We start from the raw sequence: 288,358 nt of genomic DNA on the forward strand, positions 1-288,358 counted from the left end.
CCGCGCAGACTCGTACAACGATACTCGCTAAGCATCTCTTTAGCATTATGTTTCTCTCTCCACGTCAGCAGGCGCTGAAGATTTTTGTGCTTATCACCAAAAATGTGCAAATCAAACAATTATCTATAATAACTTCAAATCAGAAATCAGTTGGTTCGTTTATGAAACAAAACAAAGTGACACCACATTTTGTCCATTCACAATGCTATAAAGACCATTAAGAGACAAATAATAATAATAATAATAATAATAATAAAGAAAAAACAACATTTTGGTTTGCATAGCAAAGCAACATCAAATAGAAAAAGCTATTTACAAGAAATACACATCCTTTTTTGTGATTTACATTTCGGATTTCAAAAAGCGAAAAAAAAAGTTTTCTTGTTTTTTTTTGTTTGTTTGTTTGCTGTTTCCAAGTGATGCACATTTTGTGGCACAAAATGGGCAGGGCGTGTAACGTTTCCGTCATAAGTTTAGACAAAGAAGCAAAAACTGCAAGCTGAACACCATCGGGAGTCGTGTGTCTGTACATTAGCTTCACAGTTCAGTGTTGGTCTCTGAGGTAAAAAAAAGATCGCCTCGTGTAACACCGGGGGAGAAGCTCATCGGACATTGCAGGGGTGAACAATGAATCTCTTTTGCGTTCTCTCTCTCTCTCTCTCTCTCTCTCTTTCTCTCTCGTCCTCGCTTTCAGTCGCGTGGGCAGTGAGTAGTCTGGCTTATCTCTCAGGCACGGCACTCTGAAGCACAGATAAATGGAGGTTAATGCATTCTGGACAATTCAGAGCAGGGCTGTAATGACACACTGGTACGACAGTACAGAAAAATATAAAATGGCTACACCATTACTAGTATTTCTAAGCTTTAAATATTATTTGCGTGATTTTCAAAATCGGAATTTAAACTTAATCTTTTAAAATTATTATTCAGCACCGAAGCTAAAAAGACTGCATCATAAAAGTGTTAAAGAAAAAAAAAACTTTTCTTTAATGTTTTAATGGCTTAATAGTGAAACAGACTTCGTTAGGGTTGAGGTATTTTTTTTAGCCTGTAATTATCAAATATGCCAGCTAGCATACATGCTAAGGACATGAGGACATTGAGAACATTCTAATGATTAGCTTAATATGAATAATTTATCATTTGGGTAACAAGGCTGCAAGTTCAAAGTGAACTCATCAGTCAATGTCAGGATATCGTAAAAATATATATAATTAAATTTATATATATATATATATATATATATATATATATATATATATATATATATATATATATATTATAATAATTATAATAAAGAATCAAGAAAAAGAAAGCTAGTGGCTAGTACTGTGCAAAACTCTAGACATCCCTTCGGTTGTGGAGGCCTTGTGTTAGAAACCAATAAGCTAAAACACAATGGTGAGGTGAGTCATAAACTGTCAGCGCTTTATCGGAAGCTTGAGCTCATGTTATCTAGCGGTAGGAAAGACAAAAACACAACCTGGATGAATTAGAGGCCATACGGCATGACTTACAGTAAAAGCAGTTCCTACACAGGAAAAGTGTTGTTTAAGATGACGACTGGTTTTGTATATGGCTTTGACAGGCAGCTCCTCATCTATAGCATCATAGCACATCCTCAGGAGTAAAAGAGTTTACCAGATCTTTTTTATGGAGTTTCATAGGTTGTAGTAAAAACTACTATTTATTAATAGTTATAGACAGTCTAAATGTTGGTTTACACTGACCTATTCGTTTTTCGATACTGCATATTATACAGTATGTGAGGTCACAAAGGCCTGGAGACTATTCCAGAGAACACTCTGGATAAAGTACCTACCCTTCAAGCATGCACTCAATCACACACAACCTTCAATGCATGTCTTTGAACTGAGGGAGGAAATGCCAAAGGGAAACCCACCAAGCACAGGGAGAACATGCAAACCACTAGAAATGGGTAGGAGAAAATTATTTCAGTGGTGTATCATAATTATTTTGTGTGGCAATTCATGTATTGTCACACTGACTCTAAAATCTCCAAAAAACAAACAAAAAATATATATATTTGCATTTGAGCTGGTAAAATTTTGCCATTCCTCTTTAATCCTACTGATCTTTTCTGATATTAACAGAACCGCAATATAGACTGAATCGGCACATAGGGTATCGCGATAATATCGTATTGGGTGGTCACTGGTGATTACAATCCCTAAAAAATGCATGCACACACATCAGAGGTGACAACAAGCCACTGTGTCACATAAATACTGACTTTGTTTAGTTAATTATTGTAAATGTATTATTTTTTTATACTAAATAATTTTATTAATAAATAGTAAATGTATTATTTCTTTTATAGCATTTTTGTTAAAACATTTAATTCCTTTATTTTTGGATTCTTTGTAGTTTTTCACTGCATGTCAGACTTTTGCACAGTACTATATACATGGTGCTCATGGAATATTCCAAACAGTGCATAGGGGTGAATGGGTTCAAGTTTAAGAACAAGGGTGGGCAAATGTTCTTGGACACTAAAATGTATAATTTAGGAATTATGACCTACAATTAATGACTCATGGAAAAGGATGCTTCCCGGTTAAGATGTTAATTCACTCAATATTGCAAGAAATACAATTGCTGATGTATTTTCATTAGTTAATTTTTTTTTCAGATTTCATTAATTTTACTATTATTACTATTATTTTATTATTTTAATTTATTTATTATCCTTTTTTTTTTTAAATATACACGTGGTTTGAGAAATGTTCCCTATATTGAAAGTGCTATTCATCCACTTAACTAAGCAAGAATCTGATCTGCTTGCTTAGCCATAATAAATACTGATGAGATGAAAGCACAGAACAGAGGATAACCCCAGGACCTTAGAGAGGCAAGAATACTGTTAAATGAACCGCACGATAATGCATTTTTTTCCCCAACTCAGTGCACATTTAGATACTGAATCTTGTTCGGGTGAAAATTTAATTCGCTCACATAGATGTCCGTAGTTAGCGTCTGTGCTGCCTGATGCTCGTCCTGCAGAGTCCCGCTGATCTGTGCTGGACCGTCTCTGTGAGACGCATCCCAGTGTGCCCCTGGAGCTCCAGTTGGCTGCATGCTGCCGCTCCAGCGTAGATACCACACACTCTTCAGGAGGATCACAGCCCATAGAACCCCAGGGGGTGTGTAGCCGTGTACCAATGCTGTGCAAGGGCTCCGAGGAAGGAGTTCGCACTGCAGGGGAGACAAATTATGCTCTGAATTGTTATTATGCTCGATGGAAATATTGACCCTTAGGTTCTCTTGATTACTTAGCAACAGATGTCCTGATGCTTTTATTGCTGTGGAAATGTAACTGGCAAACATCTTATTGCCAATTAAAATGTTTACGCAATGACATATAGAAAACCATTTTATAATTTTGGGCATCATCTCAATGCTTTTACCGTGGTCATTTTGGGTAACTGCTTATTATAAAGACCTCAAGAGTCTGGTTCTATAGACCTTTTGCCACTACGTTAATCACAACAGTGGGTGGCAGAAGCACCATTAACAGACATTAGGCTACTATGTGTTTTTGTTGATAATTTCGTTTGAGGTGCTAAAAAAACACAGAAAAACTACCTCTTGATTACCTGATAAACTACCGCATTGATTTCCTACTGCTTTGTCACACAGATAAAAGTAACCTAGCAACTGAACTTTTGTTTTGCTAATTATTTTTGTATGTATGCTGTAACTTATTCAAAAGAAAAGCAAGTTCATTAAAATGGATGAAGAAGGTAATAAAGATATGAATTTTCAGAAGTTTGATGTGCTATCATGACGTGATTACTTTAGACGAAGTACAAATATGTGATTTCTCCTGGATTTGGTGCCGTTTGCTAGCAATGCGTCGGTTGCAAATGAGACGATGATACAAAATATACTGTGCTTTACGCTTCAGTAAATGATGTGCAGGTAATGTCCACTTATACTGACATTTCAAGCTTTCTAATTAAAAGCATACTAACTGTGAACTGTTAATTTCCAAGTAGCATAAAAAAATCGTTAGTGCAATAAAAAGTAGTAGATAAAAATAAAAGATAAAAAGTTAGTGCGATATGTAGGGTGTAATCCTTGTTCCACAGAAAGTAGTGACCTTGTTCAGGGGTTGGAGAGGGATTTGAGATATAGCCTTGTGTTAGGAGCTTTAATTTCTCCGTTATTCATTAGGTAGCTCATCTAGCTATATGTTACAGTATATGATCCTCAGCCCTGAACCTGATCTCTGTAGGTAAAATATTTAAATGATTCGCCATGTATTCATTATACTGTTGTCACTCGCATTGACCTAAACAGCACAAAATCCTAATAAAGCTATTACTTACCATCTGCAATGTCATCTCTCCTATGAGGTTCAGTCCCTGATGTCTCTACTCGTAGCTTTTGTGAAGCTTGTGATACCCGTTGATGACCCAGGCTCTGAGTCGCTAGAAGTGCTCCGTCTATGGATCCAGCGCCGCTTGATTGGGTTCGGTGAGAGTAAGGGTGTCCTGTGGATCACAGACCAAACATTGGAATAAAGAACATCTACTGGGACGTCTCTTCACAAAATTCTAACAAGCACATAATAAGCATGCAGCGTGTTGATGAGCATGCCAAGTCAAGAGTGCTTGGTGCTTTGCCATATTGTCCAGGTCCCAACACTGCAGTGGTTGTTCCCTGTAGGACAGGAAACTGAACTCACGGTTGGTTGATACCGTTAAAACTGACAAAGTCAAACCGGGTTATACTTTGCCAAAACTCCATGCTTGTCCTGCAAGGTCATTCTCTAAGGGAGGGGGGAGTAAATATAAAAAGACCTTTAGAGTGAGAGGAAGGTGCAGTGTATGCAATCTGAGCAATGCAGCAAAATTCAGGTAGAGAAAAGTGCTAAATCAGATTCATATACCCCATAGATCAACGATGCCTAGTGTCAAAGCAAGGAGGCGTACAGTTCTATCATGACTGGGAAATGGTACGGGAGCTAAAGGTGCTCCCCGACACAAACGACATCTTCTCTGAACCATCCTTTTCATTTAAATGCAAGAATTTTGTTGATTACACAGCCATGCAGTTTCCAAAATGATATACAAGTGTGATTTGAGCTCAGGTTATGATTCTGAAACCACAAGAAAAAAACAAAAACATTTCATCCTGACAAGAGGAATGCTGTAGTTGTAAATACGGCAGTTGATGCAACTAACCACAGTGTACTTCTGAATTGACCTTAGAATTTGAATACATTGACATCTATTTATCTGGAAGTCTGTTTTTTTGTGAGTGCATTCAGTGGGTTATGAGAAAGGGAGGTGGTGGGGGCTTCATGGTGAAAAACCCTTCAATCATCCATCCAGTTTTGACTTGGAAATTAAAGAGCTCAAATGAGATGTCAAGTAGGAATGATTGCTTCCATCTAACCTGAATGCCTTTAGTGACTGATACAGCATTCCTTTTTTTCTCTAATAAGAATTTCACTGCCATGTGAAAGCACCTACTTTTTGTTTTAGACCCTTGTTAACAATTCACAGAAATGTGTCACCGTAAAAAAAAAAAAAATCCTTTAACAGTCTATGTGAGACAAGGATAATGTTTGGATAAAAATGGAAATCAATAGCATTTTACTTCGAACCATGTGTATTTCAGTTTTGGTAAAAAAAAAAAAGGTAATTTTTTATACCCAGCCAAGGAGTAAAAGAGCTGATTGGATATAATAAAATGTGACTATAAATGCTATATATTTGTTACCGCAAGTGTACACAGCCTTGTTTCCCAAAAGAATTAATGCAATTTCTTGGACGACTGCGGTTTGCCAATGTGACTGTTCGAGTGTGTGATTCAATAGTTCTGTTCACCTGTGATCGCTCCTTCTACAGTTTCCAGACTGCGTCCAGGGGAATAGTCTATTCCACACAGCTGTCGTGACAACTCATAGCCTTCACTGTCTCCCTCTTCATCCTCTCCTTCGGTCAGGATGTCTGAGCCCAACGTACTGGACACGTAGCCCATGGGAGGTCCCGTGGTCTTGGGTGGATGGGAGCTGCTTTTCAGATGCCTGAAAGTAATACAAAAGTAATACTTCCTAAATCTGAATCTTATTACTATGCCCAACCTGCATGCTTTTGTCTTTTTCATTGCTAATTATCAGGTCTGCTTCAGGTCTCTCTATTCTCACAAGTTTGCTCTAATGTTCGGATTTATCAAACTACCAACCATGCAGTTAAATCACATGGGGAAGGAAAGAAGCACCATGATATTTTTCATATATGAAGACAGCATCAACAACTGTATGATATGATTGTTCCATCCAATCATATCAAATAATCTTTTTCACCTAAATCAATGAAAGGTAACAATTCATATGTTACCTTGCCATCTCTGCAATCCATTAACACCATGGCCAGTAATGTAAGGGAGGTACCTTTCTATATTTTTTATCAAGTGCGATTATGACCAGTCATTGAAAGTTCATGTCTTGCCATCTTCCCAAATCCAGTGGATTGTCATTTTTTCAACTTGCATTATAAGGGAATCAGGGACCAGTGAGCCTCTGCCATCTTTCCCATGCAATAAGAGCATAAGTCAATCATGGAAGGGTGGTACCTGGCCAACTTCTTATCCAATTATACCATTATTTTTGTTTTCTTGTTCTTTGTGCCTTTTATCCTAGGTGTCGCCATGTTGGATCATTTGATTTACAAGATCTGGTATAGGTTTTACACAGGATGCTCTTCTTGTTGTAGCCCTCCTGTTCACTAATGGTGCTTGTGAATGGTACTGCATGTAATCCCCGGGTAGTATGGCAAGACAGGGTAGGCGTCTTGCCCGAGACCCAACAATAGTGACCCAGAGGTGGAGAAGCATGACCAATCATGGGTTTAGATCCAAGTCCGATCTAATAACAATGTACTTTCCCAGAACTCTGCAAGTAGTGTTTTTTTTCCCAGGAGATTCATTCATATGCCTCACACACTATATGAACAAAGCGGTTTAAACCCCTCAAGAGCAGTAGAAGCTTGGGTTTATGGTGAGCTTATCCATGTCCACATACTATTTCTAGTGTAACTGGCTTCTATGTGGAGAATGTTTGGAGCTGATAGCACTAATTCCATTGGAAGGCTCACACAATAGGCTGGTAATTGGGTTGGTGTGTGTTTGTGGGGGTTAGAGTGAGACAGTGGGCAGTGCCTGTCAGCTACATGTCTGTAATCTTCAGCACAGCTGCCCGCATGTCAACCTCGCTGTGTCTCAGACATGTAGCGTCTCGGTGCGTAATTACCAGCTCTTTTTCCTGTTGTCAAAGACACCGGGAACAGCAACCCAGTCATTACCCCGGAGCTCCAGTCCACCCCACTCTCACTATCACGACAAGATTCTCCCACCATACATTACGCCTGTAATCAATGAAGCTGTTTTTGGAGCTCCTAAAGGTAAGGTGAAGCCTAACGTTTCCCTTACTACAGAAGCTAAATAACGGGTAATGAAATGCTGCAAATGTTGTATTGATATGCAAAAATATCCGTTCTGTTCAGCTGATTGGATCTGCTGTCTGTCACAACACTTCCGCCAATAACCAGGTGTATTTCTGAATGGTACATAAATGTCTCATTATGTTGAGAAATACATTTCTGGCAGTATAATTTCAGTCCTGTGATGCTGCAATATTTTTGCCGTCAAAGACGATGATTGTTCTTTTCAATTGCACATGTGCAAATCTTTTTTCCGTTTTTTTTTTTTTTTTTAAGTGAGGAAAATTTAAATGGAATGTTTGAATGATGTGTGCAATATTTCAGGGTGATTTATGAATACCATTTATGGAGTAAGGATAAATTACAGTTACATACTGTAAATGCAGGGTTGCCTAAAATGCTCATTTTGAAATGAGCAATCATCTCAGAATTCATGTATAATGGAAGAGTAAAAATTTTACTGTTCACACTGCAGACAGTTTAAAATCTCTGGCAACCTTTAATGATCTTTAAGATGTTATTTATTTCTTTTTTTTTGTGGATATGCACATTCACTGTCAATAGATTTCATATCTTGCTCACCAGCTTTGCTTGGCCACCTCGTACTGGTAGGCGCGGGTAAGCTCGTCCAGGTGGGCCTGGAGCATAGACTGCATTTCCTCATGATGCGAGGACCCCAATGAGCCAGAAGAACTCTGGCCATAGGGTAAAGCTGCTGGAGATGAAGCCACGCCCCTCAGGGGTGGAGTGGGCACTCGTTCTTCCTCCTCGAGCTCGTCCTCCATGCCCTGGTGTAGGTACGACTGAACAGGGAGAGGCGGAGCCCAGGTGTCGCTCTCGTACCTGTGCCATTAATATATCAGGGGATTTAGAGGCTAGAACCCAGAGACCAGTGATGGCGACACACATTTTGACACATCCTTAAAGATTACTGGGAGTATGTGAGAACGAGCCAGGACTAATTTAAGTAACCTTAGCCTTAACAAAGGTGAAACAAAAGATATCAGCTCACTCAGCAGTGCTGGAGAAGAAACATAACGCTCATTAAGCTCTCTGCTCCCTCTCCTCGCTCTGCTTTGCTGCTCTAAGCACTTTGACTGAGAAGGCAGCTGTGTTGTGTAGCTGGGTCTCAGCACATTTCGATGAACGAGAGAGGCTATCTAGGGGCACCCTGGTGTAGAGTTAAAGCTACCCTGCTCTTTCTTTGTCTCATGAGGTTTCATTGAGAAACAGTTACATTGTGTGTAGTGTTCCATAGCAAAGATGTATATTGCTAATTAAGGTATATGTAGCACAGGTCTTATAAAAACGCCTTTTATGTAAAAATCAGTAAATGTGTGTGCGCACACACATGCATGGTAACCTTACCCTCCTTCAGATCGATGCTCAGGGGCATAGTGGTCCATCTCTGTCCCTGGTAAAGGATTCATGGGTGGTGGAGGAAGGGGCAAGTTGGCCCAGCAGGAGCCATTAGGCTTTGCTGTTTTACCCCCTCCTTTTGATTTCTTCTTCTTCCCATTCTTCCCCCCTATAAAAGGCAGCACAGAGGACATCATCTAACGATTCACTAAAGCAGCAAACACAAATTTTGACATTCAATATGACTCAGAAAGTAAAACCCGATGCTATCCACCAGCGCGATGCGACATTCACAGCTTTTTATCAGAATTATGCTACAGAGGCAGAACAGAGGATGAAATTCAGGCAAGGGGGAAAAGTGCTCGGCTAATTGCAGGGGTTGAAGGTCAGAGTTGAGCTGCTCCGTATCACACGTGTCTTCCAGCACACGGAAGGAAAAGCCGTAGTCTCGATGGTTCCTAATGAGCAAGTCTCATTCCCCAGTGGACTAGGAGACTGCTGGGGGAGCTTTTTTTTTTCATCACCTGCTCTGCCTGTTCTCCTCTCATTATCTAGCTTTCTCGCGTCTTCTGATGGAGGACAAAGAGCTTTCCTGCAATGTGTTTCTCTTCTGTTCGTGCTGTCATTTGCAGCACACACATCCTTAAGCTTATACCCTGCCTTCTGTAAGCTGCTCATGACACAAGCTCAGTTTGGTGTTTTAAACACACAGTAGATGGGATGAGGGCGGTCATGGGCGCTGCCTTATAATCCAGCTCTACTCATCTGCATGGCGACAGTGCACTAATTTCATGTCCATGGGTCAAAACACAGAGGAATCGCTGCCTGCACTAATCAAATTAATCCATGGCATCGGGCTGTAACTCTTTGACATTTCTGGGCTACAAAACTCCCAGGGCTGAGAAGCAAAACACACATTAAAAAAGAAAAACGATTAAGGATGATGTCCTCTGGGTCTGTTTTCTGCAAAGATGTAAATATTACATTGAATCCCTTTTGATCTGGGCACATTATTTTTCTTTCCGTTTCTTTTCCCATTTCTTTTGCTAAAGATTTTTCTTTCTTTTTGGCTTTATTGTCTTGTTCGTTTTATTTCCCTTTGGTACTTTCGCTTTCGTGGACCTTTAAAATTAGATTAGATGTCCCACAATACAGTATGTTCTACACTCATAATTAGCTGGAAGGTCAAGTAAATTAGAGGCCCTATTCAGCAATGACCCTGAAACGGTGCCAAGAGCCATAATCACTGACCACTTGTCAAAATAATGTGCATACATTAAAACTCTGATACGGATAAAAGAAACAAGTGTTTCTACAAGAATGTAAAAATGCAAAAAATTAGTAAGTAAAAGAAACTGCTACTTTACTTCAGGTTAAATACTGCACTAAATCAGTTAAACGTGTTTTTTTTATATATATATATAATATATATATATATATATATATATATATATATATATATATATATATAATATAATATATTTAAACTCATCCTGGAGTCCCCACAGCTCAGAACTGTAAGAAGATTAGAAGATTAGCTTTAATGAGCAAAAGTGTTCTCGTTTAGTTTCCTCCAGCACAGCAAGACTGAGAATGAAAGTGAAAAGGATGCTTTGTGTTGTACCGTTGGCACAGGAACGGTTTTCCGTGAGGGAGTAGCCCAGGCTGGGCATTTCATGCTGTGCTCGCAGCGAGGCCTTCCAGCGTGGCTCGGGACGATCCACTGCCAGCTCGTGGAAGCTGTTGGACTGCAGGATCTGTGTGGTGGCATAGGGGCTGGCATGGTTTCCTCTGCCTGGGCTACTGTAGCCGGTTTTGCCGGCGAAGTCGATGCTGCTGTAGATAGCACCGTCTGACAGCATGGTGCCCGTCTTCTCGCCGGCACCAACAGGCAGTACGTCTGAGAGCGTGAGAGACGAGAGAAGAGGCGACAAGGAGAGGGACGGGAGCAGCGCTTAAGGTCAGTGTGAAGCTTATTAGTGCACCCTGCTGCTGGTGTTCCTGGCTTAAATAAGGTGAGATGAATAAAAGTGATTAGCTAGCAGATTAATTATCAGATGACATGGGATGCTCGGTGGGGGGTGGGGCGGGTTGGGGTGGTTGTTTGACGGATGTGAACGATGAACACATGCTGAGCTGACCTTCAGCTCGGACCAGCACACACTTTCGCATATTCCTACATACTGTAAAGATACACCAGCAAACTCAGTGTTTCAGATTATTTAGCATTTTGTTGTGTCAAAGTATGAATCCATAATCATGGAAAACATTTTAAGCACTTTCATTTTATGAGATAAGCATATTATACAATTTGTACCAATATACAAATACTGATGGTAGTCCATTTGACAGTACACAGTTTGTCAGCTGACCAACATTGGAATGATATTTTTCGAGACTCTTGTGAGTTTCAGTACAGCAGAGACCTGGATATAATCATATTTACTAATATTTACTAATGATGCGATCTGATAACCATTCCATAATAAATAATCAGTTAAACTATACAATTTAATGCTTCTTGCACCACTGTGGTTTTTAAAAAACAATCCACCATCATTTAATATTATTACATCCAAAGTACTTTATGCAGACTGTACATGATGTGTTTTAGGAATTTTTACCCATAAAACATATTGGGATCGATCCCTTGAACTGCACAGGAAATCAACTCACGAGGAACACTTTATTCAGATTTATGGTCCTGACCCCCTACTGGACGATGATCTTTGTGCCCCTGTTCTCTTTGGAAACTGTAGTATATGTTTCTCTAGAGTTTTTCTATACCCAGTTCCATTTGTTACACGTAAATCTTATTAGGTTTCCTCATATGAGCCTTTGACATGGGATAATATCTCAAAAGCACAATGCTATCACCATCATGCTTCACAGCAGGGATGGTGCTCTCGCTCTAATGTACTGTGTTCAGTTTCTACTAAGCACTGAAGCTGCAAAGTTAACTGACCATAGCAAATTGATCAGAGTAAAGTGTCAGACATGCCTTCGAGCAAGATGTTTCCAAAGGATTCTCTGCATGCAACGACTCTGCACAAGACTGATTCATGAAGTTTGATTCCTATTTATGTTTCGTGAACTTTTCTTCCATGGATGATTTGCTGCACTCCTTCTGGTGGCCTTTCTTACCATTGTGATTCACTATGCTCTAAGGTATGATCATGTTCTTGAGAAACTGACATGTGGAATGTTTAAACAATACTGTGTCGTTGTCTATGTGGTATAGTGTTGCCTTGGAACTGAGGAAACCCCAAAAACACAGCCATGCTGAAAATTAGAACTGGCATAATGATTTCTTTTAACCATTTTCCATCAGTATCTAATGACTTTAATGGTATATGGAAACCATTAGGGCAGCTTCCATTAATTTTTTTTTTTTCCAGCAGGAAAGATTTTTCCTCTGAAGTCCTCTGGAAAAAAAAACTTGGCAAAAGTAAACTGCAACTCCAGTAAGTAAGAAGCGAAAGAAGAGTTTTTCAGTAGGTTACTATTATTAAGTAATATACTCATTCAATTACTATACTATACAATTACTTAAATATCTTTACTTTTATATCCCAGACTACTTTATGTTCATGTGCAGCAAATTTCAAGTTAAACACTTGGTTTATTGCTGTATCCTGAAAAACAACCCCAAAGGTAGTGAAATCTGTTTATACTGTATGCTTGTAATCGCATAAGTTCTTCTTGTATTCTACAGGATAGTTATTTAGCAGACGTTTTGTTTTTAAGACACACATGGATGAAATGAATAAGAGGCATGAAGGACAACTGAATTGAAAGAGAATTTTTAGTGTGTGTGTGTGTGTGATCACTTGTCATTTCCACTACTGAGAGACTCTGTGCTTGCTGAAATATTCATAACCCTCATACATGAATTCAGAAAAATATAGTGATGGTGTGCTTAGGGCCCTGAACCTGTGACCTTCTCTCCCTCTTATGGGCTTTGTAGTAGTGATCTCGTCTCTCAGACTCTTTCCTTTGCTGTATTGTAACCTCTTGAGATCTTACCTCCACGACCAAAGTTAGTGAGGTCTTTGGGAGCACCCAAACCACTGTTGGCAGGCAGGCTGGTGGACGGCCAGGAGTCAGCTAGCCAAGGGAGGCCAGGGTCACCGGCTTTCAGCACACCAGGACGACTAGGGCAAAGACAAAAAGAGAGATGTGCATATATATATATACATATATCTATTCATCCATCTCTCTCTCTCTCTCTCTCTCTCTATATATATATATATATATATATATATATATATATATATATATACTGTAATATGCTCTGGATGATACCCAAAGGGTGAATGAGAGACACAAAGAATAACATTCACACACTGCTTTCCATTTTTTTCACGGTCTGCATCAGCACCAGATTGCTGCGAGAGCTCGTTCCCCAAGTACACCGCCCCGAGCAGTGAAAATAATAAAGACACAAACAAAAAGACATAAAACAGTGACAAGTCTATAAATCTGGTACTGAGCCTCTGCCCCCCCTTCCGCCCCAAAGAGAGAGGAGCCGATAGCAAGCGCATGGCGGAATATTAAAACCCCCTACAGCAAGTGTTTCCACCTTCATTTGGGGATGGAGAGGTTACCAGTCTCCATGGTAACTAGAGCGACTGATGCTCATTGGCTGGCAACAACCAATTGAGCAAAAAAAGCTGATGTAGAATTTTGATGCATACAATAAAACACGACGGGGAACCGAGCATGTACATTTTTCACTCGTTTATTAGAGGATGGGGGGACATTTTGAATTTTGTTCATTTGTGTACCGAGAGGAGGAAGTCGGAGTCAGCCAGGCGGCTTGTACACATGATTTGGTTCACCTTTCCTCTAATGAATGCAGTAGCCCAGAAAAAGTGTTCCCCTAAGAGCCAAGAGATCCAGCAGCACATGGGGACTTGAACACATCTGAGCTCAGTGGCTCAAGGTGCAGATTATGTGAGCTGTTTTCACCCAGACTAACATACATACTCATGCATCTCATTCCTATTAGCATGCACATTCCAACACACAGACATGCAGTCCTACTGTATACTCAGGAGCATACAGATAAAAGCATAGATGTATCATTTGCACCTAAAAGCAACCATGTTTTACTGTGGGGTTTTTTTTAGGCTTTTCGGCTTGCTAAGCTAGGCTAATTCAGCTGATGAAGATTCTCACCTCTAAAGGGGGCCCTGTTTCAGTCTCACATTGGGTCACTAACCAGCGATTATTTAAAAAGTGCTCTGTGAACTTACACGGCAAGAAGGTAGATGAGTGCCTAGGGCTGTCTCAACGCGAGTGTGTGTGCGGAGAAAAGTGAGAGTGCTTATGAGGGACACTTTCTCTTGGATAATTATCTTTTCACATCCTCTTGAGCTTCTTTCGACAGGAGAATCCATCACCGGCTCTGGGGAGAGCCGTCCATAGCCTGGCCGTGACGATGAATGGAGGAATAAAAAAGCGGCTCTGACACATTAATTGTTTCGGTTAATTCCAGCCAGAGGAGATTTATTAGCCAATCAATCGATACATCAGCTTAGGCGTTGCTCTGGCGCGAGACACTGAGTATCGGAACATCCATCAGGTTCCTGTCTGCTAGGCCGTTAACATCGGCAGTTTCGGCAGAGAGACTCTCCACTGCTTTAGTGTACTGCTCTGAAAGTGCGGCTGATCTGGAAACGAATGCTGAATCATGAAATTGAGTCATACACCATGATGTTCTTGCCCAAGGTTAAAACACATCACGGAGCAGTCAGGCAGAAAAAAGGCCCTGCTCATATCATATATACATTCCCAGGACTGTTTACTTGGTCGGATATAAATATCAATACAAGCACCACTTACCTTGCACTTCCCAACAGGCCTCTGTCTCCATGCTGGAACGTCACTGCAGGGCCAGCAGCCAGAAAGACACCCCAGAATTGACAAGGAAGGCGGAGCGGGTGGGAAAAAAGAAGCAAAAGAAGATCCAGCTCAAATTACTGTTTGGTTTCATTCCATCAACATTTAAACCAATCTCTTACTAACTAGATGGCTTACTGACTAAGGTGCCATCAAACCCGTCGGAAGTTAGAAAGGGATGGGACAAATGACCAGTACCTGCACGGGTGAAGGTGAACGACTGGACTGTGAAACAAAAACACACACACACGTACATACATACACACACACACACACACATAGACACACACAAACAGAGAATAAAGAGAGAATTAGAATTCTGTACAGGTATAAGGCAATAAAATGCAGAAGAGAAAGGATGGCGTGTGAGATGGATGGTGGTTTGACGCTTGAACTGACAATGATATTTATGTCTTTCACAGACTTGATTTGCGTGAACTCAGAGGGTGGAGCATGAATATGTGAGAACGCGAGCACATGAGTGGGCAAGCAAGACGCACACCGACTAGGCTGCTCGCAGCGAGAGGTTGACCTGAATGAAATTTCTCCCCACGTGAGCTCAGGATCAAAGCCCAGGTGATGGATAAAGCAAATGGCTATTGAATTAGGCAATCACCACCGCACGCACCTAAGTCATCAGACCGTGATGATGGCAATACGTATTATAATGAGTGTAATCCACAGCTACATGCCATAATTACCCCCCTGGGGGAATACCAAATTACATTTCAGAGGCTGGAGACCGTACCTAGAGCTAATGTAGGAACAATATGGGTCACGGTCTTCTAATACGCGCAGCGCAACAGCGTTTCTTTTCCAAATGAGAGTGCGGGAATTGATGGGATTGTGTTCAAGGTTGATGCACACAGGTAATAGTGTAATGCACGTGCGTCAGACATGCCTGCTATTGTTTAGCGCCGGCTTATGCAATTGTGCATATGCAGATTAATACAACGACAGCTTTAAATAAAATACTAGGTGTGGTTTAACTCCAGTAATTTGGTAGTTTTTATTCTGTGTGATCATCACAATTCAGTTCAGCTTACTTTGCATTTCTTTCCTTTCAGCTAAACAATGAGAGATGAGGTTTTTACTTGGCTAAAAATAACCGTACAGTACTTTTGCGTTTTTTTTTTTTAGCGCTGTCATACTGTACCAGTGACTCGTCCCTAGAGATCGGTGTATACGTTAGGCATGATGCATGGCTTCTCACCAGCATAGTTGCTCAGGCCTTTTCTCTTCTTCCTCCTCCAGTAGAGCCAAGCGCTGAAGCCCATGAGAACGATCCAGCACGCGCCTCCCAGGCCTGCGATGAAGGCCGGTTGCTTCAAGACATCCGTGATGCTACCGCTGCCTTCGTCTCCAGTCATCACATCCTGTAACTCGGCGCCTGTGATCATAAACAGGTGAAAACCCGTTCAATCTTTTCACCATGTTTCCATGTAAACTTTAAACCGTTCTTCCAAATCAAATCAAATCAAATCAAATCAAGTCCCATCCCATCGGCAGATAAGACACAGCGATTTAAAGCGCAAGGGAAAACCGATTTTTTTGTTAATAGGATTATTGTACGACTGATTAACAGCGTAAAAAGCAAACGGAGCAAGAAGATACAGAAGCTCAAAACAGAGAAATCGAGTGCTGGACAGAGAACCTCTTTTCGGTTTGAGCCGAAGGACTGGAGATTGACGTGGGGACTCCATCAGGGTTTGATTTCTTGGTGCGGCTACAGCTCTGTGAAATGAGATTCAAAGGCTCGCAACGTGAGTAACACCCCAAAAACACGATCATTAGGGCCTCACAGCACAGCCTTCTCGGTTGGCTGCGAGCGAGTGTTTTTGGCCCTGGCAGTCAAAAGCCGTGGAAAAAGGGGAGAGCGCGGCGCGTCAATACTATTGATTCTGGCTGTATTTATCTGGCCTCATACATCAGCGAGCTTGATAAAATGTGATAAGGCGATAAGCCGCAGCAATAAGACAGTCCGCTATGTTAGCAAAGGCTGCGTTTATTGGAAAGCATTATTGATACAGCCGACATTGTTCTGCCGAATGACACCGGACAGTGTATTAAATGAAAAACTTATCGATTTTTATATCACTGCTTGTTTTTTCAAAAAAAAAAAAAAAAAAGAGCTTAGCTTTGAAAAGTAAACTCACAGGGTGGTACATAATCTCTAATGGTATTGTTTTTTCCCCCTCTTTTTCTTTCCTTCAGTACAGCATGACAAATTTAGAAATCATTATCTGAGCCTCCGTCTAGTAATGATTGTGTTTGTTCAGTCCAGCAGTAAACCCCCGATGCAGCGAGACGGCTTTTCGTTCTATCACAACTTAGAAACAACAAGAACAAAATGTCCATTTCTTTCTTCCTCCTTCTCCTTACTTTTCTTTATATTGTTGTTGTACTGTAATATCTGCAGTAACCTTTTTATTCAGGCTTTTCCCCCCCTTTATAAATATTTAAGGAGCCTTCTTATATTTTGGAAAAGCAATACAATCATACTACTTTTCAAATTGTTATTCCATGTCTCTGGTCCAAAACTGACCATCAATATAAATCATTTATAATACTAAATTCTTGTTTTTTTTCCATCACAAAACAATGGCATTTTCCTGCTGCTATTTTGTTAAATTTTGCTGACTCTGTGGAGAATTCCCCAAAATTCTATCAGCCTGAATAACATCATGTCATATTTCACCTCCCCCTCCCAAGATGCTTCGCTCCTGTTATAGAAGGAATATGTGTTAGGGTCTCCTTTTCACATTGTCTTTAACAAATCACCCCCAGTGTGACAGAGATGACACCATAGTCTCACATGTTCTCACCGATCACAATAGTCTGTGGCTCGCTTTTCACCCCGACGCCTGCGCTGGTGCCTGCTGCCACCTCCACTCTGTACTGCACGCCCACCTGCAGGCCGCCAACCACCACCGAGCGAATCGCAGCGTCCACCGTCTTGTTCACGTGGAAGCGGGTTTCATTTCCCAGACACCAGATCTAACGTCAGAGAGGGTAGGGAAAGAATGGAAAGAAAAGTGATGGGACCGAGAAACTGAGTGCTTACACCCAGAAAGTGGTCTCTATTAAGTCTTAACCCTTAGGTTCGGAATGGATGTACTGTACTCTTTCACATTTTTATGATTAAATGATTTAAAAAGTATAAATGCAATGTTATAAACCCACTAATTATTTGGACACGATGAAACTTTTGGTGAGAAATAAATGTTTAAATTAATAAAAACAAAGAGCAGTATATTTTCAATTTCACACTCAAAATAGTTTATTATAAGTGCTATAAAAACAGGCTATACAGTATAACGTACACACATTAAGATTATATGACCTTAATTGATAGCTTATGGCTTCCTTGTTGATGTGCGAAATAAAATAAACACACAGTTGAATATAAAGTAATGTGCTGGATCAGGTGCTATTTTATAAGCTTCTAAATAACGAGCAAGGAAGCCATAAGATGAATTTGCAGCAATGAAATGAAATGAAATAGTGAAAAGTACTGTATTATAGGACTATTTTGGTGACAGTATATTGGGTTAGCAATATACTTTAGACTGAAACTTAAATGTGTTTACAGTACTGCACAAAAGTCTTGAGCCAGCCTTTATTTCTTCATATTTTGCCTCCCAAGAGCGGGACTTTCTTGCATTTTTAATATAAAGAAGAATATTTGAAGAATATTTCCCCAGGCTTTCTGGAGGACATCTCTCATTTTCAGTCCGGTACCTGTACCGGACCAGGGTTAGAGAAATATTTTTTGTTTGTTATGGCACACAGTGACCTATGAATCATTTATAAATAAAAATAGAAGAAATAAAAATAAAAAAAAAATCAAACTTAAGTCAAGAATCAGTAAGAAACGGGTACGGATGATGACCGCTGATCAGACTGATGATTAGTTTATTGGTGATTCTGAATTCTGAGTGATGGGAACAGATGAGAGGGGAAATGAGGTTGCTGCTGAGAGTGTTACGTAAAAAACTTAATTTTTTATTGTATCCTTGTTATTTTTATTTAAACTCCATAATTTGAATTTATTACGAGGACGGCAGCTCAAGACTTTTGCACAGTACTGTATATTTCAATAACTGCCTTTTTCTCATACACAGGTATATATATTGTTGTGTTTAAATTGTCTTGTGCACTCATTTCATATTAGTGCAAAAAAAAAAAAACTTTTATCAGTCTGAATTTGCTATCCCTATATGATTTTATCGCTTATAAAGCAAGTGCTTATGTTTAAAGAAGTGGTCCAGAAGCTACTGAAAAGCCAGTCTCAGACGCTTTTATGCAAGACATCTTGAGAGGCCTGAATAATGTGCAGATGATTTGCATAATTTGAATGGGAAGCCTAGAAAACTGACTGAATCATCTGTTTAAACCCAAATTTAAATACAAGTAATATTTCCTGTGTAAATATTTAAACAACATAAGTCACCGACTCTGAATACAACCCTGTGTGTGATTACTGGAGCTGTGAATCACGGATCGAGCGTCGAGTCGATTCAATATAATTTACTTATAGATTTGTTTCAAATAGCTTTTTTTCTTTGTGTAACCTAAGATGTTTACTGTTTAAATTTCATATCCAATACAATATTTTCCCTAACCATCTTCTGCACATCTTTTTTACACTCCAATCCAGCAGGGGGTGGTATTGCAACAACAGCACTTGAAACATCAAAGAAGAAGAAGCGATACAAAAGAATACAAGTATTGTATTTTCTGCACAACCTTGTGAAAATTTAAACCATTTTGGACCATTTAACTTTGTAAGCATAGCTAAATAACTAGACAAAGTAAATAAATAAATAAATAAGTTCTGAAACAGAAACTGATCCACGGATTTAATTAATCGATTAAACCTCATACCATAGATTTTTGACGTATTTCTTTAAACTGTGTACCTTGTATTCCTGGATGATGCCGTTCTGGTGTTCGGTGGGTGGTGGGTCCCAGGAAATGCTGATAGATGTGCTGTTCTCACTGCCCACCATCAGCACCGTCACCTGCTGCGGAGGAGCACTGGGGGCTGCCCAGTACAACACGTATCACTGATCAGTGTCCTCATTACAGCACGCACACACACACACACACACACACACACCAACCCTCGCCCACACACAAGTCCTTCAGGAATCCAAATGGAGTTTTAATGGCTTTCTTAAATGACCCAGACGTCTGAGCAAACTATTGCCCTTTGACTATAATAAACATTGTTGAAGAAAACAACTACTGTGCAACGCCGAGACATTTAGTGCTTACCGTGAGCTACAAATATTCATGCAGCATGCACAATGCTTTCAAATGTCACACAATTCCTACATGGATGTACTGTATATAATTTCGCACACTTACTTAGAGAAATATGTACAAGGCTACTCAGCTACCTGACATACTGTTCTTTTAAATAATCTCTAACCTAGGTTTTAGTTTTTTTTTTTTTTTTTTGGATGCCATGCATGGAAATGTGGTGTATAAAAAGCAGAAGGAAATGAGGTGTGACCGTCTCTGAGCCCTAATCCTGACTTTGTTAGTCCTGCACCGCTGCCATTGCTATCACAGCCCACACTTCAGAGAGCACACACTTACTGCATCAGCCAAACCGGATACAGCTCTGAGTCAACGCGCTCACAGCAATTACCTCCCCTACAGCATCTCCTCCCCATCCTCCTCTACATATCACTCTTCGCCCTCTTTCCCCCAGGCTTCTCTGCTTTTCTTTTTCCACTGACAGTGTTTTCCTCTCCACTCTCTCCCGGAGAGCGTCCTGATATTACACTCACTTCCTGTTAAATATCTCTCACAGTTAATACTCTCTCTGGACTCTATCTTCGTGATAAGGCTGAATTTTTTTTTTTTTTACCACTGACGCTGGATCATTAAATTGCTCTGAAAAAAACTCACAGCCGAAGAAATCTAATATGTCGAATATAAACTCACTGGCCACTTTAATAGGAATACCTGTACTGTACATCTGGTGATTCTTGAAATTGCCCAACCAACCATAGGGTAATGTACACTAATCAACATGGCATGACTGGGACATCAAAAGATCAGCCCTAGCATTTTTGGTCCAGGCTTCCCACAACTACAATACAGAATCGGTCAAGTCGAATACTTGTCCCAAGGTTATGGGATGGTCCTTGGCACAAAAAAAAAAGTAAGTTATCAGCCCAGCTCTTCAGCCCTCCTCAGACCTCTCTGGTGTGCTGCCTGGCACTGTGGCCCTAGTGGTGGATCCTGTGGGTGCTGAGGGTTGCAGGGTGGGGCCTCCATGGATCTGACTTTTGTCGGGAGCATTCCATGTGTGCTTAATTAGATTGAGATTCTGGAAATTTTTAAGCCAAGTCAACACCTTGGCACTCTTTGCCTATTGGACCCCATGCGTGGCGTGCTGTGGTGTTCTGCTGCTTTTTTTTTGTCGATTTGTGCTGCATTGGCTTTTCTGTGGGATCGGACCAGACGGGGTAGGCATTGCTCCCTACAGGCAAAAATGAGGCTTGGGTTCAATGTTATTCACTTGTGTTGTAGCTGATCTTATACTGTTATACTGTAATACTGTTGAACTCCAGTTAATGTTCACAACGAGCATCAGAGTGGAGGGAATGTGTCATCTTGCAGACTTTAAGGTGGAAAGGTTGTTTTTATATTTCAGAAACTGCTGATGTCCTGGGAATTTCATGAAGAAGAGTCTCTAGTGATTGCATCATACAAAGACAAAAGACATGCAGTGAGCAGTGGGTCTGAGGATGTTGTTTAGAGAGGTTTGAGAGGAATGGGCAGTTTGAGCTACACCTGTGGTGAGCAGAAAAGCATATCCATGCTGTACTGTATGTAAACACACAACACTATGGAAGTGTAAGGGTACAAAAAGAAGACCACATCAGATTCCACTAATGTCAGCCAAGAACAGGAATCTGAGGGTCCAAAAAATTAGAAAAACATGACCTGGTCTCAGGTGTCTGGTCAGTGACAGTATTACTGTAAGGACTGAAAGGACAATAATAACAAATAATGAACAGATATAAGTATCTTTTTTTATTTATTTTTTCTACAAGAATAATGGCCTCTTCATGCATAACCACCTCTAATCAAGCACTGTTTAAATAGTCTTAGTCTAATACTTAATTAGCTTTTTAATCCCTTTTATTGATTCTATTAATTAAATGATGTTCTATGCATAATGATGCGTGACCTGATTCACATTTCACAACTGAGTTGTTTACTATTTGTTACGGATAACATCATTCAAGCCATGATATTTAATACATAATTGTGTAAAATAAGCTGTTTTATATTGCAGGTGACATTTATAATATAGGAAATGGAACAAGGCTTTTATTTAAAGTCAGGCAAATCCCGTTTTGTCCTCAAAGTTTGCATGAGTTTTCATGCAGCGGATGTGCGAGTAACTTGTGTTTGATTTGGTTGTATGAACAGATTTAAAATCTGAAACCGTCTTTGTGCCGCTCTACCTGTGCAAGCATAAAAATATTCATTTCTGACTGCAAAAATAGCTGCTGAGTGAATTCTTCAAATATCACTAACCTGAACAAATACAGTATATCCATTAATGCTTTTTATGCATCATCAAAATGAGCAAAGAAAATGTATTTATAAACTGCTAACAATCTGTCACATGAATGTCCCTAACCAATTACCTCATTTTAAACAATATGTGAGCAGTTTATATTTAGTACAGCATCTATACGCGCTCTGTAGCCTAGCAACAACTCGTGTTTTTCATCATCGTCTGGAAGGTCTAGCTTCTTGTTCTTGATATTTAGTACATGTTAGACGGAAAGCTAGTTAAACATCATTTGACATATTGTCATAAATCAGATGACTATATCTAAGTAGCGTTGTATTACAGTATTTAAGTATATTCACTTTAACGGCGCTGCTTTTTATAATCATGGTACTCTTTGAAAATGCAAAACGACACTCTGACACTCCAATATTTCATTCAATCGCATTTAACTTTAATTACAGCAATGTGGTGTCCAGTTCATTTGTGGAAATGATTCCTCATGCTCCCAGAACACCTCTTTCTACAACAAATCGTGCCATCAGGCCTGAAAAACTCCATAGATGTAACAACCTGGTCATTCAGTACATCCAGGTCATCGGCTGACTTTATTGCCACATAACGTTCTAAAGTCTAGACCTGACCAACTGAAGCAACCCGAGATCACTGCCTCCAGAGACTTGTACAGTGGGTACGGTGCACTGCCCTTCTTACCCTGATGCATCATCGCTCCGAAATAGACCTCATCAGACCACATGAGCTTATGCTCCCTAGCAAATGAAGGACGCTTTTTTTTTTTATGGCCGTCCTAACAGTTCTCATCACATTGTGTGTGTGTGTGTGTGTATAGAAATGTACTTTCATTATTAAACATACTGTATATCTCTGATCTTTACTGTTAATTTTTACCATGCAACTTCAACTTCAAAACATGGTGCATTTCAACAGTGTTGTATGATGTTCGTTCATGATGACACTTTCAAGGTGTTGGGTTAAGGGTGCTTTAAACGTTTCCAGTCATTTCAAAGTTCTTTGCTTAATGCAGACCAATAATTTGACCCTTTGAACTTTTTTTTCGACCAGGCAGTCTACACCCGGCCTTATTTTCGTGTTTATAATTTCTTTTCTTTTGTAGGAGTCTCTAAGGTTTCTGATTTTAGCATTTCTCCGTAACCTACAAAAGTAAGCTTGTTTACGTCCAATAAAAACCCTGGCATTTGTTTATCGGCAGTGTGTTTAACAGTTCTAATCGTGTTATGAGGCATGGCAAGGCGGCCGAGGGAGCTGTCCTGGCTGACACTCAGTAAAGCATGGCTCCTGATCAATGGGAAGCTTAACTTCTCCCTGCGTTGCTGTACTCATATTAATAGGCAGGAAGCCACATTGAATACTAAATCACCATATTATGCGTCTTTTGAGCTTGATGAAAGCACTCAATTCCATTGTACAGTAATGTCGGAGATGCTAATAAGCCCACTGACTCTGTGATGTATCACTGGAGGTAATGTGACCTGCTGTGGTGTGTGAGAAGTGTTTCTGCCAAGTGACACAGTGACAACTTCACAACAAACAAGAAGAGAAAGAATATAAGAGGGTGTGTGTGGGAGAGAATGACACAGAGCTAGAAAGAAAAGAGATAGAGAGAGGGTGTGTATGAAAGAGAGTAAAAGAGATATCTATCTGTAGATTTACAGTAGATATGTCTATCGAGAGAGATATCGAGGGAGGGTGGGAGAGTAGATAAAAGAGCAAAAGAGAGAAGAATGTGTGTGAAAGATGGCAAGCGGAAAAAACGTGGGAGGGGATTGAAAATAGATGAAGAGAGTAAAGGAGAGAGTGAGACTGTAAGAGAGAAGGTAGGACAGTCAGAGAGAGGGAAGGAGAAGAAAAGGAAAGAAGAGGAAGATATAGTGTGTGTGGTTGTGTGTGTATGTGTTTGGATGTATATACGGTATACAGTACACACACACACTATACCGTCCTCTTTGTATATATGAGGGGAGGAGAAGGAGTGAGACGGAGAGAGAGAGAGGGAGCAATTACACTGCAAGCCCTCAGGTGCATTCTGGGTATTAGTTTGTGTTTAACCTTACAACAACACTGCGGACATTAATGATCTGCAACACACACACATACACACACACACACAGTCACATTGCCTTTTCTGATGACCATCTACCTGAAGTTGAATAGAAATTTCGTCTAATTTCTTTCTCATGGATTTTGATGTAAAAGAAGTGTTCAGAGTATGTCATCGTTGGCTCGTAGCAATCCTGGCAGCTTAATTTTTTTTTTTTTTTTTTTTTGAGGGCACTAGAGAGAGGCACACTTGCAGAACTCATTAAAGCAAAGCCACCGTGGCACTAATTGTGCTAATGGATGGGAGCTCAACATGAACTGTGTGATCTCCAATAAATATCTCCATCACTCTGTATATATATGTGTGTGTGTGGGTATAAGTGACAAAAAAGGCAACAAGAGTGAAGTGAAGGAGAGAGAGAGAGTGGTGAGCAAGTGCAAAACAGGGAGGGGGGGGGAAAGAAAAAGGAAAAGACAGACGGAGGAGAGAGGAATAAAAGAGAGGAGGACATTAGGATGCAGACTGAACCGGCTGATGGTGCTTGACAATGATATGGCAGGCAGGGTGACGGCAGGGGTCTGGATCGCAGACAGAGTGTGTCAAAGCAAAGAGAAATGCCGTAGATCCCAGAGTGTGTATCAGCACAGACAGGGCCTCCTACTATGGCACTTGGATGACACACACCTCTCACTAGATTAGACTACGACACAGGCAAACTGCTTAAATTCTGTGCCGCCGTATGTTTGGGGACTCACAGATGCAATCAGAACCAGCCGAAGATAAAAGAATGAACACAAGCAGACGGGAAACTAAATATTCCCAAGTACGGAATCCTGCATATATACAGAATTGGTAACTATTAAAGGAACAGTCAAGCATTTTCGCAGTCTAATCTCCTGCATCTGTAGCACAGTGTTGTCAATTTCTCTGATTATGATCGTGTTCGGATCAATTCTAAATTCTAAACAAATTTGCAAGCAATGATGAGTGGGCCCAAGCATCTTGTGTCTGATGTCATAGTGCTTGGGCCATAATTATACATCTGCTGGTTGCAATAATAGTTTGATATAAATCATATAAACATTCAATCACTCTTTCTCGAGCTATCAGGTTAGTGGACAATCTAAAAATTAAAAGTTGTTGTAAAGTGAATAGAACCGTTTGAAACGGGCTCTTACTGGACAATAATAAATTCTGGATTACAAAGGGCGTTCAAGTCAAAACAGGACTTGTAATGAGATTTTTTGTTAATGAAGGCGTAAAACTGATTAACATTTACAGGAGACTTTGATCACAGCACGATAATACGATTCTTAGCCGCAGTTGAATATTTAAATGGAAAATCTACAGATAACTTGTTTCCAACTTGCGGAAGAGACGCATCTGTCTGCGGGAACTGTACACATAATCATTCAGTAACACCACTTGTACAATTCTGCACATCATCTGTACAGTCCTAACCTCACTCCAAGCCATTTCCACATGTTTGGGCAATTAGAGGAGTTCCTGGGAGGCCAGCGTTTCAGACATGAAATAGGCAGTCTGATAATGGCTTCCTGAGAAAACTTTTTAGCTTTTCTAGAGGCAGTGCTGGCTCAGAGGGTTAAGGCACTGAGTTAGTGATTGGAAGGTTGGCGGTTCGAGCCCCAGCTCCACCAGGTTGCCACTGTTCATGTTTCATGGCTGACCCTGCACTCTGACCCCGGTTACACTGGAATATGGAAAAAAGGAATTTCACTGTGCTGTAATGTAAATGTGACAAACAAAGGCTTAACTAACTTGATGATATTCAAGCACTAGTGAAACGCTGGGATGAGTGCATTAGTGTCTCAGTTAGACTTGAACGCTTCACGTATTTTCCTAAATATTTACACCCCACTGTGATTCATTTCTTACATAAAGCTTGACTCAAGCTTCATGGAGGTATTCTGTAAAAGTTTCACATGAACACTTAATGACCACCAACAAGTTTTAGCATAGAGAATGTCTGTGGTTATCACACGCTCACTCATACAAATATGATCATAAAACACTGAAATATTCACACAGCTTCAAATATGTACACAGTGTAATGACATTTCCTAATTTCTCCAGCGTGTTTACCTTCTTCCAAAGTGCGTGCGGTAATAGATTCGCTATCTGCTCCCTGGAACTCGTTGAAGAAAGGGCGGACCTTTATCTCGTAAACCACGCCCTTTTTAAGTTCATGTAAAGTGACGTCTCGCTCCGATGGAGCCTTGAGGTCCTGGATCTGCCATGCCCCCGGCGAGGGTAAGCCTGAAGTTTGCCTGTACAGGACGCGGTATCCTTGGATGAACTGGGAAGGTTTCTCAACCTACAGAAAAAGCCAAGAAACGAGAAAAAGATTAAATATGAGTACAATTTTTACTTAAGCACAGCTGTCGGAGGGGTGGGGGGGGGGGGCAACAGGATTAACAACCTCCACGCTCACACTCACACTGATTGTTTTCAGATAACGAGATGGGGGGAACGCCGTAAAAGGCAATCATGACAAATGAACTGCAGTAGCTCTTTCAAACCTCCACAAAGCAAGTGCATTAAACACAATGAGATGGTCCCATAGCAAAAACATCCACGTGACTATGGATAGGTGCAGTGGAATCCATTCGGTTAAGGGACGAGACATAACTCACCATAATGGCTTGTTAACAGGGGTAGAAGCAAGCGCAAGCTTTTACAGCTGAAATAAAGTAGCTGTTTACCGTCAGCCTAAGCCAAATAAATCAGCATGGTATGTTCATCCACCACATGAAACTGTGTGTGTGTGTACACATAAGGTGTGTGAGCATTTCATTACCGAAATGTCTACTAGATCTAAAAGCCTCACTTAGTGCAGATATCCATCCTAATAAAGAACAGCATGCATTGATCAGCCGTTTTTGTGCAGGGCAGTAAAGCAGGGTTTGCCCCAAGCACCAAGGGAGGTATATAAGAGAATGATCAGGAGTAGCTCCAACAAAGTAAACAGTGTCATTTTTAGGGTACGTTATGTAAGACTAAATGAGTAATACGCCATTAGCAAGGCTGAAACTTTTCACGCGTTGACTCTCAGCTGCCTCGATCATTAGCTGCTTAATGTACTGGTGATGGATTTGATGGTTTGCAAACATTCTAAGTGACAAATGCTTCTAAATAATGTTTTAGTGATTCATGGCACAATAACAGCAGCTCGTGAAAGTTCGCGCTGCAGTTTTTATCATCAGCAAATCAAGTGCTAGAGTAAAAATGCTCCATGACATTATTTTAAAGGAGTATCAGGGGAACGGAAAAGACAATCAGGTCTTAGATGCATCATCTTCAGAAACTTTTAAAATTTTTTTTGTGTGTGTGTGTGGAGGTGTGTGTGTGTGTGTGGGGGGGGGGGGGGGGTGGAATAAAAGTGTATGATTCAGGATTTAAAAAAAAACGAGATGCAGCAGGATGCGTAAAGAGCTGTTTAACACTCGTGTCACGGAAATGGAATCGAATGGTGAGATTTCCACCCCTAAATCAATAACGCTTTGCTTATATGGATAGAGATATAACTGCCACATTTTCTGTGCTCATGTTTATGGTTTTAATTGTGTAATTTAAAAAGCAAGTTCCAATAATGGCACTCATCAGTCACCCGGGCAGACAAATAAAGCAAACTCTGTACAAGCACAAGTAACTGTATTAAATCGCTATTTAGCCAATACAGCACAGTAGCATATGGTGTGTGTGTGTGTGTGTGTGTGTGTGTGTGTGTGTGTGCATGAGCAGGGTTTAACATCTCATAGAGGACAATGACAGAAAAATCTGATTTGGAAAACATATGCAATAACAATAATAACAATAATAATAATAATAACAATAATAATAATTAATAAATAAGATTCTTGAGGTTAAGAATAGTAATAGGTTTAGGTAAAGGATTAATTAAATGTTTGGAAAATGACGGCAATTGAAGGTTCCCACAAGGGCTAGTAAGATCGCGATTTGTGTGTGTGTGTGTGTGTGTGTGTGTTTGTATGTGTGTGGCTGTGGGTGTGTGTTCTTGCATGTGTGACGAGGCAGCTCGACTCTTTGCCAAGCGAAAGCAAAGTGAGCAGCAGATAAAAAAAGCTGACCGCATCCAGCTTCCAGGAGGCAGGAGTTCAGCTTGCAGAGCTAACAGTGATCTATTTGTTATGCAGAAAGCCATTTGTCCAAATTCAAACATCACCCTAAATGGTATGGGATTAGTGAAACACCAGCTGTCCCTGCGCACTCTGTCCACCTGGTTTTACTTTATTCTCTCAAACCGCCGAGTGAGCAAAAACGTAGGGAAAAAAATTGTGCGTCAAAAATTTCACACTGAACAGCTGGGATTTTTTTTTTTAATTTATTATTATTTTTTACAGCTACTATGTTCAGTAAGTCATATCATGTGGCTTTGTGGAAAACACTCAGTGATGAATTGCTAACAATTACATCATTTAATTTCCTAATTAATAATATTAAATTCTCACCAGAATAAATGAGAGACCAGAAGCCAGGCAACTACATCATTTTGAACTTCTGCTCATGCTGAATTCCAGACAAGCAAAGCACACTCAGAGGAAAGTGATATCTGTCCTCTTCTACATACACAAGCTCTCAAACACCCATGATTGACCAACGTTGCTGTGATTGACAGGTGAGAAAAACGAATATCAACCCTCCCATCCAGAGAGCATGGCCAATTTTGCTCCCTCAGCTCCCAGTCATGGATGGCTTCTTCGTAATGAATAAATAAGTGTATTTCTTTTACCATGTGGGGTCTACAAACCCGGCATCACTTGCATTTTAATTGCATAATTGGGCATAACATTTTAATTAAGTGACATGGGTCGTGCAAATGTTGGTACAGTAACTCCTCCTCTATGCAAAGGTATGACTCAACATCCAGTCTCCATTCATTTCTGCCATCATTGAACCCAACTCTCACGTCCTCTTTGAAAATACCGTTGGTCTCCCACTGCGCTACAAAATGTTGACAAGAGCAGTGTGCACAGATGGATGAAGAGGTTTAAAGAAGGGGAAACCAGTACTGAAGACAAACCACGCAGTGGGAGACCATCAACTGCGACCAAGAGGATTTTGATAGAGGATCTAAGCGATGGGTTCAAATGCATCACATGTGCCGACTAGTAGCTTTGTTACTTTTACCTACAATCGCATTACTTTCAGTACAGCCCGCCTGCATTACAATGCTATTTATGGTTTGACGAAGGTGACCATATGGTTTATCAATGTTAGCTAATGCAGTAAATAATAATATCTAACCATAATGCATAGTGTTACCATATTATGTAGGTATACCATAGTGCCAGTGGTATATGTATTTGGATACCTGACCACCACACTCATATGTGCTTGGAGAATATCCCATTTGAGAGTTATTTAACCTTTGCTGGTTTAATGACCTCAGCTGTATTATAGAACATGGCTGTGAGGATGTGTGTTTACTCAGCCACAAGAGCATTAGTAAGACCAGGTACAGTACTGAGGTTGGGTGAGGAGACCTGGGATGTACTCAGCATTCCAGTTCATCCCAAAGGTGTTCAATGGGGTTAAGTTCAAAGTTCTTGCAGATCACTTGAGATGTTCCACTCCAACCTTTTATAGAGCTCACTTGTACAGGGTGTACAGGGGCATTGTCATGCTGGAACAGGTTTGGACCTCTTAGTTCAAGTGGAGGAAAATCGTTTTAAATCGTTTTTTATATGCTTCCAACTTTGTGGTAACAGTTTGGGGAAGAATCACATACTGTATTGGTTTGATGGGCAGAAATTTGGCTGTATAGTATGTATAGAGCAAGGCAAGCAGGTGATAAGCAGGCCTACCTGGTAAATCTAGAATATAATGAATTTTGGCATCAAACCTACCTTGTATTTACTCTCACTTATCAATTTATTAGATAAGTCGACTGTACTGTACATGTCAAGTTCGTAGGTATACTATTCCTAGCTGTAGCCCATACACATATTTTTGTGATCATGGTACAATCAAAAACATAGAAGGTAGTGCGGCAATAACAAATCTGTTACGCCTAAAGTCAAGGATGAGATATGCAGCTGTTCACATTTTGATTACACTATTTTTAGAAAATGGCCTTCAGGATCATGGTCCCCATTAAGAGCCTAGTACAAATTAATCATTGTTGCATGCAATCATTTTACAAATATTCCATTGCTGTTTTATCCCTTTTGGGGATGAGAAAGATGGTAAACTTACCGCCCATGTCACCCGCACCGAGGTGGAGCTGAGCTCTATGGGATCATGCATAGTGACAATGACATCACCAAGCTCCTTCTGCACCTGACGGTGATCCACACCCTGCACCGGTGGACTAATATCTGACCAGTGAAGTAGAAGGTACTGTCATTTAATAGTAGGTCTTTAATGTAAGACGTTTATGTGACACATTAAATGTAATAGAAAATTAAATCCATATACTATACTTAGCTAAAAATCATGGCATTAAAACATATGTACACCACCATGACAGATGCGTAGAGTGTGTGTTACCCTGTGTGCGGACAGGCTCGGACATGGCGCTCGGGTCTCCAACCCCCTGTGCGTTTACCGCTCTGATGATGAAGACGTAGACGGTGTTTGGACGGAGCTCTCTGACGGTGTACTGCGTGTCCTTCACGTGATCCGCTACAGTCTGCCAGTTGTTACTCACCAGCTGGCTGCAAACAGAGACAAGACACAATAAAAAAACAGCACACACACAAACACACACACACACACACATGTCTCACATGGCTGCCTGAGGCAGATGCACTGGGGTTTTTATGCTGATATTATTGTGGGCAGTATGCCTGTTCCTACCAGCTTGCTATAGATGGGTTTAAGCTATTGATGCAGCAAGTCAACTGTGGAAAATTCGTTTTTCGAAAGCTTTGTTGTAGTGCAAATAAGATTTTCTGACCTAATATTAACTCGTGCAATCAGTCAAGGTTGCTTTAGCCAGCAATAGACTGCATTCACAAGGACATTTTGGTATCCATCAAAACATAGGGTGATGTGTAAAAGAGGAAAAGTCTTAGACAGGTTACTCTTAAACTATAAAACTAGTCCTATAAAGGACTACAGAGTGGGACTTAAGTTATCCCTATATATTTTTTTAAAAATCCCCCAAAAACAAAAAAAAGAGAACAAAAGATTGTTAACTTACATAACCAGCGTCCATTCTGATCATAAGCTTGGGTTACTCTTTGCATGGAGTTCAAGTAATGGATGTCTACCTAATTATTCCTGTACGGATCTGTACACTTTACTTAAGAGCATTCAGTCTAGCTGACCTCCTGATGACTTGCTATAATAATTAATAAATTATATTTTTTTCATTATGGTCCTTCAAAATTCCGCAACTTGTATACTTTACCAGTCAAAAGTTTTTAAAAAACTTTTTAATTTTATGGTCTTTCCTGATTTTTATTGCTTTCTAAATTGTAAAACAATGCTGAAGGAATCCAAAGTATGCAATAATCTTCTTCGAACAGTTGATATTGAGATGTGTTTTATTGTGTTTTAATTGGTGATCTTTGAGGCTTGTAACTATAAATAAACTTTTCCTCCGTTGCAGACGTAAAGATTTTTTCGTCTCACTTTCCTGGAATGGTCTTTATGAGAGCCAGTTTTATTATGGTGGTTGATGGGTTTCGCAAATGTACTTAACAATACTGTACCTGGACCTTTGTGTCTTAAAATAACACCTGACTATAGTTGTTGTTGTTGTTAATTAAGTACCTAATACAATCTATGTTATTTTATAGTTTTGAAATGTCCATTATTGTTCTAGAATGTAGAAAAATAAACCCAAACTTGTGTCCAAACTTTTGACTTGTACTGTACAAGAAACTAATACAGCCTGAAACATACAGTACACAGGATATAATCTAGCTTTACGTTAAACTTTTATGAGCACATACTGTCTCAGGTGTTAGCAAGTATATAAAGATTTGTGCATGTTTATTCATTCATCTTTGGTATCCACCACTCTTCTATACAGGTCATGGTAAGGGTGCATATAGAATCTATTCCAGGAACACACGCTAGTCACGAGGCAGGAACACACTCTGGATGAGGGACCAGTCATTTGCAGGGTTGCACAAATGCACACACTCATTCACACCTAGCGTCAAATTGGAGTTGTCGTTCCACCTATTGGCATTTTTTTGGACAAAACTGAATTTGAACCATTTGGGAGAACATGCAAAATTCCACACACAGCAACCTGAGGTTAGGATAGAACTGGGAACGACTGGTGCAAATGAGTTTAGTGGAAAAGACTTTTTATTACTAAATTAGCTTGAGCTCCTGAATTTGATATAAAACATTGTGCAAATGTGATTCTATCGCCTCCTGGAGAAACCAGAGTTTCTGACTAGAAGGTAATATCATCTTCCATCCCCAAACTGAGCCCTTTCATGACCTAGAAACACTTACAATTAAACTTCACTTCACCACACAAGCCTCAGGCAGCTGAATATTGACTAAACACAACGAGCCAAATCACACACTGGGTACTGATGCTCAAGCATGGCACAGCCCCAGCGCTTTCCTACTAAATAAGCCACTAAATCCATCACCGCTGGCTCACTGAGGGCAACCCTGGTGCCCGGTTAACCGACCACATCTGTGCCATGAGCGTGAAGGGCACTGGGTACAGAGTCGGTACCAGGACCCGATTCAGACGGCGCACACATACCCAAAGGCCTCTATGACATAGGCAGATGCAAGAGAAGCATCCTCAGATCCAGGACGCCAAGAAAGTGACACGCTGCTCTTGGTGACATCAGTGACCTCCGGCTTGGAAGGTGGACCCGGCAGAGCAGTGGCGTTGTGGGATACGGAGTCCGTGAGCTCGGCCGACTCTGACAAGGAAAAGAAGATGAGCAGGATCAGAGTTTAGGAAAAGAGGCTGATAGAGAGGATTTCCTGGAAAGAGAATTCTGCTGAATTAAGATAAGAACCTCTGACGTCTAAGTAGGCGCTCCACGAGGTCTCTCCACTTGAGCTGGTTGCCAAGCAGGTGTACAGACCGGAGTCTGTGATCTGGAGAAGAAGATCAGCAGAGTCGTATTAGAAGAGCATATGTGTGCATCTTGAAATGATGGTGTTATATTTGTGCCTTATTTCCAAGCACAAAACCTCAGAGTGTAGAGTATTTCCAGTTTGCTGAAACACACTCTTTCGCTCGCTCTCTCACCATCTCAGTTCCATTCAACTAGGCACGATGTGACAAATAGGCCATAAAACCAGCCAATCAAAGACAGGAATAAGGTGAACTCAGATTGGCTGTTTCAGATTTGAAAGGAAGCGGTCGATAAGAATTTACGTTCTTCCAGTTTTTGATTGGCTGGTTTTGTGGCACATTTGTCACGCTGTGTTAAGTTGAGCGAGCAGAGGCCTGAGATGTTGAGAAGGCGAGCCAATGAGAGTTTAAGCAAGCGGAAATACAATTTAAGCCCAAGAGAGAGTGTGAGCAAGCGGACATACAGTTCGAGCACAAGAGAAAGTTTGAGCAAGCAGAAATCCAATTTGAGCGTGAGAGAGTTTGTACGAGGGGATATACAATTTGTGTCCATGTAAAATACTTTGCTGTGGAATGAGGCACAAATACAGTATAACACCATATATTTTTATACTACCAGGCTCTGCCACTAAATTCTTAGTTAATAGGAGCTAAGATTGGCCATTATTTAATCAACTATTTCTTCTATTAAATGCAAATTGAATAGAGTGCCAGAGAAATATACAGATCTCATGGAAGTAACAGATATACTGTAAATCCAACAAATTATACAGTAAGAAAACACATCACCATAAATGCTGTGCGCATTCTAAACATTTTAAAATATGCATATACATTTTTGCATTGTTACATTAATAAGCTGGCTAGCTAGAGAGTTGTTTTTCATTTTAGTTTGATTTTGGTTTCCCAAAGGTTATGACTGCTGAGTACTTTCTCCTCCGAACACACACAGGTCTTATTTAAACAAGCAAACTGTCAGATCACAGGATCCAACTCCCATCCAGGAGTTAATTTTTGATGGGTACAAACAAAAATTTAATCATAGCTGTCAACCTCATTTGTCTGTTATTCAGTTTGTTTTTTTAAGTCTTTCAGTTATTCATAATAAAAATCGCTTTCATTTCAATATTCTTTGCTGAGTAACACTTATAAATGATTCAGTAATAAGAGTGTGCAGTTATGAAAGTGAGGCCCTGGACTTGCTGATGGATCCATAGAGTTTGAAGTGCTGAAAAAAAAAATGTTTTCTTAATAGCCTTATTTCATTCCGACACTTTTAATTATTGTAATCAGCCGCCATATATTCCGCTGTGAAAAAATACATTAACCTCTGATGACTTTCATGAAGAAGCATCGGGAAGAGAGAGTGACACCATGTGACTCACTAAAGTGCTGACATTAATTATGTTAATAAATTTCATTTAGAACTCCGCACCAGTACGCTGCCAATACAGCCACACTGATGCAGCGACGCCATGTTTCACTTAGTGCTGATTTCCGTAACAATAACACGTAGTAAGAGCTTTCTTTCTGTCCGTCCGCCTTTTTTTTACTCTTTCATCTCTCTCTTTTTTTAAATATGTCTCGCTTTCCCTTATCCACTCTCCTCAGAGTGCCACAAGCGACAGTCTTTCTTCTCCATGTTTGCCTCGTCTCCATTAAGCTGATTCAGAGACAACTGATTTAAGTAAAATTGACATTCAAAGGGAGATAAGCATTCAGGTAAGAGCTGTGTGGGCATTTCATATTCCCTTCAGCGCTGTGTGTGTGTGTGTGTGTGTGTGTGTGTGTGTGTGTGTGTGCGCACACGTGCGTCTGTGTGCCTTTAATCTGCCATAAGGAGCTGTCCTTGAGGAAGAGCCCAGATTCTGTCAAAGCTGAGCTTAAGATGTCTCCAGCATTTAGCAATTTATTAGAAAATCAATACACTTTATTCATCTTTAAACTGAATGCACTTGTCCATCTAAATCATGCCTGCCTGACATCACTGCGAGAGATACATCCCTCATTCCCTTCTCGTCCCCTACTCTGTCATTCCTTCCATATTCTTCCCTATGACAAGGCACACTGACTCTTTGTCCAGCCATTTCCTCACTTTCAATCATCATTGGGTCGGGCAAAGCAAAATGCTACATAAGCATAAGAAATTGGATGATGAAGCAAAGATGTAATGAATACATATTCAGTGTGTTTATTTGGCTGACTTATAATGCATATAAAGACAATATGACTTTATACTGTAGGAATGATGTAATAACACGCAGTATAACTTTATAGAAATGATTCAGGGGTTATTTGAAACAGTGTGCCTTTATAGCAATGATAGAACTACGAAATAAGACATTTTACTAGATAATAAACTTTTCTGTTGCAGGTGCTGTTTTGTATTTCTGAACTGAACTGAACTTCTGAGCTCATTGTGTTTCAATTGATCAATTTTATCTTATTATCAGTCCAATTTAAACCTGTAGTAGATTAAAATAATTTTATTTTATTTAGACAAAATGCACACTGTTTTTAATTATTGATCATTTTTTTTTATTGGGGGTCGGGGGGGGGGGGGTCTATTTTCTCCTGAATTTTGTCGTAGCCAGCCAATTTCCACCTATCTTTGTGTTAGGGCACTTTCCCGTGAAGGTGACAACTACCAACCACGGAGGGATTAAGACCATCATATGCTTCTTTCCGAGGCACATGAAGCATACACCCCAAGCAAACCCCAATGTATCAGACTGCTGCTCACAGAACGTTTAGGAACGATGTCACACACTCAGAGGAAAATCGCAGTCTATCTGCCCACTATGCTATGATTGAAATTAAAGCGGCCTTCATCCTCAATAAAAGAACCCGACCAATCTGCTGGCATATTTTCGCTATATAGACAGATAATTTCATATTAATTTCTCAAAACTAGTGAAATTTATTATCTTTCCATGTAGCAAAAAAGTTTATTTGACAAGAAATCTTAAATTAATTTTTGTTTGGTATAAAAATAGAATTAGAAGCTTTTAAATCACTTTTACAACTGGAAAATGTATCTCATATTGTATGTCCAGGTCTAAGTTTTTATGCCTTGGCAAGCGAAAAAAAAAATTACATTATAGGATTTTCAGTCTTGGCAAGCTCAGAACAATTTGCAGTGAAGCGCAAAAAATCTTCGCAACTTAACAAGAAAATTATCTGAAATGTAGCCAAGGCTATATATAATTTCTTAAAAGAAGTTTACAACATACGTACTAAATATAAAAGTTTCAGGAATTAATTTTATTTAGAAAGACGCAAAATAATCTGCCAATAGAACAAGACTTTTTCTCTTGGAATATAAGTAATATTTGATTAGAAATAAAGCTTAATAATCTGATATTGGGTTTACTGTCAACTTATTATTATTTTTAAAGTTGATTTCAGTTATGTAATTTACGTAAGTTACGCTACCTTCTTCTTATGCTAGCAATACTTCTAGCCTTGATGAACTTCCCATTATTCCATAATGCAGCCATTAAATAAACATTTAAGGTCCTGCACTGCTGAATATTAAAATTGTACTGTACTGCATGTAATTAAGTTTATTAGAGCACTAAATTATCTGTAAAAATGCAAATGAATCTTGTTAATGAAGCACAGACACAATAACTGAGTCCTACCCATCATCCTTAAAATAATGACATGGTGTAATGCTATATGAAACAAATGATTTGTCACTCCTCAAGCATTATATACAGTATGCATGCATACAGTACAATGTGTCTACATACAGAACACACCTTAACATTTTGGATCTGCAGACTGCCTGCCTCCAGCAGGGACATTCGAGGCTCTTTAGCCAACAGACTCAGTCCGTCCTTCAGCCAAGTGACCGTGGGTTCAGGCTCTCCAGACGCCCTGCACCCCAAGACCACCAGGGTGCCCACTGCCACTGTCTGATTGGTTGGCCCGTGCTGAATAATGGGTGGTGGGCGGTCTTTAAGAGCTGTTGAGTAGAAAGTACACACAGGGACTAAATGCATAGCAATTTCCTTTGAAGCATCTCCTGACCTTGCAGGAGAGTGAGCACTTACCGCCAAGCATTTCGATGCTTCTCGATGATGGATGTGTTCTGAAATTTAGCACCTGTTCTTGCGGTCAGTCATGCAAAAAAGACACCTTTGATTGTGTGAGTTTTTGGCATGCCATCGCCAGCGTGGATTAAAAATGGCTTGCCTGAGAGGCTAATTAAAGTCCTTTTTCGTTGTACCTTTCAACACTTTCACACCCCCTTCTCTTCTTTCTCACATCCTTCGTCTAAATTAGCTGCTTACTGTATATTTATTAAGAAGGCGGGTTTTAACACACATCATTTTTATATCTTTGTAAATCTTTCAAAAGCCTATGCGCAACCAATCTCCATATATTTCTGTAACCTGACATTAATCATATGCATTACAATGATATACAGGTTCAGTGAGCCCCAAGAAAGCTTTATATCACAGAGCCAAAAACACCACGACTCCAGGGATTTCCAGTTTAATCTCTAGCCAGTGTTTCTGTAGTTTTTATGTGGTTTGTCACGAAGAGAAATTTCGTTGTTTCGCTTTACTCAGAAAAGAAGAGTTGTTGAGTTCAAGTTGTTGAATTCCACTTATAGATTTCCTTGTTTTTGGATGGAATACAAACAACAGTCTTTAATCAATCTTTAGTAAATTGTCATTTGGACCCTGCTGGGCTGAGAAATGGACTCTGATGGCTCTGTCATCGTTTGCTCTCAGCTCGGAGTTATTTAACACGCCCTCACCTCGGACTGCTGTGGATATGTTTGCTCCATCGACTCGTGTTTTATCCCATAGTGGCGTTTCACATTACTGCTTTTTATTAGCACCACTGTTTTGGAACGTATGAGACAAACTGGTTTTAAACTTCCCGCAGGAAGAATAAACATATATTGATCCATCCATTCATCTTAGAAGGTTCAGTTTTCATAGTTTACTTTTCTTTCCCTGGAGTAAGCCATGCTGTGTTGCGCTTTCGTTTCTATTTCTTCCACATACTCTGTCGATACACGGTAAACCATCGTGCTGATTGGCTCAGTTGAGTGATGCATAAAGCCACGCCTACCTCAAAGGGTCCTAGATTACTGGTATATTAATTATTCAAATTTTCCAGAAAAACATCAGGGTGTGACTTATTCCGGGTCGGAAACGCGGTCCACTATTTAGTGATGCTTGGTCTAAGGCTTTTCGACACGACTGCACAATGATAAAAATTCTAAACAAAGTAAAAAATATGACAAAAAGAAAACAAGCCCTCTTATCTGAAAGAATACATTACACAGATTTAGAGCTTACATTAGGAATACCACAAATCAAAAACTATTTCAATCAATATGTATTTAAAAAGACATACCTTCTTTCTTAACTTGGTCCGTACGCTTAAAAATGCTTTATGTACTTTATTTACTTGGTTGGCGCATTCCTCACATAGTAATTGGCTTGCTTTGATTAAACTGTTGTTTAAGTGCAATAGCAAATCTGACACAAGCTTTGTAGATTACATTCCTAACAACTGTCCTCAGACTAATCATAAATACATTTCTATTCATCTCAGAGAAGAGAAAATGTTTAATTATTGTCTACGGACTTGCACATGTAATGGATACACAAGGTTAAAAATCCAGAGTAATCCTTTAACCTTAATGGTTTCTGCTTATAGCACAGCAACATTTATTTACTTAAATTGTGCCTACAGTGGAGAACAAAGATTTGTATCTCCATCATGGCAATCTGATCTCATCTTCCTTTGCCTCTCTTACTCCTTCCTGCTCCGCTTCCCCTCTCTCGCTTCTTTCTTTCCTGACCTCTCTCACTTGCTCGTCCTCTTCGCCTCAATTGATATGCACGGCAACCCAGCATTCGCTGCTTCGAGGGTAACGCGCTCCTTCTGCAGAGAGGGCCTTGAGCAGATGTTAATTCAATAATGTCTGCATGAGCAGGCCAAGACAAAATGGAAAGGAAGCAGAATACGGCTCCCAACTGGCGGCGCCACAGCACTTAAGATAATGATACTCTTTGAGAGAAGAAGTGGGTGTAAATGTGTGTCTCTCCATCAGCAGCCCCAGTGTTAGACTTTATGGGCTTCGCCTGCTTTTCAGGCCATCCACAGTCTTTTTCTCCTTCAAACCAAAAGAAAAGGTTGATGAGGATTTGTTAAGGATTTCTTCTGAAGTCATTCAGGAGCCGCACCACAAAGTGGAATACTGCCTAAAACTGCCGCGTCTAGAATAAACTTCAATTTGCTACATGCCCACAATATTGTACTCAAAGTATAGCGCGAGAATGAAAGGAAAATGCGGATATCGCATTTATTTTTTTTCTGAGGCAAAAAACAAAACAAAACAGGTGCACTTCTGAATGTGTGTATGCACGTACTTTGGTGTGTGTGCTGAAATCTATCGAGAGTGATCGAATACTGTTTGAGGTTGACAGATTAAGAGGTAGAAATACTGCTGTAATACATATCCAAATGCCACCTGCTACCTGTCCTGTTTTAAAACATGGTTTCAGCTTCAGGGTTGATTGATGAGAGTGAATACATTACAGGCAAGCACTATGGTTAGGATTAGAGGAACTTTTGATAAATTTGTATAGTCATGGTGCAAATGTGTACAGAGTAGAAAATTCAACACACTCACCATCAGACACCTCCAGCTGGGCCTTGGCCAGTATACTGCCTGCTACTGTGAGAGCCTGGCAGATGTAATAGCCTGCGTCTGAGCGCTGGACCGAAGCAATGCTCAGATCTCCATTCTGAGCCACTGAGAAGCGACTTCCTGCCTGGGCAGGTTGATTTGGAAAAAGCAGGTCCTGAGGAAAGTGGAAAAAGCTGATTTAATCAGAAATCTCAGCAGAAGGAACAAATATGGATTGATAAAAGAGCCTCTGTTGAACAAAGCAACATGATTGGTATTTGACTGCTAGACTGTGAGCAGTGTGATTTTTTTTTTTACTCTGAGATTTGCCTCTCTTCTTCTTCCCTAAGACTGACCACCTTAGAGGCCACACATCCAATTAGAATTAACCGGTTTTAAGGCCACGCCTCCTTTCCTACAGCTGACTTTTTTTTGAGGCCACACCTTCTTCCCTAGAGTTGACCAGAGTAGAGAGCATACCTCTTTTCCTTTGAACTGACAGGCTTAGAGGTCATCCCGTTATAGGGTGGGACAAGGTTTAACCTCCAGGTTTGAAAAATTATTCCAACATGAAAGTGCTAAAACATGCAGTTCCTCAGATGTCCACTGTGGCACCAAAAGTAAGTCAATTTCCCTTTATGTTAAAGTAAGTTAAGCCTTTATTTGTCACATATACATTTAGGCATTTGGCAGACGCTCTTATCCAGAGCGACTTATTATTATTTTTTTTTCCATTACACATCTGAGCAGTTGAGGGTGAAGGGCCTTGCTCAAGGGCCCAACAGTGGCAACTTGGTGGTTGTGGGGTTTGAACCTGGGATCTTCCGAACCAGAGTCCAATGCCGAACTGCCGATCTTCCAATCAGTAACCTAGTGCCTTAGCCCTCTGAGCCACCACTGCCTTATATGTTATTTATTTCTGAGATTTGCCTCTCCGATCCTTCCCTAGAACTGATCACTTTTTGAGGCAACACATCCTTCTCTAGAATTCATTTAATTGCTAAAAAATTCAGTTCCTCAAATGTCCACTAGAGGCTCCAAAAGTAAGGCAATCTTCATAGACCCTCATGAACAATAAACAATAAAGTTTTCATTTTCATTGGTAGATTTCCCATTCCTGATAGCTGTACAGGGGAGCATTTTTATGTAACCCAAACCCATCAGTTAAAATGACATTAAAATAAAATTATGCATAAGTAAGGGTGTGGTTGATTTGAGAGACCGCTACATAGGTCGATGAGTATGGTATGGATGATCGAGTTCAATCAAATGCAAAGAAATGTTAGCCAAATTGTTAAATTGTTAGCCACCATAGTATTTTAGCTAAGCTAAGCTAGCTAGCTTGTGGTAACTGAGGTACAGTAAGTAGGCATGTTCCAACCAACAGAGAGCTTGTCTAGTGTATATACTGTATCGTCTGTGGTTTAGCATTCAAGGCCTCTTTACTAGAACTAGTGGGCATGTAAACCATGTCTCTTTATTTGGACCAACAGGCTTACGGGGCACACCTCTACACCTATTTCTAAGAGCCTTGGAGATAAAATTTTCTGGCAGGTTTACAGACCATTTGCAACAAAAATACAGTTTAATTTAAATCATGACTTAACTGATTCAGCATTTCTACATGCTGGTTTTTATTTTGTAATTTATTCAAATTTAAAGAAGTACGACTGTTAAACAAGATTCAAAATTCAATATTTCTACATGCTGATGTTTAAAGTTGGTGTAGCTGTTGCACATACAAAACACAGAGGCCTACGGTGGGTTCATGACTTCACACAGAGGCTGCTCGGTAATTAACGTACGAACCGAGTGGTGTTCAGCTGCCCGCCATGCCCTTGGGCACAAGCCAGTGCGCTGAGCCAGACTTCACCACCCACTCAGAGCCTCAAGATCTCTTATCTCCCCTTGCCTCTAATGAGATTTCCCTTCATTCACAGTCCTCAAATCTACCCAAGTGACGAGAGAGGAAGGGCATTAACCAGATTCAATTAGCCCTAATGACTCAAATTCAGTAAATTAATAAGTTTTGAGATGACAAACGACCCCCTCTGAGTTATGTGATGGAGGGCTGATGACCACTTCATTACTCTGAAGGTAAATCTGACCATTCATCTAACCAATTAATTGCTTAATTGAGCAAAATGCTTTGTTTCAATCCCCAAAATAATCAGAGTAACACCCCTGCCAGATAATTTGATTCAGATATGTAGACTGTATCTCAGTCTTTCCTGTGAGCACAGAGTTACAGATCATTGCATAAACACCCACACAAACACATAAATCTTCCATGGATATGCAAACGCTGTGGAGAACACTGACCTTGCTCCCCTCTCTCTGCCAGAACACAGCAGGCTGCGGGTTTCCCTTGGCCTCGCACGGGAAGGTAGCGGTACGTCCCTGCATCACAATCTGGTCCCGGGGCCGCACAACAAACTGGGGTGCCTCTGAGGTGAAAGGTCAGATGGGTATCATTGCAAACACGGAGACACAGCTGGTTACGTTCTTACTGAAAGGAACGCAGGAGCATAGGTGTGGTCATGTTTAATGCAAAAGCTGAGGTGTTAGGAAGCGTGCGCTCCTAATTAACATGCAGCATACATCGGCTTGAAAAGGTGCAAAACACAGTGTGTTTACTAATGCCTCCTGGGGTGAGGTGGAAAGTTCAGGTAAAAAAAAAATGGCTGAATTTCATACGATCTGCTACGTTTAAGGTTCTATACTTGGAGACTATATTCCAAAGTCTCATTCATTTGAGCCATGGTTTAGTTTAGATCACATGATAATCAGCCTAGAGGAACTTGTCAGTCTTGTGACATAAAGGGTTGATTAGTGGGAAAATGCATGCTGTTTGTGGCAAAGTAGGGGTGGGTACTTACCAGGATGATCTAGTGAATGAGCAATGAGGGCAGGAAAGGTGAGTGGATGAAGGGGTGATATTCACAACAACAGATACAGGTTCATCATCCAAAGAGGAAAAAAAAACAAAAACACGCTCAGATGTCGGGTACACAAATAAATTTAGGACAAAAACACAAAGTCCACTGGGTGACTGATGAAATGGATCTTAAATCTCATGGATTCAGAAGGGAGCTTAATAATGCAGCAGACTGCCCCTAATGCAACATCCTGGAGATTTCCAAAATGGAAGCTCTGGCTAGACGGCTACAAATATTACCAAAGCCCAAATCTCAAATGCTGTATCAGTGCGTCACATCTTACCATTTCCCCCCCTCATACCACACCTCAACCTGGATCCAACGGTGTGCTCGAAATATTACACTGTATATTGCTTTGCAACAGACTGGAGCGTGAGACCAGACTTAAAACTGTCATTAAGTTCCTCATTTCTTGAACTTAGTGGGAGGGCAGTTTGAGCCGGTCATACCCTGTTCTTCCCCTAAGATAAGTGTGTATGTGTGGTGTGTATGTATGTTTGTGTATCACAGGACTCCCACTGGTCATGGAATGACACACACAGAGGGAGATGGTCCTGACAGGCTTGGATCCAACAGAGAGAAATAAACTGTTCCACTCCTTGGTGAGACTTTGGTTATAATGCGCTGAAAAAAGTGGGTTAAAAGCCTGCTGTTGGTAGAATAACAGCTTTTGGGCAAAACCACATATTTCCCTTATCCTCTTTCCTAATGTTAAAATGGTCGAATTTATGAACATCTATACATTTTCTATTCCAAACAAGCAGGCAGTACGCTACAATTTCTATCCTGTGATGCTTTTCTGCTCAACACAGGTGTAAAGAGTGTTTGTTTGAGTTTCTAACACAAGAGACTTCCTGTCAACTAGAACCTTTCTAGCTATTCGTAGCTAACCTTTTAAATCAACAGGGTACTGTACTTCTACCACCAAAAGTGTGATCTCTCACATTGACTTGATGGAGAAATGTGGCAAACTGGTAAGCTGGGGAATAAGCAGAAGATAACTTTATTAAACTGCTGAGAAGGTACCGTTCTTCACCCTCAGCTGCATCATTCAAGTTCATAAATGTTATCAACTAGACGTCCTGGCGAACTTTTTGGTAAACTTTTAATCTGATATGACTGGGTGAGTAAGCAAGCTAAATATTTTTAAAAACTATACTTTTCTCTCTCTCTCTCTCTCTCTCTCTCTCAAATCTATAATAAGCTATTGTTATATTTAAGCAGATTTATCTTTAGTTTTGGCGTTTTTTACAGTCTACAAAGTTCATCACTGCTGCTAATGCTAATGTTCTCATTATTTTTTTATAATCATCTCAGGAGATTTCCATTTCATAACAGCGAAGCACACCAAAAAGCAGTGATGCGCTGCCCTGTGCACAGCATATGGTCTGAGTGGGCTACTGTGCATGAAGCGGTGGCTCTATAAATAAAATCATACTTATCTTATATGCATTTAAAGCCAGTTTGTACAAAAATATTATCCAGTTAATCATTTAAAGCATATTATTCAATATTTAGGACTTATTACAGTTAAGCTAACAGGAAACATACTATATTTACAAGGTGCGTTCAAGTAAAAACGGGACTTAATACTGATAAAAAACTGATAAAATTTCTTAAAAGATGCCGTAAAACCAATTGACATTTACAGAAGACTTTAGGCACAGTACAGTGATTAGATTTTAAGCCAAAGTAAAATGTGAATGGTGCCAAACTTAAATGATTTAAATCATCACCAAACTAATTTTAATATTACAGAACGATAACCCAAGTAAACACGGCCGAGGTGGCACATTCGGTTGCCTGATCCTTAAAAATCGATGGATAACTTGTGGGAATTTGCAGCCTTATCTGTAAGAACTGTACATACAATCATTCATTTCCGGAAGGTTAGTGCATGTTGGGTACCGAGAGAGCTCTCTACCTTTGATTGGCACAGAAGATCGATAATCTGCAGTAAGCTAAAGGAACATTTTGACAGGGAAGGCCAGGCAGTCCGATCATGGCTCCAGTGTACTGAGAAAACTTTCTACCTTGGTGGTATCGAAGCACCAGTATAATGCTGGGGTAGGTGTATTAGCGTAACGGGATTATACAGAGAAATACAGATAGATTATTCTCTCATAAACTAAGAAAATTCTGTTGTTCTGCATAATCAAAAATCCCAGTTTGATTTGAATTCCCCCATATGTCTGGAACCCAAACATTCCCTACAAAATCCAATCAAATCAAATTCCAACAAATGTTTTTTTTTCTCATCATCTTGTACACTTTTGTCTTCAGTAATGTGCGAGCACTCCAGGGCTGCACTTATTGCCGACTCCTCGTCTCTATAATGGCAATAAATTCAGCAAGCCTGATATTTAATTAGTTTTGTAAGACATTATATTGATTCTGTTAATTATAGGATGTTCAGTGCGTAATGATGCATCAACTGTCTGATGCGAATTTATTAGCCTCCACTGAGTTGCTTGTTTTTTGGGGGGTTGCAGATAGAATAATCTAGAATGTATATAGAGTATGTTCGACAAAAAAAAGAAAGAAAAAAAACCTAAAACTGCACTTGTGTTAATTTGAGGAAAAGGCCATTTAGCCCGTGCATTTATAGTAAAAATGAGAGACGGTAATATAGTGTAATGCAATTTTGCATGAAAATGAATTCGATTTTAAATATCAATGAAAAATTAGAAATCATTTAAAAATTATAAGATTTTTGAAATGTAAAAAAAAAATGCACTGATTCTATCTAAGTCAGATTTTCAATTTTTTGCATCCATTAAAAGGCATGCAAGAAAGTGGATCAGCCATTCTCAATGGCCACTAGATGTGCTAGTACATGAGTGTGTGAATATGGTGGCCTGTGATCTAGGGTGGGTTCCCCTGCTCAGCAGTCCTGTGATGGATGTTGGATCTACAGTATCACAACCATGAACAGGATAAGATGACTAAACAAATCTAATTACACCACAAGTCATGCTTGCATCAGCACAAAACTAGAGCCCTTCATGTAATAGACATTATTAATACCACCATGCAGCAGTGGTTATGAAGACAACACGAAGGTAACTCACCCCTGACTGTGAGCGTAGCCGATGATTCCACTTTGCCCACCCGGTTCTCGGCAATGCACGTGAAGCTTCCCTGCTCCCCAGAAGACACTTTCTTAATCCTCAATACATAGTCGTCCTTTTCGTATTTCATCTCGTACCTGTGCGGAACAATGCAAGCAGGATTCAAACACATTTGCATGCTCAAAGTTAACCGCTCTCATGTTAAAGCACAGCAGGAGCTCAGTGCGGAGAGGAAAAACAGTGATTAGCAAGAGACAGTTTTAGAAAAAAAAGTAAACAAAGAATAATGGGCTGGTGAAGCACTTTTGGGGGAACAAAAGGCACTTTTTTTGTGCAGCCCTTGAGAGAGTCCATACTGAAGATGATTTGGTAAAGTGGAGAAAAAGGGTGTCAATTATGCAAGCATCAAAGCCATGGTAAAATGAAAGGTGCTTTCAGTCGGAACCCTCACTGTTCTGCTATTTCAATATTTATGAAGAGTAACCCACTGTGTTTGGCGTATGTGTGTGTGTATGCGTGTGTGTGTGTGTGTGTGTGTGTGTGTGTGTGTGTGCACTCATCCGGAGAAAAGAAGATCCTAAGGGTCTGGTGTATCTCGGGCGATCCTTTAAATAAAATCCTGCAGGTTTCATTGATGAATCACCATAACGTGCATATCGAAGCAGAACCACTACTGTACTCAGTGAGTCCAATTAGCGAGAGGATAGCATTTACAAACTCAATTACCTTTTCCTGTAACCCATCAAGCTAAATTACAGCACAAGAAACCACAGCCTGAGTGTCAGACTGTTTTTATTGCAGTACAGAGTGTGGGAGCATGTTTGACTAATAACACAAGTGAATCAGTGTGTGAATGTGCTCATCGTTCCTGTATTCCAGCTGTATATCCCACCTCGTACCCAAGGTTCCCGGCATAGACTTCGGCTCCAGCTGACAAGGACAAAGCAGGTAAATCAAAACGATGTGGGGGAAATAACACAAATGTGACCAGTGGGATAACACAGTAAGTCTTTTCTTTTTTTATATATATATATATATATATATATCTGTGAGTACATGAAGCAGAGGTGAGAAAAATAATAAGAGCCTTTCCAGTGGGTGGAAGATGAGGTGTATTTAGAAAAGCCAAGACGTTTGATGCACAGCGTAGGAGTATTGTGATAATGGTTTCAAATTGGATTGAGCCATACAGTACTAAGATTCAAGTAATGTTACAATCTCAACCTACACATTAAAACCACTCACAAAGGGAAGTGAATAACACTGCTTAGAATAACACTCAATTCTCAAAGTTGATCTGTTAGAAGCAGGAAAACTGGTCAAGCGACTTTGACAAAGACCAAAGCATGACAGACGACTGACTGGGTCAGAGCATCTCCAAGAGAGCAGGTCCTGTAGAGTGTTAAGCAATGGCTAGTTCAAATTGGCTGCATCTCTGCAGACTAGTAATAGACCCCTAGTACTAGTACCCATGTTGAGCCTTGTCCATCCATGAAAGCTCCTATAATGGGAATCTGAAGCAAGGGGAAAAGGTGGCTAGTGATATTTAAGTTAAGTTCAGCATTTATTTGTCACATACAGTATACATAACTGCACAGTAAAATTCTTTATTCTTTGCATACTCCAGCTTTGTTAGTAGGCCGTTCTTACGCCACCCCTAAAGCAGAAAGTGTTAGAAGCCTTGCTCAAGGGCCCAACAGCAGCAATCTAATAGAGCTGGGCCTCAAACTGCTGACCTTCCAATTAGTAACTCAGATCCCTAACACAGTAAGTTATCACCGCCTTTAATTGATGTGCATGACTTGACTAGAGAAGAAATGACCGTCAGGATGTATGACAGGAAGAAGGAAAGCCAGTAGAGGTAGAGTGATGCTCTGCACAATGTTCTGCTTGGAAACCGGTTCAGGAACTGGAATGTGACTTGTTACTAAAAAAAACCCTGTGTTTGACATGCGGCACCCTTATCCAGAGCAACTTATATTTGAGCAGTTGAGGGTTAAAGGCCCTGCTTAAGCACCCAACAGTGGCAACCTAGCAGTGGTGGGTTTGAACCTGGGACCTTTCGATGAGTAGTCCAATTTCTTAACCACTAAGCCACCCGAGCCTGCATGGCAACAGTATAGCCAGTAAATGTCAAAGAAATGTTTGAGGAATATGAAAAAGAGTTAGGATTTGGTCTCCAAACAAGAGCAAATATCGGTTCCATGGAGCCCCCACTTTGCACCTTACCAAAAGACCAAAAGGTAAAGATATCTCAGCACGCCTTCAGAGGATTTGTAGAATCCAGGCCACTATATCATGCAGGTGGTTTTAATGTTGTGGCTGATCATTGTATATAGTCCCTGCAGAAGAATTGTTTGTAAAGGAGTGGAGGGGAAAACTGACAGGCATTAGGGGGCTCCAAATATGCTGTTGTTTAGTGGATAGAGAGGTAAGCAGAGGCCATCAGCCACACAGGAGACCACCTCATACACGACTCAGCACTTCACAGCACTCTCACACCTCAAGCAGCTGCCACATCACTGCAGTGTGAACACACACACACACACACACACACACACACACACACACACACACACACATACATGCACCTAGTTGTTTTCCAAAAGTAAAAAATGTATCTGGTAATAGTAAGTAATTATAAAGTAGTTACAAAAGAAGTTGATAACGGTTAATAAAAAGGTATAATTTGTATAACAGTAATTAATTAGGAAAAAGAAAAAAGTTTTTAAAAGTACATTTTAAATATAAATTAAGAGTAATGTTATTATTAATTTAAGTGTGTGTGTGTGAATCTAATTTTTTTTTCTCATAATTCAAAACTCATATTAGTCATTACATGTAAAGTGGAGTAGTTGAATATTTCAAACCTATTTTAATTCAAAATTTAAAAATATTAAAAAATAATATTTCCTAAGATCAATCAAAAAAGGATTTACAGAAATGTCCAACTGTTAAAAAGTATGTTAATTTATGCACTTAATAATTGGACAGTACGGTGGCTTAGTGGTTAGCACTGTCAACTTGCACCTGCAGGGTCGGGGTTCAATTCCCATCTCGGGTCTTAAATGCACTAGTGTAAATCCTCTATGTGTATATACAGTATAACCAAGCAGAGTAAATTCAGTGTAGATGCACATTTTGCCCAATGATCAACACCAGTATATATCATGTATATAATGTTATGTTATAATTCAACAATAAAAGCCTAATTCATTGCAGATCCAAATCCCAGCTCCTCAGCAGTAAACACATTGTGTTTTAATCAAATCTATCATTAACTACCACACTATTAAGGCTTACAAAGAAGATTTTTTTCTCCATGATTTGGCTGGCTGTAAAACATACTGATGGCGGGTTAATGGAATACGAGTTGATTTCATTCTGCCACGCAGGACGGCCGTCTTTCTTCGTTAATGTAATGTAATGAGATGGAAATCGGATGGTCGGAGTCCAGATTGATGAGCTGAATGTGCAGCAAACACTGTAGTGCTGTGCCAATTTGCTGCAGAGGCACCGTGAGCAGTAGGCAATTATGAATTCGTACAAAGAACAGTTCTGGTCGACTGCTGTGCATGTTCGGAGAGGAGCTGCTGCGAGCGGTGGACGCATATTCAGAAGATGTCCTCCATCGTTCATCTAGCTGCAGCCTTTATTCTGCGGAAAGTATTGTACAGTGTGTGGGGGTTGAAATGCTGGAACAAAGCTGGTAGAAAGGAAAACACAGGGAGAGGCAAAGCACTCTGCCAAATACTGTAACATTTCTGCCTACTTATATTTCTTTTGTGTTATTCTTTTTTACATTCGCATACTTTTAATAGGGTAATTATACACAATTACAGCTTCTCCTTCTTCACTGCACATACTAAAGGTATCGCTGTATTTCGTCGATTTTCTTCGCCACACATACACCCACACTCTCAATTAGAATGGTGAATACTGTATGTTTTAAAGAAGGCCTTATATCTGTGAATGGCGATCCTGGCTGAGGATTGTTGCCGTGAACATTCAGTGAGTAGAATGCCTAAAATCGATGGATCATTTTTTCGCCGTGACTTGCAGAAGAGACACATCTGTCTGTAGGAAGTTTATCCACAATCACTTACGAACACCACTTGCACATTACAGGAGTTATTGCCACATCATTGTGTAGTCCTGACCTCACTTCATCTGATTTACACATGTTTGGGTCATTCAAGGTGTTCCTGGGAGGCCAGCGTTTTAGAAGTGAAGCAGAAAACTTTCTATTTTGATGGTATCCAAGCACTAGTGAAATGCTGGGATAGGTGTATTAATGGAGCAGGGGATTATACTGTATATGGAAATAAATTACAGTGTTACCGCAGCATTTTCGCCTTAAGAACAAAAATTTTGCCAAAAAATTGCAAAATATCCAAAGCGTGTTCATATATATATATGTATATGTATATGTACAGTATATGTATTTATTTATTTTTTTCCCACAAGACACAGCACCACAGGTCCCAAGAAGGTAAGTACAGTAGCAAGAAGAAGAGGAAGCCACTTTCAGTTTAGTTTTTAAAGCAGCCTGTGCCAAGAAGAATTCCAAATTAAGGTTAATATCCATTTATTTTATTTTTTACGTCATTTACATGTTTTGATTGTTTTTTTATGCAAAAAATAAATATAGTGTTGGAAATTGGTAATATTGGTAATATTTTTGGTGGCTTGAACGGATTATCTGCATTTGCATTACTTCCTATGGGAAATTCGTTTCACTATACGAAATTTCAACTGCAGGACGGATTAAATTCGCATTCCGAATATTTTTAGAATTGGATTCTGTTATTCTCTAAAATAACTCCTTGTAATATTTAGTATGTTTTGTTTTTAGTTCAACCAAACAATCATTTCTTGGTTAAAGTCACTTTGAGCTTTACTTTTTTGTCCATTCTCGTTATTTATGAACATTAACTACACAATTTTATGCACCACATTGCCAACATACAGTATGACTGGTTAATTAGATAAGTGTGATGATACCTAAGCATGTGTTAAGGTGTTGCTTATAAAAAGGACTTGGAAATTGTATCCTGTCTGAATAGTAGTTAACAAGCTTCTTTATGAAGGCATGTTGTAAATGACGAATAAAAAAATAATAATTTTACATATATACAGTATATATATATGTGTGTGTGTGTGTGTGTGTGTGTGTATGATCCCCTTGATTTTTCATATTTTATGTTCTTTGTTTAAAAGTTTAAAAAACCACTAACGCTTCTCCTAATGTTCGCTCTGTATGTGGTCGTATAAAATTATAAGTTCATTAATACTTGAATACATTTGAATATTAAGTCTTTTTAAGCGATTAGGATTCAAATGCAACTTTGAAGGAACAGGACAGCTCTAATCTCTAAAACACAACTCTAGCAGACTCAGAGGTTACAATGCTGACATTTCATTCGGTAATCCTGAAATGTATTCCTCTCTCGCTTTATGCTCCTGCCAAAACAGTACAGTAAAAAACATCAGCCGCTTAAGATTCACAGTGTAGCACCGCCACAGCACCGAGCTCTGATTTGCATTCTGATCTCAAGCTTAGCATCTTAATCTGTATGTGTCGCAGGGAAGCACAACAGTCCTACACCAGGGGCATTGAAATGATGAGTGTAAAAGGCGGGACGCTGTGTCGGGTATTCCCTGACCTGGTGCGGGGAATCTCGGCCTCGTCCTTCCTCCAGCGCAGTGACGGAGGGGGATCTCCTTGCACCTGGCACCTGAACTCTACATTCTCGTCCAATAGCGCTACCTGGTTCACTGGCCTACGCACGAATGTGGGCTTCTCTGCAACACACACACACACACACACACACACATGCACACCAATATATATAAACACACACTGGAAAAAATCTATTTATTATTATATTTATTATTCTCTAATACATAATCGAACTGTATGTAAAATAAACAGGTTTTATTAACTTCCTGAACTCAAAATAAATAAATAAACGTATATCTATAAAATCTACAGTATAATTCCACGCGGGTTGCTTACCAAACACAGACAGTTGAGCCATCTCGCTCTCCCTCTCCCCCACCATGTTGGTCGCCACACACACGTACATCCCTCCATCGCTCTTTCGGGTGTTGGAGATGGTCAACTTCCCGCCTCGAATCTGAACAGAGACCAACAGATCAGGTTATAAATCTTACATAAATAATTTTAATATTTTGTCTGGAATGTTCTCAAACCTAAGGCATACAGTATATAACAAGTATAGCTGCATAATTAATCATATTTTAATGACTCTTGAGATTTTTGGCTTACTATGCTTAAATTAAACTACTGAGATGCTGGGACACAATTTGTGTTTTTTAAACCCCTAAAAAGAAGTGAGCGGCTGCACTACCTCATTAGCAGCACAATTCTAAGGTTTAGTACAGTATGTTATTGTATGCTATATAAGTTATACTATATAGGTTTAGGTAATGTACCTAGGTACATTACTTACTTACTTACACTACATACTGTATATACTTACCTACTTAAGTGTTTACATACTAATTAATTTACCCACTGATTTATTTTTTGCTTACTAACTAATGTATTTACCTCTTTATGTTAAGTGCTTAAACAACTTCAAAGCAAAATCCCCAGTGTTACAATCCCCCATACATTGTTTATAGAGGGACGGTTGGGCTCAAATGGTGTTAAGCACTAGGGATACCTGCGTACTTATTTATTCCTGACCTACAGTAATGGCCAAAAATATTAAGACACTATATGTCATGTATTATTATAGTTTTTCCTGTGCACCAAATACAGTCGGTGATTTCATCTGAAGACTTGTGCTAATTAACTGAAAAACTACTGAAAAACTGCCAGTTTGACAGCTTTTGGAACCATGGCCTGGGTCTTCTCCAGACCTAGACCCTATAGAAAACCGTTGAACAGTTGTAAAGAAGGCAGCAGCATCGCCAAACTGTGTTCTGTACATGATCTGCAGGAAGCGATCCAGCAGGCATGCATTGAGCGAGTGACATCAGAGTACTGCAGATGTCTTTTTGACTCTGTGCCAGCCTGATCCAGCAAGTTTAGAAGAATAAAGAACTAAATATTTATTGTTGCATAGCAATTCCATTTCATAGAATAACACAGTATTCTTATTATCTTGATTGTTGTTATTAAAAAAGTTTGACTTATTAAAACATTGAATTAAATTTATGTCCCAATACTTTTGGCTGCCACAGTACGTCACAGTGCCACAGCTTAATTTTTTTCTCATTTAGTTACGTACTTAAGTGTTTACCGATCTACTGTACTTATTGTTTACTTACTTCTTAATTCCTTTCTTACTTTTAAGGTTACTTATTTATTTACATGCACCCCTATTTACATCTTTTTTCTAATTACTTACGTATTACTTATTATTTAACTTAAATACATACTTGTTTAGATCATAACATTGTTTATCTGTCATATAGCACACTAATAACATCTAACTCAATTAGTGTGCCAAAGGACTGATCTCTTAATTGTTAATACTATGAAGGAATACAGGTTAAAAGTGATGCAGTGAATATTTGTTCATAAACCCATATGCAGGCTGAGAATAACTGAATATTTTTCATGCTCTGATCATGCAGTGCGCTGGGATGTGTAATGAAATCCAGAACACACAGTTATCCTGTCGTCTTTAAGGTCAAGCCGAGCTTTATCCTTCCTCCAGAAGGTGGTGGGCTCTGGATGACCTCGGGGAGCCTGACACTCCAGCGTAGCCGATTCTCCTACTGCTATCACCACATCCTGAGGATTCTGCCGGAAGTCATCACGCAGGACTAACATAGAGACACAGAATGAGAGAAAGAGAAAGATCTGGGTTATCTTATGCTATATTCTGTTAAATAATCGACTGCTAAAAATTTTATCCTAATATTAATCTTTATCTATTTTTTTATTAACTTGTTTTTAATGTCTTTTTAACCATCATCATAGAAAAACACATTGAAAGATTGAAAAGAGTATAAGAAAGATAGAAAGTAAAACTTTCAGAAATAGAAAGAGGAATACAGCAAAGACTAAAGAGACAAAATAGAAACATGAAGGAGTGGAATAGTTAACAGAAAAACAGAGAGGTCTGGAAAATGTGAGACAATGAAACTGAAAGGAAAGGTGGGGGAAGGATTGTGCTGTAGATTGGGTAAGACAGATTCAGAAAAGAAATTAAAAGAGAGGTGAGACAGAAGGAGGAAGATCAATTAGGTGGGGTAAGACAATGACACAGAGGGAAAATTATGGAAAAGGAGAGGAGAGAGGTGAGGCAAATAACCTGACAATAAGTGCAAGAAATATGTAGAGGTGGAGAAATAAAAAAAAGGAGCAAAGTGAAAGGAAAGACAGATTGCGAAAGTGTGCGAGGCATGGAAATGTGAAATGGAGAGAAGGACAAGGGAAGCTGGAGACGGAAAGGGACAGAGATAGATGAGCAAAGCAAGAGCTTCGGAGAAAACAGACCGAGGAAGTGTGAGACAGCAAAAACAAGACAGGAGGAGAAAGGGGTAAGACAGAGAATTTGAGAATTTGAGAGGTAGAAACTGACAGTGATGAGCAAGAGAGAGAAAGAGAGAGAGAGAGAGAGAGAGAAATATGTGAATGGGGTGAGACAAGTGGAACAAAAGAACAACAAATAGGAATCAGGAAAAGTATTTATACTCAAGAGGAAGCAGTGACACAGGGCAAAAAAATAAGAAAGAAACTGAAAGAAAGAAATTTAGAAAAATTGAATGAGAAAATAGAACAGTAGTGGTTAGTTGGAGATAATAAAGGACAGAAAAATTGGAGAGCTGTGAGAGAGAGAGCGAAAGAGATGGGACAGATAAAGAAAAAAAAAGCCAGGGAGAGTTGGAGGAAAAGAGACAGTTGAGCGAATAAAGGTGAAGGGATTAGACAGGGACACTGACTAAAAGGAGGTAAAAAGTAAGAAACAGAGATTGATTAAGGAGGAAGGGAGGTGAGACAGCATGAGACCGAGAGAAAGAGAGAGAGACAGGAAGCAAGACAGGAAGAGACAGAGACGGGGTGAGAATAAGGAACATTAAGTGGCACATTTCCTGTGTTTACACCGCTGCTTAATGCATCACTGTAAAAGGTTCATACTCATCCCAAAGCCGCACTAATGGCACATTGTGTTAGAAAAACTACCCAATTAGTGTCAAAATGAAGCTCTCCTCTTCCGTAAAGCCTGCATAACATCACACGACGCTCCAGCAGCCTGAGAGAATGCGTGGGCGGGATGGAGGGATGGAGGAGGATGGTAATTATTGGACGATATTCGAGTCCCAGTGGAGCATCTCTGACAAACATCAGTGACAGACATGGAGCCCCGAGGCCGAGCTGTCAATCACACCAGCCTGAGAATGTGGAACGTTTCAGTCGAGAAATGCAGCTTTCACACACAAAAAAACCAGCTAGCCAGATGGCAAGTGTGTTCATCGGCCATACACACACTGACACACACACACCTCAGGTGACACGTGTCCTGCCACCTCTAATCAAGCTCTGGACCATCAAATGGCAACACATGCACTTCCTCATGCCGATACTATTAGATAAGCAACAAGACAGGTGCTTGGCATTATTCCAGACATTTCCCAAGAGTCCTTTCTCTCTCACTCCCTGATGAATAAGCGTCAGCAATCAGTAATAGCGTGAATCATGATGTTGCTCCTCTTCATAATGGTCGGGTAAAAAAAAGAACCCTTTTCTATGGCAGAGTTTGCTTGTTTAGAATCACGTTGGTGATACACAGCTTACTGGAAGTAATAGAAAGATTTTAAACCTAAAAAAACAAACATTTCATTAAAAGTCACCTCGTCTTCATCTTTCTGCTGCTCCCGTAGGGGTCACCAAAAAGGATAATTTGTCCCCATCTAACTCCAACTTCCCCATTTTCCTTTGTCACTCCAACCTCCTGCATTTCCTTCTTTACCACATCCATAAACTTCTTCATGGGCCTTCTCCTCTTCTCCTCCTGCCTGGCAGCTCCATCTCTAATATTCTCCTCCTGATATACCCCTCATCCCTTTTCTGTACATGTTTAAACCATCTTAATCTGCCCTGTCTGACTTTATCCCCAAAATGTCCTTCCTGCACTGTCCATCTAATATACTCATTCCTAATCCTGTCCATTCTTGTGACTTGTGACTCCCAAAGCAAATCGCACCACCTCCAGCTCTGCTTCCCGTCCTTTTCTCAGCAGCAACGTCTTCAAACTGTTCAACGTTGCTGGTCTTACTACTGTCCTGTAAACTTTTTCTTTCATTCTTGATGATACTGTACCTTTCTTTATACAAAATTTACTTTTTAAATCATTTTTGAAGTCAGATAAGACTCCGGTGTGAGTCTGCAAAATATGTGGAAAAAACCCAGTGCTTTAGGTGTACTGTTTTTATGTTGTCATAAGGAGTAATTTGCACAGACCTTCCTCTGCCCTGGGACACCCTTAAAAAACAAACTGCATCGTTGTTTTAATTTATGATTCATTTTTATGTCGCAGCTAAGAGCAAAGAACAGTTAATGCTCTGTTGTTGGCCGTACACAAGGACACAAGTTTTTTACTTCCATCCTATAATAAGTAAAAACACGACATGTATTTTAACTAAGACTTAATTTCAGATCCTTAAGCTCTAAATGTTGCTAGTTTTAATTAGTTTTACTACTTATTTGTCAAGTTAGAATGTTAAATTTACCCAATGAACATGACCTCAGCCACTGTGGTAGCTTGTATTGCATGTTTAAGCAGGAAAAATCTTCAAGCTAATAATTGTGGGAAATGGTCAGAATGTACTGTACCAGTGAAACAATGCAAACATTTTAAGCCAAGTCCATCAGAATATTTGGGTGGATAGAGGTACTCTAAAATGTACTACTCTGATTTATTGAGTTTGAATTTAAAATTTAATTTACAATGAAATCCCTAAAGATGTTTCTTAAGGGCTCAAGAACTTTAGGTTAGCCATAATTATAAGCTAATATTACAGTGCTAGCCATGTGCATTTTGCAAGTAGAAGACTAAATGTCTCATCGTAAGACTGCTCATCTTGATTGTTAAATAATAATTTTATTTTATGGACAAACACCACCCAACTTTTCTTAATGTACATGCGTGTTAGCTCCAAAGGTATGGAAAGGTGACATGTACCACCTGGGGTTGATGCTGTGGGCTTGATGGGGCAGGCATACAGTAGACACAGAGGGTTGAATGTAAGGAGTCTTTTTTATTAAACTGAGACGAGACAGCCTAGAAACAAGACAGCCTAGAGACTGATAATCAGTAGCGGTTAGTAGCTAAACGGGTTGGTATCAAAACATGTTATTGTATAAACGGATAATGACCTAAACGGGTTAGTAACTACATGGGTTTGTATGTAAATGGGTTAATGACTGAAGATACAAAAAACAAGAGGATCAACACACAAGAGGATCAACACACTAGAGGCTAATCCTTACTAGCGGCCAAACCTGCTAGCAGCTAAACACTCAAGTGACTAAACATACATGAAGTAACATATGTGAGAGGCACACAGACATTGGAAACACACAGAACAGTATTTACACAGAACTCTGGACAAACTAACTATTATATTTAACTTCACAAAAACAGCTTTATAAATTAACTGCAAAACGAACATAAAACCTAACAAAACTAGAGTCAACTTAAAACAGACGTTACACAACAAATGCAAACTAATACAAAACAAAACAAAATAAATGCCCACTTGACACAACTAATGCTCAAACCAGGTTCTCAGAACAAACAGCTTTTTAAAAAGGATCTAATGAGCCACCACGGTTCAGGTGAGCGCTCTCATCACCTGACCAAGGTGCATTCTGGGAAACTGAATCCAAAAACAAAAAACTACACAAAACACACATACAAAATTACACATACACATAAGCACAAAAACTGTGTGTTTGTTTTTCATGCTTTACATTGTATATTTGTGTCAAAGGTGTATTAGACACACTTTGTCAGACTTACAGGGACTGTAGTACATTTCCATTTTAAACCTACAGGGACTAAAAATGCTTCTTTAAAAGTGGAATATATATAATCACCTTTAAATGCACCTTAATGGTACTAATGTACTAAATGTACCCAGGTTACATGTTTTGTACCTTTAAAAGAGATCCAAGAGAAAAAAGTGGAGTCATACATTTGTTATGCAAGTATACTGTATAAACAATGACTGCAGCTTTGCAGAGGTGGAAGATACTGTAGCTAAATAAATGTACAGACTAATAAAAACTTTACTCAATTTAAGTACTGTACAAATGTGTGGGAATTGTACGTACTGTAATTAAGTACAATTCTCACACATCTGTACTTTAATTGAGTATAGTTTTATTAGTGGATACCTTTTTTCTTTTTCCACGTAATGCTAAAGCAAATATCAGTACTTTCTACTTTACTACATTTGTGCATGCTGTTCATTTACATACACAGTAGTGTGTAATATTTGATAATCACCCCCTGCTGACTATTGTATGTATTTGCATGATTTGCCTTGGTGAAACGCTTAGTCGTGTAGCAGGTGTTTGAAATCAGAAGATGGTTCCTGACAGACAGACAGAGATAAAAACAGCACATTCACAGTGGGAAGCAGAGAGAGAGGGGCAGACTCTTACTATGATTTAGGGCTAGAGTAAGTTACCAGCTCGCAATATTTGAATTTAAGTACTGTGCATTTTAATTTTAATGTGAATCCTTTTTTCAAATTTATTTATTTTATATTTTACTATAAAACTACTTAAGTAATCAATTAAAAATGTGAATGGAGGACTTATACTTTTACTGGAGTAATATTTCACCTGGAATATCTCTACGTTTACTCAAGTACAGTATTTGTATACTTCGGTCACCTCTGCATGTGTGAGCTGACGCAAGGTTTTTTTTCCCCCTTTTACTTGAACAACTTAAGAACATTCTGAAGCCCTGCTGGAGTAGTAAACACCTAATCCTCAAGGGGGCAGCAAGGTAAAGGTGGCAGCTAAAGTTAAAGGTTAAAAGACAATAATTTCCTGAAATGTGTTCTTTTCCAGTTTGCATGTGCATTTAAGTAATATTAATATGTACAGCTACTTACAGCAATACATGGAACAGTATGTCGCATTACAAAATTTGTAGGCATACAAGTTCTTCCCTGGTGAAGCCCCTTCTGAACAGTAATAAACGGTACATTAAAGGTACAAAAGGTATAGCATTAAGGACACCATCCCAGGAACAAAATACATAAAAATGTACCCTTGATGGTACCAACCCATCAACAAGCAAAAGTACAGTTTGGTAAGCTATTTTTAAGTGTTTGTCCCAAACCACTTTGGAAAGGTCTGGATGATATTACTGAATAACTGGCTATAACAGATTTGGATCATTTAAGTGCTCCATTAGGCATTTGCAGGACACTAAACATGCCCTGGTGCAAATGGAAAAATGTGTAAAAATAAAGCCTGGGTATTATGGTGGGTTTCAGACAAGACTGCTGCACAAGCTTCTGTAGAAGGATGAAGGTAAAGACGAGAAGAGGGGGAGGGTGTAACAGTGCTAAGCACTGATATGAATGTGAATAGGACCCAGCGTGTTGTTTCTTTGGCTCGGAGAAAGCCCCCGAATGCTCCTCCCTGACACTGGGGGCAGATGGTGCTGCTGCGGAAGCATCGAATGAAGAGCAAAGGCAATTAGTCAAGCATTGAGAGGTGCGCAGAAGAGCCCACTCTTTTCCATTGTTTGCCCAGCTTAATTGCTCCACATCCAGCGGCCGCACCGCCCCTTTGCTGCCATCTGATCGCTGCACGTTCAATTATTCAAATGAGCTCCTCGCAGCGTCCCGATCGGCATCTTTATTTACGCTCTGAGAAAAATGAAGGCTGATTTTTAAACAAATTTCATTCCCTAGCACGGTGTGAGGAGGGGGATGAGGTCTTAGCACGAGACCAGTGTGAAGGTATTTCTCTAGTGCTGTGTAGAGGGTCATTACGTAATTATAAGGAAGAAGCAGCACACAGACAATAAGCAGGGGCTAAAAAAGTCGGTCGAAATAACAGCACATGCAGGTGTTGTTCTGTTATTCAGACCCACGTGAATGGTGTTTACATTCTGCTTGATTTTTTTTATTAAAATCTACCATCCCCTATTATGCCTAAATGATTTAAGAGAAGCAGGATTAAGACATTATTTAGTTTGATACACGTTTATTTCATTTTAAAATTAGCCCTGTCTATTATAATGTGGGGGAGGAGTAGAAGAAGAATAAAACATGGCAGTAAGTGCTTTTATAGGACAATAATCACTGTACAGTAGGGATAATGTGACTTCTGTTGAGTGATGTTTAAATGTTTTATTCCTTTGATAATACAAAAATTTATCAAAGTGTACTGTATATTTTTGTTCATAGAAGAATGGCATTTTTAAAGTTGATGATCTGCAAAACAAATACATTATGGTTCCCACAGTCATAACCGTTGTTCTATTATGAGGCTCTTGCTCCTGAAGTCAAGCCAGAAAATTGCAGCTTTTTGTGTTACTTAAGACACCAACAATTGCTTAATAAACATTTCCTCATTAAGGAAAAGATTTTATATAGTTAACATTTACAAACGTATTCGTTACCCTTCAATAAGAGTGAGTGCATTAAAATAAAATAAAAAATAAAAATCAATCAACACTTTCAGACTAGTTAGAACTGTAAATCCAACAGCAGTGCATGTAAAAATATCACCAGCCATAAAAACAACCAACAATAAAATGCCAAGGATTTTCTAAATCCTTGACAAACCCTCAAATCCCTAGCTTTGCTTAAGGCCAATTTGCTTTCATCACCACATTCATGTACCTGAGCATTTGCTGTGCCATACCATGAAGGAAATATATGAGGCAGTCAGGCAGAGGCTCAGTTTTTTTAAAGCATGACCACACTTTTTATTTTGTTCCTTGAGCAGAAGTGGCAGACTTACAGCCACTGAGGTCGGCTCAGCCAGCGCAGCATCTTAGATAAACAGCACATGGGCAGAATGAATCAGGCACTGCAGGAAACAGATGATTCTGCGGAAAAATAAATGACTTTGGTGTTGCCTTAATGTCTTGTTCATGCTGCCAGGATTGTGACTTGGATGAGTATGAGAGGAGAAACAAAAAAACCCTAAAAACAAGCAGGTGATGCAGCTGTTCTTTAACTCTGGAATGGACATGGAATTTAACATGGAATGATAAGGTGCCGGGTACAACATCTAGATGATGACATCTTATATCATCTGATTTAAAAAAAAAATAAAAATAAAAAAAAACTCTCTAAAACACAATGCTATCATTACAGCCTTTCTGGCAAAAGATCGGTGAGCGTGACCATAACTTGGATTGAACCTTTCTCATCTAGGTCATTTAAAAAAAGTTCAGTGAAGCTGTAAGTTGGTGAGGTTTTAAATATTAAATTTGAAAAGGCCAGACACCAGGCGACATGGGCGGGCCACACTGTGCACAGCACTCAGGGGGCTGTCCTACTTCTGTCATGCTGATGACAAAAAATAGATAAAGAATCAGCAGCCCTCTGAGATAATCACATACATTTGCTGATGAGGGTATTATCTCGTCTCCAGAGAGAGAGAGAGAAAAGGAAGAAGTGGGGATGAGAGAGAGAGAGAGAGAGAGAGAGAGAGAGAACATGGAAGACAGAGACAGGCGAATGAAGAAATACATGGACTTGGCATTTTTTATTATTTTTTTGAATAAATAAATAACTTTGTATGTCTGTGGCCTGAAACAGTCATTAGCAATCAGTCAGAGGAAACTTTACTGCAAAAAACAGCAATGTTACCGTAGCTTCCCCAGAGGCGATAAGCTAAGCCTTAGTCCGCATAACCTATTAAAAGCTCTTGCATTTTTTTCTTTTTTTATTTTTTTTCTTTTTAACAGTCATCAGCCTAACAAATGCAGTATAGCGTGATTGGGACATTGTGCACATTCTGGACATCTTTAGCAAGGTCCATTAGTACATAATTATATCTGCAAAACTTAGGAGGAGGAAAGCATTAAAAGTTTGAAGGTTCATTAAAGGTAAATTCGGATGTTTGCTAAAGGTACAGTATAACGCAATGTTAAAAATTAAAAGGAATACTTTGTTCTGTGGTTTTTTTTTTTTTTTAAGGAAATGCTCTTAGGGCTTTCTTTGAAGTCAAGACAACACTATGCTGCCTAGGCTAAAAAGCATGAGCACAATAGTTTCCTAAATAGTCATGCTACGTCTTGTTCTGATTGGTGGGATATTTTTTTTTTCTCCTGCCAGGTTATGTGATTTGTCTGACTTTTACAATCACTGATCTTGAACATCAGACAGAAAATATACTTTTTCCCTCGAAAAAGATACTGAAAAAACGCTGTGTATTGTCAGCGTGGCAAATTGTCAGAACCATGTGGCCTACAAACATGGCTGCTAAAGACTTGACCACCCAGATGCTGTCATCTGTTAAAAGTGATATTGGCAAGATTATTAAGTTTTATCAAACTGCACTCGAGTCCAACCCCTTATACCTATCGTATAAGTTCTACACAGTTTAATACACTGGATGTTCACCAATCAGTATCAAATTTGTTCATGCAGTGTTGAATAAACACCTTCTATTTCACAGGCAGCTTCAATAGAAACACCTCTATCCCTGCATGGTCAAGTAATTATCCAACCATATAATTATGTGGCAGCAGCCCAGTGCACTGAATCATTCAGAAAAAGGTCAAAAGCTACAGTTATTGTTGACATCAAACATCAGAAAAAAGTGATCTAAGTGACTTTTACTGTGGCATGGTTATTAGTGCTATACGGGTTGATTTGATTTCCCAGACATTTCAAATGCAGCAGTCATACAGTATATATATACATCCTTTACACAAAATGGTGCAAAGAACATTTAGTGAGTGGCACTTCTGCAATTGAATCCTTTAGTTAATGAGCAATAGCAGAGGATAAATGCCAGACTTGTTGGAGCTGACGTCTACAATACCTCAAATAACCACTCTCTACACACACTTGGTGAGCAGAAAAGTATCTCAGAATGCACAGCAGAATTTTTCTTTCTTAGATTCTTTAAGTATGTAAATAAAATTACTTTCTATAAAGTTCTTAAAGGATCCTTACGGGAAATACTGACTTTATATTTAATTATGGATAGGTTCTCATTTCATTTTTTAATTATTACTTTTTTATGTGGTATTCTACCATTTTCATCATCACTGATCAAGCAAACACATGGTAATATTCGGGAAACTTTGGGGAAACTGTCATTTTCATGGATCTGTTATGTATTCAGTAACAGTTTTGTTACAGCTAAAAATATTTAAAATGACGGCTACCCCTAAATACCAAACTAAATGGTTGATGCCGTCCAAACTACTAATACACATTAGTATTGGTGTGTGGTTTGGGGTTTAACAGAGAATCTAATGTGTGTAGTTATGTAAGGCTTGTGGGTTAAACATCCCTGACTCCGGACAAACACGAGCATGCATGCTTCATTTCCTGATTACAGTAACACCGTGTCTGCCTTTGTATTTGTAATTGATTAACATCACATTCATCTATAAAGCAGTCATTCATGAGCTGACACACTCATTTAGGCCATCATCATTCGCCCCTGGCAATCCCTCTGAGGCTCCCAGCCTCGCTCTGCATGCTCTTTATACAGTATATAACCACTGTATGCGTACTCAGCTACAGGCTGACCTTCAATTTGCATGGAAATTAAAACGCTCAAAGTCTTTAAGTAGCAACAGGAGCTATTGTTTGTCTTCTGAATAATGCAGTAAAGCCTGTTCAAATGAATGAATGAAGTAAGACTCAAACTGAATGCCAAAAGTCTGGGACTGTGGGATGAGACACAGTACAACACTGGAACAGAGCCACAAGGCAAATCATGTCTATGCAGTCAGGCCCAGAGACAAAAAGAAAACTTTGTAATATAGCCGTTTTCATGCAAAATCAATGTGCAATGTCCAAACTTAAAGTGTGCTATGGTGCTTTGAGACATAGTGAGTCATGACTGAGAAGGATGAAGGCATTTATCTGCCTTGTTTCTTTCAAATAGATACCCAGGGAGTTTAGTCGGCTTTTTCTCCTGTGCATCTTGTTGTTGCTCATGACTTCTAGGTGTGATCACACTACTTATAGCACACTTACACAGAGCATAACCTCAGAAAATAAGCTCCACAAAGTCCTCAACTGTGTTACCTCTGTATCTTTTAAACTAGACATGTTCTGGATGTTCTGGAAAGTCCAACTCGGGTATGACAGCTGCCTTCCCGCAGTGTAGCTCCAGCTGCAACCTTACAGTAAGATCTCACCCAGTTAGATTGATACAGGGAGAAGACAGAAGCATGATGCAACTTCACTACTTTCTGTGTAAACTTTCTCAATTCAGTAACCCCATAGCAAAACTTCTACGCAAAGCACACCAAAAGCCACACAGAATGTTACAGCTAAACATACACACATATAATATCAAGCAATTATCACTTATCCTGAGATGTATATTTGCCCTAGATATGCAATTGCGTTAGAAGACTTTCCAATTTCCTGACCATAAATCATTCGAGTCAACTTAACACTAGGATTTGACGGAGGATGATAAGTGAGTGGTCACCTCTTGGCTGGCCTCTGCTGGGAACTAATTGAGAAAAGTGGTGTGAGACCATCTGTGTAGCTACATCCCGCTTTGCTGCTGTAAAAAATTGTTAACACTATGATCCAGAGATCTTTGTACTGGAAATAGTTAACACTGGCAAAAACAACAAAAAAAGACTAACAGAATAAAGCCCTAACGTAATATTCAGTCAAAGTATTATCCAGTAATCATGTGGCAGATTGAGAAAATCCCCACATAATAAATTGGCATTTTTCAGTACATTGGCTTCTTAAAAATGCACTTCTTTCTGAGCTGAAATGTTTTCTCTCGTGTATGTATTTTAATCTGTTGCATTTTTAAATCTGGTATAAATACGTACTACTGACTATGAATTAATGATGACAACAACAACAAGTTATTTTCATGAATCGATCTACTTGTTGAATTGTGACTGCAGTAGCTTCCAAGCCGCCTCGGACAGGACTGTCTTCCATGGAAGTATAAGTTTGTCATAATTATAAATGTAAATGTCAGTCATTCACGAGAAATTTCATCACAAGTCCAATTTACTTGGGGTTTAATATATACTGTATACCTAGCTTACTGGAAGTTGAGTCACTGTTGAAGGAGCAGAAATAAACAAAACATGGCGGCCTTCTGTCTGAAGTGTCAGGCAACTTGATATTAGTTTCTCATTAATGTGACAGTTAATATAAAAGTAATTTCACAGTTTCAAAATTACGGGTGTTATACAGATAATTAGCATCACCATAATTACTTGTGGGACTCACAGCCATGTTGATATTTAATATAATAATACTATTGCTTTTACTTAAATGTTGTGGAAAAAAGCTGCCATGTTCATATTATCGCAATCCAAATGATTACAACATGCTTTATGAGGAGGTTATTTGAGCTGACAGGTTGCTAAAGCAGTCACCACGTTTCGCATTAGTCTTATAATACATACTTTATTGAAGTACTACAAGATTACAATGAGAAATAAGTTATCATTTTGATTATCACCATCATCCACATTAGTGAAATCTTATTACCTGAGATGAATTGCATGAGGCTTGTTGTCACCTCTTTATTGATATCTGTTTAACATGAACATCTTTAACATTACTGAGGAATTAATAGATTTATTTTATTTATATTCTACTGGCTAAATTTCCTATCATATTCCTGCTATTTTTATTTATAAGGCTTTTCTTTGTTTTGCACTCACCTGCTAATCACAACTAACAGCTAATCAGTTTGTGCCGTCTGACACACTGTTGTAGTTAGCAAACAGTAACTTCCCTAAGAGATTTACACTTTTTTCCAATTTATAGACCAAAAGTACTTAGTACACAGAATAAAATATCATTAAGTAATTAAACAAAACTCCTTTAATTATATAATTATTCAATTGTAATTACTTTATTTAAAATGAGGCAATGCTAGTTCCTTGTTGATAGAGATGCTAGTTTGTTACACAAGCTAACTGAGCTAGCAATGCTATGGTTGCATTATGCTTAGGTTTAGATTGTCTAATTACTCAAATATATTTTGTGTATTTAAAAAAAAAAAAGGTTTAACTAGTGACTTACCATGATAATTATTTAATTAAAATGTATTACTAATTACAATCTACTTGTTTTATACAATAGCATTTTTTCCCTACTTGCTTACATAAAAGGACATTAAACTAGCTTAAACCTTCTCTAGTGATGCAATGTTTTAATTGTTACAGTAGCTTGCTTAAAACACAGAGAAATGAATCCTGAAAGCATGCCATGTTAACTATATACAGCATGAAGTGATTTTAAAACTGATCTGTTATATGGCCCTGTGACGCACATCCCTGCAAACTCAGAGACACTTTTCCATTTTAACTATGTATGTGTGCTGGAGTACGAACGTGTGTGTCCACTTTTAACTGCGTATCCAGAATCCAATTACTTGTTTAAATTGTTATGTGATCCATGTGTCAACCGGAAAAAAATAAAGGATAATTCACACAACCATGCAGTCATGAATGGACAATAATGAAATCTTTGACTCTAATGTATAAGTGGTCAGAGGTTAACAGGGATTTCACAACACATCATCAGCATGTATCTAAATTGCACCAGGGGGCTGAGAACTGCTTTCTATACCTAAATGCCTGCATGTGTGTAAAGTGCATCTTAGAATATTGTAAAAGTTTTATTATTATTATTATTATTATTATTATTATTATTATTTGTCATTTAAATTATATTTCATGCATTGTTTTGGGTGATTTTTAATAGTTACAGCTTATACCTCCTAAAAATCCGATATCTCAAAGTATTAGAATGACAATACATAAATGTCCAACTTCTGAAAAGTATGTTCATTTATGCAGTCAGTACTTGGTTAGGGCTACTACATTAGATCATCCTCTAGCACAAATTGCTGCTTCAGTGTGGAATGGCATGGAGGTAATCAGTCTGCAGCACTGCGTTATTCAAGTGGCTTTAATAGCAGCCTCCAGCTCGTCTAAATTTTCATAATCTAATTCTTTGAGATGCAGTGTTGTAATCCTGCTCAATGAGTAATCCTTTGCCTGTTGGACCAGTATGTGATGAGTTTGTTAAACTTGTGATCCTAGCAGAATGTGTGTGTGTGTGTGTGTGTGTGTAGGGGGCATAAATTAATCACTTTATTCATGCTGAGAAACTAAATAAAAATTCATTTTATGATTACATTTTCCAGTCACAGTAGTTACATGACATGCTACACAAACTCAGAATATGCACGTGATCTTCTTAGCACTACATTAAGGAAGACCAATCCAGACATGCTAATAATTTGTAATAGAAAAAAAAAACAGTGGCATGCTCTGACCTAGCTAATTATAATCAAGCACTGAGTGTTGTAATGTAATAAGAATGAAAGTTTCTGATTTTTTAGAAAAACATGTCTAGAACTATTTTACTTATCTTAAATTACAGCAATTAACAAATGCTGGCGAAAATATTCATTTAAGTGACACATTTTGTCCGTTTATTACTGTTGTGGAATTTGTGCAAACACAGTCATTTCTTCTTTAGTTTCTTTTTTGTCCATCTTAAAAAAATGCAGCTTGCTGTATCTACAACTTTGTAACTTTACCGTGTCAGAAAATTGTACCTCTCACGGTTAAAACACCAACACTTCCCACAATGCGAAACAAATCACTTCATGAAAAACTTTTACTATACAAGTCCCTAAATGAGCTGTTACTATAGAAACGATAGCATCAGTATATTAAAAGCATTCAAATAGATCTGATCTCAGACCTGTGGTTCCATAGAAGGTTAACCAGCACTGTCTGTCCAATCAGATTCGAGAATTTAACAGCGTTAACAAGTATACAGCGTTGTATTAAATATTCAACAGGCACCCATTCTTAAAGGACAATTTGAATTTGCTATTTACTATAGATCAATAAACAATAAATAATGCTATCTTTTTTATATTTTCAAGCAACTGGGAAGTGACCAGGGTAATGGATGGTGTACAGTAGTAATGTAGGAATGGAGAATAAAAAAAAAAAATCCTCTACAGCAATGGTTTTCAACCCTGATCCTTGAGGACCCCCTGCCTAGAGTTTTCTCAGCTCCCAGCACACCTGATTTAACTAATTAGGCAATTAGCAGTCTTTTTTTTTTGTCTAAATGTGTGTGATAAAACAGGAAAAACACTAAAATGTGCAGGACAGAGTCCTAGGACCAAGGTTAAGAAGAACTGCTCTACAACTTAATCTATATGATCTTTATAATTTGGAGATGTGTAACATATATATTTATATAAATGCTGTTCCTAGGATAGATGCGACTGCAAGCTAAAAATATATCTTGTAAATGATCAGTATATGTGTGGCCGGAGCCTCAAAGTGTGATAAAGGCTTAGTGTGGTCGTCGGCACATGGCTAATCCTTAGTGGCTCTCAGAAGACAAGGCATGCACTGTGCCTCCATCAGTCTCTCCAGTCAGGAAGAGCAGCTGGTTGGAAATCTGCCCCCTTTATAGTGTGGAGAAGCCATGCAGGCAGGTGGCAGAGAAGCCATGAGGGCACCGGGTAGATAGGAGACTAACCAAAAGTGGAGCTGGAAGAAAAGCTTCCCCGATGGAGGCGACTTTCCCTCTTCAAGCAGCTTATTCAGGAGGATTATTTCACCCAAATCTCTTCTAATCACATTTGACCAGATCCATCCTTCCTCCTCTCGGTCCTGGGCCATATCCGTGCTCAATTACTCAGTAATAACTTGCAGTTTGGAGAACAGCGCAGATTTTAGGATGGGTTCACGCCCGGATCGTCCTTAGCCACCCGGGGCTGAGAATATTCATACCATACGGCACGTCAAACAGAACTGGAGGCCTCCCCCACTAGTAGCCGCCCCCTGCCACAGATAAATATGAACGATCTATCATCACCGTGCGTGCCGTGCCACCTCAGCAAATGACACTCATCTTTTATTCGTGACAGTTCCATAAAGAGGTGGAAAAAGCGAATCAGTCAAAGGCTTAGATGAGAGTCAACCTGATAAGCGATTCTAATGACTCTCTCTTGATAGAGGGCGAATGTGAAAGCCAAAGTCGGAGGTTGAGCACACAAAGCAGAACGTCTTACTCTGAAAGTGAGACAGAGACGCCGGTTGGGGGGGGGGGGGGGGGTGTTGACACAGAAGCCCAAATGAGACAGAAAATCAGCAAGAGAAAAAAAGAGAGACAGGAATGAGGGACCACATGGCACAACTGGCACTGACAGAAAGCATGAGTGACAAAAGAGGCACAAAGAGAAGAACTGGTCAGACTTCAGAGTTTCCTTAATGGCGGATAGCCAGGGAAAGGGCCTAATTAGACAGGTGGATGATTATTTCTTTCACAAAACACACATTCACGTTTGTCTAACTGTCCTTGTGTGTACTTCCTGTCGACAGAATTTATCCATTCAATAAAATCACTCTTTTTACGTTTTTTTTTGTTTGTTTGTTTTTACTAAAAGCTGTGTTTCTATATTAAAAAGCAGTTAGTGTTATGTGGACCAGGCATATGACCTCACCGTGACAAAACTGTCCGATATTCCTGTACATGTGGGGAATATAAAACAAGACCAAGCACACATACATCAATTCATTTACCCATAATCATACCCAACCATCTAATTACTTACCCACCCATCTATCCATGCACCCATCCACCTTATATTCACCCACCCACCCCATCTATCTATACTGTTTATCCATTCAACCATCTTTTGGAGACATTTGTCCCCACCAAGATATAAATACACTCCAACACACTGTCTGTCTGTCTGTCTGTCTGTCTGTCTATCTATCTATCTATGGTTTAAAAAAAAAGTCAAATATTCCTATCCTTGTGAGGACATTTTATCCCTGCCAAGATATTCCCAAAATCTTGGAAACATTCCCAAATATGTATTCTCTCTCTCTCTTCCTCTCTCTTTCTATCCATCTAGAAAATACAACCCACACATAAGCCTTCTATCTATCTTGGCATCCTCCCTGTTTTTTTTCAGCCTCTACTGACACTACATCAGTGCACACACACATGCACGCACACACACATGCACACACACATGCACACACACACACACACACACACACACACACACACATTTCTTTGCCTGGGTCACGCACTCCATGTTTCTAAGCACCAGTTAAGCTGTGAGTCCAGCCTGAAGCCTGGTGCCCCGGTGTCACTGCCTTGCCAGTTTATTTATCTTTTCACTGCCCACACATCCTTTCTCTGTCTGCACCGTGTTCCAGCATCTCTCCCCGTCTCCTTTCAGCTGCTTTCCATTCTTTTCATCAACACATCCCCCTTCCTCCTGCATCCTCATCTCTCTCCTGACTCCATCCTGCGCCGCTTTCCACCAAACGCGCGCACTATTAATTTTCCTCAGTGTCAGCAACTAATAACACAAACAATAGGGAAGTAAAAGACTATCTTGAACGATAATTCCCACATATCTCATACTTGTATCACGAATATGATTTATGTGAAAAAGTACCCGTGGGTGTGGTATTGTCTTTGCTGGTTATGTATGGTGCATTAGAGCAGCTTTGGGGCTTCGGGGTTGATTCTAGGGTAAACAGCAGTAAATACTAGCGCAGCTGCAGCTCTCAGCTCTGCTAATCCAGAAGAGCTGATGATTTCCTTCATGCAGGAAGACCCGAGTGGGTCTTTACATAATTATATGCAAACTAGGGTGTTCATTATGATGATATATAGGAATTTTACAAAATTACTCAAGTTTTTTGAAATATTGTTGGTATTGTAAGTATATTGCAATACTACCTAAACCTTAATGAACTTTATCAACCTTATTCTTTTCTTATTTATTTTCTAAGATGATAAATTTGATAAAGAACTACATGATTTCTTTTTTAATATAGCATTATTTCTTTTGTCATTCCTATGTATTGTGTAAATGTCTACATGTATCATTTTGTTTTGCCCATTCACCACCGCTGCAGTTTGCATTGTTTTATAACTGTAGATGCAGCAAAGTATTTCAAATGACAAGCAATTTTCAAAAACATACTGTAGGAGAGCCAACAGATGTCTCAAGAAAAAAAAGGGCTGCAATTCAGTGATGCTAGGTACTATAGGGCTGGAGAAATCTGTACAGAAAGCCTTGTGTAAAGGCTTTTAACAGACTTTACACAAACATTCTAGATTGTATTAAACCTTTTAAGGCAAAGTCAATATATGTCATATATATATATATATATAACCATAACTTAATTACAAGTTAAGTTAATCAACTGCTTTCATCACAAAATTATGTGAGATTGGGATCCAATTATTTGTAAGCTCAAGATTTTATGTAACTGGACAAATCCTAAAAAGGAAAAAAAAAACAATAATCGTGCATACAGAAAGCAGAGAACAAATATAGCAAAAATTTAACATTATATTTTTAATAATTTACATTATAATATTGACAACCCTTGCGAGTAAAACATTGAATCTTTAAAAGATTTATATGAATTTCTGATTTTCTCAGTATTTGCAATGTCAGGCTTTAATGAATGTGTGCACTCAGGCTGGCATGGACTCCACATTTACATTTGTGTAAAATGTTTGATCCAATCCATTGAAGTGTCTTCTGAATTTGTGCAGCAACAGGAGAGATTAGTCATAAAGAAAATCTGATCTTTTTACAAAGCAGGTAAACCATTAACATTCTTCTCAACTTTTTGGTATAGCACATTTTAAGTCACTACATAATTTAGAAATATTTTACTTAAAAACTTAACCTGACTGAGCCATTTCTATCACTCAGTTGATTGCTAACATATCCACTAGATGATGTGGGATCTTTAAAGAGGATGGCTTTTTGTGATTGCTTCATAGCATAACATAAGAAATAAAGATGATTTAATGCCTAAAACATTTATAACGTTGTCAAACCACACAAAAAGTTAGCACTGATTTTTCTTTTTCAGATATATTTATTTATTTTAGGGGGATATTTGAAAATATATTGATACTTATACCATAAAGTGACATCTCAACCATTTGGAGGGCTATACAGGGTTTAGTTATTAAAATAATAATAACCTTTATTATTGTTGTAATTATTGCCCCAATTAAATTTCCATTGTTGTTTTTTCCCTAAAGGATTAACATGGTCGATATCACACATTTGCATATGCATACAAATAGTGCAGTATCTTGAATATTAATGTCCGCTTAGTTTCTTTTTACATTAAGTCATATATCATGCTGTTAAACTAAAGAGTACCAATCCAGCTGTTATTCTTAAAATAAAGTGAACTAAAAATAATGTCACGTGGGTTGCTTGATGGTCAGACATGAGTCATACAGTAAAGCGCTGCATGGGGAACAAAGGCAGAAGTACAAATTTCAGCTATTTTGTAGAAATACAAATATGAATGTTGAATGCGCTTGGCTCACATTTGCATTTATTGAGTTGGTGGACTTTTTATGTTTTATTCACAGAGACTTAAAAGTAAAGTAAAAATCCAAGAATAAACATGCTGAACAAGTCGACTGATAAAAGCACATTGGAACTGAAAGCGTCTCGGGACACAGAGATGACTTGCTGTCTTGCTGCCTACATGAGCTTCTGAAGCAGCGCTTCAACAGCTACAAAGATGTCTATAAGTTAATGGTTTGAAAGCAGTGCCAAAAGGAGAAATATGTTGCAATATTGCCAATTAGAGCTAACATGAATATTTTATATATAATGATTTTAAATAAATCATTATGGTGCTGTATGAGTGAGCTTGCTGACTTATATATAACCTTATGTTAACCAGTACAGCTAGGTGGCATGACTTATAGAGTAAATATTATTTGTCCGCATTTATCCATATATCTTAGATTTGTACATAACCCGTAGACAACCTTGCCACTGCGCTAGTGTTTTCTGACACAATTTTCTTCATTTTGCTGCTGCAGACAGAACACAGGGTTATGGAATATGAAGGATATATTGTATGGATGCTGTCTTTAGAAATCAGCCAGATAACATGTATCTACATATGTTTTTTGGAAGCATGCAAGACCGAAGTTGGAAATTTCTCACCTGACAGCATGGTACAGTATAAATGGCCATCAACATAATGAACTATAAATATTATCTGCTTTGCCTCAAGACCAAGGTAAGAATCAGTATTAATACTCAAGAGACTATGACAGCTTGAAGTCTAATTTAAAGTCTGAAAAGATAAACATATCTGCAAGCACAAGTTGACCTATTTCAAATTTTATCTGTAAGCACTAAAATAGTGGTGTTTGGCTCCATATACTTTATCTTAAATACTTCAATCAGTCATTACATTAAAACCACTAACAGGTCTAGGGAATAATCTCGAGACACCAGCACCTACTGTATAAAGGGATGGGATATACTGTACTGTATAAGACAGCAAGTGGGCAGTTCTCAAAGTTGATGTGTTGGAAGCAGGAAAAAATGAGCAGGGTCAAGATCTAAACAAGTTTAACAAAGGACAAGCTGTAATGGCTAGATGTCTGGATCAGAGCATCTTCTACCAAAAGTGGTCCAAAAAAAGTTTGATCTTCAACCCAAATGAGTTCAGTGTGTAGCGCGTTTGGTTCAATCCCACAAAAACGCCACTGTAGCACGAACTGCTGTTAAAGTTAAATGATAGAAAGGTGTCAGAGACACTTTCAGAGGTCTTGTGGAGTCAGTTTTATGTTTTCGCACCACAAGAAGAGCCTACACGATATTAAACAGATGGATTGTTATACTCTAACAATTTGCGGTTTCTATCTGTGTTGCCTTTAGCCCTGGCTGACTGATCGCTGTCCACCACTGATTTGATTCTCTTTAGAGGATTGATCTTTTTTCTAAGCATTTGTGTCATTTTCATCCAATACTTGCTATCAGCAAAATTTATGCAGACTACAGAGCAAAAAAAAAAAAAGTCCTAGTCAACTATATCAAAGGATTTTGCAACTTGATGCATTCTTCTTCTTTTTTTATTCCTGGACATGGAAATCATAGAATTCTCCTCACTTCTCAACCAGATTAAACATCGGCCCCAGGGTTATACGTCTCAATCTTACAAGCCTTGGATAAAAGCCTGCTTCCCCTTGTTAAAAATGGGAAAGCAATTTATCATCAATCTCATAAACATCAACAGACAGATGTAAAAAAAAAGAGTAGAGAATAATAATAATAATGGCCCTTTCCCGGCAGGGAATCTAATAATCTTTAAATCACGTTGAAGCTGGCTGCCATGACGGATGGCTTCGCCATGGCATTGTTTCCATACTGATGCATGTTTATGGCCCAGGAACCAGAAGCCCTTGTGCTAACATTAAAATCTATAAAGAGCCTGTTTTCTGACCTGCTTGTGAGAGGAATTCAGAGTATGAAAACAGAGTTCATATTACTCTGCAAATCAATACACACGGCTTTACGTGCTCCACGGGTAGCCGATAGATAGATTTACACAAGGTTCGAATTTAAGCAAACGACCCAATGAGCAGCGACTTCATTACTGTCTATCAATCCAGACATAATGTCCAGACACATTACGGTTCAGTAAAACACCAAGTGTTTTTCTATACATGTGCACGCGAGATGTCAAGCAATCAGTAACGCAGTCATGCTATCCTGCCATCTCACTGGTCAGCCCTGAATGATCGACGATAAGGGAAAAGGTAAAAGAACCTAAGAACCTGTACTTCCTTGCTTGATTTGTTACTTTAGCCTTTTTCCCAATGATAGTTGAATATTATAGCTTGTTTTTTTACACACATATATTTGCAGAGGAAAAAGACCTACAGTCAGTTTTACATTTATTTATACAGTAGTATTAAAATCGAAGCTCAATTCTTTTGTTTCTGCTACACACTGGACTCATTTGGGGTGGAGATCAGAATATGAATATAAAATAATGTATGAATAATAAATAATAACTAGAATTTTACCTCTCTCTCTCTCTATTATATGTAGTTGTAGAGAGATAGAGAGAAAGAGATAGAGAGAGATACTTTCACTGTGACTTTATGACTTAAAGGCTTCAGTCTTCTAATACCAGCTCAGAATATTTGAATTTAAGTGAACTTGAATGTGTACTTAATCTCAAGTTGAAATGTAAATAGAGGAATTGAGTAATATTTTACCTGGAATATCTCTACTTTTACTCAAATACAGTATTTGTATACTTTGCCTACCTCTGCAGCTGATACACTTTTTTTAGGGCCCAAGCACTAGGACATCAGCCCTATATCATCATAGTGTGTGAAGGGTCCTATTGTTTTCCTAGGGATTTTTCCCCCCAGCATTTTGGGCTTTTGGGGGGTCATTACTGCTCAAAATCTCATGATTTTGTAAAGATTTTATATAACTTTCTGTGGCATCATACTGAGTGACATTATATTGGGTGACATCATATTGTGACATCACACTGTGTGACATCGTAATGTGACGCATTTTTTTCCAGCATTTTAGGCTTTTTGGACATCTTAATATAAAATGATATAATAATGGTAACGGGGTGGCGACGGCGCAGGGTGCTTGGGCCCGCTCATTGGTGCTTGCAAATAAATTTTAATTGAACAACGTAAGAACGTTCTGAAGCATTCGCTACTTAATCTGCAAAGAGGCAGCACAGTAAAGGTGGCAGCTAAAGAAAGATTTGAAAAGGCAACCATTTCCTGAAACGTGTTCTTCTCCAATTTGCATGTGCATGAGGTAATATCCATGTACTCCATGTAACAGTATATAAATGATTGTCGATAAAAAAAGTAATAGACACTAAGAACCGGTACCTTTGTGCTATCCGTGTATACAGTAGGTAAATAATCTGCGTTTGCGGAAGAAGAAAAACTTTAATCATATTTACCTTTATTTATACTGTACAGTACCCTCCAGAAGTATTGGAACAGGAAGGTCAATTCTTTTGTTTCCGCTACACACTGAACTCTCTTTTTCTACTATACATATTGGTAGTAGTAATAGAGAGCGCGCGAGAGAGAGAGAGAGAGACTACCTCTATTTAAAATAAATCTAATCCAATCCATATTCATTTGCAATCAATTTTTGCATGACCTCTATTACTCAAGTTAGATAATATGTGTACAAACCCCACACCAGCATCTATACACACATTTTTTGTTGTATTTTTAGTTTCTTTGTTTAACATCTTTCCAAGTAGTTCCACTAATCATAAAATAGTGCTGTAGAAAGTTTATAAGTCCTGAAACCTTTTTTTTCTGCGATAATTACACTGCCTTGATCTAACTGTAATAAAACAAAGCCACACGTGTGAGCAGATTTCTGACTCCTTCTCGCCTCATTTGGGAATTTTCACAACCCTGTTGAACCTGCAGTCGCTGTGGCAACCCCTCCGCCTCAGGTGAAGCGCCGGCCCGGGGTGTCACATGAGGTGGCGGCTCAACAGAGCTGCTAATTAACACACTGTTCAACCCTCCTTGCTTAACGAAGCCTTAATTACCTGAGCATAGCAGCAAGGGAGAGGAAAAAAGGAGAGAAAACCGAATCGTTTCTAGCACATCCCGTGTCAGACCACGGAGCCCACCAAGAGTGGCTCTCACTCAAAAAGCGCACAGAGGGATTTCAAACGGAGAAGGACGTTTATTTCAACAGAGCAGTCGGCTTAATCCCTGAGATTATAATTCTCTTCACATCCCTCTCTGTGGGAGGACGGACACACATCCGAGCTCCTTCTGAGCCCTGTCATACTCTGCAGGAGATGTGTGCCAGCGGCGGGCCAGCATCAGAGATAATTAGAGCGCTTCTCTCCCATCTTGGCATGAAGGGAAGATTCCCTCCTGAGAAAGAAAAGCAGCATCTCTTCATCTGGAAAGTCTCACCTGCTGGGATTCTGAGTCTCTGATCGCATCGGTGCGGCTCCATCAGTGCGCTGACAGACCAAAACACGCGAACACCCGCACGGACACGCAACACACCACTGTCAATTAATCACCAGCGAGAAAGCAAGCTCTTTTCGGCAATAGCGTGATTTGTGTGAACGTGCTAATAGCTGCCTCCTGTGGAAGCCCGGGATTGACCACGCACACACTGAACAAAGCATGACAGTGAAGTGGCTAATTGCAGCTGTTATCATTTAGCAAAAAAAAAAAAAAAAAAAAGGGAGAACAAGGTTAACACTACAACTGGACAAAGAATCTGCATGATTCAGACACCTGTTTGTATGCATACGGATCTGAGAGACAGAGAGCGAACAGAAGCTCCTGTGATTGCGATGAGTTGCCCCAAGTGCATATGGAGAGGAGGAAAGGATGAGAAAGAACGACGGCTTCGCTTCCTTCGACACTGTTTCTTTAATTACTCTAAGCTTCCCCTTGGGAAGATAAGACCGTCTCTATAATAAGAGTGTCACAAATACAGTATGGCAACAAAGAGTCGAGCCAAGTTTGGAAAAAACACACCCAGATTAGCTGTTGCTCTCAGAGGGACTATTACCGACACCGCGTAGCACATTCGCAGAGCTATTGTCCTTTCCTCCTCCTCCTGCCCATACACATTTTCTCTCCATTATCCCTCCTCTATCACAGGGCACAGTAGCTGTGATGTGCTTCGCCTTCGATGTAAAACCACCGTATTGACGTACCACTGCTGCTTAAGTGACTCTGGGAATCCATGTCTTTCTGTCTTCCTTTTGTAAAGCTTATTGGGGAGATAGGAGGTTGCAGAGCAGATCTCTCTAATAATTACCGGTTGTTTTCCAGGGGGACGGATGCACTAAGCTGCCTTCGAATAATCCGCAAGCCGCTCCAGAGACAGACAATTTGCAACAGTGTGGTAGCCGCCGTCAGTAACTAAACCAGTACGAAAGCCATATGCGAAGCCAGAAGGAAAAGAAGTGAAGGGATCAGGAGGAGGATCACACCTTCTCACATTGCGCAAACAGTTTATCATCTGCTGTACAACAGATCTCGAAAAGTAGGAGAAGTAAGGATCCGACAACATGACAGAAAGTGACATAAACGTGGGCGCACATACAGTATTAAGCTCCTTGAGTTACTATAGAATATATGGTTTTAGTACGCTTTAGTAAGCAAACTTTTCTTTCGTCGCTCCTGTCAAGGGCAGACCATCTGATCCGCACACAACTTGGCACAGGTTTTATGCCTTCCTGACACAGCCTTCCCATTTTTCAAATGGGACCAGCACTGCATACAATGGCTGGGTAGTATGGGCTTTAGCAACCACCAACAGTTGGGCTCGAACCCGGATTCTCAGATCCAAAAGAATCAACAACCTAGAGCCTTATCCACTTGAGCCACCACTCCCACCAAAAGAGTAGCAGTTCTACAAAAATCAAACAAGCCCATCTGGCATAATCATGCCACTGCTGAAGTCATTGAGATCAGTTTTTATTTTTTAATTTCTTTTGATGTGAACTGAAGATTTTGACCTCTGTTTACATGATTTTATGCAATGCGCTTCTGCTAGGTGAGTAGGCTGGCTGAGATTTTACCCCCAGGGAAAGTTCTGAAAAAAAAAAAAGTCTGCAAAAAAAAAAGTTTGTAAGAATCCACAAGCTGCTTCTCCTTAGGAAACTGCACAACAGAATACTTGGGAAAATGTACAGTTTTAAACGTGAACGCAAATTATCATTGGATTTCAATTTGTAATTAATTTCTCAATAGAGTCATTGTTTTTGGATACTTTGAAATGTCTTTCAGCATTAACTTGAAAGGTATCTTTGCTTTATAAGAATTTCGCACAGTACACCATTCAATACATCAGGCATTATTTGGGAAGGGAAATGAAGCTTGGCCTTTTTTTATGGTGAAGAATTCTGTGATACAAGACAGACAGCGGCATTCAGAAGTGCGAGAGGGGGTGCAATATTTTATCAAAGGCTGTTGACAACGGACATTCACCGAAGCAGTACTGTGTGATAAGAAAGCGTTTCAGGAATATTCAGTTAAGCTTCTGTGCCAGTCAACTGACTCAATATTGGACGGATAAACAGTAATTTCACGGATAAACCCGACGTCCAGGAGAAGAAGGAAAAATAATAATCCAAGAGTGCAGAAAGATGAAAGACCAAACAGTAGAGTGGATAAATACACCCACACACACAGACAGACATTGGAAGACGAGCGAAGAACAACTACAACACCGGCATCCTACATTATCATGATTTGTCCCTTCCATAGAAGATAATCTGGATAAAGCTTTGAGATCATCTTGTCTAGATGTAAAAAAAAAAAAAAAAAAAAAGCCTAAATCCACAAAGACCTATTGTGTGTGTTTATGTTCTCTCATGATTCATGTCATGGCTGATTGATTCATGATTCCCAAATAGTCCAGATGTAGATATATAGTTGTAGAAACACTGTAGATATACCGCAGCTGCATTAAAACAAAAACTCAGTTTCTGAAAGGCAGCACAGTGTTAAGCTTATCTTGTATATTACGTAACATCTGATGCAACTGATGCAGACAACACAGCAGGGATGAGCAATATGATATGCTGTCATTCTCACGGGAAATTACACCACAATACGCTTTTCAGGTATCATCAAAATTTCTAGGACGCTGTCCAACTGCCTATTTTGTTTGAAGAGATTTAGTGTAATTATACAGACTCTGAAAACCAAGAACCAATCAACACTATGTAGTAACAAGTGGCTATTGTGGAGACTGGGGCTTTTTTTTTTCTTTTTTTTTTAACAAATTCTTAATTTTTCCTTTTTCCTCTAGCTAATTAGTTGTTTTGTTTGTTGTTGTTGTTTTTTAACAAGAAAATGTTTTTTTTGCTCGATCATGTAGTCATGCCTTAAAGCACTGAGCCTGTGCATGAAATCCCAGCATGCACACAAGAAGGCTAGTGTTCAAATAAAGCACCCTAATAATATAAATTAGGCTACTATTTCAGACATATTGTTTTCATCCTGACGTTGCAGTGCATCTTGGGGCAAATTACGCGGGCAAATAGTGAGTTTGTTTTTTAACAAAGAATATTAAATGTAATATTAAAAGTGATAAAAAACAAAACGTAGGTTTGTGCCATTTATTGTTCATAACCAAGACGAATACGAAGATCTAAGAGAGTCCCAGGAAGCAAATGAACCTTTCCGCATGGGCACAACTGCACATTAAATATAATGAAAATTACACACCTTCCATATACAATATGACCGCGGAATATAATAGTATATGATTTTCTTCATGTGCTAAGTGTGAAGGGAAACTCATCACTCTTTTGTAAATGCTGATAGCTTTGGATGTGCAAATGTCTACGGTGAACCCATGTCCATTTTAGGGAATCCTTTGCTCATTTCGAGATCCTGGGCTACATCTCGATAACTGTCTTCATTAAAACATTGAGAACAGTATCATTTTGTACTCATCTGGCAGACAGAGATTTTCTCAAACATATTACCTGCATTTCAGTTGTGTTAATTTCTGCAAGCAATTCCTGCTCCGAAATTGGCTTTCAGGTTTCGCAAATCATACTGTGAATGCAAAATTGGTTTGCTGTGTATGACTACATTTTACAATTTCAGAAAGGAAAACATCCGATTGGAGGTAAATTTAAAGCAAACATGCAATATCCCTGCGTCTCCAACATACACAAACCTTCAGTACACTTCTTTGACTAGAGCTACTCCTCATGCTTTGATGGAAGACTCAGAAAAAAGTAAGTATTGGAACATGTATCATGTTCATCATGTATAAAGATGTCTATATTGTCCGGCAATATAAGTCTGTATATTGTAACAATGTCTTAAAGTACAATATTATGTAGTAATCTTAAGTAAGTACACCCATGGTGAGAAGAAAAGCATTTGTACTACAGTAGAGTACATCTAAAAGCCTCACCAGCTATATCTAAAACCTCGATCCTACTTCACTAACATTCAATCCACAGATTTCTGTTAAATCTCTCCTTTGTTAATTTCTCCCAGCCACTCTACTGTATTTCTCTTTCTCATCTGTCTGTGGTGTGTGTCTGACTTACTCGTAGCTGCTCTCTAGGAGGCCATATACACGCTTTACCTCAGCCCACTGAAGTGTATAAGATCAAAAGATGAAACTGGAAAGGAAGGAAGGGTGAAAGAAAAAAAAGAAGATGGAAAAAAAAATCTGAAGCCAAGCGTCTGCCTGGTGAACCTCACCTCTGCTCCTGCTTCTACCTTTCACCCGCTTACACATAGCCTTATTATTATTTCCGTCTGAAGTCATACCCTCACTTCCTCATTATTTACTATAGACTCTCCTGTATAGACAAAAGTACAGGGAACAGGAAGGAAGGAAGGAAACGAACCAAATTCAGACATCGCTTACTTAAAATATTACTTGGAAACAGAGAGCCTGTTAACTACTTATGTGTTAAACAAAAGACTCATCTTCAAAAGGACAGTAAATGTTATGACATAGTAATTACATTAAGATGCTAAAATAGGAATTGAAATCTTATACATATGTCACTATCCTGATCACTGTCGTTTCAACTAGGGAAAAAAAAATCAATGAAAGAGTTTTATTACAGTCACTTCATGCGTAGGGAGAACATGCAGACTCAATGCACAACCCAGAGACATGAGGCAGCAGTGCCAACCGCTAGGACATCGAGCCACATGGAATGCAGATACAGATGAAACTTTGGTAAGTCTTGCAAATGTCTTGAGCCATCCGTCATTTATTCATATTACATTATATAAAATAATTTAGAATCCTTTAAAGAAATAAGGAAATAATTTCCTACTGTAACATCAGCAGCAACCTCATTTCCCCTCTCGTCTGTTCCAACTGCTCAGCATTCAGCATCGCCAGTAAACTAATCATCATCTGTACTCTTTCTCACTGGTTCAAGTTAGATGTTTTTTACTCTGTGACTTATCAAAAAAAAAAAAGTAGCTTTTTTTGACCTAACATATTTCCCCCAATTTAATTAGTGCAATGTGGAATATTTCTGACATACCAGTATAACACCATGGTGTACAGGTACAAGAAAGCATACTGTAGCTACAGGATCAGTGATGTGCTGCATGATACTCTCAACATAAGTTCAGATTTCCCATAATATCTCTACTAAATTGGCATTTACTTTGGATGAACATGTAACAGCAGGTGAATAATTGTTTCCCTGCATTGTGGTAATCAGACACAATTTCTTATCCCACGATGCACCCTTTAATCCGCTTTTAGAAGCCTGGATTTTCACTCGCGACTTTGTATTCCAAGGCGTTAACACCTCGTAATGAGAGGAAACTGTGATTCTGTTGAAACGTCCTTCCCCCCCTCCGCTTCCTCCATTCCCTCCCTTCCTCCAGCACTTCACCAGAATCATCTCTGTAACGTTTGTCTCTTGAGGGAGCGGTAATAAATTAATACGTAGCCCTGCTAACCCAACACTGTTAAATAAGTCAGCACCGCACATGGAACGTAATTTGGGATGGAAGTCGAGGAGGAGGAGGAGGAGGAGGAGGAGGATGGGCAAGAAAGTAGGAGAAAAAAAAATGATTGGGAGTGAGAGAGTGAGACAGACAGTGTGAAAGATGGAAGAGAGAGACAGGGAGAGAGATCAGGGGTGAAAGTTAAAAGGTGATGATGTTATTAATGTTGCTGTTCTCCAGAGAGGACCCCTGGTACCTGTACGCCGTCTTCGTAATGAAAGGACGAAGGAGGACGTGCAGAGATCGGTGGGCTGCATGCAGGCGCTTTATTGGTGCTGGTGACTCCCTACACACACCCACACACACACAAACACACACACACACCTTCCCTAGAGAGTGGTCCTGCAGCTGTCATATGCCACTGGCTTAGAGCAAACTTCTAGCACAACCATATTCATTAGCTCAACCACTGCACTAGGAGCCCAGCTGGTCCTCTACAGACCCCACTGCCATAGCACACTCCACAACATCTGGTGCTGGTCCGCCGTTCCAGAGAGAGACAGACAGAGACAGAGAGAGGTGGGTAGATGCAGCATAAGAGAGTGGCACCGGAGGAGAGATCAGAGAGACAGTGCCATCTGGAGAGAGGAGAGGCAGAACCGAGCGCGGTCGAACACATGGTAAGGAGTGTTGCCGTTCTTGTGTAAATAATAAAATGCTACAAAGCAGCGTAGTCCATGCAAGCAAATAACGATTTATTTTTTATGATCATAAAGCAAAACGCTGTGATAAGGTTGCATTATATACACTGCAGGCTTGCTATAAAAAAAAAAGCGGTACTTAAAAAAAAATCCATTATAAAGATGTGTTTAAGTTATATGCAATCACCTAAAGCACAATATTCTTATTTCCTTTATAGGGAGAGTCTGCATTGACGACTTAGTGAAGTGACATTTCCAGAATGCAGCATGATAAGATTTCACTTATAGATACTACACCATTATTTTACTAGCGATAACCAGCTAGCTGAATTAGAATGACATTTTCTGCCTTCTTTCTTGTAGTGAATATATAAGTCAATGTGCCTTCTCTATAATGTCGAAAGAGAGTTTGCTGTTTCAACACAATATAGGAAAATAATCAAAGACGGGAAGGGAGTGTTGAGACAAAAACACAGCGTCTTGTGTTACCAACAAGCCCTGGAGACGTTGCGGTGGCATTGAACTTACTGACTAATAAAGATTTCCAATAAAGACAACTTCACCACATTGATGATCAGATATTTAACCAATATCACATAATAGAGAGTGCTGTTGTGCTGAATATCACACCATGGCTGTGATGCAAGCCTGGGCTGAAGATGCACATTTAAACAGTTATTTTGATCCTTCCTTGACTGGAGGGACTTGCGTTGAGTTTGAGCTGGTGACTGACTATTAGCGACCAACATTTAGTGGAATTAACAGGGGTGAAAGTACAGTAGATTCTTAATGGTAATATGTGGCGCAAAGGTGATGAGGACAAGCCATGTTCTGGAGGTGGTGGACAGTCCTGTATGTTTTGTAAGCTTTTTAAAAATATTTCTACTTATTCTGCTTTAAACATCCAGGGTTCTGGGGTTGAATCCCAAATCGTGTTCAATAGAAAGCTAGTGCACTATGGTCAGGTGTCCGAACCCTTGTTCCACACATTAAGTAGTGCCCTTGATCAGGAGTTAGAGAGGGATTTGGGATTCAGCCTTGTAGCTTGCATTATCCATGAACAGAACAGCGAGGACAGTGCAGAGACAATTTAAACAACATAAAAGCAGTTACTTAGGAGACAAAAAACAAAGTGTTGTCATAACCGTAACAGATGTGTTTTCTTGTTGAACGTGCTTTCGTGACTGGTTTTGAATGCATGTTTTGGTAGACAGCTATGGTAGACCTTACCAACCTACTTTCACGCATGCTGGCGACATAGTGCAATTAGTGCAATTAATGATTGTTAGAACACCTGTGATGTGAAGTGATGCATACAGTTAAACGTCCCAGTGCATGGAATGTCCCTCGTCCAATCAGATTACTTGGCTTGGAACTAACTTGTATAATCTTCTTTATCTAGCCTTAAAGCATGTGTAGTGTCCTCCATGTTTGTTCCTGTCAATAAGCTGTTACTATAGAAGCCATACCCTATTAAATTCAGGACAGTCATTTGGGCATAGAATTTAAATCATCGCTGCCGTTGCAAAAACAAATGAATCAACACCTTTTAATCAGTTATTATTAACCATTATTATGGTAATGGCATTCTTAATCACTAATTCAGACTGAATAACTAAAATCGAGCAGTTTGTTCTAAGTTATTCGTAGGTCAGTTGTATTTTATGAAGCAGTTAGGTGGAATGACCTATTTACTGTTACTGAATTTTGCTGTACATCTACGAACCTGGGTTTCCATATTACCTTTGTGTCTATGCTAAAAAGGGAATCCCAAAAGATGGCGCAATTATGCGCCATACTGAGTCTGAAAATGTCATTTCACACAGAGATTTTAAAAGGTGGACGTGTTAATTTTTGGCAACTGGGTGAAAATACACCAAAAATGCTTTTGGGTTGCACTCCATCATGGTGCATCAGTAACGTATTCACTATATTGTCAGGAGGTTGGGTATTTGAAATCCCAATAATGCCATAGACACAGTCTAGGGAGTGAAATTGGATTTTCTTTCCGGGTGGGAAAGATGGCATACTCTCTCTACCACGTCCATCACAGCGATCCTCACCAATCACAGACATCTACGGAGAAGTTCATGTACAGTATAAGGAAGAAGAAGGTAGATCTTTCCTCTTTCCTCCATGTGTGATACACTGTGCTGTGATAAAGAATGAGCAACAGTCATGGTTGGGTGACTTCGGAAATGAATCAAATTAATCACATATGCCTGAGATATGACCACTAAACTATGCCTGCACCTGAGAAACACACCCTCACACACTCAAACACACATACACACAAAGCAGAGTCTGCCATGAATAAATAGTACAGTCAAGGCTTATACTGTAGTATGGAATATCCTTGTCTAATGATGGCATCAGGACTTTATTATTTATGCAGCGATTGCAACTAGTTAAGTACAACAAGGATTCAAATGTCAGACAGGGGGTGTTCGAGTAAAACCGGGATTTTGGATTGAACAGAACACATTTATAAGGGTGATAACTACCTTTATTTCTTTATATAATCCCCTGCACTTATCCCAGCGTTACGCTAGTGCTTGGATACCATCAAGGAGGAAAGATTTCTCATTCCGTCAGAGCCGTAATAAGACTGCCTGGCCTAGCAGGAACTCCTTTAATGCCCCAAACATGTGGAGGAGGGTCAGGATCACTGTGCAGTGGATGTGGCGAAAACTCCCAGATGAGTTCCTGTAATGTGCAAGTGGTGTGCGTGCGTGAATGATCATGTGTACAGTTCCCACGGACAGATGCGTCTCTCCCGCAACTTGGTGACAAGATATCCCGCAATTAAAATATTCCACTTGCTGAATGTCGATAGTAAGGAATGCAGTGGGGTCTGAGCGACCTCGACCACAATTCGGTTGTTTTACTGCATCTAAAGAATCTCATTACCACACCGTACTCATTCATGTGAAATTTCATCACAAGTCATGGTTTGACTCGAACACTCCACTTCCCACGTCAGAGTATTAACCACGACCTTGACTGTTTGAGAAAGGATTAAGTGAAGCTCACAGCAAGTACATGTTAGTTTGGCTTCTGTGAAAGATGTAATAATTCACTACATATTGCTGACAAAAAAAGCGGCCAATTCGATCGATGATATTCCACAAAACAATTGTACCCATTTTATTATACAACCATCTTTCTGTATTTGAAGATCTTGTAGCATATGATTGTATAATATGGCAAAATGTATCCATCATGAATTGGATATCTATTCAAAGGTCACTTTCCCACACTGAATTTAAAGACTTTCCAGTTCCTGCTTGGTTATGAATGCACTATTACCCACCAGCAAAATACCAATGTTGGCTCCATTATAGCTAGGGTTATATTCTGGGTTTTACATACCATTGATAAATGTTAATTAATGTTCAACTTGCCAGTACTTTTTATTTACAGTTTTCCCAGCATCGGCACAATCCGAACGTGTTAGGTATTGGGACAGACTTTCCTATGTACTGTAAGATGGAAAGAACGGAGGGTAGCAGAATAGTTTTGTGATACAAAAGCTTGTCTCTTAGAACCTGTACAAGTGAAATGCCTGCTGCTAAGCACATCTGTGACCCTTTTTTGGGTGATATGTTTAACTTAATAGGTATCCAACCCCCCACTACAAGACTACACTGGAAGCAACAGTGATTAATGAGGAATCAATACTGTAGGTTTCCTGGCGGCATGTGTGAATGTCCAGACAGACCATGTGTAGGGTAAAATTGTATGCTAATTGTTGTTGCACCAGCAAGATTTTTTTTCCCCCAAGTCAAATTTGGCAAACGTGAGTGCAGACTATAATCGGTGAACGGTCTCAGTGAACCCAAAATCTCTCAATTAACCTAGATCTGATCGAAGTGGAGGCAACGCCATGTTTTATCACGTCCTCATTAACTCAGAAGAGAATAAGCAGCGTCTCTGACAGACTCTTAACTCTCTCTGTCACAGTGATGTATACGCCACCAGCCTGCCATCCAGGCAATTGATGCCCCCCCATTCAGAAATCACCTTCAATAATTTAACCTGTGTAGCGCTGTGCTGAAACAGAGCCGGTGCGTGTAGGCGGTGCCCACACCGTGTTCGATATGGAGAGGATGAGATAAGATCACTACTACGCCTTGGCCAAGAGATGGGCTGACCTATTGATCTAGCAGGAGAAACACTGTTTATACTGCAGAATAACCCAGGTTTAATCATTATCATTAAATATGCAGGAATGCTGCACGTGCAATAAATCATCACAAGCTCTTTTTTTTTTTTCATTCGAAAGATCTACAAATATTCACAAGAGTTCATGTGAATAAAAGATTAATGTATTTAAATGTGGTGTTTTAATAATGTAACATAAAAGTCTGAGAAGCAAGCAAACATTTAACATCTTTTATTCCCATCCCTATCCAATAACCAATTTATATTTAAAAAGATAAGGAGTTTTAAGTAAATTCTAAGTTGCACACTAAACATAATTCTATATACAGATATTGCACATGTGAGGGAAAAGAAAAAGGTATTGCACAAGTTCTATGGGTAAGTCAGAGATTAGACTTGAAAGTGGTATGGCCCAAGAGCATTGTTAAATAAATAAATAATAATAAAAATAAATAAATCAATAAATAAATCAAGGGCCAGTATTGGAACATTATCAGGAAAAAGGTTTAACAATCAGCAATGCTCATTACAACGAGACGTTATTAAGAGCTGAAGCCCAAACTTCGGATTAAACGCAAAGGACTTCTATCCAAGGGTGTTGTGACAATGCACGTCTGGGCACTTCGGCCAACATCGTCGACACTCTGCAAAAAAATCATTTTTCACATGTTAAACCGTCGGCTCTATAGTCCTGATCTTGCTCCTTGAAAGCAGTCCTACAAGGATGCAGATTCACTTCTGATGAAGAAGTGAAGACAGCGGTGCATTCGTGGTTGGCTCGCAGCCAGGGCAAAACCAAAGCTTGTTGACAGATGAACGAAGTGTGTTAAAAAGCAAAAAGATTATGTCTACTAGTTACTTAAAATTAATTCTACAGCCAGGGTGCAGATCATTTTTGACTTGTCCATCCGTAAGCTAACATTAACAGTTTTACACAAAAAAGACTAGCGGTTTTAGCCAAAAATGTGCCTTTTTACAGAAACCTTCTCACAAATATGCTGTAGGACTCGGCATGCTGAGATGATATTATGGAATTTTAAATGAGTCTGGTGTGTGATTGACTCCCTTTTGTTTGTTTTCTGTCAATATATTGATTTCGTGCTTCAGTATTTTGTTAATAATTACATAGGGTCGTGACACTTTAGCAATGTAACGGCATACCATGATAAGTGTGTGCCTATTCACACAAACACAAAATGAGAATATTAAATACTCCAAAACAATGTTAATTAAGATTTCCTTTAAAATGATATTCACTGTATAAGTGTCACGACCCATATACTGGAATACATACAGGGAATATTCCAGCATTTCCATTCTATTCTCCATTAACTACACACAGCACATAAGTACTGATGCCGACAAAAAAGCAAAGAAAGGTATTTACTTGTTTAGAAAACGTACCTATAATGGAATTCTAAGAGCTTAGCTCTACAGTGTAGTGTAGTGTTGGATCTGCATTTATATAATCGCATATTTATTGACTGTACACAAAACAAATACAAGGACATTACGCTCTAACAATAAAAGCTAAAGGCTGAGACCGGCATGAGGAAAAGTCTTTCCAAAGCTGTTATGAAGTTTTATGCAACCTCATCCCAAGTTTTTTTTGCATTCACGCACCATTAACCTCACACATCTACAGTACACTTACAAAACATAAGCACAAATTCTTCCGAATCAAGAAGTATTCCCATTCCAAAGAAGGGCTAATTAAGCAGATCTTGATCTGCAAACAGCTTTGCCTAAAACATTTATTAAGGAATTTCACAAAAATGTCATTTGCATAAACATTTATTTACACTCCACCAAGTGAACTTAAACTTCAATTATCTGTGAGATTAAAGTGAACAGGTTTTTTGTTAGTCTTTCAGTTCTGGAAAATATGCCAAAATTACTGTTCTGGCGTATTCATTCGTACGGTACACGGGTCGTAGGTAGAAATGCATACAGAAAAATTTGGGTACACCTCCGATACTTGTATAGATTGAAATTTTTATGATATGAAATAGTATAGGAATGGTGGCAGACAAACACTCAGTCACTCAATCATCTTCTATACTGCTCCATCCTGTATTCAGGGTCGCAGGGACCTGGAGCCCATCCAAGCAGACTCAGGGCACGAGGCGGGGTACACCCTGGACAGGGTGCCAATCCATCGCTGGGCACACACATATACACACATACACACACCTGTTGGCAGACAAACAACTACAAAAAACATAAAAATCTAGCATGGTAGTGTGGAGTGCTGCTTAGCCAAAAGAATACATGAATCAGCCATAAAATGAGCACCACAGACAGGATCATGGGCACCCGAGGGCCATCTACAGCCGTGGGGACCAAAGGCCAGCCCGTCCGGCCCCATTCCACAGAAAAGCCAATGCAACACAAACTGCTGAAAAAGGAGTCAATGCTGACGACGAAAGAAAGGTATCGGAACACCCGGTGCATCACATCCTGACACAACGAAGCATTCATGGGATGGCCAGACAAAAAAATCTGATGAATAAAGGCCCCACCATGCGATTTACAGAACCCAAAGGATCCTCCACTAACGTCCCAGTGTCAGAAACCAAAGCACACCCCCAAAAGTCCAATTGAGCCACACCCTGAGGCCCCAGAGCCATCTTTTTGGCACAAAGGAAACCCAAAAAATAGTTGGTTTTAATATATGCATAAGAACATGCTAGGAGGTTAATGTAGAGGTTCTTAGGGATTGGTTATGATGAGAACCACTAAACTAAAAGTAGAAAAAAGATAATAATAGACAAAAATGCATTATTAGTGGTATTTCTAAATAGTGGACAGTGTGCAAAATTTCGACCAGATACTGTGTGATTATTTCCACAATGTTACACACCAAGTCCTTCATTTCTGTAAAATCAATAGTCAATCAAATATATGCACAATTAAATCATCAATATTCAATAGACTCAATACAGTTTATCCGTGTCCGAGCATGTGTGTAAGAATCATCAATACATCAGTAACAGAATGAGAATGCATTATTATTATGAACCCAAGACGAGCACTCAATCATTTAGCAATATATCCAAACACCGAGTCTGGTCTGCTGACGGAGAGGTCACTCATAATGAATCCTTATGCTGCTGATGTGACCTTATGATATCCCAGAGGTCAGTGAGTTTAGCTTAATGTTTTTGTTTTTTTCTTCCTGAGCCATGAAGGAATGGCGCGTTGTTTTCGAGGTGAAAATAGCTGTAGCAAAAATGAGTCGATCGTATCAGGCTGATATGTGCCCCCGACACCGCCTCTGCTGAATTTAAGCCGAAGCTAAGCCTCCATCCGAATGCTCAACTGAGTCAGGACATTATCCACTTACTGTTATTAATGTCGCCGTTCTCCTGAGAGCCTCCTGATACCCCTCCCCACCCCCACCCCCACAACAACAGCTGTGCTTGTGTGTGTGTGTGTAAGCACACACAGAAAACCTGTGCAGAAAAAAAAAATGCCACAGGAGCATCGTGTGAGTTTGTGAGTGTAGGATTTTATGCAAAACATTTCTACAAATCCTAATCATTAAAATTACGTTTAACTGGCAACCCCAACGGTTTCCTCATCAGTGCAGCATACGGTACACCTGCACGCGCGCGCACAAATACGCACACGCAGACAGACACAAAGAAGCGGAACGCAGATGAGATGGTGTGTGGAGGAGCAGTCAATCCTCTCATTCCCCCGCATTTCCAGCCTGCCTTCGTTTAATTAGCAATTCAAAGATGTTCTGCTGAAGAGCTTGAGTGACCCCGTCAATTAAAACCGCACACAGCTGTCTCCTAGCCAGCGTAAGGAAGGAGAGACAGACTCAGATAAAGATAGTGGGTGGGAAAGGGTGCAGTTTGATACGACAGCCAAGAAAAGAAAAGAAAAAGAAAAAAAAGAAGCTGTCCACCAATGTGATGTTTGGCTTAGCTCGTGTGAAGACCCTCACCGTGGAGACGGAGCACAGTGTCAAAGCTTTGATTCACCAACAGCACTTAAACACCCTTTCAAATATGACCGACACAGCAAATCTCACGATTACACAGAGAAAAAGACCTGCTCAGCCTGGCAAGCGATCCTGAACGTTATTACGGAGCGCTATCGATTGCTGCGTGCTTTCTGTCTCAAACTGCTCCTGCAGGTCTCAATAGAGCTTCACTGATGTCCAAAATGAGAGGGGAAATAAATGAATCAGGGATTAGATCGTTTCTAACTAATCGGGGCTCCAAGGCAGGCTTTCAGACCGTGCATATTGACTGTAACGGCCCTGTGGAACCAATCAGAATAGCCTCAGGACTGGAAGACTTAGAAGATGAAGGCAAACTGTTCCTGAGAAGAAATGCAAATGAACAGCATGAAAAACATGCCAAGTTTCAAACATCAACCTGTCCCACTGTAAAGGAAAGAAACTTGGCATTAATCAGGAAGCAGATTTTAAATCAATCTGGCTGCAAACAAAAATGAGTCTCCATAGATACAGTGATGTTTAACTGGATGTTCTTTTGCAGCTTTTAATAATGTTCTTCAGGCCGTTCACAAAAATAAATAAATAAAATGAAAGTAAAAGCCTATTTGAATGAATTCTTAAAAATTTCTCCGGACTCAAGGCTCCAGGGTCCAGACCAACCAAAGTGTTTGAACAGGTCAAACTCTGCACTCAAAATAGCAAAAGCTAGACGTAGTTCAATGACTCATTTTCTTAAACACGAACTGCCATGGTTTTTGAAACAGTTTTTGAAAATGCTTTGCTGTGCTTTATCCAGACATCAGATTTTTTCCAATTTTTGATTCTTTTTTTTCCTTGATTATGAAATGGACGACAAGGTGCAACAACTATGTTTAGTCTTTAACATCCATGATGATCCATGATTTATGGAAACCAAGAAGCAATTCACATTCACTTTAAATTCCTGTATATACTGTATATTCCTGACGGATGATGCCAGTTGATTCAATGATGACTTAATGATCTCAGTCATATATGTGCCTGTATAAGGAAAAAATATTTTATGTAAGCAGACATTTGAAAATAATATCTGACTACCTGTACTGTATCATGTCTTACATTTTATTTGTATTGTCAATTTAGTCCCTGTACTGTACATATATACTACTGCTCAAAAGTTTGGGATCACATGGTCATTCCTGATTTTTATTTCTTTCTACATTGTAAAGCAATGCTGAAGGCATCCAAAATATGCAATAATCTCTTTTGAACATTTAATGTGAGATGTATCTGCTACTCATGATCTGGTAAGCCCTCATAACGGCTGTAATTCAAGGTGCTGTTTGTAAATTAGTGATTTCTAAGGCTGCTAACTCAATTAACTAAATGAACTAAATTAACTTCTCTGCAGCAGAGGTAAGTTTTGGTCTTGCTTTCCTGTGATGGTCTTCATGAGATCCAGTTTCCATAGTAATGTTTAGAATAACAAGTTTTTATATAATAAAAGGACAAGCAACAAGTTAATAGAAATCTGCAGAGTATGCATGTACATTTACTAAACATGAGTAATTACTGTGTGGTTGAGGAAAGTTAGTTGGCAGGTTGTAAAGTCTATAGATGGTTTAATATCTGTTGTACAGTCAACAAGAGTGGATTATCTGAACAAATGTCACCATAGCTGTTTGTCTCGCACCTCCTACACACAACACCTGGACACTAAGAAGGAAAATTATATTAAAATGCAGTTGGTCATCTTTTAATGCTATAATTCCCTCCATGCTTACCACAAAACCTGAAGAACCTGTGAGTCATTCAACCTCTGTGTCATTGGATCTCTAACTTCCAGTACGGTTGGGTGGACCTTTCTCAGCACGCCTCACCCTCAGCACTGGAGCCCCTCAGGGTTTTGCCCTGAGCCCCCTGCTGTACTCACTGTACACATATTTTCATGCCATTACCAACTCCACATCCATCCACAATTTTCCTGACGACACCATCGTGATGGGTCTGATCACTGACAACAACGAGAAGGCCTACTACGTAGAAGGAGATAAAACCTGAAGTGCTGAACGTCCTCATGAACGTCAGCAATACAAAGGAGATAATAGTGGACTTCGGCACCAAACAGGAGAGGAACTACTAGGTTTCTGTCATCAACAAGTAGAGAGACTGGACAGCTTCCGGAACCTCTGTATCCACATCGTGCAGGACCTGTCATGGTGAAGTAAGCTTCTTACCTTAGATGGCTGAAAGTCTTTAGACTGATTTGCAAGGTGCTAAGGAACTTTTCTCCTGCACCATACAGAGCATGCTGAAGGGAAACATCACAAAATGGTTTGGGAAGAGCAGAACAGACAAGCTCTACAGAGGATGGCACGATCCTCCACACTGAGCACCCTGACCTGCATACAGCAAGCGGTGTTGGACCAAGGCCAGCCACCCTGACAATCGACTGTCCTCTCAGCTGCGGTCAAGAAAGCGCTTCCATTTCCTGAAGGCCAACACCAAGAGACTGAGGAGAAGCTTCTTCTCACAGGCTATTCGGGCCCTCAACCAGAACACCATGATGGACTAAATTGATTGGATTTGCTTTTGTTTCCTCTACACACTACACACACACAAACCCCACATTCCTGCTTACACACCAGTCATAATGTAGGACGTTACTTGATACTTTGCTCAGTTGCTTACTGCTGATATGTTGCACATATTCTATTCTTGTTTGCACACTGATTATTAACACATAAAATGAGGACTAACTTGGAACACTTTGGAACATGGACCTTTCATTTCATACTTCACATTTAATCATACTGCTGCTGTCATACCAACACACACCATATTTTTACACACCTATATTTTTATACCTCACAGTTTACAATTTCATATATATATTCTGTACACTTTGTGTAATTTATATTTAGTTTAACTGTAATCTTTTTTATTGTTGTGAAAACTTTCTAATAAGAATTTTTCTTTATCTTTTTTTTTTTTTATTATTATAGCATTTTGGAACACTATAGACTACCTGCAGCTTTTTATCGACATCAGAAACAGAAGTTGAAAGCCGGCGTGCTGTTTTCTGTACGTCTTAGCTGAAATAAAAGCTTGTTAGACTTCACAAAACATTGTCTTCTCCATATTCAGTATACTCAGTTGATGAGAGCTGTCTATGTAGACTTGCAAAAGGTTTATCTGCATTTCCCATTATCAGATTTCTGACAAGTTTATTAGAGAAGAAAGCCTATCTATTTTAGTTTTAAGTTTAAGTTCAAGTTTAAAATGTATTTATCATGTGCAAAAAAGGTAATAAAAGTAGTAATAATAGTAATGAAATGCTTGTAGTGAGCCTCAGGTACTCGGCAGCTATGCAGAATAAAAGTTTATATATTGAACAATATGATGGAAGGAGAAATAGGAAAGAAATTATTAACAAAAGCAGATTATTTATAAATACTATATTAATCATGTGCATTAATGGGTATAAGAGTAATGATATATCAGGAAAGGCATTCGGCGTAAAACCTGTGCCAAGTTGTTGTGCGGACTGGATATTCCGCTGTGGCAACCCCTTGCCAGGAGCAGCCAAAATACTAACAACAAGTAGTGTCTGAACTGTTTGAGGTATATAGGCAAGTATAAAACATGAAGAGCAGTCAGGAGTAGCATTTAAACATAAAATTACAAATAAAGTAGGTGCAGTAGTATGTGTAGTAAAATATAAAGTAAGTATAATAAGATTTTACAACATATTTTGCTGACTTCGTCTTTAGTGACATTGAAGTTTGTTTTATTTTATGAAGAATAAAACCAAACCATACGAAAAAATGACAGACTGCAATGGTTTGAAAAAAACTGCTAAATCGTGTTTGCTTATCTACAGTACTGTGCAAAGCCCTTTAGCTACTCCTCATATCTTCATATTAAAAGAAAGTAAAATTAATTATGTAGATTAAATTAAAGAAATAGGAACAATTTGTTTACTTCGACAGGCTGCAAAGTGCCTAAAGATACCATTTAAAAACTGGTTGTTTATGTAACTATCTCAGCAGCAACCTCGCTTCCCCTCTCGTCTGTTTCAGCCACTCAGCATTCAGTATCACCAGTATACTAATCATCTGTCATCATCTGCACATGTTTCTCACTGGCACATGCCTTAAAAGTTGGATGCTATTTAAATGTGAGAGCCGAAAACTTGTCAAAGACTGTGAGCCAAACAAGTTCTTCAGGAAGCCTGCAGAACTATTTCTCAAGACTACATTAAAAATGCAAGAAAGTCTGGCTCTGTGGAAACAAAATATGAAGCATTGAGTGGTGGCTCAAGAATTTTGCACGGTACTATAACAAACCAATCATCCCAACCAACATGAGACACTTCTGTGGGGATTATAATCACTCACCGCACTCAAAAGATCCCATTAAACATGGTAATAACACTGAGGTAATAAGTGACAATATCATTTAAATGTTGAATTTCGTCAAGCATAAAGCATGTATGATAAACTCTGTTGCTCAGCCTATATACAGTATCTTTCCATGGATCTTAATTTCTCTATATTCTCACATCTTTCTCCTTGTCACTCTACCCTTTCACATCTCCAGCCCTTTCCCCTGAGATGAATGTGTCTTGAGTGCAGAGTGCTTTCTGATGTCCTAAACTGTTTCCCTTTTTCTGCACACAGTTTAGTAACTAAATGCATGCAACATCACTGAATTGTTAGAAAAGTTGCAGCGCTTATAGTTTAAAATCCTTCTCATATACATGACGCATTATTGTATGTGCCAGGTAGCAAATTAATTCAAATTTATTTCAAAAGGTTTTTTCATGTTTGCATGTGTTATGCAATGTTTTAAAATTAATATACACAACTAGAATGTTGTGCTCCTACCATTGGACTGTCATGTCTATGCTAATTCGTGTTGTGTTCATTCTTGGTCAAATTACTTGAAATTACACTACAAATGACTCAATATCCTGTTTTATTTTTCTAAAACATACAAAAGTTGTATGCACCTGACTGAACATTCAGTACACTGCATACTGAACACTTAACTACTCCATTAGTACTACACTTACACAACTAAGTGTAAGAAAAGTAACTTTCACGATGTTATGTACTACACTAAACTTTTACTTATATGTTGTGAACTACTGTACTGTATGTTGAACTTTTACTACATTGTGTATAATTTTACTTTCACTGGATTGTTTTTAATGCTAAAAATTCAATTTTGTCCTATGAACAATAGACAATGTATACTCTACTTCAAGTTTAATATTCTGTGTACTATGTTTACATTGTAATAAGTTGTGTATTTCTCTGAATTTTTACTACTGTATGTTGCATGTTGCACAAAACTTTGGATACATTGTGTATTACACTTAGAATTTCCTGTGGTTTACTAGACTTAACCTTTAGTACACTATGTATTACTTTGTGCACACTTTTACCTTGCTAATTGTTTACTACATTGTGTACTTGCTGCCCTTTTCTTTACTACATTGAGATTTTATCAAACTGTGTTGAATTTTGCTATAGAGTTTACTATGCTAAACATTCACTACATTGTGTACAACACTATACTTTTACATGTTGTGTACATGTAAATGTTGTGTACTATGCTGAACTTTTACCACGTTGTGTAGTAGACTAGAATAATTGCCAGATCATTTACTACATTGAGAACTATATTGAACTTTTCCTACCTATTTTATATTTTGTTTTTACTACTTTGTTTCATAATGAGCTGTTGTGTTCTTTACTAAAACTAAATTATGTTGCATACAATGATGAACTTTAGCCACACTTTGTATTACACTTACAGTAACATTTACTATAGTGTGTACAGAGCTTTAGCTATATTGTGAACAAGCTGTAGTTATATAGCTAACTGCAGCTATCTTGTCTACTCTGTTAACCTACCGTATGACATGCGTATTACCTTGAACTTTTACCAAATTGGATATTACCCTTACTATACTAAACCTTTATTACATCTTGATCTTTCATTACAGTATGTTGTGTACTACACTAAACTTTTAGTACATTTTACACTTAGCTTTTTCTATGTTGTGTACTACACTAATGTTTAACTGTGTACTTTGCTGAACCCTTATCATGTCATATAATGCTAACACATTTTTGCCTATTATAAGACCCTATGCCTAAAAACAATATATAAATACAACATTTAAAAAGACTTGTACTGCTTGATAAACATGTCCATTTATTTGTATTACAGTACTATCTAAGCCTACTTGGCTTACCACATTTTGTACGACTATTTTAGCTCTTCCATGCCTTCCAATTTCCTTATATGGTGTTGACTTCCTGTTCTCATTAAGGAATAATGCCCTGTAATTAGTGTCACCTGTTTCTCGTTTCCAGCTTCCCTTTTTAAGCTCCTTGTTTCAGCCAGACTTCGTGGCTTCCAGAAATTTCCAGCCATTCTGACCTGAGGTTTTCATCAATCTTAAAGCCTTTGTTGAGATTTCTGCCTCCTTTCTTACCCAGGTCAGGAATTTTGATTATGCTTCATGAAAAACACCAATAAAACTAAATCAATAAAACACTCTCCTCTGTGTTACACCCGCCGTTGAATACTCTTCGAGGTCAGGAATGTTAAGAGGAATTTACACGTACATTTACGCCTGCCTGTTTTAGGGACCTTTGCTTAAATGGCTAGTAAATATTAAAGCGTATGGCATTCTCACAGACCAGCTCTGGTTATTACAGTTGATGCCACTGGCGCAGGCACTGTGAGAGACGAGAAGCTGACACAGAGAGAAATGCCACGGCTCAGCTTTGGAGAAGAAGCACATAAGCGGATCTGTGGCTTTGATGAGAGGGCATTAAGAGACTCAACGCAGTAAAGAGCAGGTGTGGGAGCGAGCGATAAGAGACGCAGACATCAGTCGCAGAGCAAACCTGAAAAAGATCATCCTTAAAACTGGAATAACTTCACATCAGAAAAAGTAAGAAACTGAGGGACAGAGAGGAATAGAGAGAGAAAAAATGAAAGAGGTGAATAAAAAAGGAATATGGTAAACTGTAAAAAAAAAAAAAAAAGAAGCAATTGAGTGACTCAGCTAAAAAGAGTTATTGACATTAAGAGAAAGAAAGACGAGAATAATAAGTACTGGAGAGCGAGGGGGCAGACCATTTTGAAAAAGAAATTGATGAAGTGATGCATAGAAATGAAATAGGAGAGAAGAATGAAGGACTGAAAGGAGGTAGAGCAGGAAGAACAGGAAAAAAGGCAAAAATGAGTGAGATTAAGTGGCTGAGCTGGAAAATGACAGAGAGGGAAAGAGGAGTAGGCACATTGGGAAAAAAAAGGGAAAAGTGAGAGACTGAGTGACTGAGAGAGGGTGAGTAGGAAGGGGGTTAAAAAAGCGACAACAAGATTGAAGCGGAAAAAAGGCCCAAAATATAAGAGAAGGACAGAAGAAAGAAACGGTAAGAAGGACAGTATAAAAAAAAAAAACAGTGAGGGAGTGAGAAAAATAAATTATCCTAGAGAGAGAGAAAGGAGAGATAGACAGACCTAGGCAGGCCAGTAAAGTTAAAATATCGAGCGAGTGACAAAGCAGGAGAGCAAGAATTAAGATGACAGAGAGAATGAGGGAAAACAGCAGCGGGGTGTCAGTCTGCATGCGGCGCAGAGAAAAACAATTCAGAAAAACAAAGCCATTTTCCGCACCCAGCTTATTAAAGAAAGGTCAATATGATGAATTAAGAGTTGCCGAAAGTGACAGTGTAGCATTTTATTAATAAATTGCACTTACAATATAAGCTCCAAAACAATCAAATACCAGTTTAGCGTTTTCAACATCCATCTAACGCTGGCATTCACGAAGCCTTCAAGCAAATTAAAAACACAACTACATTAAACAGTTTTGCACTGGAGAGCTATAGTGGAGTATTAGTTGGGGAAAGAATGAAATATGAGGGAAATAAAGAGCGAGCGAATGCAATTATGAGCCATATCAAATATTTGATTTCCCCCACGGGGCTGGATGAGGGAGAAATCGTGAGTGCAACACATCCCAGCCCTCCTCGTCGCTCGGGTTCTGGCGCGAGCTTTCTTTGCGAAGGCAATTAGCTACAATCAACGTTTAATTGAGCAAACACAGAAGGATCCTACTCAAACGGGCCGGCATTACCGCTCTCACTCAGACTAATTAAAATGTTCAGACGTGCCTGGTGCATGCCGCAAATGGCCGCCGCATGGCGGTCGATGGAGAAGCGTGTGACCATCCGTCACTCTTTTTCTCCATGCCCTTCTCCTCCCTCCACATGGATCCTGGCTGCTTTTATTGCTCCAAAGCCCATCATGTTTTAAACTGTGCATTGGGATTGAGGAGCTCTTATTAAGACCACTCTACAGCTTTTCTCGCCTCTAATTAGTCCCCAGTGGCATGAGGGTGTGATCCCTTGCTTTTTTTTCCCCCCTCTGCTGATGATCCTTTCGCTTAAAAGAAGCTCTTCCTGAGCAGGAGGAAAAAAAGAAATAAAAAAAAAAACAAGATGATGAGGTGTCTGAAAATAACCTCAAAGCAAGATTAAAGTAAGCTGAGAAAGGCATGATGTTTACGTGCTGTGCAATCATTCTGACAGCGATTGCCAAGCCAAGAGTGAACAAATCCGACATTTTGCTCTTTTTTTTTACCGTCTGGAGGAAGATTAGAAACGGAATATGGTTCATTCTGCACAGAAATGCTAGGTTGTATTTCAATTTCTGCTACAGCATCCCACCCGTGAACATTGTTTTCGAAATCCTCATAGCGTTAAAATCATCTGTGTGCAGCCCTATGAGAAAATGGCACCAGCTCTGCCGTCTCCTAGCGCAGCGTCACGTTGCGGCACACCAAAATGAGACCTGCGCATTAGATGGAATAAGAGCGGAACAGGAGAGAAATAAAGGCTGAATGAATGCAATTAGGAGAAACATCAAATATTCAATTTCCCCACATGGCTGGAAGATGAAGGAGAAATTGCTTCTGCGGGAGCTGGAGCACTCCTCGTGCGCGTCCACAGGCCAGGTTCATATCTTCACTGCAAAGCCAATTTGCTTCTAACAGGGTTTAAACGGGCATAATGCTGTTAGCGTTACGAGACTTGTGGGACGCAGGTCGAAGGAATACTTTTTTAAAAAGGGACAATTAAAAAAAACCTGAAAAATATCAATTTTGAAATATGTGATTCAGGAGCAATTGTTTTCCGCCTCAACATGTTTTTTGATTAACGCAACATTCACAAACTTAAAATGGCACCAAGAGTTAATTTGCTCCTGTAATAATGATTATCTGCTGAGAGATAGTAATAATATCAAATTTTTGCTTAAAGGAAAAACAACACTGAGTTCGGTACATGATGCGCTAGTTAATGAGCTACAGTAAATGGGAACTTTAGCATAGGGGGTTTCAAATATTTTGACTTCTTTAACTACAAAAAAAACAAATAAAAGATTTTACCCACCCCCTCAATTCATATTAACATTCATGAACACAATCCAGCTATTTAAATACTAGCTTCTGTATCCTTTTGTCATATAATCTAATATATTTATTTATCATTATAATATAATTATAATCATATAATTTGTCTGTATCCCATTGTCATATAATCTCTCCAGTTTGATCACCTGTAAATTCCACCAACCAATACTACTCTTACAACAGCTACCACCCGGGAGATTTTTTTAAAAGACATTCTGCATAACTTGTGTAATTGATAAGAATAAGATTGAGACAGAATAACCAATTTGGCTATAAATAACTGTGAAATTGTCAGGACTCCTCAAGGTCCAGTGAAGGCTTGTGTATTTGTCTAGACTCAATATTTTTATTTTCGTAATTTTTTGGCATTCTGGCTCTTTTTATTCTTTTTATTAAAACCTTTCACCTATACACCACTTTCAACCCACTCGATATGATATAATCACGCTACCTACTGTAAGTGATGCTTCCATCTGTATTGTCATTCTATAAGGATCACGATTTTATAAATATTCCAACAAATCCATTACTCCTTTTGTTTGTCCGGCATCAGCTTCACCTGACACCTTTGAAAACAAGCATTACGGTTACACCCAGGGTTGTCAGGAAAAACTGCCTAAGGCATTTTTTTTCCCAATTGACCTTGTCAGAAAAGTCATGTTAATTTCAGCGGCTTAGCATTAGGAAGGCTTTGGGATGACTGATGGCGTGATTTATTTAAGCAACAGGATGCCGTCAGTACGGTGGACTTTTTATGTGAAGAAAGTCATGTGTGTAAAATCATGACAGTTCATACAACATTGATATCATATCACATTATATTGTTTTCTTCAGGATTAATAAAGTATCTTAGCATTACCCTGTGAATACTGACCATATTCAGTTACATCCACATAATTACATCCAAAAAGTCTTTATGTTACTGCCTCTATTGCTGGATATCTGGTATTACCTTTTGTATCAATAGAGTATCTATCTATCTATCTATCTATCTATCTATCTATCTACAATATGACTCATTTTATTCCGTGATAGTCAACACAATGAAGACTGCTACTATAAAAGTGATACTGTAGGAGCTTTCAACCTTCAAAAACAAGAGCAATTTTAAATGTAATATGTCATATCAGGTGGCACAGTGGCTTAGTGATTAGCACTGTTGCCTTGGACTTCCAGAGTCTGGATTCGATTCCCACCTGGGGTCTGGGTGTGCATGGGGTTTAGGATGTTCTCCCTGTGCTTGGTGGGTTTCCCCTCACAATCCAAAGACATGCAGATAATACTGATTGGTGTTCCCAAATTCGCCTGTAGTGTGTAAATGCATATGTGAGTGTGTGTGTGCCCTGCCTCATGCCCTAAGTCTCCTGGGATCAGCTCAAGGCCTCCCACCCCCCGTGACTCTGTATAGGCAAATGTGTGCGCCTTTTCATACTGTATAAATAATCTCAATTGAGTTTCATGAATTTACAATCAAACACTGGCAAAAACTTCCCCATCTCAGTGTGAACAGCACTTGCTTTATTGTTTGTGTCATGTTCTGTTTGTAATTGCCTGTGCTTTTTTTCTCTTGGTTTCAGCACTACATCTGTCCGGTTTGTTATCTCTGGTTTATTGCCCTAATTTGTTCACCTCTTCTGTGCTTCACTTTCAGTAGATTGTCTATGTCTATGCTTCAATTCCGTAGTCTCACTGCAGCATCTTGTTGATTGGGATTGTACATCTCAGTGCACTCTTTCTCTGTCTTTTGATTTCTACTATTCCAAATTGTGCCTACATCATCATTTTCTTTATAGATCCTGCATCCCTTCATTTATATTGTCTATACCGTATGTGACTCGACTTGCGTTTTGAATGATGACGATTTGTTGAAAGCCACATGTTACAAACACGTTTAAATGGTACGGACGGGGAAAAAAATTTAAAAGTCCAAACACTCATCCTTTTGGTGGAATATCCTCTATATCTTGGATGTGCTGCCGAGTGAAGAGGGCACCGTGCGAACCGAAGTGACTGACCTGCATGTTAGTGAACTGTATCTGATCCAGCACTGACACACAGTAACACTGACACACACTCAAACACTCAAGCGAAACCATTCAGGAAACAAATTTCAATTCTTTATATATATATATATATCGAAGTCAATGATATGGAAGAAGAGAAAGATGTGAAAATATAGTGCTGTCCAGTTCATTTCGCTAATATGAAATTTGGTGCACGAGACCATGCCGCAGGCATCTCTGAGTGTAATTACACCACAGTGAGGCCCACAGAAACTTTCATTACTGCTTCTGCCCTGGAGCTTTCCACACATGGACAGACTCCAGACACACACACGCTCTCTCTTCACCAAACTCCATGACCCATTCCTCTCTATGGTGCTGTTAAAATTCTCCCTCTGCCCCTCTCAAATGGCCTAAACTCGCTATCCTGTCCTCTTTTAAATTATTTCTCTCTCTCAGAACACAATCTAAATGTATGCTTGGATAGATAGGCTCCATTTGTGGCAAAAGAAAACTCAGTTCTACATGGTGTAAATGGCTGTCTTGGAATTATGAGCCTATTACTGCACAATCTCTCATTTTATGACCGGTAGCTCTTTGAACCGGGATCTCAGACACCCTCGGATGCTCCACTCGAGCCATGAAAGAGCATATATCAAATCGGCTTCAGATCGGAGCCTTATTTCGCAAACAGCAGGACTGGGAAGAAGCTGCAGATAAAGAGAGTTTGAGGCAAAGCCGCACCATGAATCAGACTTCATGTGAATGCGGACAGATTAGAATTTAGTTTTTTTTTTTTTCTTTTTTTTTTAAAACCGTGTAGAGGGCCTAATTAGAGCTGAGTGAGAATACCCCTGCGTTTCCACTCACATGCCTAAGCACTGATTAATATTGAAGAAAGACTTGGGCAAAAATAGCGGATGGGCCCCGCAGGTTCATTACCATCAACAGAATTCGGTCCTGTGGTGAAATATGACCGAAAGCTGCATCCCACAATGCTGCACAACACGTCCGCGCGAGTTAGCATCAAAGAAACGCAAGAGACAGACGCACATCATCCAGCCAGGAAAACATGACTAGTGGGAAAAGGGCCAGAGCCCCAGAGGAGACGGGGGAAGGATTAAGGGATGTGAAGAGATGTGTAAGAGAGAAAGAGAAAGAAAGAAGAAGTGTTAGGGTTAGCAAAGGGCCGACTCCTGATTCTGCACAATGTCATAATGTGTGTGTGTGTGTGTGTGTGTGTGTGTTCACCAGGGTATAGACAGCTGGGGTCTATCCTCTTTTCTTCCCTAGTAATATAAATGCCCTTCACTGACCAGATTACTGGCCAGATGACAAGCACACACACATACACACTCGTATACACACACGGCCCATGAACAGATGTTCACTGTATTGCACCGTTCTCCCACCACTGGAGTTGGAGCGTTGATCCTCCAATCCACAATTTCAACATCTGCACCGACTGACAAATGCACAATAAGCACTGAGGCATGATTCCCAGCCAACAGAGCAGAAGCCGACTCCTGTGAATCAGACGTACTCATAAAACACAGCGAGTTGTCCAGCCATTGATTTGGGCTCTAGCCCAAATCAACTCGACTTGTTTTTTTTTTGTGTGTGTGTGTTTTTTTGTTTCTTTCTTCAGGGGGAACTAGGGGTTATTATCATTATTATTATTTTTAATATTGGACCTTTCACGGTCAGGGCTCAGAGCTGAATCTAAAACAGTCTACTGTCTGTGATCGCTCAACCTTGACCTTGAGCGTTCGTATAAATAACACAGAACATCACACATTTATTTCCAGATGCTAGTTCAGAGCTCGCTTCCTTAACCAGGCACTTATTTTATTCTGTCTCAGTCTGTCTGACAAGACTGTACGTAAATATTTATCCTCATCCGGTCTACCGTCAGAAATCACAGGGAGCTACAAAAATTTTAACTAGCAGAACTTCATGTTTTTGAAAATGATGCAAGGTTCAGCATTTTGCAATATATGATTTAATATTTTGGTTGATTTAGGGAAGGGTAAATTGGTGGAAAATTACAGAAATTCAATAACATTTTTACATTATGTATCTGTGCCACTTTTAAAAAAGAAGAGTTTCCTGCAATAATTTCATTTAACAACAGGAGAAATGGCCAAGCATACGGGTCTGAACGACTTCACCAAGGGCCAAATAATGATGGCTAGACAACTGGGTCAGAGCATCTCCAAAATGGCAAGTCTTGTGGGGAGTTTTTATTATGCAGTGGTTAGTACGAGTGGAGTTTAAGGTAAAACAGGACTCTTGATTGAGCAGAACAAAACACTGTTATGAGCGTAGAAACTCCCTTTATTTCTGTATATGATCCCCTGCTACACTTATGCACTTATCCTAGAGCTTAAATACCATCAAGGTAAAAAGATTTCTCAGTACACTGGAGCCATGATCAGACGGCCTGCTTTGTATCTGAAACGCTGGCCTCCCAGGAACTCCTTTAATGCCCCAAGCATGTGGAAATAGGTTGGAGCGAGGTCAGGACTCTAAGGGGGATGTGACTGTAGCTCGCAGCCGAGTACCTGTAACGTGCAAGTGGCGTTCGTGAATGATTGTGTTTACAGTTCCAACGGACAAATGTGTCTCTTCCATAGGTTGGCAACAAGTTGTTTTTCAAGTTGTTTTTCAAGGATCAGGTGTTTCACTGAGCACTGAACGTGCACGGAAACATGTTCAGGCTTCCTCAGGTGATGTGCAGCATGAGATGTATAGTACAGTAGGGGCAGGTACTACAGTATGTTACCCCACAAATCTCAGTAACAGCCCTGCCATTGCTATCAGTAAAGCCTAAACAAAATGTTTTTATTCTATTTAGATTATGACATGCCATACTATAACATACAGTAATATCAGCCAAGGCTGCTTCCAAACCTGATATATTGCCCCATGCCTACAGTAGGTCTGTTTAACTGCCACGCTTTGTTTGATTGGATTTGGTGACTATACAGAACAACTTTGAGCTTTCACCTTCACACACTTCAAACACACACTACAGCTGACATGACCCTTCACTATATGTTGTTTTACAAAACTATTGACTATTTGGGACACCAGTGGTAGATACGGTGATGAACTGCTTTATAAAATAATGAACCTGGTATTTCTGTCTGTCTCCTTAAAACCTCCTTGTGGGAATAGCTTGTGCTCGTTCCATTTTCTTTTCAGTGTTTTTACTGTTTTTTTGTCTGTGTGAGTGCACACTGTTTTCCATTATTATCTACGAGCATTGTTGCCAGGTAACCATTCTAAACAGCTGTCCTCAGTCCTTACACTGATGATAAGTATTATGCCAACAAAATAGACCCAAGTCAGACCCAGTTCATTCACCAGGCAAAAGGTCTATTAAACTTAGGTTTGGTCTCAAGCAAATGTATAAAATGTTAAAGCATCCTTAGGCTATAAAGTGCACTATATATATATATATATATATATATATATATATATATATATATATATATATATAAAGTGCTACATTTATCATGCCATATACACACATGGAGAAACCGTGTGTGCTCTGTGTGATAACGTTTTTTTACACGTGGATGTGGCAAGTGAGAATGAATTGGGAGGGTGGAAACTTTGATACCTGTTATTTCCTTGACTAGTGTTATGTAGCACCTGAGAGCCACTGATAGTGAATCAGAGGGAGAAAAAGACCAGAAGGTGCTTTTTTTTAAGGCATTATGAGATTTTAAGTAACTTGGTGTAATGTGCTAGGCATATGGCGTATATGGTCAGTGGTCCCTAACCACGGTATGGGACTGTGGATGATTTTGGCACTGTGCCACAAAGTAATAATTAAATACATATATGTTTTTTACATTTTTGATTTTCATTTTATGATGTCTATCGGAGTGTTTTAGTATGGCGAATGATCAGATCGTCTCCCTTTAGCTTCCATCTGTACCTCTTCAACACACCTCTCTCTGTATGTGTTTTGATGCTCTGAAAGCCCTGCTTGTATTTCCAACAACCTATCTTTGTGATACGGGGTTGCCTGCAGTGACGGCAACAAAAATGAAATTACGGAGAAGACTGGACATAAGTTATACACTTCGAGTGTAATTGTCCCCATCATTTCTAAATGGGACCATCTTGTCGCAGAGGGCTTACATTGATTCTGTATTATGGTATGTTGTATTTATTACGCACTTTATTATGTTTTGGCATGAAAGTGTCTTACATAAAACAGGTCCATGGTGCAATATAGCAATGAAACCTTTGTTCATGTATTGAAGTATCACAAACACTGAAAAGCTCAATACGCTGTGAAAAAGAGCTGTGAATCGAAGGCAAATCGTCGATTAGATTTTTGGGCATTGGGATTTTTTTATTCAATTCCATTTAATTCAGTAAATTATCTGATTTATTTTAGGTAGCCAATTTTCTTACAAGTTTTAAAGTATCAAAAACTATTTTAAGTATCTCCTATACATTAAAATTCATTTTAAACCCTTTTAACAACCTGTTTTTGAGTGTTTAACCGTCATGTCTCATACAAAGCGATTATCTTTTTTCTGCTGCTCCACACTCTATTTCAGTAGGTGGGGATGTTGCACCAACTGCCCATAGACTCAAAACAAGAAATCGTACTCTTGCAAAACGTGAAAAATTGCAGAAGACAAAATGGGACGTAAGGAATACACTTCGGGTGTGATTGTCTCCCATCACTTCTGAATGGGACCGTCTCACCGCAGGGAAACAAGCTCATATTTACGAAACTTCTCCGAAGCTTCTTGTAGGAATCATGCTTAAAGTTAATTTAGGACTGAAAATCTTCCTAGCACAGAGTAGGACAGATTTTTTCTTAATCTAGCTTCCTCCTCCTTTTTTTGTGAGGAGTGGGACTGTGTGCTGTGACTGAAGTAGGCTGCATGGTATAAAGGGTGTTATAGTTTTGACAGGTTTGTGTAGTTTTAAACGTCGGAAAAGCGAAATGGTAAAATCAGCAACAGTTGTGTTAAAGCTTTATGCACAGAAACAAAACTTATAGATGTGTGACTCGCTGCCCGATGTTATCCTAATCAGACTGCCCCAATCACAACTGTTTAAAGCCCCTATAATAGAGCTGTGTAGAACTCTCAAAGTCTGATTAAAAGATGCAAACTCCATGGAGGGTACAAGGCGACAGTGCTAACCACTAAGCCACCGTGCCACCCTATAAAGCAATACAATAACTGTATTTTAAATGTGTGCCATGGGTGATGCGTTGTCTTTGGTTGATTTCACGCTTGGTGCTGGGAAAATATGAAGCTGCGCATAATCTGTGGTAAGAAACGTACAGTATCAATCACCTGCAGAGACACCATTCATTATTAAACCAATTACATACCACACACAATGTTTAAAAAAAAAATCCATTTGGTCCAAACATAACCAGTTTTGGTGGTGATATGAGTGATTTCCTATTTTAAGAATCTTGATAAATAGCTCTTATTCCTACTCCTAAAAGTAGAACAAAAAAATGGCGTCACAAAATTTTTTGCCATTTAGGAGCGATTGCCTACTCTGAGACGGTTAGTAAATTTGGGCCCTGGTCTAGTAAGACTCTGTCTATTTTAGACCATTTAACTTTTCTAAATTCACCTAACTGATTTTAAGGCAAAACTTTAAGTTGCACAACCGATTAAATCGCACAGCTCCTGTAATTAGCATCAAAAGCAAGATGGCAGATGTTGCTTTCAAGGTTAGGAAGTTTTTTGGTTCACTAGGGCTACGATGAGCTTTCAGTCTGCCAAATTCAGCAGCAAACCACCAGGCAAACACACCTAATCCTGCCACCCGTTGTGGCTAACAACCTCCAACACACACTCCGCATTCTCAAATATTCGCATATTTGTGCACACTCGCCTGCTTACACACGAGACATGTAACCATGTACAGCTTAATTGAGAAAAAACGCATGCAAATTGACTGTGATTGGGCCGAATCAATTACAGCCCACACCGTGTCGGAGACTGAATTAAGACAAACAAATTGATTGACTGGTTCAAAAGGTTTAGGCATTTGCAATGCAGCTGGGTGGCACATCTGTCCGTGATGCGTCTAGACGTAATGATGAGAACGAAAAGCGCAATCAAGAGAACCAGAAGATGAAGATAAGAGAAGGAAGAAAATGGAGGTAGGTTTTCTCTTGAGCTTTAGATGGATGTACCTAACACAGGTTATGCATTAATACATTTATATATAGTCAAACGACTGCAACTTTCATGAATTAATAAAACATAGGTGTACTTTGTCTAAATGTTTTATCACTATGCTTAAGAGCAAAGACACAGTATTGGTTTTTCTACCTGAATGATGTCACTCTGCGCTCAGTGTCTGAATGGACTGATCAAGTGGATGACTAGGTCAGGAAGAGCGCAAGGGGCATGAGGAGACTACAGAATCATTGCCATTGCCCTAGATAAGGGCTCTTCTACTCTATGACATGAATTATGGAGCTAGTACAGAGGCCACAGGGCTGACAGGGCAGATGTTCACATAAAGGAAGTGCGGAAGACAAGAGGGACCTGAATGGAAGATTATGGAAAATACATCATGGCACTAAAGTGCCACTTACTGCGCTTTTCCTAAGGAGTTTTTGAGCATACGGGCTTTACAAACGGATAAAATGAACTGGGAGTAAACGCCCTTCCATGTCATTCTGTATCTCGACTCTACACGCACACACAAATTAGTACTTCAGCTAACATTCTCTGGATCTAAATATCTTTAGTTTGAATATTTCTTAGATAACATTCTTGGGTTCTCTGAGTTTCCTTTACGTTTTCCTTTACTGCTAATCAGTGTGTTTAGTAAGCATGCAATATTTTAGACATTAATGTGACTTTTTTCTGGGTGAAAATAGGTATAAGGTGGCATGGTGGTGTAGTGGTTAGCACTGTCGCCTTGCACCTCCAGGGTCCGGGTTCGATTTCCGTGTCTGTGTGCATGGAGTTTGCATGTTCTCCCCATGCTTGATGGGTTTCCTCCGGGTACTCCGGTTTCCTCCCACAGTCCAAAGACATGCAGGTTAGGCTAATTGGCGTTCCCAAATTGCCTGTAGTGTGTGAATGAGTGTGTGTGTGTGCCCTGTGATGGATTGGCACCCTGTCCAGGGTGTACCCTGTCTCGTGCCCTAAGTCTCCTGGGATAGGCTCCAGGTCACCGCGACCCTGAAGACAGGGTCAAGTGGTATAGAAGATGAGTAAAATAGTTATCAACTGCATTTAAACAACTGCTACACAGGCAAAACTCTAGGTTGCTACACATAATAGGATATACATACAAGTGTCTGTTTTCTATTTAAGATTTCTGTAATAATAAGGTTAAACAAATACATGTTTTGTTTTAATTGTATTAGGGAGCAATGGTGGCTCAGGTGGGCCCCGCCCTTGCTGTTGGGTTATTGGATAAGACCGTTAATCCGTTCCCCCTTACAACCCAGCCACTGCAGGCATCGTCAGTCCCGAGTCTGGTTAGAAAGTGGAAGGGTTGCGACAGCAGGGCATCCTTCATAAAAAAAAAAAAATTTAAAAAGGAAAAAAAAACGGACAAATCTTGCGGATCAATTGATCCCATGTGGCAACCCCTAGGATAAAATGCGACAAAAAATAAAGGTTTTTTTTCACATGTCAATGGTTTGCCTGTCTTGTCTGTCTTTCTCTCTCTTTCTCTCTCTTTTCTTTTTACACTGACATGACCAGAAAATGTGGAGCTGTCAGTTTAAAAGCAGCCCATTGAAGCCCTCTATAAAAGGCTTTTTTTGTTTGTTTGTTTGTTTCCTTGTTAGCTTGTTGCGCTTATTAGCTTGTCCCTTTGTTAGCTCGTTGCTCTTGTTAGCTTGGTGTGCTTGTTAGCTTGTATATGGCTGTTTATTAGGTTTTTAGCCCTTTATTGTATATATAGCCACATGTTTGTTAACTTTCCTCCCAGGTACTAGCTCTCTTGGTTCTGCAGGTTTTGCAGCTGAACACACAAAAGACACAGAAGCAGCATCCACATAACACTGGCTATCGGGGTATCAACTGGTGAGGAAAGTTCTAGAACTCACTTTAGAAACCTCTAAAACTTTCTAGAAAGTGTGACACTGTAGTACTTCTAGTACTGAAGTCATCCTTCCATTAGAATCTAGTAGACGTTTGACACCATTAATTTCATCTTGTGGTCATCTACAAATAAGCAGCTGCCTTTTGGGATAAAGTTCAGTGAAATCAATATTGATAGGGTCTTCATGTGTACACCTAATACATTGTGTTGGCAAGCTAAACTGGCATATATTTTAGTAAATCATACTAAATAATGCAAAATGGAAACATGTTCATCATCCATAATATCTAGCAGCTGAAGATAATGAGCAAAACTAATAGTTGATTGTTCCCTTAAAATCGTGTTTGTCTCGTTACAGCAGAGCTACAGCCTTTGATTAGCTAATTAACAAATTTCATCCTGACTAAACACACACCATTAACTTATGGCCTTTCTGCAAAGCCATTTAATTTCCCAGTGGACTGTGGGCAAAGACCAGGAACCCCACTGCATTTGCACAGCACCACAGGTGTACAGGTTACCTATATAATCCATAAAAACTCATTTAGCCCCTTAATGAAGCGCTGATAAACTCTGCAGGCCGACACGTTTGTCCTTCTCAGCCATGCTCCACAGCAAGCGTGTGTAAGGACGAGAAATGGGAAGACACAGTACAGAACCCGTACAGTCCTCTGCCGTGTGCCTCATTCATTTCTTTTTTTTTTTTTTTGCCCTCAATCATCTGCTTCCATGCTCCAATTCCTCCCTCTATTCATAAAATATCTTACTTGGTTTTCTTCTCTATTTTTCCACTTTCCTCAAGTCTCCCAACTTTGAATTGCTCGCTGTTCTCATTGTGCACTGACTTACAAAAAGCAAAAGCAAGCAGCACAACTTTTGGCTGACTTCAGGCATTTCTTATAAATACTTAATACACACACACACACACTCACGCAGCATTGAACAGAATAAGAAATGCTGCAGTAATGCACCGGGGCTTGTGGAACTAAATCACGAGACAGTGACGTCTCACAGTTCCTGCAGTTTAGGGAAGGATAAATGAGTGCTGGGTGAAACTGAGGCTTGGTGGGAGAATGACAAAAGACCCGGGCGAAGCAAATGAATAGACGGAATACGGATATCAAGGTTGCACATAAATCTATCCATCACAATTTTACACACGCATTTGGATGTTCTCAAAGGGCGGAAGAGAAAATGAGAAATCCACATGGTGTGTCATGAATTTACATAGTCTATACATACATGTCATACATTTACATATATATTACATACACCGTAACCTGTGAACTATAGCCCCCATAATCCTGAGCCAGATCCTCTGACTCATGATCACCTAATCATGTTTTCATAACTTCTTATTAAACATTGCTGCACCTAATGTAACATATACAGCATTTAAACTGAATAAGTCTAATTAGTGACATTACAAAGCTTTTTTTCCCTGGGTTTCATAGTTTGTTTGTTTTTCTTTAATTACATGATTGCTACCTGTATTTGTTTTTAATTTCAGTTTTCTCTCAATCTGGTCATCTGCCTATCCGTGTGACAGATAATAAATGGGGGTGAAAGCTAGTGTCTGAAATACAAATCATGCTGCATCACGCAGTATAAAGCACTCTGAAAGGAAAAAGCTATCTGCCGTCTTCCGTACACATGACCTCATAAATACACACAAACGTCTAGTATCATTTTGATTGACAGGAAATAGCCTTATCCAGAACACATCCGGTTTTGCTCATGGATATGGACGACTGTGGAATTGTCAGGACTCGAGTTTGCAATCTCCTGGCAACAGAGCGAACGCTTTTCTCTTGCACTGCACAGGATCCCCCTTTCCTGTCTTACCTAATGTCTGTTCGCCGAACGCCTGACCTTCTGCCTGTTTACCATTTCAAGAGTCGCCTGGCTCACCTGGCATGTTTGCTCTGGACTCTTAATAAAAACGACACTTAGACTTGCGCCTACCTTCCTGTCCTAGATGATGTGGCGGATTTAGTTTTCTCATATTAAAAGAAAAGGGAAAAAAGAATCCCGTGTCAATTCTATAATTAAATATAAAAGAGAAACAGAATCGTTCTGTCGTTTATTCATTTCCAACCAGCACTGAGTAGCTTTAACTCAAATGAAAATACATGCTGTCTATACTGTCAAAGAAATTGACAGATCTAAATATTAAAATATTCGTTTAACTGTGTTGATAGAAACAGTGAGAGAAAATGTATGAAACTTATTTTTTAATATCTTTTAGTATGATTAGTGTAATGAATTTTTAATAATGTGTGTATATACAGTACTGTATATACCCAGTGGTACCTAAGCACACAAGCATATGGGTCCCAAAAATGTTATAAAGTATGGCAGCATGAAAAAAATGGAGCCACTTTCAGTTTGATTTTTAAAGCAGCCGGAGATTTAATGTCTATTCATTTCATATGTTATTTTATTTACATGTCTTTTCTGAAAGTTTTAATTGTTTTTCTTTGCAAAAATATGATTATAGTGAATGTAATTGGTAATATTGGTAAAAATTTTCTAGGTGGCTGAAACGAATTATCTGCATTTACATTATACCCTATAGGAAAAAGCATTTTGCAATACGGATTTTCACCTTATGAAGTAGTGTGTTAATGAACATGTGTGCCTTGCGATGGATTGGCACCCTGTCCTGGACATACCCCACCACATGCCATAAGTCTCCTGGAATAGGCTCCAGGTCCCAAAGCTGTATAGACCACGAGTGAGTGAGTGAGTGAGTGAGTAAAATTAGCAAAAAAAAAATATATATATATATATGAGGACTACAGGGCTTTCTTCAATAAGTTAAACCTTGGATGTAACACAACCATTAAAAATTCTTGCTTTATTATTTAGTAACTACTATGAATTGTTAAGTAAATACCAGGTAACTAACAGAAAAGGTAAATGTAGATGTAAATGTAGTTACAAGTGTATAAAATCTGTAAGGACCCTCAAAGATTTGGAAGAGTTTGATATCAGTAATAAACCATGTAGCAGCGTACGGTAACTTGGAAAGTAAAAGATAAAGGAATGGCTAGCACCCAGGAATAAAACTTGCAATAATTCACACAGGTTGGTCATGAGAAGTTAAGAATTTTTTATATAGCTCTCCAGATTGTAAACTGTCAGCTGTGTGTTTGTGTGTGTGTGTGTGTGTGTGTTTGCAAACCCCATAAACGCAACTCTTCATGTAGCCTCCTGTCATCGTTTTATTTCCAGATGCAAAATCTGGACTACCCCATCCATGAACGACTGCGCACACCTTTCACAGAAGAGGGTATGGTCCAGTTAGCAAGTGATTCTGGCACTCTATCTGCCTGACTAACATGCAGTACAGCTCTCTGAGGACTTAACATGGTCCAGTTAGCACCAGACGCTTAGTCTCGGCCTGCTCCCAGTGGCCAGGATAAATATGCAGGATTTAGTTCCAGCTGCATGCCTAAAAGACTTCCATTTCCAATTGGTGTCTTCCACACACTTTTCCACACATTGACACACCTACTTTAAAAACACACAAATACACAAACACAAGTAAAAAATAAGTGATATTGGCGCAGGAGTCGTACCCTGTGTGTCGGTCCATTCATGAAAAATTAAGAATGCCACAACATCGACAGAAAAACCCGCCCGACATTTGAGACTCTTGTCGGTGCAAAAGCATACAGCTCTGAGACGTCTTCAACAGGGTGTAAAGTGACAGAAATGACATAAACTGACTGACAGACAGACAGACAGACAGCTGGACAAACAGAGGGGGGATTAGTGCAACAGCGGGCCGTGGGATATGATGTCACGAGCTTAGGGCTCTCACACCAGTGGCTTTGCAAATCTAGTTAATTAAGAGTCTTGTTTTATTTTTTTAAGATTAAAGTAGATAAGAAGTTCCCCCTGAATCATGAACAAGAATGTTGATTTGAATTCCAGCTGTCACTTGTGATGTCACAATGTCGACCAATGAGCAGCACTGTTACTTACTGTGCACATCCACACTAAGGCAGCCTTTTCTTTACTGCTTCTTCCTTATGCCCTCTTGTTTTTTTTTCTTGCTTATGTTACATAAAAATGTTCACCTTCACCTGTTTTTGCCTCTGTTTTTCTTTTTCCCATTGAGTACTGTTTCTCTACATCTTTCACTGTTATTTCTCCTTCTATCTTTCTTTTTTTCTTCTCCCTTTCGTTCATCCATTTTTCTTTCATTTCCTTCATTTCATTTTCTCTTTTTTTCTTTCTTTCTTCTTCCTTTCATCCATTTTCTTTTCAGTTTTCTCTTTCTTTCTTTCCTTCTCCTTTCTTTCATCATTCTTTTTTCTTTCTTTCTCCCTTTTTTTCATCCATTTTTCTTTTTTTTCTTCCCACCCATCCATTCTTTTTTATTTAATTTTCCTTTTCTTTAACATTCTTTCATCATTTTTTCTTTCATTTTCCTTTTTCTTTTTTACCTTTCTTTTTTATTTCCATCCATCCATTTATTCTTTCTTTTTTTCTGTTGATTATTTATTTATTTATTTATTCCTATCCTCTCTAATCTCTCTTTTTTACTTTCTTTCCTTCCTCCTCTCCTATTTACTATCAGCAATGCCAAATTAGCACTTCTTTCTTTCCATCCTTCATTCTTTTTTCTTCATTTAATTTATTTATAATTAGCAAAACCAACATATCACTTCCTTCCTTCATTTTTTCCTTCCTTCCTTCTCCCCATTTCTTTCTTCCTCACTACATCTTCTGTATAAATCTTTCAGCAACATCATAATCAAATAAGATCCACAGGTACCATCAGTCATTATCTTTGTCTGAGCAGAGTGTCTGTGTCATCAGGGCTGTGTGTGTGTGTGTATGTGTGTGTCTGCAGCAGACTCTGTCCTCAAACACACATTAGATATTAATCTATAACCAGGGGTCGTTAAAGATGTCGGTAATTGTTTGCCATAATCTTATATTCCTCTACAGTATATCACTCCATCACTCTCCCTCAGGAGCTGTTCATTAAAACCATTATTTGTTATTAAACCCGGGTATGCCAGGCACCGGTCAGTCCCTTGGCAGCGACTGGCATGTTTTTGTTGGTCAGAATTCTGTACCAGGCTTCAGCTGCAGAAGGCTCTGAGATTACCGGGGGGAGTTGCTGACAGTGTAAGCAGGTGATAAGGGTGTTATTAAAATAACGAAATTAAAATAATCAGCTCTGACAACAGCGAAAACAGAAAAACACACATGGTTACTGTGACAGGCCACCAACTGTGAGCGTGTGAAGCTGATGCTTAAAACCAGGCCACAAGAAGACAGTGTGAAGGACTCGTGTCGAGCCGGTTTGTCTGTTACATTAAATCTGATGAAATCGTTTAAGACGTAGAGGCAATGTGTAAAAAAAGGAACGTTTTGTATGGTTCCTTGTACTTTTATTTTGGATAAATAGTAGAAAAGTACATTATGATGAGCATGATACTGTAAGTGTTGCATGACCAGCACAAAAAAAATAAAAAAATAAAAAAAAAACTGACGTGTCAGGTTCTGACCCGGATGGGAGCAGACAGGATTTGCCGTTCTCGTATGTTTTCCAGTCTGTTGCACCATGTGAGTGCTTGTCATGGTGTCTAAGTGCTTCACCAGCACCGATGTCGTGATTTAAGAAATCTGGTTTTACTTCATTTGGAAAGTTAAAATTTGACACTCAACAAACCATCTATAGAATCTTATTAAGCAGCTTATCAAAGGATTCACAACAAGTTGTCAGATTATGTTTAAAAGCCTTTCAACAACATGGCAACAAACACATCAGTCAAGTCCAAATTCGAAATTGTGTTTTGCGAGATCTCCCTAACATTAGGCTGTCTGAGACTGTCCAGATAAATTGCAAAGCCAAAAAAAAAAAATCAACCTATAAATAAGTTAAATATTTGCTGATGGATTCCAAGATGGCGCTGGTGAGGTCAGCTGCCATTATGACTGCTCCGACGTAAGCTTATCACTGCGAATCATACTGTGTATGGTTGTGTATTTTACAAATAACATTCGAATTTGACTTTAAAAAAAGTAAAATTAAATCAAGGCGGCACGGTGGCTTACCGATTAGCACTGTCGCCTTGCACCTCCAGGGTCCGGGTTCGATTCCTGCCTCGGGTCTGTGTGTATGGTGTTGCATGTTCTCCCCAACATTGGTGGGTTTCCTCCGGGTACTCTGGTTTCCTCCCACAGTCCAAAGACATGCAGGTTAACCTAACTGGTTTTTCCAAATTGCCCATAGTGTGTGTGTGTGAGTGTGATGGATTGGCACCCAGTCCAGTGTGTACCCCACCTTGTGCCTCAAGTCTCCTGGGATAGGCTCCAGGCCCCCTGAGACCCTGTATACAGGATAAAGCGGTAGACGATGAATGAGTGAGTATTGAATCGAATGATAAATTAAGTCTATAGATATAGAGTCTTCTCATCATTAACAAAATCCTAATGATGCTACAGCTGTTTTTGTCCAGGAAATCCATGTGTGTGGTAGGGAGCAAGCAGCACTTTCCTCCCAGTGTTTTATGCTTTGCTGTGATCAACACTAAATCAGAGAAAAATTAACATTCAGGCAATGATGGAAGTCATGTGACATGTTGCCAGTCTCTAGATGGTTTGCTGCTTGTATGGATACAAGTTTAAATAATCAAGGACAACGTCATTGAATTTTATTTAACTTCAAATAAATGAAGGCACAAGAAAAGATATGCACAGTCAAACCTTATAACCTACCTCTAACACGAACCCCAAACTTCGCATCTTCACTTACGAAAAAGTTATGGCGACTGTTTTGAATTTGTAATTATATTCCTGTATTAAATCTAAACCAGAAACATGCAGTCACATCAGGAAATTAGTATATTTTACAACAAAAAACATCACTAGTATTGTTGACTAAGGATCGTCCCGCTGTTGAGCAGTTGTGTACGATCTGTAAGTCACGGTACAGTGAAGATGATTGGGGACGGAAGTCAACAGATCAAGTAAAACAGGGGAAAAAAAGATGCATTTTACTTATATTGTTGATGTTTCAAGCTCATAGCTGCAATGTAATCACGATGTTGTCTGATAAACAATAGACAAAATCAGTAAATTAGTTCGGATGATGATGTGAGTCTGGGGGACTGGGTCAGGAATACAAATGCTCAAATGCAATTTGAAATGCAAATTTGATTGTAAAATATAAAGTAAAGATGAAATAAAACCCAATCAGAGTTTGTTAAACAAAGCAACATCACAATCTGAGCAAGAGAAACTATGACTGAGTGATTGTGGTGTCTTTAATCTCTGTAACTCCTGTGAAATCATGCACTCGAAAACGTGCCGTGCCTTAGTTTTACTGAAAATGACCGAAGATTACTCTTCTACGAGTAAAACGTGTAGGGTCGTTATTGTACTGTAAAATGAGCAAATCCATCCTGATGTCATCAGGATGTCCTAGTGATGTTTTACTTTAAAATTGTTAATAATAATAAAAAAAAACTTTAAAGCTATAATTTGCATGTCATTTCAAAGCGGAATCATCTGTCAATATAATAATATTATTGTGAAATTAAGGAAAAAGAAATGAGCGAACTTTGTTTTTTCGAACTTCCTGTTAAACATATGGCTTGTTGAAAATTTCTAATATTTCATAGTGTTCAGGTTAGAGGATTGAGGCTAAATTGTGCATTATTTATCACCTACTTATGGGAAAGTTTGTTTCAGGCATAAAATGTTACATGAGTTTATAAATTAATACAAATGGTTATATTGTAGTGTATAAGGTTAGTTATAGAAGGCAAGGGAAGGGCATATATTATTTTCTGAGTGCTGCATAAAGATATTTATGTATAACATCCAGATAGATGGTTATTAATTATACAGCAGTTATTTTAGATTAAGCAATCTGACTGGACAGGAGGCATTCCATGAGTGGTGATAATAGATCGTATCGCCACCAGGACCTTTAACTATATGTACCACTCCTTGTCCCAGGTCAAAGCCATGGCCTTAGGCATTAATTACACCAACTGTTGGAAACAGGAAAAATGCATTATCTGAGGAGTATTTCAGCGGAACCTTTGGGGCTAAGGTGGTTTAGGTTCTGGGTTGCTGATCAGAAGGTCGGAGGTCCGAGCCCGGCACTGCTAAGAAGCCTCTATTGGGCCCTTGAGCAAGACCCTTCACCCTATGTGCGATGCCCACAGCCATTGCATGTACAGTAGTGCCAGTCCTAAGCCTGGTAAGAAAATGGAAGGGTTATGACAAGATAAACCAGACCTTGTGGATGAAATGATCTGCTGTGGTGACCCCTAGGATAAAAGCGACAAAGCCTAAGAAAAAAAATTCAGCTGAAGAAATGACAAACACATTTGGGGGTGCTTTAAGACCTTTTAAGGGAATAGCAAAATATGGGATCTTTAAAATGTCTTTTAACTTCCATATTTGCGTATTAGTAAAATGAATATAATTATAGATGTATCCCTTTACAGGTCAATCGTTTTATAAAAACAATTTTTTTTAACACATAACCCATCTATAATGAACATCACCAGAGGCATGAATAAGCAGGCAGACACACAGCTGTGGTCTTTCATGATGACTGTGTTTTTGGTTTCATGTTTCCTCAACATGAATATTTTCCCATGGCTTCAGTGATCCAGGAATGATGAAGAACTGTAACGGATTTCGAGAAGAACCCGTGAAAAAAGCACAGATTGTGGACATCAACAGAACGTATATTATCAAGATAATAAGAATGGGGTGAGAAAGAAACAGTTCCATCAAGCTCGAGCCTCACTCACAAATTTGAAGGAATCTGCACCAGGCTCATACGGAAAGCTACGAAGTTACGGTTCCAGCTGCGTCCGCTTAGCGGTCATAACAGTTTTATGACTTTGTTCATATGAAATCCAATAAAAGCACCAACGTTTGATATAACTCTTATGAATTCTTCATGAGACAGCATTGCTGTGAGCGAGGACACACTGTGAAAGCAGCAACCAGAAGGGTACAAAGCGTGAGCTTTCGAAGAGTCATTACACATGGGCAAATTTGCCCGCGCTGCGTCGCGAGTTAAAAAACAGCGGTTAAACTCCAGCCCAAAGCTGACGCCACACCATCATTTTATGATGGATATAAAGCGAGGAAAAAGTCCCCTCGTGACCCAGGGGAGAAAATGTTGACCAGGCTAAAATCATTGCTTATTAAGTCTCTTTTGTTCTGAGGACTCTCTTCCCCAAGGGACACTTCAAATGTCAAATCTTTAGCACAAGAGACACGGTGCTGCAATGCCTGCTGCCGGATGAATGTGTATGAGCTTTTTTCTTGGGTGCAGTTACGTGTCATACTCCCACGCCATAATCACAACATCAAAGCAATCATAATCAAAGCGTGAGAGTGCAGGAATTGGCCTGCTTATAGAGGAGATCTGCATGGCACCCAAGAAAACATCACAGTCTCCTTTCAGCCCACAGTCTGATCCCACACTTTTAAGAGTACCGTCAAAATGTCACACCGCACCACACTTACTTGCATATGAATGTTTTTTATGGTGTATCACTCTAAAAATGTCACACAGCAACTATATTACCTAACATCACAAAAATGTAATTATACATGTACAGGAAATGCTAAAACAAAACAGTTAATATGTGCATGTAGATGAAGATCACATGCCTCAGCAGCTTATTAAAACATTAAAAGAAAGGAAATGGAGAGCAAGCAGAATATCGAAATTATAGCTAAAACAAGCAAATTACAGAAATCCCACTTTATTTTTTCTTATTATATGAAATAATAAGAAATCTTGTCATCTCTAGTCTAAGCCTGTATCTATTTTCGCGACACCACCTGAGACCTCATTTCCATTGACAATGTACTTCCTAATGTTTCTGTTACAATACACCAAAATGTAAATGTCAAACCCTGCATGTGGAGTTTCTATACCATCTATACTGTAAATTTCATTTTAAAGATTTTATTTTACAGATTATGTTTTACAGTAATATAGAACAAGAGCTAAAGCACAGCAGTATTTGGGCTCGGAAAGCTGTATAAGCCAAAAGAAATTCAAATACATTTAATTGTTTTCTTTTTTTATTTAAGCCAAAGGAAATGTATTTTGTTCTGCAAATCTTTACTTGTGCTGTAGCATGCTGTGTGTCATTTCATTTACCTCATGCATGCTCCCTAACCCCCTAATGCAATGCTATAAAATAGGATTACGCCTATGAGAAACATCATACGTACTGTCTATCATGTGGACGTATTTGTGCAAAATTATATTATCAGGGTTTATGGGTTACTTGGGTTAGTTTAAGATAAATCTTGACTCTCTGACTCTATTTGCTATCGTCTTGGTTTTGACTCAATCTTGACTAAAGTCTTCGTCAACCCTACACTGCATGTTATTCACAAATTAATTTCATACATACTTTATTAAAATCTAAAATTAGATAATCCCACCAAATCCAGATTCAATACAACATAATTTGATTATATGATGAGTTCCAGGTTGATTTAATTATGGATATTTTTTTTCCCAACAATTTCCCCAATTTGGCCTTTCACCAGCCTGCTTTCCCTATCATACGGTAGATGGTGTGGAAAGGATAAAGGCCAGCAAGGTCACATAAAAGGCAACTAATAGCATCTTTTCAAATTGCTATTCATGCTACATCACAGGGCAGCCTAACATTATTTTCTGCATACATGAGTTCACGGATGCCCACAATTGGTTCGTGTCACTTTGACTGACAGGGGAGAGAACATACAGGATGTCATTCTTCCCTCATGGTTTTTGCTTCAGGCCTTGGTTTTCTTAGCTTTAAGGCATTATTATAAATAATTTGCAAGGTTTCATTGAGTGCTTCATAAATAAAATGCATTATTATTATGATTTATATATAAATAATAAAGTGGAATGTGATGGATGTGGTATGGTATTTGGATGCTATACAGCTATCACACCTTCGGTATAAGGATTATATTGGAACATTCTCTATATAGCAAGAAATGTGATCTTTAAATACTCAATCTTAAATAAAGTGACCAGTATGGAAAAGGGCCAAGAGTATTAGCTGGACAACTGAATACAGTTGAGGAAGAACTTGTAGCTTTAGTACAATAATAATTAATGCACACAAAATGGCAATCAGCCTACACTTTATGTCCTTGGACTGCGTCAGGAAACTGGAGTAATGAGAGAAAACCCACGAAACAAGAAGAAAACATGCGAACCCCACACACGCCCACAGACTGGAGGTGAGATTCGAACCCCCGTGGTACGAGGTAACCTCCGAGTCCCTGTGTCCTCAATCTTTAGAAAAATATATAATAGAAAATGTCACAAGGCTCTCCCAGGCCACCAGGATACAGACATAACAGTTTATAGTGATATCTTTACATGCGAAGGGGTTGTTGGTGTATTTTTCAGCATATAGGATTCAATGCAAATGAATATTTTTCTGAGCCTTTCTTTAACCTTTATTTTGGGATAATTGTGCAAAAACATTTTAGATAAAAAAAAACTCATTCATTTTGCATGAAATGCCCGTCCCAAGGTCCAACATATTTACCGCTCACATTCAGGTTCACAACGTTCTTTCCTTCCTGCCTCCTTCAAAAGCTTGTTGTTGTTGCCATCTGACTGTCCCTTCTTCCTCTATTCTTTTCTTTTTCAAACATCCTTGCCTAAGGACAAACTCCACTGTCCACTGTCCTCCAGTTCCCACAATGCATTACAAGTGTGTGTGTTATCCTTTCACCACACCTCAGTCTCCTCCGGTGTCATGCCTCAGGGTCAGTACTTTATTTCTCATTTACTCCACACAACCTTGTCCACTGCTTCACTGATCAATCTCTTTCCTCCACTGACCTGCAGCTGGGCTTCTTATCTTACAGCAGTTGGTGCGTTTTCATCTCGAAGTTTCGGAAAATTTTAAGCAGATTTTCAAAATGTCATGGAAAGAACGGGGACATTTTTTATTTTAGGATTGCCTTTAATATTGTAATGTGATTATTGGGGGAAAAAAAACAGTTATTGAGCCAATAGGATCCAGTTCAATAATTTATACTTGTATAAGTTACTATAGGTTACAGTACATGCCTATATATGTATAAATACATCTGTATACAGATATGTGGAAATGCATTCTGTATATTTTACCAGACTATTAAGAAGCAGTATAAAATATGGTGCATTTTCAAATCATAAACAATTCTATATCTAATATTTGGTAAAACCGCTGTAGCACAATATGTTACAATACAGTTATAGTTACTGTAGTAATCACTGATCACAAATGATAAGTAACAGCAAATTACCTTCCTAGCCTATTGCATTATGTCCACATCTAAATCTGAATTTACACACCAGATGTTTGTCCTTGTTTAATAATCAATCATTTGTCGATCAAATGATTTTTATCAATTCAATCATTACACCTCTTCTATTCAGTATAATGGAAAGAGGTTTAGGACAATGGACAATGAGAAACTATAATGCATAACAGCTGTGTCATCAGAAAAAATTATCTTTTTTGTGGCTCTTTCTCATATCTTTGCTATATTTTTCACCTTAGTAAAAGCATTTTCAAAATGCTGAAGCTAATCTTTTTCTTTTCTTTTTTTTTATTGGATTGTTGCTTATTTTCATTCAACATTTCCAAGGCTTTTTACCCCCTTTTCTTTCTTTCTTACAATTTCCCCAGCCTGCTGTTGGGAGTGTGTGTGGGGTCGTTACGGGAGCAATCACTGTGACCCTTTGCACCCTGGCCTTGACACCATGCCCCTAGGTGAAGTCTCCTCTGCACCATCCCAAACTCCATCTCATCGGTCACATCCCATTGGTGGTGTCGCATCTCTTTAGGGGAAAGTACGGACATCAATCAATACTCATTCACCCAGATAATACAGCCATGCTACATTCCATTAACAAAGGTCACTTAACTTCCACCTTCCTATACATGTCTGAAGTTGCCTGATCTGGATCTCTGTATGCAATCAATTTGTCATCAAAGCTTCAAAGCTTCTCGCTTCTCTGATTATAACAATCTAATCGCTAGACCCCATTATTCCATTTATCTCCCTCTTTTTGTCTAGATTTAGTCTCACTGTAGCTCCAGTAGACTACTCACTCATCCGGTACCCTAATACTAGAGGGCTTATAATTTGGAACATTTACTATACGATAGAGTAAAAGTATCAGGGTTTTTCATCAACAAATTAACCATTCGGGGAAAAAAAATGCATGCTGGTGGTGAAAATCCTTAATAAAATATTACTTATTATTTGCATAAATGTATCTTTTTACATGCTTGGTTGTATATGTATACAGTCAGATTCAAAAGTCTACGACCTGATAAAAAAATTTGGTAAAATTAAAAATAAGCCAAAAGTTTAAGAATATTTTTAGTGTTTAAAAGAAAGTTCAATATCTTAAATTTTTAATATTCAGGATTGAAATGTTTTCCCATTATGCCTGATCTCTTCAACCGAAACACGAGTTTAGATGAAACCTCAACGGATTTGATCTATAATGAATCCTAAGTGTGTATAGTCCTTGGTACTGTAGCTTAAGTCCACAATCATTAAAGTAAAAATGGGACGTACCGAACATCATACAAATCTCTGAGGGTCATGTTAAATATTTTCCTTTTCATTTAAGATATTACCAGTAATAAAAAAATTTTAATGTTGTAATAAATCAATTAAAGCAACAAAGTTAAAATAGATCAGTAGTGCCATGTCTTCACAGTTAATAGTTTGGCCAGCAGTGCCATGGACTCATGGTCAGTGGTTCGGTAAGCAGTGTCATTTTTTCATGGTTGGTAGTTAGGTCCATAGGGTAATGGATTTATGGTCAGTATTTTGGTCAGTATGTCTTCGTTATCAGTAGTTTGGTCAGCAATGCCATGTGTTTATGGTCAGTAGTTTGGTCAGTAATGTCAAATCTTATCTTATCTTATAATCAGAAGTCTTCATGGTCTGTAGTTTGATCAGCAGCGCCATGTCTTCATGGTCAGTAAGGTCAAGTCTTCTGTGCATTTGATAAAGATACAAAAAAGTATTGGCAATAGAGTAAGCAAGGGTATGTATTGTAACAGTAGCAGCTCACGAAGTCAAAGGGTTCTGAGTTTAGTCCATGACTTCTTTTTATGAATGAATAGATGTTGCTGTAGCGTGATTTGGAAGTTCTTGGTGAGAAGATTGTGACAGTCAGACACCAAAGCAATGTAAAGCACCAGAGTAAGTAAACCATCCAATCACACTCCAGGTTTAAGCATGATACATAAGTAAACTACTGACTAAACAACCTCCATTCCTTTTCTGCCAGATTAGGACATACTGTCCTTTTAATAGAAACAACAATGACAACCAGACAATGACAGCAATTAAGCAAAACTAACCAATTATAAAGAAGTCAATCATTCATCAGCGAACCACATACACACCTGCAACTAAACACTCAATTAAAAAGCTGTACAAAATAAATGACTGACAAACCTTCAAATCTACCCCTATTTCAGCTATTTTAGAAAATGTTAAAAAAATGTCTATAAATGTAGAAAAACCTCTCTTGTTTCAATGTAACCCAAGTTTGGTATGTACAGACATTTAAAGGTCAACATTTTTAATCATAACTGCAGCGGAAGCTTTTTTTTTCTTGTTATCCTAAAAATACAAAAACAGAAAAGGTAAGATTTATATCTTACTCTTAAGTATCAGGTCTATTACAAATACATGCCTTGTTTTAATATTTAATGTAAAATTCTATCAATTTATTAGAAAAAAAACGCACATATTAATTCTAGCCAGCATAATTGTTTACATTAGTAAACTAAGTACGGAATAAACTGACAACATTCGGCCATCATACAGTAAGTTCATTATTTTGCACAAACAGCATGACTCAAAGTGTTACCCCACCAACACAAAGGGCCGAATACCATTCATTCACTGTGCTTCTCGTAGTTATTATTTAACTATTCCGCATGAGGTAATTATGTATAGATATGCAAATGTGTGAAGGCTTGTTGGAAGACTGGTTCTCTGGGGTATTGGGTTTGTCAGCTACATGTGATGATAGCCGGTCACTCTTGACTTCACTTGACACATTGTTACTGATCTGCTAATTAATATATGGTCAGATAATCAGCACAGTATCAGAAGCAGAGCTGGGGATAATTGGCTGAAACTGTAGCCCTGATTCTCAAATCTTCCCTGACCTATTACAATTCCAGACGCATGTGGCATTTCATTAGGCCGACTGTGAAAAAGACAAAGAAAAAAAAAAAAACACACATACAGTGGATTTAGTATGGGCTTCAGTAGGAGTTGCATTTATACATGGAAGCTAATTTTATTTGGTAATCTAAATAATAATAATAATAATAATAACAATAATGTTATTCTTACTATTATTATTTTTTATTATTTTTTATTATTATTATTATTATTAATAATGTTTTCACCACCTTTCTCAAACCATGAATAACAAACAGTAAGACAGTAAATCCCATTATCCACAGCTGAATAGGTCATTAAAGAATAATAAGCCCAGAGTCCTAAACTTATAACCAGAGGCAAATGGGTCACTGCAATAACACACATAATGCAATAACACACTTTGAAATCTGGGTTCTAACCTTAATCTAAGCTCCATGCGGGGTGCCAATCATTCTGAAGATGAATGCATATCTGCAATGTGTATACACTGTATTAGATGCACCTACCGTATTATGTATACTCTAAATAAATCATACATCGTGCCCGTCTTCTGATTTCCACCATGCCCTTTATTTTCAGATAAAGATATACTTCAGAATTTGTTTAGCAAACATATTGATTCAGCATATGGATGCAGTTATTGTTAGGCTGAGTATGAGTACACGAACAGGTGATTTGACACTCGTTGATACCAATACAGATATGAAAATGAGTAATCTACTTAGTATTAATCAAATGCTGCATGCTGCTAGCAACAAACCCCTTGTGCTGTTCGAGATCTTATAAATGTCATGTATTTCCCTTCTGCCGAGCGGGGCATGCTGCGTCTCTAAGCGTGCTTAGTTGTTTATAGTGTTAATACACTCACATCCGCATTGTCTTATGTTTGCTTACATCGGCATGTGCATTAGTTCTGGTTCATGTCTCTTCCCACGCCTTGTCATTGGTCGTCATTTAATTGTGTCATGATTACTTTTACCATTTTTTATGCTGATTGATTAGTCTACATTTTATATTATAGGTCCTCCATTGTTCAGTAAGGTGTACTTAGAGATGTATACGTTCTGTGTCGGGAATGATAATTGTTTCCAAGCCTTGCTTATTGTTATTGTATAAATTGGTTCCTGATCCTGTTTCTGATTTTATGTCTTACTCATGCTTAATTAGGCATTTTGCTGATTGCCTGACCTTTAACCTTTGACGGTCACTCAACAGTGCATATGGCAGATTAACACCATAGTTTAGAGTGTAAACACAGAGTATGCAGATGACACAGAACAAACTGCCACAATCCTCACTAAACACAAGCAAAAGCATTGCACAGCATTTGGCTCATGCCATAAAATGGTATGTACACCATGGAAATGGAACCTTGCGCCAGAAATTGAATTAAAATGTTGAGAGAAAGGTTATGAGCAGTTATAAGCCAGATGTTGATGAGCTTTTTTTTTTTTTACTTTAACCTTTAAACTATTTCTACAAACTCTTTACCCAAGTACTTAAGCTATTATATCATATTATATCATATCATATCATATCATATCATATCATAACACATCATATCATATCATATAATATCATATATCATATCATAGGTTTTTTGTCTGGACATTGCTTCTTCAATATCTTTATGATTTATATATTGAAGGACCCGAAACCAGTCTCAAAGTGCGCCACAGCATGGCTTACCCCCCCAAAGAAGAAAATAGACTATAAATACTGATCCTTTACAAATGAATGGACAGATCAATGTATGTTTATTCTTCCTGTGGGAAGTTTCAATACAGTTTATATATCCCAACTGTCAAATCAAAATGTTGCATAAAAGCAATGTTGCATTATCCGATCTACTCTATCACTTTCTCATCTGTGATTCGCTCTCCGATTACAGAACAGGAAGTGTATGTGGCTGACGATGAAAGAAGTACAACTTAGCGCAGACAAAGTGTATCATCATACTCAATCTCTCACAACATTTCATTTCTTTATATTAATAAATTAGGTATGTAGGCGTATGTGGGTTAAACAGGATCTTTAATAGAGATCTTGAAGGTGGTTGACTTGATTGATTAGTAAGCATGCTCATATAAATGAATAGTTCACATTCTTGATATTTTACCAGCGCACAGGCTTTGCTTTGTGCATAAATAATAAAATACCCCCAGATTGATTTTATTCTTCCCTGCTACACTCAGTACTGTAGATAAAGAAGGAGCACGCAACTATAAAGCAGTTCATTTGGTTTTCGAAGTTACAACTATATATCTAACCAGAATCAGGATATAAAGACCCTTTTTTTCCTCCTCCATACATTCAAAGCATTAACAGTGTACAAGGCCAAACAACCTGAAATGGGTACAGCAACTTTGTGACAGATTCACTATATGTGCTGTTTATTGAGCCTGAGCTCAAAGTGCATAAAATACTGACACCCTGCAGAAAGCCGCGAGGAGCTGATGGGAAATTCAGTTTCAGTGGCCTTAGGCACTCTCTCTCTCTCTCTCTCTCTCACTCACTCACTCGCCCACACACTGCACAGAAAGGTCACTCTCTGGTCCATTTCTCTTAGCCAACATACAGCATTCGGAGTCGTTCTGTATAGCCACACACACACACACACACACACACACACACTACGGACACACACTGGATGGCAGTGAGACCGTTACATAAATCATAGCTATATAAAGCTCTACATTACAGTATAATCAATAGACACGCTATACAGTAGGAACATACAGGACTTTTCCTACAGCAATTTCTAGGAAATTCTAATTTTGTGTCAAACAGTAACTATCTTACATGTTAATTTATGTACAGCGTATTCTTAAGCAACGTGAAATCTGAAACTTTATTATTCAAACGGAAACATTATTATGGAAAAAATGCAACATTTTGGATCACTGAACCTTTTGAAATGTTTTCTGGAATAAATGTATTTTAGATAAAGGTTACAGTGTGCAGTTTAACATGCCAACATTATGCACAATACTTCATTTGCATCTGGTTATACCATCACTGCTTATTATTGTATAATGGCCTGTTTTTGCAGAAAAAAAAATTGCCATATGGCTTGTTATGCATATGGTTATGTAAAAAGGTTCCAAGCTGACCTATAACACAGCTAATTCTACACTAGACAAGGCGAAGAAAATTCCTAGAAAGTGTCTGGTTCACAGGACCGGCCCATGCTACCTGGTACAACTCCGAAAAATCTACATAAGTATTTATTAAAAACCTATTCCAGCATGCATTAGACATAACGCCAAAGTGTCATGCATTTTTGTTGACACTTTATGTCGACTTCATATGGCTTTACAGGCTGACTTACTGCATGTACAAACATTATGACAGCTGACTTTGTAGCCCCGTAAATTTCTTTGTCACACGGTGCAGATGTTATAGCACCTTGGCAACAAAATGGAAGAAAGCAGTCTTGACTTTAACTGATGCCTCTTGTGGAAAAAAAAATATTATTTTAGTTTATCCCAGGTGTCATAAAGGGCTTAAGTAGGTGTTATGTAGGTCTGTGTACATCACCTTTAAGTAAAGTGATACTAATTGCAATTAAAATTCATCATAATGTTATAATTTCTATCTATGTGCACAATGTAAAATCAGTTAGAGAATAAAGCACAACAGCGTGTGAGGTTATAAGAAAATAATCAGTTATTTGTGATGAGCTGTGATGAAGTCCACTGCAAAGCAGATTTACTTTTACCACCAACATTTTTAATATTTCCAAATAAAAAGTCCAAATGTGGTATATTTCCTTCAGAACATGGCAATTTGTTAACGCTGATCATTTTATTCATTATTCATAAACCCATTTATAAGCGGGCTGTTCAACCAAGTCCACAGTCCAACCAATAACAGAACACAGTTATAAGAGTAAAACCTCCCTTTATTTCTCTACTGTATATAATCCCCTGCTACACTAAGGCATTTATATCAGAGGTTTACGAGTGCTTGGATACCATCAAGGCAAAGTAAAGTTTCTCAGTATGCCAGAGGCATGATCAGACTGCCTGCTTCACTTCTGAAACGCTGGCCTCCCAGGAACTCCTTTAATAGACCCAACATGTGGAAATGGCTTAGAGGAGGTCATTCAAATGTTTTACTGCGACATAGTCTTGTCATGTACCATGCTTGAAAAGTCTTCATCGTTTTTATGCCTTCTTTCATGACCAATTTCATCATGGAAATTGTTATTACATTTACTGCCTGAATGCTGTGATTGTAAACAATTATTTTGTATATGTAAACCATTTTTTTTTCTCTATACAAAAAAAAAACCTTCTTTCATCAAAACAGGATTCCATTGCTTATACTAAGTGTAGTGTAAACAAGTTTCAAAGTACTAGTTTAAATTATGTACCGTGAGTCTGATCCAACATGATCCAATCACATTATAAACCATACAAGCGTGTTGGGGTGAAATACCCATGGTATTAAATTAACCTGATTAAATTAAGTGTGGCATGATAACACAGCAGGTGACGCTCCTTCACAAGCCTCTGACCCGGGTTTGATCTGGTGCTCAGGTGAGAGCGCAGGGTTTGATTTTATAAAAGGCTTTAACAAAACAAGCACATGATCAGATCATGATGTTTGATGTACAAAAAGACACGAAATTCTGTTATTTCAATTTATTTATACGAAAGTCAAATCTTTATCTGCTATGATGCACGGATACTGGACGCTTCCTCTAAAAATGCCTAATAAATGTCTCTTCGCTATATCAACAGCTATATGCAATTTAAAACTGTTCATGTGGAACACCAACCAGACAAGTCCCAGAGAACCAGCTGTTACTATAGCAACGGTAATGTACGAACGCGTGCATTAATATAAACACGTGACTCGTCTTGCAGCTGGAAATACTGTCAGAGCTCTTGTTATAGAAAATCGAGAACGCATCGACGCTACGGTATAATCGAGCTGTAAGCCTCGCTGTTTTATGGTAACGTTCTGTTTTAAGCATTAGTGCTTTGAGGGAGAAAATAATAATAATAATAATAATAATAATAATTCAGGCCTCAAATTTCGTAAAATAATTTACGAATACATTAAGTCGTTCATTGTTAAGATAGTGTTGATCTAATTTGTTTTATTTCGTAATGGATCGCGGTCACACTATTAAGTCCTCCATATAATTTCAGCTCCATCTCCTTTCATGGTCAGATCTCCTGTTCTCATAAACTCTCTGCCGGAGCTGCTAACCTGCTGACATCATAACCTACTCGAGCCCACAGTCAGATGCTCTGAAAAATTAAACGGCTCATTTAACCAAGACTCCTTTCTTTCGGCAAAACAAGAGCCACCTAAAAGAGCGTCTGGAAACAGCAAAATAAATAAGAGAATGCTAAAGAGACCTCATCAATGTTTCATGGCTTTTCCGTCAAGTAGGTTCCTGAAACCCAGGGAGTAATGACACTCTATAGATCAGGCCTGTGTCAGGCCGTTAGGACCAACGGATTTCACACAGCCTAAAGCTATTACATGCATGCATGCACACACACACATACACACACACACACACACACACACAACTAGCACACACCCACAAACACAAAAGAAATTGTGTTCAAAAAAATCTATTCCGCTGATCTTAATTTGGCTTTCAGTAATAAGCTCCCTCCATGAAATTAAAAATGTATTACCCAGCTGTTATAGAAGTAATTGGAAAAATGTTAAAGCTGTTGAAAATTCCATCGCGAACTGCATTCAACGTTTGGGAAGGGTGGCACAAAGCCAACTTACATTTTGATATTCATTCATTGTGCGCATGCTTTTATCCAAAGCATGTTATAGAGGGAGGTCTAATCCAATCCAAGTGTATAGTCGAGCACTTGAGGGTTTTACTCAAGAGGCTGTCTCGAACTCACAGCCTTCTGCCTCCTGGCACAGAATGTTAACAAGCATACTCATATTGCGCTACCATTGGCTGTGTTGTATAAAAAATAAATGTGCACAAAACTACAAACTAGCTGTTAAAATGGTTGACACAGACTAATCCCTCTCACACACACCATCAACAATAAGATTAAAAACCATAGCATCAAAACCACCTATAGGTCCCTGCTTGGCCCCGGCTAAGGTGTGCTGTGGTGCACTGGATGTTTTGTGTGTGTGTGTGTGTGTGTGCACATTATTTTCCTCAGATGGACAAAATTATAACAAAACATTCCATTTTAACAGCTGTATCCTTTTTTAGAAGCTTTGAACTTTTTGACAAAGCATGACAATAAATGACCACATGCTATAAGAAAACACACCCATAAAGAGTTAATCAAATCTCCTGTTTCTGCCACCTGAAATGTGAAGTGAAAAGCGATCCTGGTGAATGCTCAGCTGCCATGAATGAGAAAAAATGTGTTCGACGGACTTTTGGAGAATGCTGAATGCAAGGAAAATGTTATTTACAGTATGTTAATGCCACTGAAGTTTCCCCTGCATCCATGGACTTAAGGTGGTCTAATCAACTATTGAAGTGTAACTGAAACAAGTAGACAAGGAGGCTGATGATGCATTGTGAACTGAACTTTTGGTACTTGTTGGAACTAGTTGATGTTAAAAAGAGAACATTAGCAACATCAGCTTAGAGAAAAAAAAGTAAGTTTTGTTTTATAAAGCTTTTGTATACATTTAAAAAAAAAAGTAAGTTTTATTTGCACTGAAAGTTCTATTATTTTTCACTCACTCAGCATTTTCTTCTCCTAGTTATCATTTGCTTCAGGATTAGTTCCTGCTCTGTGCTCTGGCGGTGAGGATTTCATTTTAAGACGTTTGTGCAAGTTTTACATTTCAGGTTACCTTTACTAGGCGGCACAGTGACATAGTGGTTAGTGCGGTGGCCTTGCAACACCGGGGACTTTGGTTCTGTGTGGGTGGAGTTTGCATGTTCTCTGTGCACAGTTTTAAGACATACAGATTACGCTATTTGGCATTTCCAGAATGCCCCTAGTTTGTGACTGTATTTGTGTTTTTGTGGCCTGCAATGGGTTGACACCCTGTCCAGGGTCTACCCTACCTAGCACCCTGAGTCCCCTGGGATAGTCTCCAGGCACCCTGGACAAGATAAGCGGTACGGAGTTTAAATGGTACTTGTACCGTAGTAAAATCCTGTAGATTTTGTCCTCTTGATGAAGGACATCTAGATTTCGGTCAATTTGTAAGGTCTGTTCATATTCTGTTTTATCATACAACTCAGGACACATAGTATTATGTAGAATTAGACATTTATGTCGAAGCCTTTTTTTTCAGTAAAGTACTGTAATTGAGCATGGTATGATACCAAATCCAGGAACCAGTACTGGTATCAGTGCATCCCAACACAAACGAAACCCTTTCCGCAGAGGGTCTTTTAATAACTGAAAATAGAGAGCTGTCAAACTAAGAAAGTACTCACATGCCACTTCCAGTGATGCATTGTGACTGACGGCCTCTCCCATGTAGTTCCTGGCCACACACACGTAGCTGCCGTCATCGGGTTTGCTCCGGCGGCCGTGCACGATGCGCAGGAAGAAGAGTGAGCCGCTGGGCAGGAGCATACGGTGCGAGCGTGGGTTGTCCCTGTCTGTCTCCACACGCTCGCCGTCTTTATACCACTCGATAGTTGGTGCCGGACGGCCCTCGGCCTTACAGTTCAGAGTGGCCGGCTCACCCTTCGACACGATCAGGTCTGATGGGTGCTCCACGATCCGGGGCGGATAGTCCTCCTGACGGACACGAGATCCTGGGAATAACAAAACAGGGGAATGTTAAAAAAAACATTAAATGTTTTTTATATTTATATATATATATCTTTTTAACAACGCGTCATCTTGATTCAGGAGCTATTTAACCCGACTCTTCCTGCAACAATTTGGAAGCAGGTAGTTGGATTTACTTCTGAACTGTTACAGATGCTACACAATCTGTGAAAGATCATATTTGACATCCCATTCTCTTTATTTTTTCCTTCCCTGTTCCCTGAGGGGTGCCATAGCAATGTTGTCACATTATGTGTTTGCTGTGTAAAAACCAATAAATAAAAAAAAGTGGAACAATGCTAAAATTCATATTGGAACGATCTTAGAAAATTCACTTAGAAAAATCATACTTAAATGCCAGAGACTCTACTCATTTAGATCAGGATGACATAAGAGTAGCAAGGAAAAAAAAATTAAATGATGTCTTTGTAGATATAAAAGAAATTGGGGGTCTTAGTGCCAGACATCAGGATGTTTAAACAATCAAATATTATTTATATGCTAATAATTTAGATAAAAGCATAATATAATGCTTATTGGGCGTTTATTATAAATTATACAAAATATAAAAGATAGAAGAATGTTGTTTTAAAAAAATAAAAGAAAATGTGTCAATACAGCTACTAAAGAAAATGTGAGGGTTAATAAAAAAAAATGATTAAAGGAATACATTCTGAATATATTCTTGATCTGTCTAGGAAGTCTTTTGAAAGCGTCTTAGTTATTGGTTGTACCATGCTGATGTCACAGGGAGGTAATACTAGCCTGGAATTCTGAGTATGAAAGTTGAATCCTTGGGAACTGATCTGGTCTGTTTGAGCAGAGCTTACAGATGAAGAGGTGAGAGAACTGAAGAGAGATGAAGCAAGGGCTAAGTTCCACTGGGGCAACTATTAGCAGGTATTTCTTGTGGATAAGGTAGAAGGACAGACCCTCATTTTAAATAATAATAATAATAATAATAATAATAATAAATTAATCAAAGCTACTATATATAATGAATAAATTCATGATGATGTCTATTAACTACATGCTTATATACTGTATATGATATGCTCTCTAGAGTCAGGCCAGGTGTCTATCATGACCAGATCGTCTCAGTTAGAAAGACAGACAGTGCAAGGTACATGTAATATTTATGATATTCCCACAGGAGCGAAGGAGTTCAATCAGCTATTTTATTAAGAGGCTCACTCAAACGCTCCGCCGTCTCCTCCTGGCTGAAAAAAAAAAAAACGTGGGAGCCTGCGCGTGCATACAATCACACACGTGTGTATGTGCTTTCTTAAACGCATACTGTATTTCCATATAAATGGATGTGTGCTTGTTGGATTAGTGCGTGTGATTTTCATTAATAGTGTCCCTGTTTCGCTGCTTTGCCAGGTTCCTCAGCTCCACTATCAGACCTGAACAATATTTCTATTAAATATTGCTATATGTGGAAATGATAGTTTGCTCAATTTGGAGCCATGAAATGACTGAAATGAGAGACGCTGGGTCAAAGCTCTCGCCTACAACATGCAAATGAGCACGCTAATGAGAACAGATTCCATCGCCGCAACATAACAGTTAAAAAACCACCGTCTCATTCCTGACATGCCGTGCCAGTAGACCGCGTTAAAGATTTAACGCCAGAGCCTCGATATATGAAATTCCATCACTAGCGCAATTTCAAGACCTCATTCTCTAGACTGTCTGCTTAACTGACTGTCTGCAGGCCTGTCTGACCGAAGCAATTCCCAACATAAAGACTGAGTCTGACGACTCGGCTCACTCGATCGCGGAGCTTCTTGCATAAACATGATCAACTGCTCGCTCAGACTGCTGTTGGTTCATTAATCCCTTCAGCACTCCCGTACATATGAATGCCCAGATTTCATAAGCTTTCATCCACAAAACAGAAAAAAACACCAACTCTTCCGACAAGCTGGCAGTCTTTCGCATCATTATACGCATACCCTAGATTTAGATTGTTCCCTCAGGAAGGGGGAAAGGAAAAGTGCGAATTGAAGAGATGTGCACCATGTGTGTGGGTCTGTCATGTAGGCAGATGCACGATTGACAGCCAGGGATTGAGGCTTTAGAGCACATGTAGTAACCCACACCCACTGTATGTGCTATTATACGCATGCTAGATGTATGAGTACATCTTTTCAAATTGAACATTACCGTGTGAAACGCGTAAGCAAATGGCGAGGCAGATGGGCGAGATGATGGAATGCATGACCCTTCAGCACCTTGTCGGATTTGACAGGCTTCCTATACGTGCCATGTTTTTACTGTAAGTATAGCTTCCTCCTGAAGTCCATGCACAAGCAGAAGCTCAGCCGGTATCCTGGCGCTAAGGTTCTTCTGAAAATTCAGAAACAGCAGGTGCTGGTTATAACAAGTTCACTTGCTGAGTGGTTTAGGGCACAGTTGTGCCACGTTCCTGATGTCAATTCAATAAATCCGCTGTGAGGCCGGAATGCAATTTGGACACCGGGGCTGTAGCTTACAGCACAGAAAGATGAAAGCAATACCGATTATTTACTCAGTGTTACTCTACCGTCAGCCATTAAGCCATGGAGAATGGGATTTGGTGGACGGCAGTAGCAGTTTCCACTGCTTCATTCCCTCTGCAGCCTACATCTCATTTCCCATTAAAGACATGACTGATGATAGTGAAGGCTCAGGACTTTTATTTTTTATCCATGGAGCCAGACATAGTGCATTCCAAACATCTGACAATATATACTACTGACTGCTGTTCCTAATTCGAATCCCAGTCAAACCCGATTCTGTATACCTGCCTAATTTTAAAGTTTATTAAAATTAAAAGAAGTTCTTATCTCTTCGAAAATGCTTTGAGGTTTCCGTCTTATGATAGACGCTTACACTGGTTACTACGCTACTAAGTACCATCAAACACTGTTGGGAAGGGTGTTTTTTTTTCTGTACTGTATTATATATGCATATATCCAATAATATATAGTGTTAGAGTATTTGTAGTGTTTAAGGCAAAACAAAACTAAAATCATAATGCATTTTCTTCTGCACTATGGCTATTTCTGTGTGTAAGTGAAACAAGCTCACCAGTTCCAATAAAAGGATAGATAACATATGACGAAAGATTAATTTCATTAATATTTGCAGCACCTGCACATGCACAGTGATATAGAGAAAAATCAAAAATGTTCTCAAGATGAGCAATATCATTGATATTTCACGCATAAAAGAAATATTTTATATTTTTCCTATTCGATATGTATCTTTTAAATGTAACCTTGGATACCGGACCATCATTTTTTACCTTATACCTTTACTTTTTAAAGGAAAGAGATAGACCTTTTCTATCATTAATATGTATCTCTAAGAGTGACGAGGAAGAATTTAGAAGACTTTAGAAGTGCTCAGATACTATATTATAAAACTACATTTAACCAATCAAGGCAAAATGAAATGGCTTGAACATACATGGCTCTGACTGACAGAGCATTACTTGTGCTGAACTTAGGTCAGAGCTTGTCTTAAAGCCTGTCAGACTCTACACTTTTTTGGATAACTTAGCATCAGACGCATTCAGGCAATACTAAGAGGAAGTCCGTATTGGTTCACTATCATGTACAGTACTTAGTGCTATAATGCTGGTATTGTATTAAAATTTCACTAATATCGATTTGAAGCTATTCATTAATTATTTATGAATTGAGCATTTGCAGACAGGGGTGTGGCAGTATACTATGTGAAAGTAGTTAGTAATACAAGCTATAATTCAGTCACGAAATAAAAGTATTTATTTCATTTAATGATTTGTTTATCTTTAGTAACTGTTTCATCTTGGTCTGCATTGTGGTGCGGGTGGCACTGAGCATGAGGCAGGAATACACCATGAGCAGGATGCCATCCTATCACAGGGTACCATGCACGCACACACACACACACACACACACACACACACGCACACATCTAGGGGCAAGGGCAATCCAGAGTAGCCAATTTACCTACTGGCATGTATTTGAGAGGTGGAAGGAAACTGGACCAATAGCAAACCCACATGGACACATGGAGAACATGCAAAACTCCAAATAGACAGAAACCGCAAACCCTGGAATTGTAAGGTGAGAACACTACTGTACCACTCTAAGGAAATTCTTCATTGTTTAAATAAACCAAAAGCCATAAATAACCTTTCTAAGACATATTATACAAAATAATTTCCTAAATAATTTCATTGGTTCCTAGCATTTATCTTTGATTACTTTTCAGTGATTCTAAGCATAAAATTCATACATAATAATAAAAATAATAATTATAATAATTATATATTTTTTTTAAAGTATTGAACTATACTTTTCCCTGTACCTGACATAGTAACAGCGAGGGTCTTTCTTATGCACTTTTATTATTTATTGTTAGACCTCAATTTAAGATATATAATTTGACCTTGAATCTAAATAAAAGTACACCACATACTAGTGTATAGTGACTATAAAGGTACAGTACATTCTAAAGATAGACTAAAGACAGTACCACCCAGTGACTGGGAATAGTATAGTTTTCTGATACTGTACCCTCATGTACAGTAATATCGGGCTCGTACAGTTAACATTCAGTGAATTTTACCCTGTTTCATCCGTGTCTCCAGGTCTAGTCTGTAGTCGATACAGGCTATAATACTCTCACAGTAACCTTTGGAAGAAAGTGCTAAAATCGATAGCAGTAGCTCAATTCACTGTAAGCTGTGATATCTATATAAAGAGTAGGAAGATATAGTTTCTCTTTATATATGCACCGTATATACAACATATACTACTGTATATATAGGTGCTTGTACAGATACTTGAAAAGAAGGCTAGATAATAGGGAATTAACCCGAATGAGTCGGTCAAACAGTTTAAAAAGCTAAAAAAAGAAGAAAGACTTGTCAGGTTGTACAGTAGAGTTTAATATAAACAAAAATAAGATGCATGCTCCATCCATATACTGTATCTGGTTACCTCTGTAGTCCAACCAGGGACCGTAGAAACTAATAGTAATTATCACTGTATTTATTCCCATTTTACGACCGTGGTAGGACCTCCGGTCAACCTTCACACACTACGGTCAATTTGGGAACGTGCATTAGCCTAATCCACATGTCTTCGCACTGTGGGAGGAAATCTGAGTACACTGAGAAAAGTCACCAAGCACCAGGGAGAACATGCACACTCCACGCACACAGACGCCGAGGTGGGCATCGAACCCGGACCCTGGAGGTGCAAGGGGATAGTGCTGACCACTACACCAACGTGTCACCAGGATGCATGGTGCATGGCTGAAATGTTGACTAGTTTAGACATAAGATACAGCTTCATTAGTTTATATGATATTTTCATTTTTTAAAAATGTAATATAATAAACTGTAATTAAATTTTATAGCATGAGCCCATACAAGAGAGTGCAATAGCAACCCATGTTCTAGATGTAGCACTGGTGGAACTTGAAACAATATTCTGTGGATGATCCTTATTTACCAAATAAATAAAAACTAAATGTATTTTTAAAAAAAACTCACCACTGATCTGAGTGTTCAGAAACCCGCACAAAACAATCAACTGCAGAAGCTTCATGGTGACACAGTATCTCTCATCGCGACCAGGCGATGGATTCATTAATCACAACTTGGAGCAGAAGTCGTTTGGTTGTGTCTTTTTTTTTTTTTTAGTCCACACACTGAATGGGATCATTTAGAGGAATTTCTCATTTAGATTTAGAAAAGTTTCTTCACTCCTTCTTGCCAGCAGCGGATGGAGGAGAATGTCACTGATCCGCGCATCTTCAGCAGCCCGGGTCATCCACTCTCCGCCTCTGAGTCTGACAGCATCGTGTCAAGTGATCGCTGCACACAAATCCACTCACAGCCCCGGAGTCCTGCTGAGGATCCACGCAGGTTCAGCGCGGACGCGGATGCGCTCAAACAGACCTCTCACACTCCTTAACCTGCGCAATTAAACGCTCCGGATTTGCATTACGAGGAATGCACCTTGCCGCCCGCGCGAGCGCATGTGCAAGTGTGCGCGCGCGTGTATGCGCGAGAGAGCGCGCGCATGTGCGTGTGCCTCTGTGTGTGTGTGTGCGCGCGCGCGCGCGCGGACCTGCACATCTGCAGGATGCAGCGAGGAAGCTCAAGTCGGACACAACCGCAAACACCTGGACAACAGTTGAGTTTACCAAACCGCAAGATACAGCTTCAGAGGACATGCGGCTACAGAGGCGTGCTGTCGTGTCTTATTTTAAAAAAATAATAATAATAATATTATTTTATTTTTTTTAAGTCTGAATTACTACACGAAAGAAAAGACGAAGTTTATTACAAGCGCTGAAGAAGAGAGACAAATGTCCAGGGTGTGTTGTGTGCTGAATCTCTGACACGAGCAGGAGCTGGATAACGTGTACATTCTGGTTTAGCATGATGTGTGTACAGTCTGAACCGAGCTCATCAAATTTGCTGAAATAAGAAAATCGTGTTGAAGCCATATGGTGTGTTTGTGTGCGCGGTGGAGGAGGAGTGAGCGAGTGCGCAGTGTTTTGGCGGCACCTGTCGACATGTGCTGCCTTTTCCTCACAACATTATAGACTAATATGTATAGTCTTCTGGTTAAGAGGGGAGTAGAAGAACAAGTCGAAGAAAATAAACCAGAGAATGAGGAGAAATTAAGGAAGGGAAGAAGCAAGGAAGAAAATGAGAAGTGAGAGGAAAAGAAAGTACAGAGAAAGCAAGAGGGAGTAAAAAAGGAAAAGAAGATACAGAGAGACAGCGAGAGAAATGATTAAATGAGGAAAAGGAATAAAGGAAAGGGAAAAAATAAGAAAAGAAAAAGAAAGTAAAAAAGGAAAGAGAAAGGAGTAAAGAAATAAAAAGGGGGAAAAGGAGCAGAGAGAAAGAGGAATAAGGACAGAAAAAAAATTGGTTAAGGATGAAAGAACATGAGAAGAGAAGAAGAAGTAAATAAAAGTGAGGCGAGAAAAGAAAGTATGTAAGGAAGAAAAAGATGAAGACGAACCTGAAAAGTGAAAGGAAAAGAACGGAAAAATAAAGAAAGTGAGTAAAGAAAAGAAACATAGAAGGATCAGAGAGAGAGAGGGGGGGAATTAGGAGAATGAAAAGAGAAAAAAATGAGGTAAAGGAAGAAAGAGAAGATGAAAAAGGAACAAGGAGAAAAGGGCAAAAGTAATGATGAAAGAGAAATGGAGAACAGAAAGAAAAAGAAGGAGGAAAGAGAATGGAGAAAAAATCAGAAAAGACAGAAGGAGAAAAGAAAGATCATATAGATGAAGCATGCAAGAAGGGGAAGAGAGAAAGAAAGAAAAGAGAAAGAATGAAAACAAAATACTAAACCTATATTCAAAAAGGTTGGTCAGATTCCCAAAATCTCACAATTTTAATTAAAGTAGTTTCCTGGAGTAATTAGTTAGTAATTAAAACAACAGTCCTTTCCTATGCACCTTATGTAAATGTGTTCAGAGGACAATAAAGTTGTTCTAACATGAATCATAAGGCTTGGCACAAACCTGTGGAGTCCATGCCAGCTCAAGTGCACACTGTCATTAATGAGTTAAATAAATAAAGAAAATGTAAAATCTGAAAATATCTTGAATATAAGTAATTTATTCAGGATTATGGTATGATAAAATTACAATAAACCAAATATAAGACTGTTATATATTGTGATACATTTTAACTCATTTAAGCTTTGCATTTTCATATTCAGTTGTCAGATAATTTAGCAATTTTTTAATGCTAAAATGAGCAAAGACATCTGACGAAAATATTTAAACAAAGAAAAATACAATACACAGAGAATGCATCGCCTATACACAGGGTCGCGGGGAGCCTGAAGCCTATCCCAGGAGACTTAAGACACAAGGAGGGGTACACCCTGGATGGGGTGCCAATCCATCGCAGGGCACACACACATACACACATTCACACTCATTTCTGTTTCTTTTCCTTTCTTTATACATTCTTAGTATTATTTTTTTTGTACATTCTTTTCCTCTCACTTCTCACCTTCTCTTCTTCATTGCTTCTTCCTTTCCTTAATTTCTCTTTTCTCTTCTCTATGATCTTTTTTTGTTCTTCTACTTCTACATTGGTAAAGTAAGATGAAAATTAAATGATAAGTAGCAACAAAAATATTTGGGTGATGACCATATAGTGACTGTCATTAGTCTAAATGTGTCTAAATAATAAATATAATGAGGCAGAATGTGAAAATATTATATTATAGTATAGTTAACACAGAGTGGATGAGATGTACTGTATATATTCCATACTTATTTATCACAGAAGCTTTAGCTACTACATACCTTTAAAACCCAATTTCTTTCCTTTAAGACTTTTCCAAAGATGATACTATTGTATATATACTGTACCACGTTTTAAACTATATAAGCAACTATACACATTCATTCATTTATTCATTCATATTTAGCTAACTGGGTAGGGCTGTGGAGAATATAAATAACTCCAGGCAGACAGTAACATGAGCTCAGGATTGAACTGGGGACTCTGGAGCTGTGTTGCACTGCACCACCACCATCATCCAGACTATACAAACTACTTTACTGTATATACACTACACACACCACAAGATAAATTTACTTGACCGTAATAACTGGAAAATGAAATTTGAATAGTTGATAATAGTAATGATAATAACAGTATTTATATTATTATATACAGTATCATGTAAAGTGTATCATCTGTACAGTTATAGAGTAGCTATATTAAGAACTTTAAATCAGCACAGCACCTTTCATCTTTAATTTATTTGCTGTGATGATTTTTTTTTTTTTTTTGCTCTTTTTGTTTTTTTTTCTTATCAGCCCAAGAAAAATATGAGATTTAGGCCCCAAGCCGTAACTATTCGTAATATGTTCATTATGTAAATTCACTCATAATTAATTTATGTGATTTCATTACTCGTAGCTCTAATGGAAAAAAATAAGACCTAATATAATTCTGTAGATTGGTTTTTAATTATTTATCAGAGAGCAGGGTCATCATGCATTGGTCCAGGCTAGGATTAGAGCTGTTTTTTTTTTTTTTCCTTATACTGTTAAAAGAAACTAGCAGATATGGAGGTACAGATTTACAGATGTGGTGATTTTTTTTATTATCATTTTTTCTTCTTAAAAATAATATAAGTTCAACAAATGGGTAAACATGACAATTGGCCAAATAAACAGCAGCATTACAGTACCTGTCACAAAAAAAAAAAACTGGGATTAAAACCAATCACAACCGGTACAGTACTACAATAAACTAAGTAACAGTGACATTAAAAGCTAACTGTAAAGGTGCAGTATCATTAAATAAAGTATTACAATATGTCATTATGTCATTCTGACCCTACTCCATGATACTTTTACAAAGCTGCCAAAGAGAATCTCTCTAAGGACACGGAAAAATCTCTACTGTAGGAAATTTCAGTTTGCCCACTGTGCTTGCTGTCAAAGTGCATCATTCTGCAAAGTGACACAAGATGGCTACTCCACACCATTCAGCAGCTGGCTGTGAGTTTGGTTACGTTCCAGTGAGTGACACTGGTAGGAATTGCACTTATGACATAGCTCTTGTGACCCGGATCAACATCTGCTGATGGTTGTGTCAGTCCCAGAGGCTCCTGCAGAGAAAGGGATGTCAAAAATGGAGATGGGTGTAGCGGAGCAAAGCCGTTACACAGGCTTCAGCAGTGTTCAGTCCATGAGACAAGACCAAAATGCTGCTAGGGACAGCGATCTCTGGCTTACATTTCTCGCTTGCCTTTTGTTTTCTTTCTTGTAGTTTGAAGACTGTGAAACAAGGAGGAGGGGGGCGCATACTTCCACTTATATCCATGGAAAGAACATATAGTATAATGTTAGAGCAGATGTACCATTGAGCAGCACAGCACACTCCAATTCTAATTACTGAATTCGCTGGTGTTTTTTTTTTTTTATCATGAGGCAAAGTACAGTGCAAGCGTTTAGCAGATGAGGTATTTCAGAGGAAACCAAAAATAATCCTTTGACAGTTCTAGGATTCGAACTCATTTGAACTGGCGAGCATAAGAATCTAAAAAAGCCAGAGTGATGTGTTCGATCGATTATGTGGGATGGAATTAAACACCGCAAGATCATTGATTTCATGAAACAACACAGACGAGCAACTCTAACACACACTCTCATGCATACATTAATACATCTCTTAAACTGAATTATTCTTTCATGTTTAGCTTTAGTAACTGCTTTATCCCGGTCAGGGCTGTGGTGAATCCCTGAATCCTGTTTTACACCTTGAGGAAAACACCAGTCCACTGCAAAGCAACACACACACTCACACACATATTCACACTTTTTGATGAAGGTGGAAAGAAACCGAATATTTGGAAGACAACACAGGGAGAGCTAACAGTAAATCCATACAAACAGATTTTAAGATCAAACCCCAGACCCAGGAGCTGCGAGGCACAAGTACTACCTACTGAGGCACTCTGTCTTCCGTCTGAAATGAAAAGAAACCCTAATATTTGAAATTCATGACGATACTCAGCCTCTGGGCAGAAATGATACACGTGCATGCAAAATCCCTGTTTTTTTTTTTTTTGTTTGTTTTTTTTGCATAAAAACACTCCCTAAATGAAATGAAACCATAGAATACAAAAAGACATGTTAGTCTTGCTATTTCATATGGTCGTAAATAACATTCCAAAGAGCTTATACAGTATATATGGAATATTGGAGATCCTCACACACAGATCGCTATGAGTTTGGCGAGGTTAAAAGTAAATATAGGAGAACAATGTTAAATTTAGCCTTACACCGGTAGACATAAAAAAATGTAAAAAATCTCACTACACAGAAGAAAAATGAACCAGTAGGTTAGATAGCTAGCTAACCAGTGTAATGTAGCTTAAAGATTTTCCGCATTGCTAAAGGTTAATGATATTACAGCTCTTAAATCATATCACATAACAAAATAAATCCAAAGGGCATGGCAAAGGTGGGGTGGCTGTTATATGACAGGGATGTTTGGTGGTATTTGATTTAGCAAAAGGAGAATGTTTCCTGTGTAAATAAATAAATAAATAAATAAATACATACATACATTTTACAGGGGCATTGAATGTGATCTGCATGTTCACTGAAAAGAGTGGAAACATTCCTCAGTCTTATTCTATTGTCTTTTGTTGCTACAATTACAATAATTAAAAATAATCATACGCCACATTACTTTATTTTCTGTGCACAGTCCATAGCAGGCCTGCATTTCTGCATTATCTACAAATACTTCCGAAGAATGAAAACATTCGTAAACTGGAAACGCATGACTGGTTTTAGAATCTATCCACAAAAACACGCCTTTACAGTAAACATCGGCTTTAAATATCCCCTTGCTTTTTTTCTCTCCAGCAGTCCTCATTTATCCAAGTCTGTCAAAGCTCTCCGAAGAACTCCATCCACCATCCTCACTCAATCACTAAGGTAAAAAGTGTTGCCAGGCAACCTGCTCTAGTGTTTTGCACTGACAAAGCAAAATCACACTCCGTTATACCTATCATCCATCTCTCTCTGCCTCTCTCTGGAACACACACTTGAGCAGTGTCAAGGTCACAGGCTTCGTTGTGCGCCCCATTAGAGCTCCGTGACTGTGTTTGTCTACGGAGCAGTAGCGGGAACAGATGGTGTTGGCGATTGGGCTGTCGGGCCGAGGCACAGTCAAACGCGCCTAGTGAGAGTGGACAAGTGTGCCTGGTCATCTCAACAGCAGTGCACATTCACAGAACCGTCGGGTACAAACAGCTGTTAAAAGCATGGGATACATCCAGACTGAGCTGTGTGATAAGGGGAGAGGATGAATACTGTATACTATACTGTATGTTATTTTTTATTTCTTCATTTGTAAATAAATCTAAGAGGTTCAAATGTTGTATTCAAGTTTTATTCTTATCCAGACATGATAGTTGGTTTTCCTACTGCCATCTCAGGGAGTTTTTCCTTGCCACTGCCGCCGTCATTTTTGGCTTGCTCATCAGGGACAGTCTTATCATTCATTTCATACAAACTTCAAGAATTCTTTTTTTGTAAAAAAAAGATTTGGAAAAAAGAATTTTGGAAAAATCCACTTTACCTTTTTGTGAAATAGCTTTTATGCTGGTCAGGCAATATGAATAAAGATCACATAGTAAGCGTTTTCCGCAGAACAGCATACCCAGTTCCAAATGGTTACTTTTCCTGCATACGTTGGTCCTCATGCTTGAGTCTGATCTCTTTTAAAAGCTAAGACGTTAAAAGTTTATATACAACAGAGAGAAAATTCGTGAATTTTACTGGCACAGAGTTACAAAGGCTAGAATAAAGAATTTTATTTCCGATTCTATTATACACCTCTGGTCAGTTTCAGTTCAGCAAGATGGTCTCAAAGTCTACCAGGCCACAGGCCTTATTCAAGTCTGGTCAAAGTAAATCTAAATGCTATTAAAAAAATTGTACACATGTATTTGTAAAAGTATGTTCATAATGGTCTATATGTTATTATATTGGTTATATGCCAGCACTACTGTAGATCATTCAGTCACCTAATGACGCTATTGTAACTGCTGCGAATAACCAATTCATCCAATGGTATTGTGAAACAAATCCTAGCATTTTATGCTTTATAATGGTATATATATTTTTTGCTCTCTATATGGTATATTCTAATAGTATTTACCATATTGCTCAGTTAAGTGGCTAATTTAAATAACTGACAGCATTTAATTTGGATTGTCAGAATATCCAGATGCCACACGGCTAATACATGAAACTCCCTCAGGCCTGCTCTGAACAAATCCATTTGTAATCCTATATTTAGCCTTTAAGGAGAAAACTCTGACCCATCTAAGGCAATTTTCTGCATTATGCACAATGTTCCAGGATGGACTGTGAGTCCAACACAACCCTGGCTAAGAGGGAGAGGTGGGAAAAAAAAGATTAAGTCAGTGAGTGAGTCAGAATAAAGTTCTCTTAACAGAAAAAGGAAAATAGGTGTTTTTCAAAAAGATAGGTAAGACCAGTGATTTTGTAACAGATAATACAGTACAATGTAGCAATAATGGCTTACATTAAAGAAATCTTATAGGATTGTTTTTTTCTACACATATATTATTTGTATTACAAAAGGCAATATCATCACTAAGGGTGCATCAATCGAAATTTTCATTATATTGTAAAATGTCTGTTTCATTCATCAAAATTAGTTGGGATTGATGGTATATAGTTGAGGCTAAATGGCTGGAAAAAAGATTTAGATATATTCAAGTGTACAGGAGGCTCATCAATTTCCGTGCATAACGAAAGCCCATAAAGACATCTTTTGCTATGGTTGGAGTACAAGAACTTGAGCATTCACACCCAAACACCCCTGGGATGAAATGAAACACCCACAGTCGAACAGGCCTTCTCACCCAGCATTAGTAATATACTAATACTCTTATGGCTGAATTAACACAAATCCCCACAGCCACATTTCCAAATTCTGGTGGAAGGCTTTCCCAGAAAAGTCCCAAAACTGTGAAAAGAGCAATAATAAAGGTGAAGAAGATTCCGAAAGTTCCCAGGAACAACAATATTTAAAAAAACAAACAAAAAAAACAAGATTTAAATGGAAATATTTACAGAATCCTAGCAATGGCCATGAAGATCCCTGTGAGTACAATTGGTTCCATCATTTACAGGAGGAATGTTGATGGAATCACAACTAATTGTCCCTGCACAGGTGTGCCCTGGGAGATTTCACAATGTGCTTTCTGACTTATGACAAGGAAGGTGAAAAATTAGCAGCCAAATAAAAGGATTTGTAGGATGACCCGAAAGCAGCTTGAACAACAGTTACACAGAGAACAATCAGCATCACAATCAGCTTTCTTCCTACGCCTCATGCAAAACTCCTCTGCTAAAAAAAGAGAACACAAGAGATGCGCACTTAAAAGCATTTGGACAAATCTGAACTGTTTTGGAACCATGAACTCTTCTCTAAAAAACAGAAAAATTACATTTTGGCAATAATTCATCTCATCATGTGTCAAGAAAGAATGGTTGCATGTATGATCCCGACACCCACACATATAAACCGATATGGAGGTTGGAAGGTCATGATCAAGTGCTGCTTCTCTGCAAATAGTACCGGGGTTTGTATGTCATCGAAGGAATCATAGATGGAGTGATTACAGGAAGATTTAATTTTGCTGGCCAAAAAACTGAATCTGGGGAAAAGATGGATGTGTTAACAAGACAACAAGCCCTAAACATACAGCCAAAACAGTTGAGGAAGCTCTTACATTGCCAAGTCAATCTCCTGGCTTGGATCCCATTGAACATTTATAGGAAATTTTCAATCTGCGAGTTCATCAGAGGGACCCTTGTTACCTTGGGAAACTGAAGATGATTTAAAAGGAGAATGGGCCAGCAACAGCTTTTCAGTTTGTAGTGTCTGTATATATATATATATATATATATATATATATATATATATATATATACGTATATTTTTTTTAATATTTTTTTATAAATCTTTTTAATGCTAACAAATACATACTTTATTGCTCACATTCATCATAAGTACAAACTTAAAGATATTCTTTGTTTAACTTTGAAGTTGATATACAGTACGCACTAAAGTATATTAAATAACCAAAATGAAATGTCTGAATACTTATTTTCTATTGATGTATTTTAGGGAAATTAATCTATTCATATACAGTATAATAAACATGTCTGCAACAAATCCATGCATAGTTATAATTTTACAATGCTACCACTGATTATCCATAATAATAATAATAATAAAAAGAAACTAAATGGCAAATATAATCACTGCAATCATAATCCCATTACAGCTATTCTGATATTTGCATTAAAGCTGAAATGAAAAAATAAAAAACAAACTAAAAGGCTTGAAAAAATCTTCGCCTACATCCATAGTGCAGCAACAAAAAATCCTTTTAAGATCCAAATATTTTGAGCTCATGCACCTGAGGATTTATAACCGAAAACCTTTTGAAAACGATAACTACGTGCCATTTTTATGAGTGCAAGTGCATTTATGTAACAGTGCTACTCTTTCATAGCTCTATAAAGCGAAGGTCAAATTATGTCACCGTGTGGGAAATAGAAAACTGATTCAATACGAGATAACATTAATTAGTTCACCTGAACTATTAAACGAAACAAAATGTCATCTTCTGTATTTTACAATCCAGTCCAAGAAATGATCCCAGTGAGCAGCGCTGTAACTAAATGTTCATTTAATTGTTATTGGCCTGAAAGCATCAACAAGGTTTTTCATTATTGTGCTGACATTGTTAAACAGACAATGAGCATAATAGGGAAAGAAGGGGGGGGGGGGGGGGGAGATGGTTCCTGTTGCAATTCATCCTAGATATGTGGCATTTTTCTCCATACCGAGGTCAAGTAACATAGTTACTGTGTCTCAAACTGGGCCATTTTTCATTCATTCATTCAGGATGAAAAATAATACAACAAAGCTGGGATAAAGACTATCCCCTGCATCGCTAAACGGAGATGCATATTACAACAGCTTTAAGAATGTAAATACAAGAATAATATGATGTCCCTACCACCCACAAGCTCTATTTTCTAAAAAAAAAAAATAAATAATAATAATAATAATCTAATACCATTTTTTGAAATAAAAAGATTTCACAAAAAACATACAAATAAAAAACAGAATCTGCAGGCACTTCCCTTATTATTATTATTATTATTATTACCTACGCACATGTTGCTCAACTCAATACCTCATTAACAAGCTCATCATGAGCTGAATCAGACGTGCTCCCACTGAATTGCACCCCCACATCATAATTCAAACGAACAGTCATTCCGTGTTACACAATAGAGCGTCTCTTTTCATCCGAGTCCATAATTATTATTAATAAATAATTGTGTGTTAAGTCCATAATTATGATTTGTGCCGTCATGTAATATGTGCACACTTCGAATTATTTTCTGATGCAATTCTAATGAAAGAGTACATGCACTGTCTTACCCCCTACCCACACATTGAAGATAATTATGATGAAGATGATGATGATGATGCAAAGCCTGAACACCACATGAAAATTATATTTTTTAAGACGTACAGTAATTCGTACAATGGCTCAAAGGGTTTAATTAAATTAAAATTACTGATGCTTTTTTGTTGTTTTTAAACATGGTTACATTTACATGGATTTTTTTTTCTCTATAATGGACTATCTAATCACTGCAAACAAAAAGAAAAGTTTGGAAAGCTGTCTATACAGTATTAAATCGTGATTCATATTTTGAAAATGCTTCCAACATTCAACCGCATACTTCCATACTATACCGTGTGCAGAGTGGGTAAGTAAACACTGATAGACATTAAATCCAGAGCGCTCACGGGTTCTTTGGTTCGTCTCCCTGGGGGCAAAGAACTGTTGAAGAATGTTTATTTCTAAGAATGTGTAGTGACAGTAAAAGCTGTGGTCCATTTTGAACTGATCAGAAGTTATATATTCCTCTGAAAGCCCTTCCTCCGAAGGGGTTGTCATTTTTCAAAGCCAGAGATGATGCTCTGTGGGTGCACAGACCTTACATAGAGTTATATAATAGCTGAAGGTTGGGGGAAAAAAATCTATGCCAGACCAATTTCTTTCAATTTCCTGTAAATTGCCATCTCTCTCTCTTTCTCTCTCTCAATAGTGATGATGTGTTCAAACTATTCAGTTACTCCTACTTTCATGTTACACATGGCTATCTGGTGCAAAGCAATTCAATTCAATTCAATTCAATTTTATTTGTATAGCGCTTTTAGCAATTTTCATTGCCGCAAAGCAGCTTTACATAGTCAAAAGAATTATTTAGGTTTGTATGAAATGTGAATTTGTATGAATCAAAATGGTCAGTTTGTCCCTGGTGAGCAAGCCGAGGGCGACAGTGGCAAGGAAAAACTCCCTGAGATGGTAAGAGGAAGAAACCTTGAGAGGAACCAGACTCAACAGGGAACCCATCCTCATTTGGGTGAAACAAAAAGCAGTAAAAGATCTGCATTTATACAGTGTGTAGGGTGGGAGGCAGTTCAGCTATAATAGCTGATGTTAATTGATGTTAATATGGAGTCCAGGTAGTTATTGAAGACCCAGGTAGACTTGTAAGAAGTTCCAGTCATGAACTATCGAACTGTCAAGTCCCCAGAGAAACAGTTGCCAACACCAGTCAAGGCCAGAACCATTTTCTAGGTAGAGAGAATCATTCCCAGACACCAGACGCATCCCAGAGAGACACACGTGGCATCCATGTGACGAGATCTTCAGCCAGAAGCGGGGCACCAGGATGGGTCAGACAGGTCCGGAGGGCAGAGGGAGTCTGGATCACTGGCAGCTCAGGAACGACATGTGTAGCTCGACAGAGAGAGAGAGAAAGAGTGAAAGGGGGGGACAGGAGGAGAGAGGAAAAAGAAAGAGGGGAGGAAAGAGAAGAAGAGGAGAGATGGCAGTTAGGTATGGTGAGTGAGGAAGACAGCATCCAAACATACCAGTTTACCATAATACTCTACGTCCATGAGTCCCCCAGATCTGCTCCTTTACCTATGGCAAATCTATTTATAAAAATGCTCGGCTAAATAAATAGGTTTTTAGCCTGGACTTAAACACTGAGACTGTGTCTGAGTCCCGAACACTATTTGGAAGACTATTCCATAACTTTGGGGCTTTGTAAGAAAAAGCTCTGCCCCCAGCTGTATTTTTCATAATACGCGGTACTGACAAGCAGCCTGCATCCTTTGATCGAAGTAGGCGTGGCGGATCGTAAGACACTAGCAGTTCGCTCAGGTACTGCGGCGCGAGACCATTTAATGCTTTATATGTCAAGAGTAGTATTTTAAAATCAATGCGAAATTTCACGGGGAGCCAATGGAGTGAAGATAAGATAGGGGTGATGTGCTCATATCTTCTGGTTCTGGTGAGGACTCTCGCTGCTGCATTTTGGACTAGCTGAAGCTTATTTATGCATCTAGCTGAACAACCAGACAGTAAGGCATTACAATAGTCCAACCTAGAGGTGATAAAAGCATGAACTAGTTTTTCTGCGTCGTTTAGCGACAATAAATTTCTTATTCTGGCAATATTTCTGAGGTGAAAGAATGCTATCCTGGTAATATTATCTACATGTGCTTCAAATGAAAGGCTGGAATCAATAATCACACCAAGGTCTTTCACTGTTGCATTTGATGGAACAGAAAGGCCATCTAAAGTTACGGTATGATCTAAAATTTTACTCCTAGCTGTATGCGGTCCTATGACTAGAACTTCTGTCTTATCCGGATTTAGCAGAAGGAAGTTAGTTAGCATCCAATTTCTTATGTCCTGCACACATTGCTCAATTTTAGTAAGCTGTTTTTTCTCATCAGGTTTTGCTGAGACATATAACTGTGTATCATCAGCATAACAATGAAAACTAATACCATGCTTACGGATTATGTTGCCCAGAGGAAGCATGTAAAGGGAAAAAAGCAGTGGACCTAAAACTGAACCCTGCGGAACGCCAAACTCCACTAGAGAACATGCAGAATAATCACCATTTAAGTCTACATACTGATAACGATGGGTCAGATAGGATCTGAGCCAGGAGAGGGCTGTACCCTTAATTCCCACTACATTTTCTAATCTGTGAAGAAGAATAGCGTGATCAACAGTGTCAAAAGCTGCACTGAGGTCAAGTAATACAAGCATAGTTACACAACCCTGATCAGAGGCCAATAGAATGTCATTTACTACTTTAACGAGCGCCGTCTCTGTACTGTGATGAGGCCTAAATCCTGACTGATACAGTTCATGTATGCCATTCCTATGTATATATGAGCATAGCTGCTCCGCTACTATCTTTTCCAGGATCTTAGAGATAAAGGGGAGGTTTGATATTGGTCTGTAACTGGACAGCTGACAGGGGTCGAGGTCAGGTTTCTTAATTATTGGTTTGATAACTGCTAATTTAAAAGATTTTGGAACATATCCAATGCTGAGTGAAGAATTAATTATTCTCAACAGGGGTTCTATTATTGCTGGTACTATCTGTTTAAGAAAATGTGTCGGTACAGGATCTAATATACAGGTTGATGAATTTGAAGAAGAGATGAGTGAAATTAGTTCATTCTCTTCAAGGGGAGTAAAGTATTCTAGGTTCTGGTCTGACATGGCTAGATTAACATCTGCATCAATTACATTGTTCGGTTTCAAAACCTCAATTTTATGCCTAATATTTACAATTTTATTATTAAAAAAGTTCATGAAGTCCTCACTATTGCATGATGTTGTTGTGGAGATTTCTGCAGTGGTCTTATTTCTGGTTAATTTGGCTACAGCATTAAATAAGAATCTAGGATTATTTTTATTTTCTTCTATAAGAGTGGAGAGATATGTTGATCTAGCTACACTAAGAGCTTTTCTATAGTTCAGGATGCTCTCCTTCCATGCTATTTGAAATACTAGTAATTTAGTTTGACGCCATTTACGTTCTAATTTCCGAGCGGTCTGTTTTAAAGTGCGCGTGTGATCGTTATACCAGGGAGCAAGTTTTTTATCTCTAATAATTTTTCTTTTGACTGGAGCTACATTATCTAGGGTATAGCGAAATGTCGACTCTAAATATTCAGTCGCCTGATCGAGTTCTGTGGGGTCAGACGGTGATCTAATCGAAGTTGGGAAGCAGAAGGTTCTTTGATGTTCTCCTGATTTTTACACTTTGACAATCCCTCACATTTAGTCGAGCATGTAGTCTGTATGTACTGTACAGTACGGTGATCTAATCGAAGTTGGGAAGCAGAAGGTTCTTTGATGTTCTCCTGATTTTTACACTTTGACAATCCCTCACATTTAGTCGAGCATGTAGTCTGTATGTACTGTACAGTACAAAGAGTTAATGTATGCAAATATTTTTATTTGCCTTCCTCATGCTGGTACCAGTTTAATTACCAGATTTTGGTAAACGGTTGATTAACTTGGCTAGTATTAAAACATACATGCAGATCCCTAGCTGAAGTGGTAATAAGTCATATATATTTGTCATCTCTTGAAGTAGGAATACTGTTTTCATTTCTTTAAATTCTCTCATTTGGACCATGCATGAGTTTCATGTCATTGTTTACCAATCCCTTTCAAGGCTACCATGCTGTCCCAGATGCTTTAAATGAATTACAAGTAAACAAGAACCATGGGAGAGATGATACCGTACAAGCAAGTTTTTTTTCTCCCCACATCCACTGAGTGTAATCAGCAGCAAGGACATTTAAACAATTTATTTTTCCCGTGCATGGTTAGAAGGAACAAGAGCAAAGCACGAGAGGAATCAGATGAGTGATAAGCCCCCTCACACAGCCTGCCGTCCTCTTTACATGCCTAAAAAAGCAGCTAATAGACTTCTCCCATCCGTGTAAACATTGCATTTCCATGGTAATGGCCTCCATCCCATATCTCCAGTGGGCTGACAGGGCAAGAGGAAGACGTGGCGCTGGGCTCTTAATCCTGTTGGCCCTGCTTCGGCTGTGCCAGCCTTCCAGCCGAAGACGGCAAATTAGAGAACCCAAAGATCCCGGCTTAGCGAGCAAATGCACTGAAAACACAAATGGCCGTAGGCCCAAAGACAACAGATCTGCAGCTTGCTCCTTCTTCTTCCTCCAGGCCTACAAACACAGTGATTATTATTCTGAAGCGCTATCTATCCAGCTATTATCATCACCTACAGCAGTTTTCTCGCCCTGTTCCTCATGTGGCGTGCCGTGTCTGCTGTAATCAGATTGTTTTCTTTTGCTTGTTACTTCAAGAAATGCCTGAACACACAGCTCTTTAGAGAGCACTTGAATATTAATGCAGAAACACCTTCAGCACTTTGCCTCTCGAGTATGGGTACATGTAAATGTCTGTACAGAGATCTATGAGAGACAGTCTGTGTTATAATGTTGCGTTTTTTTTGTTCAAGCGATCCGGAAGAATTGTGGCTTCGCTTTACACATATTGCTTTGTTTTTGTGCAGTACTAATCAAAAGTTTGGGTACTAAGTACAGTACTGAGTTGGGTACTAAGTTGCAGTACTAAGTTTCAAAAGTTTTACTACATTCTAGAACAATACTGCAATACTTTTTTTTTTTTTTTTCGAAACTATGAAATAACACATATGGCATTAGGTAATTAAGTGACAATAACAACAGTCAGTGGTTATATGAAGACATGAAGGTCAGCTGTTCTGGAATAGTTCTTGCAAGAACAGTATTGTCAAGTGCATTTGCAAAACCCATCAATGATGAAACACCATCCCAGGAAACCCAGAACAAAACGTTCAAACTTTAGAGAAAAAGTTCATATAGAGGTACCAGCCTCAAAAATCACCAATTATCAGCATGTCATTATGACGGCTTTACAGAGCATAAGTAGCAGACACATCTTATCTGGTCAAAAATGATTGCATGATTGATACCTGCCTAATATTGAATTAAGTCCCACCTTTTGCCACCATAACAGTGATGCACTGTGTGTTCTGACACCTTTCTATCACAACCAGCATTAACCCTTTTATCAATTTGATCTACACTAGCATTTCTATTGGATCGGACTTTCCCGATAAAACACTCAAATCCTTATGCTTGGCCATTTCTCCTGCTTCTAACAGATAAAAAGGCAAAAAAGCTTCATTTGCTGCCTAATACATCCCCCCGGACTATTGTAACAAGTAGTACCTACAGTACTGTTAAAAATACAGATTTTAATGGCATATACATATATATATTGTATATATGGGGACCATTTTGCACAAGTAGTTCCAAGAGCTATTTCTTTTTATTTCTTCTTGTAACAGATGATTTTGGATTTTACACAACAACAACAAAAGAACATTTGCTTATCCCGGCCATTTACTGCCAGATTTTCGCATGTCAGCGTTTTTAAGTACTAAGTAAATGGTGAAGTAACGGGACTCTGGGAAACAGGAGTAAAGCTGATGAGATAAACACAATAACAGAGCCTGTGTTGTGCTGTTTGTGACAATGAGGCAGCTGTTTTTTATTATAAGAAAGAAAGAATTACAAGAATTTTGCCCTCTAATACACTTGATTAAAAGCCTAATCACTGCAAACGAAGGAAAAAATGGTGAAACTGTCTATGATTATTCAGTATTAAATTGAGTCTTGGGTGCCTGTAATTCTGTCACCAGTTTTCTGGTGTATATTTAGTGATCGGTGTTGTTCACTTGGCAATGGTGTTTATATTATATTATAGTTGATAGGTGTATAATTCTATTAACAAACCAGTTGCAGTAGTGGGAACCTTGTGTGATCAGTCGAATACAAAATCTATAGAAGATCTGTTGCAACATACTGGATAAAAATAATGGATTTTCCTAGAACTGTCAGTTTCACAGCTTGTGTTGATTTACCTACAGCAGAAATCTGTTTTATATTCCAATTACTACAGTCTGGGTGAAGGCTTCTTCTCCATCAATAGAATCTGGAGACTCTTTTCTGTGTTAGCTTTGCACAGCAGTGCTGCCCCTTTGTGGTCCATTCTGGCAAACACATGCCAATGGACTAAATAACACCATCACCATATTTTCATTCACTCACTTATTTACTCATCATCTATACCGCTTTATCCTGTATACATGGTCACGGGGGGCCTGGAGCCTGTTATACAGGTTATCTAGGTAACTGTAGCCTTACAGTCAGGTTAAGCCAGTTAGGGTATTCTTTATTGACCTCTCTTATTTCTAGCCATAAAATTGCTGCTCATTGATGCTTTCTTAATTGCACCATTCTAATCTCTTTAGTCTACAGTACGGCTTTATGCTCAAAATCGGGTCGCAGGGTGCCTAGATCCTATCCCAGGAGACTTAGGGCACAAGGCAGGGTCAACAGGGTCGAAGGGCACACATATACACACTTACATGCCCGTTCACACGCTATGGGCAATGCTAATTATTCTAATCTGCAGATCTTTGGATTGTAGGAGGAAACCAGAGTATCTGGAGAAAACCCACCATCATGGTGAGAACACAGACCCTGTGGGGGGGAATCGAACCCAGAACCTGAAGGTGCAAGGCGAGAGTGCTAATCATTAAGCCAACGGGACACCAACATGTAATCAACAAATGGCATAATTTATTGTCCAGCAAACGCAGATACAAAGCATCAAAAATACCAACATACAGTGAAAAAAATAAAATAAAAATGATTATGATAATAATAAAGCATTTAAAGCTACAAATCTTTTCAAGTAATTTGAACCTTTGTGAAGTTTTATAACACTTCATAAACTCTGCATTCACTTGTACAGTAGACTACACTGTAAATGTAATTAACGTCCAGAGCTTTATCATAGAAAGCAATTAGTTTTGCTGCCCAAATATGAGCTTGGCGATTTTTTAATGTAATTCAATTCAACATGTATAATAAATCCAGAAAATAATTTTAATAAGAAAAATAAAAGAACGAAACGAATGAATAAGTCATTGTTTCTCCTTACTGTGTCTCCTATTACATAAACTCCATAAATGTGAGCTGGTGTTCAATCATCTGTGTGTTTCTTTCAGGTTCTTTGATTTACTTCCAAACACATGTACAGACCTGCGTTAACGGCAGCTTTGAAATCACTGGATTCTGTTGACTGTTCAGATTGAATGTTCATAATAAATTCCAGAAGCTGTACTCATCGTAGTGATCCCTGTTAAACGATTGATTGCCCTGCAAAGTGCAAAGACAGATAAGATGGATTAGTTTTGTGAATAAGGCAATTATTGTTTTTTTTTCCATCGTATCTATCTTTATATACTTAGACATGCAAGTAACATGTAAATAGTGCCACATAATTTTATGATGCACAAGCATTTGTTTGCTATTATTATAACTATTATTGTTTCCCTCTTTTCAAATTGGAATATATGCATCTTTAACCCTTTACTCTTGTGTACATTGTAACTTCTACTAAAGTTTTCTCTTTATCAGCACCTGTGAGAACTATGAACTTAATCTTCAAAGAGAAGGCGGTTTGGCTAAAGAATAATACCCAGTGGCCCTTATATGGGGATTGTACAAGGATATACAGTATAAACGATGAAGTTGGGAGAAAAGGTCATGTCTTCATAATAGGACATTCATGTCTTAAGCAGTATGCATATGCATAGAAATGAATTCCAAAGAAATTTCAGATTTCTGAAAAATGTCTTCGTGCTGGTTGACATCTGTTAAGAACAGTCCACTCATCCTAGGCAAAGTCAACAAAGCCAAAAGGGTTTGAAATCGCGGTTTGCAATAATGGATATTAATAAGAAAATTATTAACATCATAAATGTTTTATAATAGTTTAAAAATTATATGTTTATGTTAAACTTATAAAACAGAATTTGTACAATAAAAAAAACAGAGTAAAATAGACATAATATAAATATTTAAATATCGTTTAGGCATAATTACAGATTCCAATCATAGTGGAATGACTGATAGAAACATGCAAAACAAATGCAGTTAATCTTATTATCAGATTTTCCTCTTTTAATAGGAGAACTGTTTGGGTGTAAGTGCTCCTTTTTTAATTTCTTTGCAGATTTCTGTCTGAATGGTATTTGTGGTATTCCTGGCTCTGCGTCCTTAGCCAGGGCTTATTAAAAAAAGATTTCCTCTCTCATTGTGACTGCAGTGATAGGTAGGTGGATTGACTACAGTAAATTGTCCCACACAGATTGGTGTAGTGTGTGTGTGTGTGTGTGTGTGTGTGTGTGTGTGTGTGTTGGCCTGTGGTGGAAAAAGAAAGCTGTTACTGCAGATAAAATAAATGTATTTATTCGGCTAACACTTTTATCCAAAACATCTGCAAGCAAGGCAAATCCACTCCAAGCACAAAACTCGAGCAGTTGAGGGTTAAACGGTGGTTTCCAACCGCCAGCTCAGTACTTTTTTTTTTTTTTAATACCTAAAATGCTGAGCCACAGCATTCCCCTTTAACAGTCCTAATTCAATTTCTAGCAGGACATCAGTGTATGAACACTTGCTGCATGACAGCTAATTTTATTTCGCAGGATGTTTGTGTACACATTAAGCGGTCCTTCTTGGGAAAACTATTTATGTTCACTTGTTCTCTAATGGTATGTCACTGGCAGTGTGCTGATCTTTTAGCAAAGGTTTCTTGTTAATGAAACATTTAAATGCATATTAAGACCTCTTTTTTGGAAGGTTTTTCTTAAATAATATGAATTCTTCGGAAATTATCAGCTTGGGATGTCTAATCAGATAGAAAATGTGTTATAATATGAAAATTAACAAAGTTTCTAGGTTGGTAATTCCAGTTTCGGTGCATAGTTAGAGATAGGCAATTTGTCGTTGTGTCATGTCAGTGTGTCATTTGTTCAGGCTGGATCATGGATTATGATTGAATCACTTTTGTCATGTTGGTTTTTATGATGACTTTGCAAGTAATTTTATCACTGAAAAGAATACAGCTCTACAGGAAATATAATCATCATCATCATCATCATCATCATAATAATAAGCTTAAGCAAGGGAAAATACAGAGCTGTGCAAAATTTTGGAAGAAAACTGGAAGAAGAAAGGGCAAGGAATAAGAAGAAGATGGTGGACTGATTATGTAGAAGAGATAACAGCCGTGACGTAAGTGCCAATATTTATGTCCTTAGTGCTGGTCTGGAAAGAATGGAGGGGGTTTGCATCAGGATGGGTACCTGTAAACATGTGCCAAGTTGTATGCAGGTCAGATGGTCTGCTTGGGGTGACCCCTTGACAAGGGCAGCTATATACAGTGTGTGTTTATATGTACATATATATTGTAGATAAGCCAAAGACAAAACCAACTGAAAAGAAATGATTAAGGAAGGATTCCCAGTTTGAAGACACTACAAAAATCACATGGTTGTCGACTGGACTGAAAGCCCACATAGGCCAAAGTTATTTTTACATTGATTTTAATAAACTGCACTTGGTAGTTTAACAAACTAATTTTTTTCACTTCTGTTTGAAACATGCCCATTGTATGAAATTGTATTGAATTTTTCCACGCCAATTCTAGGCACCAACTCCTCTCTTTGTTTTTTCTCAGCCATGTTACTGTGTTGCTAACCCAATTGAGTATGGATCATAAGCTGAGGAAGCGGCTTCTTTTGGCTGGTATTCATGTGTTTGGGCATCTGTCAAAGAGAGCACAAGCTGCAATGTTGTTGGTCTTTCAGCTGCTCCTGTCAAGGGGTCGCCCCATGCAGACCATCCAATCTGCATACCTCTTGGCACAGGTTTTACACCAGATGCCCATCCTGATGCAACCCTCCCATTCTTGCCAGACTCGCACTAAGGATGCCCTGCATCCAGTGGCTGGGTTTAGGCACTGGCTGAGAAATGTAACCCGGCTGAGACACCAAAGTCCGGAGCACAAGATGCAATAGCAAATAAAATCTCTTTCTTAAAATAACTGGAGATGCCATGTCTAAACATTTTAAAATGTCTGACACTTGCGATTTTGCTGTAAAAACAGATCCATGTTAATTGTTCATAATTCAAGATTATTATATCATCCATATCTTGTTACTAATATGAAAACTGTCTTAACATAGAAAATCAAATATTTTAAATAGCATATTTTTCATTTACTATTAAAGTGGGATAAAAATAGTGGTGCAGTCATTCAGTGTCAGGTGCATTTCCCACAAGTTCTACATATTACCTAGTACATTAAACCTACGGCTTATGGTTTCTTCCTAACAGAATGATTTTAAATATTCTATTTTGGAATATTAATATTTAGGCATCTACTGTCCTAAGAAGAAGTGCGAAGCTGATGCCAGAAACACAGCCTGACGTGGGACACACCCTGATGGCAGTCTATCAGAAGGTACTATACACTCATTCACACCCAATTGTAACTTACCTGGTCATTTAACAGACCACATGTATGCATATTTTGAGGGGCAACGAAGGAAACTGGAAAACCTGGAGGAAACCTACACAGATAGGAAGAACAAAAAAAAAATACTAACACAGAGGCATTAAGCCAAGCTCAGGACTAAACCTGGAGAAACTGGAGCTATGAGGCAACAACAATACCCAAATGCATCATCAGTAATCTTTTTAAATGTTTTATAATCTTAATTATATACCCTTAATAGCAATTTATTAGGAACACCATATATATATATATATATATATATATATATATATATATATACTGAGTAGAGTCTCCCTTTGCTCTCAAACCATCTATTCAGAGTCTCCATCTATTGTGGCTTGATTCCCACAAGATTTTGGTGACATTATTTTGAGATTCTGGTCCATCACACAGGTCCTGCAGTTTTTTCAGGTGTGCCTTCATTCTGCAAATCTCCGGTTCTGCTGGATTTGAGATGCGATCAGAACACTGAACTCATTGCCATGTTTGTTAAACCAGTTTGAGGCATTTTTTTTTCTCCCTTTGTGACATGGTGGGTTATCATAATAGGAGGAGCCATTAGTAGACAGGTAAATTGTGGCCATGAGTCAGCAACAACACCCAAATAGGCTGTGGCATTCATATGATGATTGATTGGAATTTACCTTTTCCAGGAAGAGTATTACATTGTGTAATTTACTTGTCATGTTGTTGCTCTTGTTTGCACGAGCACGCACACACACACGCACACACACACACACACACACACACACACACACACATATACAGTATATATATAGTAAATATATATAGTAAAACTAGTTAGCTAGTTGGGTATCTTACAGTAGTTATCTAGTTAGTTTGGTAAATTTAGTAAATTTATGTTGTATGTAGCACCTCGGTCTGGAGGGAACGTTAAACCATGAGATTAAAAGGGTGACAATCAGGTGACAATCAGAAAGTTGGAAGGGTGGCAATCCATAGCAGGGCACACATTACACGTACACTCAGACACTCATGCAATTTGGAAAAACACCAATTATCCTAATTTGTGTGTCTTTGGACTATGGGAGAAAACCCTGAGTGAACACATCAAGCACGGTGAGAACATGCAGACTTTGTGCACAAAGACACGAGGCGGGAATCAAACCCGTGCTGCCCTCTTGAGTCTATTGTGTGTGAACATCTAAGAAGATCAGTAGATGCAGAAATACTTTAAATACTTTACGCAGCCCAAACAATCATGTCAGTGGTTGATATGAACAGAACAATGGTCTGATTAGATAACCACATGAGTGAGCTGCTCAGTGATTGTATGTACTTTTATAGCAAAAAAAATATGACACTGTATTTAACCTAACATAGGCTTTAAACTGTCTAGTAATAACTCAGAAGTGGATTATTTTATTGTTTAATTCATGAATCAAATATTCCAGCGCTTCATTGACTGATATAACATTTCTTCAGGGTAGGTTTGCCTTTTATTTTGTACTGACGTTTAACAACATTACGAGGCTTTTATTGTGAAAACAGCATTTCTGCATAAAACCCGTCACCGTAAACGGTGAATCCCAACTCTAAAATTAGTCTGGGGAATCGTGCACTACATGCAGCAAAAAGGGATTACTTTTAGAACACTATGTAGTGCACTACACGATCAATCAGGCTCTGTTTAGGATTGAGCCATTGGTGAAGACATGGCTGTAGCGAGGGACTGTGCATTTGTTGGCGTTTTCTTTTTTTCGGTGTTTTGTATTGTATCATGGAAGTTTTCAGTCATTGGTGACGTGTCGAAAAAGTTTTTAAAATATTCTTGTAGCATAATAATAATAATAATAATAATAATAATCGTCATTTTTTAAAATTAAATACAGTGCACGAATCGCTCAGCTGCTGTTGTATATCCCATAATGATCAGGGATCTCTATGTGCTGTGCAGGTGTGAAGGATGGAGTGAAGTTAGCAGGACGTGGGCTGTTGGTGCTCGGGGGATTGACTTGGATCAGCTCCTGCTTGTATCCCAAGCTGAAGTCATATCTGTCTCCAGTGACTCCACCATCAGTGGAAGGTGCTACAAATTTTCTTTCCAGATCTGATCACTAATTTAAACCTTGGCATGTTCTACAAAATGGCAACACAGTGGTGTAGTGATTATCACTGTCAGCTCGCACCTCAAGGGTAGAGGGTTTGAATCCCACCTCCGGTCTGGGTGTGTTCTCTCTGTTCTTGGTGGGCTTCCTCTGGGTACGCAGGTTTCCTCCCAGACATGCAGATTAGGTTAATCAGCATTTCCGAATTGCCTGTCGTGTGCCTGTGTGCCCTGTGATGGATTGGCACCCTGATTTATGCCCAAGGTATCCTGAGATAGCATCCAGAAGATGAATAAATAAATGTTATACAGAGTGGCCCAAAAGTACATTTAATTATATAAACCACAGCAAATCTACAATGGCTATTTATTGCTTGTGCATACAAGAACAACAGAACTGATGTTACATTTAGAGATGATTTCCTCCTTTATTGAGAATTAAATATTAAATAATGCCATTTACGTCTGCCACAGTGGCGTAGTGGTTAGCATTGTGGCCTCGCACCTCCACGGTCTGGGTTTGATTACCACCTCGGGGTCTGTGTGCATCAGGTATGCATGTTCTCCTCGTGCTAATTGGGTTTTCCCTGGGCTCTCCGGTAAGCCAATTGGCAGTCCCAAGTTTCCTGTAGTGTGTGTGTGCATGTGTGCCCTACGATGGATTGGCACCCCGCCGTGTGTCCTAAGTTTCCTGGGATAGGCTCCAGGCTTCCTGCAATGCTGTATAGGATAAGCAGTATAGAAAATGAATGAATGAAACTATTTACAATAGCTTAAGAGCACAGAATTGTCAGCTAGCATACATTATGAATATTAGTATGAGTATTACCAAGGTCTGTGGTCAGTTTTGTTTTTGACTAAACTTTACAAAACACTGGGATAGTTGCAAGGAGCTGACACCTGAAACTCCCTCCGTAAATGCTAAACAACTAACGACAAAACTTTTTTGTTTGTTTGTGTATGAGCGGTTACTTTGGAAATGATGACATATTTGAAAGAGCCCATTAATATAAACATATTACTCATGTTACAGCCAGAACTGCTCACCTGCATGTCTGTTATGCAAAAATAATGCACACCTTTTCTAGTTAGTATAGTAAATTTTAAAAGATTTCTTCTTGAAAGATGAAGTCATGGCATCAGAAACTATTTAAGTGTTTAAAGATACTAGCATTCTATCAGGAATGCAGACAAAAATAAACACTGGTCGTAAGGGGATGGAAAACAGACTATAAGGAGAGCAGTTCTGGATTAAATTATACACTTTTGTTATTTGTGGATATACTTAAGAAGAGTGTTTAAATTCAAGAAGAGATTCAAAGGTAGAAGAGCACGGCTTTGTATTTTGTTCTCATGACACGAATGCAAAGTAATACCATGTGTGTTATAAGTTTAACTTTTTTTCCTTGGGTGGGATTGCTTTTCTGTCTAGTCTTGCATTTTCTCCATACTTCCTGATTAAAACATATTCCCAGGATTAACTTCTACTTCTTTTAAGAGCTGCTTAGAGACATTTTATAGCACACTTTGCTCCTAGGTTTTATCCAATAATATTTTTTTAGGCGACATAAGTAGATTATTTTCCTGAATAAATCTCAAACTGTTTATAGATATTGGCATTGAGTGCTATATATTTCATTGCAGGTCCTGCTGAAGATGCACACAGTAGATTTAAACAAGAAAATGCAAGAAGGGATCAACAGCATCAACATAGCATTAAGGTTTGGACACTTATACAGACTGTGCTGCAGAAATCATCCTATGGGATTTTTTAAAATAGTTTAAAGGTCCCATATTTTACAAATTCTCTTTTCAAGTTATCCTTGCTGTCAGAGCTCCCAGAAAGTGTGTTTGTTAATGCTCCAGCTGTTTAATAGCTCCACTTAAGGAAGCAGATTCTATATACTGAATGTTTGTCCTTTATATATTGATTTTGCCCCCTTTGTTACTTGCGAGGTGAATTGCACTTGTGCCTTGTAATTTCAAGGCTGGAAATTTTTGTTGGAAATTGAAATGTATAATTTATACACACAGTTTAGTATTGGCCAATAATACACCAATCAGAAATAACATTAAATCCATTACCGTTAAAACCACCTAGTTGTTGGTTTTTCTCTTGTGCCACAGGGGTGACTCTGGTGCCTCGGAGCATGACACAGCAGGGTCTCTGAGGAAGCGTGCTCTGGTGTCTGGCACTCAGACATTGGCTGTGGTCCATTGGGTGTTGTGCAATGCAAATTTTTCTGTATTTTCCAAGATATAAAATTTTAAAGGATTAATTATCCTATCTTAAAAGTTACTTACTAGCTCCTTATTTTGTTTTTAGACTGAACAAAATGAATTTACTCAGCATGGACAGATAATTTCACTAGTTTTAATTGAATACATTTCGGTCTGTCTATAAATAAGATATGAAGCCACAAAAACTTTGAAAACAATACATCTCATATGTCAAGGTCAAAGATTTAATATCTTGGCAAGCATAAAATATTTTGCAGTGTGGGTTGCAGGTTGGGACAGATTTGTTTGTCCAGCGCATCAAGTATTTTCGATCATATTGCACTCTGGGGAGTTTGGAGGCTGGGTCAGCGGGCTAGGCCTCTGTGGTTCACCGAGTGTTAATAGTTCCTTTCTTGTGGCCAGCATTGGCCTCTTTCAGCAATTTGTGCTACATTTATTATTTTGGGATTGGACCAGGCTGGGATTTGGTCCACAGTAGGTGAGCCTTGGGTGCTCATGATCCTGTTACTGCTGGTGTGTAGGTGATTCTTGTTTAGTTCACCCAATGGGTGTACACTGTAAGTTACCTGATATTAGGCGATTTGCTTTGAATAAATTATTGTAGTAATTTAAGCTGAAAATTCCATGATCTTAAAATATTGTGGCATAAATATCCAATATTTAGTTTCAGAGCAGAGATTTTCAGTTGTATTTTACACCTTTTATCATCTACTGTATCATCTAATGTATTTTAAAATCTACTATTCATTAGCAAAAAATGATTTCTAAATTCTTTTATAAATAGTCAGACAAATACCTTGAGGCCGTGGTAAAGCCCCGACAGGAAGCTGTGCTGAGGAAGAAAGAGGAAGATTTCTATCGTGTGACAGGACAAAGTTGGAAACTTAGCCAGGGTTTTACACTAGGAGGGGTGAGACATCTGAGCATATACCTTTTTAACACTGTAATCTTTTCTAGATCTGAAAAATTATGTTTATTATTACTATTCAGTTGCTAACTGTAGCTAATGATACAGGAGGAAGAGATGATGGCAAACACGGATGCCAATGAAGAGACTCCTAACCAGAGGGCTGCAAAAAAGCGAAAGGAACTTGAGGCGCCGAACCCAGCTCCTGTCCAGACACAATTCCCAAAAGATAAGAAGGTAAGAAATGATTCACTGCTGTGCCAGAGTTTATGGCTGCACTTGTTAGTGAACTTAATGGAATAGGGAATGAGGCTGTAGTTATAAAATGCATCATGTTCCTCTATCAAAGATCATTACCTTACCTGATGAACCATCGGAAGACGCTACTGGGGTGAGTGTGTCCATTATCAAGTAAAAGTTCTGGAAAAGCTTGATGATTACATGTTTCACCCACAATGCAGTAGAAACTATAAAAGATACAAAGATTGATTTATACAGGCAGCGACTCTTCCTTTGAGTAATATGGATTAGGGCTGTGATTGGATAACGATTGCATTTCAGTGTGCCATGACTGCAATGCACTAATGAAAATGTATGGAAAATAATATTTACTTCTGGAATGTCTTCAGGTTGTAAAAATTGCTCTGAGATGTCCCAGTGGAAGAACAGTTCGAAGGAGGTTTCTCAAAACATGCAGATCTACAGTGAGTATACCGTGAGGTTAATTCATGGCATGTTAAGGAAATGCTCATCTCAAATCTAACTGATCAGCCAAGACATGTTGGGTGTCTGAGGTTTACTTCATGTCAAATTTGTTATAATTAAAAGAATGAAAAAAGGTAAAAACATGTACAAAAACAGATGGTGTTAAAGAATTTGCAAGATTTTGTCTTAAATGTAAATTTGTTGTAAACAGACATTAAATTTTAGTCAAATGGAGAATGGCGGTACAGCAAGGCTGTTTTTCATGCACGACCTTAATAATGCATTCCAGCACTTCATCGTTCACCCCTGAACTACAAAATGTTAAGTCTTAACCCCTCCTTAATCCTCACATACTGTTCTGGTCAATGTTGACCTATTTTGACATTTCAGAGAAGTACAAATGGTCTAAAATACATCATTTTAAACTGAACTTTTATGACTTTGCCCAAAATGGTCCAGCTTACATAAATTCCATGATGTAATTTATTTCATGTCAATCCTCCATTTATTAATGACCAATAAGGTAGATGTTATATAAATTCAAATAGGTTTGTTCTTCAAAATGTGGTATAGTGACTATATAAAGGGAACAAAAAAGAATAGTATGTAAGGATTAATACTAAAACTTGTAAATACTGTATTGTAAAGTTTAGAGGAGGTAAGATTGGATTTCACACTAATTGCTTTTTAATAATTAAGCCAGGCCTTGCATTGAGCGCCATACATTTGCGAAAATTTAATCATGACATTGTGGGTAAAACTTTCATTTACCATGTTTGTGTTCAGATGTAACTCTGTTTGTTTTTATACATCAGATTAAGTCATCCAGTGCCCTAAACAAACACAGCAAGTACACTCCTAGAAAAACCTGTTTGCACATCGAAGCAGATATTCACAGTGGTTTTCTGTATAGAACATTTACAGAAAAGTTTGACTTTTTTAGCTAAAATTGAAACACTAACATAAAACTACCTAAGAAGCAAACATTTTAAAGCTGTAATTTATAATATTTACTCATCACCACCAGGTCCTTTTAGACTGGTTGCACAAGTCTGGATACTCTCCCGCTCTTTATGCCTTGTACACGTCGTACCCCAGAAGCCCGCTGCTCACACGAACAGACCTCAGCATCGATGATGTCGGGATCATCACACACACCACTCTTAATGTGGAGGAGAAAGACCCTTCAACATGTTAATACTGTCCCTTAGATCTTTCTGAAGGTTTTTAGTAATTCAGTAGTTGCTTCAAGATACCTTGGCCTTTATTTATGTTGAAATATTAAATGGTCTTTAAGTTTCTTATAAAAGCACATCCATCTATGATGTGGCATAATTAAATAGAAAATTTCATAGATTTTTCGTCACTTCTGGTTTTTGAGCATTTTAATATTGTTTTTTACTGTTGGAAAAATCTGTAACAAAGAAAAATGGAGTCTATTGACTGATACCAAGTTTTCAAAAATGTTTAATGATGGGCAATATTACAATAAAATATTGACTAATTTGCATTTCTGTACATTTTTATATAGCACTTGCTGGCATTTTATTGGCAAACCTCCAATCTGCTCCAAAAGTATTGTAGTAAATTGTGTTAGAGTTTAAAAGATGATTTCCGTTTTTTATTTCCTGACATTAAGATTTAATGTTTCTATTCACAATTTAGAACAAGCCACCATTAAGCAGATCTCACTTTTAAGCGAGAAAAAGTATTGAAATAGACAATTAAGTGGCACTTAATATTTGGCGGCATATCCCTTTGGATGCAATAACATCTAGCTGGTAACTCATTCATATCAACTAATGCATTCTGCTTTTGTGTCGCTTTTCAGACTCATATTACTACAAGTTTCTGTTTGTTTTGGGGTGTCTGTGTCCTCTTCTGCTCATAAAATGTTTGCACAATTGCTAATCTAATCCCATCCTCCCCCCTGACCATTGCTTATTATTTTTAGCTCATGAAAAGACCTTCCAGGGCAATGAATGACATTTCCTCCTACCCTTGATGTTGTATAATGAGGTTATAGGACGTGCTGCATGTGGCAAAACAAGCAATGTCCATGTGATAATCACATACTGTCTCAGACGTCCTGCAACATTTGTGCTTCAGAGTTGGTTCAACAACCAAAGGTTAATCCTGTGTTTGCTGTGGAACAGTTTCACAAGCATGTTGGAGCAAAGGTAAAGATATGAATTGTATGCAATAAAAATAATGACCATGTTTACATCACTAAGAAACCAGCAAGTGTGTTTGAAAAAGAATAAACCCTTGCTTTTTCCTAACTGTGGACTGTAGCTTGTTACCTCAGCCTTAGACAAGTTGAGTCAAGAATGTGCACACCCACAGCAAAGTTTAAAAGCCCGTTGAGCTCTGAAAATGTGAAATAAGGAATGCACTGAAAGAGAACAGCATGTTTAACATTAGAAACAGGATTTTATAATAGTAATTTTATAAAATAACAGATCAAATGTTAATTCCAGGGCCAAACCAATAGAGGGCCATATTTGAACTGATACATTAAAGAAATTTCAAAGGAAAAAAAAAATGATTTGCTAGATGGAAATAAACCCCATCACAAACAATTATTTGGAGTAGCTTGCGATAAAAGGACTTTATTAGTTCAAATACATCAAAGAAGAGGCAATCACTTCATGACAAATACACAGAAAAGACAGAACACAAATGATGGTAGACAAAAAGGGATGGACAGTCGAGTTAAGATAGGGGTTCATATACATGAAAGCATACACTCCCAAAAAGGAAAAGGCTCCTCCCTCATGTTAAGCACTCGTTCCCAATAATATAGTGTTGAGTGGTGAAGACAGGAAAGGATGTAAGCTTGTGCACTTGTATAAAATGTTACCTTATTTCACATGCCAGGCATTGACAACTTAAAGAACATCATTTGTCCAGTGATACTGAAGGGGGGAAGCTAGATATCAGATATTTTCTTTTTTTTGCTCAGTCAGGTACATTTCAAGAACAAAGAGAACATTACTATCCAGAGTATACAGCAGGCAATTGCACTAAAGGCTAAAACGGGACACTGTGTAGCAGTAATGAGACACAGGGCAATTTGTATTTCTGCATTAAATGCTTGTATGGCACATTTTGGTCCATGTTAGTGCTTTCATGTCATGTCGTAACATCCCCAAATATATACACACGCGGTGGGATGAATACATGTATATATGTAGGGATCTGCCGTATATGTTGTTTACTTTAGAGGTCATTTTTCCTACGTCAGGCCAGTGTGTGTATGTGTGTGTTTATAAGAAATAATCGGGGGTACGACGGGTGACGTGAGGCTCTCCACGCCGAGGTGCGGGATCAAACTGAAGGCTGTAATAAGAGGATTCAAGAAGTTAGAAGAGCCTTAAATCTTTAGCAAAAGCTTAAAATATAAAATGTGTATATAAATCTTTTTCTTTAAAATTACATATTTGATAATACTTACAAGGAATATTTAAGAGTATCATCCAGTTCCATGATGGCAGCCTGGTTGCCACAGCGATAGCAGTAGTTTGGTGCACTAAAGATGGTGACAACGTTCCTATCGTGACACCAGTTGTATCCCTGAACAAAAACCACATTCAATTGCAACAACTCAAGACAGTCATTTTGCCAATTAAAATTTTTTTTTTTTTTATAATCACCTCCATAACAAGCTGATGGGCACGAGAGACCAGGGTAAGACCGTTGGCATGGTTAAAGGTTTCAGAGATATCCTGTCCAAAAGTGTAACCAGCACCTCTGGGAGAGATTCCCCAGCCACCACGATCATCAGGATCTGACCAGAGCAAGTCGCACATCGGCCCCTGAAACAGGGATCAGCAATTAAGACTAGGTGTAATAACCAACTTTTTTTTAATGATTTTTAAAAAAAAAATAATGATAATAATAATGGTTGAATCATAAAGTGAAAGCAGCTGGAAAAAAAAGAAGTGATACCTAGGTACCAATAAATAAAAATAACAGCTGAATCAGACATCAGAAATAAGAACAAAGCATTCACTACGATTCAAATTTTATTTGTCACATACAGTCATACACAGTACGATATGCAGTGAAATGCAATTATGCAAGCATACTTTTCTTAAATGTTAAGTTAAATGTATTTTTAAAAATTACTATTTTTAATTAGACTATTATACTTGAATTGCACTCTCCATATCAATCACCATAAGCATGTATAGTCACTGTTTAATTAATGCCTTTCTATTACCCATGCATTCATTTATCTATACACTGATTTGTGAGCACAAGTAAACTGAAACGTATTGAGGTAGCAATGCTTTGTGTTGCTACACAAGAGGATTTTTTGCATCATAGTCATCAGGAATGTGAAAAGGGAGTGATCCATCTACAATTTCTGGAGCAGGGAAATTAACTTTAAATCTAGTCACGTTTGTGTACTGACCTCATGTGGCACCTCCTGAAGACGATCTAGAGCTCGAATGTGATCCAGTGTGTCTATTGATGGAGACAAACCACCATGCAGACAGAAGATCTACAAAAGAAAACAATCGTATTTTTTCTTGGCCAGTTAATAAAAGGTGCATAAAAGGTAACTGAATTTGTATTAAAAAAAATTATTAACCTGTCCATCAACCAAGGCTGTAAGGGGTAGATAGTCAAAGAGGTCTGTGAAGTATTTCCACACGTTTGCGTTGCCATATTTCCTCAAGCACTCATCATAGAAACCATACACCTGTGTAATCTGTCTGCTCTCGTGGTTCCCGCGCAATATCGTGATGCGCTCTGGGAAACGGACCTGTCAATAAAAATAAAAAAAACGGTAATATTCAGAACCAGAATGAGTGCTTAGGACTAATTTTTACTGCATCCTGCAAATGCAATGTGTGTGCCAAACATACCTTTAGCGCAACAAGCAGGGTGACTGTTTCCACTGAGTAGTAGCCTCTGTCGACATAGTCACCCATAAACAGGTAGTTTGTGTCAGGAGACTTTCCACCAATTCTGAACAGCTCCATGAGGTCGTGGAATTGGCCGTGCACATCGCCACAAACTGTAACTGGGCAGCGTACTTCCTGCACATTGGACTCCTTAGTCAGGATCTCTTTAGCCTGGGTGGATACAGAACAAATAAGATCAGAACAACGAGATGCAGGCACCAGGCATCAACATTATGATGAAACCCAATGTTCTTTTCTGTGACAAGAAGCTGAGCATGAGGTAAGACGTGATTATTATATTCCACCATTCATGCTTAATCATTTGTCCTCATCGAGAGAGCAAACTGTACTGACCAAAGTCAGCCCTGTTAATTTCCCATAATCAGTGAAAAAAAATCGTTTTACACACATGTACAAGAAAAGCATGTGTAGCAAACTCTTAACAGTGTTATTGTGCCCAAATGACCTTTGCAAAACTCTGAAATCTAATCAATATTGGCTGCAAGGACGACCCCCTGTGTCACCATGGAGACAATGCAAGGGTTTCCATGGAGACCTCTCCTCTGCAGTCTTCTCTCACCCTTCCCTCATTTAACACAGTAAATAGGACATTACAGCAGGTGTCATAGACAGTCTTATCCCAAGTTTAGCATCTTAGAGACATGTTCTTTTATGATAAAGGATTAAAATAGTTTAAGAGCAAACCAATTCCGAGGCCCTGGAATGTTTAAACATGAAGGAACCAATTTAGAGATTATACAAGTAAAGAATAAATCAGTAATAAATGCCTTGTCAGTTATTTAGACGACAGTCCTGAATTCAGAACTCAGCTATGAGGAAGAACCGGGCATTTATGCTTTAAGACGATAATTAACAGAGCGCTTCTTTATATGTTTACGTGTAAAACAGGCAGTTTATACAACAGACCTGAGCGATCAGCTAATCTAACATATGTGTGACGTTCGATATATCTGCCATATAGTGCATCACCACCTAAATATTTACACTGTACTTATATTTACTTACCCTATAAATAAGAAATCACAAAGGAGAGAAAGACAAATTAGCCAAGTTATTTATGTACTTGCACATTATAGAATTGAAAACCTAACCGATACATTTTCTAAATGTTTATGTTTTTACTTAAACTTCAACAAAATGCAAACACTTTAGCCATGTTGTACCTAGTCAGCTTTCTCTCTGCTGTAGGATGATAATGCGGATGAGATCTGGCTTGTTTTCAATATTGTCTACTTTTAAAGCTAGGTTTAGATCAAAGAAGCTTATGAATAGTGTTGTGTATTCAGGCACAACCGCCATGAATAATGAAAAAGAAGTTACTGTGACGACCCTGCTGTAAACTGCCTTACACATTTGCATGTGGCCTTGTTTGAGGGGTGGATAAATATAATCAGCTGTCTCCTTTTTTTTCCCAATAAAACCATAATGCTCTAGTTCTTTAAATAATCAGTACTATTTTATATATTAAAAAGAAAGAAAAACTCTAGTTATCTATAAGCCCAAAGAGTAACATCCTAAACCACAAAGTTATTAGCTGTTTAAAAAATATATTCAGAGCATCATTTGCACCCTAACATATGCCTATCATTTGTGCACAACACGGCTGAAACAAACTTAACAGTTAGGGGTTATAAACAACAAATGCAATTCACTCTGTTATTACTTGGCTAACGGGTCTACAGTATTGCTGCCTGTTTGTCTTTCAGTTGGGGGAGGAGGGAACACACTCAAACAGGCTGTAATGATTGATCTTTGTAAATTCTATTGATTAAATTAAATGCTTTTTGGACAAGACCAATAGTTTAAAGAAATCAGGAAAAAAAGGGTACAATGTCTCACGTGTATGGTACAAAACAAATGTCTCAAGGGAATCAGTAAAAACCACTGATTCTTTCATTTCTTTACCCAATACAATAACATTATTGTTTCTCCAGTAAAAACTAGTGCTGGTAAAAGTGAATTTGCATCCTATTGGTTATATTTAATTTGCTGAAATCCAGTCATGCTTCAAATGCCATTGATAATGCTTCTCCACCAGCAAATTTTTCTCTCATGAAGTGGGTCTGTGTTCTGAGATTTTATATATATATATAAGCAATCATGTGTGTTGTGTTATGGTGTTAGATCTGAGTTGGCAAAATTTACTAACACTTAATATTTTAACCATGAGCAACAAATATAATCAATCAGTGCAGTTCACTGGTTTTCTAAGTGTACTTTGCACAATGACTTTAGTATAACGCAGTAAACGCTTACTTTTTAAATTTTTCACTGATGTTACGCTGGCCAACATTGAAAAAAATCTATATATTAAATACATTCATTGCCTTCGTTTAAAAATGCACTCCTTTGATTTTATTAACATGCAAAACAAATCAAACCGGCAGGAGCAAGATAAAAGGCTAAATAATGTTAAAAAAATCCTGTGGCGGTGTGGCCTATGAGACGAACCAGCTGAAGAGACACTGAAACATCCACCTTTATCGTAAGATGGTACGATAAAGGAAAGTATCAGATTATATTAGCATTAACACAATGTCATCAATTACTTACAACTTAATCAGCTAAAAGTTTGTGAGCAACCGTGATGACGTCATTCTACGTAGCTGAACGCAGACATTAGCTACTTTTGGTTTTGATAATCATGGAGGCACAATAACCAAGGAGTATCAATTGCAACCTAAAAACATTCACTTGAATCTGGAGGGAAGAACACGCAAGAATACACACGTATAAGGTTACGTCAAATCTAATACATTTTGCGCGGCGACTTCGTTAGCTGGATAACAAACTTAGCTCAATAACACTGCAACTAAAGGTTAGGCAGTAAACTTGGTAGTTATTTAATATGTAATCCTAATTAATATGTACCATTATTACCAGCATATATAATCAAAATCTACAAAAATAAAAAGAAAAATACCAGAACACCCATTTTAGTTAGTCTTGGCTAATATAAACTAAAAAACAATACCAAACTCTGTGTAATCAAGCTGCACAGCCGAGACAGGCTAATGGGGCTGTGGCTCAGTACTCAGCCATATTCTATTTTGAGCTGCGCTAACGTTAGCTAGCTTGCTAACAAACGAGGAAATTGCGCCGTTAGCCGAATTTGCTGAAAGAAAGAAAAATTCGGCGAAATATCGTACCAATCAATTTCTGTTATCACAAATATACTGCAAAATTCAGTTTTAGTTATTTATCAACCGTTATTATCACCATGTCATTATCCATCGAACACAGTTTATAACAAATCCTTTATACGCAGTTTGGGTTAGCGGCGTTAGCATTGCTAGCAGGCTAGCGCTACCAGCTCGAGCTTACCTTTTCGCACAGCGTCCTCACTTGGTTTTCGGTGAGCTGCTTGCACTCGTTGAGCTGTTCCACCCATTGGTCTAACTCTTTAGTAAACGCTTTATCGTCCATTCTGAATACGTCTTGAAGGATGGCACGGATTTACGTTATAGATATTTCGGTTAGCTAACACCCCCTCGAGACCCCGCGGCCCTGTTCGGGTTTAGCTAGTTAGCTCGATTAGCTAAATTTTCGCTTAGCAATGCAAGATAGCTTAGCCACACGACAGGCTGTTTTTCCTCACAGCTTTTAACCTCTCGAGACGGCGAGGAAACCGGTCGCTTCAAAGGTTTCGGTCTTTTTTAGGCGTTTTGAGGTCTGTCTGTTAATAAAGCTGTTCGACAAAATCAACAGATCGTCGTTAATACTCTTGGCGGATTCGCCTCAATTCGGCCGACCTTTCCGAGAGAAAGCCGCTGCGTAATGGCCGCTCCGCGTCCGCCTCATATCGACGTCATCAGAAAGGCATTCGGCGGAGGATGGGCGTCGCGCGCGGGGAACGTTTTTTTTTTTTTTTTTTTTTTTAACCCGCTCTACTGCCCTCGCGCGGCTCAGAGGACCAACTGTGATGCTTCTGTTTTGTCAGCGAATGTGTGCTAATTTATGCTAACACCTACTTTTTGCTAACACCTTTTTTTTACGGCAAAATGACTGGTGATAAAGCAACGTGACCAAGTTAAGCAGAGTATTCATTCACTTGATAACACTTAAAAGCAGCTTTATAACAGTAGATTTGGAGCTTATCCTACAAATACTGTGTGCATGAGGTGGGACTGCAACCTAGGCAATTATAATTAACATGAAATTATTTGTCACCAGGTCAGCCAGGATACAGTTCCCCTGAAGAGGATAGATTTAATAGTCTTGCTCACGGACTCAACATTGACCAGCTTTGCTGGGGCTTGAACCCTTGGGCCACCATTCCCCCCACACCATGCCCACACATTCTCATTTATAGCTGTTGAAATGTGAGAGCGCCAGTCTATGTGGCGCCTGGCACATTGGTCAGCGGCTAGACACCACGCTGAAGATATATTCAGTCCTTCGGTGGCAGTTACTTACTTGGCTGGGTTGCCAGCTCAACACCCGATTGAAGGACCTTGTTCAAGGGTCCAACAGTGGCAGTCTTGTGACATTAGGGCTCAAACTGGGGACCTCCTGATCCGCAGTCCAACACCTTAACCACTGAGCTACCCCTGCTCCACTCATTCATACTGTAGCTAGTGGCAATTAAAAAAAATTCCAGTCGACTTATATGCATGATTTTGGGATGGGAGACAGAAACCATACACAGATCCAGAGCTTAGGATCAAAACAGGGCCATCAGAGCATGGAGCCTCGACACTAATGTGTAAATCAACTGTACAAATTCTGTCCTGCTACCAAAGAACAGGGCTGGCACACAATGAGTAGAGCACAGGTTTCAGGAACTAGAAACCTATAAAGTCAGGACCATGTTAATATGAAGTTGGTTTAAAAAAAAAGCCTGACCTCTCTAACTACTGTTGCTGCTGAATGAGCGGATACTTACAACCATAATCCAATATATATAAGAATGCTTTCCCGGTAGTTAGGTTATTATACGAGCATAAGTGACAAGTATGAACAAGTTTAAATCACCAATAATTCTCACTTGGGCTCCTGGCCATGGCAAACTTGGAGAAAAAAAGTCTGGAGAAAATCAGGAAGGAGAAACATCAATGGGGGACTGAACCTATAATACAAAGTTCAACAAGCACATATGGGTATGATTGGTCAGCTGTACACATACTTTTAGCAACATAGTGTACTTCCTTGTTCATAAGATCTCTTGTCTGATTGCAGTCATGAGAGGGCTGAACTGGTTACTACTGTAAAATCCACCACTTTCACATTTTAAATTCATGCCATGCAACTGGATCATGACCTTAAATCTCAGACCCCACCTTCAACTACAGGATTTTAGTCACGTAAGGACACATTCTGCAGCATCATTAAATAAGACATTAAATACAGTGAATGATTGTTGCTGCAGAATGTGTGATGTGTAAACAACATTTTCTTAGATTCAGAGAGGTACACTTAAATGTAGGTAGAAGTATATGTACATCATGGAGAGTTCTGATTTTGTATAGGGGATGTTTTAGTCAAACCGGGACTTTTGGTTGGGCAGAATAACAGGCCACAGTTAAGAGAGTAAAAACTACCGTTATTTCTCTAAATAATCTCCTGCTAAAGTATACTAATGAACTTACAGTACCCAGTGTTCCACTAGTGCTTGGAATACTATAATGGTAGAAAGTTTAGTCAGTATGCCGGAACCATGATTGAACTTCCTGGTTCACGTTTAAAATGCTGGACTCTCGGGAGCTCCTTTAATGTCCCAAACATGTGAAAAATGCTTGGAGCTGGTTGACAGGACTGTACAGGTAATGTGGCAAAATTGTAAAATTTATCCAACTATGTTAAATTTATCTATCTGTCTGTCTGTCTGTCTGTCGGCCAGTTTATTGTAACTCAGAATACGGAAACCATGTTAAACACATGCTAACCATAGATGTGTAAATAAAAGCATGCCTTGAGTTCTGCTTTTGAAACATATATTTAACAGATTTGAAACTATAAAACAAAGTGCATTTTTAGTCATTATAAACATATAAACAGTTTAACATTAAAATATATTATTCGTAAAAAACCTTAAATGTAACAACTATTCACAAACCTATCACAGTATAAAAAGAGACTGTTGTTTTGCCTACTTACAGTTAATGTGTTTAACATATAAGGTAAGAACCAGTAAACAGAATATTAAAGTAGACTGAGTTTGTCGTAGAATAATAAACATAACAGAATTTTGTAACAAAGACAATCCTTAAAGGAAACAACAGACTCTAACAGTAGCGAATACTCTATGCTCTCTAAACAGGGCGAGGAAGATATTGAGTTTCAGTATGAAGAGATGGCACAGGCACAGTAGAGCCTATAGTGGAGTATGTTTGTCCATTGAAGACAAAGAAAGGGTAGCTTATTGGTGTTGGATTGTTATGCAGTGCTACTTGATTCGAGGTGCTGGAGAAAGACAGTGGTGGAAGAGGTGGAGGGATTACTGAGGGTGCGTCTGGGGGGAAACTGGGATAGTGAAATTGCGTTATCATTGGAACGCAGAACTCGTTCGCTTGCTCTTTTAGGAGCTCCGGATGCTGAGGGGCACTGATCGTTGGCTGAACGGTACATCTCTCAACTGGTCTAGGTTTCACAATCAGTGGTTGTGACGGTTGTTGTTGTCTGACTGCATGGCTATTTGGAAGATCTGTCAAAGACGTTGTCCTCGGTTTTGTTTGCGAAGCAGGTATCCTCTTAGACAAAAGCAGAGCCCTTACTTCGGAGTGCGGTGTCGATTGGATCGGGTCTGCTGGCCTCCAGTCCCAAGAATGATTTCTGGGAATTCTCCAATTCAGTGCATTACTTCTTTGGGTGAAATCGGGGTAAAGAGGTGAGCTTTCATGTTGGGCTGCCAGATTGGGCGGAATAAGTGGGGCAACACCATCATTAAAGTTACTTCTTACGCATGGATGCGTCGCTCTAAAAAACAACAACACAGAGATTCATTATTACAAGGGAAAAATACCTGTTCAGCAGGACTAGTAGGGATTTCAACTTTGCTTTCAGTCACTTATTTGCTGGTAAAATAGGCTACCCCGAGGCACTAGTAGGCTGACATAGTAGGTATGTCAAAATGCCACGTTGTTAAGAAGTAAGTATACACCAGAATAACTTGTGAGAGGGTAAAATGTAAGACACTGCTAAATTTCAATGGAGGGAGAAAAACAGATACTTGTTCTTGTTTTTAATTATTTTTAATAGCATTAAGCATTAAAAGTGTGAGGCTGAAGGTCAATTTGTACTAGAGTAAAGAAATGCATAAATTTTGAGCTGGAAAAAAAAAAAACAGCTTGGAGTCTAAACTTTACAACCTTATCTGTGAAACGCTGTGATTTGAGCATTTGTGGCTATGAAAAATGATGTGGTTACACACAGCAGCTGTAGAGTGAATTAAGAGTGAGCTTTACAGAAACATCAGTTCAAAGCCAACCAGATGCTGCAAAACAACGTGGAAATAATTTCACATCACCTCATTCCTGCAACATATTTAAAAAAAATTTTGTTCGTACCTTCTTCTGGGTGGTTGATGTGTCTCTTTTGTTCCATCCTCCATGTGAATGTTCTAGACGATGCGAAAGGTTGTGTTATTACTGCAAATGGCATATAAACTATTATAGAAATAAAACCCAGACATTTCTCAAAACTTACCAGTGCGGTTTGAGTCCTCTCAGTGGAGAACCCTGCAGATGGGATTCTGACAGCATTCACTTGGTGTGGTGGTGTGAATTGTACAACGTCCGCTGGTTGTGAGGATGCATCAGCTTTGTTAGCAAGGGCTACACAAGCTTCGGTCACTCCATAAACAATCTGCGAATTTAACCTGTTGTATTTTGTCAGCACTTCGTTTGGCATACCATGCTCCGACTCGCTCCATACAAGGACCTTTGATGCATCATAAAGAAGATGTTCCATCCCAAACCATGAAATTTTTGTAATTTCTTTATAGGATTTCAAGAAGAGGATTTTTTCCTGAAGATATCTGCATATAATAGACAGATGCTCAGCTTTTCCTACATCAAATGTGCCTGGCAAACGATCCGCCGGCGTCTCAATAAAAGTTGACACTATATTGTGTGTCTTCTTCAAAATTTCCAAGCTGTCCCCTAAATTGATCATGATGGCTGTTGGTACAGATAAAAAGAAGCTCTTAACATCAGAAGGGTTTCTAAATGCAGCTTCTATTTCGAGTCTCTCCCGCTTGGTTTTCAGGTACATGTAGTAAGATGTGTCTGGAGCGTCTTGCAGCTGCTGATGCAGAGTGGACACTGCGCAGTAGTATTCCCGCAATCTTCTGTAATCCTCGCTGGTAAGGCACTGCTGGAACGCTGAAAACAGTGATGATTGTTGCTGAAAGCCAACAGTCCCCTTGTAGAGTTCACCATACAGAGAAGGATCATACCAGAGCAGACTCCTAAATGTTGGTTTTCTTCTCAGAAAGTTCATTTTGTTGTCAACAAATTGGCTGGCCTCGACTATCATCTGTAGTTCCAAGAAAGAATTGATCGCCTCAAACTTCAGCTCCAGTGGGGCAGGGGGATGCTCTAGATATTTTTCCAAGATTAAATTTCTTGTAATGCAGGACTGGTGGAAAGAAACGTTCTGATCTTTTTCAAAGTTGGAGATAAAATGCTGAAGCATTCTTTTGCATTTTGATTGCAAGGGGCCAAGTTCGGTCAAGGAAACTGCATGATCAGCCAGTTTTAGAGTGTTGGAGATGTCAGTGACACTGTATTTATTCTGGATGTATGTCGTATGGACTTTTTCATATGCGTATTGTTCATTTGGTTGTTTTATTTGACATGGCTGTTCTCTTGAACCATTTCCTTGCTGTCCGCTTGACTGGCTTAGATTTCCTAAAACTTGGGGACAAATGAATTGATTTTCCTGCAATTTATTTCCATGATTTTGTAACCAGTGGTTCATGCTGGGTACACCAGATGCAGTATGGTATGGTTGAGTGTCCTTGTTTAGCAGATGTGAATTTGGCTCATTTCTGACTGTTTCAGTAAAAGTACTGTCAGGACTGACTCTTTCCATATTACTCATTCTCCTCTTCTTTGATATTGAGCTGTTAGGTTGGCCGTCCTCATTACTCCGCTTGTGTTTGGTAGGGGCTCCTTGAAAATGTATAACTTCATGCTGTCTATGTGTGATATCAGATAAACCCTGTCTGCTGTAGTGTCTTGTGTCATGTAATTGCTGTTTGTGAGCTGTACTATCCAAAGTTATCCAAGCCATTGGAGCATGATGCTCCGTTACCGTATTATTGACAGTGTCCTGTTTTTTAACCGTGAATTCGAATTTGGTTAAGTAATCTCTCAGTTTAGAAATTATTTGTGTATCTGAAGTAGGTGGAAGGCTATTTTTGTCTTGTCCTTGCCATACTGGATGCAGATTGTCCTTTATCACAGTAATGTCTTCTTGTGCATCTTTAATGATTCTGCTTTGGAAATCCGATGTTGTCTCTACAACGGAGTTCACTATCCCACTGCTTTTAGTATCCTGTAAGGGAGAATGGTGCTGAGAACCTGACGCTAATCTCCGAAGATGATTTGTGGTTTCTTTGAAGATTCCCGCGACGTTGTCTTTGGCACCGTTCGGCGTGTTTAAACATTCTGCTTCTGACATCTCTTTTCTTGGAACTAACTCCTTTTCATTTGCATCCGTGCTCTTTGGATTGTTGTCTTGAAGATTGGCATTTTTATCACTCTCCTCTGATTTGTTAGTGCTTAAAACCCCTTTGGTTAAACCACTACCAGAATTGTCCACAACACTGTCACAAAGAATCCCATCCTTGGTTTGAGTGTCAATCTCATTATTCATTACTCTAGGTGAATCTGGAGTCATGGCTCTCTGGGCTTTGGCAGTACAGCCGCTGATCATATTACCTGATGTTATATCACTAGGGATACTTGAGACAGTGGGAACAGGGCTACTTGTGTCCTCATAAGCTCCAGTGTTGTAATCAGGTGAAATCTCTTTAGTGTCACAACTGTCCTCCTGAGATAGCTTTTTCTGTAACAATGCCTCTTCCTTCTGCTCTGCTTCTGCACACTCACCATTACTTGACTCATTAATGCCACAACATGTGATCAGTGAGGATTTTTCTTGATGACTGGTCTTGTTATTGTTTGTTCCGCAATTTGTTTCTATTTCCTCAATTATTACTGGCTCTTCAGGATCTACAGTGATGCTTTCTTGTGATGTGTTGAGATTGTTTTGACTTGAAAACTCTGAAGCATCATGGTAGACAATTTCTGCTGATTGTTCAGCAGGATTAATGCACTGTCCTTTAGTTTGACGGGTCTCATCACCATGTCCAGTCTTAATTTCACTGTCTACGCAGGCACCCTCTTCAGGTGAAATATTACTGGCATTATCATTCTGATTGGACTCCTTGTTCAGAAGCTGACCATGACTTTGAGAACCAGCCCAAGACTGCAACGCAGAAACTGAATTAAGGTGTAAATCTGAATCTTCGTCAGCATCATTAGCTGTCTCTGTAAATGAACAACCACTTGCTGATTCAGAACTCCTCTTGTTAAATGAAGCTTGACCACAAGAACTAATTTTTAAGGCTAGTTTTGTCTTTTGCTGGTTACTCTTCGCTTTCAATAAGTGAATCTTCCTAACGTGCCTCATCTTACTCAGAACATGAAATGGCAATTGACCTGAAGGTCTGTTTCTCAATAATCTAGAGATTTTTCTGCGCAGGACTTTTGAACATTTCTGTCTAACCCGTTTAAAGTTTGCCGTTAGCCTATTTTCATTGTATCTCTGTGCCATGAGTTTAATCAATTCAGCATTATTGTTTCCTGTAACTTCCTCTCCATTACTGCACGAGATTAGTCCTTCTGGTTTATATTTCAAATCTCCATTGGGATGAGCTGGATAGCTATGGTTTAACCTATTTTCATGAACAACAGCTGCTAGGTTGTGACCAAGGCATCTCAATTTTGAGAATCGTTCAGAAAGCGTAAGTTTTTCTGGGGGTTTTTGGTTGGATTTTACCTTAAGTATAAGCTGGAGGTCTTCGTCCTTCGACATTGTTTCATTAATATGACTATCTGGTAAATTGGTAATGGGGGTTTTGTCTAGAGCTTTTGGTCTGAGATAAGATTTGTTGGAGAAAAAGTTTGCTTCATTTGAATTGGACAATAGTTGATCTAACTGTAATCGTTCATATAATGCATTGTAAATAGTGTTGTGTTGTTGTGCTTCTCCCCTTTCAACCTCTATGGACATCTCAGAATTCGCATCTGATTTAGAATGAGTCAATGCTTCCCTGTCTTGTTTTTCATTACTATTTTGACTGTTATGACCTTGCTCCGTTGCAGTAGCATAAGAGCAGTCACTGCATTCTGGTAACTCAGTAGCTGAGACATCAACACAGTTGGCCACTTCTATGTCTATGATGTGTTGCTCAAATTCAGGACAGTCTTCTACGGTGTTACTTAGTGTAGATTTACATGCAAATGACTCTTTTGGACTTATGGGAATCTTACTTTCATGAACATCTTGGTTATTTATCTCAACTTCTACTGAAGGACTTGAAGATTGCTCAGAATCACGGGTACTTTCCAAAGGTTTGGATTCTGATTGCATCGTACCCTGTACAGTTTCTGAAATCATTTCTTTTTCTTTTACAGATTTAACTACACCTTCATCTTGAGGCCCAATTTGAGAATCTGAAGAAGGATCTTGCTTGTGTTCCTGCACACTATTTTCTTTTGGTCTACAAATATCCTGGCTCAACTGATCACTGTCTGAACTCAGAACATCTACTTCATTTTTCTGATCGTCCACCAAACCTGTGGTGGATGTCAAATTAGAAACAGGGGCACGTACTGAATGTCTCATATGGGGTTGATTCACTTCACATTGGTTCCCTTTTGTCATTAAAGGGGAATGCTGCAGTGTGGAAGGGCAGACAGCATTGTGTTGTGGCTCTGTTTGAGACGAACTAAATGCAATTTCTGTCTCAGTGTCTTTTTGAAAAAGCAGTCCCTGTTTATACCTTTGGTGATGCATCTCATAGAAATGTATACGGTCAATCAATAATTGTTTTTGCTCTGTGGTAAAATTTTCTTTGGACCATATTTTTGCATGCCTTTCCTCCTTTGTCATCTTGAAGTATGCACCATATTTTTGGAATTTCATTTTAAATAGCTTAATTGAAGGCATATTTTCAGCCTTTGGTTGTACAGTGAGATTGGATTTGCCTGGATCATCTAGTGCAGGTTTAGGGATCCTGCCTCCTTTGTGTTCATCCAGTTCCAGTGACTCACAAGATAAAGTGAAGTCATTTTCCTCTTTTTGGTTTTGTGAATTTGCCTCGTGTCCCTGTTCCTCACACTCTGGAACATTTGATCTTTCTTCCTCTGAGCTTTTCCTTTGTATATTTGTTTCTTGCCTGGATAACCTTGGGTCCTTAACCAGACGGGATGAATAAACTATGGTGGAGATTTTTTCTGATGTCATTTGAGGCATTACCTCCACAGTGTCTGTATTACCTCCATAGATTCTTGTGCTGTTCAGGCTGTGTATATTTGAAAACAATGCAGATTTGTCCAAATAGTGTTGCCATGCAATGCCACTGTCATAATATGGTAGTGAAGGATTGAAATATTCTGTTGTATTATAATAAGGCACATAATGCTGATGAGGGATAAAAGGAGCAGGTGTTTGCAGATCACTGTACTGAAACAGAGTAGCGTCTACTTCATTAACCTCCGCTCTTGGAGTTTGTGACTGGTACTCCACACCTGGGGAGCCTTGTGTTGTTGCAAAACGTTTGAATGTCACTGTGGCATTCTCTCCTTTTCCTGTTCTCTTAGCCACAGTGCAGCCTTTCAAATGCTCTAGAGGGCCTGCCAGGGTAGATTGGAAAAAATCAGAGCTTTATTAAAATCCAGATGTGTGTCATCACAGATGGTTCTGAACAAAACAAATGAAAGAATTGTTGTTTAATAAATAAGTAAATTCTTATTGTGTAAGTTTATCAGACATCTTATTTGTTATTGAGTGCATTATCATACCATTAATAAGGTCAGCAGAAGGTTTAGTAGGTGATAGAGGTGGACTTGTGGTGGTTGCTGCTGTAGCATTAATGGCTGGCACAAATGAAACCACTGCATATGGCAAACATTGCCTTGGCCGTGTGTTGAGTTCCTGGTTTTCGTTGTAGTCGAATAGAAACACCTGAAAGAATCAAATAGCAACAACTTTTTATAATATAATATTTTAATACCACATTCCCAAATCTAATTGTTGTATACTACTTAGTGTTTAGTACTTTTCTGTATTAGTAGTGGCAAAAATAGTGTCAGGTATAACTATATTAATGCGTTCCGTATAATGACTTATAATCATTTTATAGCAACAGTAGTTAACAGTAGCTAATTCAGGGGAACTTTCATGATAAATTATGGAAACTACTGTTTATAGCTTCTATAAAAAAAACTACTGTTTATACGTAGCTTCTATAAGCAACTATTGTTTATAGCTTCTATACGAAACTACTGTTTATAGCTCCTATGAGAAACTACTGCTTATAGCTTCTATAAGCAACTATTGTTCATAGCTTCTATACGAAACTACTGTTTATAGCTTTTATTAGAAACTACTGTTTATAGCTTCTATAAGCAACTACTGGTTATAGCTTTTATGCGAAACTACTTTTTATAGCTTCTATAAGCAACTACCTTTTATAGCTTCTATATGAAACTACTGTTTATACCTTCTACTAGAAACTACTGTTTATAGCTTCTATACAAAACTACTGCTTATAGCTGTGTAAGTAATAACAAGAGCTAACCTGTTTCTTGGACGTTCCACGCTATTAAATGTAACTAAAACCTTATGAAAAATATAATTTCTCATTGTTTAATTAACAAAAGTGTTGGCATGTCCAATGGGTGTGGTATGTTCAATAAATATGGCATCATATCACCACATTATATTATTTGTCTATATCATCATACCTGTCGTGTTTTATTCCTTACTTATTTTTTGTTCCATTAGTAAACATACCGATGAACCCAAAACCTGCTGGGAAACACTGTCCCGATAAGAAACAGCGTCTTTTGCCATGTGACAGTCAAAGCCAACCATAGGGTCTACGGTTCTGTTCCACTCCAAACTTGGTGTGACTTTTTTCACCTTTCCAAAAAGCACCTTATATATAAAAGAAAAAAAAAAATCATCATATCATATTAACATAAGAAAAATTATTAAATGTTATAATGATTCAGAAAAAAAAGACAGACTGATCCCCAGCTTCTGGATTTGCTGGGACTTAAACCAACCTTGAAAACAATCAGATATTTCCCATTAAATGTGCTTGTAGCAGCTGCATGCTTCAGAGCCACATCGACATGCTTGAACAAATAAACCCCATGTGAAGGTTTTCCCAAAAAACACTGGTCCTGGCTGTCAGTCCTTAATCCAAACTGGTAAATTTGGCTTGTTGCTTCATAAGATGCTACCAAGAAGCAATAACGTTCTTCCATTTCTCTTCCATGTCTACCTTTTGTACGCATCTCTGATCTGAAAGCAAAAAATAAATAAATCAATAAAATCATACGGAAAAAAACATGACCATTATCATTAACTTGTTAATAAATGTATTATGATTGTATTAACTTTTTTTGTTTGTTTGTTTACCTTTTTTCAGAGAATTCCCTAAGAAAGTCATCATTGTGTACTAATTTGACATCTTTCCACAGCCAGGTGTTAGCATGCTCCTTCCTGATGTCTAATCTGGATTCTCTCAGTTTAGACTGAATGAGAGTGAAATCACGACTGTCTTCTGGACAAGGCTCCAGGAGGACTGTTCAATGGGGTACAAAAACGTAAACACTTAAAACTCACAGGATGACTGAGACACACACCCATTATATATATGGTCTATATATATATATATATATATATATATATATATATATATATAGATAGATATGTCAGCAGATGTATATAATATTAATAATATTATCATATTATTATTATAAAGCTACACAACCTTTTTCCTCTAAAAGACTACCATTAATGTATATGTAATGTATATTTGGTCAGGTGATAAAACCTTGTCCAGAAACCCGCTTCTTTCTGGGTATGATGAAGTTCCTCAATGCCACGGTTACTACTGGCTTAGACGGTTTAGGTGTTGAAATCTTAACGGATCCTTTCCTTTCTTGTACTTCCATGATTGCCTACTGCAGAATACGACTCTGCAAAAAAAAAATATATATATTATTATTTAAAATATGCAATGCTTGTATATATATATATATATATATATATATATATTTTTTTTTTCATCCTATATGTCACTGCCCCCTGTTGCACCATGTGAAAGTGCTATTGTACTGCTGAACACTATATGTTCTTCTTAGTCAGAAAAAAAAGCCTCCTTCTGATGTGTGAAGAACTACCTGTTTGTGTTGTAGAAGTGTTACTTGCTGGCTTTGTTACAGCAGCACAGTTTGAATAGTTGTCTGCAATAAAATAGGGTACATCATTTACACACGCACACACACACACACACACACATAACCACACACTGCCCGTCTCTACATTTTCAGTACAAATGTAAATAGGCAAATAATCACAGAACACTTCAACCCATCAAGATAAAAACATTCCTTCTGTCTTTTCTCGGTTCACCATTCACTCATTTCACCATTAAGAATTATTTCCAATCAAATCGTTTGTTTCCTCTAATTTCCAAAGACAACAGCTTTCTGACTATGCTCCCATATTGTTCTGAGGTTTATGATTACATCATTATATACATACAATTACTTAAAAAAAAAACCTCACCAAGCTTCATGCCAGCAAAGGTCTTTGCTACACAGATGTCCTAGTTCCAGCATGTATTCAATGTTGCACTTCTCTTCAAAACTGACCTTTGACTACTCTGTAGATAAGCACTCTATCATCCGTTTGTTCGGGTTAAATCATGTGACTTCATGACTATAAACATATAATAGTTTTTTTTTTAATAAATAATATTTCTTTCAAACAAACTACACCGATAAATAATCTTAAATGACTTGCTGCTGAAATATTTATGAATCTCTGAAAACTCAGGCACACAGTATAAACAGAGGAAACGGTTGGTAAGGGCATGGTTAAGGCAACGTGTTGTTACTACGCTGCGATGAGATGAGATAAGACATGGAAATAACAGATATGGATCTCTGTGCAAGATATTCTGTGGAAACACTGTTGAACCTGAGCATGAATGCAAACGATTGACAGTTTTTCTGTTTTTTTTTAACTATAAGAATTACATATTATAACACGCATTCAGAGATGTTACAGTGACAGGTGGAAGGATTAGCAAGATAAATGTTGAGCGAAGTACTGAAGATAGACACCATTTCGTTTTAGATTTGGTGAGGAATATATATAAATCCATATATATATATATATATATAAAATTTTGAAAAAGCTTTTCAGGTCAAATCTGTTTATTATTATCGAAATATACCTCAACTGAACACATCATTTAAAAAATAATTTATTTTTGTAAACATTTTTTATTACAGGTTTTTTGTGTACTTACCATTTTGGAAAGCTTGCTTAAGCATCTAAGTAAGCGGCGTGATGTGCCTTTGTAGGGAACTGTGCAGTTTGTCACTTTAGTTTGAGGAACATCAAGTGAGACACACCAAAAAGGAAATCGCTTGACCTCAAACTGTGAAGAGCTAAGGCACAGGAAATTACCCAGCACTGCTAGCATTAAAACATAGGTTGGGCTTCTTTAGTGCAACGGCAGAATGTACTTAAACAGAATTAGCAACATGATGGGCCCCTGAGTCAAAACAGCACTTGCTCTTTTTTTAGAGACCTTTCAAAAGACATTACTAAATGATTCTAAATGATCATTAGGTTAAAAACATTTCATAATGATCGGGGACTCGTGTATCAGCGGACCGAAGTGGACGTCCTTCATTTGTCATTTTACCTTTTTTTCTCCTTGACCTTCAGATATAATTTGTTAAAATGCAAATGAAAAGCAAATTTATTCTTTTAATCAAACAGCCGTGTTATTCGTATAGGTCGTAAAGCAGGTCATACAGGTCGGTGTATTAACGAATACAATGGAAACACAGTATTATTACATCTCAAATAGCATGATTTGTTAGCTGTAGGCACTATAATGTGTCAAGGCTGTGTGTCATGTGAATATGTGAACAGTAGCAGTAGAACAGGAAGTGGGGTCTGGTGAAACAGTTGCTTTAACTGACCTCAGGGAGGAGAGAGGCTATCCTTGCACAATCTAAGACAGTGGTTTTGTCATGACCACTTCCTCTTTCTATTTAATTAGAGCCTCGGCCTTTAGTTTTAATGCTTAAAGTCTTTACGAAATAAAAGCTTGAAATCAACAAAAAAAGTTTAGGATTTCTAGCTAGATCAGTGGTAATGATTTTGGATGTATTAGAATGGGCTACTGCTTTTACTTTCCATGTCTGCTTTTCTTGGTCTAAATATTTTTGCAAAGCCATTTTGAATTTCCATTTGCTTTCGTGGTGGTTATTTATGACTTTCACAGAAAAAGAGGACTGACATGGGCTAGGTGCAAGGTGACGACATGTAGTTATAGTGAGTGAAAAGAAACGTTATATTTCACAGCTATATACCACAGCTTTGGCTCCGAAGGTAACCTGTACAATACCATAGTATTTTGTTCACTATGGTACATGATACAGTTTATATAATTATGTATGGTATATATGTTTCTACCATGTATCATACCAGGAGACTGTCAAAAATATTTTACTTATTCATGTACCTGTTATGATACCTTCCAAAGGTTTCTAGGTACCACAGTGGATATTCAAGTTCAGCTGGTGTCCAATATGGTACTGCCTGTGGTATAACATACCAGTAGTCCTGTATGTACTAACATATGTTATGGTACAGTATGTACAAACATATAACAGTATATTAGATACTTGCTGACCTTTTGTAGCCACTGTGGTACTCAGTAAGTACCATGGGATTCACCAAAGTATTGTGTGCTACTCTTTGGAAAGCACAATAACAGGTAAAATGGTATCATACTAATACATATAAAGATTATGGTACATAAACATGTATAACCTATTTTTGACAGTATTCAGGTACATATTCCATAGAACCATAATATGGTACATGGTAGAACCTACTATGTAGTTTCTACCATGTATCATAATACTTTGGTAAATCCCATGGTACTTATTGGCTACCACAGTGGCTACAAAAGTTTAACAAGTATATATTAGAATATGTTTGTACGGTACATTCCATGGTACCTACGCCATGGTAAAAATCCGTATTGGAAGAGTTAGGTCTTCTTTTAGAATAAGTCTCTTTATTATTTATAGAAAAATAAGTCAATTGTAAATCAATTACCTATAACAGCATGTCCCAGTTGTGCAGGTGTGCAAATAAAATAAAAAGCTTAATTTGTGTATCATTTCCTCACACAATCATGGACCATGATTTGATCATGTTGCTGAATTGCTATGTGCCGACATAAACCTTTCTGAAACTTTACATTGTAACCAGATACTAGCTGTCACAATGATCCCATGCTTCAGTCTGAATCTTTTTTGTTTCACGTTTTAAGAGTAACTAGTAGATTTTCTAGTGCTACAATTTTAACTTCCTGAGATGAGTGATAAAGGGAAGAATTTCGAATTTCAGTTCATGAAAACCTGAGCTCTCAGAACTATATATAGAAGAAAATTACAAAAAGTCACTATGCGAATGTTTTCCCTAGGGTGCCACTCATATTTAATCATGTGCTATAAATGGGTTTAAGCATAAGCACAAAGCCTGAAGAACTCACAACAGTGATTTGAGTGATTTTTGTGTCTAACTTATTCTCACTCACTCATTCACATCCCAGGGGACTCTGGGCACCAGCTGGGATACACCCTGGATGGGGTGGCAATCAATCGCAGGGCACAAGCAAGCACACACACACACACACACACACACACACACAATGGAGAATTCGAAAATGTCAATTAGCCTAATGCCTTTGGACTACGGAAGGAACCCACCAGTTACAGGGATAACATGCAAACTCCACACACAGACCCAAAGGTTGGAATCAACCCTGAAGTGCTAACCACTACAGCACCATGTTTTCTTATTTATTACTCGTTAACATATACTGATCAGCAATAACATTATCCCACTCACCGATAAAGAGGATGATTATTTCTTTACAATAGTACCTCTCAATAGGAGAGATAAATTACACAACATGTGAATAGTCAATTCTTAATGTCGATGTGTAGGACGCAAGAGTAATTGCAAGCTTAAGCGAAGTGATTTTAACTAAGGCCAAACCTTGATGCTAGATGACGGGGTCAGAGAATCTTTAAAGCAGGTCCAGTTTGGTGTTCCTGCCATTTAGTGGTCAGTATCTACCAAAAGATTTAAAGAAAGACAACCAGAGAACTGCCTTTAGGGTCACAGGTGCCCAAGGCTTACGGATGGAGAACACAGTGCAATGCAGATCAGAGTGCCGATGCAGATCCATGCCCATTGCTGACAGTGCCTACAATGAGCATGAGCATGTGAGCATCAGAACTTGATCATGGGATAGCCTAAGAAAGTGAGCTGATGAATCACATATTCTTTAATATCTTGTGGACAGTCAGGAGAGACTGCATGGATAGGTGCATGATGGGAAGAAGGCAAGCCAGTGGAGATAGTGTAATGCTCTATGAAACAGTAAGTCTTGACATTTATGTGAATTTCACTTTGACACAGACCACCTACCTAAACATTGTTGCAGACCAAGTAAACCACTTTATGACAATGGTACTCCTAATGGCAGTGGCCTCTTTCAGCAGGATACTTCACCATGCCACACTGCCACAAAATTGCTCAGAAACAGATTCAGGAATATCACAAGGAATTCAAGTTGTGAACTTCGCCTCTAAATCCACCAGATCGCAATCTGATTGCACATCAGTGGGTCGTGCTGGACAAACAAGTCCAACATTTTTTTTACCTGGTACTCAAAAGATTGCTCCTTAGGTCTCGGATCCAGTTACCTCAGCACCCGCTCAGGTCTTGTGCAGTCCATGCCTTGATGGATCGGAGCTGTTTTGGTGGCACAAAAGGAAGCTACACTTTATTAGACAGGTAAGTTAAATGTTCTGGTTATTCGATGTGTGTGGATGAAAACACAATATGCCACATAATGTTCATATTTATTTTCAATTCTTTGCTTTTTATTAAAAGAAACAAAGATAGATACAACCAACATAACCACATTCTCCTTAGTTTTAAAAGCATAGGCTTACATATCTTTCCACTTAACAATCTGCAATATATAGCGACCTCTTTTCTTATACTCTGTGACACAAGTTAATAAAAAAGACAAAAACATTTTAAACATGAGCATATAAAGATTTCATTTTTTTAATTAGATTAGATTGTCTACGGATCTTTTGGATTTTATCCACACAAAGGTTGCGTAACTGTAAAGAGGCATTTCTTTCTCAGCATTTACTTTGGTGCAGGTATCCTTGACAAAGCTTTTAGACACAAGAACGATTCTGGGCTGATGATTACTGCACTCTGCTGCTGGTGCAAATTTAACTCAAATGTCATGCGGTCTTGCCGTTTTCTCGGTCAGTCACGATGTTGAGGTTTCGACTGACCGTTTGTGCAATTTACAGTTACACAAACCCACTTCAACTCATGGAGGATATCATGTTTTGTTATTGACCAATGGCTAGCTTCACGTTTGCTCTACTTTATCAATGTTTCACTCAACATGCATGCAGCTGTGGTCCATATGAGCACCTTTATATATTATTATATAGCACCATTTTTTTAGAGTTTGACAGGACCCAACTGTCGGCATGCATGAACTTTAATTCCAGAAAAAGAAAAAAAACAAAAAAACAAAACAAAAAATATAAATCAAAAAAAGAAACCCTTTATGTAACCTTCAGATACATATCCTACATGTTGCAACCTTTTACAAACATTACAAGGCAATTAATGAATATTCATACAGTACCATACATATTAAACCGGAACTAATACAGTACACACGATAAAGAAAGTGCTACAATACAGAACAATTGCTTTCTTGTTTCGAGTCTTATAATACTCTAGAGTACTACAGGAGGACACACTAATGATGTACGTTACGTTGTCAAAAAAGATACACCGAAACATTTTTATTTCACCTTTTCTTTTTTTTCTTTTTTTTTTTAACCTTTATCGCACACTAGTTCTAAGTTCCAACTGCAGAGGTGTTGTTATCAAGACAAAGGAAAAAGGAAACAAATCCATAAAGCTTCCACACCTTTACAGCACATTACCTACATCTAATTACCTTTATTAACACAAAAAAGAGGCCTGTGACCTTTGGCTGGACTGCTAGTTTGAAACGGAATTCTTTATTCATACTACAGGAATGCTCAGTTACTTACAAAATTTTTACGTTTTGCTTGCTAGGCCTGAAATGTTCCTGAAAAGAACCGTAAGAACATCATGTTGGTGATGAAAGAAAATCACGATATTGTACCAACAAATCATAAACCTAAACTAAATCATTACAATTAAATTGTAATGATTTTAAGGCTTATGGGTTAAAAGTGTTACTTGGATGCGTAACAGTCCAATTCAGTGAATTCAAGTTTCATGAGTAACTAAAATAGCTGCGATGAACAAACAGCCTCACGGATTACCAGATTGCTGAAATTTCTAGCAAAAAAAAAAAAAAAAACGTGTTAACTAATAAACACAAGGTCTGTATACCAATACCACCCTGAATAAAATGGTACCATACGACACGCTATAGATCTGTGATCATTTTTCATACAACATCTTTTCAGATATTTCTTTGAGGTCAAGGGAACAAACGTGGAAACAGTTTTAAAGTGCATGTAGATATTGTTTAAATCTGTTCCACGTTTGTTTTATCTGTACTTTCTATTGTTTAGAGGTAACATCCTTTATGGCCTTTACTCCTTTATCACTTTTTTTAAGGGTACAGCCTTTAAAATTAGAAATAAGACTTATATTCTGAAATGATTAACAAACCCTAATAAAGAACTTATGCTGTGTCAATGCCCAGAATGAGTGAGCCCTGAAATATTTTTTTTCAAAAATGAATAGGAAACAAGAATGAATTCATAAGAGAGGTAACAAAACACAGTTTTTTATGTTAATGGAAAAAAGCAAGGTGAATTGTTAGGGCAGGATTCTTTCTGGCCTACTAATAGATTAAATTCCTACTGACAATTTAGACGGAGGCTAGGTGTAATCCATGCCCAGAAAATACAAACCCACAAGTGCACTGCCAGCGGAAATGCTGCACTTGAGGCATCTCTCATCATACAATATGTATGGGTGGACTGAAAGGAGGTATTCCAGTGAACTGCCAATTATACATTTGTTTGCACGTTATTATAAAGATCTCAATAAACTTCTGCTTTTTCATGTGCTGTATTTTCTTTAAGTACTTATAGTGAAATGAAGCTTCGTTTGTGTGTGTGTTTTTTACGTGTATGATTGTCGCTATTTTGAAATGATCGACCCCTCCTTGTCGTCACATAAATGAGAAACAGATCCTCCTTATAAGATTGAATAGTAAAAGCAGCAACAATAGCAGCAGCTAAAAGTGCTGATTGAATAAAGTGCTTGTGGGACGTGCTGCCTGTGTCTCGTGTCAGCCGTGTGAGCTGTGCCCACACATTATAGAGTTTTCCTTGTGTTCATCATGAGAAATATATATAACTCATCTAATAACACTAAGGGTCCAAAAAGAATAAAAGAAAAAAAAATTAAACAAACAAACAAAAAAATACTATCAAATTTATTTAAAGCACGACGAACCAATAGGAGTTGAAGAAAGGATTGCTTTTTTTGTCAGCTGGACAATATTTGCATACGTGAACATGTTCGAGTGTGTTTCTCACCACACACGCGATTAATAAGTAAGAGGGAATTTATCCGTTTCAGGAAGTTAACGTCTATGTTTAGTTGTGCTATAAGGACAAATGAGATGTCCTCATAGAAAAGGCATTTGAAAGACAGTCAGTTCAGAAGTTAATGAGTGACTTGATAAGAAACACTGCTTTCATTGCACTATGGTCCTAAAAACATCACTATTCTATTAAATCTCTAACATTTTTAACCTTTTTAAATTTTTTTTTTTTTTTTACTGTTTCAGATTTACTGTGTCCTTCTATGTTTCCACAGCAATTGCACAACACCGGCAATGCATACAATTAAAAAGAAAATAAATTGTAAGACGAACATTTAGTGTTATTGAGTGCTTTAAACATTTGTGCTGTCCTCAAAAGGGAACTGGCAACGGCCAAGACAGCGCTACTAAATGTCTTCCGTTGGTTAACACCTTTAAAAAGGACCTAAGAGGTGTTAAACTGTGAAAACAGTTACAATATGAAGTCCCCTTTTAAAAATGCATGTTGTAAAGCCCTTAATATTATCCTGTATTTTTTTATATTTAATAAAGTAATTATTATTTAAGCTTTGATGTGATTATTCACTGGTCATCTGCTATTAAAACCAGTATGACTATTGTAAATAATAAACAGGTCTTCAGTGCTGCTAAATTCCTCTTCACTTTTTCACAACACTTGCGTCCTTTACTTCTCTATAAACAACAACAATAATAATAATAATAATAATAATAACAATAATACAGGCTTGATGACATTTCTCTCTCTGCCTTAATTCAAGTCAATTTAACTGAACCTAATGTGCAGGTACGTCTGAATCCAGCTTCTAACTGGGCTAAAACACCCATGTTTTTGGAATTTGTAAAAACTGGGTCTGTGTTTGGAGAACACAAATTCTGCCAAGCAATTACCCTAATAGCCAACTGGAAGCCTGGAATTAGGTGCATTACTGCTGATACCACATACCACAAATCTACCAAATCTGTTGATTCTCTTAATTTCAGCTAGTGACTATTGCTCTCATCACTCTCAGATGAAACAGAGAGGAGGAGGAAATGCGCTCACATTCATTGTGAACAATGGTATTCTTTTTTTTTTTAATAATAGTCCTTATCGGAAACCTATTTACACAGTTTAAACATATTGTGCTCATTATTTTGGGTATAAGATCAATTACATTTTATCTATATTTACCTAGGTTTATATTTATTTAAGATCTCAATATCATAATCCTAAATATTTTTTTTTATCTTTATAGCCGTATGAGAAAGTGTATTATATTCCAAGGTATAACCCTCCTTTAGCTAGAATGGACCCATTGTGTGAATGAGTCTCAATTTGGTAAATTATACATGTAACTTTTCATTTAACGTGTTAATATTTGGAGTAATGGGTGAGATTTGTATGTTTGCTATACATGCCACTGAAAAATCAAACAAAGGCAAGCAGTCAGGATCATTACAGGTTTATAATGATCCTGTTTGACTGACAATTTATGTATTTTGAACTGTTCTCCTGACTAGTTTGGGAAAGGGTGATGTGTATTAGACTATTCAGAAGGTATAAATTGCAGGCATGGTTTAGTATCTTAAAAGAATTATTTTTTTTAAATAATATGGAGTAGCATACTATTTCTAATGGTGTGTTATACATGTCTTAGCCATATTTGGACCAAATTGATGCATTCTGCTAGTATAAGATGCGCTTTCATTAAGATTTTTCATTAAAAATTTGTTTTTTTTTTCCTATTCAGAGACAAGCCTAAATTTCGGTGTGAGTGCATGGTTTTTACGCGTCAGCCAATTTGCACAACCTGCTCACTCTGTTTAGTGCACTAATGCTGCATGTATAACACGGGCATTTTTAAATGCTACTGGGTTCAAGAAATCGCGCGAGGGAGTACGCCTGGGGGGGGGCGCACACACACACACACGCGCACACACACACAGAGACGAGCGCGCGCGCGTTTCAGCCTGACTGCAGATTACACACTTCCATCTCGTGATCAATTAACGTGAGCACAACCAATATATATATATCATGGGCTATCGCTGATAGACAACCTGATGTCACGCGACCTCCAACCGTCCATAAAATAAATTCAAATGAAAAACAGAACAGTACTGCTGGATGTAAAAGTGCTATTGTGAGTGATTGGAGTTAAACAGTACAGTACGGTACTTGAACAGGCTATAGAGGTACACTGTTTGAGACATGTATGAGGATATTGTATAAACCGGATCACTGTGACATACTGCAACAACAGAACACAGATGGCGGACCGCCGTCAATCCTCGCGCTCTTCGCTGTCCGCCTGCGCCTCTGTCCTCTTCTCCTTGCGGCAGGTGAACAGGCGTCTCATTTCCTCTTCGTACCTGATGAAGTTCTCGCCGAAGCGGGCCCAGGCTTTCAGCGGCACCGTGATGGTGTTGCGGTACGGCTGGCGAACCTCACTGATTTTGAGGAACACGCCGTACCTGTTGGAGCCCACGTCGAAGTAGAAGCGCTTGTTGTCGACGCGGAACGACGCCGCCTCAGGCAGCTCGGCACACGCCGCTTCCCGATCGCGCTCCCCCCTCCCGCCTCGTCCGTTGGCCTCGCGTTCGTCGCCGTAGTCCTCGATGAGCTGCGAGAGCGCGTCGCGGAATTCGATCAAGCCCTGCGCGGGCAGCACAATGGTCTGCTCCACGGCCTGGCCGTAGTACCCGACTGCGCCCTGCCCCCTGCTAACGGTCTGTCGGATGCGCAAAAAGCGGCCGCGCTGGTTCTCTTTCAGATCCAGATAGTACTTCCGGTTGTCGCCCTCGATCGACTCGCTCTTCAGCACCCGGTGCGCGGGCTCTTCGGACGCCGCGGAGCCGCTGGGTGATGCGGGCGCTGCATGATGGTCCGGCTGCCGCCTCCGTTGCGCGTCGCTCGGCTCCTCAGGCCGCGGCGCGTGGCCTCCTCGCAGGCCTACGTGCGCGTAGTAATCGATAAAATCCCCCAGGCAGTACCTCAGGTCCGGAGCCATGGCCATAGACAGCGTAAGCTTGCTCTTCCGCACGCTGTCATGCCTCCCCCTGCCGATCCACACCTCTGCGATTTTCAGGAAGCGGCCCCGCGCGCTCTGCTTCACGTCCAAGTAGAAGCGCTTCTTCTGGATGTCGACGCGTTTGGACGCGAGCTCCTGTATGTCGGGAGCTTGCAGCGCGGGCAGAGTCGCCGTGCCGTACTGCTGCGCGTAGCCCCCTCTCGGAAACGAGTCGCCCGTAATCCTGCCTTTCCCTCGATCCATCTCTCTCGTGTTACCGTCGGCCATGCTCGCTCAGATTTCCCGACAGCGCTCCGGTTTCCTCTCCATCTCCGAGATCCTGGAGCTCAAGCTCGGTTATTTTAGCTTAGTCGGCTTTGTGCGCTGGACAAGTTTGAAGTGAAACCTCGATTGACCTGCAAAATGGCAGCTGCCGGGCTGGCTGGTCATCAGCTGATCAGCGGCTCCGTGTCCTGAATTAAAGGTCAAATCAAATCGCAGTGGGCACAGTCGAATTATCAGCTACTGCTGTGTGTGTGTGTTTTTTTCTCCTTAGCGCACATCTGACACTTATCTTTCCCTGGTAAAAAAAAAAAAAAAAAGCCCAGCCAGCTTGATGAAACGGCAGAGGGAGAGAAATCATCCAATCCTGGATTTCTTTAGAGGGCGCTGCATCAGTACGGGATGGGAATGAACTCAATGACCCTCCCTCCTCCCCTCTACTACAACACACTCCACCGTTTCAAGGCACGCAGTGTGTGGAGTAGAGAGAGCTGTGGCGTAATTCTCATTTTCACTGAAGGGACAAGACACACTGCTGAAGGCACAAGACCTATCGGATCACTGCAAATTTATTGCACTAATAACTTAAACCGACAATGCATTAAATACTAAATATGCTCATTATAATTGTCGGGTTGAAATGGTGTCAGTTTACAGTCAATGACAGCTGATGCCAATCGTGCATGATCACTCCTCAAAGTGAAAAGCAATCCTATCACATATCCCTTTCATTCAGTGAACACGTGTTTACTATCTCTCAGTCATGTCAGCTTGTGTAAAAAGTGAACGGAAAAAATGTGTATGTGTGTGTGTGTGTGTGTGTGTGTGTGTGCGCGCGCGTGGGTGGGGGTGTACTAATACTGTATTGTGCATAGAAGAAGAAAAAAATGTTACTGGGTCAAAAAGAAAAAGAAAGGTACAGTTTTATGCTTACCAGTGCTGGACTTTTTCCATCATGGAAAGTGACGTTGCTTCGGCAGATATCCTAATCACGGCATTACAGCTTTCTATTGTACAGCATTACAGCTTTCTATTGTACACAAGATAGAAGTTAACTTAGCTGACATTATTATGAATTAAATTATAAGTTATAAAACTCATAAAATACTGTATGTAAAAAAAAGAAAGAAAACAACCAATACAGAACTAGCAACACGCCTTTGCTAGTTGTTAGCTAATTTATCCGTTCCATCAAATTAGTCAATTTTACTGCATTTAACGATCTTTAGCTAGCAAGTTGTTACAACACAAGATTAAAAATAAAGCCCAATATATATGTTTTTAATTATAATAAGCAACCATTTTAACTATTTCCTACCACTGGTCTCATCTCTGGTCCTGTTTCTATTAACTTTTCCTTTTTGTTTAAACTGCTGATGAGTAACGGATGAGAGTCGACTCATCGTAAAAAGAATTGACTCGATTCCCTAATTCAACGTATGGAGAACAATGAATCGACTCATGAGTCGAATCTTAATGAGCAAGGTCAAAAAATGTATGGCTGTCTTTGAGTTGCTAAAAATTATTCCGTGACCATAATTTTGGGAACGAGATAGTATGTTGTGGGTACAATTTATTAAGCGTGAAAACAAGATAATAAGTTGTGGCCACTACCTAATAACGTTTGGAGATGAGATAGTTTAATGCATGGCCACAACTTACCAACCTCATAGCATTTAGCCACTTAAATAAACTTTGTTTATAATTGTTAAAATAAATGGACAATTAACTTTATTTATTTCTTGACACACAGCATAACTCTACACAACAGTCATCCCATCACATTTGGGACATGAATGATCTCAATTCCACATACTATCTCGTTCCCATCTCTTGGTAATTTTTTCCCCCCTCCCAACATCACCAGAGAGCTCCGCAGCTATTTGGTTTTGAAATTGTCCTGAAGAAAACGTTAGTTAAAGTATTTAAAAACCAATGCTTTAAAAACATGAAATATAAAAACTAAAACCATTTACATTACATATTTAGGGATTTCATTATCGTTTCCACTATGTCTACACAAATCATCACACCGTAACCATGTCCATTTAGGCTGAAAGTAATGCATTTATTTATTTCGCTCAAACCGTACAGTATATAAAACCATTGTTAGAGCTTTAGGATTTTTACTTATCTGGTGCCTTTAGTAAATTTTCTATATATGATAATGCCACTCCTGCTTTGTTCTTCATTTGGGACAAATGCCTCATTCTGTCAGGTGTAAGATATCCTTCTAAACTCTGCCCATATAAGGATTTCTACAATCGTTGAAATCGTTTCTTGAAATACTAGATTAGTGTTTTAATAGCCGTGCTATTTGTCACAACAAAATTTATGACTTGTGGTTAGAAGCTAAATGCTGATGAGGCTGTAACATGCTGTCTTTTATCACACTAAGACAGAGCGTTGTCCTCGGATGCCCCTGACTTCTACTGAATTTAATTTGATGCTAATTAAGCCTGTGCATGCGTCATTTTCTGGGTAAGAGCATCTGGTAAATATAATGTACTGTAAGGCAGATCTAACAGTGCTGTAAATCTGTAATATACACCCTTTAACGTGATGGGCTTGGAACGGATTGGATAAATGTTTCAGTTTCTTGTGAGTGATTTGAACAGAGCACAGCAAGTTCGATCTAATGACCTATGATGATGGCATGTTTTTTACCTAATACATACTATGCATTTTCCCCCTAACTAACTAACTAACTACAGTAACTAACAGCTCACTGTCAGTATTAACCGGCTTACCAAAACTAACATAGCTCTTCCTTTTTCTAAGCTAATTGAGCTAATGCTGGCAAGTTACACTAGCTACAGATTTCAGATAAAGCTAGCTAATGTTAGCACATTAACGATGGATCAAATTTAATAGTTTATTAGCATTATCAGGTTAAATAATAACCATTTAGCTCTCTGACTGTATTAGTTTAACAAACCTTTATCTGAATGTAAAGCTAATTTGTTAGCAGGTGTTGATTAATTTTTCTACAGCAACAGCTGTGACAGTTCGACATGACAAATGGCACATCACAAGGCAAATCACAGGTTTATATTATGCACTCAGTCTAATATATTATTGATTTTTATAGTAGATGTTAATTAACAGTTTTCGTGTGAGCTTGATACGCCATTTGATATAAATCTAATAGTATATGATTTTACAAATATGATTGAAAAGTCAGAGAGAGCATTTAAAGGTATTTTCAACATTATATCACATTATATCACATTTTTTGACTTACCTAGATTTTCATGTATGTAAAATGTTTTTTGGTGTAATGATCCGATTTGAATATAATGAAACGAAAGAAATATATCACAGGCTTTTAAAAGCTATATGTTTGTTTCTAAATGTGAATGATCGGGGCACTGCATGCAACCAGAAGTATTACAGAAGATTTATTCATGCAAATATATGCAAAGTATGCCATCTTTCTACAGCATCTTCCTAACTCTGTGCCAGACATGTTTCTTCTTTAAATATAATAATAATAATAATAATAATAATGTGACTAAGTATGAAAAAAGAAGTATGGTCAAGCTCATATTAGGTTAGGTTTGATATATACCCTGTCATTTTCTGACAAATCCTGCCTTCTGCATTATGATTGGTTACAAGAATTGAGTCTCATTTATGATTGGTTGCATTCTCACTGAATAGGAAATGCAAGGCTATCCTACAGCATGAAGGCGGGCCCTAAACTTTAGCAATTTTTTTGCATAGTTTATGTACTGCTGTGTCAAGAATATAGTAAACTTATAAAACCCTCAGTGTCAGTCTGAAACATGTTTACATAAGTCTTCATCTTAAATACCACTTAATCCTGTTCAGGGTCATGGGTGGCCTAAAGTGGGCATTACAGGGCACAAACACACTTTACAGGCAATTTGGGAATACCAATTAGCCAATATTTTGGACTGTGGGAAGAAACTAGTGTACTCTGAGAAAACCTGACAAGAACATGCAAACTCAATGCACACACAGACCTAAGGCAGGAATTGAACCCACGAGTTGCGGAGCTACAGTGCTAACCGCTATATCATATTTTTGCACTACGCCATATGCCACACAGAACTCAGGCGGGAAAAAAATCCTTCACCCTTTGAGGTGCGAGGCAACAGCGCTAACTATTGCGCCATGTTGTTTTTCGAAATAAAATTTTAACTAATGATGAAGATTATCTTGCCAGTCAAGCCATTGTAGAACGATTTTGAGATACATGTACTGTACATCTGTTTCCCCCCCCCTTTTTTTTTTTTGAGAAGGCGACATTAATCTGCGGAGCTGCAGGACCCTGGGAGCTTATCGTCGCCGCCGCTCCAGGACTGTAGAGGTCGCTGTATTTTATCAACATTAAACAAACTCGAGGAAAAAAATAATAATAACGCTGAGGATGGCGCGAGAGTTTAGGGCTGATATGAATCGATGCTTTTGGAATAAAATGAATAAACACGTTAATCAAAGAGACGGTTTAAGGAACGTTTAGAAAACTCGTCGAGTTATCTGTACGTAAATGTAAGTGTTATGACGTATTGTAGAGCGCGGTTGTTAAGGTCGCCGCGCTTATGTCGTTTATCTGCAAGTTCGTCGATACCGTAGGAGCGCGTGCACTGGAAGCCGCGTGAAAGTGACAGGAGCTGGATTTAAAGATGCGTTATTGTTTCGCCGTCACGTCAGTGTTAAATATCAGTATATAATCCAGAATCTCATCTGGAGATTCTCGCTTCTCTAACACTGTGATAGGATTGTGTTATCAGTGCTAGGAGGCTACACTACACACAGCCCCAGCTATGGATCACACTACACCTGGTGACAGGTCACTTCCGGGATGGATGACCAAAGAACATCACCATGATGATGATAATGATGTACAGTCTCGGGTAAGAGTCGGTTAAAACTTTACTCACCTGCTGTTGGAATCCTTGACGGCTTCTTCGTCGTGTAGTGTTTGTTTACAGTCTTTCTGTAAGCAAAAATAAGTCCATGATTAGCCAGACCTTCAGCGTTGACTGCAGTCCAGGTTGAAACGACTTGGCATGTGTAGTTGTCTTTGTGCTGTTAGTTTTCAGTAAGGTGGTGCGTTTCTATTGGACGAGAGATTCCCTCATTTGCATACATTTTGTTCCTCAGGTGCATCTCTATGGTCATATTCAAATAAATCCGAAGCACTGTTTATAATTTTGAGTTTGCTTCAATTACTGGTTCAAGCCAAGTCTTGTTTGAATCATTTTACGCTTCTCTACCTTTAATCGTCACCACATTTAAGATATATAGAGAATATTTATGTTTTTTTGTTTGTTTTTTAAATCCACCATCTTTGTGCAGCATGTGAACAAACAAGTGATTTGCTTGTGTGCCATCCTCATTTGTTTTGGTGTATTTTTCTGTATTAAATGCCCATGTGTCCACCCGCAAATACATACTGCCACGCTTCTCTATCTTAAAAGCTTTCAACTTCCAACGTTGTGACATTTCAGCGAATCATACACTTCAATCATCATTATTTAAAAACATGATCATTTTTATAATATTTATTTATTTATTATTACCTAATGCCTGTTTTTTCTATAGTTTCTGCCTAATTATCGAGTCTTGTCTTGTTTTTATTCAAGCGCTACATCATTTTTAGTGTTCATGACCAAAGAGAGACTCTGTGGAATTTGTGTAGTTTATTTGCATAGGTTTTGGTCTGGAAAACCAATATGACCCCAACGTCTGCCGGTAGGGAAAACTGTTGGCAAGCTTCCATCTTCAAAGTTTAGCATCTATCTCTCTTATTTGACTATTGCTGACAAATTTCCCTGTGGTGGTACAGAAAACTGCCCCTGTGGCTACTATGTTGGAAAGGTTGTACTGTATGTACTGAATCAATTTTCTACCGATATGTTACCTTTATCTTCAGTAGATTACAAAGTATGCTTACCTTAATAGACTATACCACTTTGGTGTATAACTGGTAAGCAGTCAGATGACATCCAGCGTAAAGATTTGGGAAAATAAATAGTTTTTAAAAATGTCAAACATACAAGCGACTTAGATGCATGCTAACCTTAAGCTATGTACAGTATGTACATTCGGATTTACTGGACATTACTGCACTCAGGAATAAAACAGTTTTTAGGTTTATCTGTTTAAAACAGTTGTAAACAGATAAACCTTGAATTAAAACATAACTTAGTGGATTTTGGTGTGTTTAAAAACAAACAAAATTACGGATGAACAAATAAACGCGATATGTCGACAATCGCGTGACTTCCGTTTTTTTTTTTCTCCTGCTGACACAGGTGCAGGGACAGTTCAAGGATAAGATGAAGGTTAAGGGCACAAGGGCACTGCTTTTTCAAATACATCAAGATTCTTCTATGGGAATTAGAATGAATGAATAAATGAATTATACTGTTTTGCTAGCAGTCACATGATGCTGATGCAATAGCAGTAAATCAGAATGGGAAAAGTTGTACAATGCACAGTACAAATCATTTTGAGTATCAGGACTAAGTAAGGTGAAATTAGTGAAAAAAGTGACTATGTCCATTATCTTTTTTTTTTTCGTATTTTGATCCAGACTTTACCTGTAAAAATCCATCGGCATGCAGATCCTGACTCTCCTTTGCTAGTATTACCTGCGGATTAAGTATGTGGTCAATATGTGCCGCTCCTGACGCTGATCTAATTTGTAGGCAAATACATTATTACCTTGAAGTATGGCATAACAATTGACGATGACGCTGTCTTCGACGGCACTGTCTACTGTTGCACAATGAGCTACCAGTTGTCCTGTTAAATTTATCGGGACACATCACAGTATGACATAAAGTTACCGATGGTGCACCCTACTGTTACTTTCAGTGAGGACCACATGTAACACGCCTCTGCAACGCCCCTTAGAACGCCTGTGATGGAACTACCTGTGCAAACGAACATGATTTAGGTTTTTTTTCATTTAGGGTCATTTTTAAATATCATTCATAATATTAATAATCATCCGCATAGTGTAAAAGTTGATTTTCTTGCGCTCTTCTCTGCGTTTATTGTTTCCGTGCAAAAGCTACTAGGTGCATACTGCCACCTGCTGTATTAAGAGTATTTTAAGTATTTGTATTGCGATTGCAATAAAAAAAAAGGTTATTATAAAAAGTAAAACTTTGGTATTTCAGTGTGTGTGTGTGTGTGTGCACGCCTTGTGCCCTGGTGTCCCACACAGGATATACTCTCTCTTTATACCCGGTGTTCCCAGTAGAGGCTCTGGATTCACTGCAACTTGATAATGTTGTCACTGAATATATGTATTTATACATGCATAAACAGATACATGTTAAAACCTTTCCTACAAGTTTTTTTTTATGTTGCTGGATTGTATACACACAATACTAACTGCACAGTAATCTTAAAAATTAAGAGTTGTAGACAAACTATACATATAAGTTTAATCAGAGGCACACTACATTAAAATCCCCAAACCTGCCATGGAGCACATATATGAGTCTGGGCATGCATTTGTCCACACGTTGCAGTATGTTTTTCTGCAACTCTTGTGCTTTCGTTTTTACTGTCAAAGTCATTCGTGATCAATGAAAAGGCATCTTGGCTTAACCAAATTGGTTCGAGCAAATTTGCATGGTATTACATTCAAGCGCTTTACATACTTAGGAAAATATGTTTTTGACAACAAAGCTCAAACATGTAAATTCTTCTAATCTGCATGTGAAAGTGTACACTGTACACCACCAAGGACTTGTTTTGATCTTTTTTCCTATGATCTGATGTATTTAGTTGGAAACAAGCATATATATATATATATACAAATTAATATAGATTTTTTCCTTATTGTTTTTTTTATTATTATTCTCTATCAGTCACAGGGTATCTACAAAAAGAATGTCATCGAGGATGATCTTCCCTATCTGGAGTTTGGTGGTAGAGTTATATACAGTCAGGAGAAAAACGATTGCTCATTCTTAACAGAGGATTTAAGGTAATATTTGTCATTCGGGAAAGCTTGGTTGATTTTATTCCCAGATTATGTCACACAGTGCCACTGTATAAGACATACATGTGCATAAATACAATATGTAATGCAAAATACTGAATATTACTGTTTTTTTTTTGTTTTGTTTTTTTTGCATCTGCCCACAGATCCTCTCTCATGCCTGGCTCAGCCGTAGGCTTCGATTTAGAATGGCCTCCGTCTTTCACCAAAGGGAAAACTAAGAAGGTGGCTTTGGTTCAGCTTTGCGCCTCGGAGGAGAAATGCTACCTTTTTCACATCTCGTCCATGTCAGGTAGATCGCTTGCTTGCAGTCCTAAATGAGTCACGGCTTGCACTTGAAGCCTCCTACTCACTTCTCCATGCTGTTGCAGGATTCCCTCCTGGCCTAAAGATGTTTCTGGAGGATGAGAGCATTAAAAAGGTTGGGGTGGGCGTCGAAGGTGATAAGTGGAAGCTGCTGTCTGATTACGAAATTAAGCTGAAGAATTTTGTAGAGCTGTCTGATTTGGCAAATGAGAAAGTAAGCTAGCCTTTTTGGTGTTTTAGTACTTGGAAAAAATGTAATGCTGAATCCTTTTTTTTTTATTTCTTGAAATTTGCAAAGAAGAAACAAGTCAGAGCCCAAAATGTTGATGCATCAAGGAATGCTTAGTGTTTTTTAATTTCTTTTCTTTCCTTTTCCTTTTTTCAAAAATCAGCTCAGATGTGTTGAGAAATGGAGCTTAGATGGGCTGGTCAAGCACTTGTTCAGTAAACGGCTCTTTAAAGAAAAGGATGTACGCTGTGGCCAGTGGGACGACTTTGTGCTGACCGAGGAACAGAAACGATATGCTGCAACAGATGCCTATGTGAGTGTCACGCACTGCACGTGTTTACATTTCTTACAAATATTCCCTAAAAGCGTCCATTCGTTAGTGACCTCATAACCATCACATCCATATCATTTTGTTGAACATCAAATTCCAGATGTGGTTCTCCAGTACTGATATTATAACATCAGATTTTCAGGGAGCACTTTCCACAAGGTTTTAGAACATGAATGTGGCTGTGGGGATTTGTGTTTATTCAGCTATAAGAGCATTAGTGAGTATTAGCACTCATGTCTGAAAAGGCCTGAGGTCTTCACATGGCAAACCATGTCTTCATTGAGCATGGTTTGTGCACAAGGGCATTATGGTGCTGGAATTGCTTCATTACTAATTAATAATAACCAGATACCCGTTTAGATTTCAGGTCATAATGTTGTGGCTGATGTATATGCACCAATTAGCCGTAAGAATATGACCACACGGCAGATAGGTCCCTGTTTTGCCGACAAAACATGGACTCCAGACAAGACATGAACTCCAGACAACCTCTTGAAGTATACTGTGGCATCTGGCATCAAGTCATTAGTAGCAGATCCGTTAAGTCAGGTGCTGCTGATCATCTGCAGAGTTCGATAAGTGCAGAAGTTTTGGCAGTTTGATGGCCTGCACCTGGATCTGGAAGGGGTTATAAAACCATTTTTAAACTATTTGGGGAGAAATACAGAAAACACCTTGAGCTACAACTGAGCATGTTAAATGTTAAAGTCTATGACTGCACAATTAGAAGACAACTAAGTTTTACGTTTGTATGTGGTGGCTCTTAAAGAACTGACTCCAGCCTCTTTACACTCCTTGTGTAACATTTTAAGATGAAAAATGATTTTCATACACAACCATCTCTAGAATGTACAGAGAATGGTCTGAAATAGAGAAAATATCAAGCGAGTGATGGTTTTCTCTTGTCAGAGGAGAATGACCAGACATGTTCATGCACATAGAAAGGCAAAGGTGCCTCAAAGTAACATCTGAAGAGCATCTCTGAACACACAAAACCTTGAACCTAAAAGCAGATGGGCCTCACCTTGTAGCCAGAATTTGCCTTGATCCTGCCTTGTCGCGACAGTTCAGGCTGGTGACGGTGTAATGGTGTGGGGTACCTTTTCTTGGGACACTTTGGGCCCCTTCATATCAATTAAGCAATATTTAAATACCACAGCCTAATTAAGTATCGTTGCTGACCATGTTCATCCCATTCCTCACAAACTGTTATATTGAACATGACAGAGGGAGTACTGTATTTACTGGGAGTACTTAAACACAGTAAGTACAAATACAGCTTATAGCATCATTCTCAAACAGACTTGAGGCAGTCATTGCTGTCGAAGGTGGTACTGAATACAAAGATGGGACTGAATACTTACCCTAATGGAAAGTTTCTGTCTTTTATTTTTAATAAATTAACAAATCACTCCAAGCACATTTTCATTCTTTGTCGTTGTGGAGGACTGTGTCTAGAATAACAAGGGCAAGTGCTTGAATCCGTTTTAAGATGAGTGTGAAATGTAACAGAACATTGGTGTGATGAAGTTTATTTTAAGAGACATTTATTTAACATTTGTAAAAGAAACTCGGGTGTCAACACTTTGCTTCATCATAGCACTTTGCAAAGTTTCCTGGCAGGGTTGAGTGGATAGCTTGCTCTAATATAAGTGGAAACACTTTTTCACCACTTTGGATGGGGTTTTTGAAATAGACACACGAAACTAGACAGCCAAAAGTTTAAAGCTTTCTCTCTAACAATCCAAGACCCAAACCTCTAACACCTCCGATTTACAAGATACAAGATAAGATAAGTATTTAGTAGTAAATAGTATCTCGTTTAGTTCATGCAATATATCGCGATACATTCTGTCCATCTGTGAGTTTGGCATGTAGGGGAGGAGTGCTGCATCACCACCAAGCCACGCCCATTCACTCACACACTGAGGGTATGCTTACAGAGCTGATGCTTATATAAAAAGCTCTGTAGTACACAGGAAAAAGTCATGCATCCACACACCCCTCATTCACAAAATTTTCAGGAATTTTATCCGAAAACTGCCGTAGTACATGTGGATTAAAACCATCCAGATTCCAGAGTGAAGTTGATCACTTTCATTGACTTCTTTTGGATACATTTAAAATGATTAAACTGTTCAAAACTTTTTTTCTCATTTCCTTCCAGGCTGGATTTATAGCATATCAAAAGCTAGAAAGAATGGAGGTGAATCCAGGTGAATTTTACTACATATACTTTTAGATATTTGCTTCTTTAATACAAGAAATTAAGTCAAATTGAAGCATTGTACTGCCAAAAGTTTGTGGATGACTGACCATCACACCCAAATGTGGCTCTTCCCCAAAGTTTTGCCCCAAAGTTGAAAGCACACAATTAAAAACTAAGAAACCTGTTCCAGCGTGACAGTGCTCCTGTGCACAAAGCTAGCTCAATTAGGATCTTAAATGGTTTGCACAGAGCCCTGACCTAACTTGATCCCAAATGAACACATTTGAACTAAGAATAATTGGTAAGCAGAGGGGATCTGTAATCTAGGATTTCCTTTGAGAGCATCTGGGTGTGATGGTCTTCTCAAACCTTTGGCTATGTAATTTTTCTAATTTGGCAAATTAAACTGTTTTTATTTAATCAAAATAATTTTAACATGCTCCCTTTTTAACTCACAGTCTTCTAATAATTTCGTGTTGTAATGATACAGGTTCACTGAAACTTCAAGAATGCTTGAAACAGAAGCTGGGTCAGATTAGCCGAGAACTTGAGGACATTATTAGATGTGTTCCTGAGGGACTCAGCTGTACAAGCAGGTTATAATCTTACCACTTGTTGTCTGTATTGCATTTGACATTACGTTTATTTTAATTATAGATTTGCAACCACAGTAATTATTTATTATTTAGTCTTCCTCTTTATCTGTATCCTGGAGCATTGCATTGGAGCTGTTTCAGTAGATGCGCAAGCCAGGAAAAGAAAATATGCACAGTTACAGAGTCTTTGACTTTCTTTTTTTTCTTTTTTTTTTTTTACCAGAATGTAACCCGTTTCTTGAATTGGCTTTGCTCGACACTCTTTTCAAAGCTGCGGGCATCCCTGTTGCTTGTGTAACTTTTCCTATAACACTTTAACATAAAAGATGATTTTAATGCACAACTATCTCTAGAGCTGGAGAAAATATCCAGCGAGTGATAATCTTCTGGGTGAAAATGATAAATGTCAAAGGAGAATGTCCAGAGTTCATGCTCATAGAAAAGCGAAAGTGCCTCAAATAAAATGTTATAACTGAGGTACGCTGAAAAACTTTATTAAACTTTTTAATGATTACATTTCACAATACTCAAGAACGAGCTATCATAGTAATAATAGTAGTTTAACACTGATATATATTTTTTCATCTAGTTCAAAGCAGTGTGGCAGCTAGACCCAAATAACCAAATTTTTTATTCCACTGTACTCTATGAAAATGAACAAATATGCTGGCAAATCTGTAACAATATTGATCGTCATTCGTCGTTTATTTCGTAAATACTTTTTTATTAAACAGACTGGTTAAAGAGCATTTATTAATAATCAACTTATCGTGATCTTGCAGAGCTGAAAAGCTAGTGGAGGACTTATCTCAGCAAGTTGCATCTCTAAAAGACTTCCTGACAGCCAACCACAACATAAGAGAAGAACGTTTCTCTAACGCCAGCGCGGATCACAATCCTAAAATCCAGAGTGCTGAGATCAGCACCATGAATCCCGAACCTAATCAGACGTGTTCTAAAGACAGAAACGGTCGTTTCTCATCCAGAGACCCTGTAAAGCATCCATCGTCATTAGAAAATGATGATGTTCCGACAGAACAGAGGGAATACATCATGTCCTTGGATATCTCTGAGTATGAGCTTCAGATGTTGGAGATGCAGGCCAGACAGGAGGAGAATGAGGAGCAATCCATTTTAGCTTTCGAGGTAAGATTATTCAGCGTTTTATATATATATATATATATATATTTTTTTTTTAAATCTAGAGTCATTTGTTTTGTGCGATTTAATACCTTAGCTTTTTCTTCTGTTTAATAAAGGCGAGGTCGGCAATGGACGACTCTGCCGAGTTGTCATACGAATGTGAAAATGATGAGGAGCTCGACAGTGAAATGATTCAGGTAAAACCATGTTAGGAACACCCGCACGTTTTATCAGTTTTCTAGTTAGCCAATCATGTGGAAGCACTGTTATACATACAGGTCAAACACTTCTGCTAATATTCACATCAAACAAAGTATTTTGGAACTCTGATTGTGGGAGGTTGTGATTGTTGGTTTGAGCATTTCACAAACTACTAATCTCCTGAGAATTTTGGGTCATTTTACTGCAGAGTCTACACAGAATGGTGTGAAAAGAAAAGAAAAATCATGGGGGGTTGTAGGCTGAGAGCAAGTTCAGAGATCAGAGAAAGAAGACCAGACAGGTCTGAGCTGACAGGAAGTCTATAGTAACTTAAATGAGCACTCTTTACAAACATAGTGAGCAGGAAAGCATGTCTGAATGCATAACACTTTAAAAGGTTCAAGTGAATAGGCTACAACAGCTGGAGATCATTCAGGTTCCAGTCGTTTGGTCAAGAACAGGAATCTGGCTGAAACTGGACTGGAACAAGACCAGTTGAATATTTTTTTCTTATTCATTCAATTCAGTTAAATTTTATTTGTGTAGTACTTACAACAATGGCCATCGTCTCAAATAAGCTTCACAAAATCTAAAGAAAATTATGGAAATGTGTATAAATGTGAGAAAATGTGTATACGCCATAATGCTTAGATTGTCCCTAATGAGCAAGCCGAGGGTGACGGTGGCAAGGAAAAACTCCCTGAGATGGCAAAAGGAAGAAACCTTGAGAGGAACCGGACTCAACAGGGAACCCATCCTCATTTGGGTGATAACGGATAACAGGAATTGATAACTGTCCAGTTTAGGGGTCTGTGCCCATGCTTTTCTGCTAACTGCAGAAACTCTTGTAAAGAGTAATTATTTATTTAGAGTTGCTGTATCCATCCTGGCAGCTCGAACCAATTTGGCCGTTTCCTCTGGACTCTCATGTTTAAAAAAGCATTTCCACCCACAGAACTGTTGCTCACTCAGTGTTTTTTTTATTTTTTATTTCTGCACCATTCTCTGTAAATGTTGTGTGTGAACTTCCCAGGAGATCAGCGGTTCATGAAATTCTTAAAACAGCCCGTTTGGTACCAAGAATGCAGGGACAATCAAAGTCGCAAAGCTCACATTTCTTCTTCGAATATTACCTGAAGCTTCTGACCTGTATCTGATTTTTTTTTTTAAACAGCATGAATGTATGGTGGTACATGTGTTCTTGATAAAATAGTCAGCATTTGAGGCAGACACTTCAGGCACTTCAAGGTTATTCTGTTATGTCTCACCAACCCAGTTGCTTTAGTACTAGACGACCACATACAGTGCAGTGCTCTGCATGGGCTTTTATTTGTGCTGCATAGTTCAGCTTGTGGCAGTCCTGGTACAGTCATGCATTACTCATATTGTTGGAGCGTTATCTATAAATGTATACAATACTCCACTCACAGATCTGCTTTTGTGTAACACGCTGTGAAACAGCATACTCGACACCTGAAGAGACAAATTACAAGCGGTGTAAATGAAAAAATGAAATCATCTGCCATAAAGAATTATTTGCATTTGAAAAGCAGACATGTCAAATAAGCCTCTGTGTGTTCTGCTTACAGTTTACAAAATAAGCTGTTTTTTAATGTTTCCAGCTGAATATCTTACTTCATTCTTTTTTGTGTGTTATTTTCCAGTGTGCTGAAAAAATGGAGAAACTAAATGATAGCTTTGAAAAGCAGCCTAATAAAGCTGAGACCATTGCTGATGACGAAGATGAGGTTGTTGAAGAGGACGAAGCAGAAGGATTTGGTAAAATGTTTGTTTTTTTTCTTTATTTGGTAAAATGTCTAGTGTTTTTTAGTTAAAGGCTGTGCCACAGAATTAATTGCTTATAAACATGGAATTGCAATTATTTAATATTTTTATTTTGTGCAATTATTTAATCGCAAATGACAGTAATTTATTACAGGTACATATTTGGAATTGACAATAGATTAAGTATCATTTGAAAATCATTTTAAGTTGATAACTATTGGAAAACATTTTTTAAATAATATTATTTCTATAATTATTGGTGTTACACTAGATAAACTTTTCAATACAAATTAGTACATTTAATAGTTACATATCACAATATGTGTCAAAATAATTTAAATGTGATTTAAATAAAAATATTTTATAATTGTCATTATTATTATCTTTAAATCCCTAGTTAAAGGTATTCTGGGAATAATACCAATACAATGCATAACAGGTTTTGATGATGGAGGGGAATAGATGGGGGCGATTCGGAATATTCTTTTCCTATAGCAATTTGCTCAATATAACTTTTTCCCAACTTTGAAGTTAGGTTAGGCATACCATCTATTTGCATAAATCTCGCTTTCTATATTATAATTGGTTACGTGGATAAGTCAGTCTCACATATGATTGGTTAAATGCTTTACTACCTATGAAACGGAGAACCAGTCAGTGCACATCTTTCAGCCGCAGATCCTGTAGATCAAAGGAAAGAATAGTGGATGGGGCTTACAGAGTTTACTGTTAAACAATGGAAGCAAAATTTTCCTTCCTGGAAGCTCATGAAATACCTTAACGTTACCCCCATGTTTGGCAGACATGTCCAGGAAGAATATATTTATTCCAAGAAGAGAAACAATCAGATCAAGTATTCACCATGCCTATTTTACATATCATCAAAGGTTTACACCACCCCTCTCATTCCCCTAGATGTGATCTGATTGAGGTGTTTATAAGATGCATTGTTATTCAGATTAGGCTATTATTCCTATTATAAGTGAAATATTAGGCTCCATGTAAATGCACCTACTGTAGACTGCTTTAAAAATTATTTAAAAAAACAAATATGAAGAATATGTGCCTGTGTCAGGTGAAACTATAAAAATAATAACATACTGAAACAAGAATATGAGTATTAATACATGCTTTAATTTGCAGCTGACACTACTGTTAAAGCTGCTGGTATAAAAAAGTAAAAAGTTCATCAATACTTTTTGACCAATCAGAATCATGAATGTTATAGTGACGGTTTACAAATGTAAATATAAAGCGGTACAACAGACATTTTTATGTGGTTGTGACCGCTTAGATAAAAAAAAACCTGCTTGACTGCTTAAATTTCCACAGAATCCGCGCTTAATTATCGACTATTTACTTTTGCATTTGCAGGCACTGTATGCAGGATACGACATGCTCATGGCCTGTACAGTATGTATGTGTAGTGGAAAGGAAGGGCTTTTTATTTACGTATCACTATTCTTTGATGTGGCAGTTGTCTGCATGTATTGGCACAGCGACTCTATTTTAAAATGTGTTTAAAAAAAATAAAAATCATGATCCATACAAAATGATTCATACATGATCGATACAAAAAGGTATCTTCATAATATTGTGTCGAGTGGTCTCTGGAGATTCCTGTTCCAAATGCGTGGTAGCGTGGTATACCTTTGCTTAAATGGAAGAGGAACCATACCAGCATTTTGACATAATACTTTTATTATGTGTAGCTTTGATCTGGGTAATAGAACTGTCTTTAAGCACAGCGCTGACAGCACTGACGTACTGGGGGAGGGGGGGACCTGACTAAGAGTTTGTAATATGAGCTGTGGGAAGCCTTGAGCATTAGGCTGAGCACTTTTTTTTTTAGAGACAAAATTTAAAGAGATGGCCACAGTATAAAAGCATCACTGTTCATGCACTGTTTTAAAATGTAGTGGCGTTGGTTTTATATTTGGACATTTACTGTACTTTCAAGATTGTCTTTTCTGATTTTTAAGAAATAAAGACACAAGAGGACAAAACCAGGGGAATCTAATCACAAATGCTGATCTTTGGCACTTTAATGGTAATGGAGGCTGATTGGAGGCATCTGAAAAGTGCATGAAAAAGTTAAATAGAAATGAAACCCCACATAGTTTATGACTCACAACTGAATTTTGGAGATAACCTGGCAATGAATTAATCTAGTCCTAGATAATGATTTACTCATGGACAAAATAAATGCTGCATATACACAAAATGTATTTGTGCCAAACAAATAAGAGTTAAAGGATTTTAAACAAGAATCTTAGAGTCGCTCAGAACCACATCGTCCGCAGACAGTGTTGTTGAAGCAGTTGAGTCGACGTGGCCCCTGATACGACCTCCTTGCATGTTCGGCAAGTCCAGCTGCAGCCAAATGTTGTTGAATAATCTGATAACTTATTGTGTGTAACCCTGGAATACCAGCATCATTTTCTGTACGATTCCTCAAATGACGCCGTGGAATTAGTCTGGGTTTTCTTGCCCTTTCAGGTCTAGGGTGATCAGCAGTGGAACTCGTTGTTCTGAATCTGTTCCATAGCCTGGAAATGGTATTCCTGGCAACTCCAAACCATCTGGCGACATATTCTTGTTGAAGCATTTTGATGGCACACTCTCTGCTAGCATTGTCTTAACAGGGCATGAAGGGGTAAAGACTGAATGCACAATTAAAATATTTTCCTTACCTTTGATACCAAGATGTGCCAGCAGGACAAAATTTCATCCACATGCATAGTGCCCCTTAACAAGATACAACAAACAAGTTAGGTTATCTACAACAAAGTAATGCTCTACTATGCTCGAGGTATGGTATACTGAAGTATTACTATGGTATACCGAAGTATAATTACAAGCATTAAATAAATGTCATAGGCTTTAATTGACAATTACATTAAGTTTATGCAGAGAGTTCATATTTCCAGTGTTGAACCTTCTTTTTCACCTGGCATGCTGTCAATTAACTTCTGAACCACAACCTAACCGAGAGCCATAGCTGTACAGTCGTGGTCAAAAGTGTTGAGAATTACATAAATATTGGAAAATGGAAAAGTTGCAGCTTAAGTTTTTATAATAGCAATTTGCATATACTCCAGAATGTTATGAAGAGTGATAAGATGAATTGCATAGTTCTTCTTTGCCATGAAAATTAACTTAATCCCAAAAAAAACCTTTCCACTGCATTTCATTGCTGTCTTTAAAGGACCTGCTGAGATCATTTCAGTAATCGTCGTGTTAACTCAGGTGAGAATGTTGACGAGCACAAGGCTGGAGATCATTATGTCAGGCTGATTGGGTTAGAATGGCAGACTTGACATGTTAAAAGGAGGGTGATGCTTGAAATCATTGTTCTTCCATTGTTAACCATGGTGACCTGCAAAGAAACGCGTGCAGCCATCATTGCGTTGCATAAAAATGGCTTCACAGGCAAGGATATTGTGGTTCCTAAGATTGTACCTAAATCAACAATTTATAGGATCATCAAGAACTCCAAGGAAAGAGGTTCAATTCTTGTTAAGTAGGGTTCAGGGCGTCAAAGAAAGTCCAGAAAGCACCAGGATCGTCTCTTAAAGAGGATTCAGCTGCGGGATCGGAGTGCCACCAGTGCAGAGCTTGCTCAGGAATGTCAGCAGGCAGGTGTGAGCGCATCTGCATGCACAGTGAGGCGAAGACTTTTGGAAGATGGCCTGGTGTCAAGAAGGGCAGCAAAGAAGCCACTTCTCTCCAAAACAAACATCAGGGACCGATTGATCTTCTGCAGAAAGTATGGTGAATGGACTGCTGAGGACTGGGGCAAAGTCATATTCTCAGATGAAGCCTCTTTCCGATTGTTTGGGGCATCTGGAAAAAGGCTTGTCCGGAGAAGAAAAGGTGAGCGCTACCCTCAGTCCTGTGTCATGCCAACAGTAAAGCATCCTGAGACCATTCATGTGTGGGGTTGCTTCTCATCCAAGGGAGTGGGCTCACTCACAATTTTGCCCAAAAACACAGCCATGAAAACAGAATGGTACCAAAACACCCTCCAACAGCAACTTCTTCCAACAATCCAACAACAGTTTGGTAAAGAACAATGCATTTTCCAGCACGATGGAGCACCGTGCCATAAGGCAAAAGTGATAACTAAGTGGCTCGGGGACCAAAACGTTGAAATTTTGGGTCCATGGCCTGGAAACTCCCCAGATCTTAATCCCATTGAGAACTTGTTGTCGATCCTCAAGAGGCAGGTGGACAAACAAACACCCACTAACTCTGACAAACTCCAAGAAGTGATTATGAACGAATGGGATGCTATTAGTCAGGATTTGACCCAGAAGTTGATTGAGAGCATGCCCAGTCGAATTGCAGAGGTCCTGAAAAAGAAGAGCCAATACTGCAAATACTGACTCTTTGCATAAATGTCATGTAATTGTTGATAAAAATCCTTTGAAACGTATGAAGTGCTTGTAATTATATTTCAGTGCATCACAGAAACAACTGAAACAAAGATCTAAAAGCAGTTTAGCAGCAAACTTTGTGAAAATCAATATTTGTGTCATTCTCAAAACTTTTGCCCACGACTGTACATGTGTCCTAGGAGTCTTAAGGAATTAAGTTCAGAACAGTAAAGGAATGATTTGTTAATATTTATATCATATAAATGTTCATTCATGTTAATTTTTATTTCATGTAAATGTTAATTCATGTTATTTTTTCATTTAATGTAAATGTTAATTCATGCAAATTTTTATTTCATTGAATTAGACGTAAGAATTGAGCCTAATTAATTGCTAAAATGTATTTAATGTTGTAGTAATAGAATAAAAATAAGCAGAATAACCTTTTATGTTGTAGAAATGGCATTCACAAGCTAAGCATTTGTGTGAATATCATTATATTTTATTATAAGAAGCAAGCAATAACACATAATCCAATCCAACATTCAACAAAGCTGAATTACTAATACATGCTGTTTTAATACAAGTTTTGTCTACGAGTTTTGTCATGACATTTATCATCGCCATTGTTGGTTTTTATGTCAACTGTTCTTATTTTTCTTCTACATTTAGATGTAAACCTTCCCCAGCCGGCTCCTGAACAGACAAAATGCCTGAAAATGTATTTTGGACATCACAGTTTTAAACCGTATGTTTGCACCTACTCATTTTTTTTTTATTTCATGTATTTTTATAATCTTTTTAAAGCTGTTCTGATTGTGTAGTTTTAGCAAATATCCCTGGTGTGCCACTTGTACAATTTGATAGAGAAATATATGTTTTTTGTGACGAGAAAGGCTGTGCATGCACTTTACCACTGCAATTTTCACAGAACTTATGCAAAAGCTAAGTCTAATTTAGCATATGACACTCGTCTGCAGGGTACAATGGAAAGTGATTCAGTCCGTGCTTGAGCAGAAGAGGGATAACCTTGTTGTCATGGCAACTGGTAAGGGTTTTTTCTTTTTCTGGGAAGGGTGGGGAATTTTTGAGATGTATATTTAAACCTCTTACTGTGTGCCAGTGCACGTATAATTAGCCGATTCATAGGAATGGCCTTGATGAATCTAATTTTCGCCCGACTTATGGGTTGGATTCTTTTTCTAGCTCATAGAGCTTATGTTTTTGAAATAACGTGCATCGCCTGCAAGCCTCCCAGTGCAGTCATTTTAAATTATGTAATGCCTGAAAGATAAAAATGTCAGGTGGGATGCTGTAATACAGGGCAGATTGAAGCTGTATTCTGAAAGGTTTAAAGATTTTCTCTATCTGTAAAAATTATTTTATTTTCAATAGACCTTTGAAGAACAAAGCTGTGATTTCTTAATATTTTATAACAATAGCTCATGGTAGTTTCCTATTTCAGTCTTCTGTACATTTAAATTTTTTTTCTGACCCAGTGGGACTGACTCCTGGGGTGCATTTATTTCACTGCAATTGCAGTTTGTCTAATAGGATTGTAAGATTGTAGTCTGCCCCTTTAATTGCTGTGGTGATGCTACTTTATATCTTATCCTTTTTAGATGAGTACACAATGTGACATTCTGCCTACATGATACTTACAGTGTATATGTATGTGTCTGTATGCAGGTTATGGAAAGAGCTTGTGTTTCCAGTTTCCTCCTGTGTTCTGTGTGAACATCAGCGTGGTCATTTCCCCACTGATCGCATTAATGGAGGACCAAGTGATGCAGCTCCAGTGGGTAACCGGCCATAACGCTAGCTTGACATACATATAAATATGACAAACATATAAATGACAAACATATAAATCTTTAGAATAAGCCTATGATAAACACAAGACATAATATCAACAAAAAATTTTTTATGTGAATTTTATTTCTGATATTTCGCGTATTAAATGCGGCATGGATGTTGGTGGATGTTGATGGCAGGCATGCTGGTCTGAGTATATGCAAAACTGCTGATCTACGGGGATTTTCACATAGAACCTGCCTGGGTCTAGGGTTTAAAATAGTCTGAGGGAAAAAAATCAGTAAGAAGCATTTCTCTGGGCAGAAATGCCTTGTTGCTGCACAGGGTCAAAAGACGATTAGAAGAATGTTTTGAGTTGATATAAAGGCAACTTTTTATTACCTCAAATAATATTTTGTTACAACCGAGGTATGCTGAAGAGCTAAGAACAGAAAACTGAGGCTACGATTTTCATGGGCTTACCAAAATTGTACATTATAAGATTGGAAAAGTGTTGCCCGCTCTGATGAGTCTCAATTTCTGCTGTGACCTTCTGCTGATGGTAGAGTCAGAATTTGCATTATGATATCATGTCGATATGGACCATTGTTCTGCACAAGGTCAGAGGATGATTAAAAGAATGTTTTGAGTTGATATAAAGGCAACTTTAACTCAAATAACACTTTGTTACAACTAAGGTATGCTGAAGAGGCTTTCTGAAAACACAATACCTCTGACAGTGAAGCAGATGGGCTACTGCAGCAGAAGATCACACCAGGTGCCATTCCTGTCAGCTGAGAACAGAAAACTGAGGCTATGATCCACTTGGACTCACCAAAATTGTCCAATAAGATTGGAAAAGTGTTGCATGCTCTGATGAGTCTCAATTTTTGCTGTGACATTCAGATGGTAGGGTCAGAAATTGGCATAAACAACATGAATGCATGCAACCATCATGCCTTGTATCAAAGATTAAGGCTGGTGGTGCTGTAAGGTGTGGGGGCATCATGGATGTGTAGCTGGCAAATCTGTAGCATAGGAATTGTTCCAGCACCTTGATAAATCTATGACATGTAGAATTAACGCCCTTCTAAAGACCTTAAAAGGGGGTCCAAACCAGTATTAGAAAGTTGTACCTATTGAAGTAGCTGGTATAAAACAATTTGAGATGACCTTGAGAGGAACCAGACCCAAAGAAACACTCATTTGATTCATTTCACATAACGTGACTAAAAATAAATCATCTAATGTATAACTATGCACCATGTACCAATTCTTCATTGAAAGTTGACTTGGGTAGAAAAAACATTATCAAGGGCAGTCCTACATCATCTTCATGATTTCGTGGTTTTTAAATCTCTATAAACAGATATAATATGTTTGAGCCATTATTATCAGACTTGGAGGGCATGATTAGATGGTTAACTTGACAGTTTTTCACTAACAGTTAATTATGTGTATAACAGCTAAAAACTTGTTACTTTATGAAAGGGGAAGTGCTTAAACAATTCAAATGTGTCTTGTTTGTAAAATCATTATATCTTTGTTCATTCCAGGATGTCCAACATCCCTGCTTGTTTCCTTGGATCGGCCCAGACCCATAACTTAAATGACGACTTACTGACGTAGGGTGACTTCTGTCATGATTTAATCTACATATTAAAAATATTAAGTCTTTGTAGTTCTCTTCACTGCTTTTTTTATTTTTTATTTTGTGTATGTTATCTCTAGGGGGCATTTCAGAGTCGTATACATGACACCGGAATTCTGCTCAGGAAACATACCTCTACTTCAACAGCTGAATAAATCAGTCGGTAAGCAAACAATCTTTTATTTTCTTTTATTATTTTTTTTAAAAGGCTTGGCTCGTTTTCTAGGTGATGTGAGTCTGGACGAGGCCGTGACATTTAAGAAATCCGACTCAGACATGAACCAGACGCGTTCTCCCAACCAGACCTGATGATTCCGGGTTGACAGACTACTTCATTTGCAATTGCTTTCTTAGACTGCTGAGACTAGGGAAATGTAATCCTAACCTGACCAGCATGTAATTCTTTGACCAAATTTCTGCATTATTTGTGAATCCCCATGTGATTTCTAATAAAGGTCTGGTGTCTTTAGGGATTTGTCTGATCGCAGTAGATGAAGCACATTGTATTTCACAGTGGGGGCATGACTTTAGAAGTGCTTATCGAGACCTTGGCAAATTAAAAAGATGCCTTCCACATGTAAGTTACATTTATGTATTAATTTAACAAAACATTCTACTTTTTTAATCTAGGAAAAGATTTTCCTAATTTGATGAATCCAACGGTCCCAATAGGTTCCCATTGTGGCACTCACAGCCACGGCGAGCCCCTCTATTCGGGACGACATAGTGAAGAGCCTCCATTTGGTGAACCCGCTCGTCACTTGCACTTCTTTTGACCGGCCCAACCTGTATCTGGACGTGAACCGCAAATCTGGTGATGTCATTCAAGACCTCAAGTCGTTCCTTGTGAAGAAGAAAGGGTGTGTCATTGCCTTAATCGTAAACTGTTTTTTTTTTTATTTTTTTTTTTTGTATAAGTTAGTCCTCCTGGTAATAATATTTGTTTCTAGGGGTGATTATGAGTTTGAGGGCTCGGCTATTATTTACTGCCCATCTAAGAAGGAAGCAGAGAGGGTGACATCTGCTCTGTACAAGCTGGGCATCCGCTGTGGAGTGTACCACGCAGGTCTCAGCATCAAACGGAGAAAAGAGACGCAGTATCAGTTCATGAGAGATGAGATACAGGTTTGTGTTGGTTTATTTTTGTCCTCTCGGATAGAAAACTGCTGTTGCAAGCTACATTCACATCACACTCACCACTCATGTTCTGAGCAATGCAGAGCCGCAATTGAAGCAAGATTCACAAGTGACAAAAGCTACAAATGAGTTCACTTTTTCAGGGCTATTAAAATTGTCTAAGCACCAAATATAAATGATTGGCTGGAATTATCCGTAGAAATCATTAGTGCTTCTGATGAGGAGTATGACATACTTATTACAAATATACAGCGCTGATTTAAAACACTTTGTTAGATAGCTGGTATAGGGCTGAGTGGATGGATAGATGGACAGGTGTATAGATACTGTAGGTGGGTGAGCGGTGTATTCATCTTAACGGAAAAGTAGATAAACGGTAAAATTAGATAACAGTTATTCCCTTGTAATTTATGGAATATTTATGATAGAAAACACCATAAAATGCACTTTTTACACTAAAGAGAGATAAAAATTTCCCCTCGAGGTATATTTTGGTATAAATTGCTGGTTGTAATTATTATCCCTTAAATTATATTTTAAATGAGACCATGATATACAGTACTGTGCAAACAATTTAAAAGCACCCGTCATTTCTTTATATAAAATTAAATTAAATTATGTAGATTACATTCAAGAAATTAAAACATGTTTTACTGGGACAGGCAACAAAGTGCCACTTTGCAACCTCAGCAGCAACCTTATTTCCCCTCTCGTCCATCCCAACCACTCAGCATGATCGTCTGTCATCCTCGCCACCTGTTTCTCTCTGGTTCATAAATGTTTTTTATGATTAAATGATTCATAGGTCGCTATGTGGCTTAACAAACGAAAAACATTCCCTTGAAACTAATCAGGTACAGTGACTGAATAGAAAATGAGAGACAAAAAAAAGTCTTCAGGACGCCTGGAGAATGATTCCCATAGACCACATTAAAAATACAAGAAAGACTGGCTCTTTGGAAGCAAAAAAAGAGAGGGGGCTTAAGACATTTGCACAGCACTGTATAATAAATATTTAGCCATCCCACCCACTAAACCTTCCCACCTATAGACCAGGACTGATGAAGTCATTCATTGATGTATAAAAACTGTAATTCTGTGCTGAACCTAGTGTGTGGTGGCTACCATAGCTTTTGGAATGGGAATCAACAAGCCTGATATTAGAAAAGTAATTCATTACGGAGCACCAAAGGAGATGGAGTCTTACTATCAAGAGTTCGGACGAGCCGGGAGAGACGGACTGCCCAGTTCCTGCCATGTCCTCTGGACACAAAGTGACATGGCACTCAACAGGTGACTCTTTTCTAATGCCTTTTTTTTTTTTTTTTTGGGGGGGGGGGGTTGGCTGCACTGGTTAGCACAGTCATAACTACCAATTCAAGAGTAATGCTTTACTAAAATTAGTTTTATTTAATCAAAATGCATCTTGAGACTAAGACTTAGCTTTCCACAGGTTTCTTCTCAGCCAGACGAGGAGTGAGCGATTCAGGGGCTACAAAATGGAAATGATGGCCAAGATGGAGAAATATTTGAATTCCACTAAGTGCAGAAGGAAGTAGGTTGACTACATGGCTGGAAATTTTCTGATTTATTTACATATGTAAATGCTGGGTTGACAACCCTGTCCTTGTATTGGTTCTATAATAGGACTTACTTTTTTTTTTTTTTTTGGCCATTTTCTTTATGAATATTCCTGTATCTATAAACAATATTATTCTATAACTCACTGGAGTCAGAATATGAAATTATGTGAAAAGACATGCTATCCATATGGTTATTTATATTTATGGTTTTCTAATCTTTTTGATATTTTTATTCTAATTATTCATAGCTAAATCAACTCTTGCAGGTTAATCTTGTCACATTTCGAGGATAAACAGCTCAGAAAAGTCACTTCAGGTATACTGGGAACCAGCAAGTGTTGCGACAACTGCAAGTCTGGGTATGTGTACAAAAAAAGAAAAATCAATTGAAATTATTTATTATCACAAAAACATCAAATACTTCAGTTATCCTCACTATAAACTATTACCTGCATGGTTTTCTAGTCTCTGATCAGCTTTCTCTTTTGATAATCATCCAATTGCCTGTAATCCCTCAAAGCTATTTTCATTCTTTCTCTCTCAATATTCGCCCACTCTCGTATAATCATCATGTCATTTTCCTACTCTCATTTTCCCCTCTCTACAATCATCTACTCTATAATCATCCAGTCACTTGCTGTATATGTCAGTGTATTTGTGTGTTCCCTCATCATCTGGAATTTTTGCAGACAGCTTCTTTAATGAGTTAAATGTCTGATAAGTCGAAGAAGTCTGGTGTTTGCTAACCTGGCAGTCTAACCTCAATAGCCAAAGAGTAATACTGTATTAAAATAATCTAATAATAACCTGGCAGTGTTAATTAACATGTTCAGGTACCCTGTGAAATCTAAGTACATGAACTTAGTAGGTTAACCTGCATCTCGTAAAAGATAACTGCTTTGTGCATGAAGTTGCATTTATATGCAAACACGCTTGCAATATTCTGAATGCTACCAAAGCTGCCATTTTCTAAAATATTTATCCCTACCTTTCAAACTGTGACAAATGTAGCATATTGATGTCCTTTGTGGAGACAAGTAAACTTTTTAAAAGTACAATAATTATTGTTCTTTTTTCTTTTATTTTAAAGTATTTTTGCGAAACCCACATTGCAAGTTTACTAATAGTATTATCACTTGTTGTTTACGAGCCGTTGCCATGGTAATGAAGTACCTCAAAGAGCCTACAAATGAAAACAAGGCAATTCCAGGCACAATGAAACGTATTTACTGTAAAATAGATTCATTAGAGGGCACATTGATCAGTTTGAATTTGCACATCTTGATGGGTCACCTTCAAAATTACAAATGACTTTTATCTGACTCTAATGTAAATGTGTATGTCCTCGGAAACGTCAATATGACTTTGCTCACACCATCTGGTTTAAAACCAGTCGTATTTGTGTGACCACTCATTCATTTCAGACATATGTTGCAATTTTAGCAAAAATATGCTTGGGGTTTTGCTCTGGATGACGGCAAGCAGTTAGTCAAAGTTAGACGAAGAGTCGTCCGAAATACTATCTGTCTGTTCTCATTCAAGTCACATGACTGCGTATCAAGTGACCCAGATCCGATCTGAAAAAACATTAGATTTGTGTGTTCTGACAACCCTAAAAAAATAAAAAAAAAGATATGTGTCGCTTGAGGGTAATTGAGTCACTTCACGCTGGTAGTTTGAACGTAGCCTATGGCGTTTCCATTAGGCACAACTGCATGTAATAATCTATTAATTTTTCCTTATTAAAAAAAAGAAAGACCTTCAAGTTCACTGATACCCTGTATATCTCATCAGTTTAACTGCACGTTGGATGGATGAGTGGATTGATGTTTACTTTACGGATGTGCTCTACATGCAAAGCAGTTTTAGGGTTCATGCACTAGCAAAGCGAGTATTTGAAAAGGTGTTCAGAACCTTTTTCGGAAACTCCCACGTCTGGTTCGGATTGTACTCTGGGACAACACTAGTTACTTGTACTCTACAACTTGTATTGAATGAATAAGTTGAAATTATTACAGGATAATGTTAACAGGATCTGGTGTTTACAGTATGTAATTGTGTATGCTAACTACACTACACATAAGTGAGATCTGGTTATCATATCTAAGGAAGAATTTTTCAACTTAGCAACTTAACGCTTACATTTGAAAAAGATGTCGACTAGATTTACGTATTATTATAATCGAGGCTACTTTGTCCTGTACTGTTCTGTATTTTGATCTTATAAACATCATTGACATGTTTACTGAGTATTCTCCCGTCACTGCTATAACATATTGATGTGACTTTCTCAGGAGCGTTAAAAGCCAGAGCCAGGACTGTTCAGAGCAGGACTTTCAGGAGTTTGGCGTGTACGCATTCCAACTGATGGGGGCAGTGAAAGCGATGGGAGAAAAATTTGGCATCACAGCTCCCGTACTACTCCTGCGTGGCTCGGTAAGATTCAACACACCTACACCACTGTCATTGCTGAAGGATACACAACACGCCTCTTTAATAGAACATTTGGTTAAAACTTTTAAAAGCTAATTTTTTTTTTACGCCTCTCCATTTGATTCTTGCAGACTGCTCAGAGAGTTCCAGAGCGCTTTCGGCAAGACGCTTTGTTCGGCACAGGCAAGGGCATGTCTGAAGCCTGGTGGAGGGCGCTCGGGCGGGAACTTATCAGTGAGAAGTACCTAATGGAAGCCTCTGGTTATAATAAGTTCAGCACACTCTGTAAACTCACTCCCAAGGTACGGTTGTCTGAAGCACCCAGTCTAGTTCAAGTGATACACAATACAATATGGCCACACAATTTTCATTAAGCATTAGAAGAAAATGTGTACAGTGTACATATAACAGTGTGTTCAACAGACTTGAACCATCCCTAAATTCTCTGTATTAAATTATAAAGTTAAATGATCTAGATTAAATGTATGAAATGGCAACAAATGTTTTACTGCAACACGTTTTAAAGTGCCTACAGATACAATAAAAAAATTGGTTGTTCATGTAACAACCTCAGTAGCAACTTCATTCCAACCACCTCTCGTCTGTTCCAACCACTCAGCATTCAGCGTCACCAGTATACTAATCACCAGCCTGATCATCCGTCATCATCTGCACCTGTTTCTCACTGGTTCATGCCTTCAGGTTTTGTGCTTGAATTATTCAGGGGTTACTGTGTGGATTACCAAACAAAATCATTGCTCTGAAACTCCTCAGGTACAGGGACTGAGCTGAAACTGAGAGGTAAAAAAGTCCTTCAGGGAGCCTTGAGGACTGTACCCCAAACGACATTAAAAAGCAAAATATGAACAAATGAGGGGTGGCTCAAGTCTTTTGCACAGAAATGTACACCAATCAGCCATAACATTATGACCCCTGAAAGTAGGTGGGATATATTAGGCAGCAGTTAAACCTTTGTTGAAAATTGATGTGTTGGAAGGAGAAGAAATGTGCAAGGGTAGGGACTTACTGTGATGGCTAGACAACTAGGTCTGAGCAACTCAAAAACTGCAGCTCATGTGGGATTTTTCCGGTTGGCAGTGGACGGGGCATACCAAAAGTGTTCCAAGGAAGGAAAACCAGTAAAACAGCAATTGGGTCATGGACGGCCAAGGCTCACTGGTGCGCGTGCAGAGCAATGGCTGGACCATGTAGCTCACATTCCTGAAAAAGGTTAACACTGGTTTTGATAGAAAGGTGTCAGAACACAAAGTGCATTATTGTTTTGGTGGAAAAAGGGGCATCTAATCAGTGTTAGACAGGGAGTCAGAGTGTTATGTCCGATTGGTGTATATTTGTAGTATTTTTTCGAGGTGATTAAGATCATAAAAATGGTCATGATATGAAATGGTGTGATGACAGGGCAGGACGTGGCTAAGCAAAGCCCAGGATGAGAAACACAGAACTCTCCTTCTTCAACCTAACCGGGATCTGTGTCCAAGAGTTTATGTGCCAAAGTAAGTATAAATATCTGCCTGACAGAGTTTTACAGCATCACCTGCTCGCTATATATCACTGTCATATTTTAAACCTTGCCTATTTAACCATACGCTCTCCTCCTTCTTCCTCTCGCACTCTGATTTACTCACTCTTTCCCTCGAGCTCTGATTTATTCATTTGTACACTCTCACTCTTCTTTGCTTTCTCCTTACCTCATTCTGAAAATGTCTTCCCTCCTTCTTTTGCTCTCATGCATTCACTGATTCACTCATGCTCTTATTTGCTCACTTATTTATTCTCACTTATGCCCTGATTTATTCAGCTACTCATTCATGTTCTGGCGAGGTGCCTTAGGGTTTCTGTATTAAGCCTTTATTTTATTTGTCTCTGATAGCATCTGAAGGAAGTGGTGAACGTGAGAAAAACCATATGCCGCTAAATGAAACATGAAAGCATGCACGTAGACATGAAATTCAGTTGAGGCATGCGAGATGATTCAGACACACACTGTTTGAAGTTTATGGAAAGTACTTTTTGACCTGGTGGAAATAGGCTTTTGCTTTGAGCTTTCATGAAAGTGCTTTTACAAAGACTCCAACTAGTTGTTCTTCTTGTTTTCTAGTGCATTAGTGTTGTCTTTTCTTTTTTTTTTAAGTTACAGTGCTGTAAAAAGGTATTTGCCCCTTTCTGATTTTTTTGTTTTGTATATTTGTCACACTTAATGATTGGAATCATGACACTATTTTTATATTACGCAAAGATAACCTGAGTAAATAAAAAAATGCAGTTTTTAAATGATGATTTAATTAATTAGGGATAAAAGCTGTTTAAACCTACCTGGCCCAATATGAAAAAATAATTGCTCCCCCCTGGCTAAATCATGAATGAGCTGCTGTGATTAACCACATTTTTGGAAAGTTAGGTTAAATTTCACCAGCCACACTCTGGCTACTGTCAAACTTGTTGAATCACTTGAATAAAACCTGACTGATAAAGTAAACCATGCTAAAACGTCGAAAAAAGCAACACATCATACCGTAATCTAATGAAATTTAAGAACAGATAAGGAAGAAAGTAATTGTATCGATTTGGAAAGGATTACAAAGCCATATATAATGGTGAGAGCGTATATAATGGTGGGTTATGCAGCAGGACAATGATCCAAAAAAAACCCCCTCAAAATTCAGGTTTTGGACTGGCCTAGTCAAAGTCAGGACTTAAATCCGAATGAGACGCTGTGGCGGGACCTTAAACAGGCTGTTCATACTCGAAAACCTTTCAATGAGGCTTAATTAGGACAATTCTTCAAAGATGAGTGGGCCAAAATTCCCCCACAATGATGTGGAAGACTCACTGCCAGTTATCGCAAACACTGATTGCAGTTGTTGCTGCCAAGTGAGGCACAACCAGTTATTAGGTTTAGGGGCAATTAATGTTTCATAAATAATTTGGAATTGGAGAGCGCTTTTCCCTTAGTAAGTGAAATCATCATTTAACTGCATTTTTTTTTTTATTTACTCAGGTTACTCTTTGTATAAATATGAAAATTTGAAGTGTGGCAAATATGCAAAAAATAAAAAATCAAATACTTTTTTGCATGGAACTGCAAAGTTCAAAAGCACCCAGATTTGTGTTTGTGTCCTTTATCTTTGCTTTAAGGAAACAACAATTTTCGAATTCTGTTGTGGTTGGTGTTCGAGACCAGGCCCTACCAAGTACAAGTCAGGTTAGTGTAAATAAATGTAGTCAGGTAATCACTCATGGCTTTTGTACTGTATTATACTGTAATTGTCTTTTATACTTTCTCTGTCTATTGCAGAGAACAAATTTCAGGTCCCAGGTGGACTCTAGTGCCGTGATCAAGAATGACAGAGTGGCACATTATAGGTATAATACTTTTTTTTTATGAGATTATGTCCAAGTTTAGCCGCATTTTTGTTGTAAGGTTAGGACAGTATGTTTAAATTGTGAATAATAAAGTTTTTTTGCCACGCAGGTCAGTTCCTGGTTCGCCACTTGCTCCCAAAGCCATGCCTCAGCCTCCTGCAGTCTCTCCAAGAGAAATGGAGTTACAGGTACTGTTTGTGTTTTATACCCCAAAACATCAGTTGGATAGATATTAGACTTTTCCTATTTCCTATGACTATTTCTATTTTTCCTAGATATTTCCTTCTTAATATCAAGGAAATGCAACATCTCTGTTTATCATGTCTCTCTGTATGTTGTGATTTTTCGAAGGCTGAGCTGTACAGCAAGCTGGTAGCTGAGCGGCAAAAGCTAGCCAGTATGAAGGACATCCCTCCTGCCATCCTAGCCACCAACAAAATCCTCCTGGACCTGGCCAAGCTAAGGTATGGGAAAATTACGTTGAACAGAAACACACGTATACTAACTGCTGTGCACCATCACAGTTTGCTCTCAGTCTCAGTTCTTTATGGTGTGAATACTACAACGTTTTGGAAACACTTCTTTAAAATTTTGGTTCATGTTCACATAATTGCTGTCAGCTGCACATTAATAATCTGTCAACTACTAATACCCCTATCTCACCTACGTTTTTGTGGCTGTAAGTGCGGTTCATCACGATTCACCGCGAGTTTTGGCACTGTGATTAGATTTGTAGTTTTCTGTGCGTCAGTCCTCGCATAGTCAAACCGCATAGGTGAGATAGAAGTATAACAGCAGGTTTAACAGAGGGGGGCGGGCACTGAAGTGCACTGAAATCATTGTCATGTTCACGAGACCTGGTGAATGGACATTCTGAAATCGTTATAAGAGGGTAAATGTGGTAATTCATGCATGTGTTTAGCAAACATGCTCGTATATGCTGTGCCACTGCATGGTTGGTATTAATGCAAGCAAACATACAAGCATACAAACTACATTATGCACGACCACAGCCAAAAGGCAGGTTGGTTGCATGAATGTTTTAGAGGCCAAATTTTGACTTTGTCTTGGAATTCATCAGGTGAGACTGACAATCTTGACTTGTATCCACATCATTAGTTTGTTAATTGCATTGTGTGTGTGTGTGTGTGTGTGTGTGTGTACCAGGCCCTGCTCTGTAGCCAAGTTGAAGCAGGTAGACGGTGTGTCAGAGGCTAAAGCAGCCATGCTGGCTCCTCTACTCCAGACCATCACAGACTTCTGCGAGACACACAGCCTGCAGGTAAACCTCACTGATTTTATTTTTAGTAATACTAAAGTAATATATACACTACTTGGACAGAAAAATGGCATATGGTGGCCAATTCTTGTGTGATTCCACATGCTCCCAAAACTACTTGTTCATTAATTGAGTCTTGGTTATCTCCATGCAATTAGGGAAGAAAAACACCATTGATGGGATAATCTGGTCATTTAATGTACATTCCTTGTAAAATCAGCTGACTTGATTTTATTGCCACCATGGGACAACCTTTAGTCCTAAAAATTTTTATTTACATTTTCTTTGAAAGGACACTAGGAGCCGGATCCAAAACCAAATCAGTCTCCATAAACCCACATGTTAAAAAAAAAAAAAAAAAAAAAAAAAAAGCCCAACTTCAGACAGGAACATATGCAGCCTGGTACAACAATGTTTTTTGTCTCCATAGCTAGTTTTTCTCATTTATGACAACTGTACAAGGGTGAAGGTTTTAATAAAACTCAGTCAGTAAAAATTGCATTAAGCCGTAAAATTATTGCATAATTAGGGGCATGGCCGATTTGAGTGAGCGCTATAAAATCGTTAGCTTTCCGCTATGCATCTTATGCCTTTTTTTCTGATGAGTCTCACTAACAAATGGTTATCTTACGCCCATCTATGTTATCTGCGGGTTCTTATCCTTTGTATGTGAAAATGCTCTTACTTTGTCTATCAAACATACCTAATGTGTTTAACTACCGTCAATCTTTTACAATGCAACTTTACCAAGTGATTAAGCGTTGAATTTTTGATTTTTTATTTATCTTTCTTTTTTCTGACCACATTTCTTCTGCGCTATCCTCCCAGGTTTTAATAATGTGTTGGACAGTTTGTAACCCATCTCCAGTAATTCTAGCAGTGTTTATTTATAATATTCCAATGTGTGTGTCAGTGTGGTTTGGTGTGAAATGAATTTGTGGTATTATGCATTTGCTCATATGAACCTTCTCACTCTTTCCTACGTAGGAGGCTGTAACTTGCAGCTCTTCAACTTCCTGTGATGAACAGGCACACAGGTCACAGACAGGAAAACCACCAGCACAGTCTCTCTCTGACAGCGTGGCCATAACTTATAGGCTTTTCCAGAGTGATTGCAAAAGCATGGTACGATTCAGGTGTTGATGAAAAAATTAAATAGGAAAAAATTGTCATAATTCAATGCACAAATAGTAGAAAGATTTAGAAAGATGGTTAATAATGATTTATAATTTACGTCACCTCTTAAAGCTTTTAGAGTTTCTATGAACAGGATTTATTTAGTTTAATATTATTTATGGTCAAGTGAATTTTTTAAAGCTAAAAATGTTATGCCTTTTTATCAAGTTGTAGTGGGATAGAAAAGGCATTTTTCTTTTTTACTTTTTTATTGTTTTTTTTTTTATATTGTTAACCATTAGAAATATTGGCTTAATAGTTTTATAGTAGTTTTATTTCTGTTTTTGAAACAGTAGTGTGGCTGACGGATTTATTTGACTTTTTTTTTTTTTTTTGCATTTCTGGTGACTGGGGTGTTTGTTTTTTTTTTCTTCTTCTTCTTTTTTTCCCCTGTCCTTTCTGTTTGTGTGAATGTCCAGAGACAAGTAGCAGATGCTCGAAGCTTGCCCATGGCAGTGGTGGAATCTCATTTGCTACAGGCTCAGAAAGCCGGCCAGCCTCTGGACACAGAGCGAGCCGGTCTGTCTTTGTCTCTGTTCAACACCGTCACACACATCCTGTCCTCTCCTCCTCTCAGCTCAGGTAACGAAGAGATCTGATGCTTACATATAGAAAATGTCTGTTTTACCATCATATAGCCATACGATGTAAATGCTGTATATGTTGCTGATTTCTGTGTAAAAATAAAAAGTCAAGTCAAATCCTGTCTCTTTCATTTCTGGCTATTTTGCAGATCTCAGTGACTTCAAAAACATTCGAGCTGTGGTGCCAGAGGACATCAGCACTTTTCTCCTCAAGCTGTGTGTTGCTAAGCTACAGGATGAAGGCTTTCCAAAGCCACAGCCTGTCAACCTGCCATCCAAACAGCACCACATCACCTGGATAGAGCCTCAGGTTGGTGTTGGTGCCGGTGCCAATGCTAATCGTGTTGTGAGTTCAGCTGGTCCAGAAAACATTTCCTTATTAACCATATTAGCACTGCATTGCATTTTTTTTTTTACAGCATTATGTCAGAATAAAATCTGTTCAATTCTGAACAGTGCCAGCAGAGGGCAGCAAAGTGTTGTCCTGCACTTCTTTCACCTGAAAGCATTAAAGCTTTCAGTTTACAAAAGGACATTGTTGGGACAAAAGGACGAGGGTTTAGCCGGAAACAATAGTAGCGTCCATTTTACATTTTTCTCCCTTCTTCATCAGCTATAATGCAATAATTCCATACACCTTAGGATTTGTGTTTTAAGGCAAGTAGGTGATGATTTAGACCTACAGTTGTGAAGTGCAGTGCTAAGGCTATTAGGTGTGCAGTAGAGATGGGAGGGGGGGGCAGGGGGGCTAGGGGTGATCAATTCAGGTATGAATCACGATTCACGTATTTCCTTACTGACTCCAGAATATTTATTTTTAAACAATTTTTACATTTACATTTGATTGGTCGTCACGGTGATCAGCCGATCAGCCTCAGATATAAGCGATTCTGTACCAGGCGCAGAAGCTTCCAAGTGGCACAATAGAAACATTTTTATGTTGTTATATTTTCAATAATTTAGACGTTTAAAAAAACCCAAATTACACCAATCAATTACAATTATACGCTTACACCAATCATGTATTCGAAGTTTTTTTGTATTGTTTAAATCTTGCGCTTGATTTTTAAGTAAAAAAAACAAATGGTATAACGAATTAGCTATATTACATTACTTATTAAACTTTTTAAAGGTTTAAAATTGTAACAAAATCTGGGAAAAATTTAACATCGAAATGAAATATTTCTAAAATCATTATATTTATAGAATCGCAATTTTAGTCGACTTGGCACCAAGGTATCATGATATTGTATCCGTTGGTGACCAGTTATTTTCATTTCTTAGTGTCCAGGCTATAATCTTCCCTTAAACTGTGGATACACTATACGACTTTTAAAGTCCTAAGACATTCAGAAAAGGCTGGGACTATACACTACTCGACTGGCTCCACAGATTGTTTTATGACGACTCAAAAACGGTGGATCATGCACTTAGTGACTGTGCCAGATGAGGGATTGTAGACTACATGACTTGTCACTGAGGTCAACCGAACATGCCAAACTCACATGAAAGCAGGAATAAACTTTCAAGACAAAGAAAAGGAAAAAAATAAACAGACAGATAAGGATGCAAGAATGACAGCCTCTCATTCTGCCTCATCTGTGTTCAGTGGCTATTGACGGTACACTCAGGTTGGTGACCAGTGTACACTTTCCGACAGTGTCCAGAAACTGAAAAAACAGACGTTTGATGTACTGTGTTTTGTGTCAGGAGGAGTCTGTTCCCAATTTGTTCTTTTCACACGCATGCCGATTCAAGCCTGACCCCTTCATACACTTACTTTTTTCGATGCCAACTTGCCACGCCAATTGGCTGCACCTTGTGCTGACTGGTGCCGACTAGGACGAACTCAGAACAGTTTTAAGTCCTATACAAAAAAAACAAAAATCCTGTCTAAAATCGTTTAGTGTATCCCCCAGCTTTACTTTTTAGCTTTGTGGCTCTAGAGCAAAAATAAAACATTCCCCAGTCCAGAGGTCCCAAAAGTAGTCTGTAGATTAGCTGTAGTCCTCTTTCTACGGCGATGCAAAAGAACACTATGGTTTCCGGTTTGTTTAGAAAAAAAAAAATTGCCTAATGGAAAAGTCAGTTAACTAAAGAAAGATATGTGGGAAGTGAAAGCGAGCTACTTTTACTACATGTGGGTGAACTTTGACCTGTGAATTTGCAACCTCTTTCTCATGAGATAATAAAAATCAGGAAGGCGGGACTGTGGTATCGTCGGTCAGTAATATATGGATGAGCTGATAATTACTGAGAAGCGCTCCCTCCAGACATTTGTCTGGCTTTGTTCTTAATTTTCTTATTGTCTAGAGGGGAAAAAAAACCACCAACCAACAACTGCATTAAGGATCACTGTTGGTTTTTTTAATTTTTTCCTAAAATTTTCTTGCCACTTTTGCTATTTCATTACAATTACTTTCACGGTCACACGATTTGTTACGCCTCTGGAGGAATGTGACCATTACATGTTGACTGAACATACCCGGATTTCTTCTGCTATTCTGTTTAAATGCAAACCGTAGAACAAAAAGACAATAACGTTCGCTCCACTGATCCCGATGCATTCTCGCAGGAAATGAGTGGAACTCTTACATACACCGCGCTTTAGGAATGCAATGCCTTTGAGCTCTTGTTACATGTAAACATTATTACCTCTTAAAACCTTCATTAAGAGAGGGGATGGGTAGAAAAAGGCGGGGTCAGACATCTGCTCCCTCTTTTCACTTTGATTACAGCAGACCTGTTTTTTCCCCCCCAAAGGTGCCGGAAGCGTTCATCGCACCAAAAATTAATTTTCAGGAGACCAATGTGCCTTTACATACAGTCTATGTAAACAGTGGTTGTATAAATAAAATAATGTAAATAATAAAGTGGATTCTGATGTATTATAAATCACTCAGGAAAAGCTCGACCAGGCAGATGGTGCTGGTAAAGCCGTCACTTCAGAGCTCAGAACTCACCAGCTGGAACCAGAGCTGGACAATATGGACAATATGGACATGAGCGACGATGAGCTCTTTAGTGAACTTCCAATGCCTGAGGTATCATCTGTTCCTTGTTTTTTTTTTTTTTTTGCCAGTTATTGTCAGTCAGTTACTAATTTGTGATCATCCATCTATTGGCATTTTAAAAGCAGATCGGTTAACTAAGGGCATGCAAACAAAATTAAAATTAAACTTTTAATAGCCATAAGCCTGTAAATAGCTGTAAGAAGTGCTGGAAAAGCACTGAGTGTGAGCTCGGCCACAATCACTTAACCGCTGCTTAATTAGAAGATCAGGTAGATCTGCTCCAAGCTCTTTAATTTCTTTTTTTTTCTACTAGAACACAAATAAACGTAATACAGTTTTGTTTAGTTTTTTTTCTTTTAAATAAATTATATTAAGAAATACAGCAGAATATTGTGACTAAATGACTTTATTTCATTATTAAAATAAATAATTATTATGTTAAATAATTACATGTTAAAGTAGCATTCCTTTTCTGAGTAACTTTAAGAAGCGGCGCCCCAGCACCCCTTATTGACCGGCCACCACTGGTTCTTTTTATGCTGCTGCATAATATTTTAATTACAGATACGCCCACAACACTCATGACATTTTATCGCTTGAGAGTTGTGGTTGTATCTGTAATTAAAATATTAGTCACGCTTTGCCCATGTTAGAACTTCCATTAATATTTGTATAGTTTTAGTAAAAAAAAATGTTTAATCTTTTAAAAATTGCAATTAAAAAAAAAATTTTTTTTTTTTGCTAATACATGTTTATACATATTTCCATGCATATTTACAATGGTAACCATGTTTTGTCCAAAAAAAATTAATAAATAAATAAATAAATAAATAAACTTTATCATTACATTGTGTAATAAATTAGGGCGTGTACTTATACTTACAGTATAAATTCCTGGTGGCACGGTGGCGGTCCAGGTACTGGGTTTAATTCGGGGCTGTGTGCATGGAGTTTGCATGTTCTCTCCAGGCCCTTCGGGTTTCCTCCAGGTACTCCCGTTTCCTCTCACAGTCAAAGACTGATTAGGCTAATTTGTGTTACCAAATTGCCCGTAGTTTGTGAATGAGCGTGTGTGTGTGTGCCCTGCGATGAATTGGCACCCCTTCCAGGGTGTACCCCGCCTCGTGCTTCCTGGGATAGGCTCCAGGCCCCCGCGACCCTGAATACAGGATAAAGCGATATAGACGATGAGTGAGTGAGTGTAAGTTCCTCATTGTGCATCACTGTTAATAAATATCCACCTGATTTTTATATCATATTAATTGAATGTCTGAAACCATTTCGCCTCCTTGTTGCTGAGTCAGAAAAGAGTTCATACTGTAAATGCGTTTGCTTCGCCGCATGCTCTCCAAACAAGACTCGTTTCTAAGCCAGAAGTAGATGATATGCAGGGCTGAATGGTCTGGCTTGTTTCATTTTTACAACACCTGCATCATCTGCTAAGTGCAGTAGACAGCAAGTTTATAAGTGAATTAAATATGCATTTAATAGTTTAATTAAGATTTATGTTTAGCTGGCTGAATTTGTTTATGATGTTGCATCATGCCCAAAAATAAATTGTAAGCATCAAGAAACTTTAGGCCTTCAGTTTCTTTGTAGTTTACATACAATTTTTTACTAGATTCTTTATATAACCTTTAGTTCCGACTAGAGGTTTCATATTCATCTGCTTGTTTGTTTTTACCATCACTAAAGGGGTCTATAGTAAAGCGTTTTTTGTCATACACTGTGTCCAGGATGTAGGAACAACCAGAAGTGTTGCTCAGTGTGAGGTACAAGATGGCCGGCCTTCTAAAAGCAGTGGAATTGAACTGGCTTCCTGGAACCAAGAGAACCTGGACCGGGATACTCAAGACCTGTTTAGTGATTCACCGGTTAAGGTATTCCTCAAAATGCACAAAACCGTAGTTATATTTCACCTCTACTTAACATTATTGTACTTTTGCAAACATAAAGGTCACAAGCAGCAACAGCTTTGTAAATAGTGTCTATGTAAATAATTACAGAATTAGTTAATTCTTATATATAAACCTGCATTTATTCAAAGGTTTATAGTTGTCTGAATTTGCTCAGTAAACCTTTTGCGGTTTGCGTAGGTGTGGCCTAATATTCCAGTCACCTTGGTTGACATTCATCCAGCTTTAATAACTAGAAGAAAATAGCTGCAAAGAATAACATACATGCAATAATTATTTATACCTTGTTTATACATATAAAAAGCATATTAAACTGATTAAATATAGATTAGAGTCATGAAAAAATTGAAAGATTTTATCAGATACTTACAATTTTTCAAATGTGCTGTGTTTAGTTTATTAAAATCAACCCTTAGTGTCAATCACATGAGCAGATGAGCAGACAGCAATCATACTCAGGAGATCCGTGAGCATCTTGACAGTATAGTCTCGGTTCAGGAACTTTGGCATAGTTTATTTGTTTTGTTTGTTTGCTTTATGTATAATTAGTCACAGTATAATTGAACTGACCAAATTGCCCATAGTGTGTGTGCCAAGCCCCTGGTATAGTCTCTAGGCATCCTGTGACCTGTACAGGATAAGCGTTCTAGTGATTGAATAAAAGTGTAACACACAATCTAAACCAAATCTGAACCAAAGGACAGGACTGTTCTGCTACACGAACATCATTAACATTTAGACTGAAAAAACAAGAGAAAAAATAAAAAAGCTGGATGCGGTGCACATAAAGTAGTTGCTCAAGTAATTATCTTGTAGTTTATTTCACGTTGCCTCAATCTTTTTCATGCTCAGATAATGTCTGTGGTTTCAGGCCACTCTTGGTTTGTTTTGTTGGTTTGTGTTTTTCCATCACTATCATTTTACCCAATGAATGAGGGAGTTTTACGCAGACGCTTTTAGCTCCACATGTTCCTATTCCATAGTGTACAAAGCCTTCTTTCAGTCTACAGCATTGCCAAGTTACTGAATGTACTCTGGAATATGGAACCACTTATTGTGCTGCAAATGCAGACTTGCAAAGACTTGCATTAACTGGAACCCAACCCGAAATATCAGCTGCAACGCTAAGATCTAATTATAACCTCTACTACTTTGGTTTTGGTGTTGGTTTCACGGTTTCAGTGACCTTTTCTGTGTCCTCTCCTCTAAAGGACAGCTTTAAGACAGGTATGTGAATACGGAACAGCAGTCGAGCTAATGTAGGGCTAATGGTCGTGCAGCGTGAAGTGCTTTGTTTATTTGCGACTGTGGCCTCTGGGACCTGACCTCTGACCCGAGGCTAATGACACGCGACAGGATCGATCGAGCCGTCAAGGCCATCTTTAACAAGATGACTGGAGTGGTGTAGTTTAGCTTAGTGGGCGGGGTTTAGCTTGTGTCTGACCCTCGCCTGCCCTCACACACACACACACACACACACACACACAGTCTTAATCGCCACATCTGGGGTTTCATCCCCTCCTGCCGTAAATTTCCTGTCTAACTAAAGTTAGAGGTATTGTCATGTGCTTTCTTTGTGTTGCTTCGTTCCTGTTCTCTTACTGAAAGGCAGAGGAAGCTTTAAAAGAGTATTTGAATATTAGCTGTTGATCAATATTTGCCACATAAAAGGTCATTTCACTTCGCCTTTCTCATGCATGCACAAAAATTGCATATTATTTTTATTAATATTATTTAATAAAACCTTGCTAACTAGCCACAATAAATCCTGACCCAAGACAGTTATGGTGATGTAAGCAGATTTTAGAGGCCATTCATCAACGTTCTTTTGTGCCACATTGACACAAATCTATGGATCAATATGTGAGCATTAGGGTTCGTTTCTAAATTGATAAACTCCTCAATCTGCTGTATCCTGTCTGGTGATGTCATTAAGATTCTCCCGTCATTAAGGAGAGAAAAAAAAAATCATAAAATCTCTACACATTTCATTGGCCAGGACAATGTTCTTCGCCATATTTTCATGAGTCACATTTACATTGACTTTAAAACGCTGGGATCGGGCGATTAGAAGTGCATGTTTTGTTTTGTTTTTCTGAAGAACTAAATAATATGGCAGGAATTGTTTAACCATTTTGTTAGTTTTTAGTAGAATTTGCTCGCTTTATTATTGGGCATTGTCATTGTGAGAATAGCTGAATTAAATGTGAGCTGTGAGTCTTCCCAAGTCTTCTATGTCAATCAAAAAGTCTTTGTATGTCGTCTTCTTCAATCAACAAGTCTTTTAAGTTTTTCCACGTCTTCAATCAACAAGTTGTTGTGTTCAATCAACAAGGCCTATAGCCACTAATGGAGAATTACAAAGAGTAATGAAGACATACAAGGACCTACTTCTTCAAGAGAAAGAATTACGAAGACTGAAGAAACCTTGTTGATTGAAACAATAGACTTACAAAGACCTTCTTGATTAAAAACAAAATGTTATAAAGAGTTGGTGATTGAAGAACAAGACTTTGAAAGATTATTTCGTTGATGTCAAAAGACTTTCTAATCGAAAGGTTTCAGGTTCAATCATCAAGTCTTCCTAAGCCTTTGTCTTCAATCAACAAGTCTTGGTACATCATTGTTTTCATTGAACAATGATGTTATGAAGTATCACTGAGGCCAGGTTTATGTTGTCCAGTTTTTGGCACGATTTTTCCGCCTAGATGTTATCAGTTTAGACCTCTGGCCAAAGATCGACCTACATCAGTTGGCAGTGTCACTGGTTTTAATTAAAATGTGAGTGAGAGTGCTGCTATGATGCCATTGAGAAAGATAACAACAGGAGGGGACAGCACTGGAATACACAAAATTCTTGTTACCTCTCATTATCTTGTTAGGCTCATTTTGAACTCTTGTTTTGTGCATTAACACATAGATGCTGAACAATGGCATGCACAGGGAATCTTTTTGTTTGTTTGTTTTTACATTATAGATATATGATTAGTATAAATTTAAATGAAGCACACATTATAACCTAATTTTCCTTGCATTATATCATACAAATGACGACCATAGAAAACTGCCACTGTAATCATAAAGTGTGAAACTAGATTTAGTGTCTCAAAAGTGATGTCTACAACTACCTATGGATGGGTTAGACAATTTTTTTCAGACATTTTACAGTGGTGATGTACAGTAGATTTTTTTTCTTAGTTTTATATTAGGACAGTGTTTTTTACAGTTATTTATTGTACAGTGTAGGACATGAACATATTCAGTTTTGCACTTTTTTTGTTAATAATATGCAAAACAAAAATAAAGTTTTTCCAATTTCAAATAGAAACCATGTTAATTGTTTATGACCAAACTTTTGCGGCTTGATTAGCAGTACTCTAAAAATACTAAATATAATATACTTAGTGGCTAGTAAATCAGTATATAAACATTAAATGTCAGTGCAAGTTTTTAGTCTAGTTATTGAGCGTAGAAATAGAATTAATTAAATACACCCTCTCCTCGAATTAATTCAGGTCATTTCATTATAGAAATTAAATTAAATGTACTGCTTTAGTAAAAAGGATTACTTTAATATGATCTCCTCTTCCCACAGGCTGAAAGCCAGGCACCGAAGAGGAAGATGCCTGACTGGGCAGAAGCACCGACGGACTCTCAAAATGCCGCTGCATCCAAAAAAAACAAAAAAAAGAAAGGGCTCTTCATGTGACTTTCTGTACAGTGTTGCAAGTGTATATAGTTAATTTAGTGTATAGAGTTTTTTCCACACATAACTAAGATGCACTACATCAATTTCTTTTCTTTTTTATCAGAAAATACACATTTGAAAATTATCTTCTGTTTATATTTTTCCTTAATAAATTGTTTTTTTATGTCAAATTTTATTGCAGGAGTGTGATTCAAAAATAAAAAATATATTTCGGGTTATATATTTAATATGTGGGCTGTATGAATGGTGTCCCCAGAGCAAAGGGGATTTTCAAAGTTGGTTCAAGAATTGGGTTCAAAGATGGCACAAATGCATCGATTGTAATGGAGACCATGTTGAGTAGTACCTTTGTATAGAAGAAATGTTGCTTTACCAGCATATGCAATACAAACGACCAAAAAAGTTCATCGACCCATATAAACTTTTTAATTAAAAGTTATGTCTGCTCAAGCATTACTTTCGGTTTAACCCTCTAACAATACAGGTAAACAAATATTATTGTTGTCGATGTGATTCTGTTCAAGCCTCATTTTTCCACTGCAGTACTGCAGTTTTCAAGATCTATGCATTTCCACTTTTCTCCCCTTTAAACCATGACAAGCTGCGATTTCTCAAAGTCTAAATTACTGCAGCTGTTGTAGATCTTTTATTAGTAGTAAGGATAGGCATTTTTTAAGGAATTTGATTCCAGTGTTCAGAGTAAAAATCCGATGATTTTTGGGAGATGATATTTCATGAGGTACTGTGAAATATCAGAGCTGTACTGTGAGTGGAAATAGTTCAGGTATACAGGGTTAATCCCATTTGAGGTAAAGCTCTTCTCTCTTCCCTTCTGTCTTTTCAGATTAAGTTGTCCTTGGATTATACGTCAACATTATACGTTGCAATGCTCTGGGGTTCAGAGAAGGCTCAAACAATGAGTCTATTTAACTTTGGAGGTTTTTAATGAAAAAAAATGATGAACCAGTGTCTAAGGTGTGTGGCCTCTCTACATTAAGCCAGCATTTGTAAAGGATTGTTTATAGTTAATCGTTTGGAACAATAATGAGAAAGTAGAAGAGATATATATACAATATAATTGCTCTTGGCAGCAGATATAGATTAAGCGAACTAACTTTTAATAAGGTTTATTGCACACTTTGGTGTTTTACGCTTTACCAGGCTTATGTGCTGTGCATTGATTCTTCTTATTAGACAGCTGCTGATGATTGAAATGAATGATTCTCCACACCGAACTAAAACCTGACTGCCTTTCTAATGCAATCAGGTGGTTTTCTTTTTCAGCCCATTTAAAAAAAAAATCTAATTAATATATCATAATTTCCATGATCAGCCTGTAATTCAGGCATTTTGTGTGTCGTCACATCTCAGAGATAAAATTATAATCCATAAAGATCTAAAAAGCTTGCATCAAAAAAGTAATACAGCTATTTGCTGTAACAAATTCCGGCTGCAATGCTGCCTGCACTGAAGTGGACCAGTGCTGTGATTTCCATAGTGGCATCCAGGGAGCCACAGGGATCTGTGAAGCATATACAGTGGTTCTGTTGCCTTTTTTGTTTTATTTTAATGGTAGAAATCACTAAACAACTTACTATTATCCAAATTATAGTTATTATTGTGTTTCTATAGTTATTAGATTGTTTAATTGCTCACTTAGGTGTATAAATGGATTGAATCAAACTTGAAACAACCAAATATCGTCCCACCCAGAGTATACTCCCACCTTACCCTCACTTGTATTGTACATTTATATAACGAACTGGAAATTTAGAGAGTTCGATCATGTTCATAAAATGTACTGAGGCACTGTTAAGATCATCACCAGCAGTTAAAATTTGAGAACCCAGTGGACTAGGGAAAGTGGAAATCCATCATTAGCAGTGCTTCACAGCGGAGGCCTTGAGGAAATGGTGTTGTCGTCGCGTCTGGGGAATCCCACCCAGCTGTTTCCGTCATGTCATACGCCCTCGGGTCAGATGTGAAAGTATTCAGTGAGGCTGAAAGACTGTTTCGGGAGCAGGTGGACTGCAGGCGCCGCTGCCACTCCCAGCTGCCCATGGCACAGGCGCTTGTGGTCATGCTCTGGGCCAGGACATGCAGGGTCATTGACCCTGCCGTGCTAAGTCACTGGGTGAGGTTAAGGGCTGTCATGAGTTTCGATTAACACATGTTGGAGCTATGGGTGTGAGATATTGTGTTTGGAATCAGTGCCTTGACTGTCTGTACTGTGCAAGCAAAAAAACAAGAATGCCAGCTGGGACAAACAACAGAGACCATAGACTTGTTATTGTAATTTAATTCTTGTGTAATGAATACAGTCATTTGCAGTTATACTAAGACATGTTGTTCAGTAAGAGAAGTGTTTTCATACTGACCGTAGCTGAACTAATTAACTTTTTTACTTAAATAGGAACTGGTGTTGCATAGCCACAAAATAACCCTAGCCAAAAATGATTAGCATTATGATTTATTTTTAAGGCTTCTTCACTGCCAGATGCCAAAATAGCTTTCTTTCGAGGTGTGTCTCTCGTACTGCTCCATCATGCACAGAGAAAAATAGAAAAAAAGCATAAAACAAGCAGTGTATTAAATCCTTGAACATGATGTTTATTACAACAGCCATGAAAGATATTTGATGGTTTTCATTTTGAACATGTCAAAGAACTACTACTAGTTTGGGAAGAAACTGAGCCTGGTGATGTGGGAGAGTATTAAATGAATTATTACAATTATGACATTTGGCTGACAACTTTATCCAGAGTGACTTACATTTATCTCGATATACTGTACATCGGAGCAATTGTGAGTTACATGCATTGCTTAAGGGCCCAACAATGGTAACCTGGTGATACTGGGGTTTCAACCTGTGACTGTTCTGGAGTCCAATGTCTTAACCACTGTGAACTATTACTGAGAATCATGAGTCGTGAATCAATCATGATCATGAGTCAACTTCTTCCCTGATGTTCCTGAACTGGATAAAAGTGCCAACTGGAGTTCTCACTCATAATCAGATTACCTGGTATGACAAATACATTTCTCACATGTATTGTATTGCTCTGGTTTAAGTATGAGTAGTATTCAGATTACTCATATTACTGAGACATCCTTTCATGCAGAATGAGGGTTATAGCCTTAAAGTTAACACTGGATCTGATCTGATGCTTAATGTTGTTGTTGTAGTTGTTGTTTTACCATATATCCTTTATTTTAATCCTATTTTTTAGTAATAACATAAGACATTATTGGACAAATGTGTTTCAGTAGACTTGAACAAGGTCCATGTCATGAATATACTGTAAATAAATAGAAGATTGTTAATAAAAAGTGGTATTTTCAGGATAAGATCCAAAAAGCTCAAACTGGCTCACCCTCACCACACAATGTGATATTCATACTAATTGAGGGCATTTCTTAGATATCCAAATTATCCTGGGACAGTAGTCTCTAGCCTCTTGTAAGGTTTTACTGTAAGTCCATGAATCCATGTGAGGTAGTCAGTACCACTGTTTCCTAAACAATATGTCCCTGTTTTTGTTACCACAAGTGACAGTCAGTACACAGTACTAATACAGCTGTCTCACATGTCTGTGTTGCTGTCTTTGTGGAATCCGTGACATTTTACTTTTGTATTATTATTATTATTATTATTATTTTTAAAGCTCCTTTTTATTCTAGCCAAACATTAAACCAGCATGAAACTTTAGGGGTAATTGGGTTTTAACATAAAGTTTTTGTGCGCTTGTTGTCCATTTTAAGACTTTTCCAGAATTTCCTAGTAATATCAGTAACTGTTCATATTACACTATGACTCAAGTCACTATGGGTTTACAAAAATGTTTTACTTTGGCTCACATTTTTAGATTTTCATCCATTCCATCTGTTCTCATCAATCACAGTATTATTTAATACTAATAATTTCTGAATTTGATATAGACTGTAATCCTTATAAATTAGAAAAAATATTAAAAATAAATATTTTTTCCACACTTAGAACTAAAAAAAATCTAGGCAGCCCAGTGGTTTAGTGGTTAGCACTATCGCCTTGCACCTCCAGGGTCCGGGTTCACTTTCTGCCACAGGTTTGTTTGCATGTTTTCCCTGTACTTGGTCAAGTACGGTGGTTTCCTCATTTGTGGGTTTCCTCCGGGTACTCCAGTTTCCTTCCACAGTCCAAAGACATGCAGATTAGGCTAATTAACATTCTCAAGTGCCCATAATGTGTAAATGAGCGTGTGAGAGTGTGTATGTGTATTTGCACCCGCATCCCTGTATCCAGGATAAAGCACAGACAATGAGTGAGACGATGAGAACTAAAAAAAACTTGGTTTGTAAATGATTTCTGCATCTATGAAATTTTACATCATTATTTCTTGCACAAAATAACAAGATTACAGAGGAATATTACAAAATATGAAATATTTAAAATAGCAATTCCATTTAGGGTGGTTGGAAAAGTCTTTGTTTTGAAAATGCAAAAACGAATAATCTGTTTAAAACAACAATTAATTATATTTCTAATGCTTGTTTTATTAATGCATGCACATATCAAGAGATGCATGCACATGAGTATCAGCAATAATTTATTATGATATCTAAATGTCTTTATTTTTTGTTGGTTGTTGTATGTAGTGTTTTGCCTTAAACTGATAGTATAATCAAGTTTTGTGTTTTGTAAATCATATTGCTTTAATGAAGCACATTAATGCAGATTTGGTGATGAAGTTGTTTGGAGAGACCGTGAGAAGAAAATCCTCTCACGTAAGGCTCAGATTTTCTCCTTGGGCAACTCCGCCCTCTCGAGTAGCACTAAGTGTGCACGCCAAGTGAACTCAGTCGGCTTAAAGTGCCCTTCCTTGGTGCCACCTGCGTCCGTTTGCTGCGCTAAAAAAAAAAAAAATCTAATCCGTTACGATGCGCCTGCTGTGCGTGATCTGCGGCATCCTGACGTCTCTGTGCGCGTGTGAGTGCGGGAAACCCGACTGCTCCTCCATCCCGGTACAGGACCTCGCGCTGCGGGCTGGGATGGTGTTCGAGGGGGTGATGCTGGAGCCCCCGGATTACCAAACGGAACCGTTCCGTGTGGATGTGGGAGCGCGGGGGAAAGGTGGCCCGCGCGCAAAGCTACATCAAAGCAGGATAAAAGTGCACCGGGTGTGGGAGATCAAAGCGGGAGGGCTCGTGAAGGACGCCGTGGTGTTTCTCATCTGGTCCCGGGAGGATACGTGCTTTCGGGTGAAAGCAGGGACGCGCTATGTGTTCTTCACGGAACCCACCGGAGACGCGTCGGTGCTGCGCGCGCTCTCTCCGCCTGTACCGAGCAAGCGCGCGGTGAGGAAGGATCTCAGTCACGTGCTCTGTCAAACATGTGGTAAGCACCTCATCGGATCATTCATTCATTTATTCATTCAGTCAAGTTCCCTCTTAAACTTGATTTCTGTAGTTAGAGTTGCCAGATTGAGTACAAGCGAGTACACTTTCCATCCAGTTAGATCCTAAATTTGGTTAAACCTAAACTGGCTTTAAGTGTAAAGAACTTTGGTGGAATTGTGATACATGCTCATACCAATCTAAGAACATTGGTTGGACTTAATTTAAATTGATTCTTTCAAGGAACTAAGTTGTGATCTGTTTTGATTTTTAAGAGTTATATTGATTCGATCTGATATGATCTGGCAACCCTGTACTTGACTCACCGCAGCCGCATCATTTCCCTGCGCGTGTATGAAAGATCACACGAGTGGAAGCTCTCAGAAGTGCAGGATGATTCGAAGATCATACTGTGATATCATACTGTGTATGTGACAAATTAAATTAGAATTTGAAATTAGAATTTGAAAGACCCTGACTTTGTGTTTGGCACACCGCCAACATACTGTACTAACTGGAGCTTTCTACTCTTTGTGGTGCTGAACTTGACACACTTTTAAAGAAGATTCCTGGGACTTCTGATTGTAATTTCATAAAGAAAATCTAACTCTAAAACCTGGGATGCCTCTTTATTTTTTTGTTCTGGTATTAAGAGGCATTGCCGCAACCCCCATGTGATGCAAATAAATGTTTATGTTCATTCCCTAATACTGACCAAAACTGTACTTTTCATATATTGTCAAAAATCCATCCTTTGGCAATTATTAAGCCCATATCGCTAGAGTTTTTCCTGTAATCTTTGACAAATGTCCACTGATCTCCATGAGGTTGTGTTTCTGTTGCAAGTTTTTTCATAGATACTGTATGCTAAAATATGCTAACTATGGTAGTACTGCTGCAACTACTAGCCAGCTAGTACTTTGGTTTACTTTATAGTTGTGTACTAATACTACCAGCTATATACTGTAGCTGTGTGGTAGTAGTTAGTCTTTCGGCTGCTCCGGCTGAGGGGTTGCCACAGCGACATTCATCCATTCCACAAAACAACTTGGCACAAGTTTTACTCTGGATGCCCTTTATGACGCAACCTTCTCATTTTATCCGGGTTTGGGATCAGCACTGCACACAGTGGCTGGGGTTTGGCCATTGGCTGTGAATTGAACCTAGGTCTTTACATGGTAGGTGAAAAACAGCCAGTGCCAATGTTTAAGGCATTTGAATTTGCACTAAGCTTCCATATCATGCGCATAAAAGCGAAAATACCTGTTGATCCTTATTATTTTAAGTTAAAAGCCAACAAAATGCACACCAAATGATCTCTCCAAATCCCAGATGACATTGATAGAAATCTGTAGACCTTTGGGAATGGCTTTAGTAGTGGCTTCATTGATGGAGAAATACAATATACGCACATTGACACAAACTCAAAATGGATATGATTATCAGATTTTACTAGGCAAATGTTTTTATTTTGATGAAATACAAGTCCACATTAATAGGGGAAGCACAGTGGGTAGCACTGACACCATAAAGCTCCAGAGTCCCAGGTTTAATTCTGATAAATAGTCTTGGGTTACTCTCGGTTTGGAGTTTCTGTTCTTCTTGTGACATCTTGGATGTCTTCCAGATTCTCTGGTTTCTTCCTAACTTCCAACATTTCTGTTGTTTAAACACATCACCTCCACTAAATTTTTCGTCCTATTCTGCCATTGTTTAAACATGCCCTCATTACCAGTGTCATGTAATGATAATTGTCCTTTTGTGGTTTCCTTTTTGGGTGCATTACACATATACTGTAACATTTGCAAAACAGACCTGTATTTTTGCTTTTGTAATAGAGCTCATGTTGTTTGGACTTGGCGTCTGTCACCACTGTGAGATCAGTGTGATTTCTTAGCATTACTTGAGAGAGAATGGGCATGCGAACAATGTGGTAAGGAGCTTTTTGTTGCTGAATGTTGCTTTGTTTTTCGGTCAACTGGTAAAGTGGTATTTCACGTCTGCACGTCTACATGTTGTGCTGTTGCCCTGTCGGCTGAAGGCATTCTGAGATCACATGCATCATCAAACCCTGGCTCATGGATTATTAGGTGGTGATTACATGACATGATTTGACATAAATAAAGTATAATTGCATAACAAATGTAATAAATGTGAGAAATGTTTGATGCTTTTGAAATTTTGGATATGCAGTATAAGATGTTTTTTATTTTGATTAGAGAAAGTCTATTCACATTCGTATTTAACATACTTTCAAGTACGTTTGTTGAACCTGTGCACTATGACCCCTAAAAACAGTTTTTTATTAAGTGAGTGAAGATTGCGGTAAAACATATGGTTTCTCATACCTATCTATTCTGTACTCTCACTGACATTATCACAGAAACAGGCTAAAAAAGTGAGGTTAACTCACCCGGATCTGTCAAGTTACACCACAAGATAGAGAACAGATTTGGCTAAAGTGTTGTATAGTAGTTTAGTAGCGCTCTCAAGTGTTTCCAAAACATCCTTTGTCTTAACTAATGGTCAGGGAAGTGATTGATTTTAAAGACACAGGAGCCTTGTGGGAACTACAAATTTGGATCATCTAACACTGTTAGCTCATTTGACTGATTGAAAAGTATTGATTTACTATTTGCCCAAGGGGGATACTGTTTGCCCATGGGACTGTGTGACATAATGTGAAATAAGCTCCATACAGATCCAAGCTCCATCCTGGAATATACCCGTGCCATCAGGGAAGAAAAACTTCATTGATGTGACACCCAGCTTATTCAGAAAATTCACGTCGTCAGCTGACTTCATTTTATTGCCACATAACGTTACTGAGCCTAGACCTGCCCAACTGAAGCAACCCCAGATCATAACACTGCCTCCAGAGGCTTGTACAGTGTCCACCATGCATGATTCATGCACTTCCCCTCTTACGATCACTCTGGAATGAGGTCAGTCTGGACTCGTCAGACCTTCCATTGCTCCACTGTCCAATCTTTTTGCTCCTTAGCAAATTAAAGTTGTTTTTCTGATTAGTCTCACAAACAATGTGTTTTCTTATGGCCACACAGCTGTTTAGTCCCAATCCTGTGAGTTCTCATCACATTGTGTGTGTGTGTGTGTATGGAAATGCTCTTACTTTCATTATTAAACATATCTACGGTTTTTATTGTTGATTTATTTACCCTGCAACTTCACCAAGTGTTTAAGTGATCTCCATTCTTGATTTTTTTTTTTTTTTGACCAAGTTGATGGTTCAGTTCTATCATTCCAGGTTTGGATAATACTGTACTGTATGTTGATGTGTTTTTAACCTAGTTCCAGTAATTTCAAATCTCTTTGTAATCTCTCTCTCTCTCTCTTTTTTTTTTTTTTTTACCGGGAACTGTGTATGCATAAAACACTGTACTGTATAGTAGATACAGTACCTCACTTGGTGCAGGTCCATTGCAGAGGCACCATGCACACACATACACTATATTTACACACTCATTCTCACTTAGGGCAATCCATTTGTAAACATCAGGAGAACAAGCAAAACTTCACTCATTTTCTAACCTGAGCTTCTGCTACTGTGCCAGTTTAATGTTTAAAGTATAATAAGATTTAGGATTCGTTTAAAATAAGGGCCCCAAACATTTCCTAGCATGACAGTGCTCCATGCACAAATCAAGGTCCACTGAGTAAGTGTCCTTCGCAGAGACCTGACCTCAACCCCACTGAACACCTTTGGGATGATGCATGCCAGGCCTTCCTGTCTGACATTAGTGCATGACCTCACTAATGCTCCTGTTGCTGAATAAGCACAAATCCCCATAGTCACTCTAGTGCAAAATCTAGTGGAAAGACTTCCGAGAAGAAAGGAGCTTATTAACCGCGGAAGGGGACTAAATCAATAATGTGATTCTAAACAAGCATGTATGGATGTGATTGGTTGTGTGTCCAATACTGTACTATAGTAAGTGTATGAGGACAGTTTTATTTAAAGTCATAATCTCTTTTTGCTTTTTTTTTTTTTTAAAAAAAAAAACATTTTCAGCTCAAGTGTAAGCGTGTCTGCTAGCTATTTATTGCAAAATACTCTAAATGAGTAAATAAATATGTTAAGAAGCAATGGACTGAATCATTTTTATAGGATTTTGAAAAATGTTATATATACCAAATGTGTCTTGGATTTGAGTGATGGTCTATGGATTAACCCTTTTCTCATCTTGGAAATGTCTTTCCTTTTAAGCTAATGAAATATGAATAGGCCATGCGGACATACAAACTGGACGAGTAAGGAACTTTCTTGTAAAGGTCCCAGGCTCTAGGCCTTTCGGGAATTTCAAGTGGAGGATCGGAGAAGCATCACAGACATAAACACAAGGGACTGTAATAAGCTTTAAAGCATTTGCTAATGGACATGTATAGGTTAAACCCAGCCTGTGTGTCTGGCACAAACATACATTACACTCTGTTAACCTAAGCCCCTTATACACAGGAATCATGCCATAAAGATTCTTATAAGATTAAAAGAATAAACTAAACATGCGGCCTTCCCTCACATACGGAAATTAAGACTATTTGGGGAAAAAAACAAACAACTTAATTGTTGCTTTTAAGCAGTGTGCTGGTGTTCTGCCACAGAGAAGGACATTTAACACAACACTTGTGTGACGTATAACATATGTCAGGAATACAGCACATCCATTGATTTTAAAACTACAGGGATGATGGAACTGATGGATGCTTTAGCTAGCCGTGCACATTTGCATCACTGAGTGTTTTCTAATACTTTCACTCGGTTGTGTTAACTTGCTCATCTCTCTCGCTCTCTTTGTTCCCTTGAATACTTTCTCTGGATATCCATAAAACATCCCTCGTCTTTGTCTCCCCAGATTTCTACATAGTTTAACTTGCAAATGGCTCATGTTCATTGATATAGCGGGTGTACGTGTGGTGATGTGATGGTTTAGCCAATGGAACTAGTTTAAATACAACCCTTTTATATAACTTCCAGTAGCTTTGGACCAAGATTATTTAAGTTACTGTACCATACTTCATTGCAAGTCATTTGATTTAGCACAACATCACAGGCAAGCTTTCCTTAGTGACGCAATTTCCATTGAGTACCAAATCAATTAAATGCCTTTGTTATGGAGCTCTTCTTTGGTATACAGTGGAACCTTGGATTGTGAGTAACTTGCAAGATGAGCAAAATTTTGTAATGACTTGATAAACGAGAGACGTCTTCATATACGAGTAGTACACATGCACCTTGTCTGCCGAGCGTCACGTGATCACAACTGAGCCAACTGTTCTCTCTTGCACGCTGCGGGATTGTGGGTGTTCATCTCCAATGCTCTGTCTAAGTGCGCATGCATCACTCATATAGTCAACATCTGTGTGTGCGTGTACTGTTTATTATGACAGGGTAGCTCAGTGGTTAAGGCATTGGACTACGGTTCAGAAGATCCCAAGTTCAAGCCCCACAACCACCAAGTTGGGCCCTTGAGCAAGGCCCTTAGCCCTCAACTGCTCAGATGTATAATGAGATAAAAGTCGCTCTGGATAAGAGCGTCTGCCAAATGCCTAAATCTAATGTATGTATGTAAATGTATTATAACATTGTGACCACTTGTGTGTGTGCACGTAAAGCAAAAGCAAGTTTCATTAGAGAGGTTCTAGTTTCCAGAGTCTGACTCTCTGTCAGAGAACAGTGATTCTGTTGGTGTATGCGCACGAGTGTCATTAGAAAGGTTCCTTGTTAAAGAAGTTTCCAGGCAATGCAGTGTGTGTTTGTGAACACGTGTGCGAAAGTCGTCCTACACAGTAGCCCCCTTCCTTCTTTTCTTCACTTTTGTCTTACTTCAGGTTGACACACACACACACACAGAACATTTAGAACGCAGAAAATTTAGAACGCTTCATCTTTTTATTCTGTATAATGTATTAGTATTCTGTATCCCTACTCTTCTGCCAAGTAAACCCACTCATATGTAATGTAAATTGCATGTAATGTTTGTATGTTTATTATTTTCTAGCTCAGTGGTTCTCAAACTTTCAAGCCGGCGACCCCAAATTGAAGATCGACAAGATCTCGCGACCCCGACTATTAAAAATAAGCAATAAACATAACAAGCTGTTCACAGTATTTTGACTACATTTACTATACATCAAAATAATTTGGGCTTACCATTCAATGGGAAGGTGTACTTGTTTTTGGCAGCACAAAACCTTCATTCATGGCCTGATGGTGGATACAGCTACCCGCTGATCATTTTCGACATCCTGACGTGATCGGTATTTATTTTTTATATATGTTACAGCGGAAAAAGACTGCTCACACAAATATGAAGATCCAAATTGAAGCAGTACATCCATAACTGCACAGGACAACTCTGTGTATTCATCTGCTACTGCAACTTAGTGAATACTGATACTGCACTTTATGAATTCTTCCTGATATTTCCGACGTTTCCTACTTTGGTCTGACGGGGTCTTGCTTTTTTGCTTGGTTGATGTACATGGTTCCGATGATTCAGGTAAACTGTCCACAATTTTCTCAACATTTTTAGATTTGCGAATAACAAATTTATCCATCTCGGCAGTTGCGGTTTTCACATTTCACCGTTGTGCGTTGTAGCAATAACTAGTGAGCCAGTCACTGCACAGTGATGTCATATCATGGCGAATACATTTTTTTTAAACACTTAATTTAAACACTCACACTCAATCAGTAATATCTTAACAAATCAGAAAAGATTTATTTATAGCATTGACTTTTAATACTGAAAAGTGTGTATTATAATCACAAAAAAAGACAATTTTTTAATCCCTCTCGTGACCCCTTGAAATTATTCCGCGACCCCCAGAGGGGTCCCGACCCCCAGTTTGGGAACCACTGTTCTAGCTGATCTGTTATTAAACAGCTCCGTACTTGGATGGCACGCTACCCTACAACGCTTGATGCATTTCAGTGGAAGCTCCTTAGAAGCTTAATTTTTTCCCTAATGCAGTGCTTTAAACAGGAAACCCTAACAGTTATTATAATTATGCATGCAAATTTAGTATTACTGAGGCATAATGTTTGCTTTCATTTAATTTACTGCTAAGTTGCTATTTAGCATCCACCCTAATAAGGACACAGATCTGAATGAAGCCTTTATAATCATCTACTGTAAGCACTAGAAAAAGTAACTTTTAATTCTCATAACTGTGTTCAAAAGTCCCGCTTTGACTTAGATGCTCCTCACATCTAATCAACCTCGTATATCTGCTCCATATTGTTATATCATTGAGGAGCTTCTGTTGTAGCCTTGGCTGTTTTGTGCCATAATCCGATCTGGTGGTTTGCGTCCTTTAATCTTATATAATTTTGCCTTCTTCAAGTTCAAGATACAAATAACACGAAATGTGAGCTTGGTATCACTGTCATCAGAAAATAATACATTTATTATGCACTTAATCTGTAAAATTCCAAAAAGGAACTCCCTCATCTGCCCTTTCCTGCTCTTTTTATCCTTTCCTCATTGTATTACTATACATGACAGGTCTTTAAGCCAGTGTGGAAAATGTGGTGAGCTCCTCTGGGGAATGCTTTGGATGTTTTGGAGGTAAGAAGATGAGGCTTGTTTGATGGAATAAGCAGATGCATATAAGAATATGTCAGATGGTGAAGGAGGATGGTAAAGGGGACATACATACTGTAGGTACATGGGTACTGAAAATACCATAAAGATCACAGCCTGTTCTTAAAACATAAACTCTGTTGTAGTTTTTGTATACTCAGTCCTGCTACTGAGAGCATTTTAGGTCATTAAATTGGTGCACCAACATCCACAACAGTTAAAAAGCATTTCATGACTTCATATGTTAATCAAATAAAGCTGCATTAATAAAACATTGCGTTTTGACTGTTCTGCCATTAGAACACTGATTTATATTCCAATACTGTATTCCAGTATGTATTCCAATACAATATATATATATATATATATATATATCAAAAAAAGCACAGAATACAAATGTTCTAAATCGATTTGCATTTCAGAATTATAGTTGGTTGGGATCAGAACCTCCTGAAGATGGGTCGTGGATGGGTCTTCCAGCATGACAACGACCCAAAACATACTGCCAAGGCAACACAGGAGTGGCTCAAGAAGAATCACATTAAGGTCCTAGAGAGACCTAGCCAGTCTTCAGACCATAATCCTATAGAAAATGTATGGAGAGAGCCGAAACTTTGAGTTGCCAAGCAGTAGGCAAGAAATCTTAAAAAGTAAGAAAAAATCTATAAAGAATAGTGGATCAAAATGTGCCCTGAGATGTGTGCAAACCGGGTAACCAACTACAAGAAAAGTCTTACTGTACAAAGTCTGTGCTTGCAAACAAGTGTTTCTCCAGCAGGTACTAAGTCTTGTTTTACTTGAGGATCAAATACTATTGCCCTCATTGAAATGCAAATCAATGTATGACATTTGTATCATGTACCTTTATGGATACTTATTTCCCCCACTGTATGTATACAGTATATATATATATATATATACAGTATATATATATATATATATATATATATATATATATACAGAGTCAGCGAAAACACCTCCACACTCAGGAAAAGAAAAAGATTATGATGTATATTAATATTATGATAATATTATTTATATTATACAGTATTAATATATCATATTTCGCAATATATAAAATATAGCAATGAATACATTTAGCATTAAAATATTTATACAAAAAAATGTAAACAAGGTGTTTACATTTTTTGGCTGACTATATATATGTGATGTACAGCACATTTTTGACATTGTGGTGTCATTTTATTTTCCAGTAACAGCACATTTCAGCACATTTTTTATTTTCCAATTTCAGCACATATTCCTCTTATACAACAACATGTTCACAGTTATACAGCTATAAACAGCCACACGCTTATCAACATCTATTTTCCTGGAAGCTGGAATACACTCTATTTACACAGATTTCTTGTGTCAGAAAATGTAAAGGAGCAAGTCTGACACTGGAGATCTTTAATAATAAATTAATATTTTTATTCTGAGAATAGGGAAGAACTTTGCCTTGGCAGCATGGTGGCTTAGTGGTTAGCCTTGTCACCTTGCACCTCCAGGGTCCAGGTTTGATGTGTCTGTGTGCATGGAGTTTGCATGTTCTCCTCATGCTCATTGCTCACAAATTGCTCGTAGTGTGTGAATGAGTGTGTGTGTGTGCCTTGTGTTGGATTGACACACTGTTCAGAGTGTACCCCCGCCTCGTGCCCTAAGTCTCTTGGGGTAGCTCCAGGCCCTCCACAACCCTGTATAGAGGATAAAGCAGTTAAATGATGAATGAGTATGTGACAACTTCACCATATCAACAAATACATGTTTTGCCAGCTGAGTATAACATACAGTATATACAACATGTATACTGTATAAGTGAGTAACTTAATATAAATCTGTGATCCATAACTACTGTCTGAGCTGCTGTTGTAGACAATTAATCATCTTTTTCTGACCAGTCATAATCACAATACAAGAAAAAACCCTTTTGTGCGAATGATCATATAATTGATCGTTCTTATAATATTACAATTATTGTTAACATTGTTGAACCAGAACTTTAATATTAACTAAAAGATTACTGACTGTACAAAGTGAGAAGGGTGGTTTGGTAGCATGTACTGTACAGTAAACCCACCTGTCCACTTCTGGCACGTGCCCACTTCCAAACCCCCCCATCCCCATTCCTCTTGTGTCCACTTTCTCAGCTGCTAAAGACAACTGCTGGATCAGGCTTCCTTTCTCATTGTCCACTGTGCTCCAATATAAGAACTCCATTGTTGTGCCAAGTTCATATTTCAGGAATTGGATGTCCATGATATTTCCTGCTGTAAATAACTGTTAACTTACCCCTAGAGAGGCTTACATGGACTGGTAATGATGGCGGTGAAATACACCCATGCTTTATGCTTCTTAGAGACGCAGCCAGAAAAGGCAGAAAATTGTTGAGTAGTTTAATTTGCTGGTTCTCAAGCTATTTGGTTTATCATGCACTCTGACAGGGTTTGAAAGGTTCATGGCTTACAGTATAAAGCACTTATGATGTGTACTTTATATGTACTTCACATCATCATTGACAATCTGAAAGCAAGTTATATTTACTAGCAGTCTGGTGTGTCTATGGGGAAATGAATGACAGAATGGATTCCCCTCCCTACTTAAAGCATGCTGTCAGAGCAAAACACAGAACAATTATTAAAATACCACTAAGCTTTTAATGGCAGTTATATTTTTAGACTTTAAATTTGTACATCAGAAAAAGCATAAACCAAAAAACTAACAGTATTTGATTTTGCCCAGCTAATTACAGATAGTCCCTGACTTACGAACATTCAAGTTTCTAATTTCTGCAGATAAGAACGGACCGCAGTTCTACAAACATTTGTAGTTGCAAACAAATCACGGAAGTATCTTGCATGTAATGTACAATAAATAGACAATGCAGTGCACCAGACACCAATATTTACAATTATTTACAATATTTTCAGTATGTAAGTGAAAATAGACAATGTCCAAAGTCCGATATATTGTATGAGTGTGCGTGTGGGGGTGCGGGAGAAATGAGTCAGTCCGGGAGCACGATGATAAAAAATGACGTCTTGTCCTATAAAGCTTTCCTGATGCTAAATAATCCTTATTTTAGAAAATCCTCAACAAACACTGTTCACAGTCCAACACAGTGGACAACAGCTCTAAGATAAAATGTCTTCTGGGATTCCCCCTCGTGATTTAAAGCACAAGGACAACACTGTTTCATTTGACACAAATGTGCAAGATTCATTCGTTAGGTTTTTTGGCCACATGGCAGTGTGGGCAAAGGAGACAGAGATTTAGTCAAGTGGATTGGTGTGCTTTACATTGTATATTCGTGTCCAAAGTGTAAAAGACTCACTTTGTCGGACTTAAGAACAAATCTGACTTATGAACGTGCTTGAGGACTATGTCAAGGACTACGGTATGTGTACCCTAAAATAAATTAGATGTAATTCCTGGGGAAATTTTGCAGTGGGTTGTGTGTGTGTGGAGGGGCGTGGCTTAACTTTATCACAGACACAGTATCCTGTGTATTCTGATATCTTGCGTTAACCTAAATACACTGTAGCAGTGGCAGTCCCCTCATTTTTCATCTTGTGAACCGTAGCTGCTAGAGGTTCGGTTCTTAAACTGTTTGTGAGAGGTAGCTTTCAACATGTTGGATGTCAAGATTCTTGTGTGTATTTAAAAAAATAAGGTTAAGGAAGTGTGTGAAACTAAGCAAAAGTGCAAAATGAATGATTTCCTATGTAAATAAAGCAGGTGAGGGGCCAACTTTCAACTGTTTAGTTCTTTTTGATTTTGTAGATAATTTAAATGCTTTTTATGGGCTTTTTAATGACATGTCTTGTTTTGCATCTAAAACTGAGCAAGCTAAGAATCACGGGTACAGAGGGGTTCCCAAATGAATACTTATAACTAGAAAAAAGTCCATGAAGTCCATAGCGCTCAGGAGACTTGGCTGAACGTTTTGATGTGTTTCGGTCGGTGTGTGTGTGTGTGTGTGAATTTGCTTATCAATAATAATTTACTTTGTACACACAGTAAAAGAGTTTATTATTAATCATAAAACATTGTAAGCATACTATGAAAGAATAAAGCAACAAATTAAACTGGAGGTAAAGAGAGCTGGTTTGGTCTGGTTAATTGGTACTCAAATTGTACAGAATCTCCAGAGATGAAAATATAGCGGACTATATCTTTCTCTTTATCTCTGGCACAAGACTACCAGGATGCAATAAATAGCAATTCTCTATCTTTTGTTGTAAGAAACGAATAAATGAATTAAATAATGCTAACCAGCTATTGATCACTAAGAGCCCTAAAACAGATTCTAATAGCATAATTCTAATTTTATGCTTATGACTCTATTCATATACATACAATCTTCAAATTCAAAAATCAAATCTAAAATACAAGTTGGCAAAGTTTTATCTAAAGCTTTATTCCTAAGGTTTCGAATTTTTAATTTAGGCACAGCATTAATAAACCCTACACTAGGCTTCCCGTACTTAAGGAACTATTTCCCCATGTTTTTCCAGTTCCATGTTCTGCCTAACTTCATAGCTCAATCGGTACAGCATATTGACTTCAGCGCCCCCAAAAACAAGAAACAGAAGTGCTCTTAATCTGTCCCTAATCCCCAAACAGCTGTTTCGTATAGTAGGAAGGATCGGCTTGTTCTGTGCTTTTGAGAGTCAGCGCACATAAAACATGAAACAAGTTGGCAGACACACGCTCAGCAGCTGTCTGAGGACATGGTGTCATATGTAAACATGTGCAGATGTTCACTCTTATTACACTGTCTTATTTCACTGACCATCACGCAGCCAAGCTTCGAGTGTCTGTGTGATTCTAGCTGATCGTGAAACATGGAATCAGTCTATAATGCATATTCCATCTTAATTCCATGTGCAAAAAAAATATTATGAAAGACTAAACATAAAAATACTCATAAATCATAGATTTATGTACACTTGTTCAACTTGGTATTTAAGTTTTGATGGATCTGTGGTCATGCATAATTATACTAATGCACTGAAACTACAATGTTCTCGTAAACCAGAACAGTCATTAAAGGCGGGTTCCATTTTTTATTAACTACCCCAGTATCTGACGTCTTGATAGTCTTCTATTATTGCATAGACAATAATTATGTCTCTCACATTTAGTCAATGGCGACATATTTATCAATAATAGCTCTGCTGTTATGTTTCTGTGCAAGAAACCAAAAGATTGTGACATTCCCAGAAAACAACTTCTGGCTCGCGAGCTAGCACTTAACCCGCACCCGCACAACTCTACACTTCGGTTGGATTCTATATCACTTGGAAGTAATTCTAGTTTAAAAATAAATTAATAAATATAGAGTATAAAATGAATCACTTAAAATGTAAACAAAAAAAGGTCATGTGTGGGATTCCTCTTGGTTCTTCTTGTTTCCTCCAGGCTAATTAAAATTAATCCTAAATATAAAAGTGTTTGTGCATGGTATCTCATTAAGGGATGGATAGGCTCCAGAAACTTTATGCTCCACTGCACCACTTGCACATTACAGGAACTCGGGTTTTAGTTATTGCCCAATCCACACACAGAATCCTGACCTCACTCCAAGCAATTCCCATCTGTTTTGGCTATTAAAGGATTTCTGGAAACACACATCATAAAACATTGGTTTATACAGACTGATAAGAGCAACATTAAAACCACTGACAGCCTAATATATTTCAAACCCTGCACAGTGGCCTTTGTAACAAGATGGTGTAATCAGTATTAATTACATCACCTGTAAGTGGTTTTACTGTTATGGCTGATCATAAACTGTGTCTTGATTATATGCTATTATTTTGATTAACGTACTGTTTAGCTACAAGTGATTCAGCTTTTTTTGTTGAAGTTAAAAATGAAGGAACTGGATTACTTAGTCAGTGTAAAAATACCTTATAAGCAGATCTTCCTGAGCTTCGGTCGGGGCTGTCAGATCTAAACTGTTAGCAAATTATATAGCATAACTTATATGCCAGCTCATAACACGCAGCAGAGAGAGAGATTCATGACTTGTAGGTTGTTAGTTTCAAAAAGTTAAAGCAATTGTTTTGTAAAATTCAAATGACTGAACTGCTGTGACGTTGAGAAATTGTTGAGGTTATGATACTGTATGTGGTATTAACTTTGGAACGTTGGACTGGAGAGTTTAAATAAACCAAGTGGAAACCTCCGGGTTTATCAGTCATGGAGTAAAGATTAAACAGGCTAATCGTTCCAAAGATTTATGAGCCACCCAAAATTCCTTAATAGTTAATTTCTACACTATTGTCAAAGCCCTTAAATGAAAACTTAAAGTCTAGACTTTCCTCACATCTTGAGCATTTCATTTCAAATTCATTTGGTTGCGTTTTTCCCCCCAAATTATATAGGCCTTGACCTATATGATGAATGATAGTCAGTTGATAAGTGATATATACATCTGACGACACCATAAACCTTTCTATCAAATAATTTAACACTGTACACCAATGAAGAGGATACAGTTGGGCTGCTACAAGTGATGTTCAATCAACCCAGGACCTTGGATTGTACAGAATCTCCAGGGTTGGGCGTCTAAATCCCACTCCTTGTTGGTTTATGGGTTTTCTCCCAGGTTTCTCCCACAGTGCTGTGGGTTGATTGGCGTTTCTAATTTACCCATAGTGTTTTATTGAGTAGGTGAGCGTGTACAGTATGCCTGTGTTCTGTGATGGGTTGGCACGCCATCCTGGGTGTCCTGTGCCTTGTTTCCTGAGCTCCTTAGGATAGCTTCCAGGTGCCCATGACCGCACACAGGATAAGTGCTGTGGAAAAAGGAATACATTTGTAGCTCTCATTGAGTCTATTACAGTGTTTCTCAACACTGGTCCTGGAGGACCCATTGTCCTGCACATTTTCATGTTTTCCCTGCTCTGTAACCAATTGGCTGATTAGTTACATCAGGTGTGCTGGAAGCTGAGAAAACACTAAAATGTGCAGGGCAGCTTGGTCCTCCAGGACTGGGGTTGAGAACCATGGTCCTATCGGAACTGCCAAATGTGCATGCTTTAGTAATGCATTTATTATTACTGCTTTTATCCTGCCAATTGTCGCAGTGGATCCAGACCATATTACAGGAACACTAAAGCACAGCCTGGATAAGATGCCAATACACAAACCATTGCAGCCTCATTCACACCAAGAGGCAATTTTGAGTTGCTAATTCAACTACTGGCATGTTTTTTCGAAGGTGAAAGAAACCAGAGGGCCTACTGTAGTCCCAGTAATTCACTAGGCCCCCAACCTTGACAAAACCAATACTTTTCAACTGCTATAGCATGTTAGAAGGGGCCCCTGTCACTCAGGGGACCTTGGAATGTTCCTTTCTTACCCTTACCCTTTACAGCACCCCTGCTCCACATATATCTGAGCTCTGAATTGAACCAAGGACATTCTATTTATACAGCACTTAGGAATGTGCCTCATTATTACAGTTTCAATATGCTACTAATATCAGAGCGGAGAGTGTTCACTGGTCCTGTAAGCAGATTTAGACATTGCCTTCTAATTCTAACATCACAGGACATGATGGTGGACAGGTTGTGACCCTGTCTGCATGTACGATTGCTGTTGTTTCAGTTAGATGACACATGGATACAGTATGAATGGAACTACATTACATCATTGCAAAGCCATTTATTCATGGCAATATCAATGTTTACCAACTAGCACACTTTAAAATGAGGTTGAACACAAAGATATAAACTAGTGCTATCAATCGATTAACATTTTTAATCCAGTTAATCACAATCATTGCTTGTGATTAATCACGGTTAATCACAATTTTTAAAATACTTACATGCAATGTTGGAATAAAGAAATGCATGACGATCTGGTTGGAGGTAACAGATTATGCAGTTTTATAACATTTCAAACATCAATATTTAACAAATGTTAAATTAAAATCTCTTGAATGGCACCAGCACGGCATGCCATAGCTGGTTAGCTTGTGGTGGGGCATCCCACGACAGCGGGGCTCAAACCCGGATCCGAAAAAAACAATAACCTAGAGCCTTAGCTTCCTGAGCCACCATTCCCACATCTTACTGTCAGGATATTTATAAAAATAGTTCCCCTTGAAGGTAGCTCAAGCTTAGAACTTAGGTTCCATCCAGACGATTTTTATAATGAAACTTGCCGTTCAGCACAGCTGGTGATGCTTCTTTAGTCATCTTCTTAGCTCTTTTTTCTAAGACTTTGGCCTAAATCTAATGCAAAAACAAAAAAAGGAAAAAAAAAAGAAAAGAAAACCATTATTTGATATTAGCCAAAGTGGTGTCCATTTAAAAATGACAGCTGTGCATTCTTGCAAAGTGGATTTTGCCTTGTGATAATTGTGTGTGCATATGTGGGAGGTCTGCGATGTGTGATTTGGAATTGGGCCTAAGAGTCTGCTCGTCTCTCTCTCTCTGGGTGTGTGTGTGTGTGTGTGTGCATGGTATTCTGCAGTTGGATTAGCGAGTGGATCATTATTGGAATCCCTTTGGAGAAGTTATGTGTGTTGAGTGCATTATCCTGAGCTGGACCCTTTGCTGCCATATGCAAGCGCACAACTGCAGGGGATACCAGCGAGCCCCGTTAAACAGTGTGTGGCATCTGTGTGTGATGGTCAATCATGGAAGGCATAGATGTCGAGTTAGCTGTTTTGTGTGTATGTATGTATGTAAATGTGTCTTTAGGGACCTTAATGGATCCATATATTGTGTGCCTGTGTGTGGGCACATATGTGTATGTGACAGGAAGTTGGAACTGGCCTGAAGATAAATGAATGCGGATGAGAGATCAATTACGGTGCGTGTTTGTGTATGTGCCAAATGATTTCCTTTTGGATACTGAGGTTAAAGCCAGGACAGGGTGAAAGCCTCTGGAACGGCTTTATCTATCTACAGTGATACACGTGTCAGTGACGAGACCCTACTGTGTGTACGAGTGTGTGTGCATGCAGGAATGTCGGTCCCATTAGAGTTCAGGGGCCAAGCCGGTAAGTCAGCTAGGTTCGCCCACTCCCCCCACTGCAGGGAGTGGATGCACTCTGTCACTGCAGGTTTGTCCATATAGTGCATTTATCCATTGGTGGTATAGAATGCAGTGGATAGATGCCCAGTTAATGGACATGATTAAATGTCTAGCAGTCGAACCCGGTAGAGGCGTGAATCGCTTTCTATTCCCTGGGCTGGAAACAGAAAGACCTCTATGTTATGGGGCATGTAGTAGTCTGGCTATGCGCCCAAAGCTCTGGTTGTTAGCTTTGGATTTGTTGAGTGTGATGTTTTTCTGTAACGTTAAACAGATAGTAACAGCTGCTCGAGAGCTACCCATGCTTCAGAAACAAGCAGTCATTGTATTTTTGTTTGGAGCCCAGCTCCTCTGTTTGCACTCTCCAGCCAAATTTAAACCCTACGGATCCTTGGGACGTGACTTTCTTCAGGCTTTATCCAGTTACAGTCTGTATTATACGCACAGGGACAGATTATGAAATGTCGCCATAATGTGCCGGCCAATACTAGTTGTTTGCCTCGAAAGTCATAAACGTTTCTCATTTTGGGCCAATTTGATGGAAATTAACACTTTCAACAAGTTTTATTATCATTATTATTATTATTATTATTATTATTATTATTATTATTAATATATCTGAATAATAATAATACATTTTACGGCTTTTTGTTTCATAATGGCAAAAATAGGGGATGGAAGAAAAAAAACACAAACAGGTTATTATTTAACTTGTGTGTACTGTATATCTATGGTTCAAGTCCTTATAAGCTCGTATTATAACCCTATATTATATTATATCCTTGTATGTTTAGTAAATAAGCTAAATCAAATTCTGTAATATTCTGGGAGTTTCATCCTTTTTATATGGGTTTATATTACATTTAATATTATATTTTACATGTAGAAAGAAGAGATGACGTGTAAAAGGAATGCACATTACATATTAGGGGGTTCTTTCAATAGACATATATATATAAAATGCACACAACTCCAGTATTTTTTTTTTAATTAATTTACTATAAGTTAAAGTCATTTAATTGTAATAATTCCGTTAATTATGACTATTCTGCGAATTATGATTTGTCATAATTTAAGGAGCCCTTTCTTAAATATCCGGTACTGTAATTACTAATCATTCTGATCTCTAGATGGCAGTGTTGTATGCTTATAAATCTTATAGACGGTCACCTGCTTCGCTTTACATAACCATCTTTAAGAATGTAACTCATTTATAACCATTGGGAAATAAAATGCCTGTATTGTATTGGATTAAAAGATAATCTTATGTTTGGATAAGTGAAATGGAGTTCATGGTGGTTGAACCAAGGATAGGATTGGGAATTAATGCTAATTATTTTTGCTTCCATTTGTTCATTTAGCATCCTTTACAGGGTAAACATGGGTATAAGAGGTAATAATATCACTGTGTCATTTTCCCCTCTCACGCTGAACCGGCTCATATAATAGCTCTTGCTCTCCATTCTTTACCTCCTTTAACCTTACCTTTAACTTCCACTAACATAAATGTTCTTACTGTACAAACATAACTCCTGTTTAATTGATATAAATGTACTTTAAAAAATGGTCTTCTGAACGTATACACAAATTTTGAGTTTGAGGTTTGTCCAGGACAGTCCCTGCTTTTCTTAAAAAGGACACACAACACATGGCGCGGTGGATATCAACAGGAAATGTTGAACAGCCCATCTCCGAGTAAACACTGACCTCACCACCACATGGTTAGACTTTCCATCGGGCCTGCTCACCTAGATAAGCTTTTTCCCAATGGAACAGTCCCACAATGTAAAACAATTTATGATGTGCATTGCATTGTATGCTTAGCGTCTCGCTCCGTCACTCGTGTTTTGAGTGAGTTATGTGTCCTGTCTTTCTGAATGAATGGTTCCCCTTATTGCCTTTGTTTGGATCTTGATGAGATGATACAGTACCACTCCAAATTACACCAGCTAATGGTTTTGGACACTCTTGTCCTTCCTGTTTTATTAGGTTCCCTAGTCTGTAGGCTATATGATGCATATTAGGCCCTAAATTGAGACACTTTTTAAACATATTCTACTAAATACCAGGATAGCTGTATTTAAATTCAACTTGCTGCTTTCACATACTCATAACACCCCAGATTAGAAATCATACTTGGAGAGTAAACCAAATAAACCCATCGCTAATAGACTAATACACCACTTAAAATTTGCCTGGCTTACTGTAAATATTTCCACTGCTTTCAAACTTGCTTTAGCTTTGATTATGGCATGCAAAGTGGTGTCCAATTCATGTGTGACAACGATTCTTCACGCTCCCAGAGCCACTCTTTTATCATTTGAATCTTTGAATAGGACCAGGTCATCAGCAAAGAAAAACTTCATAATCTTGGTCTTTCAGTACATTCAGGTCTAAGGTCTAGAACTGAACAACTGAAGCAACCCCAGATCATAACCCCGCCTCCAGAAGCTGGTAAAGTGGGCACTGCGCAAGACGGGTGCATCGCTTCATACGCTTCCCTTCTTATCCTGATGTACCCATCACGCTGGTAGAGGGTTTCTATTGGTCCAAAGTCCCATCTTTGTCCAATTATGGTTCTGATTAGCCTCACTAACGTGTTTTTTTTATGTGGTTAGTTTATCCAATTCCTTTCCACTTTTAAACATAGCTTGGATTACTCACCCATTTATCCTGTATACAGGAGGCTTGAAACCTCCATGAGGCAGGGTACACATTCTCACACACTCAGTCACACAATACAGGTCATTTAGCCTAATCTGCATGTCTGTTGGAGGAAACTCACCAAGCACGGGGGAGAACATGCAAACTCCATGCACAGATCCGAGGAGGGAATCGAACCCGGAACGTGAAGGCGCAAGCCGAGAGTGCTAATCACTAAGCCACTGTGCCACCGAGCTTGGATTTCTACTGTCATTTTTTATGATGCACCTTCACTGAGCATTAAGTGAGCTCCATTCATGCTTTTTTTTTTTTATTTACATTATTTGATTACATTTCTCCTTTAATTTTAATTAAATGAGATAAAGCTATTCATTTTGCCAATAGCTTAGTAATTTTGCTTCCACCCACTGGGTTATGTCCAATCCTGGTAGACCTGATAAAATAAACAACTAACTAACAAACATGTATACAAACTATTGAAGAGTAGACTTACTGTATACTGTAGTCTGTATACATACAGTAAGTAAAACAAATGCTCCATATAAGGTTTATGCCCCAGTTTTTCAAACGTCTTGGGGTCCAATAGTCACCTCATGTACAGTATTTCAGTCAAGCAGCATATGGATAAAAGGATTCTTATCTCTTTCATCAGTTTCTTTTGGAATCTCCGCTTCCACCGAATGATGTTTCATGCTGTGCCCTTATTTGGGGAAAGCCTTGGTGGAAATACCCTGTATTCCTGTGAGGACGCATGGCACATGTGAGTCAGGCCCGGGGGTGGTGGGTGCAGCACCAGAAGGACTGTGATAAGTCCGGTTTCAGCATCTAATGGATGAGTTCCTGTTCGGCAAGGTCGACTCGGCTTAACCTCTCGCGCTGGCTCTGGAGTCGAAAACAGGACCTTTTTTATCAACAAATGTTTTCTCCTTTAGTGTGCACCAGCTGTGGAAAGGTCATTCTGAGTAGGAACTGAGATCCCCAAAGGGCCTCACTCGCCATCTCCTCACACACAGGGGCTGTTAAGTGAACGGTGTGCAGCTGTTTGTACATGCTGCAAATGCTTACGGGAATGAATGCTTGATCGCTGAGCCACTGTGAGCACTGTAAAAGCAGACAACTATATCATAGTGATGAGTCGTTTTTTTTTCTCCCTTGGTTGTAACGAATAACACTAACATAAAACTCGCATTCATTGTATTCATTCCTAAGTTATTTTTATTGTACCACAGCTGTTTTTTAGTTCTTACTGTTATTGCTTATCAGCATAAACTAGCGGTGATCCAAGCAAACCTGATAATGATATATCTGATCAGTAACCATTATACCGTAGATTGCTCTTTAATCCTTAATCCATATACTGTTTATTATTTATTTTCGGACTCAGTGGCTCAATAGAGGGCGCTGTGTGCTGTTGTTTATCTCCTCGCTTACTCCTGCAGTCTGATCTGCCTGAAATCTTCTACTATGTGCTTTTGGAGCCAGTGGTTAAGTGGACCTCATTTAATGGACTCATTAATCAATAATGCCTCTCAGATCTTTTGGCAGATGAATCCTGCTAGTATGAGTCTGCATATATTTTTTTCCTACTACTTGAACGTGACCCCAATTTTTCCCCACTGGACACAGCGTACAATGATGTGCATAGCCACCTATAAAAAACAAAACAAAAAAAAAATTTGATAATGTTGCCAGCTCGTTCTCCACCTACATGGAAAAAAGTTTTAATCTTAATTAGCGCATTAGATGTCGCATTTGTAAATGATTGGACTGGTTCAATCGACAAGGTGTCACTCATTCCTTACATACCTGATAGTGTTCTAATAGGACTTAAATGGCTCACACAGTAGCCTGACTGTGACTCAGGCCCAGCTTTCGGTAATAAAGTATGGTTTAAAGTTGATTCAAAGCAGTCAGTTGTTATCTTTGTCAATGAGCCATAACTCACAGGTTAAGTGAGTGAGTAGTGTCACAATGAATGGGAGCGCTGTTGTGCCGAATACCAGCACGGCTGTGATGCGATCATAGGCACAAAGGCAACAAAAACTGTTTATTATCAATAGATTATGATTTCATTGTTTATTTTCCCAGTCATTTTGCTCCGCCGAGACATGACTGGGTGACTGGTGGGGGAACGTATCCACTTAATTCACTTTAGAATATCATTTAACTTGCAGGGTTCCCAGACAACATAATATGGAAAGCACACTACTTAGGATGTAAAATCCCTTGTTCCACACATACAGTAAATGAGTGCCCTTGATCAGGCCTACTGTAAAGAGGGATTTAGGATTCAGCCTTGTGTTAAAAGCTAATTAGCTTTGTATCTTGTGCTAGCCATGAACAGGACAGCACGGATAGTTACTAAGGAGACAAAGTGATGTTAAAGATAACATAATGCTATCAGATGTAATTTCTTTTTAAAACTGCATCCATGACTGGTTTGGAATGTTGGTTTTGACAGTACCGACCTTTTTTCACCCATGCCAAGACCAAGAGTTAGTTTAATTAACCATTGTTAGAACACCTGTGATAAATATAGTTATGTAATACAGTGCATATAGGAATGATACATATAGTTAAACGTCCCAGTGCGGTTATACCCAATCAGATTGCTTGCTCGGAACTAACTGTTGTATGACAGACAACATAGAGCTGCCTACCTGCAGACCAGACAATGGGAGAACATGGCCTAGTTTGGTGAATCACATTTTCCATTACATCATGTGGATGGTCTGGTATGTGAGTGCATCACCTGGGGAATGCAAGAGATGGCACAAGGATGCACTATGACAATCAGCACAGGTGGTACGATGCTCTGCGCAATGGTCCGCTGAAAAGAACCTAGGTTCTGCCAGTCAAAAGGATATCACGTTGACACAAACTACCTAACTGAACATTTTTGCAAACCAAGTGCATCCTTTTCATGCCAGCATATTTCCTAATGGCATGAAAAAGAGTTCAAAGTGTTTATTTGGCCTCCACATTATTTGGGTATATAACTAGACCTGACAATTCTTCAATTAAGTTTGACTGTCTGGCCCAAAAAATGTTTCCTCTGGGGTAAATCATTGGTCCGCGTCAAACAAAGAAAACAGATTTCTGGAATTGGGTTAAGCACTGTCCCATATGTGTCCGCACATTTTTAAAACGTAGGAGGACAGTGCTGAATCATCAACTTCGTAGAAGAAATGTGGTTGAAAAAATAAATAATAAATGGCCTTGATTGGACATCACTTGGAAGTTGCATCGTAATCCGGCTGTAGAACTCACAGCTATGGTTAAGAGTAAAAGCATTTCCCTATGCATAGTGTGATAAGAACTCATGGCATTGAGACTAAACAGATGTGTAGCCATAACAACAACAAAAAAACACTTGCTTGTGAGCCTTATCAGGAAATAAAGGCCTTATTTAGCTGGAGAGCATAAAGATGGAAAATGAATTGCTGCATCAGGGTATGAAGGGACGTGCATGAAGTGATGCAGACATCATACATAGTGTCCACTGTACAGGACTCTAGAGGGGGTCTTATGATCTGGGGTTGCTTCAACTGAATGTACTGCACTGAATGACCAGGTTATTCCATCAATGTTTTTCCCTTCCTGATCGCACAGGCATATTCCAGGATTCAAAAAAAGGGAAAGAGAGGTTCTGAAGCATGAACTCACCCCCGAGGCGCTCAACAGTAAAGTGTTTGCATTATCATCTGAAAAAAGGGCTAAGTTATGTGCGTTATTATTGAGAGCGTTACGACGTCCTCAACATTGCATAAGCAGCGGTTAGCTCGTGGCATGGCTCAGGTCTTGCGGTTGGCATGCACCACATGCCTCTGAGGAAGCACATACAGTACTCTAGTCTCTGGTTGGTAGTTCAATTCTATTCAGTTTTATTTTTATAGCACTTTTAATAATGATCATCAAAATGACCGAGATTGTCCCTAATGAGCAAGCTTAGGGCGATTGGTGGCAAGGAAAAACTCCCTGAGATGGCAGTAGGAAGAAATCTACATAGTTGTTACCTTAATGGGAGAATGGCGCACCAGAGAGATGGATTGGGTCTGGCTACAACTAAAATCCAGGAAGAAAAGTAATGTTCAATTGCATAAATTGTTGAGCAAGACAGAGAATTTTATTAGTGAAATAGAAATATGTGATGTGTACTGTATATACAAGGTGTCCCTTTTTGATATAAATTTTGATTTAATTTCATAGTCTAACAACATAGCTAATTCTCGCTCAAATGATCTCAAATTTTAACAAGATGTGTAAAAAAAAACTAACTAAGTTTAATGTTTTACTTTTGGATCAGGTGTGCCAGGGATAATGACAATGTGCTGTTGAAAGGGCCACCACGTTCAGCGACACATTTTTTTATTATGTCAAATTGGGACACCCTGTGTACTGTATATATATATATATATATTCAATTAAATTTTTATTTATATAGTGCTTTTAACAATGGTCATTGTCTCAAAGCAGCTTCACAAAAATAAAAGAAATTTTTTTAAAAAGCAAATTTTTGCAAGTGTGTATGTGTGAAAGAAATAGATAATAATGAGATGAATGAAATGTCTCTGATGAGCAAGCCAAGGGTGACGGCGACAGTGGCAAGGAAAAACTCCCTGAGATGGCAATAGGAAGAAACCTTGAGAGGAACCAGACTCAACAGGAAACCCATCCTTATTTGGGTGATAACAGATAGAAATTATATAACATCATGTGTGTTATGCAGCTGAAAGTTCAATATAGCAGAAGTTCTTTAAATTAACATGAAGTCCAGTTCAGCACAGGGAGTCAGTAGGTGCAGAGGGCAGATGGGGTCAGGATCACTGGGAGCACAGGAGCAGGATGTGTAGCTCCAACCATCATAAAGCAGAATCCAGCTGGAGCAGGTCCTTCTCTGGATGCCTCAGGATCCTCGCAGGGTCGTCCTTTGTCTACTGAAGCTGGTACAATCTCCAGATGCCTCGGGATGGTCAGAAAAATACAGAACAGATAAAGAAAATTAGCGTAGTTGCCATTCAGGATAGGTGTACTGTTGTATGAGGTTATGGGATGAGTTACACGTATGCCAGATTAAAGAGATGCGTCTTAAATCTACTTTTAAACTGGGAAACTGTGTCTGAGCCCCGAACACTGTCTGGAAGGCTATTCCAAAGCTTTGGAGCTAAATATGAAAAAGCCCTACCCCCTTTTGTACTGTAGATTTAAAAATTCTGGGAATTACAAGAAGTCCAGAGTTTTGTGATCTTAAGGAGCATGGTGAATTATAGCGCATCAGAAGACTGGTTAGGTATGTGGGAGCTAAACCATTTAAAGCCTTGTATGTAAGTAGTACTATTTTGTAATTAATTCTAAATTGAACAGGTAGCCAGTGCAGGGATGATAATATTGGGGTATATGATCATATTTTCTGGATCTAGTGAGAACCCTGGCGGCTGCATTTTGGACTAACTGAAGCTTGTTTATCGAGGACCACCGCCTTTACACATGTTTCTTATATATATATACCCTGAAAGAAATAGTTTTATCAAAATTGTTATTTAGAAAAAATGTTTGATTATGTTTCTTATTTAAGGATAGTGGTCCCTTTAAGTCATTAATTATCGCATAGTGGTTTGACTCCTTTTTAAACCCTAATGATACTATTGATGATAATCACCCAAACAACCCTGATCAAAACATTATAAACACACAGGTTGACGCATACAAGTTTATAATGGATATTAAAATGAAATTTTCACACCTGTGACTCTTTGTAATTGTAATATTGTCTGTGCATAAATAGTCAGTGAGTTTCTCAGCTCATGAGGTGATGCCCTGACTTGACTGGACCATGTCATGACTGCACTATGGGGAAGACAAAAGAACTGCCAATGGACCTGCGTAATAGGGTAGTTGAACAGGAAAAGAATATAAAAAGATATTTCAACACTTGAAAATGCCAGTCAGTACTGTTCAAACTCTGATAAAGAGGTGGAAACGATGAGGTTCTGTTTGATACTAACCCACGAAAGCTGTGCATGGGATGCTCTTGGATGATCCAGCATGACAATGATCCAAAACACAAGGCCAAATTGACCCTCCAATGGAGCAGAAATAGCTGAAGGTTCTGGAGTGGCCATCTCAGTCTCCTGACCTCAGTAGCATTGAGCCACTTGACTGCATGCCATCATCGATGCTAAAGGGGCGATACACAATATCAGGGACTATTTCCTCCTTTTCTTTATTGACATCTTTTGTTTGATGATTGTGCCATTCTGTTATGCCGTACCTGTGAGTCCTATAAGAAATAAAATACATTAGTTTCGCCTTTTCACTTATTTTTTTTATTCTTACAAATTATCCCAAGCTATGCAAACTTTTGAGCACAACTATATATAACTTTCTACAGTATAAACCTAAACCTTTACCAAAGCAGTAATGCTAAATTTATACATCACTACTGAGCCATATGGTAGACGGTGACAGAGCTACACATCAGTGCATGGAAAATGTAATTGTTTCTGTAGATAAGCATTGTGCTATTTTTTAAAAAGGAAATTGGAGCAGGGTGGCCCTCATTGAACGCCTTTAATCTCTTGTCTTGTTTTGCTTGCTGTCTTTTTGTAGCAGGATAATGCCCTTTATCAGCAATGGACTTTTTCTCTCCTGTCACTATGGACCTATTTATTGTACTGAACTAAAAATAGCACTAAACGTCATGGCTGGGACATTAATAGAAATAACTAGTGAAATGTGAATTTTGTTCGAATTATAGATACCCTGCTACATTTGTATAACAATAATGACATAATTATACACCGAGCAGCGGTAACCACTGCTTATAGGTTACGTACTATAGGTGCTAATTAACACGTAATTATTACCACTGACATGTGAAATGAACGACATTGATTGCCAACGATATACCAACTGGTAACAGAATCATGGGCACCCAGAGTTCGCGCCCAAAGAAAAGCCAATTCAGCACAAATCACTGAAAAAGAAAATGCTGACCATCATAGGAAGGCACCAGTACACCCAGTACATCACAGTGCACAAGGCTCCAGCCCCCAGATCCAAATACAATCAGTGGTCTTGGGCTCTTTGCCTGCTGAGCCTTGTGCACTGTGATGTACTGGGAGTACTGGTGCCTTCCTATGAGTGCTGTGCTGATCACCCATGGGGCAAGTTGGACAAACAAATCCAAACCCATAACCAAAGCATCCACTCCCAACGTCCTGGTGCTAGACACCACAACACTCCCACAGAAGCCCTGCGCAGCCATGCCCCGAGGGTCCAGAGCCACCCTGGTGGTTTTAATGGTAATGGTTTTAATGTCATGGCTGATCAGTGTAAACTACCAGTCAAAACGTTTGGACATGCCTTCTATTTCTATGGTTTTTCCTTATTTTAATTTCTTTCTTTATTGTAAATCAGTAATGATGGCAAGGAATTAGGCAATAATCGCATTTCAACAGCTGATATTGGAATGTGCTCTGTGAAGCCTTCATAACAAGTTTAATCTGAGTTTGTTAATTGATGTTTTCTGAGGCTGGTAACTCTTAATGAACTTCTCCTCTGCAGTAGAGGTAAGTTTGGGTCTTGCTGTCCTGGGAAGGTCTTCATGAGAGACAGTTTCATCATGATGCTTGACGGGTTTTATAAATGCACTTGACAATACTGTTCTTGCAAGAACTATTGCAGAACATCTGATCTTCGTGTCTTAATATAACAACTGACTGTTGTTGTTATTGTTGTTCGATTGCATAATGCCATATGTGTTATTTTAGAGTTTTGAAAAAATCCAGTATTGTTCTTGTAGGAAATAAATCCAAACTTGTGAACAAACGTTTGACCTGTACTGTATAATTCCTTGAACTGCATTGTAGGAAAGTCTACCAAATGATAATTTTACATCGTACTTTCTAACAGTATCTAATGATAAAAATTATTGAAAATTATTATTATTATTATTACTAGTAGTAGTAGGAGTAGTATCAGTAGTAGTAGAAATGCTTTTAATTATTTAAAAAACTTGACCATTTAGATAGATTTCTATTATGACAGCATGGTTGCCTCTATGTATACTGTGTGTGTCATGTTAATGCTCTTCCTGTGATTGGTGTGTGTGTGTGTGTGTGTGTGTGTGTGTGTGTGTGTGTGTGCTTGAGCCCTGCTATATGATTGCACCCCATCCAAGGTGTCCCCTGTTTTGTTCCCTAGGGTAGACTTCAGGCCTATTGTGACCCAACACAGAATAAACAGGAATTAAAAAAAAAAAAATAGTGAAAACATCCTAACATAAAAACAAGTAACTTTTACAGTTAGGAAGAGGTAATAAAACACCTCGTTTCATTCTATGAAATCTGAACGTTTTCCCATATCCTGTGCTGCTGCTGCTTTTCCGAACAAGCTGTTCTTCAGGGGCAAACTTTTTATTTTTCCTTCAGTACTGACTTTTACTAACTGTTTATCCACTGATTCAGGATATAAGTGTTAGGACAAGTTGACAAGTCAATGCCTTAGTATTTTCTTGGGGTGAGTGGGTTTGTTTGGCGAACACATCCTGTTGTAAGTAACCATTCCGGCTCCTCCTCCTCCTCCTCCTCCTCATGCTGTGACATACACTTTGCCATCTCCTGGTGAGATTATGCAGGTGGTGGGCTCTAATCTGTTTGGCTTCTATAGTGTTTATCTTCTCCTTGCGTATGTTTTGTAAGGACATGTACAGTCTCATCCAAAATTATGTCAGGTTCGTTTTAAATCATTCTGCTTGTAGGATTCACTGCATAGTTTTACATCGATGTTTGTGACCTACTTTTTAGGAATTAAAGGAAATCTAAAGGATTTTTAATAGCAGTTGACAGAGACTGCATTATATCAGTGGAAGTCATTGTATTCCTACAGGACATTTAGTTTATTAGAGTTCACGGATGTTCCTTTATCTCATATTTAAAAAAAAGTATGTATATTTAGTTGTCTACCTTTTACGCAATAAATACAACCTTTTCATATAGCAAAATGTATTTTATGTTTGGGATTGCTGTCTTGTTGTTGGATACACCCATATTTCATTTTTTTACTAAAAATTTGCAAATCTCGAGGCATGCCATAATTTACTTTTGAATTTGAAATTACAAACTCGCATGCACAAGAATTGCTGTAAAAATTAATCAACATTTATTATATGTAAAATGCCCACACATCTCACATATTGTCATTTTTTTTTGAACATTCCCATTATTTGCTATGACAACAACCACACACACACATTTGGATTTATTAAATGTTATCATGGGAAAACAGATACAAAAATTGCTTTTAGTTTTCTTTATGCATAATTAAATGATACATTTTAATTGCATGCAGACCTTTCATTGAAATGCTGCATATTGGGCATGCTACACTGTACAGCTGCCAGAAATCCTGACTCACGCTATTTGCGCAGTGATAATAATTTTGTAGAATCTGGAGAACATGCACAGTGATGCCTAGCTACTGTAGCAGCACCACAAACCTGCTGGACTGGCACACCTAGAGGAATGGCAGCAAAGAGAAGACACTTTCTGCAAAGTGGCCTGTTGTGATAGGTGTTTGGTGTCAAACTCGTCTTCAGACCATGGTCCTGATGTTCACTACTTAGTGCGCCATGTTTTGTTTAGAGCAGACAGCCATTCATGTCTTTCCACTATGACAGATAAACAGGTCTAAAATCTATGGATCGGTACTTTCAGCAAGCAGAACCTGCAAAGCTTCTTAAGCCTAAAAGTTGGTCCTAGTGACGGAATTCTAAGAAGATTTTTCGAATTATGACATTTTTGTAGAATTTCCCCTTAAATTTAGGACTAATTCTTAGTAAAGATAAAAATGATTCACGAAACATCTTAGCCCTAAAAACAGCTTCTAAAGTGAAAAGTTAAGAGTAAAAAGGAGGACTTAAGGTTTTAGGTCCAATCTGGTTTTCTTGTTGTTTTACTTTCTTACATCTCTCTTGGACTGTTGATTACATACTGTATCATCCAAAAGTGCAACTTAACCAGACTGTGCTGCAATCATGTAAACTGGTAAAAAGCCATTTTGCTCCCATCAATCCGAAATAGATCACAAGTAATAAAATCAGTATGTAAATAAATGTAAGAACTTAAATATAGTTACTACTGCGTGGACATCGGTTGCTTCAAAAGGACTGCCAGCTAGGACTTTTTAAGCTAAGATAGGAGCTCTCTGAAAGAATTCTAAGAAGCTTTGTAAAAACAGGCCCTACAGTAAATGTTGCCAGCCTATTTATAGGAATTTTCATAGATGCCTTTTGGAAAATAATTAGAATTGTGCATAAAGTACGTTTAGATTTTGGTGATTGTATAATCATTCCATTAGTCATAAACTATAAAAAAACATAAATCTATATCTTTCTGATCCAATGCAGAAATGTTGGTTTATTTTGCTAAAGAAATAATAGTCCTTTTTTTTTTTACTTTTGATTTTGACACTCATTTATATACCTTTGAATTTATGAAGTTAGTAAGACTTCTGTATAAGGCATATGCTTTTATTTATTTTTATATTAACTGTTGGCGATTTGCATTAGGAGGTGTGGTCAGGGTAATTTTGGCCCCTGGAAGAAATGTCAGTTTTTCTATAGGTACTAGGGTTAAATTGCAGTACATGTATAGTCCAATTTGCTTACCATTTTACTAATACCAGTAATATTATCAATATTTGTGTATGCACATTATTTCATTTGTTGCTCAGCATTTCCTATGAGGTAACAGAAAAAAAACACGTGTTTTATCAAGTGTCATGACAACTATTTTTGCATAATAATCTTTTTTAATTCACACATTTATTGTGGTAAAAATGCTGATCTTCGGGGCTTGAGGTAATTTTTTTCAATGCTTGGCCACATTTACTCCTAAATTCATGAAGTAGTTTAAATAGTATACAATCGAAAAGTTTAATCACCATAGTAAACGCATTAATATACAGTATATCCATTTTTATTTCATTTTTATTTATACATTTTATTTCAAGAATATATGAAAGTGACCAAAATGACCCCTTTTCCCATACATTTCTAAGTAACACCACAGGGTGTACATTGACTGCTCTGCAGGTTCAGCCTCATGCAATGCTGTAAGTTCAATCAAAGGCCAGAATCCCCAGGTTTAACCACGAAGTCACTCTAAGTTCATCCGACCACTAACACATGCAAAGTGAGCGTATTGATAAAGCATTTAGCTCTCTCACTCAACGCTCCCACTCTTGTGGGAAAAGTGGCTAAAATGACTTTAAGCATTAGGCTTTTTTCAGAGACAAACATTTCATTTCGGAATCTTGCATATGTCATAAACAAGGGTTTGGCTTGAGAAGCCATCACAAGCAGTAAATTGCATGCTAGGCTCTTGTGGTGAAGAGCCCCTTCTTATTGATCTCCTTTCCGTAAGGTTGTCAAAAGTTCCTCCTGGTCCTAAAAAAAAATTGTATTTTGGAATCGAATTAAGCATTTAAGAATATACTTCCATTATCATACCATATATCATATCATAAATTGAAATGGAAAATCACAAAAAGCATTTGTGTCCTTTTTCTGAAACTGAAAGTATATTGAGCAGAATCCTGTCAGTAGAACTGTTCTGTGCCGCTATCTAAGATAGAATGAACTTCTTGGGTCAAACTTCTTGAGTCTTATTGTCTAATAATAGGGCCACAAGTCTCAAGAACATTGAGGGTCAATGGCAGAACCTGAGCTTACTGCATATCCCTGCATCATTTTTATCAGGATGAACTGATCTAAAGTACAATTTCAGAACTTCTGCTTAGACCTTGGTTGGGGATCTTGTCTCCTTGCAACGTTCTAGGTATGATTAGTTTCTAATACACACAACGTATATGGACAGCCAGTGGGCACATGTAGCAGTGCAGGACATATTCAGCACTAGAGACCTACTGGTGATGTATTCTGAACCCACAAAAGCCCTAAAAATGCTATGACGTCAGATGTCTCCAGGACTAATTTCCTAAAGTCCTCAGATCAAACTTATCATGATGATGACTTTAAGACCATTTAAGGAGTCTTGAATTGTAAAGACCTGAGAGCTAGTCTCGGGGAACACCCTCAAGTCGCACTACTTACAGTCTGTTAGTACTTTAATCAGTTCCACTTAACTTTGAACCTAAAATGTTAATAAATACTGTTGTAACTATTGCTTCAACTAATTGTTTCGATGTGATTCATTTGTTCCAGTGAAGATAATTTGCGTTAGAAAATGTATCTAAAATAATTTGGTAAATAAGTGTTGTGATTATCTCGGTGCTCCTGAGGTCCATTGTGTGCGTGTGTGTGTGTGTGTGTGTGTGTGTGTCTAATTGTTAACAAATACTGTCTTGTTAACAATGCAGGATGCAATGGAACATTTCCTGGCAGGTAAGGGACAGTTTGTGCAATTAAACATATTAGAAACCCAAACCTTTTGCAAGTGCCAGACAGTAGGCAATAGATTTGAGAGCTTTTAATGGAGACATGCAGTATTTGCCTATTTTATGAGCCACGTTTTCTCTCACAGTATAATTGCTTTGGTGGATTCGTAATGTTGTTTTGACATTAAACAGTGGTCACAAATGAGACAATACGATACAAATAAGTAATAAGCCTCTAATGTAGCTTTATCGAAAAAGTCCTTTTGCTAACTCATATGGATTAAACACTTGATATTTTTTTCTTATGTTATGTTCCTGATTAAAATATATGGTTTTATGTTGAATGATCAGACAGGTATTACGCAATAATGTACTATACTAAGGTCTGTTTAGTTGCAAAGCTCTTCCATAGGTATACAAATTACTCATAATGAACTTCCAATTCGTTGGACATTGACACATCAAAATGTATGTTTGTTCTTCAGCCAGAGGATATGAGCATCAGTAAACCACAGACTTATCTGTGCTTACGCTCATTGCTCAGTGATTCACCGGTGACTTTGTTTATTTTGTAAATTTATTCCATCGGAAGAACCACTAATGATGTGTGACTATTCAGTTAATGACTTTGCATAAAATAAGAGAAGACATAAGAGAATACATCCATACTGGCAAACAAGTGTACACTAGAAAGAGTGAATTCATTCTGCCAATTATCATAATTCTGCCATTAGAATTTAGTGAAGCGTTAGAAAGCACGTGAAACCTTGTACTTGGAGATTAAACACAGGACCTACATGCTTCTGGTTTCTGCTTCATTAAATCCAGTGCTTTGGAAGCCATGCAGATAAGGGTATACCTGCTGACTTTAGAAATGCACCATGTGAATTTCCATTTAAAATAAATCTATTACTATTACCTTGAACCTTGAAAGTGTATGATTATTTCCAATCTGTGCGCTATCAAATTTAATTATCCCAAGCTTTCCATATCTGTACTGTCCTGAATTGTTTATACTAGGGGGCTTCCAAATTACAGATCCAGTCTTGACATATTTGGTCATTTATATTTGGAGTATACATGTATATGTGCACATTGTACATCTCACTGCAGATCCATATGTTCGATGCTTTGCTGAGTGGACCTTTCCTCAGAATATACCGTGTTTAATAAACAGTTTAGAACAACTTCACTTTCAGCAATGTTTCGTAAAAACACTCCGTTACAGCAAGTACACACGACACAGACAACATCTGGCTTTTTGTGTGAAAAAAAGGGCTTTGATGATTCGGCTGTCCACTCTGTTCATCCGAATAAATGCTTCCACACAGCAGAGCAAAAAGAGCATGTTTAATGCTATCATCTATTACTCATAATATTTACAAAACCTGACTTTAATTGTGGTTTTGTCATTCGTTTTTAGCTGAAATGACCTTTTATGGGAATAAAAACATACACCTGCGAAAAGATGTTCATCGGGTTCGACTCCCACTTGCGGTTTGAAAAGTTGGGAAAAATATTTACTCTATTAAAGCTGGTGTATTTTTCCCGACAAAACAACATTGGTGACTAATCAGAACTTGGCTCATCCTGTAATAACCCATAAAATGTCCCGTCATCTAATGCATATAGACTGTAGTTGAAAAAGTACATATTGCAGTTCTTCATAATATTGCGTCATATCACCTTTAGATTGCTGCTTGCAAATATATTTTTTGAAATTCCACTCTTATTTATTATTTATTTTAGTAACTTTACGGTATTACAGTGTTTTTATAACAATTTTACAATATATATTTTTTTGTAGTTTAAAAAATTATATTTTAGCGTGTAGTTTATAAAAATTAAGTATAAAGAGTCCCATCTTTCTCACACACCTCTCATTTCCTCTAAAACCCTCTCTTCTCTATACCGCTTATGCTGTACAGGCTTGCTGGATCCCTGGAGCCTAAGCCTGGGGACTCAGGGCACAAGGTGGGATGCATCCTGGTCGGTGTGCCAATCCATCGCAGGGCATACAATTCCTCACACGCTCACTTACACACTATGTGCAGTTTGGAAATACCAATTAGTCTAAAGAAGAACTTAAATACGCAGAGGAAACCCCCTCAATCAATGGGAGAATACAGTATGTGAGGCCACAGTGCTAACCACTATGCCACATGCATGCCGCCATCATTTTAAAACATGGCATTTATTCGCACCCTGGTAAAACTGCCATGACATTTTAAAAACCCAAAATCAAAAATGTCTTCAAAAACTACAAGAAGATCAATAAATCAGATATGATAAATACTGTCGCCAAAGATTTAAAAAAAAATTATATACCGCTTTGTTCTGTATTTAGGGTCACGGAAAGCCTATCCCAGGAGACTTAGAGCACGAGGCAGGGTACACCCTGGAGGGGTTCCAATCCATTGCAGGACACACACACATACTTACACAGTCATTCACTCGCTCTGGGCAATTTGGGACGCCAACTAGCCTAATCTGCATGTCTTTGGATTGTGTGAGGAAACTGTAGTACCTGGAGGAAACCCACCAATCATGGGGAGAACATGCAAACTCCTTGCACACAGAGGAAACTGGAGGTGCAAGGCGATAGCGCTGACCACTACACCACCGGGCTGCCTAGAGTTGGTGGCAGATTCTACAAACAGAAATTTCTGTTCTGAGTGGCAGCTATGGATGAATCCCCGAGCAATAACTTCTCAATTTCTCAGTTTGATTCTAATTTAAGGTGGGTTGGATAAAAGTAACAAAACAAATGTAAATTACAAAAAAAATTTAAATAGTAAACCTGACTTAACACTAATAATAACTGTAAATTACCTGTAATTGTCACAGTGATTCAGTAGCTGTTTTTGCTATTAATTATAATTGCTATTTTTTAGCATGTTTTTTATGCAAAAATATAAAATGATTATTTAATAATGATTAAATTATTAAAAACCAAATAACAATTTTCTTCTTATTATCAGTAGTAATGTAGTTCAATCTCTAAATCCCCTATTTCTACATTAAACTCGCACTAAACTAGACTATAACTGCTCGTGAATTCCCGCCTGGTCTATAAGTGTGTTTTGTTATCTTAAAATAAGATCAACTAATCTCGATACAGATTCTAAGAAAAGAGTTCGGGCGGTCATGATTCAAGTGCAATGGAAAGGAGCATGACACTCAAGCTTACTGTTTTCAATAATGTGTAATCTTGCAGCTTTCTTTAATGCTTTTGGGAAACTGGTTTCTGCCTAGTCAGTGGACTTTAGGTTCAGGTGGAACCGAATAAAATGCAGGTAGTCAGGAAAAGTTACGGCTCATTTGATCTATTCATGTTCAAACAGGCTTTGCGTGAAGACGGATTAGTATGAATGGAGAACGGCCCCTCCTAGGTACTTGGTGGGTGGATGGGAGGGGGGGGGGGGGTGCAAGGTGAAAATACAATATACACTTACACTATTTCACAAAAGGTGGAGTATGAACATAAATCAATCAGTGGCTAATTTACACAATATTCATTTTCCTTTTTTGATTTTTTTGAAACCTTTCTGTGTAAATTTTGACCTACAACACATTTGAGAGCAGGAGCACACATACACACACACACACACACACACAAAAGGAAAATACTTAATTAGTAATGAATTAGATCTTTTTTTTTGTGGTTTAATGACCAGGATGTGATGTCGTCCTCACGTGTAGGCAACTGTTTTAGATCATCTGCCCTGCTTAAAAGCCTGCAATTTCTCCGAAGTCCTCTGGAAACTTTAGCTTTGTTAAGTGCCCTGAACTCATTGCTGTAAATTGTTTGTATGAGACGTTTCAGCGTAGGTGAATAAGAGTCACCATTTACGCATGATCAGTTATTGTAGGAAATGATGGCGGTCAACAGCTCACACTTGTCCTCTGTTTATCTGCATTTCTTAATAACCAATAAAATGACTGTTTTTTTTATTGACAACTTTGAAGATTTATAGTTCTGTTTTGGATTTGTTTTTTTGTTTTTTTTCTGTTTAGTTTCTATGATTCACTTTTAAATGACACGACTGTGATACAGGCAGAAAAGATCTGATCTAATCTGACACAAGTTTTTTTCTAAATTGCGTTGTTTCCAATATCATGTGTCCTTAAAGTTTGTGTCCTATATTTGCCCTTGTCCTTTTCTGGATCATTGTCACTTCCCTGTACGCTTTCTGTGAAGGGGTTTTTAAAAATGACAGGCAAGCATGACAAAAAAAAAAAAAAACACCCCATTTTTTCTCTTCTGACATTTTACCCTTAACAAGACACCTTCAGTGTTTATGTGTACAGTATGTTTGCAACAGCTCATTTCATACTTCATTACTTTAGTTAAAGATGTGTTTATATCTGAAAAAATAAAATTGTATGTTTAGAAAGGAACTAAATCTGGCAGAAGTTTATTGATACGGATATATAAAAATGTATCGTGTGACCTGGTTATTTACTGTATATTATATTCTTCCAATGCAAACTGTTATATAATTTGATTTATGTTGAGAAACTATTTACGGTAAGTTTAATTTAATGTTGTTCTTCATCCATTGACTAAAGCCATGTAATGTTATAGCTTAAGCTGCACAGAATTCCTTAAATAATTTTTTTATATATATTTTTTTTCAGAGCATTTTTGTCCTGTTGGGAAATGAATTCGGGAACAGAGCATATATAAAAAGTATAACTTTTCAATTAGATTCACTTACCTAATTCTATAGTTTGCTGATTTGTTGATTTCTTCTGTTAACATATCACACTGCAATGTTTGCTGATAATTAGTACTGAAGTTAAAATGATTTCAGAAAGATATTTAATGCCATACCTAATTAATTTGTGAATCATTGTCATTTAATCATTAAATTCAATTCACCACTAATACTGTAATACTATGCACACTTCCCAAGGCTCCACAATTAACCAAGGCTAGTTAAACTAGTAATTAACCAGTAATAATTGTATAGATTAGAAAGACATTTTTATACTAAATAACTTAATATTATTTCACACAATAAAAACAAATAAAACTGACAGCTTAAACTCTGTTCACCCTGCCGGAGTATAATAAATAAATAAATAAATAATAATAATAATAATAATAATAATGTTTAACAGTTACCCCAGTTCAATTATAAAAAAAGAGTGAAAAATCAAGTTGACATCTACAATAATTTAGTATTTATTATTTTATTATTTTATTATTTAATATTTATTTTTTTCGTGTAGTAGTACAGTAACATAACTGCTTAATGATAATAATGCCTGATTGGTATTCATTTCATTTACTATTGTTATTACTTATTTGGATAACTCTTAACAAGGAATAATAGTAATTTGGATAGCTCTTAACTAATAATACGTTTTAACCAGTGCTTTACCCAGACTAGCTTGGGCTAGTGAGATTATTACTTTTTTGGGGGGAAAATAATAATAATAAAAAAATCAGCCAAAAAATGTATACAAACTTAAAAAAAAGAAAAATAGTATGTTAAATATTATATTACTATGATATCGATTATAGTATCATAATATTATATATATATATATATATATATATATATATATATATATATATATATATATATATATATATATCAAAATATAACATATAGCAATACATTTAGTATTAAAATATTTATACAAGTTTTATTATACTTTTTCCTGAAGTGTGTATACAACTGTTGCTGACTCTGTATATAAATGATAATAATTTTAGCAATAAGAGAAACACAAGAGCATAAATATGTTTCTTTTAATATATCTATGCCCCAGGTACAGACGAGTCCAAAGTAATTTTTCCATTATTTACTCCTTTTGATTTTAGTGTAATGATTCGCTTCATTAATCTCTTTAATGTCCTTGAAAAAACTTTCCTCCCACATAACCTGCAGTCTCTTTGTAAGCTACGGGAGGAAACCAACCTCTGGTTTTGTTAACACATGCTCTCTTGCCCTTCACGGCTGAGTCCATCTCTGCTGCAGCATGTGCACCCTTTCGAAAATGTCAAATACCGAAGGCTTTGCTCACCCTGGAAACGACGTGTGTGTGTATGCGTGTAGCGCTGTGACGCATCAGTCAAAGAAGTTATGCGGTTTGACAAAAACGTTAGTGATCTCCCCTGTCCCACCCTTCGCTATCCCCCTTCCCCCACTTGTCCTTACTCCAGTCTACCTTTCTCTAGTGACATCATAATTCACATGCACGCTAAGTTTCACTATACACCCACAGAGTGAGACAGAACTGCAAGATTAAATCAGGGTTAGGAATCACATGCATTTATGCAGTTTTTTCAGGAATTCGACTAACATGCCACAGCTTGCACATATGAAAACACTGCGGATTAAATCTTAACTGTGCACATACTCTAATTACCGACAACATAGATTACGTCGCCTGATCACAGCCCATACTGGAAACTGAGGGTTTTTATTTTCACAAATTGAGTTTCGGTTTTAAATTAATGATTATAATTGTTTTATTATACCTAAGTGAAAGGGGATTTTTTTTTCTTTTCTTTTTAATAAAAAGCAATTTATAGGATGTTTTTAGTAATTACACAATTTTTATCAGATAAAAAGTAGCTAACACAGTAAAACAGTTCGGGTTAACAATTTCACACCTGACCTTGTTAAGGTCTTTTCATTAGACAGCAGGTCAAGTGAAAAAAGGATACGGCTCATCAAAATGTTGTCATTACAAAAATAATGCTATCTAATTCAGCAGTCTTGCTTTGTTGAATATATGGGAAAAAAAAGGAAATTACGTATCCCTGCTTAGATTCATTGATAAAAAAATAACAGTTGAGCACCTGTGTTTGGCAAAGGATGTTACTATTGCTTGGATGTTGTAGTTGTGTTTATAAGAGGCACGTAATATTATTTAGTAGAACTAGTGTACAGTACAGTATAGTAAATTACCGCTGTCATGAACACACCTGGACGTCGCCCTGAAAACTCAATACCTTTTAGTCATTTTTTGTTTTGCTGTTTTTTAATAAACATATATAGAGCTCAGGGTTGTGCATCATGGAGTGACATATCTTGTTTTTTGTTTTTTTTCGGCACAATCTACAGTAGGCAATATGATGAACTGAATTTTCTTTTATTCCAACCAACTATACAAAAATGACTGAGAAAAAAATGAAAAAATGGGTCATATACAGTAGGTAAGGAATAACACTTACCCGCCTTCTAATTAGCAACAACTGGACTCACACACACCTGTATATGTTAAGTATTACTCATTTAACAAAGAGCACAACATTTTCATTGTTACAGTATGTGTGTCATTGGTTTAAACAGTGGTAGAAGTCATTGGTAGACGTTGAGTGAATTTCTTCAGTTAATTCAGCTGTAAATTTCACTGATGCTCCCACACAACTTTAGATCTGTATTTTAGACAAAAGCTTTAGTGTAAAACATAAAACTTTTAGTCTTTATACCTTTTGAGTTTCCCAAAATAATAATTTCTATTAATCTATAGTCAAGATTTATATGAACGTATAAAATTCACAACTGGTATGTATAAACTCCTAAATAAATTACTACATTTTAGATGAATAGTCCAGACATCTTTTCCTTTTGATCTGATTCCCTCCTCATGGGAAGTGAGTTCTTAAACATAAATGAAAAGACACCTCAATGACATGACGTACCAATCACATGACTGGATGAAACCATTCCACATTCTTGATACATGTAACATCTTTATACTTATTAAAACTACAAGCCACCTAAACTTTGGTCAGAAACAGAAATATGAATGCAAACTCTCTTTTATCAGACCTCTATGGTGTGCCACAGCTATGAAAACTGGTAAATTATTTTTTGCAAGATTATGAATTTATGGTAACTGGAAACTTATAATTTTCTCATCAAATTATTTAGTTATTATATTAAATCATAAATAAAAAAATAGAATTAGCTCCATGATAGACATAAAATTTTACTTTGCTTGTGTTATGTATCAAAGTAAAATATGCTGTGTCGGCTCTTGCTGATCATAAGCTTGATATGGGGTCATGATGGTCATGATAGCACAGTTTTATGGCTGCTTTCTACCTGCTTTCTGTCTGCCGTCCTGGTCAAATTTAGTCAGGGTTCTTTACAAATAAATGCTTTTTTTCGACATTCTCTATATTCTGTAATATTCTCTCCTCCAGCATTTATGATTTTTACTAAGAGAAAGCTAGTGGCGAGGTTCAATAATAGAATAGACAGCGGTCCTGAAAAAGGCTGGATCAAGGCCGAGCTGCGATGTAAACTGTATACACTCTAAAAACTTTTATTGATTTGCTTCAGTGGAGAAGTATTCCAGTGGCACGATGGGTTGTCTACAGAAGTGTGTTTATTTTCTAACAAAAAGCTAGGTAACTTTAAAACAAGTGTAAACACTGTCAATGTGGATATAACTGCAAGTTTAACTAGATACAAAAGTTTGTTTAGACAAACTTTAAGTTGGCTTGAGAAAGCCGGAGATAAAAGTTTAAAAGTGTGAAAAGTTTAAAATTGTTTAAGAAGTTAAAAAAGTTAAAACAGTTTAAGTTTAACAGGTTTAAAAGACAGATAGATAGATAGATAGATAGATAGATAGATAGATAGATAGTGTCAGACAGATAGACAGTTACAGATATATAGATTGATAGACAGATTCATGATTGAGTCTATAGATAGATAAAAAATAGTCAGATGATAGATAGATAGATAGATAGATAGATAGATAGATAGAAATAGTCAGATGATAGATAGATAGATAGATAGATAGATTAGTTAGAAATAGTCAGATGATAGATACATAGCTAGATAGATAGATTAGTTAGAAATAGTCAGATGATAGATAGATAGATAGATAGATAGATTAGTTATAAATAGTCAGATGATAGATAGATAGATAGATAGATAGATAGATAGATTAGTTAAAATAGTCAGATGATAGATAGATTAGAAAAGTTAGATAAGTTTGAATGAGTTAAAATGTGTTAGAAAAAGTACATAGAAGGGAAGTCTATAGATAGATAGAAATAATCAGATTATATATATATATATATAGATAGATAGATAGATAGATAGATAGATAGATAGATAGATAGATAGATAGATGAGTTTGAATGAGTTTGAATGGGTTAGAAATAGTACATAGAAGGGGATGGGTCGTGCATGCTCACGCACACTCTCCTGTGACAGACACAGAGAACCGCAAACTGTAATAATTAAGCTCTCAAACAAACGCTTCCCAACCGAGAACCGCAGGTCCGATCGCAAAAATTCTTTCACCGTGAGTGGCAGGAACTTCCTGACTACGACATATTGAATCCTCATGCCCGTAGAGTGTATTATATTGATGTGGTGACAGTGTAAAGACACCCTCCGATTCACACTCTGTGAATATGGCAGTTGACAGTGGCACGCGTGGTGAAAAATCAAAATTTTCATCAAACTTAAACTGCTCTCGTGAAGCAACCGTGAAAGTTATCAAAACATGGACCCAATCCGTAAAAGTCCAAAGTCTTGTGACCCGTTTAAACTTTAAATGATGTTTCTACGACAAATTATGGCCGAACGGTAAGCTTTCAAAGTGACCCATGTTTTCACCCTTTTTCGGGCCATTTCCCATTGAAATGAATAGGGGAAAATGGGGTGGTTATTTGGGAATTTCGGGAAAACCGTGCGACGGATCCCTACCAAAAGTCATAGCACACCATTCCCGAAAAAGGCGCATGGTTTGACACCTCACTCATGGCACTCGGGCAAAGTTAGTCTCAATGTTAAGTCTGTGGGGGGTTAATTGCCCCCTGCGAGGGCAATTGATCACTCAGCCCTTAGAAAAGTCACAGCACCCCATTCCCGAATAAGGCGCTCGGTTTGACACCTCACTCATGAGACTCGGTCAAAGTTGGTTTTAATGTTAAGTCTGTGGGTGGTTAATTGCCCCCTGCGGGGGCAATTAACCACCCACCCCTTAGAAGAGTCACGGCAACCCATTCCCGAATAGGGCGCACGGTTTGACACCTCACTTATGGGACTCGGTCAAAGTTGGTCTCAATGTTAAGTCCGTGGGTGGTTAATTGCCCCCGGGGCAATTAACCACCCACCCCTTAGAAGAGTCACGGCACCCCTTTCCCGAATAAGGCGCACGGTTTGACACCTCACTCATGGCACTCGGGCAAAGTTAGTCTCAATGTTAAGTCTGTGGGGGGTTAATTGCCCCCTGCGGGGGCAATTAACCACCCACCCCTTAGAAGAGTCACGGCAACCCATTCCCGAATAGGGCACACGGTTTGACACCTCACTCATGGGATTCGGTTAATGTTGGTCTCAATGTTAAGTCTGTGGGTGGTTAATTGCCCCCTGCGGGGGCAATTAACCACCCACCCCTTAGAAGAGTTACGGCAACTTATTCCCGAATAGGG

The 288,358-nt window shown here is 38.3% G+C and overlaps 6 protein-coding genes across 12 annotated transcripts; 2 read left to right on the forward strand and 4 right to left on the reverse strand.

The window, feature by feature from the left end:
* Window positions 1-233: 233 nt before the first annotated feature.
* LOC128545554 (roundabout homolog 2-like) lies at window positions 234-139,958 on the reverse strand. Of its 2 annotated transcripts, XM_053515953.1 has the most exons (27): window positions 139,484-139,958; window positions 133,605-133,931; window positions 53,727-53,884; window positions 52,101-52,221; window positions 51,748-51,886; window positions 46,082-46,218; window positions 42,394-42,518; window positions 40,075-40,246; window positions 37,175-37,380; window positions 33,349-33,430; window positions 33,084-33,249; window positions 30,893-31,059; window positions 30,599-30,720; window positions 26,465-26,696; window positions 19,658-19,782; window positions 17,561-17,732; window positions 15,949-16,125; window positions 14,934-14,960; window positions 14,679-14,721; window positions 12,858-12,985; window positions 10,456-10,731; window positions 8,841-9,000; window positions 8,055-8,315; window positions 5,859-6,058; window positions 4,353-4,517; window positions 2,977-3,216; window positions 234-740 (listed from the first exon to the last, which is right to left on the reverse strand). In XM_053515953.1, coding segments are annotated over exons 1-27 (4,227 nt in total). In that variant the 5' UTR covers window positions 139,581-139,958; the 3' UTR covers window positions 234-738. The 2 variants fall into 2 exon arrangements, with proteins under 2 accessions (XP_053371928.1, XP_053371930.1); XM_053515955.1 differs by lacking the exon at window positions 8,055-8,315.
* A 22,580-nt stretch (window positions 139,959-162,538) lies between these two features.
* ubxn8 (UBX domain protein 8) lies at window positions 162,539-169,307 on the forward strand. The gene is made up of 8 exons (XM_053515958.1): window positions 162,539-162,665; window positions 162,823-162,951; window positions 164,617-164,693; window positions 165,998-166,123; window positions 166,229-166,357; window positions 166,470-166,511; window positions 166,750-166,824; window positions 167,853-169,307. Exons 1-8 carry the CDS (start codon window positions 162,581-162,583, stop codon window positions 168,021-168,023), a joined length of 834 nt encoding a protein of 277 aa, XP_053371933.1. The 5' UTR covers window positions 162,539-162,580; the 3' UTR covers window positions 168,024-169,307.
* A 100-nt stretch (window positions 169,308-169,407) lies between these two features.
* On the reverse strand, window positions 169,408-175,562 carry ppp2cb (protein phosphatase 2, catalytic subunit, beta isozyme). The gene is made up of 7 exons (XM_053515957.1): window positions 175,087-175,562; window positions 171,703-171,912; window positions 171,426-171,599; window positions 171,246-171,335; window positions 170,482-170,643; window positions 170,283-170,401; window positions 169,408-170,167 (listed from the first exon to the last, which is right to left on the reverse strand). The coding sequence occupies exons 1-7, from the start codon at window positions 175,186-175,188 to the stop codon at window positions 170,095-170,097; spliced, it is 930 nt and encodes a 309-aa protein (XP_053371932.1). The 5' UTR covers window positions 175,189-175,562; the 3' UTR covers window positions 169,408-170,094.
* Window positions 175,563-177,691: 2,129 nt separating this feature from the next.
* Window positions 177,692-202,967, reverse strand: LOC128545552 (uncharacterized). Of its 5 annotated transcripts, XM_053515947.1 has the most exons (11): window positions 188,327-188,380; window positions 187,579-187,731; window positions 187,191-187,253; window positions 186,842-186,986; window positions 186,424-186,589; window positions 186,066-186,306; window positions 185,791-185,934; window positions 184,797-184,959; window positions 179,407-184,628; window positions 179,268-179,320; window positions 177,692-178,677 (listed from the first exon to the last, which is right to left on the reverse strand). In XM_053515947.1, the coding sequence occupies exons 4-11, from the start codon at window positions 186,960-186,962 to the stop codon at window positions 178,014-178,016; spliced, it is 6,774 nt and encodes a 2,257-aa protein (XP_053371922.1). In that variant the 5' UTR covers window positions 186,963-186,986; window positions 187,191-187,253; window positions 187,579-187,731; window positions 188,327-188,380; the 3' UTR covers window positions 177,692-178,013. The 5 variants fall into 5 exon arrangements, with proteins under 5 accessions (XP_053371922.1, XP_053371924.1, XP_053371925.1 ...); XM_053515949.1 differs by lacking the exons at window positions 187,191-187,253; window positions 187,579-187,731; window positions 188,327-188,380 and adding exons at window positions 198,941-199,036; window positions 202,917-202,967; XM_053515950.1 differs by lacking the exons at window positions 187,191-187,253; window positions 187,579-187,731; window positions 188,327-188,380 and adding exons at window positions 198,941-199,036; window positions 199,325-199,378.
* purg (purine-rich element binding protein G) lies at window positions 196,693-198,357 on the reverse strand. Its single transcript, XM_053515956.1, has one exon. The coding sequence runs from the start codon at window positions 198,010-198,012 to the stop codon at window positions 196,999-197,001; it is 1,014 nt and encodes a 337-aa protein (XP_053371931.1). The 5' UTR covers window positions 198,013-198,357; the 3' UTR covers window positions 196,693-196,998.
* On the forward strand, window positions 202,390-241,008 carry wrn (WRN RecQ like helicase). Of its 2 annotated transcripts, none has more exons than XM_053515951.1 (35): window positions 202,390-202,889; window positions 205,866-205,984; window positions 206,146-206,291; window positions 206,371-206,519; window positions 206,698-206,847; window positions 209,033-209,081; window positions 209,565-209,670; window positions 210,453-210,816; window positions 210,930-211,010; window positions 212,679-212,793; window positions 217,851-217,926; window positions 218,159-218,226; window positions 218,868-218,976; window positions 220,529-220,597; window positions 220,704-220,786; window positions 221,094-221,200; window positions 221,296-221,483; window positions 221,574-221,748; window positions 222,872-223,053; window positions 223,214-223,315; window positions 223,610-223,702; window positions 225,638-225,779; window positions 225,908-226,078; window positions 227,196-227,290; window positions 228,933-228,999; window positions 229,093-229,160; window positions 229,270-229,348; window positions 229,512-229,624; window positions 230,328-230,442; window positions 231,427-231,564; window positions 232,035-232,197; window positions 232,349-232,545; window positions 235,103-235,243; window positions 236,950-237,093; window positions 240,725-241,008. In XM_053515951.1, exons 1-35 carry the CDS (start codon window positions 202,800-202,802, stop codon window positions 240,836-240,838), a joined length of 4,368 nt encoding a protein of 1,455 aa, XP_053371926.1. In that variant the 5' UTR covers window positions 202,390-202,799; the 3' UTR covers window positions 240,839-241,008. The 2 variants fall into 2 exon arrangements, with proteins under 2 accessions (XP_053371926.1, XP_053371927.1); XM_053515952.1 differs by having other exon boundaries at window positions 232,349-232,509.
* The last annotated feature ends 47,350 nt before the right edge of the window (window positions 241,009-288,358 follow it).

The sequence above is a fragment of the Clarias gariepinus genome, chromosome 17, assembly GCF_024256425.1.
Source record: "Clarias gariepinus isolate MV-2021 ecotype Netherlands chromosome 17, CGAR_prim_01v2, whole genome shotgun sequence".
Lineage (NCBI taxonomy): Eukaryota > Metazoa > Chordata > Actinopteri > Siluriformes > Clariidae > Clarias > Clarias gariepinus.

Excerpts from the sequence above, each read along its gene's own strand:
- ppp2cb (XM_053515957.1), bottom strand. The coding sequence starts at position 175,188 with ATGGACGATAAAGCGTTTACTAAAGAGTTAGACCAATGGGTGGAACAG. Across the intron at positions 170,644-171,245 it reads TTCAGGAGGTGCCACATGAG|GGGCCGATGTGCGACTTGCT; the intron begins GTCAGTACACAA and ends TCCCTGTTTCAG. Across the intron at positions 170,402-170,481 it reads CCCATCAGCTTGTTATGGAG|GGATACAACTGGTGTCACGA; the intron begins GTGATTATAAAA and ends GTTTTTGTTCAG.
- LOC128545552 (XM_053515949.1), bottom strand. The coding sequence starts at position 186,962 with ATGGAAGTACAAGAAAGGAAAGGATCCGTTAAGATTTCAACACCTAAA. Across the intron at positions 186,590-186,841 it reads GAAGCGGGTTTCTGGACAAG|TCCTCCTGGAGCCTTGTCCA; the intron begins GTTTTATCACCT and ends CCCATTGAACAG. Across the intron at positions 179,321-179,406 it reads AGAGGACTCAAACCGCACTG|AACATTCACATGGAGGATGG; the intron begins GTAAGTTTTGAG and ends CGCATCGTCTAG.
- purg (XM_053515956.1), bottom strand. The coding sequence starts at position 198,012 with ATGGCCGACGGTAACACGAGAGAGATGGATCGAGGGAAAGGCAGGATT.
- wrn (XM_053515951.1), top strand. The coding sequence starts at position 202,800 with ATGGATCACACTACACCTGGTGACAGGTCACTTCCGGGATGGATGACC. Across the intron at positions 217,927-218,158 it reads GGACATCACAGTTTTAAACC|GGTACAATGGAAAGTGATTC; the intron begins GTATGTTTGCAC and ends ACTCGTCTGCAG. Across the intron at positions 227,291-228,932 it reads CCAAGAGTTTATGTGCCAAA|GAAACAACAATTTTCGAATT; the intron begins GTAAGTATAAAT and ends CTTTGCTTTAAG.
- ubxn8 (XM_053515958.1), top strand. The coding sequence starts at position 162,581 with ATGGCTGTAGCGAGGGACTGTGCATTTGTTGGCGTTTTCTTTTTTTCG. Across the intron at positions 164,694-165,997 it reads AGCATCAACATAGCATTAAG|TCAGACAAATACCTTGAGGC; the intron begins GTTTGGACACTT and ends TTTTATAAATAG. Across the intron at positions 166,825-167,852 it reads TCAAAACATGCAGATCTACA|GTCCTTTTAGACTGGTTGCA; the intron begins GTGAGTATACCG and ends CATCACCACCAG.
- LOC128545554 (XM_053515953.1), bottom strand. The coding sequence starts at position 139,580 with ATGAATCCATCGCCTGGTCGCGATGAGAGATACTGTGTCACCATGAAG. Across the intron at positions 51,887-52,100 it reads GGCTCAACTGTCTGTGTTTG|AGAAGCCCACATTCGTGCGT; the intron begins GTAAGCAACCCG and ends TGTGTGTTGCAG. Across the intron at positions 40,247-42,393 it reads GGCAGAGAGAGGGGAGCAAG|GACCTGCTTTTTCCAAATCA; the intron begins GTCAGTGTTCTC and ends CACTTTCCTCAG.